At 38.8% G+C, this 282,512-nt stretch overlaps 23 protein-coding genes, 10 long non-coding RNA genes, 1 other non-coding gene and 1 pseudogene across 54 annotated transcripts; 23 read left to right on the forward strand and 12 right to left on the reverse strand.

Annotated features, from left to right (window-relative positions):
- Positions 1–641: 641 nt before the first annotated feature.
- On the reverse strand, positions 642–4,598 carry LOC133709883 (TORTIFOLIA1-like protein 4). Its single transcript, XM_062135821.1, has 5 exons — positions 3,562–4,598; positions 3,326–3,431; positions 2,357–2,940; positions 1,558–2,069; positions 642–1,100 (listed from the first exon to the last, which is right to left on the reverse strand). Exons 1-5 carry the CDS (start codon positions 4,381–4,383, stop codon positions 1,088–1,090), a joined length of 2,037 nt encoding a protein of 678 aa, XP_061991805.1. The 5' UTR covers positions 4,384–4,598; the 3' UTR covers positions 642–1,087.
- Positions 4,599–8,772: 4,174 nt separating this feature from the next.
- LOC133710065 (uncharacterized) lies at positions 8,773–10,994 on the reverse strand. The gene is made up of 3 exons (XR_009846464.1): positions 10,480–10,994; positions 9,803–9,868; positions 8,773–9,063 (listed from the first exon to the last, which is right to left on the reverse strand). It is a non-coding gene; the product is annotated as an uncharacterized LOC133710065 (long non-coding RNA).
- A 9,367-nt stretch (positions 10,995–20,361) lies between these two features.
- LOC133708846 (uncharacterized) lies at positions 20,362–20,815 on the reverse strand. Its single transcript, XR_009846106.1, has 3 exons — positions 20,773–20,815; positions 20,628–20,682; positions 20,362–20,500 (listed from the first exon to the last, which is right to left on the reverse strand). It is a non-coding gene; the product is annotated as an uncharacterized LOC133708846 (long non-coding RNA).
- Positions 20,816–21,340: 525 nt separating this feature from the next.
- LOC133709542 (uncharacterized) lies at positions 21,341–22,103 on the reverse strand. Its single transcript, XR_009846317.1, has 3 exons — positions 21,983–22,103; positions 21,533–21,610; positions 21,341–21,401 (listed from the first exon to the last, which is right to left on the reverse strand). It is a non-coding gene; the product is annotated as an uncharacterized LOC133709542 (long non-coding RNA).
- A 1,618-nt stretch (positions 22,104–23,721) lies between these two features.
- On the forward strand, positions 23,722–25,656 carry LOC133709098 (deoxypodophyllotoxin synthase-like; annotated as a pseudogene).
- Positions 25,657–30,435: 4,779 nt separating this feature from the next.
- LOC133709102 (uncharacterized) lies at positions 30,436–31,356 on the reverse strand. The gene has a single exon (XM_062134713.1). The coding sequence runs from the start codon at positions 31,354–31,356 to the stop codon at positions 30,436–30,438; it is 921 nt and encodes a 306-aa protein (XP_061990697.1).
- Positions 31,357–37,906: 6,550 nt separating this feature from the next.
- On the forward strand, positions 37,907–46,614 carry LOC133709073 (paired amphipathic helix protein Sin3-like 4). 5 transcript variants are annotated; one of them, XR_009846143.1, is made up of 26 exons: positions 37,908–38,179; positions 38,280–38,326; positions 38,435–38,578; positions 39,028–39,183; positions 39,299–39,485; positions 39,568–39,666; positions 39,758–39,925; positions 40,027–40,363; positions 40,715–40,851; positions 40,957–41,032; positions 41,111–41,140; positions 41,339–41,619; positions 41,706–41,860; positions 42,130–42,257; positions 42,349–42,603; positions 42,826–43,521; positions 43,657–43,736; positions 43,988–44,638; positions 44,733–44,833; positions 44,919–45,057; positions 45,152–45,304; positions 45,400–45,563; positions 45,642–45,753; positions 45,913–46,090; positions 46,200–46,399; positions 46,491–46,614. XR_009846143.1 is itself a non-coding variant. In XM_062134678.1 (25 exons), exons 3-24 carry the CDS (start codon positions 38,505–38,507, stop codon positions 46,057–46,059), a joined length of 4,326 nt encoding a protein of 1,441 aa, XP_061990662.1. In that variant the 5' UTR covers positions 37,908–38,179; positions 38,280–38,326; positions 38,435–38,504; the 3' UTR covers positions 46,060–46,090; positions 46,200–46,465. The 5 variants fall into 5 exon arrangements, 4 of the variants coding, with proteins under 4 accessions (XP_061990663.1, XP_061990665.1, XP_061990662.1 ...); XM_062134678.1 differs by lacking the exon at positions 46,491–46,614 and having other exon boundaries at positions 46,200–46,465; XM_062134680.1 differs by lacking the exon at positions 46,491–46,614 and having other exon boundaries at positions 40,027–40,291; positions 46,200–46,465.
- Positions 46,615–46,855: 241 nt separating this feature from the next.
- LOC133709075 (DExH-box ATP-dependent RNA helicase DExH15 chloroplastic) lies at positions 46,856–51,878 on the reverse strand. The gene is made up of 8 exons (XM_062134682.1): positions 51,333–51,878; positions 51,054–51,229; positions 50,735–50,848; positions 50,486–50,594; positions 50,315–50,401; positions 50,039–50,157; positions 49,495–49,675; positions 46,856–49,296 (listed from the first exon to the last, which is right to left on the reverse strand). Exons 1-8 carry the CDS (start codon positions 51,837–51,839, stop codon positions 47,056–47,058), a joined length of 3,534 nt encoding a protein of 1,177 aa, XP_061990666.1. The 5' UTR covers positions 51,840–51,878; the 3' UTR covers positions 46,856–47,055.
- An 11,015-nt stretch (positions 51,879–62,893) lies between these two features.
- LOC133709672 (pyruvate dehydrogenase E1 component subunit alpha, mitochondrial) lies at positions 62,894–66,705 on the forward strand. The gene is made up of 8 exons (XM_062135486.1): positions 62,894–63,694; positions 63,792–63,871; positions 64,158–64,235; positions 64,887–64,982; positions 65,087–65,158; positions 65,397–65,450; positions 65,580–65,645; positions 66,343–66,705. The coding sequence occupies exons 1-8, from the start codon at positions 62,995–62,997 to the stop codon at positions 66,385–66,387; spliced, it is 1,191 nt and encodes a 396-aa protein (XP_061991470.1). The 5' UTR covers positions 62,894–62,994; the 3' UTR covers positions 66,388–66,705.
- A 10,533-nt stretch (positions 66,706–77,238) lies between these two features.
- On the forward strand, positions 77,239–78,961 carry LOC133708748 (probable galacturonosyltransferase-like 9). The gene has a single exon (XM_062134263.1). It carries the CDS (start codon positions 77,466–77,468, stop codon positions 78,621–78,623), a length of 1,158 nt encoding a protein of 385 aa, XP_061990247.1. The 5' UTR covers positions 77,239–77,465; the 3' UTR covers positions 78,624–78,961.
- Positions 78,962–79,787: 826 nt separating this feature from the next.
- On the reverse strand, positions 79,788–80,681 carry LOC133708749 (germin-like protein subfamily 1 member 1). Its single transcript, XM_062134264.1, has one exon. The coding sequence runs from the start codon at positions 80,636–80,638 to the stop codon at positions 79,979–79,981; it is 660 nt and encodes a 219-aa protein (XP_061990248.1). The 5' UTR covers positions 80,639–80,681; the 3' UTR covers positions 79,788–79,978.
- Positions 80,682–83,293: 2,612 nt separating this feature from the next.
- LOC133710181 (protein WVD2-like 7) lies at positions 83,294–86,967 on the forward strand. Of its 6 annotated transcripts, none has more exons than XM_062136187.1 (9): positions 83,294–83,450; positions 83,909–84,044; positions 84,239–84,928; positions 85,030–85,548; positions 85,660–85,724; positions 85,904–86,012; positions 86,099–86,167; positions 86,260–86,367; positions 86,542–86,967. In XM_062136187.1, the coding sequence occupies exons 2-9, from the start codon at positions 84,003–84,005 to the stop codon at positions 86,569–86,571; spliced, it is 1,632 nt and encodes a 543-aa protein (XP_061992171.1). In that variant the 5' UTR covers positions 83,294–83,450; positions 83,909–84,002; the 3' UTR covers positions 86,572–86,967. The 6 variants fall into 6 exon arrangements, with proteins under 6 accessions (XP_061992171.1, XP_061992174.1, XP_061992172.1 ...); XM_062136190.1 differs by having other exon boundaries at positions 83,432–83,450; positions 83,926–84,044; XM_062136188.1 differs by lacking the exon at positions 83,294–83,450 and adding an exon at positions 83,483–83,507.
- A 19-nt stretch (positions 86,968–86,986) lies between these two features.
- On the reverse strand, positions 86,987–89,954 carry LOC133710180 (formin-like protein 8). Its single transcript, XM_062136185.1, has 2 exons — positions 88,512–89,954; positions 86,987–88,418 (listed from the first exon to the last, which is right to left on the reverse strand). The coding sequence occupies exons 1-2, from the start codon at positions 89,606–89,608 to the stop codon at positions 87,113–87,115; spliced, it is 2,403 nt and encodes an 800-aa protein (XP_061992169.1). The 5' UTR covers positions 89,609–89,954; the 3' UTR covers positions 86,987–87,112.
- A 4,277-nt stretch (positions 89,955–94,231) lies between these two features.
- On the reverse strand, positions 94,232–95,671 carry LOC133710182 (two-component response regulator ARR5-like). The gene is made up of 4 exons (XM_062136192.1): positions 95,324–95,671; positions 95,152–95,231; positions 94,926–95,074; positions 94,232–94,781 (listed from the first exon to the last, which is right to left on the reverse strand). Exons 1-4 carry the CDS (start codon positions 95,478–95,480, stop codon positions 94,448–94,450), a joined length of 720 nt encoding a protein of 239 aa, XP_061992176.1. The 5' UTR covers positions 95,481–95,671; the 3' UTR covers positions 94,232–94,447.
- Positions 95,672–104,522: 8,851 nt separating this feature from the next.
- On the forward strand, positions 104,523–107,621 carry LOC133707729 (uncharacterized). The gene is made up of 11 exons (XM_062133212.1): positions 104,523–104,672; positions 105,147–105,260; positions 105,377–105,495; positions 105,605–105,651; positions 105,718–105,818; positions 106,071–106,158; positions 106,272–106,380; positions 106,554–106,716; positions 106,874–106,945; positions 107,072–107,185; positions 107,266–107,621. The coding sequence occupies exons 1-11, from the start codon at positions 104,571–104,573 to the stop codon at positions 107,371–107,373; spliced, it is 1,137 nt and encodes a 378-aa protein (XP_061989196.1). The 5' UTR covers positions 104,523–104,570; the 3' UTR covers positions 107,374–107,621.
- Positions 107,622–107,744: 123 nt separating this feature from the next.
- LOC133707728 (uncharacterized) lies at positions 107,745–111,143 on the forward strand. The gene is made up of 7 exons (XM_062133211.1): positions 107,745–108,200; positions 108,669–108,809; positions 108,899–109,264; positions 109,751–109,993; positions 110,188–110,280; positions 110,437–110,637; positions 110,740–111,143. The coding sequence occupies exons 1-7, from the start codon at positions 107,898–107,900 to the stop codon at positions 110,950–110,952; spliced, it is 1,560 nt and encodes a 519-aa protein (XP_061989195.1). The 5' UTR covers positions 107,745–107,897; the 3' UTR covers positions 110,953–111,143.
- A 5,701-nt stretch (positions 111,144–116,844) lies between these two features.
- LOC133707730 (metalloendoproteinase 2-MMP) lies at positions 116,845–118,411 on the forward strand. The gene has a single exon (XM_062133213.1). It carries the CDS (start codon positions 117,154–117,156, stop codon positions 118,267–118,269), a length of 1,116 nt encoding a protein of 371 aa, XP_061989197.1. The 5' UTR covers positions 116,845–117,153; the 3' UTR covers positions 118,270–118,411.
- A 779-nt stretch (positions 118,412–119,190) lies between these two features.
- On the forward strand, positions 119,191–124,074 carry LOC133709113 (uncharacterized). Its single transcript, XM_062134733.1, has 7 exons — positions 119,191–119,296; positions 119,648–119,752; positions 121,947–122,109; positions 122,343–122,423; positions 122,677–122,733; positions 122,935–123,048; positions 123,154–124,074. Exons 1-7 carry the CDS (start codon positions 119,191–119,193, stop codon positions 123,191–123,193), a joined length of 666 nt encoding a protein of 221 aa, XP_061990717.1. The 3' UTR covers positions 123,194–124,074.
- Positions 124,075–126,259: 2,185 nt separating this feature from the next.
- On the forward strand, positions 126,260–129,370 carry LOC133708055 (uncharacterized). Of its 5 annotated transcripts, XR_009845546.1 has the most exons (5): positions 126,260–126,434; positions 126,514–126,625; positions 126,731–126,798; positions 127,692–127,747; positions 128,702–129,370. It is a non-coding gene; the product is annotated as an uncharacterized LOC133708055 (long non-coding RNA). The 5 variants fall into 5 exon arrangements; XR_009845543.1 differs by having other exon boundaries at positions 126,514–126,798; XR_009845544.1 differs by having other exon boundaries at positions 126,262–126,625.
- Positions 129,371–129,697: 327 nt separating this feature from the next.
- LOC133712639 (uncharacterized) lies at positions 129,698–133,449 on the forward strand. Of its 2 annotated transcripts, XR_009847519.1 has the most exons (10): positions 129,698–129,896; positions 130,027–130,111; positions 130,310–130,347; positions 130,675–130,716; positions 130,932–131,010; positions 131,124–131,209; positions 131,921–131,983; positions 132,102–132,149; positions 133,106–133,185; positions 133,281–133,449. It is a non-coding gene; the product is annotated as an uncharacterized LOC133712639 (long non-coding RNA). The 2 variants fall into 2 exon arrangements; XR_009847518.1 differs by having other exon boundaries at positions 133,106–133,449.
- Positions 133,450–133,687: 238 nt separating this feature from the next.
- On the forward strand, positions 133,688–136,226 carry LOC133712622 (uncharacterized). Of its 2 annotated transcripts, XR_009847510.1 has the most exons (4): positions 133,688–133,867; positions 135,690–135,779; positions 135,915–135,962; positions 136,053–136,226. It is a non-coding gene; the product is annotated as an uncharacterized LOC133712622 (long non-coding RNA). The 2 variants fall into 2 exon arrangements; XR_009847509.1 differs by lacking the exon at positions 136,053–136,226 and having other exon boundaries at positions 135,915–136,047.
- Positions 136,227–144,187: 7,961 nt separating this feature from the next.
- LOC133709610 (protein JINGUBANG-like) lies at positions 144,188–145,675 on the forward strand. Its single transcript, XM_062135403.1, has one exon. The coding sequence runs from the start codon at positions 144,332–144,334 to the stop codon at positions 145,571–145,573; it is 1,242 nt and encodes a 413-aa protein (XP_061991387.1). The 5' UTR covers positions 144,188–144,331; the 3' UTR covers positions 145,574–145,675.
- Positions 145,676–154,579: 8,904 nt separating this feature from the next.
- LOC133710895 (uncharacterized) lies at positions 154,580–158,621 on the forward strand. Of its 2 annotated transcripts, none has more exons than XM_062137032.1 (7): positions 154,580–154,881; positions 155,088–155,230; positions 155,489–155,505; positions 155,629–156,236; positions 157,382–157,462; positions 157,879–157,941; positions 158,292–158,621. In XM_062137032.1, the coding sequence occupies exons 1-7, from the start codon at positions 154,831–154,833 to the stop codon at positions 158,361–158,363; spliced, it is 1,035 nt and encodes a 344-aa protein (XP_061993016.1). In that variant the 5' UTR covers positions 154,580–154,830; the 3' UTR covers positions 158,364–158,621. The 2 variants fall into 2 exon arrangements, with proteins under 2 accessions (XP_061993016.1, XP_061993015.1); XM_062137031.1 differs by having other exon boundaries at positions 154,581–154,881; positions 155,489–155,538.
- Positions 158,622–162,198: 3,577 nt separating this feature from the next.
- Positions 162,199–163,265, forward strand: LOC133710561 (zinc finger protein 5). The gene has a single exon (XM_062136663.1). The coding sequence runs from the start codon at positions 162,290–162,292 to the stop codon at positions 163,055–163,057; it is 768 nt and encodes a 255-aa protein (XP_061992647.1). The 5' UTR covers positions 162,199–162,289; the 3' UTR covers positions 163,058–163,265.
- Positions 163,266–170,806: 7,541 nt separating this feature from the next.
- Positions 170,807–175,969, forward strand: LOC133710176 (chaperone protein dnaJ 16). Of its 2 annotated transcripts, none has more exons than XM_062136181.1 (12): positions 170,807–171,184; positions 172,464–172,587; positions 172,798–172,880; positions 172,991–173,102; positions 173,170–173,274; positions 173,803–173,853; positions 174,464–174,553; positions 174,704–174,812; positions 174,908–175,056; positions 175,155–175,208; positions 175,322–175,544; positions 175,621–175,969. In XM_062136181.1, exons 1-11 carry the CDS (start codon positions 171,048–171,050, stop codon positions 175,538–175,540), a joined length of 1,233 nt encoding a protein of 410 aa, XP_061992165.1. In that variant the 5' UTR covers positions 170,807–171,047; the 3' UTR covers positions 175,541–175,544; positions 175,621–175,969. The 2 variants fall into 2 exon arrangements, with proteins under 2 accessions (XP_061992165.1, XP_061992163.1); XM_062136179.1 differs by having other exon boundaries at positions 175,636–175,969.
- Positions 175,970–176,097: 128 nt separating this feature from the next.
- LOC133710178 (peroxidase 6-like) lies at positions 176,098–177,461 on the reverse strand. Its single transcript, XM_062136182.1, has one exon. It carries the CDS (start codon positions 177,161–177,163, stop codon positions 176,177–176,179), a length of 987 nt encoding a protein of 328 aa, XP_061992166.1. The 5' UTR covers positions 177,164–177,461; the 3' UTR covers positions 176,098–176,176.
- A 9,378-nt stretch (positions 177,462–186,839) lies between these two features.
- LOC133711271 (IAA-amino acid hydrolase ILR1-like 1) lies at positions 186,840–189,090 on the forward strand. Its single transcript, XM_062137420.1, has 4 exons — positions 186,840–187,240; positions 187,663–188,103; positions 188,190–188,318; positions 188,409–189,090. Exons 1-4 carry the CDS (start codon positions 186,872–186,874, stop codon positions 188,793–188,795), a joined length of 1,326 nt encoding a protein of 441 aa, XP_061993404.1. The 5' UTR covers positions 186,840–186,871; the 3' UTR covers positions 188,796–189,090.
- A 7,379-nt stretch (positions 189,091–196,469) lies between these two features.
- Positions 196,470–197,631, forward strand: LOC133708155 (uncharacterized). Its single transcript, XR_009845616.1, has 4 exons — positions 196,470–196,924; positions 197,048–197,113; positions 197,210–197,258; positions 197,350–197,631. It is a non-coding gene; the product is annotated as an uncharacterized LOC133708155 (long non-coding RNA).
- Positions 197,632–202,006: 4,375 nt separating this feature from the next.
- On the reverse strand, positions 202,007–202,089 carry LOC133713215 (small nucleolar RNA U31b). Its single transcript, XR_009847886.1, has one exon. It is a non-coding gene; the product is annotated as a small nucleolar RNA U31b (small nucleolar RNA).
- A 2,389-nt stretch (positions 202,090–204,478) lies between these two features.
- Positions 204,479–209,393, forward strand: LOC133710649 (uncharacterized). 2 transcript variants are annotated; one of them, XM_062136786.1, is made up of 18 exons: positions 204,479–204,647; positions 204,728–204,989; positions 205,186–205,401; positions 205,787–205,845; positions 206,023–206,160; positions 206,251–206,325; positions 206,446–206,529; positions 206,628–206,689; positions 206,865–206,934; positions 207,132–207,207; positions 207,287–207,417; positions 207,831–207,890; positions 208,000–208,074; positions 208,165–208,269; positions 208,380–208,475; positions 208,567–208,647; positions 208,729–208,830; positions 208,922–209,393. In XM_062136786.1, exons 1-18 carry the CDS (start codon positions 204,606–204,608, stop codon positions 208,988–208,990), a joined length of 1,803 nt encoding a protein of 600 aa, XP_061992770.1. In that variant the 5' UTR covers positions 204,479–204,605; the 3' UTR covers positions 208,991–209,393. The 2 variants fall into 2 exon arrangements, with proteins under 2 accessions (XP_061992770.1, XP_061992771.1); XM_062136787.1 differs by lacking the exon at positions 204,479–204,647 and having other exon boundaries at positions 204,849–204,989; positions 205,179–205,401.
- An 807-nt stretch (positions 209,394–210,200) lies between these two features.
- LOC133707969 (snakin-2-like) lies at positions 210,201–211,302 on the forward strand. Its single transcript, XM_062133425.1, has 3 exons — positions 210,201–210,705; positions 210,795–210,837; positions 210,950–211,302. The coding sequence occupies exons 1-3, from the start codon at positions 210,613–210,615 to the stop codon at positions 211,132–211,134; spliced, it is 321 nt and encodes a 106-aa protein (XP_061989409.1). The 5' UTR covers positions 210,201–210,612; the 3' UTR covers positions 211,135–211,302.
- A 2,331-nt stretch (positions 211,303–213,633) lies between these two features.
- Positions 213,634–216,079, forward strand: LOC133710447 (uncharacterized). Its single transcript, XR_009846685.1, has 3 exons — positions 213,634–214,038; positions 214,138–214,241; positions 215,770–216,079. It is a non-coding gene; the product is annotated as an uncharacterized LOC133710447 (long non-coding RNA).
- Positions 216,080–241,798: 25,719 nt separating this feature from the next.
- LOC133709894 (UDP-glycosyltransferase 74B1-like) lies at positions 241,799–243,823 on the forward strand. Its single transcript, XM_062135837.1, has 2 exons — positions 241,799–242,579; positions 242,968–243,823. The coding sequence occupies exons 1-2, from the start codon at positions 241,935–241,937 to the stop codon at positions 243,730–243,732; spliced, it is 1,410 nt and encodes a 469-aa protein (XP_061991821.1). The 5' UTR covers positions 241,799–241,934; the 3' UTR covers positions 243,733–243,823.
- Positions 243,824–245,264: 1,441 nt separating this feature from the next.
- On the forward strand, positions 245,265–248,230 carry LOC133712760 (uncharacterized). 2 transcript variants are annotated; one of them, XR_009847594.1, is made up of 4 exons: positions 245,265–245,439; positions 246,200–246,476; positions 247,659–247,958; positions 248,075–248,230. It is a non-coding gene; the product is annotated as an uncharacterized LOC133712760 (long non-coding RNA). The 2 variants fall into 2 exon arrangements; XR_009847593.1 differs by having other exon boundaries at positions 247,659–248,230.
- A 2,170-nt stretch (positions 248,231–250,400) lies between these two features.
- Positions 250,401–253,088, reverse strand: LOC133711014 (uncharacterized). 2 transcript variants are annotated; one of them, XR_009847018.1, is made up of 3 exons: positions 252,791–253,083; positions 252,642–252,704; positions 250,401–252,450 (listed from the first exon to the last, which is right to left on the reverse strand). It is a non-coding gene; the product is annotated as an uncharacterized LOC133711014 (long non-coding RNA). The 2 variants fall into 2 exon arrangements; XR_009847017.1 differs by having other exon boundaries at positions 250,401–252,704; positions 252,791–253,088.
- Between the last annotated feature and the right edge of the window lie 29,424 nt (positions 253,089–282,512).

A 282,512-nucleotide genomic window follows, 5' to 3' on the forward strand; every position in this document is an offset into this window, starting at 1 on the left:
CGGTATTTCGTGACATGGCAAACTCACTAATATTATAATAACATTGATGGTCTTTTGAAGTTTTTCAAGTACAAAAATCGAGAATTCAATAACTAAGTGTAAATCATGATTGAAGAATCAAACGAGTCACTTCAAGCCCCAATATCAGGCTGTTGGAGCGACTCCTTTTTCTTCTCCAAAATTATCCAGTTTTGATTTATGGGATCTTGTGATGCAAGTATGCCGGACCAGTTTGGATGCAAACATTTATGTTACGTACGAGACTTGGGATCAAATTTTGCCTTCGCAAAGATAAAAGGGCTGGACATGTGGAAAAGGGAGAGGGATGCTTTCCCAGTTTTAGCCAGGAATCAATTTCACACACCGCTAGCTCTTACATTGCAGCATTAAGGCTGCTCAGACTAATCTAGTGGCCATTACCAAAAGCTACAGCACCACCGCCTTTGTTGGATTCTGGTGCCCAGTAAGCCCAACATGTGTGATGTGATCCATCATGCATATGGTTTTTTTTTTTTTTCCTGATATAGCCAGCTGTACTACGACAAGATTTTATACACTCAAAACACCACACATGTCTCTTCCTGACTTTGTTTCTTGTTCACCATGTGATAAAATTTATGAGCCGGAGACGTTTATACTCGTGCAGAAGTGAAAATTTATTGATCATGTACAGCAAGTTTTGACTAGCAAGACAAGAAAAGATGATGCGGAAGCTTTGGATCTGTACAGAGATTAACCTAACCTCCCATACCGGCAATGGAACAGCCGGGTAAGTAATAAATAGAACACATGCTAACGCTCGTGCTAGGGCTAGGGTACGAAGACTACTCTGGTTAGCGACCAGCTTTGCAGTTTGATCTGAAAGCAAAGGAGACATGTAAAAGGAACCCTATGCTATGCTGCTCCTGTGTATCAAATGCTACATCCAAATCAGAATTCTCATAAATTAATAAGGGCTCCTACGTGTAGACTTGATCAGCAAATAACTTCAGTTCAGGTCTTTCCGGGAGCAGTGATGCCTGTCAAGCTCTCAAGTCTTGCCTGACGTTGATCTACCTCAACATTTTGAGCTGAGCATCGATTCTATCTAAGCAGATGGCCTATTGAACAAAATGGGAACTTGTTACATAGTTGATTTAGACAGTACAATGCACAACTATGATAAGGGTGCAAAAGTAGTAACGGTTGAAAATAACTTTCAGAGTTCCAGCAATACTCATTTCAATGCAATAAGAACTGATACCACATTGCGAAGCTAAAGCTGTTGTAGATGACGTATGTAACAACTGACTTCAAACGATTGATATGTCAAAAATGGATATTCAGTAGAAGGATTTATTCATAATTGACAATGTGTGAAGAAGCTCCTATATGAAGTTGTAACCAAAAAAGAAAAGCTCCTATTTGATGTGAAGCATATGAGTAATTTTGTGCAAAACTACAGTCAACAGCTCATGGAACCCAAAATAAGCGGAATAACCAATCTTTCAATGAACAGACAAGAAAGATTACGAAACAAAAGAACTAGGCAGTACATCATGAATTACTAATCCTTACCTTCTGCTCAGGTTCCTTGATGCTATACAATTAGTTGGAGGGACCCCATCAAACTGGCTAGCATTGTAAACTTGGACCCTCTCAGCATCTTGGAGTATGCTCTTTGGTGTTCTGTCTGGAAAGTGCCCTGTATGTACCCTCGAGTTGCCATGAATTTCTGTTGTCGGGATAACTGTATATGCACCCCTACTTTGTTGCTGAAATCTTTGGCGGTTAAATGTAGACGGTTCAGCAGCGGCATCTTTATCAGGCCCAGCATTCATCGAGGGATGGGTTCCAGCATAAGAAGGGAACCTTGGAGTAGAACACCGCCCTTCTGTTCTGCGCCAGAACTTGGAACTCAAGAACTCAGCACCAGGCAGCTTGCAACATGTGTTTTCTGCAGATTCAGTGTTCGGAATCCTTCCAGTTGATAGTGCCAAATCATACGATATTTCATCCAGCGCCATCTCAAGGCCATGTACCCGTGTCTCAAGAGAATTCAGCCCACTCTGAGAATTTCCAATGAATCTCTACATAAAAGTAAAAAGGCGATTGAGTTGGCTTTTTCAACTTGTGCATCACTATAAATATTAAATACAGTTGATGAAGCCTTTAAGCAACAGAAAACAATTTGTAAGACTAACATTTGAATATGGAAAACAAGCTAACACAGGCAATAGGCAGAGACTAAGAGATACATAATGAGACTATCTTTATCCAACAACTTAAAATGGTAAACAAACTAACGAAAGCTATATGCACCTGCTTAATCTCATTGCCTGTTAAATAAAAGGTGAACAAGCATCAGCAGCATTACCTGGAGAAGGTCAAATAGGTTGGCTTGCTGGTTTTCAATCTGAATGAGTTGCGCACGGATCAGATTCAGATCCTCAGCCTCCTTGGGGCTCTCGTAAACTTCTTCTGCAGGATTACAAACCACAGCATCCGAGTCATAGTTCTCATCATCAAATGGAACTACTCGAGACCGAGATCTCAAACCACCAAATTTGTATGCTTTTTCATCACGGTTCCTACTGAAGAGTACACGTTTATCTTCTGCCATGCTATTTGCATTGTGCTCATTCTTTCCTGATTCCCCATCTCCAAAATCACTCGCAACAATATCATCTGCATGAGACACCTTCGAAGAGGCAGAGTTTGGCATTGCAATTTCAATTTTCCAATCAGAGGGTTTCATGTGGTCCAACTTATTGAGCTTGGTTGTGTCTGAACTTCTCTCATATCTACTTTGAGGACTTCCCTTTTTGGCAGTGGTCACCAAAGAACCGTTAGATGGAGGGGACCTGTTTGTGGGAACTGTTTTCTTTGTCTGAGGAGTCCTAAAGCCAGCATCATTTGAACTTTTCGATACGGCAGCAAAGGATCGATCATTCTCATTATCTGGTCCCATGGGAAAAATCCAAAACATGCAAAGAGAAACAGAAGATTAGATGAATATTCAAGAGAAACAGGTATCGTGCTTATTGTTCCACTTGAAGCTCTCAAAGATTATGGCAGAATAAGGAACACACCAGAACCTTATTGAACACAATAGCACAATAAGCTATGTAACACAAGCAACGGTTTTAGAATTCAGACTCAAAGAAAAGACCAAAAACTTTACTTTATCAATGTGTTTCCTTTTTGCTTATTTGCTTTCTCATTGTGCTTACCACTAGATCAAATAGTACTGCTTTCAACAAACTGCTATATATTTTAAGTTTCTAAAACAAGAGATGGCTAAACAGATTATTAAAAAAAAAAAAAAAAACACGCAGAAGCTTACCGATTGAAGATCTGGATTGAATTGGAGCAGAAACCTCCTCGGAATCGCCTGCGAAAACCTTCCACAACTCCAATGCATTGTTCATAGTCTCCCGGACTACCTTCACCTGTTAACAAATGATGATATAACAAAATCAGCCGAAATTGCACAAACTACTCATATGATCAAGAACACATTTTTTCTTCTTGTAAACCAAACAGAGCCTGAAACAATCAATATGATTGAGAAGGCAATACCTTATCAAATCTCCGGCTTTCCAAAGCATTCAAGCAACTAGCTTTATAGAGTGGCGCCAACTCTGTCTCCGCCGTGGCTACTTTTCCGAGGGCCTCAGCCGCGCCCTTTCTGACCGCCCAGTCGTCGCTGCTCAGAAACTCCACCACGCACGGCACGAGCCAATCCAACGCGCCTTTGCTCGACGCGCCGCCGGCGCCGACAATGCTCCCGATGAGCACCATCAGCGCCGCCTTGGCCTTGAAGCCGTCGCTCTTGGCCAGCTTCCCGAGCCGCGCCAGGCTCCTCCTCAGCTGAGCCATCTCCACCTCCGGCGCGGCGTCGATCGCGGCGGCGAGGCAGAGCGCCGAGCCGATCTGCGAGTTGGAGTCCTGCTCCACCGCCAGCGTGTCCATCAGCGGCTTCAGAAACGACGAGGCGAACTCCGGCGTCGTGATCTTGGACGACATGGCGGCGACGGCGTCCACGCAGGCCAATCGGACGGCGGAGTCGGGGTCGCGGAGGCGGCGGAGGACGGTGGAGATCATTTTCGACAGAAACGGCGCCAACGCGTCGCCGTGTGAATTCGACAGTATCGTCAGCAGCGACACGCATTGCTTCCTCACCGGCGGCTTCGACGACGCGTCGGTGTTGTGAATGCAGATCAAAAACGTAGCAAACGACTCTTGTGTGAGATTTCTAGCTATGAACTCCAGCTCGTTAATGGCCATGGCCAGAGTGTCACGGTCGGAGAGCTTGTTGAGGCAGGTTATGACCCGCTGCTTCAGATCCGACCCGCCCGGCTGCAGCGGGCTGCCTAGCGAGTATCGCCTGGAGCCCGACATTAGTCCCTGGCTCTGGCTCGTTAGGTTAAAGTGTTCGATGAATTGTCTCAACGAAAGAAGATAAGTCTAAAGGAAGTTCAGATTGTTGGCATTGGTGATGATTTGGCGGCAGAGTTAGGGGAAGTGATGGGAGGTGTCAGGTGGACTGGTTCTCAAGGTTGGAATGGGGGGTTTTTAAATGTTTGAGAGGGAGGAGTGGTGAGTGGACTGTTGAGAAGAGTTGGGGAGTCAAATATTTTAGCTCGCAAGTACTACTTATTTTTTTTCTTTTTATTTTTCGCGGGTAGGGTAACAATGGCCCAACTGCCAAAGTGGTTTGTTGGTGTTGATTTTGAAAGTGTAACTGTGTTGATGCATAGTATGAAAACTTACTATTATACTCATCGCTTTCTCTTTAGCGTTGTGGTTAAGACTTTGGCTAGTGTATGAGGAGGGTGTTTGAAAGCTGATATCGTTGTGATGGCTTTATTTGATAGTTTACTGGAAGTTTCTTAAATCACATTGTATTTGAGAGCGGTCAGTTTTTCTCAATTCTTTATAATCATTACATTAATAAAGATAATTAATGAAATTGTGAGTTTCGATCGTTAAACTGTATAGTAAGAAGACATACACGTTATTTTGGATTTAAAATGTTTATTTTAGAACGGTTATACTTCTTGCTATCTAAATATCTAATCAATAGTTAGAGTAATGTTTGGCATATGAATTATTAGGGTTTAATGATGCGACCGGTTGGGAATAGATATACATGTGTTTTTGCCGATGCACATGCATCAAAAGCCTGGAAACCACATGATATGAAGCTATGAAACAAATTAGGGTGAATTCATACTGCAGTTGCAGGCCACGTTGCCAATGAGCCTATGATATGCGAAGTCTCCAACAGAAGGGTTGACTAGTCCCGTTTGTCTAACACCTTATCTAAAACTAATAACATGCTACCAGCATATAAACATGTTGAAGATATAGGAATTGGTTCCGGATCGGACATTGCGTACTCGCCAAATTGCCGCACCATTCGAACGGTTTCTACATTTCAGTCGATCGATGTGCTTATCTCCGATGGGACCAATTCCGACATGAAGAAGGCCAATTCTTAGGTGCGGGTAGCCGCACCACGTGTACGGTGCGGCTACCCAATCAAATCTCAGAAATTTTTGTCTTTGTTCCGAAATTGTCCCTGATTTTTAAATGTGAAATACCCAAAATACCCCCCTGTTAGGGGAATAATTGGCCTGCCGCACCACGTGGCGGTGCGGCTGCCCCACGCAAGAATCATCTTCCTGTCTCAATGGGTAAAAAAGAACGAAAAAGCCCGAGAAAGAGACCAATATCTCCTAAAGCTAGGCTACAAGCTTTTTTGGTCTGATAGGCTACAAGCTTGAGAAAAGAGAATCATCAATCATATGATGCATAGCAAACTTAACAGTAGCAAGACCAAGACAAAAGAAGAGAAGCAGAGCACGTGATCGAAGGATAAGCTAAAGGGACGTAACATTGTTAAAGAGCTCGTCCAAAACCATGAACTCACGTGATACTGGGTTTGGAACTCTGGATATATTCATGAACTAAATCTAGGCATATCTTCTTTCCTATACGCAAAATATTTGGGTTGGATATTCTGGTGAGCTGAGGGCGCGCGAGATGCTTTCTCCGACTTTAAATTTACTGAGCTAATTACTTTAGTAGATTGGGATTTACCTAATCTCTTCTTTTCTCTAGTTATGGGGCCTGTTTGTTAAATTGCTCCTTTTCCTTTTTCTTAACAATGCATGTTTGTGCTAATCACGATGTTAAATAGAGTTGATTTAGAAGGGATCTGAAGATGTTGATGTGGGAACCCCCTCATCTATCTACCAACCAGCCTAAAAGCCCTCTCACCTAGATAATTATTATTATTATTTTTTTTTTAAATATCGATTGAGATTCTTCTATAAAAAAATGCAATAAAATATCTACTCAAGTGTGAGTGAGTATTGAGATTTGTAACTGTTGAGCCTAATAACGTGGGTTTGTAACTGAGCGGAGTAATAAAATAATTGGATGAAGCATTTATCTAGTTGAGTTGGATGATGAGTTGTATATGCACGTCCCATGAATGTACCCTCAAAATAGTAGTCTTTGCCCACAATAATCCTCCGCGTGCAATTTGACATAGGTTTCTCGCACCACACAATCACTTTTTATGTGTCAACATGTTTCTGCAAACAAAATTTGAGGGGTTTTTTGTTGTAGAACGGATAATAGTTAGGATTGAATAGCAATTTGATCGTGAAAATGGTAAAATCGAAATGCTGCATATTTGGCGTCCGGTGTTAGAATGCTAATAATTATACATTTTCGAGAAGGGAATGGCGCCAAGACTGCATGGTAAAATCGGAACGCTGCATGTTTGTATGAGCTTTTTCGGGTTTCTGAGGTCGTTTCGGGCCTCAAAACTGCATTTTATTGGTTTTCCAGCAACTTAGGGTTTCTAGTTTGTTTTGAATTAATCTGTGGAATTTTAGGATTGGTTGACTGGTTGTTAGTTGCCTTAGGGTTTCTTTTCTACTGTATAAACAACATTAAACGGCTGCATAGATCTATCTTTCATATTTTATCAATCAAATTTAGAGTTTTCTCATAATCTCTAATGGATTCTAGTTTTATCTGTTCTAGGGTTTTATCAATCAAACTTGTAAACCATGTTACTTCCGACTGCGTCATTTTTTTAATTTTTAATTTTTTTTGTCAAAATTAGAAATACATTATAGCTGGTAAGTAAAAAAATGCCCAACTTGGTGAAGAAGAATAGAGAAGCCCCCGTGAGGTGAATTGATTATTATGAAAAGATAGCTATAGCTCGAAGAAGCTAGAGGCCGGGTTCATGAAAATGCTAGATTGGCATGCATATCTCATCATAGCCCTAATTTGACGGGAACGAATAAGAATGATGACACTATATAAGTTAGAACTCATGTGACTTGTTTGATTCTTGATGCAAACGGTTTGGAGGTGTTCTATTCGATCTGTTGTTATCATCTCCTATCCATCGTATTGTTGTTTACGGCACTGCTTGGTTGGATCCTAGTGACACAAATTGAAAATTTCATACAAAATTGATCATATATAGTGAAACATTATTGATTTCAATTACCTAGTTGTGATATATGAATTTAGTGAAGAGAAATGATTTCACTCGATAATAAAGCTTATATATGCTAGGCTAAAAGGTGTTGAGAGCATGAAACGGTTGCATAATCTTTTATTACAAAGTGTTCAAATAATCACTCAAAATAAATTAAAAACAACAGAAATAATAGGGCAAATCGATGGATGTATAAGCCTCCTTTTTCTTTTTCTTTTTCTTTTTGAATCAAAGAAATAAGTTTCAATTAAGAGAAAGCTCAAGTGAGCTGTTTACAATCTTTTCCAAGCACGTCAACTGCACTCTTTGGTGCTTGACTTGACCAAACTACACCATGATCTGCTTCAAATCCTACACTAGCTAGTTAATGTGCCACATAGTTACATGTTCTAGGAGTGTAGACCAAAGTTACCCCTTCTAGCTAGTTTCTTCCAAGCATGATGAATATCATCGATAAGAGCTCCATTCGCTGGTAGTTCATGATAACCAGAACCTTGAACTTCTTGAATGGCCTCCATACAGTCACTTTCTATGGTGAGGTCTTTGACTTGAAGTGAGTATAGCAGATCAAAGCCCTCCCTTATTGCAAGCAGTTCACATTGTTTTGGAGAAGCCATGCACTGCACAGGTCTAGCCCTCCCTTATGAGCCTTTTCATCTCCCTATAAAGAAATATCGGGGAGGTAATTATGAACCATCTTACAAAATAATTGGAGCTTTAGAATCTAAGGAGTTTTCAATGATTTAGAGAAACAATTGGATACTAAATAAACAGCTGAGCATTGTGTTGGAATCAATTAAATTATTTTTGGTTGTTGCTTTTCATATGTATATATTAATATTATGGAACTCTGGAAGATTATTCTGCTTTATATGGGACCAGAATGTAGCAATAATACCATTACACCACTAAGGCTATGTTTGGTATGGCTGGGCTTTTCAGAAAAGCTGGCTTCTGCTTATTTCTGAGAATAAGTGGCTGAAAAGCAAAGCTGCTGAGTGTTTGGTAAACTGGCTTTTTATAAGAGCTGTCAGTGGCAGAAGCAGTGACAAAGTGTTTGGTAAATCAAACTGGCTTGTGCTTTTTGTTTGTGGAATGACTAAATTGGACATGAGAGATTATTTTACATTGATTGTTTGGTAATACAATGTTCTTCAAATGCTCTTGTTATTATTTTTAATCTTTATTATGTCCTTATTAATTTTTATTAACCTTCAATTTTTATAAATCATGGTGACCATATGATTAATATTGGACAATTTTAAAAATAACTTATACAAATATATTAGTAACATTAATAACAATTGGTTTCTGGTTTGCATCAAGTAACCACAAAAAATATCATAACATATTCAAATGTTCACGTTATTACGCGCATTCATCAAACTTTGAGTAATGCTATTTCTTATTGTTTTCATTTCTTGTGCACCATGACCATGACATTCTTCTTCTACATCATCATCCATTTCTATCCCACCACTTGACCCATAACCTTCTCTTTCTTCACTGCGGACAAAATGTCAGCACCCCGATCTTTCTTCCAATAAGGTCTGCACCCAAAAATATATAAAAAGGTTTGTGCTAAAAAAAATTATATTATACAGTCCACATCTCAATGAAAGGCAAATGAGAAACTAGAAACCACCAATACCTTGCAACTTCCTATCTTTTTGTAAGGTGATAAAATATATATTTTTTTGGCCTGAAAAACATGATGAACTTTCCCAAGGCCATAGTAATAAAAACTGGATGGTATACACTAACTATAACAATTTATCTATTTACATTAAGGGGTATTAATATGATCAGGGAAGATGCATATCAGTAGTTACAATGTGTAAATGAAGATGCATATCAGTAGTTACAATGTGTAAATAATCTATTTACATAATAAGATTATTCCAATTGTCATACTTTGTAAATGAAGTTGTTATACTTTCTCTGCTAGACGCTTCACAATGTGTATAAAGTATATCATGCATAACTTAATGAAGAAATATGTAAGAAAATCTGAGTGGAGCTCATGCTAATGACATGATAACAATTCTTCACAGAGATATGAAGTATGGTAATATGAGAATAAAATAGATGCTTGGATCCAGCATATTTCATAGGTTGCAGCAGCCACAGCATATTTCATTTTTAGTCACAATAATAGTTATGTTCAGCATGCTTTCACTTGTAAGCAAATATTATATTACTACAGTAGCATAAGTTTCTTATATGCAAATTCTGGAAATAATATTACAAGAAATTGGTCCGATAATAAAAGATTGCATGTAAAGGTACCTCCTTCAACATTGCCAGGATTGAATTCAAATTGGTCCCTCTTGCCAAGGCACGAGTGGCTGCAGCCTACAAAATGCCACACGAAGTTAAAAGATTGTCAAAGAGAATATAGAGAATGACAAGATACAAGACTATCAACCTGTATAACTGACAAGATACAAGACTATCAACCGCAAAAACACATCTTGATCAAAACAACATATCCTCATAAACAAACACTTCCCATCTAAAACCAACCACAAATCCTGATCCTCAAATAAAATTCATCTGAGAAACCTAAATACTCCGATACTTAACTGATCTAAAGAGGGCACAACAAATAAAAACTTTGCTCAACAGCATTCAAATCATATCTTCTGACCAATTAATATAATGAACTGCTACAATTCTGAACCCTTGATTTAACCATTATTTACTTCAATTAAAGTCACAGTCATACAAAGTGTGGATTCTAATCAATCAGCACCCTCTTCCCCAAACCCAATGTGGCAATGAAGCCCCAGCAGCAAAATGTCAAAACAATATTGGCATTTGCCTGGTGATTGAGGCCAAATGCAAGCCCTGCATTTGGTGGGTCTGCAAATTTGTCAGCAGGGCTTCAATTGAAAGCACATGCAAATAGTCCTGGCACACCAAAATCACCAAAAGATGAAATCTTTACAATTAGAATTTCATACCTTGCCATTGGAGTAAATTTCTTGAATGAAAGGGTGGACTTTTGAGCCGGAGAACGGATTGGAAAGTCAGGCGGTGGGGAGAGAGAGAAGCACGCGGTGGTCGACGGCGAAGTCGCGGTCACTACGATGGTCGATTGAGAGATGTTGACTTCATTGGGTTTTGGATTGAGAGAGATGCATATCGCATCTCGCAGTCGAAGAAGGGTTTCATGGCAATCCGTAATTGCCTCAACAAGGGAGGATAGAGACCGGTATTTTGAAAGATTCATTAATCTACAGTAACTACCGCTACAGTATAATCCTGGCTTCTGGCTTCTGAAAGCAGGGGTCAGACAGCTTCTGCTTTTTGAGAGAAGCTGCAGCGGCTTTTGCAATAAGCTGAGCATAAGTCGGGTTACCAAACGCATAGTCATCTTGTGCTTATAAGCAGGGGAGCTAAAAAGCCCCCCCAAACATAGCCTAAACACATCCAATAAGCACAATTAATTTAAGACGGTATAGCTTTAGTTGTTGGGGCTAAAATTTGAGGATCTTGGTGCTCCATATTGTCATTTCAAGTATTGCTGCCGTCTGGACTTTTTTTTTTTTGGATGACATGCCGTCTGGACTTTATTTCACAATAAGGATGCATGTTTCCCTTTTGAGTGGTCTTCAACTACAAGCTCTTGTTGGACTTGGACCAACTAATTACGAAAAAAAACAACATAACTTTATAAGCAGTATCATCATCTTTATGTGCAATTTACACAAACTAACTTTTTGTTTTTGGTATATGTGGGACACAAATTCTCCGTAATTGTTGAATTACGAAGCTAGCTTTCTGAATGTGCTAGAGAATAAGAAACACCTAAGATCTTAAAAACACAAGTCTAATGTCGGTTAATAGGTCTCCGATGATTAGTTTGAGTTTGAGAGCTACAGATGCCGATATTCCGGACTTTGGCTGTTGGTGTTGACGGTGCATGTGTAGTTGTCTCATTGGATGTATAATTTGTATAACCGTCGTTACCACTAGTAACAAGTTTGTTTCTTGAGAACAATACGTTTGTATCATTCTTGTCGGATTGGTTATATATACAGTTCAACTTTAAAAATCATGCATGTAGCTAAATAAATCGAGTATCTAATACTCGAGCGTACTTTTTATGATAGATATAGTACATTACAGGACCGTAAGTTTAGAACATCCATCATTAGATTTGAATGATACAGTCCATTTATACAATCTAGCTAGCTCCATTCCCATATTTTGTTTGAAACCTTCGATGATATATTTCTTGTAGATATGGATAGAGAAGAAAGAGTGGAAGATCGATAAGAAGGAGACCGAGATGAGAGATCGATGGACGTTAATCATGGCTATATATCCAATCTGGATGTGGATATTGGATCTATTGAGAGCTTTGTGGTCCATGTCCATGTTGCTCGAGCTTTGACTGAGAAGGTATCCTGTACCCCATCTGATAACGAAGCTTTTGTCTTTCGATTTGCTAAGGCCTAATTCACTTGGGCAGAGGACGCCAAAATGTAGACCAAAACCATCCAATATGCTTGGATCTTTGAATAGAGATCATGTGTGTTTTCTTCTCATGCGACAATCTCACATGCATTTCGGGTTTCTGGGAGAATGATGGGCAAGTCGGCATGGGCGACACTAACATATCATTTTCATTTGGTATTATATATATGAAAGGTAGTCTATTGTTTTGATGAATTTATATATAAGAGCTAGCTATAGGAAAAGCATCTCTTGGGCACAAAAACATTCTCCTACTTCATCGCGGCCTTTGTTACTACAATGTTATGGAGCAAGCAAGCATTGACTCATCACCTCTCCAATGAGAATAGCTTGCGTTTAATGTGCGGGGCATGCGATACCGTGCAAATGTTGAACTGTGATATACCCCGTGTCTCCATGCATGGCATCTAAATAATGCTTCCAACGACCCAACTCGATCAGCCTAGAGAGATCGAGTGAGATGAAGAAGTCTTGTTCACTTGTACGTTGGATCACCAAACTTCGGATACAGAGATTACTGAACAATAGTTTTCCTTTGAGTTTGGAAAAGTGAGGACATACAAGTTGTTTGAATTGTTGCTAATTAAGGAAACAAGAGATATGCAAGAAACACCATGACACCCAATCGTGAGGGTAATTTGTTGAGTAAACATGCCGCCTCTACCAAAATCCATCAAATGAAGCATGGAAACGGGGAACAATTTCAGCAAACTAGAAACAGGGAATCTGAAAGAAAACAAAGATATCGAATCAATAGAGATACTATTTGAAGTGCTCCCCATTGTTGATTAAGAATCTGATATGCATATAAACCCTAAATCCCAGGGTTTGTAGGGAAATTTAACTAGACCGGATGGAGGAATGAGTCTCTGAGCTAGTGCTTACATGTCGGGCATTATGTGCGGAAATGTATTCCCATAGAATTTAATAATCTCACATGGAAACTGCAACCCAATCATCCATTGGTTTTGGCTCCATTTACAATTCTTTCATTCTCTTATATGTCATATTATACCAGTCAAGCACTGAGCTTAATTGCAAAAACAACAGAGACTCGGATGGCATGTTTAATATTGAAATATAACTATAATTCCATTTCTCTTTTCAAATGATATTATCTTAATTTGGACTTTTGAATTTGGTTAACATGTTATTCCATGTATATAATTATATACCTTCGTAAGTGGCTCTATTCCTCTATAGGAAAATTACCGTAACGGTTCAGCCAGCATCAGTGGCGGATCTAGGATCCAAAAATGGGGTGGGCTACATATTCTTGTGTTTTTTGGGCGAAACCCAAAATTTTTTTTTTTAGTACAATTATGCACAAGTGTGGAAATGCAGGAGCGGAGACTGGGGAGATAAGAACCTGAGAGTTCAAGTGTTTAACGATTGAATTTAGTATGAAATTTAGGCCTTTTTGGGAAGAAGAAGATGAAGAATGAGAGTCTGTGATAGATGGAGAGAATGGGAGAGCCAGATAGGATTTTGACTTCGATAATTCGGGAGTTCGGGTGGGCTTCGTCAAACAAACATATATACATACAAACAAAAAATACATATCATATATATAGGTCTTTTTTTTTCAACCCAAAAGTCCGGGGAGAGCTTGAGTCCTCCCCCCCTTATACATACCTAGAGCCGCCCATGGCCAACATTCAATGCAAAATTAAATACCTTATTAATCTTCTTTGTTATCCAGCAAAAATTTTCTTCTGAAATACAAAAATAGAAAGTCATAAACCCTAATCCTTGTATTGTTATCCTTGTAGATTGTTAAGCTGTATATAAATCATTTTGTTCTATCATATTCTTTTAGAAAGAAGGCCCTACAAAAAATATGCACTTTCCCTTTATGATTTTTTGTCAATTTTTTCTGACTACCAAAAAATATTCAAGGTGAATTTGGTGTTTGGTGGAATGAACCTGCACCTTTTATAGTATCGTATATTAATAACAATTTGGATTTTAATTGGATATGTCATATATCTACGGAAAAAAAAGAGAGTTAAATAAGTTAATTTAATATTAAAATTAAAATATAGGGTGTAACAAGCAAGTATGGTGAACAAAGAAAATATTAGGATGACAATAACCGCACCCTCTTAGAAAAGTACGGATATGTTGTTGATAACAAAATAAGAGATTTGTAAGAAGTACTATGACGCCCAAGTTAATTAAGAGTCTAACATGAAATGGGTTAGTTTCGTGTTTACAATCGACAATACTTGGAGATTTATAATATTTTCATATTCAGTTATTATTAATGGGTGTTAGTTTTTTATTATTGTTATTATTAATGGTTGTTAGTTGGAAGAGTGGTTTTTATACGTTCTCTACTTCTTATTATCGTTAATTGTCATCGGTCTTATCCATGTATTTAATCATATTTGAAGTTAGGGTTTGGTTAAAAAGGTGAGGGCCGACAAGTGATATTGTGTTTTTGCTTTGTTTAACTCACCACTACATGCATAAGTTTCCTTTAGACTTTCGATCAAACACTTTGTCTATATTTTCAAAATCCATCAAATGAAGCGTTGAAACGAGGAACAATTTCAGCAAACTAGAAATGGGAAATCTGAAAGAACATGAAGAGATTGAATAGAGAGAATATTTGAAGTGCTCCCCTTTGTTGATTAAGAATCTGCATGAGATGCATATAACCCTAAATCCCAAGGTTTGTAGGGAAATTTAACGGGATTAGATGGAGGGATGAGTCATCTTTCATGTCTCTGAGCTAGTGCTTACATGTCAGCCATTATGTTCAGAAATGTATTCCCATGGAATTTAATAATCTCACATTGAGACTGCAACCTAATTTTCCACTAGTTTTGGCTCCATTTACAATTGGATAGTTGGATACAAATTTGCTCACCATCTTTGGTTAGGTGGGATACCACCACCCCATAAAATTTCGCCGCGTGTTTCACAACCTAATCAAAGATGGTGAGCAATTCATTCAATTCTCTCATCTGTCATATTGAACCAGTTGAGCACTAAGAGCATCTTTAGCATACTCTATTTTAGCTCCTTAGCTATTTTAGAGAGCATGTTTAGCTTTTTATCTATTTTAGCAGCTGCACTAGACTCCTAAGAGCATCTCCAACAGTAGGAATTACTTTTTAGTTAAATTTAGCTAAAGATGTGAAATATAGCTATTGATTTAACAATGTTGCTCCAGCAGTAGTAGCTATTTGTAAATAATATACTAAATTTTATCGAATCGTAAATTGACATGTGGACAAAAGCGGAGAGAGAAATATAACTTTTTCTTTAGCTATGCAAGATTCTCTAGCTAAATATAGCTAGCCATTTTAGCTAAAGCTAAATTTAATTTGGGTATAGCTAGTCTGTTGGAGTTGATTTTTGCTTTAAAAATAGTTATATATCGCTAAAAATTGAATTTAACTAGTCTGTTGGAGATGCTCTAAGTAGCTCTCCATTATAACTTTTAACTATCTCGCTCCTAACTATAGAGAGCGAGATGAAACTCTCTATAATTTAAAACATTCATTTTGAGTTATTTTATATAAATTATAAATACATTTAAACTATTTAATCTTCATTTAAAAAGTAATATAAATTCAAAATTAGCTAAAATAGAGAGCATTGATACAAACGTATTTCTAAAGTGGCTAGCTAAAATGACTTTTTAGCTATTTTGGCTAAAATTTGACTAAAAAATGGCTAGCATTGCTAAGCTTGCAAAAACAACACATACTCGGATAGCATATTTAGTATTGAAATATAAGTATACTTCTATTTCAAAGGGGTATGCATATTTTAATGCTATTATCTTAATTGGAAATTTGATTCCTTTTGTGGTAATATGCCATTCTCTATATAACTATATGTCATGTTCTTAAATGACTCTTTTCTTCTATAGAAAAATAACCTTAACGGTTCAGCTAGCATTAAACGCAAAATTAAATACTGTGTCAATCTTTTCTGTCATCCAATAAAAATTTTCTTCAGAAATATGAAAATAGAAAGTCATAAATCCTAATCATGGTATTGTTATATGTGTATTTTGTTAAGCTGTATACAAATCATATTCTTCTATGACCTTGTTTGTGAATATTCTTTTAGAAAGTTGTTGTCATTGATATTTGATTGTCCTACAAAATATATCTTTTGAATATCCACTTTTCTTTTTTGGTCTCGCATATTCACATTAAAACGCTACACAAAAATGTATTTTCATTTGCTTTTTTTACACAGTACTAATAACGTGGTATGGCACTTGATATATCACGTACATAAGATGACAATGGAATGAGGTGTGGTCAAATTTTCCTCAATCATCCTTTCATAGTTGACCAATACGCAAAGTCTAACTGTCTGAAGTGGACTCTCTCCATGTCCAAGAGATGGAGAAATCCAAGCATTTAGGACGTTCACATTATTCCTTTCGTAGTCGACAAATACACAAAGCCTAAATACTTGAAGAGGACTCTCCATGTCCAAGAGATGGAGGAATCAAGTACTTAGGACGTCCTCTTTCTTCCTAATTTCATAGTTAACGAAACCGCAAAGCCTAATTGCTTGAAACGAGTTCTCACCAAGTCTATGAGATGTTGGAACCCAAGCACTTAGGACGTTTGCAATCTTCTCTTCGTCATCGACAAACGCACATAGCCTAATTGCTTGGATTGAGTTCCCACGAAGTCTGGAAAATGGAAGAACCCAAACACTTAATTCATCTGTGTTATTCGCTTGTCTTCAAATGTGAGATGTACCGTCTGTCGTATACAAATGATCAACACAACTTGCAAATGAGGTTCTAGGCATTGGATATACGTACAATATTGATACAGTATATGGAAACACAGTTTTATCAAAGCAAACTAGTCGATCACATGATCCATAACAATAATGACTTCGATAAGTCGAAGGTGCAAATATTGAATACATATGCCTTGAGTACTAGGCAGTAATGGCGTCTACTTGTTTCACCTTTGACGCCTGAAAATAGCCTGCACATTAAAAAAAAATGCATGAAGATTAGAAGCCTGCAGCCAAATTTAAAAAATAAAAAATAATAAAAACATGTGGCTGCACAAGTAATCATAATCCATCCTTTTATCGCATGCTCATGTATACAAGAAAAAAATAATCAACCCTGGAAGGAAGCAGTGGATCGAATGTTGAATTTACCAAAAGAAAGCGCGCAACAAGACAATTAAAAGAATCGAAGCATTTCATAAGAGAAGTTGAAAACAAAGCCAAGACAAAAGACAATTCAAGTATGTGGAAGTGTGGAACTCACATCCTCTAGTTGCACTAAGAATTCTTGTTAAGCATTGAAGGCTTCGGAGTCCAGGAATCAACAATAAAGCAGGCAATTGATTGAGGAAAATGGTGAAGGTTGTTCTCAAGCTATTACCTCAAAAGCCGCAGCAGTTTGTCAACAATGAGAGGATTAAACAAAATTTTCAGTTTTATAGTAAAGTCGATAGGATCTATCAATAAATAGTCTTGAAGATGAGAATGGGTACATGGAGGGAATAAGCTTGTTCGGTCATGGAATAAGGCGAATCTGTGTGAGAGAAATCACCTCAAGGCGAATATGGGTGAGGAGTAATCCCCTCAAGATGAATGTGGGTGAGGAGAAATCTCATCAAGGAAAATTTAGGTGAAGAGTAATCCCCTCGAGAGGAATCCAAGTGGAGGAGTACTCCTCTTGAGGGGAACCCAAGTGAGGAGAAATCATGATGGAGCAATTTAGAGCAAAAGAAAAAACAAACTTGACAGAGCCATGTTTCAAAAATTAACTCATTCACTTCATCTTTCTCAATTATATGGATCATGCCACCCAATATGAAGACCATGAAGCTAGAACAGTTGGTCATAGTGCTCAAGAGAAGATTGTTTATGGGAGGATTTCTAGAGATGCAACTAATGATCAAAGCACTCTATCTGATGTTGCTTTAGTTGCCTTAAGTTTAGGCACATAGCGTAAAATCTGATAAAGGCAACAATCAATTTGAGTATGACTCTTATGGATATAATCAATGTAGAGAAATACATGACCAGTTATGTAGTTGGATTCATCCTTATCATCCCCTTATAGGAGAAAAAGTCAACAACTCCAAAGAGATCTATGATTATCATGTTTATCACTACAGTTCGTACTATATGGGTCAGATCTTTTGGTATAATTATTGTACTTTTGTAGACCAGTTCATTACTATTTATATGTAAATGACAGTAAATCCAATAAATTGACTATTTAAAAAAAGGAAAAAGTTCAGTTTACCCCCCTGAACTTTGGGCCTAAAATCAGATTGGTCCTTAAACTTTTTTTTTTAATCAGACTGGTCCCTGTACTCTCAAACGACATCACTTGAGTCCAAATTTTGAATCCGGGTCCAAAAATGACTTCAGCTGCTGAGTTGGAGCCGACAAGGGGGCCCACACTTCATATTTTTAAACCCTGAAGGAGGGAAGAATGGACATTTCCTATTTAATATAATTTTTATTTTTTCTCTATATTCTCTCTCTCTCTCTTTCTCTCCCTCTCCATTTCTCTCTCTCCACTGCACAGTCCTCTCTCTCTTTCTCTCCCCTTTCTCTCTCTCCACTGCACAATCCTCTCTCTCTCTCTCTCTCCACTGCGCAGTCCTCATGGTGGAGGCTGCAAAGTCTCCGATCCGATCCTAAATCCTCCAAGAGAACCTCCAACTCCTGATCCGATCCACGTGTCTCACCGCCGACCTGTAGGACACCGTCTGCACCGGAGCTCTCACCTATCTGACCCGCGTTGGACATCATCACCAACTTCCTGAGCCGGGTCACAGCGTCGGAGACCTTGGCCACCAGGGCCCGCTTCTTCTTCTTCGGCTCCCTCTCTCTCTCTCTTCCATCCTCTCCCTCTCTGCTCATGGCCATCAAAGGTGAGAATGAAGACAGTGGATTTGAATTTGATAGCATGCAACTGGATTTGAGTTTGGTTTTTGGTTTTGAATTTGATAGCAATTGGGTTTTGGATTTGAATTTGATAGCAATTGGGTTTGAGTTTGGGTGTTGATGGGTTCGGAAGAAGAAGAAGAAGAAGAAGAAGGAAAGGGAATTGACTGAAGCAGAAGAAGAAGAAGGAAAGGGATTGGATGATTTTTTTTTTTTAATTATCGACCTCTACCAGTCTATTACTCCGGATTTCACTTCAAGTTCATGTTTTGAGAATTGGGATTTTGAGGTTACTGTTCATTTCGGGTTTCACTGTTCAAGATTGTATGTTGATATTTGTTGGTCTATTTCCGACTATATATATGAACATGAGATCGTGATTCTTATTGTTGGGTATAGCTGAATTCAAGTTTTGGTTGAATTTGGAGAATTGGAGTTTTGGGTTCACTACTAGAATTTTGCCTTTAACATCGGCCAGAAACCGATGTTAAAAAAAAAAAGTACCGATGTCTTAGTGGGTGATGTTAAAGATCGGAAATCCCAGACATCGGTTTTTAGCCGATGTTAAAAATGACTCTAGACATCAGTTTCTTATAAGCTCCCGATGTATAAAATGACTCTAGACATCGTTTGATTTATAAAAAACTGATTTTGTTTCCTACTAAGACATCGTTTTACATAAGAAACTAATTTATATGTCAGTATTAGACATATGTTCTATAGATAGAACAGATGTCCTGAGTCATTTATAACATCAGTTTGTTATTTCAAATTGTTGTGTCTTCATTCTTTTTGCTTCAATTTATAGTTTAGAAGTGATTACTAAATCAGTTTCTTCACTAGATAAGTATCACAATGAGAATACCAGTGGTAAGCAAAAGAAAATTCTCATTAATATTATTGATAAAAAACAGTACAAAGAGTAGGGAGAAGGGGACATATGGCCTAAACTTCTCCATATACAATAGCAAAAGAAAAGAACAAGATTGAAGTCTCCTAAATAAACCATATGAAGACAAAACTAGAGGATCTTGTTGCCAAATAAGAGTCAAGAAGAGCAGCAAGCTTGTTGCCAAAGACACCTACAACCTTATTTTGCAGCAGTCCAATGGTGTCAGACACTGACTCCAACAGGTTGGAAGACAAGTTAAGCTCTTGTAGCTTCTCCAATCCAATGAATCATACCTCTATTTAAGAACCAGAAAGAAAAAAGGAACCAAATCTAGAGCATGGGTTAGAAACAAATATCTATAGTATCACAAGCACTTTCCTTAAGGAAACTTGACCAAAATTTCACATATAGAAGCTGCACTTTCAAATCTTCCCCTATTAATCAAATTATCATAAACAACAACCAACAATTATCCCATCATATGCTAAACTCCAGCGTGCCCTCTGAGAAATCGATGCTAGAGACCATAAAAACAAAATAGTATAATTAAGTTACTTTTTACCATTAACAAAAACAGCAAGAGGTGGATGTTCCATAAGATAAGATGGCGGAGTTACATCATCCAGACTTTCATCATTAACACTATTTGCTGGAAAACCAACTGCTGGTAGTGGGACCCAACGATGTGAATCCAAGACCAACTAGAATAAAGCAAAACGTCAAGTCAAAACTCATTACCAAAAACTCGAAAAAGTTATAAAGGCAACATGTTGGTTGATGCAAACTGAAACTCGCAGACTAATGCAATTCAAATTCATCACCATTCACCTGAAAATTTTCAACTGCTGTACTCATATTTTTTGCGAACAAGTTGAGAACTGCCCTGAAAAGCAACCAAGTTCAATATTCAGAATATGTATGTTACTCATTTAAGATAAATAGTCATCAAGAAAAAGGGGTTGAAGATCTTTACTCTTCAAAAAGTGATGGTAGCAGTCCCTGGAAATCTAGCCCAACCCAACCAAGCCCCATAGCACAATACTGTCGACAACAAAAAAAGTAAAAAGGTTAGAATAAATTAGCAGAGCTTCTAGTATTCCTCTTAATTTTGAATGATGCAAGCAAGAGTAGCATTATCTAATTTCAAGAAAATTATATTCCTGGATGAAAAAAATAAGGAAAATAAAAAAATTGGGATATCTTTTGCAGCATAAACATAAGTTAATCATGCAATTGCAGGCTTTGGTTCAATATACAATATGTAATTTAAGGAAGAAGTTGACTGAGTGACGATATTTTTGCAAATCATGGACCATTAAAAAACCAACTATATCCTAGTATGTATTTCCTTTAATTGCTTTACATTCCCAAATGCAAAAATATAACAAAAGAAACTCACCATGGATTGATCCAAAATGTTCGACAGTGAATGTTATAGTAAATTCTACAATCCATGTAATAGACAAACCACATTACATAGCTGGTTGTGCATTATAATTACACAATACCTGAATGTTTGAGCGAAGTTTCTGAAGAAGTAGAGAAAGAAGAGATTGGGTGGTCTGCCTGACTTCTGCAGCCAGAGCTTGTATAACGGGCAACCTTATAGAATAAAGGGGAAAAACAAAAAGGCCAAAAGAACAAAGAAAGCTCAATTCATGGCCTTTCACAAAGTTGACAGTTCAAATTACTATAAGTTGATGATAGAAGAATAAGGGCGTGGCAAGACTCACTTGGGGTGCATGGTTGAAAGCTTGCAAACAAACGTCTCTAAGTCAAGAGCTTCATCATAATTTCCATTCCTCACACATCTGCATAAACAGGGGAATGAATGAGGCTGGTCCTATACATTAATCAGTTGCCGTTAAAAAAATACAACATTTGAACTTAATAACCACACTCCTATCACAATCGAAACCCTTCGGTTCGGCTCTAAACAATTCACCACTAGTGATTATGAATTTTGAAGTCAGGGAAACCAAAAACCAACTCACTAGAATGAGCAAAGGAGATTCTAAGCCATAACAGGAACTCTATCCAAGTTCACTAAGATTATGAATGCATCAACAACTTTTCAGTTGAGCAAAGTAAATCCAAATCATGCAAATTGATAATGCCTAGCAAGGATTTCTACTATCTAGAGTAGTGAAACAAAATTCGTAAATTTCATTTGAAGCACATACGTATCCATAAGCTGCGGAATTTCAAGTAAGTCGAGCAATGTACTGTGATTCGCTAGCAACGTCTGGTTCATCTTCCTCTTAAAATCTCTTCCGCCGATTCAACAAACTCAGTGCATCCACTCATCAACTTTGGGATCTCCCATATCTACAAAACCCAAATCCACACCAAAATCCATCACAAAACTCAAAAATCCAATCAAAAAACCTAAACAAACAAGAAAGATAGTGAGAATCATTACCAGAGATTCAAGATGCTTGTCAGTGGAGGACACTTCGTCTCGAATCACCAGCAACGCGTCCGAAGCGGCGATGAACGCTAGGTAATTCCCCACCGCCACCTCTTTCATTGGGCCCGGGCTACCCGCGTCGGCTGGACTGTGTGGCTGGGCCTACTTTAGAATATTCCGTCGCCAAGAAGAAGAAGCGATTCAGAGAATGAATAAGAATTTGGTGCCGAATGGCCCCCTTTATAAACCTAGGAAGAGAGAAAAGCACATATGAAAGAGAGAGGGAGGAGACAGAAAGTGGATCTAGAGGACTCTCTCCTCCATCACCGATCTCCGACCACCGGGGTGGGCTCACCGTGGCCACCATATTCTTCGCCTTCCTCTGATGAGTCAACGCCAGGTTGCACCTCGGAGATGAGCCACAAAGTGATCTCTGGGAATTCGTTTTCTGGGGCTTTGAGGTTTTCGTTCGATTAGGACGGGGGAGAGAGAGCGATAGGGTTTGGGGGAAGAGCCGGAGAAGGGTCGGGTTCTGGTCGGAGGCGGAGAAGGAAGAAGAGGCCGGTTCGGTTCGGAGATGGAGGAGGAGAGGAGGTTGGGTGCTGAACAGAAAGGAAAGTGGGAGGAGAGGGATAGGGCTTCGGCGAAGGGCGAGAGAGTGAGTGAAGTAAAGTGGGAAAATTTTGTTCCCCGCGTGTACCAAAGTTTTTAACTTAGTCTTTCCGCGTTTTTGAAAATTTTAGAATGAAAATATAGACATCGGTCAATAGTAAAAATCGATGTCAGTAATATGCATAGAAATCGGTATTTGAGGAATCGATGTTAATGATATTTTTTTACATCGCGTGAATTCCTCACCGATGTAATTGTCGTGATGTCTAAGGCCAAAATTCTAGTAGTGGTTTTGTGGCTACTGCGTAGTCATGGCTCTTGTTTCCGTTTCCGTTTCCGATCAAGTAACAATCCCATAACGGGTTTTCTAGTGTGGTTGGGGAGAGGGAGAGGGAGAGGGAGAGAGAGAGAGAGAGAGAGAGAATTTTGAGAAAGAAAAAAAAGAAATTATATTAAATTGAAAATGTCCATTCTGCCCTCCTTATGGGTTTACCCCCCTGAACTGTGGGCCCCCTTGTCGGCTCCAACGGCTATAGTGACGTCACATTTGGAAGCAAATTCAAAATTTGGACTCGGGTGATGTCGTTTGAGAGTACAGGGACCAATCTGATTAAAAAAAAGTTTAAGGACCAGTCTGATTTTAGGCCCAAAGTTCAGGGGGGTAAACTGAATTTAATCCTTAAAAAAAAAAATATTTTCTAAAATATTTTCGATATTTCATTTTTCAAAATTTTAATAGATATGTAAAAGTAAAACTCGACATTTTAATCCTTACTTCCATGGTTGTTGTGTACTTGTTCTTGTTTCCTTATTCCTGTAACACGGTAAGTGTTGCCATTCCAAAGTCACTATAAAAAAGGAAACACAACACACAGTTTGCATATCCAATCCATTCGACCATTCCATTCCAGTCTCTCTAGCACATAGCACTTAAGTAACAAGATCCTAGTAGCTAGCTCTTAATGGGTTCCATGACACTTCCCAAAGAGCTTCCCATCATCAATTTCTCCCTCTTGAAGCCTGGCTCAAGCTCCTGGGCTTCCACCTGCAAACAAGTCCGCTGTGCACTCGAAGAATATGGTTGCTTTGTGGCACTGTACCAACAAGTTTCCCCATAGCTCATGGACAATATCTTTGGCCAATCCAGGGATTTGTTCGAGGTTCCCCTTGAAAACAAAGTCAAGAACACCAGTGAGGAGCCTTACCGTGGCTATCGATCGGACCAAACCCGCTCATGCCGCTCTATGAAAGCGTGGTCACTGACAACATTACATCCCTACAAGAAACTCTGAAGTTCAGGGACCTCATGTGGCCTAATGGAAAGACCAACTTCTGGTACGTACCTAGGCACCTAGCTACTTAAGGGTCGGATCTCATTAATTACTTATATATATATAACTCTACTCTGTTCAAATTAATGATCGGTCGTCTGTGTTGCTTAATTTTTTTTTTTTTTTCAAAAAAAACCCCACCCCATTCCCACTCTTGATGGGGCTCGAACTCCTGACCTCTTATATATGAGACCAAAGCCTTACCACCCCACCAAAGCCTCCCACCCTTAATTTGTTTGCAGTGAAATCACAGATCTGTTTGCCAAGTTGGTTGGAGACCTAGAAAACACTGTGGGAAAGATGATATTCGAAAGCTTCGGGATTCCTCAAGAGCATGCAATATGAATCGTTGGCGAGTTCAAACAGTCATCTTCTTCGTTTTCTCAAGTATAGGACACCAGAAGAGAGCGACACTGTCATAAGGTTTCCGAGCCACACAGACAAGAACTTCACCAGCATTGTTGTTCAGCATGATGTCGGTGGCCTCGAGGTTCAGACTAAGGATGGCGATTGGATTAGTGTCGAGTCTGCACCTTCTCAGTTCCTCTTCTTGGTTGCTGATGGACTTGAGGTACTAATTTACTAATTCCATTAATTTCCAAACTATAGTTATGCATGTGCATGCGACCTGAGAGTCCTTCTGAACTGGAAGCAGAGAAAAACAAATAATTTGCTGTCCCTATAGTGAGTGAGAACAAGGAATGATCCAAGAATCGGCTGCTCTCTGCAAAAGTGCAAAACAACAAAGCCCTATGACATATATTTGGCTATCTCGATCTAGCTTTGTAAACTAATCAAACTTTTAATTTTCTTTTTTCCAAGTTAGTTAACCATGTGCGTAGGTTTTGTCACTAGCTAATACATTAATAAACTATTTTTTTTAAGTTTTGATTAAAATAATTTGAATAGCAATTAATAATCTAATTGATTTGGTAATAGGTATGGAGCAATGACAGGGTGAAAGCTTGCCAGCATCGAGCAAAGAACTGCGGGGACAAGACTCGATACTCGTTGGGAATGTTTACGTTTAACAATGGAGTATTCCAAGTACCCAATTAAAGAGCTAGTAGATGACAGTCACCCACTTCTCTACAACCAGTTCGACGGTCGTGGCTTCATCAGATTTTACACCACAAAGGAGGCCAAGAAGGCAAAGTCGCCCATCAAAGCCTATTGCGGCATTAAAAATTCTCTACCAGAATATTTACATATAGAATTGTGTATTTATTTCCAGCCGTTAGATTTATTTATCTTTCACAGTCTCTTAAAACGTCTCATAGGTGAGCAAATCTCTAGAATAAATCAATTTGTATTGGTTCAGCTAGCTAGGAATCAAGATACATTTTTTGCTTTACTTTGCGATCTCATATGTATCTGCTTTGCTTTGCGGTTTAAATCTCTGTACTATTTTTTTGTTTATAATTTAATTAATATTCCGTTGTTACATATGATCAGGGTTCTAAAAATCGGTCTAGGCGACCGCCTAGGCGCTAGGCGCAGCTAGCCCGTTCCGATTCTCCCCTAGTCGAGCGAGCTGGGCTCTGGGAATAAAGTCGGCCGCCTAGGCGGGGCTTGGCGGTCGGCGCCTAGGCGCTTTCTGTCTTTTTTTTTTTTTTTTTTTCGTCGTCAAAACTCAAAAGCATCGGAAGACTACTGTAGTCGCCGTCTCTCCTCTCAGGCTCTCTCTCTCCTCCGACAAGGTCGCACGGGCTCTCTCCCTCTCAGCCTCTCTCCTTGACTGTCGAGGCGTGGACACCTTTGCTCTCATCGACGGTGACGCCGTGACGAACGACTGACTTGTCATCTGTATCTCCTCAATGGCTCAATCAGATCCAGCCTTGCTCTCCTTGACAGCTTGACTCTGATTAAATCATAAGTCCATCTCTCTCAATTTGAAAAGGAAAAGAAAAGAGAGAGAGAGAGAGAGAGAGAGGAGCAGTCATGTAGAAGATGAGAGAAAAGTTGAGAAAGAAGATAGACGACTCTTCCTCCACATGACTATTAAGCGGTTTGTCGTTTTTTTTTTTTTTTTTTAGTTCTTTTTTCTTTGAGTAGACGTGTAGTGATTGGAAACTATAATTGATAATGAATCTGATAAGGTTCAGAATAAGTTATGCATTATCAATTAATCTGATAAGATTTAGGATAAGTCATGCATGCTATTATGTGATTAATAATTCATTATTTATTAATTTTATGCCATAAAATAATTAAAAAATAATAAATAATAAAAACTGCCTAGTCCCCGGGTCACCGCCCGACTAGCGCCTAGCGTTTTTTAGAACCTTGCATATGATGCCATCCGCTTGCAATGGTGGAACCTTATTAGGGTCAGAGTGGACCATGCCATGACCCCCCCCAGGTGGTTGAGTTGGTAAGAGCCTCCAAGTGTGGAACCCCTACACCCGGATTCGAATCTCGCCGACGCTGATTGAAGTTAAATCTCAATCTATTCTTGGTGGCCAGGGGAGAGGAAGCGTTTTGACATGATCCTCCGGCACAGATTAGTCTATGGGTCTAGGAAGCCTTTGAAGAACCGTGTGATCTCGATAAAAAAAAAATAATAATAATACATTTACATCTCTTTGTTTTTACCTTTTGTTATTCCCACGGCAATAATCTAATGTCATCGGTATACAAAGTAAAGGGGAAGAATAAAACTCCTATAACAATTTTTTTTTTCAGTCTATAAACCCCCGCAAAAAATTAATTATCATAAATACTTTTGGCCCCCACAAAGTAAAGTTATTGGTTCCGCCACTGGTCGTGCACAATGACGGATCCTTATTGGGGCCGGAATGGGACATAGCCCCCCAACAGCTATAATTTTTTTTTAATATATAGGATAGGTAGTACATTAATTGGTAGAAAAGTCAACAAATTTACATATGTGGTTGAGTTGGTAAGAGCCTCCAAGTGTGGAACCCCTACACCCGGATTCGAATCTCGCCGACGTTGATTGAAGTTAAATCTCAATCTATTCTTGGTGGTCAGGGGAGAGGAAGCGTTTTGACATGATCCTCCGGCACATATTAGTCTCTGGATCTATGAAGCCTTTGAGAAACCGTGTGATCTCGATAAAATAATAATAATAATAATAATAATACATTTACATCTCTTTGCTTTTACCTTTTGTTATTCCCACGGCAATAATCTAATGTCATCGGTATACAAAGTAAGGGGGAAGAATAAAACTCTTACAACAATTTTTTTTTTCAGTCTATAAACCCCCGCAAAAAATTAATTATCATAAATACTTTTGGCCCCCATAAAGTAAAGTTCTTGGTTCCGCCACTGGTCGTGCACAATGACGGATCCTTATTGGGGCCAGAATGGGTCATAGCCCCCCAACCGTTATAAAAAAATTTTAATATATAGGATAGGACGATAGGTAGTACATTAATTGGTAGAAAAGTCAACAAATTCCCCCCCCCCCCCCCCTCAAAATATGGGGTCCAATAACATTTACGTCTCTTTACTTTTTCCTTTTGCTATTCCCATTTATTAGTAGAAAAGTCAACAAATGTCATGAAAACGGTAAGCCCCCGCATCATTGGAGTCTAATAACATTTACATCTTTTTGCTATTCCCACGGCAATACTCTTGTAATCTGTATCTTTAGTTTTAATTTAATTGTAAATGCTAGTCTTTGTTCCTACAAAAATTAATGTCTTCAGTATACAAAGCAAATAGGAAGAATAAAACTCTTATGACATTTTTTTTTTTAGTCTATGAAACCCAAAAAAATTTAATTATTATAAATGCTTTTGGCCCCGGCAAAGTTAAGTTCTTGGTTCTGCCACTGGTCGTGCACAATGGCAGATTCTTATTGGGGCTGGAGTTGGCCATGGCCCCCTAACAACTATTAAATTTCTTTAATATATAAGATAAGTAGTACATTATTCGGTAGAAAAATCAACAAATTTACATATGTGGCCCTCCCAAACTGGGGTCCAATAACATTTATGGCACGTTTACTTACTTGGAATGGAAAATAATCATGAATCGGAGACAAGTGGAATGGGAGAAGAAAGGAATCGGTATTGATTCCGGAGGAATGATTCCTAAACTCATCTCCCCCCTTCGTAATCGAATTCCTGAGTATTCAGGAATCGATTCCTGATAAGGAGGTGGGACCTACATCCATTCCGATTCCTTCATGTGTTAGTAAACGCAGGATTTCTTTTACCCGGAATCATTCCGATTCATTTATGTGTTAGTAAACGCAGGAATGTTTTTACCCTGTAATCATTCCCTTTCCTTCCAAGTAAGTAAACGTGCCCTTACATTTCTTTGCTTTTGCATTTTGCTATTCCCACAATAATAATTTTTAATTTTAATTTAATAGTAAACGCTAGTCTTTGTTATTACAAAAATTAATGTCTTTGGTATACAAAGTAAAAGGGAAGAATAAAACTCTTATCACATTTTCTTTCAGTCTATAAACCCCTAAAAAAAATTAATTATTATAAATTTTTTTGGCTCCCGCAAAGTTAAGTTCTTGGTTCCGCCACTGATCGGTTGTAAAGTCGCAAACTCACAACCATACAGTACAAGCGTTCGATTGAATTACCTCTCTCATAAACCTTGAAATCCTGAATCATAGACAACAAAACACACTAAGCACATGAAATGAACCAGACTTCTAGAGTTGTACAATTTTGAAAATATGCCATCTATTTAGTAAATTTCAAAAGTTTAAGTTGCTAACATGTTTTGCAAAAAAAAAAGATGAATACAAATAAATACAATCTGCGATGAAGATTTCGAACTCAAAACCTCTTTCAAACAATTATAATGTTTAGTAATTAGACAACTGTGTGTGTGTAGCGTTTCCAAAGGCCAAAACTTAAGCTATTAAAATTGTTTATTGTGCCGCCCTAATGTACATTGAACTAACATTCAATGTGATATCGAGTAGGCTCGAAATTGGAATATTCAACTTTGTATATTTACTCATAAATAGTTTTATTTCTTCGATTTTGAAAACGGTGGGGCTATTGCCACCTTTCCATTTTTTTTTTTTTAAAAAGGGTTTGGAACCCAGCTCAACCCCACGCCCGGTTCCATTTATTATATTAATAGTAAAATTTTGCATCGGGGGGGGGACGTATCACCTAAACCCCGAGCTACAGATAAACAATGACAATAATCCTCATAGAGAACATCCTGAATAATAGCAGGTGTTTCCCCTAACCAAACATCATCAAATGAATCACTACTAGCAAGATGTGCAAGCCTATTTGCAACACCATTTGCTTCACGGTAAATATGTCGGATTCGGATGGCCACCTTTCCATTTTCTTAGTTTGCCCTACTAACGTTTGAATTATTGAAAGAGTATATTACCCAAGTGCAAAATGACTAATAAGTATACTAATTTACTAAAATCCAAATCCGTAAGGAAAACTAAATACATAAACAATTAATTAAATACAAAAGCTACTTAATTTTTCATTGGATAACACTAATCTTCATCTTCTCCACCCAAATATAAATTTTATTATTTTTGTTTTTTGTCTTTTTTTTCCCTCCTCATGGTCAATTCGTTAATCAATTCATTAATGTTAACTTCGTCAAAATATTTTCAATACCCTTCATGAACACATAAAGTAAAAATTTAAAAGACTAAAAAAAAATCATTCTCTTTTTCATTGCGCACAGTTGTTAACTTACTAATATTTTGATATAAATTGAAATAGACGAACATTGAAATTGAAAGAGAAAATAAAAATAATAGAAATAGATTAGATTATGATTTTGTAGGAAACTTTAATATATTTAGTTTTCTTATTGGTATAGATTAAATGAGATATTCATTAAAAAAAATCATTTTTTAATTGGATATATCATATAAGGATATCTATGGAAAAGAAATGGGTAAAATAAGTAAATTTAATATTGAAATTAAAATATAGGTTGTAATAAGCAAGTGGGTGAACAAAAAAAAAAAGTATGGTGGCAATTGCCGCACCCTTTTGGAAAAGTACGGATATGCTGTTGATAACAAAATAAGAGATATGTAAGAGTACTATGACGCCCAAGTTAAGAGTTTAACATGAAATGAGTTAGTTTCGTGTTTACAGTAGACAATACTTGGAGACTTATAATATTTTCGTATTCAGTGATTTTTTTTTTAAGGGTGAAATTTTATTGCCAAAGAGCATTAGCTCTCATAATTAAGTACAATCAGATATTAGAAGATCAGAGATATATGGGGGAGCTTGTGCATACCAAGCTTCCTTAACACCAGATTCGAAGCTTATACTAGCTAATCAATGGGTTACTCTATTGCACTTACGAGGCATAAATGTAAACCCGTCTGCAATAAGTTCTTGGCTTCTAGTATATCATCGATGATACAAGCAAACTCAGATTCGCCATTGTGAGCAATGTCTTGAATTGCTGCAAGACAATCTGATTCAATAATGACATGCTGCAGTTTCATTTGTACTGCAAGGTCCAGGCCTTCTCGTATAGCCATTAGTTCAACTTGTTTGGCAGAACACATATGAGGAATGGAGTGAGCAAAAGCTGCTACAAAGCAGCCATGAGGTCCACGTATAATGCCACCAATATCTCCATGTGACATCGACGGCAAGTAAGCACCATCCACATTAAGCTTGACAAAGTTCCCTTCAGCAGGCCTCCAACATTGTTTAACGTGGTTTCTCATATTATTCAAGGGAGCTCTGGCCTTGTGGAAGTCCTCCAACCAAGCCATGGCACCACACTGGAGCACTGCCGCAGGTTTGGATTTATTTTCCCATAAAGCCTCATTCCAGTTCTTCCATAGGGACCAAATAAGCATCAACAATTTTTCAAAAACGTGAGGCCTGAGTTGAAGCGCAACTTCTATCATCCATTCTTTAAATGGCATACTTAGCATCAGAGAAGTAGTTAAGTGAAAAGGAGCTGCAGAGAAGAGCTCCACAACAATCAGGCATTTAGTAAAGACATGTGAAATGGCCTCCAAAGGATGAGCACAGAGTAAGCATACTGGTTTGCCCTCATAACCTTTTGTGAGCAACCGGTCTCTTGTAGGCAACAGATTTTGACATGCTCTCCAAACACAAACATGCACTTTACCTGGAACTTTGGTTTTCCAAAGTCTATTCCATAGTTCTTTAAATGGATCCCCTGCAGAGGAGGTAGCCAGAACATGCCCTAATATCTGCTGCCGTGCAATCCAATAGGCAGTCATAACTGTGAAAAAGCCACGTTTTTCCAGTGCCCAAACCAGTTTATCAGGCCTAGTTCTTCTACTAAGAGGAATACTCAATATTTTCTCCGCAATGTCAGCTGGAAAAAGTGTGTTAACAGTGCCTGTATCCACGTACGCTCATGTGAATCAATAAGGTCAGAAACAATATGGAAAGAAGAGGCTTGCCTTGTTCTCTGGAGTTGAAAGTGTGAACAGTTTGGAATCCATTGATCATTCCAAATGCTCACATTTGATCCATCACCAATCCTCCACTAAACACCTTCTTTTAGAATAGGTCGCCCTTTAAGGATGCTACGCTAGGAGAAGGATGGAGTCTCTCCTAATTGTGCATTCCAAAAGTCACCATTTGGAAAATACCTAGCTTTAAACAGTTGTGTTACTAAGGAATTAGGGTTTGAAACTAGTCTCCAACCCTGTTTTGCTAGCATTGCTAGATTATAAGCATAGATGTTTTTAAAACTCATACCTCATTCTTGCTTGGTAAAACACAATTTTTCCCACCTATGCCAATGAATTTTCTTTTTTTGCATCAGTGTCTCCCCAGAAGAAAGATGCACATAACTGATGACGATCATCACACAATCCTTTTGGTAATAAGTAACAGTTTATGGCATACAAAGGCATTGTCTGAGCTACAACCTTAATGAGGATTTCCTTACCAGCAGTACTTAGAATCTTAGCTTTCCAATTCACCAATTTCTTTGTTAATTTCTCTTTGATGTATTGAAACTTGGCAGTTTTGGATTTGCCTACTCTCAAGGGCAGTCCCAGATATCTATCATGCTCCTCCACACGCTGCACACCTCAAGAATGGCTGCAAGTTCATGCTGCATCTCATTGGGTACATTTTTACTAAAAACGACACTACTCTTTTGAAGCTCTATCTTCTGTCCAGAAGCTTGTGCATAAGTATCAAGGATTGCTCTAATATGTAGACATTCCTGCATTGTAGCCTCTCCAAACAAGAAACTATCATCTGCAAAAAATAAGCGATGTAGAACAGGGGCTTGTGGACACATTTTCAAACCCTTAAGAAAACCAGAATCAACTGCTTGAGATAATAAAGCAAAGAGACCTTCTACACAGAGTATAAACAAATATATTCATAAAAAAACCCTAGCACCGTCATCCTCGAGCGCTGCCCTTATAGCCGGATTCCGTAACCGGTCATGCTATCCTAAAAAAACATTCTTGTTTGGAATTCTCGAGGTATTGTCTGCAATGAAATGCAACGAGCTCTCCTCAATATCGTGCAGTTGAAGAAACCAAGCCTTATCTTCCTAGCAGAAACCCTAGCTAGATCAAACCATATTGATGCCATAATGCATAAACTGGGCTTTACGGGTAATATCTGTTATGCCCATAAGGATGAGTCACAAGGATTGGCGATGTTTTGGAAAGATGAATTGAAGGTAGATTTACGCTCCTTATCTCCGCATCACATTGATGTGGAAGTGGGTGAACCGAGAAACCCTAAGTAGTTCAGGTTTACGGGGATCTATGGTTTTGCAGCTAGGGCTGATCGTGGCAAAACTTGGGCCTTGCTTCGGAGTTTAGCGGCTGAACATTATAACTTGCCTTGGCTTTTTGCTGGGGATTTCAACGAGATTCTTTGCTAGGCAGATAAATCTGGAGGGCCTCCTCGTGCAACAGCGCCAATGGCACAATTCCTGCAAGTGATAACTGATTGTGGCCTCTCTGATATTGGTTTTTTTGGAAGCCGCTTCACATGGTCTAACAAATTCACCAAGGAGCGTTTAGATAGAGGCTTGCAGTCTCAACCTTGGTGAGCTTTATTCCCCTACAGTCGGGTTATCACGCTCCATCCAAATGAGTCAGATCATTGCCCCATTTTGATCGAAGTCCGGGTTGAAAAAGGTGTGAGACGCAACAATGTTCAAAGATTTCAATTTGAGGAAATGTGGTATGGTGATGAAAGATGTAAGGATATCATTCAGCGTCATTGGGCTCAGCTAACTACTAGTAATGTTCTTAACCAAATGGGCCAGAAGATTGATACCATGGGCAAGCAACTTATGGCTTGGCACTCTACTGAGTTTCAGCAACAGAAAAATGAGATGCATGAACTGCAAGCTAAGATGAATGATATTATGAAGTTGCCTTTCTCGCGGAGCAACGCCTCCTGCATGTGCGCCACAACCAAATCCTTGCACAACAAGAGAAATATTAGAGGCAAAGATCTAGAGCAGTTTGATTGAAAGAGGGAAACCGGAACTCTGCTTTCTTCCATCACAAGGCTTCTAATAGAAGAAGTCATAACACTATTAAAGGTCTTCAGGATTCGAATAGTGAATGGAAGACCGATCCTGATGATGTGCACCTTTTGCTTTTGAATTATTACCAGACAATTTTTGCCACTGAAGGAGCTAATAAGGAGGCTATTTCAGAAATTTTCAGGGCTACTCCCATGAAGGTGACACCGGTTATGGATAGACACTTGCTAAAACCCTATTCTGATGATGAAATCAAAGATGCCTTGTTTCAAATGCACCCCTCCAAAAGTCCTAGACTGGATGGCACGACTCATTTTTTCTTCCAGAAGTATTGGAGCATTGTTGGTATGGATGTATGTGAGGCTATTCGTAACTTTCTACAACATGGTGATATTTGTTTGGAATCCAACTTTACACACTTGTGTCTCATCTCAAAAATTCCTAACCCCACTGATGCATCTCACTTTCGCCCTATAGCTCTTTACAATGTTATTTACAGAATTTTCTCTAAAGTAATAGCCAACAGGTTGAAGAGGTGGCTCCCGGAAATTATTTCCCCATTACAAAGTGCCTATGTCCTGGGAAGGCTACTGATAACACATTGATAGCTACTGAAGTTGAGCATTTTATGCACAAGTGAAGACATCAGGAGGAAGGTTTCTTCTCTCTCAAACTGGATATTAACAAGGCATATGATCATCTTGAATGACGCTTTCTGCATGCTATGTTGACCAAACTTGGCTTTGATTCATAATGGAAATATGGGCTGGGCTCCTTTTGCCAAGCTTTAAGAGTTTAAGATAGCATGTAGAAAAGGGTTGCTTCCAACGCATTTCCCCAAGGGTGTCCTAAAGTTTCTCCACCGAATTGTAGTGATGGTTATGAATTGTGTTCAATCTGTCACTTATGTTGTTCTTGTTAATGGGGAATAGACCACACGGATTACTCTCACTCGAGGTATAAAGCAAGGTGATCCACTTTCATATTCAATGATTATTAATGGGTGTTAGTTTTTTGTTATTGTTAATGGTTGTTAGTTGGAAGAATGGTTTTTATATGTTCTCTACTTCTTATTATTGTTAACTAGTCATTGGTCTTATCCACTTATTTAATCATATTTGAAGTTAGGGTTTGGTTAAAAAGGTGAGGGCTGACAAGTGATATTGTGTTTTTGCTTTGTTTAACTCACTATTACATGCATAAGTTTCCTGGGTAAAGCTATGGTATGTTAACATTTCTCATACATAAACTATTTTTACCACCTTAAGGACTCATGTTACCACTTTGAGGACTAATATTACTATTTTGAGGACTCATATGGTAAACTAAGAAAATTTACCACTTTAAGGACTCATGTTATCACTTTGAAGACTAATATTACTATTTTGAGGACTCATGTGGTAACTAAGAAACTTTACCACTTTAAGGACTCATGTTAGCACTTTGAGGATTAATATTACTATTTTGAGGACTCATTTTACCACTTTTAAGGCAATTGTATGCATGTCATACGTTAACACATTGTAGAATTTTCCAAGTTTCCTTTAGACTTTCGATCAAACACTCTATCTATATTTTCAAAATCCATCAAATGAAGCGTCGAAATGGGGAATAATTTCAGCGAACCAAAAATGGGGAATCTGAAAGAAAATGAAGAGATCAAATTGAGAGAATATTTGAAGTGCTCCCTTTTGTTGATTAAGAATCTGCAAGAGATGCATATAAACCCTAAATCCCAGGGTTTGTCGGGAAATTTAACGGGACTAGATGGAGGGATGGGTCATCTTCCATTTCTCTAAGCTAGTGCTTACATGTCAGCCATTATGTTCAGAAATGTAATTCCATGGAATTTAATAATCTCACATGGAAATTGCAACCCAATTTTCCACTAGTTTTGGCTCCATTTACAATTGGATTCAAATGTACTCAACATCTTTAGTTAGGTGGCGATACCACCGCCCCATAAAATTTTCCCACGTGTTTCACAACCTAATCAAAGATGGTGAGCAATTCATTCATTTCTCTCATCTGTCATATTGAACTAGTAGAGCACTAAGCTTGCAAAAACAAAACAGACTCGAATGGCATGTTTAATACTGAAGTATAAGTATACTTCTATTTCAAGGGGGATGCCTTTTTAAATGATATTATCTTAATTTGAAATTTTAAATTTGATTCCTTTTGTGTTAATATGTCATTCTCTATATAACTATATACTATGTTCTTAAATGACTCTTTTCTTTTATAGAAAAATAAGCTTAACGGTTCAGCCAACATTAAACGCAAAATTAAATACCATGTCAATCTTCTCTGTCATCCAGCGAAATTTTTCTTCAGAAATATGAAAATAGAATGTCATAAACCCTAATCATGGTATTGTTATATGTGTATTTTGTTAAGCTGTATACAAATCATATTGTTCTATGACCTTGTTTGTGAATATTCTTTTAGAAAGTTGTTGTCATTGATTGTCCTACAAAATATATCTTTTGAGTATCCACTTTTCTTTTTTGGTCTCGCATATTCACATTAAAACTCTACACAAAAATGTATTTTCACTTGCTTTTTCTAGATAGTATTAAAAACGTGGTATGGCACGTGATATATCACATAAGATGACAATGGAATGAGGTGTGGTCAAATTTTCCTCTTTAAACTTATATTTATGAAAATTTACGATTTTCGTACTTTCCAACGTGCTATACCTTTGTTCCCACTAAAATTTTCCATTTTTATTTCCACCATAGTTTCTAACGGTCAATTTCTTTGTTTGCGCCAAAATGTTCAGTTATCATCCCTACCGCATTTGCCAACGGTCAATATCTTTGTTTGCGCCAAAATGTTCCGTTATCATCCCTACCGCATTTGCCAACGGTCAATATCTTTGTTTGCCAACGGTTATTAAGTTTATAACTTTTCCGCCAAATGTTCTGTTGTCATCCGCGCCACATATTCTAACTGTTAATACCTTTTTTGCTCCAAAATTCTGTTATCATCCGCGCCACATTTTCTAACCGTTAGTGTCTTTTTTGCGCCAAACTTTTCTGTTGTCATTCCCGCCACATTTCTTAATTGCTAACTTTATTTAACAACAAAATATATCATATAGAAAGTTATATATATATAAACAACTTATTAAAGACGGAGTACTTGATCTATGATATGTCTTTATGTTTAGAAATTAACATTTGAATCCGAAACTTTATTCAACATAGAAAAATAATACTAAACCAATAGCTATTCACATAAAGTGCATTTAGGCCTTACTCAACTTTCTCCATTTTTTTGGTCCATATAGTAACAGACCATGCTATATATTGCCCATTAAAAAACCCACAAACAGAAAGAACAACCCCAAGGCATATGTAGCTAAGGAAAGCTCAATGAAGACAACCACAAGTGAGTTATAGAGATAGTGTCTTATGAAAGACAAAGGACCAATGCAGTTTCTAAATTAGTTCCACTGGTCCAACTACACAAACCACTTCCCAACAGGGCTCAAGTTCTTCTCTCTCTTTGTCCCCAAAAGCCTAACTCATCCACCACGTGACTATCCATGTCTCCTTTGGACCTCTCTTAATCCATGATCACTTTCTTGGGCTTCACCGAACACAACCTTTTCAATTGGGACTTCAACTACATAGTTGAGCTGACCTAGGATACTAGGCTCAAAAATGGCTTTGGAAGCCGAAGGGCCTTGGTTAAGCTTAAAAGCAAAGCATCCAAATAAGCCCATTACTTTATACCTCCAATTCTAGCCACATTCTTAGATAATCATCGGACAAAAATTGATTTCGAAGCTAAATCCCTCTCCCTAATCCACTGTTAGACGCAATTTCATCATCATAAACCATGATCTAACAACTCCCACATAGATCAAGAGCAACATAACCAATTACACCAAGTAACACATTTAAAAAAAAAAAAATGTACAAAAGGAAAAATCCACCAGCTTTGCCCTAACCCTAAATTGCCAAAAGACAAATGCTGAAATACACGCCTCAAATTTTACACATCACATCCACCACTTACCGGACTCAACCCCAATTTCGACCAATCTGACTCATATACCCCAACACAATTCCCACATTCACCGCCACGCCCTTTTTAATGTGGACAAAAACCCTAATTTACTTTCCCCTGGCAGCACTTAACCGCCTACAACAGGTAACTCTCTGCAGAGAAAATGTGACCGGGACACAACCGTAAATTCACTCCTCTCTCCCAAATTTCCCCTAGCCCAGTGTGTTTATATTTATAATCTTCCACATTATATAAACCACATTTTGTAAAACTCTCTCTCCCTCTCTCTCTCTCTCTCTCTCTCTTTCTCTGCGTTTTCTGTTTTGTTTTCTCTGGAGAGAAAGATAAAAGGGAAAAACGTAAGGTGAAAAGTTTTATAGTTTCCGCTTCTCCTTCTCTAATTTCATATTCCCTCCACCTTAGGTTTTTGCAGAGCTTCGAAGAAGAATCACATATATAATCTAAACCTATATACACCTTTTTTTTGCTTCCATTTCTTCGACTGAAGAAGACTTTGGCTATTCGACGACTCAACGATCCCCTCGGTAATTTACGCTTCTTGATTCTTCACTTTAATCTCTGAAGAATTTTCTCTTAGCATTGCTTTATCTCCAAGTAAAAATTCTCTTTTGCTTTTGTGGTTAGGATTTTGGTGATCTCTGCTCGGAGCTAAGGGATTAGAATTCTCGCTGGTATGGAGGTTTTGGAGGATTTTTTTTTTTTTTTTTTTTTTTTTTGCGCTGGATTTTTTTTTTTGTTAGATCTGCTTTGTGCTTGAATGAGCGAGTTGATTTTGGTAGGAATCGGTTTGGCTTTGAATCGGAGTTGGAAGCATGATTTGAGGTTCGAGAGGGGAAGAGTTTAACGGAGATGAAGAGGTCTCGTGACGACGGTTATACAAGCTCGCAAGTTAAACGGCCCATGGTTACCTCTCGAGGCGAGCCGTAAGAGTTTCTCAATTTTTGTTTTTGCTTTAATTTTGTTGTTGTTTGTGTTTATTTTGTTAATGAGAGTAAAATTTTGGTTTGATTCGACGAGATGAGTCTGTGCTTGGTGATTGACTGTTTCGGTATTTATTTCTTCGAAAAATTAAAATGTTTTATGACTTACTGTAGCTGTTAATCGAGTGTTGTATATGTTGGGAGATATCATTACTGCCTGAGAATTGGTGCTAGGTTAACTTGAAAATCTATGAATTCTTTTGATCAGATTTTTGTAAAGGTCTCTGAAGTTTCAGTCTGTCTTAGTTGTGGACTGAAGAGAAATCTGGTCATGTTTGCAGGCATTGCTTACCTGTTGTTATACTTTATAGGATAAATTTTAAGATGATGTACTGCAAGAGTTTGATAGTTTCACACATTGACTATTTTGTGATTATTTTTGGGTGGTGCAGCTCGGGGCAGCCGCAGATGATGACAGCAACAGCTTCCCAGAAACTAACAACCAATGATGCCTTATCATATCTAAAGGCGGTGAAGGAGATATTTGAAAACAACAAGGAAAAATACGAAGACTTTCTTGAAGTTATGAAAGACTTCAAAGCTCAGAGGTTAAGACAATCAATATGCTATTGTTAGTTTTTTACATTACTATCTAGATGCAGGGAGAGTTACATTTTCTCACATGACCTTATTATGTATTGATGTGTGCCGTCTTGATTGTAGAGTTGACACCTCGGGTGTGATACAGAGGGTAAAGGATTTATTTAAAGGGCATCGAGACCTAATATTAGGCTTCAATACCTTCTTGCCAAAGGGATATGAAATCACTCTCCCTCTCGATGACGAACAACCTCCTCAAAAGAAGCCCGTTGAATTTGAAGAAGCTATCAGTTTTGTCAACAAAATTAAGGTGGGAACATTATTTCATGGCTTAATTTGAGGTTACAGGTTCACTTTGAAGTTTTTTGACCTGATGAATTTCTTACCTGCAGACTCGATTTCAACATGATGATCATGTTTATAAATCCTTTTTGGACATTTTGAATATGTACAGAAAGGAAAACAAGTCCATCTCTGAAGTTTACCAGGAGGTGTGTTTTAGTGCTTCTTTTGTATAAGAATTTTCTTTAGTTGGTCTTTTCATGCACTCATGTTTTGTGAAATTCATCTTACTTATTTCAGGTCTCAGCACTTTTTCAAGACCACCCAGACTTACTTGTGGAGTTTACTCACTTTTTACCTGATACTTCAGCAACAGCCTCCACCCAGTTTGCTCCATCTCAAAGAAACTCAATGCTTCGTGATAGGAGCTCTGCCATGCCCCCTATGAGGCAAATGCATGTTGATAAGGTTTATTTCTACTTTGTGCTTAACATTCTCATGTCCATTTTTTCTCTCTGTCATACCTGCATCAATTTGTTTTTAACATATGCTACATGTGCTGTTGCCAGAAAGAAAGGCCTATGGGTTCTTACCCTGAGCATGATCTCAGTGTTGACCGTCCTGATCTGGACCATGATAGAGCTCTGATGAAAGCTGAGAAAGAGCAAAGGAGGCGTGGTGAAAAAGAAAAGGAGAGGAGAGAAGACAGAGAAAGACGAGATGATAGGGATTTTGACCATGATGACAGTAGGGACTTCAACATGCAGCGTTTTCCACACAAACGGAAATCCACTCGTAGGGGTGAAGACTTGGCTACTGACCAATTGCATCAAGGTGGGGAAGACGATGAAAACCTTGGAGCACATCTCATTTCATCTTCTTATGATGATAAAAATTCTGCAAAAAGTGAGAATTGTGATGTTTTTGAACTAGTTTACATTGCCGCGTTGAGAATGCGTTTTCTGCCATAATTAACAAATTAATGCATTAAAGCCATCTATCTATCAAGAAAGCTCCTCTCTGTCCTCTTTCTGTATAACATGGTGTAAATGCCCTCATACCCTGGATTGCTGAGCATTACTGTGTGTGTAAGTTGAGATTTAGTGTCAGTATCAAGTGTAGTATCAGTTGTCTCTACTCTTCTTTTTATACTTGACCACTTAATTATGACCTTTTTTCTGAATGGTTGAATTTATGTCTGTTGGGCTTGTTCTTGTTTTTCCAATAGCTTCATGTACTTATTGCATGGCATGGCAGGTATATATGGCTCGGAGAGTGCCTTCTGTGAGAAGGTGAAGGAGAAGTTACGAAATCCTGATGATTATCAGGAGTTTTTGAAGTGCCTCCATATTTATAGCAAGGAAATTATTACCCGGGCTGAATTGCAGTCATTGGTAAGACATATGCATATAATATCAAATTAAGTGTTCCTATCTCCTTTAAAATTTTTTTTTTTTCAAAGTACAGTCACTAACTTGTAGAGATCTTCGCTCATGTAGGTGGGTGATTTACTTGGAAAATATCCGGATCTTATGGATGGGTTCAATGAATTTTTGTCATGTTGTGAGAAGAAAGGTGAAGGTCTAATCTTTTCTTTTACCTGCTTTATCTACTGTGTGATTAAACGGTATCTAATTGAGTCCTGTCCTGCAGATGGGTTCCTTGCTGGTGTCATGAGTAAAAGTACGTAAAATGTTTTGTTCCCTTTTTGTTATATATATAAGTTAGATCATTCTCTTACTAGATCACATGGGCTCCGACTGCACAACTTAATTCTTGTTTTGGGTGGTTAACTTATTCTGAGTATTTTTAATTGCATTTTGATTTCTGGATGTAATCTTGATTCTTGCAAATCATCACTAAATTGTAAATTCATCACAGAATCTTTGTGGAATGAAGGCAATCTACCAAGACCAGTGAAGGTAGAGGATAAGGAGAAAGATCGAGATCGTGAAAGGGATGATGTGGTTAGAGATAGAGAGCGTGAAAACCGAGAAAGGGATAGACCTGATAGAAATGGTGCCTTTGGAAATAAAGAAATTGGAGGCCAGAAGATCTCTATATTTTCCGGCAAGGACAAATATTTGGCAAAACCTATTAATGAGCTTGACCTCTCTAATTGTGAGCGTTGCACTCCGAGCTATCGTCTTCTGCCAAAGAATGTACGTGTTGCTTTTTTTTTAACACACACTTATCTTTACATTAAGGACTGTTTGACGTTTTACTGATATTTGTAAGTGTCATGCAGTATCCAATACCTTCTGCTAGCCAAAGAACAGAACTTGGGTCTGAAGTACTAAATGATCATTGGGTGTCTGTTACTTCTGGAAGCGAGGATTATTCTTTTAAACACATGCGCAAAAACCAGTATGAAGAAAGCCTGTTTCGGTGTGAAGATGATAGGTTCGTCTCAAATTTTATTATTTATGTTTGTTATCACTTATTTATTTCTTTATTTGGTTCATTTTCCTTTCCTTTTTCTGTTGTCATTTTTGGCTTAAATTCTGAAACCTATATTTTCTTTCTGAGACTTCTATTTGAGATGTCATAAGTTTGTGCATGTGGTTTATTTCCACCTTTTTTTCCCCCTTCTCTCTATTGCAGTACCAATTGCCTGGAAAGAATTTCCAATTCTTGTTTATATAGTAATCTATCGTATGTTTTTTTCTCAGGTTTGAATTAGATATGCTGTTAGAGTCTGTGAATGTAACGACCAAGCGTGTGGAAGAACTATTAGAGAAGATCAACAACAATACCATTAAGACTGAGAGTCCAATCCGTGTAGAAGAATACTTCACAGGTTTTTTTGATTAACTGATTTGAGGAATACCTATTTGCATTTGTGATCTGGTTTCAATTGCTGATTGTCCTTTTCTTTTCCGTTCGTTTAGCTCTGAATCTAAGGTGCGTTGAGCGATTATATGGTGACCACGGGCTTGATGTAATGGATGTGTTGAGGAAAAATGCTCCACTAGCTTTGCCTGTTATATTAACGCGCTTGAAGCAAAAGCAAGAAGAGTGGGCAAGGTGTCGCTCTGATTTTAACAAAGTCTGGGCTGATATATATGCCAAGAACTATCACAAGTCACTTGATCATCGTAGCTTCTACTTCAAGCAACAGGACTCAAAGAGCTTAAGCACCAAAGGTAACTACTGCAAATGTGATACTCTGCAATGTGTACAGATAGTGATAGTTGAGTCTCTTGTTTTATAGCACGGCTCCCTATTAATTAAGCAGGATTGGTTTTCCATTTCTGTTTAGAATATTGAAAAGCTACCGTCTTCCAGTGGTTTGCAATTGCTCTTTCCACTTGTAAAAATTAATTCTTGCTTCCTCTTCCTCCGTGGATGGGGTCAAATTTTTGCAGCCTTGTTGGCAGAGATTAAAGAGATGAGTGAGAAGAAGCGGAAGGAAGATGATGTTCTTCTTGCTATTGCTGCTGGAAATAGACGTCCTATTATTCCAAATTTGGAATTCGAGTACCCTGATCCGGACATCCATGAAGATCTGTATCAACTCATCAAATATTCTTGTGGAGAAGTTTGCACAACCGAGCAATTGGACAAAGTTATGAAGATATGGACAACCTTCCTTGAGCCAGTGCTTGGTGTTCCTCCTCGGCCTCAGGTTGCAGAGGATACTGAAGATGTTGTGAAGGCAAAAACTCATGCTGGCAAAAATGGTGCTGTGAGTGGGGGAGAGAGTGATGATAATCCTGATGGTGGGGCTACTGTGACAAATTCTAAACAGTTAAATTCATCGAGAAATGGAGACGAAAGCATTCAACCTGAACAATCAAGCTCTGCAAGAGCTTGGACAGTAAATGGAGCTAATGGGCTCAAAGAAGAAAGTTCTCATGACATTGATCGTGCTACATGTAAAGGTGATACTTTCTGCAATACCTCTCAACAAGGTAAAGTGCAAAGTAATGCATCTACAGCCGATGAAATGTCTGGAGTTAGCAAACAAGACAATTTTAATGAACGATTAGTCAATTCTAATGTATCACTTGCTACTGGCTTGGAGCAAAGCAATGGAAGAACTAATGTGGAAAACTCATCAGGTTTGCAGAATGTTTGAAATTACTGAATATTTCACTACCCTCTCGCCATACTCACTGTTTCTGTTTTGTTTCTTATTATTACCCTTTTGTTTATGAATTAATTTCTGATATATATATATTTTTTTTTGTTGCAAGGTCTTAGTCCTACTCCTTCCAGACCTGGAAATTGCACTGTTGAGGGTGGGCTTGAGTTACCTTCACGGTCTTCACCAGAGGTATGATTAACAGTGTGGTAATACTCCTTGTGTTTGGATAGGCCTGGTTTATATTAGTTTATGGGGTGTTGCCGCTGGTACTAATGGTGAATCTAATTTAGAATACCAGAACAATAGTTTGACTTGTGATGTTGAAATGGCTTTTAAAACATATTTAACTCTGGAGGGTGGCTTTGATTTTGGTACAGACATTTATGAACATTCAAGTAAATATATGCTCAAGATTTTTTATGTTTCTATTGATCTCACAGGGTGGTGATTCTACTAGACCAGTAATATCCTCAAATGGAGCAACCACAGAAGCCACGAAAGGTCACAGATATGTGGAAGAGTCGGTTAGACACTTCAAGATTGAAAGAGAAGAAGGTGAAATATCTCCAAATGGAGATTTTGAGGAGGATAATTTTGCAAACTATAGAGAAGCCGGTTCAGAGGCTGTTCAAAAACCAAAGGATGGTGTTTCCAGCAGGCAACTTAAAGGCAGGCATGGGGAAGAAGAAATATGTGGTGGAGATGCAGGTGGAGAAAATGAGGCTGACGCTGATGATGAAGGTGAGGAAAGTGCTCATAGATCATCAGAGGATAGTGAGAATGCTTCCGAGAATGGCGATGTCTCTGGAAGTGAATCTGGTGAAGGAGAGGAATGTTCTCGAGAAGAGCGTGAGGAAGATGGGGACCATGATGAGCATGATACTAAGGCCGAAAGTGAAGGTGAAGCTGAAGGGACGGCCGACGCCCATGATGTTGAAGGAGATGGAACTTCTTTACCGCACTCAGAACGTTTTCTACTTTCTGTGAAGCCTCTTGCAAAACATGTTCTTCCAGCTTTACATGACAAGGACAAGGACTCAAGGATTTTCTATGGAAACGATTCTTTCTATGTACTTTTTAGGCTTCACCAAGTAAGGGTCATTTGAACACACACACACAGTAGGTATTTTGCATATGAGTATTTAATTGGAGAACTAACTATCCTATTTTTCTCTAATTTGACAGACACTATATGAGAGAATACAATCAGCAAAGATTAACTCGTCATCAGCGGAGAAGAAGTGGCGGGCATCAAATGATACAAGCACTTCTGATTCGTATGCTAGGTAGGGCTTTGGTCTCCTTTACCTAGTTTTCAGCAACTTTGAAGTCATTAGTATATATTTCCTGAATCTTTATGATGTGGTACAGATTCATGAATGCCCTTTACAATTTACTTGACGGTTCTTCTGACAATACAAAATTTGAGGATGATTGTCGAGCTATCATTGGGACTCAGTCATATCTTCTTTTCACATTAGACAAGCTGATCTACAAGCTTGTTAAACAGGTGAGTTTGTTTTCTTAACCTTCTAGTCCTTCAAGTTACTTTCTATTCTCCCTTCTTTGACCCTGAATCTTCTGCTATATGTACTTGTTTTCAGCTTCAAACAGTCGCCAGTGACGAGATGGATAATAAACTTGTCCAACTATATGCATTTGAAAAATCAAGAAAACCAGGAAGATTTGTGGATGTAGTTTATCATGAAAATGCTCGTGTTCTTCTTCACGATGAGAACATTTATCGCATAGAATGTGTATGTCTTTAATCACTTTGACATTTATATATAAATTAGGATTATAGAAGTCCAACTGTGTCCTTCATACGTTATCATGATTTGTTTCTTTGCAGTTCTCTTTGCCAACCCGGGTGTCTATTCAGCTTATGGATTATGGGAATGATAAGCCTGAAATGACTGCTGTTTCAATGGACCCTAATTTTTCTGCTTATCTGCACAATGATTTTCTCACTGTTCTTCCTGACAAAAGAGAGAAGTCTGGGATCTTCTTGAAGAGGTATTTTGTCTGTTTTTAAGCATGTCAAGTTTTGGAAGTTGAGTGGTCATGATTAATAATACCAGCTCATGTTTACAGGAACAAACGCAAATATGCGAGTTGTGATGATTTGTCTGCTATTTGTCAGGCCATGGAAGGACTTAAAGTCGCCAATGGTCTGGAGTGTAAGATAGCTTGTCATTCATCCAAGGTACTTCATTTACTACTATGTTTCTGACCAGTAGTGTGTTGTAGGTGCTCGTTCGGATTAACTTTTGCATTAATTGGAGCATTAGGTGTATGTTCTTTCTATTGGTTTACATATCTGATTTTCTGCTTCTGTTAATCCATTTGATTTTATATGTTGTAGGTATCATATGTTTTAGATACAGAAGACTTTTTGTTTCGGACAAAAAGGAGAAAAAAAACTTCAAACAGTTCCTGCCATAACCAGGCTAGGTCTTCTAGTGGTTCAAGTAGAGTAGAGCGGTTTCACCAGTTGCTCTCTGGCTCATGATATGCCTTCTTTTGACCGTCAAGTATATATGGTATGCCTTCTTTTGACCGTCAAGTAAATATGTCACCATGTGTATAAAATGCTGAGCTTCTTTAGTGGAAGGCTCTAACTGTGTGATACATGTTCTTTTGGTTCTCCAGTAGCATTTTCAACGCATTGTATGCACCAGCGCTGGAGATTTGGAAAAATTGACGCGCTGTGAGCGAAAGAAGCTTGTGGAATTACTTTGTATCCTCATATTTCCGCCTCTCCGACCAAATAAAGAAATGAGAGAGGGAGATATGGCTCGAAAGTAGTATACTTTGAGTTGGCACTTTGAGCCGCATTCTTGTAAATAGAGGTAATTTGTGTTGTAAACTACAGATACATTGCTCATTTAATTCATCAATTTTTTTGGTTAATCTTATTTATAGTTCTTATGTATTTTACAGTTCTTGTATGTATCGGTCATCAAAATGGCCTGCTGGCTGATATGCCTGCCTTGAAAAGGTCGAACAGCCACTGTTACGGACCTCAATTGTTTAAACTGTTTTAAAAGGGTTTTTTTTTTCATCATATTATTATTTTATTTTATTTTTAATGGAGCCCTGGCCAGATTTTAAAATCTCGGCCAATATCCTCATGGTTGATGGGAGCCCTAGTCAGATTGAAGTATATGACATCCTGTTATTCAAAAAAATTCCAGTTTATAAGTCGGTAAATGAAGGATGACGGAAGAAAATTATGGTGTTTTTGCTGGTGTAGGAACGGTTTTGCATAAAAGTGCATACCGTTGCAAGTAGAAGTCAGAACTTTTTATCCTCGGAAAACAGACTTTTGGTGCTCTTCATTGGACACCCTCTTTTGATGCGCTCTTAAATAGCACACGTTTGCTTCATCTTGGCATGCCTAACACAACTTTTGGGATGGCCAATTGGCCATTAAATAGAGGCAGAATGATATTTTATGAACTGTTGGTTTACAAATTGATATTCTTTTGTTAGAATATAATGTGATTCAACCAGCTAACTCACTTATCGGAGGGCGGTCCATGATATTTGACGCCATCTTTGCGTTGCTCTGCAAGACGGGGTCAATATCAGGCAATTTGGGGATTTGCACCAGCAGATCAATAGTTCGCCGTAGAAGGCGGGCTAAATCTCCCTCGTCCATTGCACAATCCATCATGATTTCCCTCCAAGTCAACCCAGAAACCCAGGCTTCAACCATACCTGCAAACTGGGTATCCAAATAGCAAGGCTTGTTTACCCCATGCTTTTCCTGAAGCTGTAAAAAAGTGCTTCTTTGATCATCCAAGAAGCTCACCACGTCAATTACTGTACTTGAAGGTTCGTATATGTAGCTGTTATTTTTCCACGGACGAATTTTGATCCCTTCAGATACTAAACTCGCGCACACAGCAGCAAGTTCTGTAGGCTTTAAACTTAGTAAGATCTTATTTCGAAGAACCATGGCAAGCCACAGTTCGTTTTCTCCTCGAATGGCGGCTGCAGTTTCACCAAGTGGAAATATGGTATGAGTGTTAATATCTAATGCCCGAGTTTCATGTATAACATTGCTGATCTGCAAGAACTCTTTCCAACCAGATGGTTCAATCTGCTCTATTCGATTGGTCAGACGTCTTGATCTACCCTTCAAGCGCTTGATCTTCTCCTCTGTAAAGTTGGCCATGTCAATGATCTTCTTGTATTCTCTGAAGCCTTGTGTACGCGATATCTTTTTCTTCAGACGTGAAACTTTACTTCTTTGTTCTTTATAACGCCCTACAGCATGATTATATGCTTCTGACTTGAGTAAAAGCTCATCATGTTCAGAAAGACTATTCAAGACTGGAACATTCAAACTCCAAGACCATGTCTCAAGAGATCCTTCCATGCCCCAAAAACCACCAAGATCAGACTCCGCAAGCTTCTCCCACTTCATTTCCGTCTTGTCAAGAAGCGTGCTCATTATTTCCCGAGGCAAAGCATCTCCTTGAGCTAAAGCAACATTTGGAAAGCCTGTCTTATAAATTGTTTTGATCCACTTTTCTGTAAATAGGTACCAAGAATTGTCAGAGCCAAGAGCCGCATAATATGATGGTTCAAAAACTGAAGTTGGTTCAGACTCTGCTGCTACTGCATTTAGTGCAAAAGAATCGTCCACAGAAACCATGTTCTTAAGCTTTGAGCAACTGAGCAACTCAACCTTCCCCAAATAAACAGCCGGGATGGAGTGTTGAACTCCGTCAGAATCTTTATACTGCAAGCACAAAAAGGGCAAGTGCCCATTTTCACACTCCTTTAATAAGGGTCGTAGTGAAGAAAGCTTCTGAGATTCCATTCTTTTTCGAAGTTCAGTCCTTAGGCGTTTCTCTGCCCTTAATTCTTCCTGTAGATCAGCAATCTCCTTGTATGCTGGTCCAGACAAGAGCTTCCTGCTTTTTCTGTCGATGGCATCATCGCTAATTTCCAAAGTCAGCATCTCTATTTCTTTCTCAATTCTAGCAAGCTCCTCTTTTGCAGCAAGCATAACATTGCTGCCAACATAGTTTCCAAAACTTTGCTCAACTAGCTTTCTAGCTTCGTCCAAAGTTCGCCCAGATTGGGAGGCTGTTGTATCATCTGATTCACTTGATCTACGAGTGACTTTTGAACCGGCAAGAAGATTTAGCACCATTCCATATGAAGCAGTAAACTGTGATACCAGAGGTTCAAGTCCAGCAAAAAGAACCTTGCAACCCGCTTCAGCACCCTCGTAAGGATTTTGAATAAGCACTACATGACCCCTTTCATCTGTGCCTCTACGTCCAGCACGCCCAGCCATTTGAAGTAGTTCATTTGAGCTCAATAGGGTACGTCCACTGTCACTCCTTTTGCTGAGGGATGCAATAATGGCTGTCCTAGCAGGCATATTGATTCCAGCAGCAAGTGTTTCTGTAGCAAATACAACCTTAACAAGACCACGCTGAAACAGCTCTTCTATGAATGATTTCCATAAAGGTAGGCAGCCAGCATGATGGGCAGCAACCCCTCGGAGTAACCCCTTCACTGCACTCTCCCTGATAGCATCCGGATACTTAATGCGGAACCTCTTCAACGCTAATTCAACCTCACTTGCTTCACAGTCATCTAAAAGTTTGCAATCTTGAATGTACTGAACAGCAGCATCACAACCTTTCCTGCTAAAAATAAACCATACTGCTGGTAGCATATCCCTAGCCTTAAGGTGCCATAATGTATCAGTAACTTGAGGCACCTAAAAGAAAGAGACAAACAAGACAGCATGATCAGATTGATTGGTCAATTATTATGGAAACATTGATATCATAGGTAGGTAATAACAAACCCTAACTAATCAGTGTTCCACTGTTCCCCAAGGGAGGAAAAAAAAAAAAAAAAAAAAAAATTTCCTGTGATGTGTCTGTGTCTGAAAAGATTGATGCAGAAATCATACTTGTGAACGGTATATTAAGTTGATGTCATTCTTTGAAAGTGGTCGTCTAGACATGTTACCAGTACTGTCATCATAGCTCGTCTCACTAGCCCGTCTTCTTGAACTCCTCCTTCTAGATCCATCATCTTTATTAGATTTTGTTGCAGCAGCACTAAGTTGCAGATAATTGACTGACAACCTCCTGTTCCATTTAAAGAAAAAGTTAATATCATTTGATGTTCCCCTTATTTTCAAAGGAAAGAACTACAGGGAAATAAATTCAGTACAAACAATTATTTCAAATGAAAACAATCGAGAAGCTAATGTTGGTACAGTATCTAATCATCGTTAATTGCAGGTTAAACCTTTATAATTTTCATCATGAATATTTGGCAGAATAACCAGGTGAAGCTTAACCATGTAAATAAGATCAAACTATTGGCTTCAACCATTTTGATTTTCTTTTATGACAGCAGATTAGAACCACTAGTCAAATGTGCACGTAGAAACTGCAAGCATTATAGAAAAAAAAAAAACAAAAACAAAAAAGGAAAAAGAAAATTACCTATTCATGTGTTTTCCTGTCTTATCAAGAAGTGGTAATAAAGAAGTCTTTGTCGAGAAATGCCAAGTCAGTGGTACTGGACGCTTTGTTGAAGTTACCAATTCAGTTTTACCATGAATCTGGAAACAGGATGGAGGGAAAATTCAATTAACTCTGATAAGTCCTCACAATCAAATGTAAAGAAAAACGTAAAACTGGACAAATAAGGAAAAAACGAAGTGACCATGTTTCACAGTTTTCAGTCAATGTAGATTAAATCTTGTAAGACCTAAGTACCTGACCAATCCAACCAGCCAATTCATCTGGATTAGCAACTGTTGCGGACAAACATATGAGTTGAACCTCTTTTGGGGAATAAATAACCTGAAATATTTCAAACATGATATTACTACTGTGATAACATTATTGGCAGGAAAAAACAGTATGCAGGCAACAAAATGCACTTACAATTTCTTCCCACACTGTACCCCGAGATATGTCACTTAAATAATGAACTTCATCCAAGACTATTACATCCACATGAAAAAGTGAGTCCCGAACAGAAGACATTCCAACGCTGCACTAAGAAACTAAGATTAATTTTTCCTTTACTCCAACAACAAACTCAGTCGCTGAATTGGAAAGTTAACATCATGAACATCTACATTACTGCCGCAGGGACGGATTAAAAAGTTGTTGTGCAAAACCTAAATATACCTCTGATACAACATGTTGCGCAAAATCTCTGTGGTCATAATCAAAACCTGAGCATCTTTGTTTACTGCCGAATCTCCCGTGAGAAGACCAACATTATTTTCACCGAAAGTTTCACTGAAATCACAAAACGAATCAGCTAATTCAATTTAGCTACTGACTTATAAGTACATCACCTACATTGCCAAACCACTAAGTCATAAAAGAGCAACTACTTTCATTTCAAAAAAAAAAAAGAGCAACTACTTTAAAACTACATTACTTCAACAAGAAATCTTCACATTCTTTTCTTCACAGAATAACATAAGACTCACTCACATACCGAAATTCGCGAAACTTCTGATTCGATAAGGCCTTAAGCGGAGTTGTGTAGAACAATCTTCTTCCCTTGGCTACGGTTGCTACAGCAGCAGCTTCTGCTATCAAAGTCTTTCCGCTACTCGTCGGCGCAGACACAACTACTGATGAGCCTCTCAGGAATGCTTGTATAGCTAATCTCTATCCAAAAGTAACCAATAGATTCGTAACTCAAAACCGGTACATGATAAACCATTTTGATACGTAAAATCGGAAAATGTGTGTAGTACAAATCAAAGCACACCTGAAATTTATCGATTCGGAAATCGTAGATAGAGGCGAGAGCGCCGTCGTCAATCATTTCCTCGCCGAACTGTTTCACATCTTCGCAGAGCTTCTCCACTCTCTGCCACCGGAACTCCTCGTCGCGAATCGCCGGCGGCTCTGCGTCGGCCATGGAGTCCTCCGTTTCAATTTCATCGTCGCTTTGTTCCAGCCCCTCCGACATATCGCCGGAAATGTCATCGTACTCATCGGCCGCGACGTCTTCGTCGTCGTCCTCTTCGAACTCGTCTTCCTCCTCATCGTCGTCGGCGTCGGAGAGCTGAGATTTGGCAGGGAAGGCGGAGCTTGGGGACTGGACAGTGACTCGGAATCGGAGTAGATTTTGAGTGTGTGGAAATTTGGGGGAAGAGAAGGCTAGGGTTTGGGTGAGGTGGTGAAGTAAGGGATGAGGAGGTGAGGGTTTGAGAGAGAGGAGGCGCGTGAAGAAGGTGTGAGAGGGTGAGGAGAGGATAGAGAATGTGTCCATGGCGGGAGAGATTTTTGGGCAAAATCTGCGAAGTCAGTATTTATCGTTGCGATATTTTTAGATTGGATATCCGCTGCCACGTCGTCGTTTTCTGTCTCGTTTTCTTCATACGGCTGCCGTATACGACTATTCAGTATTCACTAATAAATGGGCCTCAAGCTCTATGGGTCTCATTACTATGTGACAATGTGAGTGTCTGAAATAATGGGCCGGCCGTATGATAGAATTTCTCTTGTAAGTACTTGGACTACTCCCTTCAACACATGATTTCCTAAGATCTCAAGGAAAAAAGGATATGCAAAGATTTAGGAGAGTACCTCTCCTAACTGCTCGGAGAATCAAAGGAATTAAAAGGCAGATCACATGAAGATAAAGATCTCGAGATACATATCATTTTGTGCATGATCCTAAATTGATATGCATTGATTTTAATTGATCTTAAAAATCTATTTTCGGATACATATCCGATTATGTGTTCAAAACAGTTTTAAATACCTTTCCATGTCTATCTCAATCGATGTTTAAGATGATTGATTTGAGGGGGAGTCCTTGTCTTCTATAAAAGGTTTTGAAACTGCATTGTGGACGTAGAGTTTTCTGATTGAGATTTTTTTAATTGTGCTGCATAGTCTGCACTAACTGTTTTACAAAACTCTCATTGTTTGTTTAATTGATTGATCATACTGCATGTTCACTGCATTCATCACTTACATATGTGATTGAGATCAGTGAGGCTTCAAGGCAAGATTGAATCTGAAGACGTGTCCAGATTTCTTCATCTATACATAGTGTTTCATCATTGTTTAGAATAGGTCTTTTACAGTTGTGAACAAGTTAGCATTGTTGCTAGTCAATGTAGTTGTGTTGAATATCACTACTTGTGATCTGTAACGATTTGATTCATATTGGATTTGACTATCGTGTTGGCTACGTTAAAAGCCACGCAGTGAAGTTTCCTCAGTGGAGAGGTTTACACTGCGTAAGCAATTGCTTGTGTTTTCTTTCACTTGTACTAATTGATCATCTAATTTCAATTATTGTTCCATCTGGTGTTTTCAATTGGTATCAAAGCGGGTTCTAGAACTCTCTAGAGATCCCAGGAAAGATGGAACATTCACGTGATAGGGCTGCTGGGGGATCTATAAATAGTCCTCCATGGTTCGAAGGTGGATGTGAAAAATATACTCAATGGAAGATTTACATGAAGTCATACCTCTATGCTCAAGATGAACACGTGTGGAACATCGTAGAAAATGGCTGGAATGTGCCTATGGCAAAAGCAAAAGAAGAAGGCTCTTCCACTGCCACTCCCAAACCAAGGAAGGACTGGACTGAGGAAGAAGTTCGTGACTTGCAAGCAGATTTCAAGGCTAAGAACAGCATCTTCACAGCCCTATTGGAGCGAGAAAAACTGAGGATAAGTCATTGTGATACTGCCAAGCAGGCATGGGATATCCTACAGATTACCTACGAAGGAAATAAAAAGGTACGTGCACAGAAATTGCAAGCACTGATTTTTGAATTCGAAACCATGACCATGGCAGATGATGAAACCGTGGACGACTTCCATGGTAGAATTCTTAAGATTTCCGGTCAGTGTCGCAGTCTGGGAGCACCTTTTGATGAAGATAAAATAGTCAAAAAGATACTCAGGGCTCTGCCAGAAAAATTTCACTCAAAAGTCACTAGCGTAGAGGACTCTTTTGATATAGATGATTATCCACTTGATGAGCTCATCGGAAATTTGAAAACCTATGAGATGAGGTTAAAACCTGAGAAGAAAAACAAGGGTGTAGCTTTCAAAGCTGTGAAAGAAATTGAAGAGGAAGAAGGATCGCTGGACCTTGCTCTACTAACAAAGGAATTCAAAAAATTTCTCAAAAGCAAGAACTCCTCTAAAAACGCAAATGCTCCCAGAAGGAATAACTATATTGGCAGTGGTAGCAACTAGCAACAATGATTACAATAGTAAGAGTGGAAGAGGAAGCTTCAAAGGAAATCAATCAGGAAAACCAAAGTGCTATGAATGTGGTGGTTTTGGTCATATATCTACTGACTGTGGAAATAGGAAGCTTGGAAACAGCAACAACAAGTCTCTCCTTTCAACTTGGAGTGATGATGAATCTCAAGAAATTGAAAATGTGGCCCTTGTATCATCACTGTTGCCTGATTCTGAAAGTGACGAGTATTTCTCTGATGATAATGAAACAAATGTCCGCTGCAAACAACTCTACAAAGCTTCAAAGGCTACTCTGATTAGAAACTTGAGCTTGGAAAAAGAAGTAGACTTCCTGAGGACTGAAAAAGAAAAGGTGGAGCATCTATTCGAATCCTCACAATCTGCATGGAAGTTGGAGAAAAGCAAATTCTTGAGTGAATCAGCAGATCCACAAAGTGACCAAGAGATACTGACGTGGAAGACTGAAAAGAATGAGTTTCTCAACAGGATCAAACTACTAGAGCTGGATGTTAAAGGACAACGAGCCTTGAACTTGGAATTGTTGGCGAAAAATGAGTCTCTACAACACGAGTTAAAATTAACTCAAGAAAGATTCATCAAGTTCGATATCAGCTCCACTTCCATGTCCAAGTTGCTCGGATCAGGAAAAGCTCCTCATGATACATGTGGGCTAGGATACACTGGAGAAAATTCCAAAAGCACAAAGTTCGTACGAGCCTCAAAACCATCTGTAGAGCAGAAAGATGTCTCCATTAATGATCATGTCAAAAGTATAAAGGAAGGTAATTCAAACCAACACCTTCAGGTAAAACTTGACCAAGAATCCCCCACTGGTCAACCCAGGTACGCAAACCCTAGAACATTTATTCCTACTTGTCATCACTGTGGTAAGATTGGCCATATCAGACCTAGATGTAATGAACGGTTTTCAAACTTACAATTTTCTCAAGAAAAATGTGCTGTTGAAACCCTGCATGTTGAGCTTAAAGAACAAAAGGAACTTATTAACAAATTAATTGAAATTGTTTCTAAAAAGAATCCTCAAGCTGAAAGAAGAAAAGATGTCTGGACCAGAAAAATTGAAAGCAAAAATCATAGGTCCCTTGTTAATGAAACTGATGATACATGTCTTTTTGTTTGTGCTAGCCAAACTCATCAACGCTCTCACATTGAGGCAACTTGTTTAGTAGCTTTAACTGCATTAGCTGACAAGCGACGAGATTTTTGGTATGTTGACAGTGGTTGCTCAAGACACATGACTGGAGACAAAACCTGATTTACTTCATTTGAGGATGAAAATACCACTGGATCAGTCACGTTTGGAGATGGGAGGAAAGCTAACATTCTAGCTCGAGGTATAGTAAACACTCCAGGTATACCTAACCTTAAAAATGTGTTATTCGTTGAAGGATTAACTGCAAATCTGATTAGCGTCAGCCATTTGGCTGACGACTATGAAGATGTATGGTTTAACAAACAGAGATGTTTGGTCCTAAATCAGAAAGGAGAAAGTATCATGGGAGGTAAGAGATCTGTCGATAACTGTTACCACATTCAAGCTAATGAATCTTCTAGTTTGCAGTCTTGTTTGTCTGTTAAATCCACAGAGGAAACCTTTGAAATTTGGCACAGAAACATGGGACATGTCAACTATCAGGACTTGCTAAAATTATCTTCCAAACAATGTGTCCGAGGCTTGCCAAATTTAAAAGGTAAAACTGACAAGATGTGTGGAGACTGCAAGGTGGGAAAGCAAACTAAGGCACCTCACAGAGTGATAAATTCTGCAACAACCACACAAGTATTGGAGCTATTACACATGGATCTCATGGGACCAGCTCAATCTGAAAGTCTTGGAGGTAAGAGCTACATACTAGTGGTTGTGGATGATTTCTCAAGATACATCTGGGTAAACTTCTTAAAAGACAAAACTGAAACGTTTGAGTCCTTTAAGAACTTGAGTCAAAAATTAATCATTGAGAAACAGTCATCTAATAACTGCTTAGTGAGAATAAGATCAGATAATGGAACTGAATTTAAAAATGCCTCTTTTTCTAACTACTGTCATGAGCTTGGTGTGTCACATGAGTTCTCAGCTCCAATCACTCCTCAACAAAATGGGATAGTGGAAAGGAAAAATAGGGTATTGCTAGACATGGCTCGAGTAATGCTACATGCTACAGGTTTAAGCACAAACTTTTGGGCTGAGGCGATTAGCACTGCTTGCTATACAATAAATAGAGTATTCCTCAGACCAGGTACTGATCAAACTGCCTACGAGCTGTGGAAAGGTAAGAAGCCAAATGTTGGACACTTTCATGTGTTTGGCAGTCCTTGCTACATTCTACGAGATAGAGAGCACCTCGGTAAGTTTGATGCTAGAAGTGATGATGGGGTGTTCTTGGGGTATTCTCTGAACAGTAGAGCGTATAGGGTTTACAATAAAAGAACTCGTGTTGTGATGGAATCCATTAATGTTTCTATTGATGATCAATGTGTGAAACAAGACGTAACATTTGCAGATACCTCACCCTTCTCGGTCACACCATCACAGAATACTGAAACATCATCTGAGGAAGAGGAAGAGGAAGAGGAAATCCATGACAACATTTTTGAACCAGCTCCCACCCAAAGAAGAGGGTTCAAGCAAGTTCAAAAAGACCACTCCACTCAAGATATCATCGGCAATCTAACAGATGGTCCGATAACAAGGAGAAAGGCTGCAGTTCAGGTAAGTTCCTCTGAGGTAAGTGAAGAGAATGTATTACTGTGTTTTATTACCGAAAATTTGGTAAGCATGAACATTATATCTCATTTTGGTTTTGTGTCCATTGTTGAACCAAAAAATATTAAAGCAGCTTTGTTGGATGATAACTGGATTAGCGCTATGCAGGATGAACTGAATCAGTTTACTAGGAATGATGTATGGTACCTAGTACCACGACCTAGTAAGTGCAATGTTATAGGAACTAAGTGGATTTTCAGAAATAAAAGTGATGAAAAAGGAAACGTGATTAGGAATAAAGCCAGACTAGTTGCTCAGGGATATTCACAGGTTGAAGGACTTGACTTTGACGAGACATTTGCTCCTGTAGCTAGGTTGGAATCTGTTAGATTACTCCTATCCATTGCTTGTCATCTCCGGTTCAAATTGTTTCAAATGGATGTCAAAACTGCATTTCTGAATGGATTTCTTCAGGAGGAAGTTTATGTAGAACAGCCCCTCGGTTTCCAAGATCCACACAACTTAGATCATGTCTACCGGCTCAAGAAAGCCCTGTATGGGCTAAAGCAGGCTCCTCGAGCCTGGTATGAGAGGCTATCCACTCATCTTGTAGGAAAAGGGTATACTAGAGGATCCATAGATAAAACATTGTTTGTGAAGCGAACCAAAAATGACATTATCATTGCCCAAGTGTATGTTGATGACATTGTGTTTGGTTCCACCTCTAAATATCTTGTCAAATAATTTCAATCTGTCATGGAAAGTGAATTTGAAATGAGCATGTGTGGTGAACTAACATTTTTTCTTGGATTGCAAGTAAAGCAGATAGGCACATGTTTATTTCTCTCTCAATCAAAATACGCTGAGAACCTGATCAAGAAATTCGGTCTTGCTTCCAAGAAGACAGTGACCAACCCCATGAGTACAACTGCCAAGTTGAGCGAAGATCATGAAGGAAAATCAATTGATCCTACCCTCTATCGAAGTATGATCGGGAGTTTGCTCTATCTCACTGCAAGCAGACCTGACATCTCTTACAGTGTGGGCGTATGTGCTCGATTTCAAGCAAACCCCAAAGAATCTCACCTGGATGCTGTCAAAAGAATAATCCGCTATGTGGCAGGTACAGTTAATTGTGGCATTTTCTATACCTTCGATACTAATGTAGAAATTGCAGGATATTCTGATGCTGACTGGGGAGGAAATTTAAAGGATCGGAAAAGCACTTCAGGGGGATGCTTCTTCATTGGCAACAATCTAGTTGCCTGGCATAGCAAGAAACAAAACTGCATCTCCTTGTCTACTGCAGAAGCTGAGTATGTTGCAGCTGGCAGTTGCTGCACGCACATGCTTTGGATGAAGCAAATGCTTCATGATTATGGCTTTTCTCAAGGTAAGTTGTCTGTTTTCTGTGACAATACAAGTGCTATAAACATTACCAAGAATCCTGTTCAACACTCTAGAACAAAGCACATTGATCTTCGATATCACTTCATTCGGGATTTAGTTGAACAAAATCTACTTGAGTTAAGCTTTGTTCCCACTGAAAGTCAACTGGCTGATCTGTTTACTAAGCCACTCGATACTGCTAGGTTTGAGATGTTAAGAAATGCACTTGGGATTTGTTCCAAGCATTAACACACACGAATGTCTGTCCACTGTAGTTTGAGAAAATGTTGATCTTAGTGTACCTTGACCATTGTCCTTAGTGAATCATACTATCTTCAGTTAAGTATCCTTCGTCATCATGTCTTATTCTGGACATATAACTGTGTACTCATGATTAGCTTCCTACATCAGGCAACGTTGTTATGCACGGCACTTATAAACTTTATGTGGTGGCATGTTTCTTGGTTATTGACAAAGAGAGTCTTAGTAATGTAGGAGAACTGGCTAAATTGCTCAAATAAGCTCATTCCCTCTTCTCAAAGTAATTACGTCCTAGTTGTGGTAAACTTTCTAGGATTTGCAAGAAACGAGAATGGATAAATCATATCACACCTCTCAAAGTAATCAGGCTCTAGTTGTGGTGAACTTTCTAGGGTTTGCAAGAAAAGAGATGGTTGTAGATCAGTGTATGTACTTTGAGAAACTACGCACATATACTCAAGACTCTCTCCATGGAGCATCCTTGTTATGCTTAGTACCCTAAGATCATCTGATCTGGGAGCTACTGAGACATGTCTTGCTACATGAGTATGTGTCGTTACAAAATAAAGAAGTCTATGACTCAGAGAACTAAAATTCTTGGGAAAAATGTTTCCTATTTCTCTTAGGAGCATTCGTGAGCACAGTTCCTATGTTCAGTCTTTCTTCTTTACTACGACTCTCTCTCTCACTAAACTTGTCTCTAAGCCCCACATCTTGCTTATAAACTCTTACTCATCAGTCTATTCTTTGAAGTCTACGCATGAGTACCCACTTTACTTGTTGATAGAATACATCATGATTGATACTCTGACGTATAGTTACTTCCCTAAGTGATTAATGCTCTCTGTGCTTTAACTATGCTATTTTTTCTCCTTCAACATGACCAATGCATTCATTGCTTGGATTCTCAACAAGCAAATTAATTGTGAGATTTAATTACAGATTGTGAAGATTTCGCATATTTTTTTCCCTGCTCTCTCTCTCTCTCATTAAGTGCCATCTGGTTGATATTCATTGCCTTATTGGTTAAGTATAGGTTAAAGGGGAGAGATTCATTGCATGCGTATCTCGGAACCATAATGAATCATAATATCTCTCCAATTTGCACACGCCTTCTCCAACTGACTTGTCTCTTCAGTTTCTCAAGCCCTACTGGTTCATGATATATATCCTTGGTTATCTCTCTCGGATTTCACTCTGGTTTTAAGTGTGCAGGCTCATTCTCTCACAGTTTCTCTCACCATGGTTCGCACCAAAATAACAACTCGCCTTGGTGGACATCGCCGCCTGCCACCTCCAGAGGAAGGCCGTCAGGCCGCTGCCACCTCCAGAGGAAGGCCGTCAGGCCGCTGCCAAAGCCGGCATTCTCCATCCCGGCATGCAACGTGAACGCAGTCGGAGCCCCCCTCTTCGCCCCTCCTCTTCTGGTGCCTCTTCTGCTATTCCTCCTCCTCCTGTCTCTCTGGATAGTATCCGTGACCAGATCATGGTGGCTGACTGGCGAATTGCCTGCCTTACTGCGGACATGGACGACATGCATTCCCTTCTAGTTCGTACTCGTCATGCTCTGACCACACTCACACAGGAGATCCGGAACGTCAGGCCGAAACCTATTACACCGGAGGAGAGCTCCGCTTCCATGGATGACGAGGAGTTTCTGGACAACGTCACCAAGCTGTGTGAGGAATTTGATGTGCCTTCCCATTCAAAGGGGGAGAAGTAACTTTTTTAATTTTTCTGCTTTTTATGATCTCTGCAGTTTAATTTCTATCAAACAATATTTATTTTTGCTTGTTGGGTTGTAAGTGCATAAGCACAGATATTTTTGGATGCTTTTTATTATTAAGTAACTTTATCTTGGCAACTTGGACAGGAAAAGGATGGAAACTGATTCCTTTTTCCAAGTAGCACTTTTTTGTTCACATTATATGTATGTCTGTTTAAATTCTAACATGCAGGAACATCAAGAAGAAAAATTGTCATGTGTTGAATGGGATTGCCCAAAGGGGGAGATTGTAAGTACTTGGACTACTCCCTTCAACACATGATTTCCTAAGATCTCAAGGAAAAAAGGATATGCAAAGATTTAGGAGAGTACCTCTCCTAACTGCTCGGAGAATCAAAGGAATTAAAAGGCAGATCACATGAAGATAAAGATCTCGAGATACATATCATTTTGTGCATGATCCTAAATTGATATGCATTGATTTTAATTGATCTTAAAAATCTATTTTCGGATACATATCCGATTATGTGTTCAAAACAGTTTTAAATACCTTTCCATGTCTATCTCAATCGATGTTTAAGATGATTGATTTGAGGGGGAGTCCTTGTCTTCTATAAAAGGTTTTGAAACTGCATTGTGGACGTAGAGTTTTCTGATTGAGATTTTTTTAATTGTGCTGCATAGTCTGCACTAACTGTTTTACAAAACTCTCATTGTTTGTTTAATTGATTGATCATACTGCATGTTCACTGCATTCATCACTTACATATGTGATTGAGATCAGTGAGGCTTCAAGGCAAGATTGAATCTGAAGACGTGTCCAGATTTCTTCATCTATACATAGTGTTTCATCATTGTTTAGAATAGGTCTTTTACAGTTGTGAACAAGTTAGCATTGTTGCTAGTCAATGTGGTTGTGTTGAATATCACTACTTGTGATCTGTAACGATTTGATTCATATTGGATTTGACTATCGTGTTGGCTACGTTAAAAGCCACGCAGTGAAGTTTCCTCAGTGGAGAGGTTTACACTACGTAAGCAATTGCTTGTGTTTTCTTTCACTTGTACTAATTGATCATTTAATTTCAATTATTGTTCCATCTAGTGTTTTCATCTCTTCTTACGATTCCAGTACTATAATGTAAAAGACGAAAATATTCCTCAATTTCTTTCTAAAGTACATGTGGCCGAACTTGATTACTGTAGAATGGTCCGACCACCCTACTGAAGATCTCTGCGGTTTACAAATGTTTGGTTTGGAAAACGGTACTACTAAAATGGTCAGATCCACCAATCACGACCCTAGGATGATAAGAGCCAATTTGTAACAACTAAGTTGTGTTCCGCCAAAGATCCAACAGCTTCACCCAGGGTTTTCTTCTTAATCAAATAGGGTCGATAAGAGCAATTTGGTTATGGGCTTTTGTCCCGGCAACCACAAGTTGGGCTAGTGATCCATAACTCTCTTGATTTGGATCTAAGGAGTTACCAAATGGCTCTTTCCTCCGGTTTTCAGGTCGTTCAGACACAGTTTGGTCACGATAAGCGAAGCCACTTTTCGTGTATTCATACACCATCCTAAGAATTAGCGATTTAAACAGAAAGGTTTAATATTGACGACAAAAGCAAAAGGCCAAATTTGTACCCAAAAAAAAGCAAAAGGCCAAATTTGTACCCAAAAAAAAGCAAAAACTAAAGAGGGAATGATGCGTCTATTTTGCACTTGCATTATAAAACGAAAAAGGGTAGGCTGTGTTAAGCACCCCTTGGGCAATATAATATGTGCAGCCACCAAACAACAGGCAGCACAACTTTGCTTACTTCCACCAAACACCTGGATGCCATTCTTAACACTAGTCCGGTTATATTATACTCAAGTGTCTGCACTAACTGCCACTCTTTTCTTTTTGAGTTTTTTCTGCCCCTTATTTTCCATGGAGCAAGTTGTATTTTATGATGTTACAAATTACAGATATATTTTCCTCAAGTCAACTTTCATTTTTTCCAAAAATTAACTGACGAAACGAAAAAAAAAATCATTCTTAAAAAGTTGAAATGCATAAGTAAAATTTTTGCTCAAGTGATGAATTGGTTTCGTATTCAGTTGTGCGCAACTGCATTAGAGATTTATCTTCAAGAGTTTAATTTAAATAAAACAATCGGAATGCTCGTTATTCTCCATAGTTTGATTTAAATGAAATGACACTGGTGCAAGACTTAAGTTTTAAAGTATGTTTTATGTACAAGATAATGTGACATAAATAAATCAATAAAATAAAAAATAATTTCTTACATCATTCAAAAAGAAGAAAAATTAGAATTTATCAGTGATAAAAGTAAGCAAATATTATATAGATCATCATATACACTAGTCTCATGCCCCTCATATTTTCTATCAAATGATTTGATCATCTTATGGTGCAAGAAAAACTGGACAAAATCATGATTGGAAAATGCGTAGAAGATAAAAGAAAATATTGGTTCAAGATAATATCACAAAATATATTTTTTTTTCTTAATAGGTGCAAAAGGTTAAATAAATGTAATTTGCAATAAACATATATTATAGTATTATACCTTCTTCTTTTTTTAATATGATTTGATGTTATTAGATATCAAAGCCATGAAAACAGGCCAGATCATTAAGCTATCAAATTCATTTGATGTTATTGAATAGTATTATACCTTCTTGTTTGTTCTACATTGATATTATTTGCGAGTCATTTTTCACTCGTGCCTGCTTATAAATATGTTTGAAATGTCAGTTTAAGCGATCGTAATCGTTATTAGTTTAATAAAATTTATGTTAAAAGAAAAATGTAATTTGCAATATATAGTAAATGGGCCAAAAAATAAAGTCAAAAAAATCAGTCCGCCACATAATGACAACCTGACAGCAGTAAGCCAAACTAGACCATTAGTAATATTAATATTCTTTGTAACCATATTAATATTCTAACATTTTCCGCGACCCATTTCGCTCCTCTTACCAAACCCCCCACCCCCACCCCCACCTCACTCCTCCACAAACCCTCCTCCACCGATCTCACTCCCTCCCAAAATCCCACACCCCCGGAACCCGATCCAATCCACCATGGCTCTCTCCCGTCTCTCCTCCTCCGCTTCAGGATCCAATCTCCTCAAACCCCTCACCTCCGCCCTCTCCCTCCGCCGCTCCTTCTCAGCCGCCGCCGATGACTCCACCCCCATCACCATCGAGACCTCCCTCCCCTTCACCTCGCACGTGTGCGACGTCCCCTCCCGCACGGTCGAGACCTCCCCCAAGGAGCTCATGAAGTTCTTCCGCGACATGGCCCTCATGCGCCGCATGGAGATCGCCGCCGACTCCCTCTACAAGTCCAAGCTCATCCGCGGCTTCTGCCACCTCTACGACGGCCAGGAGGCCGTCGCCATCGGCATGGAGGCCGCAATTACCAAAAAGGACTGCATCATCACCGCCTACCGTGACCACTGCACCTTCCTCGGCCGCGGCGGCACCCTCCTTCAGGTCTTCTCCGAGCTTATGGGCCGCCAGGGCGGCTGCTCCAAAGGCAAAGGAGGATCCATGCATTTTTACAAGAAGGACTCTGGCTTCTACGGCGGCCACGGCATCGTCGGAGCTCAGGTCCCGCTCGGATGCGGCTTGGCGTTTGCGCAGAAGTACTCTAAGGATGAAACGGTGACGTTTGCGCTCTATGGAGACGGTGCTGCCAATCAGGGACAGCTGTTCGAGGCGCTCAATATCTCTGCGCTGTGGGATTTGCCTGCGATTTTGGTCTGTGAGAACAATCACTGTGAGTAATCAATTCTCTCCGTTTTATGTGAGTTTAGATTCATTGCTTTCGGAAATGATAGACGATTTGATTTGCTTATTCGGATTGCTTTTTGCAGATGGAATGGGAACGGCAGAGTGGAGAGCAGCCAAGAGTCCTGCTTATTACAAGCGTGGAGATTATGTTCCTGGCTTGAAGGTCAGATTGAACACTGCTTAATTCGTTTCGTGAAGTTTTAGCTACTTTTAGATGTCACCATTGCTGTATTAAGTAAAAGTATCATGGTTTGTTTCTGCATTTGTTTTAATTTATGGTACTTAGATGTGTCATGTTAAATTTGTGATCAGAAGATCGGCTGGAGTAATTTTATTGTGCCAAAAGGGTAAACCATTGTACGTGTCTAGGTGACAAGGAGTTTATTCTTTGAGGAGTAATTTTGTTCCTTTCGCTAATGTTTTGTGAACAATTTTCTACTTTGGAACAGGTAGATGGCATGGATGTGTTTGCTGTGAAACAGGCGTGCAAGTTTGCTAAGGAGCATGCTTTGAAGAATGGACCCATTGTGAGTTTCATTTCTTTCTCTGAACCGCATTGTTTGAATTTCTTTATTCAAACTGTGGCTAACATAAGTTGCCTTTATTTTAACACCACACATTGTGTATTTTCTTGATCACATTAGTTCATAAGCCCACACGTAAAGTAAAACATGATTAGCGTAGGTTGGTTAGTTGACTTTTTGTGTGAGAGCCACTTATTCCAGTATGATATTAGAGTCTGCAAAGGGCATGTTACACTTGAGCTACAATGGGCAGACTAGCATTTTCTGCTCCATCACAACTCCCGAAATTGTACACATGAGGAAAAGAGAAATACTGGAAATGAAAAGGGTGTAGTATGTTTGGTCGAAGTTTTACACCATATGCACCGGAAAATGTCTTCCCTTGTTCTTAAAAGAAATATTTGAGATTGTTTGGGTAGTTTGCAAATGCTATGTAGAAGTTGACAACACTAAGTTAGAAGCTGTTAGGTTCTGTGTGATATTTGGTGATATGAAAACTTTCCACTGTTGCTGGTTCAAAACCAGCAAGTCGTTATCTTATTGATGCACTGACAACACTTTCAAATTTATAAAAAATTTATATGAAAATTGGTAATCTACTGTCAATTTACATGTTTTATTGTCTGACAAGCTTCCTCTGTTTTTGGCTTTCAGATTCTTGAAATGGACACTTACAGGTACCATGGTCACTCCATGTCTGATCCTGGGAGCACCTACCGTACACGTGATGAGATCTCTGGCGTGAGACAGGTTTGATTTTACCTGTGCAACGCTTCATTACTTAATAAGGGGGATTATATCCACAATTTCAAATTTGTATCTTCTCTAATTTTACCTGTTGCTGTGATTTCTAGGAACGTGATCCAATTGAAAGAATAAGAAAGCTGATATTTGCTCATGATATAGCGACTGAGAAGGAGCTGAAGGTATTTTATTCAATCCGGGTGGATTGTTCATTAAACTTGCTGTGAATTCTATTTTGGTATATGCCTGGTTGCAATATCGAGGTCAATATTTTATAACATTTGGTCTTGTCCTCATTTCTTGTCTTGCTGGAGGATTGATCCCAGCTTGAATGCTGTAAAGGAGATGTCAATATGGGAGTGAAGCTGAATCACTTCTGAAGAAAACTGAATGTGTTCTTATCATTTTCTATTCTTTCAGGATATTGAGAAGGAAATGAGAAAAGAAGTAGATGAAGCCATTGCTCAAGCCAAAGTATGAAACTTGATTGGCTTCTGATTTCAATAGTTCCTTTTTGCTGATTTCTGATAGGGATGTTGTTGTCTTTTATGATCATATACTGTTCACTCACATTTCTGTTGTTCTATTTTGTTATGTTTCCAGGAAAGCCCAATGCCAGATCCCTCTGAACTCTTCACAAATGTGTATGTGAAAGGTTATGGAGTCGAGGTAATATTTCTACTCACAGCCTCACATGCATTATTCTATATTATAATCACTGTGGGCAGCAAATTGCTGATAGATTCTTAGTTGAGACTGCTGCTTTTGGATGGGTATCTAATGCTTACCATTACATATGTGATAGGTTACTATCGTTGATAAGCCTCTTTAAATTATTAGTTGCTTACATCTTTGGTTATACTATCTTGAAACTATAAAAGTTTTTATCATCTTATATGGTAGAACCAGTTGGTGTTGATCATCTTATGTTTGCCAATCTCTAGTTGGTTCTACACCCAGGGAGCGACTGTGTGATTCAGTTCCAGTAATAGACTCAAACAGAAATACAATGATCAAGAACATGGATATACATGTGTCATTTCTTTATGTGGAGTTTATCACATAGTGGGGGCCAAAATCACTTTTTGTATAGAGTAAAATGTTAAATACCATGACTTGATTTATTCAACTATTAGAATTTGGTTCTCCAACTTGCATACAATGGACTAACATACCTCTACTATTACTTAACCCCCTTTTCTTTGCCTCTTAGATCTAGTTTTGAGAAGATTTTCTTAATTTCTGAGTGTGCATTCCTTCCTGCAGGCAGCAGTTTCAGCTGAAAATTCATATATAATCTTCACTTATGCAAATTCACAACTATTGTTGTTTTACTGATAGTGATTTTTGTTTATTTTTTTACTAGTCATATGGACCTGATAGGAAAGAAGTCAGGGCTGTGCTTCCATAAGTTGAAAGCGGAAGTTGTTGCGGATAACCAGTAACTGTCCTCCCCACAACCATGAAGCCCATTCTCACAAGTGAATTGCGCCTTCCAGTTATCCTGGAAAACAAAAACAATAAATGGTTAGAGTGAAGATTTGCCATCTCTTCCTGGTTTAATATATTTGATATGTGTCATCCTTTTTGTATAGGATATTGATTCTTCTCCCAAGTGCTTGGGTGGAAATTTTGCATTCTAGCCATGTACTTGTTCTCGGGACTCGAGACATACTACTTACACTGTTGGGATTGATATCAATATATTTACCAATTCGCTTCTAAGAAATTGACATCTGATTTCCTGTTATTATCCTTGTCCTGAGTTCCATTCAAGTGTTAGCTTTTGGATTTAGATTTGTTCTTACTACGTAGTTGTCTCTGAAGCTTATCACTCGCATGAATGCATTGTTGAAAAGAGGCGCCCCGTTATAGGCAGTAGGTGTTGGGGCAGTAAGAGTTTTCAGCTGAAAGTTTGTCAGGGTTTTGTATTTAATGCTGTTAATAATCCCTACTTGTTAGGGAAGTAGTATAGGTTTGAATTATTCCATTCCATGATTCACGTTGCTTAGTTAGTGCACAACGTGAGGTGTTATTTGTTTTTATCCTTTCTTTGTAAGGCTTATAAAGAGAAGCTGGTTTCAAAGTGAATAAGAACGTTTCCTCAGATATTACAGTGTTGTGAGTATTAGGGTTTTCATTCAACAGTAGGTTGGTCCATATCAACATGTCAACGCCATAATCAACCTTAGTTAGAATCCATCTTTGGGAAAAACTATCCACAGCCTACTCTATAACGGTGCTGGCCTGAGCCACCTGTTTGATCGGACGGAAGGCTAGGATTTGTTCGATAATGTTGGCAGGTAAGTAAGGAACTGTGACAGTTTCGATGGAGGTGGTAGGGCGGCTCCAATCATTCTGTGTTGTTTAGGCCTTTAGGGTTTTGAGGTGTTTGGTTTAGGAGGAGGGCTCATTTCTGCCTGTTCAGCTCTGTCACTAGTTGACTGCATGACGATAGTGGAAGAGTACCAAGTGGTAGAGGACTGTTCAATTAACAATCTGGATGGGCCTATTGGGCTTCACTCTGGGGATGGGACCCCAAACTTCATTATTGGGTTTGGGTTACATGCGGTTTTTGGTTATGGTTTGGAAAATCGTAAAATCAGTTCAATATTTTTGAGTTCCATAGGTTCAAGGGGCCTTTCAGACATTATGTTTTACAACTAGATACATTTTTTTTTTCGTAAAAATAAGAACATATAATTTTTGATAAAAACTCGTGAGTTTATAACCCACGATTTTGGTAAAATATACCTGGGGAAAAAGAAAAAAAAAAAATTGGTAAGAGAAAACTACGGGGTCGGGTTCCAAGAGGTTAAAAATATGTATTTTGACTTCCCACGTGTAAATCTTTTGTAAATAAAATTATGTGTTATTGAATGAGATTACGGCATCACGCACACTAATGGCTTAAAAAAAAAACGGTGGAGAAATAATTTCTGTGTATGACATCCTTCTTGGCCTCTTGGGTAAACAGGGAAATCGAATTTGATAGAACAGTTTTGAACTCGTTAATATGTCTGTTAGTTATAAGGAAACGACGTCGTAGAGAGTCCTATACTCTGTCGGTGGTACAAGTTTGCGTACGTGAGGCAACTATGAGTGTGACCCATGCAAGCCCAGAAAAGGACACCAAATTATGAGATCGAGTCGATTCCATCGACATGTACCCCCATCGCTCACCGTCACTTGTTTTCCCAAACCAGCAAAACTTCAATTTCTCTTACGTAACCACCATTAATGGATACACAGCAGTGATAGCACATACATATCTCTATCCTCCTTGTCAGAGATTAGATAGATCTAGCTCAAAGAAAGCTCAAAGCATATGAAAACTGTGTTCACCTTATCTGAAGGTAGACATGAAACACGCTTGTTTCACGGGTGAGAGATAACGTAATCACAAACATCAGTCGTATAGAGTTAAGCCATGCAACACAACAAAACCGCCGAGAAAATGAAGTGTTCCATAGCGCTCCGAATTAACTCAACGAGTCACACGTACAACAAACAACGAGTGATCTCGGTATTTCAATGATATTATTGTTATATTTCAGAGCATTTCATTCAATAAGCTAATCTCACGAATTTCAATTATATAATTTTAATACTCTGAACTGCTATAAATAATTATTACAGACTCAAATTGTGTCGTATACAATGAAGTTATCTAAAATACTAATCGAACTTATAAAATTTTAGTACTCCGAAACACTAAACCCTCAAAATTTCGAGTGATCTGATAAGTCATAGCTGAGCAGAGAACAATCACAAATTCACAACGTACTAGTCCCCTGTTTGCATCGGGCCACGTGTACCCCATGTTGAAAACGCCATCCTTTTATCTGTGGTTGAAAGGGTCATATGCATCAAAACACGCGAATGGAAACAAACACCACCGACGTTAAATATGTACGTCCGGCTCAGAGTCGTACGTGGACCTCTGACCTGTGGTGGTGGTGCTAGTGGTGGTTGCGTCACTCAATTTATGCAGTGTCTCAGAGAATCCAATGCAGACCCCGACCCAACCCAACTTCCCACCTTCCGACTTCTATTTCTTTATTCATTCTCTATTATTATTATTAATCTTGTTTTTGTTTGCGAGGTTAAAGTTAATTAATCACCTGCTCTGTGATTAACCCACACGTGCATGCATGTAGTTGATTATCATATACTTCTGCTACGTACTCTGAGACTATAGGGGTTCAACTCCTGAGTTTCCACATCCTCACCGTCGATTCGCTAATGCATGCAGGACTCGAATTAGCAGACATTCTGATCGGTTTTGGTTATAATAATGCGCTTTTAGCAGCTAAGTTTGACGCTAAACTTTGTTTCTATGTACAGTGCCAGAGAAATGGAAAGGAATCACGTTCCAAAACCAGAAAAAAGGCTACTATATGTTGTGTTCCAACTTTAAGGCACTAATTCCCTTTCTACCTTCTATTATAAGAGATACGTACACAAACATGATCGATCTTCTTGGATTTGTTTGTCCAATGAAAGTTTTTTTCTTTTCTTGATTATTTTCTGTGGGTGAATTAGCATAATTACAAAGGAAAGGCTACAAGTACGACTCCGTCTATGAGCGTGCATTTCCTACAATGGGGGCGGAACCAAAAATCTTCCCTCATAAACTGTTGTTTAACATGTGCATTTGTTTCATGATAAATTGACGCAGTCGGATTGATAACTAGGTTTACTAGTAATAAACCTAATAAAAGGGTTATTGAGTCCACCAGAGATAAAAGAGAAAATTCTCTATTTTATTGATTAAAAAGTTGAAAAGATCTGTTTGCAGCCGCTTGCGGCTGCTTAAATAAGAGAAAAGAAACCCTAGGGCGACTAACAATGAAACCTTAAAGCTTATGGGTAAAAACGAAAACAACCCAAAAATAACTAAGAAAACCAAAACTCCGAAAAATAGAAAAATGCAGTTGTGAGGCCCTAAACGACCCCGAAAGCCCGAAAATGAGCTGTGAAGGTAAGGCAAGGCCCTAAACCATGAGTCTTGTCTCTGACGCGATTCCCTTTCCGGAAAGGTAAGGCACGTCCCAATCGGACACCGAGCTATTTCGTGGCTACTAGTAACTTTTCGTTTTCCTCCTTTTGCACGATCTAACTGCTCTTCGAATTGGGCTGTCATCCGTTCTGCATCATAAATAATGAGAGAAGTTGTTATGTCTAACTCGAAATAGGGTGCAACCAACATTTCTAATTGAAGTGTGAAAAACTCATATTAACACAAAAGCGTGCATTTGTTTCAGGATTGATGATGTTGACATTAGGGTGGTGACGATGTTGGTTTACTTTAGTCCCATGTATGACGGTCCAGCAATTCACTTTGGTCAGGTTCGAAGTCACAACGAGTGTTGGCTTGGTCGATCAAAGGCAGGTCAGGCGGACTCTGGGTGGCGAGTTAGTGTTGACAAAGTTGAGTGTTAAGGATTCACTACTCCTGCGCATGTTGTCTTTCCCATTTAGTTGTTGTGCAAGTTTTCTTTTTAGTTGGAGCCCCTTTGGCTCCTTCAATCAGTCATTATAGAGTTAGTGTGAAGTCTAGTGGTCATTTATGTGTAAGAGTTGTTGCCTAAAATCATTCGTAACCAGTTCATTATTAATGAAGCTTCTTATTGATAAAAAAAAAATTATATATATATATATATATATATATATATATATATATAAGAGATGTACGTTCTCAACTGATGTAATTAAAAATAAAGATATAACCCAATTATAATGGATTTAATTTCAACATACATCTCATAATCACAATAGTTTCAAAAAACTGAATGTATCAATGTGGTTTAAGTTTTGATTTGTTCAAAAATTACTGAAAGCTAATGTTTTTTCACTACATAGATTACATTAAATACACCTTTTGTTTATTAAAAATAAAGTTGATAATAAATATCAAGGGTTGAGATTATTTTATAAGGGTTGGGTCACTTGCACCGTCGGTGCATAGAATAATTTCAATTACCAAGCTTATATATATTTTAAAACTTCTGGGTTCTATTACTTAATACAAGTAAAGTTGGGTGCTTCCTGGAATCTGAATACCCAATTGCAATAATTAAATTCTTAATTTTCTCACTTGAATCCATATTATAATTATAAGTTCACTCTACAGTACCTGTTCATCATTATTAATAGTTTGATGGACAGCCCTTTATAGTTGAAAAGTTCACGGATGACCGACCAATTTGTACATCGATTTTTATCTTTGGTTCAGTCTTTTTCAAGGACTATGTATTTGCAAAGAATGTGTAATTCAATGGATATGACTGACTACACACTAACCAACTAACTTTTTGTTATTATTTTATTATTATTGTTACTGGTTCATAATTTAAGAAGACTATCAAGTTAGAAATGGTGAAAATATGCTTCATTATTAAGATTTCGTCCCTTAAAATCCAGTGGGATTTTTACATAGATCAGCTCGATAAGCCATGTGCGACTGGCCTTCTGCAACCAAATAGCTAGCTCCTGGCATTTAAATTTTCATGAGTTTCACCAACTACCCTTTTTCTAGTGTTAAATTTGACCAACTAGCTTGTTTGATGAGCTGATGGGATTAGGGCATGCATGTATGCAAATAAATAAAACAATATTATCTTGCGTTTTGCACACAGACAAGCCGAAGTTTCTTTACCCTTTTTAAAACTTTTCCACAAGGTAACTTTCTATTGGTCAGCCAAACAATTTTGAGAAAACCTTCTCTTACATCTCGTTTTCAAAAGAAAATCTGTTAGATACGTCGAAATGTCATTCTCAACAACAATACATTAGAGATATAGTAGCACTAATCAATTCAGTGTCTACACTCCATGTATGAATTGTAGAGAATTGAATTGTGTGTAGTTGGGATCCAATGCTTGCTATTACTTAGTCGTTAATTAACCGTTTTTAATCTCAAAAGTAGACTTTAAACTTTAATCCATATTGTTCCTTTTTTTTTTTTTTGGAAGATTAAATCCATATTGTTCCTTTTTGTGCAGGACAAGCAATAGTACTTTTAACACGTATAAAGCACGGATGCATCAATTTGAGACTTGAAAATCAATCAAAATTGAATTAGAGGCAAAGAATTTGATACAATAATTGTTGGAGACGGAAAGTTCACTGCAAAATAAGATCCACTTTCAGTTCGGACCAAACACTCACAATGGAAGCAAAGAATTGTCTAACCCTTTGCGTCCACTCAACTCAGAATTATTATTCAATAGTTCAATTACATATGTATATATTGATAGAGAATATGTATATATATTTAGAATCATACAACAATAAATTGACATGTTAGATAGGTACAAACTAATAAGTAATAACAGAGACACATATTTATTAGTTTTTGATAAGTAGGATTAATTATGATCGGAAGTTGTCACATCCATTGTTGTGTCATGAATATGGCACATAGTTTTTCTTGTTCATATATTCATTATTCGTTATATGATCATGTGCTTTTTCTTGTGTCATAACTGATAGTGTCTATATAAAATAAGTAATAAACCAAATTGAAAACACATCACAGTTGTAGAACACAAGAATGTTAGGAACATACTCAAATTACAGATGCAAAGCATATAATTAAGAATGGGTAAAGCTATGGTATGTTAACATTTCTCATACATCAACTATTTTTACCCCTCTAAGGACTCATGTTATCACTTTGAGGACTAATATTACTATTTTCATGACTCATATGGTAAACTAAGAAAATTTACCACTTTAAGAACTCATGTTATCACTTTGAGGACTAATATTACTATTTTGAAGACTCGTGGCAACTAATAAAATTTACCACTTTAAGGACTCATGTTATCACTTTGAGGACTAATATTACTATTTTGAGGACTCATGTGGTAACTAAGAAAATTTACCACTTTAAGGACTCATGTTACTACTTTGAGGACTAATATTACTATTTTGAGAACTCATTTGACCACTTTTAAGGCAATTGTATGCATGTCATACATTAAGAACTAGTAAGTTTTTTTTTATGCTGGGCTTTGCATCTTCATGAATTTCCTTACCACTATGAAAAATGATAGTTTAAATTATAAATTGTAATTTTTTTAGTATTGGTGATTTAAGAAGCATAGAATTAACCAAACCCATCAAAGATGTATGGTGAAAAAGAAATGGAAATCGAGCTGAAAGAAAAAAATAAAAATAAAATAAAACTCAATTGATCATGGTTACAAAAATTCTAAATTTCGTGAAACATATATTGAATCTTTATATGCAAGTTGCGCTTGAAGCTATTAAGACAAGATATATATATATGTCTAATGGTCACCTATTGCTGCTCTCCTCTCTTTCCACTATATTAGGAGTTTTCTAGAGGCAGATGTTAACCTTTTGTGCGTTTCGTTATGTAGGTAACGTAAAAACAAGGTTGTTAAATAAGTAACTTCATTATGATCATCGAGAATAACGATTGAGTTCCAATACTTATTTGTACGCGCATGTTGTGTATCAAATTTTTATTGTTATTAACCCAATTTCATACCAGACAAATTACTCGTAGCAACATTGATATAACAAAATGAAAACTAAAAGGTAAAAAACAAAAAAAACTTTCGAGTCTAAGTTTCGAGTAATTTTCACCAACAAATCACGTTTAAATGATTATTATCCCATTTGACCAATTCAGAAAAGGTCGATAAATATGGCATATTTAGGCCGTGCCTAAACCCCGCCGTGGAATGTTCCAGACGGATGTGGCAACCCAACGCCCTCCGCGTGACCGGCACATGACCACGTGGGGACGAAGATAGGGAGAGAAAAACGCCAGGCTGCATTTGATAGTGTCAGCGGCCCACATCAATAAACAGCTGGAAATTATAGTCCTTTTTTTTTTTTTTAGGTTTTGGGCTTTTTTGGGAGTTTGGGAGTGAGCTGTGATTTCATTAGTGGAGGCAACGAATATTTTTAGGTTATTCCAAGAACAAAGAAAAAGGGCAAGTGCCCCATGTTGCTTAGCTGTCCTCCTCCTCTTTTTGCTGCACACTCTGACCTGGCACTCTGTTATTAATAATTGCGCCCCAAGTTACTAAATATAAATATTCCGATTTTATTTATTTATTATTATCGTTGAAATTAAGGCACACACTTGTGTGCTTAACTTAATCACAGACTCCTCTGATGGCGCAGTAAAGGGAAAAATTCATCAACGGTGTCTGGACACTTAAGGGACTTTCAGAATGATACCTGAACTTACAAAGTTATCAATGTGATACCTAGACTCATTTTTTCGTATCAATGTGATACCTACGGCCAATTTCCGTCACGGAGCCGTTACGGAAATTGGTCATAGGTACGACATTGATACGAAAAAATAAGTCCAGGTATCACATTGATAACTTTGTAAGTTCAGGTATCATTCTGAAAGTCCCTAAGTGTCCAGACACCGTTGGTGAATTTTTCCCAATTTTGCACGTGCAATGCACGTGAGTCACTTAATGAAGACAAAATGACCGATTTACCCTCAAATTCTTTCTTTCTTTTCTTTTCTTTTTTTCTTTATTCTTCTTTCTTTCTTTCTTCTTCTTCTTTTCTGGTTTCTTCTTCCCCTGATTTGAATCATCAAGATTCAAATCATCTTGCTCGTCCGATTCCCACCGCCGCTGCGTCTCAATCCACCTTCATGCACCACAGATGTTTCTGGTTCCCCCAACTTCAAATCCTATAGCAAATTGAAATTGTGCATTGAGGCTTCACCGCTCACTCCGAGTTCATCCCCGCCGCCGTCGCCAATGACTTGACCACAACAACCTCCACCACCGCACAACAACATCATCCTCCGCTGCTTCTCGATTAGGTTTGGGGATAAGGACTGCTTCTTCCTCCACCGCTAGCGAAATCGTGGAGGCTCAAGGCCACATTCTAAGGGCCACCGGCCGGAAGGACAGCCACAGCAAGGTTTGCACCACCAAAGGCCCCAGGGATCGCAGCATCAGGCTCGTCGCCCACACCGCCATTCAATTCTACGACATGCAGGACCGGCTTGGATACGACCATCCTAGCAAGGTCGTCGATTGGCTAATCAAGAAAGCCAAGGCCACAATCAACGAGCTCGACTAGCTGCCACCGTGGAACCCAAACTAAATTTATCTTCATACAACATTTTCTCCGACGATGCCGATATCCTCCGCGCAGGACACGCAGAACGTGAGCCTCAATTTCTCGATGGTGGAGGCTCCGAGTCCTTTGTTTACTAATCGGCGAGGCACAATGGTGGGTAGCAGCGGAGTGGCGAAGCTGGTGAATAAGAACAGCTCGAATTTTCTGCAGGTGAGGATGGTGTGGAGGATGAGGTTGTTAATCTTTGTCTGCCTAAAATTGCCTCTGATCGAAGTTGGGCTAGAGGCCGAAGTTGTCGGCTAAACCGATGAAGTTGCAGGTGAGGATGGTGTGGAGGTGGTGTTGCATGTCGGGAAGAAGGAGAGGATGGAGGGGTGTGATTGGAGCTGTGATTTGAGAGTGGAGGGCCGGCGGGGTCTGAGTTTCTGATCAATGGTGTATAAAAGGGGGTCGAAGGAGAGAACGAGAGTGGTGGTGGTCAAGTCATTGGTGGCGGCGGCGGGGATGAACTCAGAGTGAGCGGTGAAGCCTCAATCCAAAATTTCAATTTGCTATAGGATTTGAAGTTGGGGGACCCAGAAACATCTGTGGTGCATGAAGGTGGATTGAGACGCAGCGGCGGTGTTTGATCGGCGATCGGCGGTGGGAATGGGACGAGCAAGATGATTTGAATCTTGATGATTCAAATCAGGGGAAGAAGAAACCAGAAAAGAAGAAGAAGAAAGAAAGAAAGAAAGAAAGAAAGAAAGAAAGAAAGAAAGAAGAATAAAGAAAAAAAAGAAAAGAAAAAAAAGAAAGAATTTGAGGGTAAATCGGTCATTTTGTCTTCATTAAGTGACTCACGTGCATTGCACGTGCAAAATTGGGAAAAATTCACCAACGGTGTCTGGACACACTTAGGGGACTTTCAGAATGATACCTGAACTTACAAAGTTATCAATGTGATACCTGGACTCATTTTTTCGTATCAATGTGATACCTACGGCCAATTTCCGTAACGGCTCCGTGACGGAAATTGGCCGTAGGTATCACATTGATACGAAAAAATGAGTCCAGGTATCACATTGATAACTTTGTAAGTTCAGGTATCATTCTGAAAGTCCCCTAAGTGTCCAGACACCGTTGGTGAATTTTTCCCCGCAGTAAATGAGTATTAACTTTTTCACATTGGGCTTGTCAATTAGGGCATTAATGAATCAATCTCCATCCAACTCACACACACATACACCAGATTTTTGTTTTTTTGAAAAGACATACACCAGATTTTGTAGAAGCCAGTTTAGCAATCCCATTAATACCTCTGAATCCAAATTCAAAAAGTTCAAAACCCCTTTTCATTCCGGATTGGTGGACTTAAATGTGCATTAATTTTGTTTCGCAGATTTCTAAATTTATCGAGATTTTAAAATGAAGAAGTTTAGGCGGATTGTCAGTAAATCTATTAAGATATCAGATCTGATTCGATTTAATTATGATCTGTTAACACAAATTTCGTGCAGTTTAAAAATTCAACGATAAATAACATATATTTGATCAATCGAATCATCATATATTCAATAGATAGAAAAAAAAAATAACCTAATGAGATATGTGCAGATGAAATGTATTTATCTAATTGTTAGCTACATTGTAATACTTGGTAGGTTAATCATAAGAATGATTTCTTTTTTAGATCCTTTGCTATTTTACAGAGGGAAACATTTATTGAAAAAGTAAGCCAATAAGTGGTAGGTGAATGGCAAGCATATGTATCATCGATCACGCACAAGAAGCACCAAACAAGAACACACCTCTCCAACACAATAAAAACAAAACAATTTACCATTTTTTTAGGGCAAATAAGAATTAGAAGCGAGTTAATAACGTTACCAATCTGTAATTAAAATGTTTTACCCCAAAAACATACCCCATTCAGCGCATAAAACCACAGAGAAAGCATTCATTGCTCAGCAGAAGTTTCTTTTTTAAATAATGGAAGCCAAAAGCAGAGAGCAAAGGACAGGGACAGTGACAGTGAATAGTCCATAAAGCCCTCACTGAACCCCTTCCCCACCACCACTGTGCTCGGCTTTTCCGTCTTTCTACTCATCCAGTGGCTAAAGATTTCATTGCAATTTTGGATTTTACCTTTCTCATTTTTATTTTTTTTTGCCATTCTCAAATCTCCACAACCGTCTCTTTCCTTTTTCTTCTTCCTCCCTATAATAACTATCTCTACCCACAAAAGCCAGAGACACCCACCATTGGTGTTCCACATTCACTCTCTCCCAAAACCCATCCCGGGTCGGACCTCAACAGAAAAACCCAAAACCCGTTTCGGGGATTTTGGCTTTGGATTTCGGGTTTGATTTTTCCTCTCTCTCAGAGAGAGAGGCGAAATCTAAATCAGCAATGCTCTCATTCCGGCTATACGCCGCCGTTTCGTTCCTCTTCAGTGTCTCCCTCCTCTTCCCTCCCTTTTGCATTGGGATTCGCTCCTTCCCGACCCGCGCCATCGACGCCTCCGGAGACGGCGCTTCCGCGGCCTGGTCGCGATTCTCCGAGGCGCCGGATTATCGTAACGGAGAGGAATGCGCCACGTCGTTTAACCGCGAGATGGTGTCCTCGTGCGACGCGTCGTTGGTCCACATCGCGATGACTCTTGACTCGGAGTATCTCCGGGGCTCCGTCGCCGCCGTCCACTCGGTTCTGAAGCACGCTTCTTGCCCCGAAAACGTGTTCTTTCACTTCATCGCGGCCGAGTTCGACCCGGCCAGCCCTCGGGTCCTGACCCAACTCGTCCGATCCACTTTTCCCTCCCTCAATTTCAAGGTCTATATTTTCCGGGAAGACACCGTCATCAACCTAATCTCCACTTCAATCCGGGTCGCCCTGGAAAACCCGCTTAACTACGCCCGGAACTACTTGGGCGACATATTGGGCCGGTGCGTGGAGCGGGTCATCTACTTGGACTCCGACGTCCTCGTAGTCGACGACATTCACAAGCTCTGGAATATCTCCCTAACCGGGTCGCGGGTCATCGGAGCCCCGGAGTACTGCCACGCCAACTTCACCAAGTACTTCACCGACGGGTTCTGGTCGGACCCGGTTCTCTCCCGGGTCTTCGCGACCCGGAACCCCTGCTACTTCAACACCGGCGTCATGGTCATGGACCTAGTCCGATGGCGGGAAGGAAACTTCCGGAAGAAGATCGAGAACTGGATGGAGTTGCAGAGGAAGCGAAGGATTTACGATCTGGGTTCTCTCCCGCCGTTTTTGCTTGTCTTTGCCGGAAATGTGGAGGCCATAGATCACCGGTGGAACCAGCACGGCCTCGGCGGCGACAATGTCAGAGGCAGCTGCCGGTCTCTGCATCCTGGGCCGGTTTCTTTACTCCATTGGAGCGGAAAAGGCAAGCCGTGGGTGAGACTGGAGTCGAAGAAGGCTTGCCCTCTGGACCATGTTTGGGAGCCTTATGATCTCTACAAGCACCGCAACGTTGCAAAGTATCAGTCTTTTTCATCAATTTCTGCTTCTACATTGATTGGGTTTTCGACCTATTTGTCTTGATGATGATCGTAGTTGTTACTTGTTTGTTGTTATGATTCTTTTTTCTTCTTTTTTTTTCTCTAATTTTTTGGATACATTTGTTCAGTGATTCTTTTGATAGATTCATGTACAGATTATTAATCGGGTTTTTTAGGGGGAGGGGGAGGAGGAGAGAAAATTCATGGGGGTTATGATGAAATTCGTTTTACATTTTGATGAATTTTCTTTTGTGCTATGAGGGATTTGATTCAATCCAGGGTTTTCCAAGCTTTTGGAACCATTTTGGTGAATTGGATTTGAATGTAAAATCTGGGGTCTCCCTCAGGATGACGAATATTATCATACTCTTCTTTGCTTCATTCACTCAATTCTTTTCCCTTTCTTTTATTGTGCTTGAAATATCTGATAGTGACCGAAGATAGTGAGAGATGAACTGTATTTCAATGATGTGCTGTATCAATGTTACAGCTCAAAGTGTTTCACGGGGCGTACTTGTGTGCATCTGAGCTTGACACGCCCTCCCCCTCTTTGTTATCTTCATCCCAATTAGGAATATTTTTTTTGCTTGACTTGTATTTTAATGGGTGGATGTGATATACTTAAACTGTTGCGCAAGCTCCTATTCGGTTTGTGCTGGATGTGATGTGCCTCCCTGCGAAGGATATTAAAATTTGGGGGATAGAGAGACTTGGCAAAGTCTTCTAGCCGTTTCTCGTGTCATGGTGCCAAGTATCCAATTTTTCTAGCTCATCGTTGGTTGAAGGTTCTATTCTCATAATTGGACTCTTTCGTGTTAGGTGACTGCTTGCTTTCTTCTACCCAATTTCCCTAGCTTCACATGATTGGACTTTTATAACGAAGTTGCTTGAAGGAATGGCTTTGCTGGAGGAAGCTAATTGCACTACCAGAAAGTTCTTTCCCTAATCATTATTAGGTCCAAGAAGTTTTAGTCTTTAACAAATTAAATACTTAATCTGGACAAATTGGATACAAATAAACAAACCCCTTGTTGTCTGTCGGCAAAAACATGCGTAGAACCATCGTAACTAATATAGCAGCTTGCGTCTTTGGAGTTTCAGTACTCCGAAACGCTATAAATTTTTTGATTTTTTTAGTGTTACTATTGTTGCGGTTACTACAGTGATTGGTTGGGGAGCTGTACGCATGCGTCGCACTTCCTCAAAACAATTTAAGAACCAAAGCACTTCAAGAACATTTCTAATTCTAGTATACATCACCATACATAGTGGTTGACTATGGCTTGCATATGAAGCATAAACAAATAGAAACAGAGCAATATGACCGTTGGCATTTATACTTTGGAGTAAAATATACAAGTCGTGCTTGATTAATCAGCCATCAAATCAGAATCACAATTAACCTCCGAGGTTCTTTCGGATCCTGGCAACGTCTTGATCGGTAATTTGAAAACTTTTCAATATCTGAATCTCAATTGGAGGCTTTGAAGTGAATGAGGCTAGAGACACAATCTGTGCACCAGGGTTTTGGCTACTCAAGCCGGCCAATGCCACTGCCGGGGCTGAATCATAGTTGTATAGAAAATGAATGAGACCCTTTGGAAAAACAAATGACTCGCCAGGGTTTAATTGTTGGGTGAAAATACGGTTAGATGTGTCCACAAAGCCCACAAGAAGCCGGCCCTTGAGGCAGATGGTTACCTCTGAGGCCCGTGGGTGTGTGTGCGGAGGGACAATCCCATTAGCATCTATGTCAACTCGGGCCATGCCCAAGCCCAAGGTGTTCATGCCCGGTAAGTTGACCGCGTTGGTTAGAGTTACATTGAAGCCGAAAGGGTTGGCTTTAGTGTTTCCGGGTTTGGATAGGACTGATGTAGTGAAATGGGAGGAGACTGCTAGCTTTGGATTAATGCAGGGTGCACCGTTGAAGTAAAAATACTGAGGGGTTTTAGTATCTGCTATGCAGTAGTCTTGAAGTGGATCTGGGTCGGGTTTGGCTTGGCCCAGTAGAAGAGCAAAGCTGAGGAATAAATGGAGAAAGGAAGAGTTCTCTCTCATTCTGCCTTTCTTTACATCAACAGAGATGGTTGGGTTGAGATTTGCAGTGAGCAAAACTGGAGTTATATAGCAACTGTGGGACAGTGATGTTTAGTCCACAACTGACGTTTAGTGGGGGGAGGTGATTGAGTAGCTTAGAGGGTATTAGAGGAGGAACATACAAGGCAAGTTAAAAGACAATGAAATCGAGTAGGCTTAGTCATGTACATCAATCAAATAGGCTCCACTGATAATTTGTAATGTTGAAGTAAAGAAGTAAACGTTGATATTATGTTTAAGTTAATCGTTATTTTTTTTATTTAATTTTTTTTTTTTGCATGAAACCTGCAATCTTGTAGCCTAGAAACTGTCCTGATCAACACATCATTAACGGAGCTAGCCTTGTCATCCCAAACACGACAATTGCGTTCTTTCCAAACACCCCATAGTAAATATACTAACTCACCCAAACTTCCCAAAGAAAGTTCACTAGCACAAGCGCAGAACCATTCCAACAGATTGTGATGAGCAAAATGGGGGTTGTAACAAACCTGAGATACCACAGCATTGGTTTGCAGCAACTGCCTTGTGAAACTACAGTCTCGACAAAGGTGAAGAGTAGACTCCACTGCCAACGAACACAAAGGACAAAGCATGGACTCTAAATCAACCCTCTTTGAAGCAAGTCGCTCCAATGAAGGTAGAATATCATGACACACTCGCCAAATGTGTACCTTAGCAGAACTAGGTATATTCACCTGCCATAACTTCTTCCAAAACTTTACACCCACTGACAAATCAAAAGGCTTTCTAGAAGAAGACATAGAAAAAGAAAACCGATAAGCAGTCTTCACAGTAAACTTACCATGTTTTTCTAGTTTCCAAGTCACTCGATCATTCACCTCCCTTGAAGACAAAGGGATTGATAGTATCGCTGCAGCTTCTGCCAGTGGAAAAATGTCTCTAATCAAAGGAACATTCCACACACCAGTTTGACACATCAGCTCATTAACCAGAGTAATGTTTCCAGCTGCACTATTACCTTCTTGAGGCTTGCAATTCGGTACTCCAGGAATCCAAGCATCAGACCACACATTCACAGTGTCTCCCTTACCAACCTGCCAGTAAGTACCCTTTCTTAACAATTCACGAGTGCCAAATATGCTTCTCCAAGAGAAGGATGGAGAGGGATGGGGTTCCACATTCCAAAAAGAAGTTTGTGGGAAGTATCTAGCTTTAAAAATTCGTGCACACAAAGATTCCGGATTAGTAATCACTCGCCAAGCTTGTTTTGCTAACATAGCTGTATTAAATTCGGATAAACTGCGAAACCCTAAGCCCCCTTCCTCTTTAGGGTTACAGAGGGCCTTCCACGTTTTCCAATGGATTTTTCTTTTATCAAGAGTACTCCCCCACCAGAATCTTGCACACATTTGCTCCAAATCCTCGCAAAAATTCTTTGTCAATTGGAAGACACTCATTGCATAAGTGGGTAAAGCCTGTGCCACCACTCTAATTAAAATATCACGGCCTGCACCACTCAACAACTTCCCTTGCCAATTAGCCACCTTCTTGGCTAGATTCTCCTTAATATATTGAAAGGTAGCTGTTTTCTTCCTTCCAACGTAAGTAGGTAACCCTAAATATTGATGTTGATGGCAATGAAATCGAGTAGAACTGGCAGTAGAGGAGTAAGGGTGACCCGTTGGGTAGCTCCTCCAATAGGTTGGTTTAAGATTAATGTTGATGGCTCTTTTCACCATGCTACGAAGACAGGAAGTGGAGGTTTTGTTATACTGGATTGGCAGGGTACTATGCTTGCCGGTGGTGGGAAGCCGTTGGTTGGTTTGATCTCTCTAGAGCATGCAGAAGTAGAAGCTTGTAAGCAGGCTGTGAAGTTTGTGGTTGAACAGGCTTTTATGCCTGCTATGATTGAAACTGATTCACTCTTAGTGCAGCAACAGTTGGTAAGTCATGTTGGGGTCAATACATCAGTGTTGAGACGTCTTTATGAAGACTTGGGGGTTACTCTGGCTGCTAACCCAAATTTGCAAGTTGTGCATACCAAAAGGAGTGCAATTAAGATGGCTCATCTTATGGCAGCTTCTTGCCCCTCAATTCCAAATGAGGTTTTTTATTTTTCTGCACCTTCCTTCTTACAAGCTGCTTTAGCAGCTGAAGCTTGTAATTTGTAATTTTCCTTTTCCTCAATAAAGACTGACCTCATTTCTCTCAAAAAAAGTTAATCGTTATTTTTAGTGTGTCTATTGACTATTAATTGTAGACATAAATAAATTATTTATCGAAAACAACTAACGTGCACTAATTTAAAAAAAAAACATTTTATATTAGACGGTCGGATCAATTTATCAGACTATTAAATTAATATGAGAAGCTAATAATACAATAGGTCACGTAAACAAGCATTGAAAATATTGTTACACTTATCCCGTATTCTTTTCTTATCAATCGCCTGACTCAAAATCTTCTCCCGACTGTGTTATTTACGGGCTTCTTGGGCTTGGTGTATGTGCCACCACTTCATTGTTGAACGGCACCGTTGCTCTTGCTTTTATTGTGCAATGTCTTCTGGATAGTTGAGTTGAACCAATTCAATCTTAGGGACCACAGGCAGCCCAAGTTGATACAAATAATTATTAGCATTGGGAGCTTAGGACCTGTCACATGTAACTTTCACTATCATGTCTTTCCACTGTCCTCTTCCTCTCAAAACAGGACCATTCCTTAACTTCTTCACCTTTCATGCCTCCTCTGATCAGTGCCTTCAACTTCTTTAGGTCTTTCTGTGAAGCACTGAATGAGATATCCACAGGTACCATATATTAAAAGCTTGTTCCTATCACAAATGTTAAACTTGTGTTAACGATTGGTAGGTATATATCTTTGTTTATTTAATGTCTTAAACCCCCATTATAAAGCTATCTAATCTCTGCTTCCTCCTTAATTTTTCATTTCTATATTGCATCTTTTTCAGTTTTACAATCATGGATCATCAAGTAGTTCTAAAAAGCTAAATCATTTTTGGGAAGATTATGTGGGTCTTCGCAACTTTAAGCCTTTAAGATTAGCTTTTTAATTTCATCATCTTGTTTTGATGACTGGGTTGGGTAGTTTCCAGAAGAACCAGAAAGCAGTGAAAAGGTAAAGTGAAAATGCTAGGGTATAGAAAATAAGCAAAAGAGTACACATGCACATGTTTCTTCCATTTTATTATTCTTGGCAATTTTTAAAGTCTTTTCCTTTTTGTCCTTATTGTGATTTTTCTTTCAGTGCGTGTGATCCAATAGGTTGGGGCGAGTGATATGCCCACACTAGACAAGGAAGGCACCGGTTCTTCTCTGGTAATTCAAGTCTCGGATCAATAATGGGTGAATCAATAGTGGGTTTTCCAAAAGATGCTGATAAGGTACGCTTTATTTGTCCTTAGATTTTGTTTTTTGAGTGACCCATCTGTTTTAATCTGCTTGCAATTATTGTCTTTTGAAGATTATGCTTTCTGGGTTATGATTGTTTCAGTATATAATTGCTAGATTTGGGTACTGTGATTTGTTCTTGATTAAGAATATGCTTTGGATTTTGGTTTCTATATGAAATAAACAGATGGGAGAGATAGCTGGTACAGATTCATCAAATCCTTCTCTGGAAGTGTCGGTTTCATTTGGTAGGTTTGAGAATGATTCATTATCTTGGGAGAAATGGTCGGCATTTTCGCCAAATAAGTACTTGGAAGAAGTTGAGAAGTGTGCTACTCCTGGTTCGGTAGCTCAGAAAAGGGCTTATTTTGAAGCTCATTACAAGAGGATAGCTGCTCGAAAAGCCGAGGAGCTTCTGGAACAAGAGAAGCAAATGCAAGATGATGATCCCTTAAAGTCAGATGATCAAAATAATGGAGATCAGATCTGTTGTGGTACGGATTATGGAATTGATGTAGCTACCAGTCAAACTAGTGCTCAAGCAAATAGTCAAGAGCCCAATATAGAGAATGGGATGAGCAGTACTCATGTGGAAGATCTCAAGGAGGATGATGAGGATGTTTTCACTATGGAATGTCAAACATCATCGATTGAGGGTAGAGAAATAGAGGAAACTGATAGCGGAGTGGTTAGTCCGAAGACTCCAAAGCTGAACAGACCAGAAGAACTTGTTTTGGTAAAAGAAGTGGAAACCATCACTGCTGACACTCAAGAAACAATACAGGAAGTTCCAAAGACTTTGGACAGTGATACAGGCAATGCTCCAGAAGTTAAAGAGGAAAAAGCGAGGTTCGATCTTCAGAAGAGATCTCAGAAGGTGAAGTACATTATACTTCAATCCTTTTAGATAATCTTGGTTGCTAATAAGTACAATATTAGTCTGATGTTCTGTATCTTTTGCAATTTTCCATTGTACAGGTTACTCCAGTGAGCAAGGAGAGGACAGTGGCAAAGGCCAAGAAGAAATCAATTTCACCAATGACTAAAACACCTCAGAATCCGACCCCTAGAGTGTCAAAGTTACCACAGAATTCCACCCCTAGAGTGTCAAAGATACCGCAGAATACTACCCCTAGAGTGTCAAAGATACTGCAGAATACCACCCCTAGTGTGTCAAAGCCAATATCAGCTTCTATCGGAGCAAAATCTGCACCAAGATCCTCAGTAACGAAGGCCAATGGTTCATCTTTAACTAGGAGCACAAATCAGTCAAGTGAAAAAACCAAGAAAGTTCCTCCTAAATCTCTGCACATGTCACTCAGTTTCAATCCTAAAAAGTCTGATTCAGCTACAGAAACTGTGGTTACAGCTAGAAAATCTTTGATTATGGAGCAAATGGGTGATAAGGACATTGTCAAACGAGCATTCAAGACATTTCAAAACAGTGTCAACCAATTGAAATCCTCTAATGAAGAGAAACCTTCAGCACCAATGCAGGTATGTTAATTTTATCTGCCTTCCCCAATTTCAGCTACCTATAACATTTAAACAAGGGTTGGCGTTGGCTTATCTAACATTAGATTTTTATTTGATGCTATCAAAAAAAAGCTCCCTACAAAGTCGAAAGAACCAAAGGTTTCCACTCCTATGCCTCTGCCGAAAGACACTGGAGGGTAATGTTCTATATTTCACTCTTTTCTGTTGATGGATGGATTTTCTAGTCCAATGTTATTACATCTGTGTATATACCACACTGTTGATTCATGGATTTTCCCTATATTAGGTCTCGATTACTTTATAATTGCATTGTTCTCTCCTTTTGTTAATAGATAATATTAATAATAACTATTAGTTGTTGTCATAGGTCACTCAAAACGAGTTATCAGGATAAAACAAATGCCAAGGCTGCTCCATCATCTTTTGGCCTGAGAAGTGAAGAAAGAGCAGAGAAACGGAAGGAGGTATCTATCAATTGCTTTGACACCTTCAACATGTTTTAATCTATTAGCCATAGATTTTTATAATCTCATTTACCAATATTTTTCAGTTAACAAACAACTTGGCGAAACCCAATGCCAGAGATACAGAGAGAGCACACTTCCAGCCAAAGTCAAAGGTATGATTAACAAATAAGTAACAAGAAAAATAAGAAAATAGAATTCCAAAGAAGTTGAAATGTCATTTCTCAGCACTGTATTCTTGACACAGGAGCAAAAGGAGGCAGAGATAAAGCTAAGACAGACTCTTAAGTTCAAGGCTACACCAACGCCTGATTCTTATCGGGGACAAAAGTTATCGAAAAGTACTCTAGAAAAGGTATATTACTGTATCCTAATTGTGTTCCTATCATATGATCAGCATATGCAAGAAGCAAAGTATGATTTATGCTTGCATTAACACCATCAGTCCAAATTTGTATGATGAGTTACTTAGTCACTATGTTTCTGAAGTTGCTGGTCTGGTTATTTACTGTGATTATGGTATATGCAGGAGGGTCCTAAGAAAGAAACGCTTCGGTGATACAAATTTCTTATGTCAAAGGTTATCATCATCTACTGAGAAACAAGTCAACTTCAGAAGAAGCTAGAGAAGAATGAGACACATATGAAGGAATATCCTTCTCATGAATGGTCCATGCTTGGATATTACTGCTTAGCTGTTGGTCATAATGAGTCACAATCTGTATATCTGGATGAGTAGCACAGAGTGCTTCTGTTATCAACCTTATCTAGAGATGGGGCATATTAATAATTTGCTCAAGATAAGAAACAGCTCACTGAGCTCAGAGGTTCAGTTACCTTCAATTGTCCCAATAGTATTCAGATTTAGAAAATGTTATGTACACATTTTTGTATATTTGTGCCTGTGAGACTATTTGTCCCAGATAGTTACAAAATCTAGAGCTGTTTGCAGAAATCTGGACGCTTTATACAAGTGTACACAATATTCTAATAAATTTCAGACCAAAGAATTATATGAAGAAAAAATATCAGAAACCACTCGGCTACATTTCTGATTGTAATCCTACTTTCTGTAATCTATACATTGAATGAAAACCAATTCAGACATCATTATCTGATCCACTAGAATTACTTCTAGAGGCTCCTGACATGAAATTTTTAGGTAAGACTGGAAACTTTACAGGGTTCCTTGATGGCGGTGAGTCTGGTGACGTTGATGTTCCTGAACTTGCCGTCACTGCCTTCCTCCTCTGCACATTTCGAGATATTTCCACGCATGCTTGATCAACCATGCCTAGAAAATCCTTAACCACAACAAATAGTTGAAATGGGTGTGACCCCTTTTCCTTTGAAGCTCCTCCTTGGTAATATTCCGTAGTGGTCTTCACAAATTCCATCACCCTACTCTGCTCTTTTGCCATCGCCTTTAACTCTTCTTCGGCATCTTCAAGAAAATCGTTCATCTCAAAAACAAATCTTCCACCACCATCCTTCTCACATTGGAGTACTAGTTCTCTAGTTTCCGCAGCTCGTTTAGTGAGAGCCGAGCAAGTGATTCCAAAGCCGTCATAGTCTATAGTTGCTGCCTTCTTCACATTTGAAAACTCAGAACTGATGCCTCCAACCACTGGCAATCCTAACATCATATACTCCTTCTCTCTATCCTCTTTCGATTTTACATTCTGCTCAGAGCTCATGTTGCCGTTACTGCTCTGGCTGCCGCTGCCGCTGCGGCTCAAGCTATGGTTCCTGTTCAAAACACCCCGTTTTCCCTCAGACCGCACCACTTCTTCCACAACAAAATGAAGAAGAGTAGTCTTCCCATCACTACTTCGAACATCAGATAGTTTTCGAAGAGAGCTGAGCTTGAAAGCTTGCGCATTCCCTCTCGAAGTTCCTGCATTCATTCGGTTTCCAGCCTTGAGAATCGCTTCTAGCAGCTTCATAAACAGTCCTCTAGTTCGAAGTTCCTTGCATCCCAATTCAATTGTCTGTAAAGACTCTTTGAGTTGGACAATCTCTTGGTCATAGTAGTGTCTGAAATGCATGGCATTGAGTCGAGTAAAAGCCGATGGAACAGCTTTCAAAATGTGGTAGAGGAAGCATTCAGCATCAGCAAGCCTTGTAGGGTCTTCATTGTACGCAAGAATTTGGGCTATTTCCTCTTCAGTTGGGGCAATCCTAGCAAGCTTTTCGAGATTTTCAGCACTTAAACCTCTGCCCTCATTTAGCACATCAAGAATATCTTCGATAGAAATGGTCAATGATTTTATAACAATTGCAAAGTTCTGAGACTTCCTCTCATCTAAGATGCAAATTTGTGACGATGAACCAGTGCCTCTTTCAGGAGATTTCCGATTAGTGGCAACAGTTCCAAAAAGAGCTTCCATAAGGTCTCCATCAAATCTGCAAGCAGCAAAAAACATGTTACTTTTTCGATTCTTCGAATGTACTTTGTCACATGTTTAAGATTGTAAAATTGAGCTGTGATCAACATACCTGAACGAACCCTTATCAATTTTGTCCCACACCATGGAATGCTCATGATTAGTGTTCACCTTGTCCCAATGTAGTGGCTTCAGCTTCACCCCCTTTGGCTCTGGTTTTGATAAGGCGTTCAAACTTCTTGACTTAGGCTTTGGTGGTGGAGGAGGCGGCAGTCCCGGGCCCTTCATAGCCGGAACTGGTGGAGGAGGCGGCGGTAGTGGCACTGCAGGGGCTTTCATTGGCAGAGGAGGTGGTGTTGGTGGTGGAGAATGAGGTGGAGGCGAGGAACCCGAAGACTGAAGCGACAGCTCCACCACTGGCTCTGGATTAATCTCAACACCCTTACTAGCAGCCATCATTCTACTAATACTTCCAATCCGAACCCGATCATTTCCTTCCGGCACTAAATCAATGTCAGACGTCGAAGACCTGCCTCGAAACAGAGGAAGCTCATTCTCTCTGCTAGTCCCTTCTCCATTTCCATCATCATACTCATCAATTTCGTCTCCAATATTGCGATTTCGCAACGCCTCCTTCTTGAAACTCTTCTTTTTCGAGTTTTTGGCCTCGAGTTTTCTCCAATACAGCACATCAAGACCATCCTCGTCCACAATAAACCCCTTGAGATTCCCATCATACCTTTCAAACTCATTGCCACTGACCGCAGCCGGTTGACCACGACGGCTTCCTCGTGAGCCGGAATTGTTATTAGCCCCAGCACCAATAACACCGCCGCTGATCTTCCTCCTCCGCTTAGCAACAATGCACCGTTGCACAAAAAAGAAGACCACCGCACACACCACCAGAGTGCTGGCTGCGGTTGCCGCTGCCGCCTTTGCAATGTTGCTGTTGTCATTAGACTTCTTTTCCGGCAGCGGCAGCGGCAGAGGCTGTTGCGGCTCCGGTGGAGGGGACTCTACTGGAGGTAAATAAGGGGAGATCGGAATAACCGGAGCCGGCGCCGGGGTTGGAGTTAATGGAAAAGGAAAGAAAGTCTCAATGTTTTGTGATTGACCGTAGCAAGTATGAAAAAAATTACCACTGAGAATACAAAACAGAAGAAGAAGAAGCCATGGCCGGATAATGATTAGATGTAAAGCGCCGGCCATGGAGGGTGTTTCTTGTTTTAATTTGTCAGAAATGAAGAGAAGGGAAAGAAACTGAAACTGTTGTTGGAATTTTGTGGATGGTTGGCATCAGTTGGAAGGAGATCTCAATGAATTTGTCGTCTGCCTTTTGGGGTTTGGTTGCTGAAAGCTTCAACAATAGTGGTTAGTTGTTGTAGTTTTGCTTTCCCAAAATTTCTTCTTCCCGGGCTTTCATGCATTCAACCACTTTTAAGACCTTTCCATATAGGATTAAGTTAATATCCCACTAATATCGAAGATTACGTAAACAAAATGGAAGGACGGAGCAGTTTACTCTTTCAAACCAGAAATTATGGACCGCGTTTTATACCACCAATCTCCTTCGTTAGGGTTTTGGTATAATATAATCAAAAAGGTTCGAACACGGATGCTCATTCTTGTACGTAATGGTAAAAGAGAATAGGAAAAAGTCAGAATGAGGGACCTCATCAACTTTCCAGAGCTGTAATCATTTTTGCAGTCAGGGAAGAATTGGGTTTCACACGTTGAAACAGATGGGTACAAAAGCAGAAATAATTTGTCAACGTCTGCGTTTGATTATATAAACGCAAAGAAATTGGTTACAGGTTGACGGGGACCTTTCTCATCAGCCTTGGGCTATAAGATTCTAATTTTGTTGAAAAAATAGAGGAGAGTGGATCACCAAATTGTTTGCTAATGTCGCACAGACCAAGTTTTGGATGATTCATATTGGAAGTTTCTGAAGAGTTTGTGGGTTCATTAGTCATTGACACATTGCTTTATCCCCAACCAAAGTTTATGATGAGACTATGAGAGTGAATGATTTATTAAAAAATTGATTTGGATTTTGGATTTGAATGAAGAAATGTCAAATCTAATGGTAAATTTGAAATGGTAAGGTCAAATTAATCATCTGATTTTTCTTTTAGCATTCTTTTAAGTCCTTTAATTATTGTTAAAATATCAGTCATGAAACGTCCGGTTTAGCACGCTATCAACTCAATTGGTTCATTTAGAGCAACTCCAACAGCTTTCTTATAATTTTTGTATTATAGGGAAGCAAAAGTCAAAACTTTAACCTCTTTTTCTTCTCCAAATCCAACAGATTCTCTATTTTACAGTAATTTCTAAAATCTCCATAATCATTCCTTAAAATTTTAGATATTGCTGTAAATTTAGGGAATTTGGTTTTCTCTTTCCTCACTATCCCTAAAATGGAGATAGTTATAGGGAATCTGTTAGAGCAAAAAAGGCTCATTTTTTCCTAAAAGAGAGTAAAATCAAAATATAAGGAAGCTGTTGAAGTTGCTCTTAGAGCATCTGTAATAATGCTACTTATTTTTTAGTTAAATTTTAGCCGAAATTGCCAAAAAGCTATTTAGACCACCCACTTTTAAAATACGCCTGCATCAGTTCTCTTTATTTTAGCTAGTTTAAATTTGTATTATTGAATGAATGAAGAAAGAATAAATTAAATGTATTTATAAAGTACATAGAATAACTAAAAATAAATCGATTAAATTAACAAAAACAATAGAGAGCCTTTATCTAGCTTTTTATTTAAGAGCGAGATAGCCAAAAGTTAAAATAGAGAGTAATTTAGAAGTCTAGTAGAGTTGTTAAAATTGATAAATAAAAAAAACAAAAAAAAAAACCAAACATGCTTTCCAAAATAGTTAAAGAGCCAAGATAAAGAGTATGAAAAAGATGTTCTTACAAGTGATCGTATTTTGTAATCATTTATGACTTAATCGAATCTTTTAAGCCAGAAAATATAATGGTTTGATCAATACAAAAGTATCAGGAAGCAAAGGAATGAATGGCAACAGTCTAAGTGGTTTCAAAATGAATGAATGAATGAATGACAAAGACCTGAAAATAAAAATCCCTCTTGATATAGGAAGTCAAAATTTACTCATCTTATAGTTTCTTCTCATTTAATTAGAAAATAAAAATGTTATCCTTTCTGTTATGATTAATAAATAAATAAATGGTATTCTACAATTCCTAAATGGAAATCTCACCTTCCAAATTGACAATATTAACCAGTAACATCAATTAGGCTTATCTAAGCGACTAAGCCGAAAGACAAGCTTTGAGTTAGGTCTTGCCGTTTGACTTTGGGCTCCCTTGACATCAATTATGCATAAGAACCGAGTGAAGTGCAAATCCTTAATCCTCTCTGTTTTGTCCTTGACCAAACATATATAAATTCCCTGTTTTGATATGGACCCAAAACCTAAAAAGATTTAAGATTCTCAAATTGGAGTTCCATCTATTCATGGAGTCAAATTAGTCAAAAAAAAAAAACCAAAAAGAGAGGATGTAATCAAACAAAGCTGAGAATACCTCTATGCCATCCACTGTCCACATCCATTCTATCCCTCAAATAATGATTGGGCCAACCCATCATGCAAAACTCATATCCATCGTCGCAGAAATCCCATGTGTTCCCATTTCTGGGCCTTAGTGTACTATTTTAAGATATTCTATCTATAAGCCCAGCCCAGCAACCAAACCGGGTTCTATCTATACAAATATTCGGACTGAGCTAAAAGTAAATTTAACTCAAGACCCAAGAAGAGTGTTTTTACTTTTTACAGTGCACTATGTACTCCTAACAAAAGCATTTTGATCGTGAATTCAATTAACATACATATGTTTGGTTGTTTAGACTGTGTCACTGATAAATCATTTATTTGAAAGAAAATGTATTCGAGTGATCGTTATAAAGTATCTTTACTTGCGTCGTGGTGGTCAAATTAGTAGGGAAAAATGTAAAGTGCTATTCTTTATCTCTAGGTGGACGATTGTTAGTTGTTGATTAAAGTATAATCATTGGCGCATCAACAATTCACTCAAGCAAAATCTTAATTTGGTGGAAATGATTATCATTGTTTAGGTGTTATGATACAATTTGAAGGTCCTTCTAGATTTGAGAATAAGTTAAGGGTAATTCATCCACTGATTACTTTTGGTTGTTTCTTACTTTGGTAGCACCGCGATCAATTGCAATCGGTTGATGCCTTTCTTGACACCAAAAGCCAAAGAGTACTACTCCCAAGTCGCAACCACTATATCCATATCTTCTTTTTCTTGATTCACAAATCTAAAGATCTGTAGCAAGACTACACCTCTGCACGCTTCCCTCTTGTGGGGTATATGTATAGTTTCATAAAAGTTGGGCCCCATCTCCATAACCCAAGAAAAAAAAAAAAAAAAAAACGATTCACGATGGATGAATTAGTAACAATGATTTGTCCGATATTCTAGAAGGGTTTACAAATTACCCTAACTATCTTCTCTTACAATTCTTTTTTGTTTCTTTTGTTTTTTATCTTTTGTCTTTTATTTATTTTCTATTTAGCAAGTCAATCATCCTCAAATCTTAAACCCTTATTTTCTTGTAGACACATAGAACTTCAAAACTCTTTGCGATTTTCTCTTTTATTTTTCATCAAAAACTTCTCTAATATAGTCATTTTATCTCTCTAACGTGATGATTTGAAGTTTATTTATAGCATAACAAGCAACTTTAGACCCATATTTGGAAAAAAATTTACATCTGATTTGCAATGGAGACATGGAAGAAAAATATGATTTAAGTGATCATTCGAGTCCCTTTGAATCCATCATTCCTGTTAAGATTCTAACTGAAATTATTTGGTGTATTTCACTCTATCGCTCTCCGCTAAAAATATCAATTTCTCAGCGATTTGGTGGACTAGCAGCTTCAAATTTGTGCGTTCTGTTCGTCTTAGTTTGATTTTGGTATGACTTGCTTGCTAATCATGGTTTTGGCTTGAGTTAATTGATAATTTTGAAATTATTGACGCTTTGATTTCATTTTAAGTTGATTTAATAAATATGACAGAGCGCAAAATTTTAATACTTCAAAATACTATGAAATTCCCACCGCGATGAATTTTAGTATATTTTCGGTCATAATACATGTAATACACAATTATGAGGCGGGAAGTGTGAAGGTGTTTTGACAAGAGTAGGGCAGGCCTATGATAGGCATACCACTCTTAAAGGGACAACGAGACAAAAGTCTGGAGTTGAGAGGGCTAGGACCCATGGCAGCAAGTGTCCCAGTCCCCCCAACCCAAAGGAACAACCACTTCAAACACGTCCAATTCACAATCCCATTCCAATATTCTTTCTACCAGACAAGATCTTGCAAACATATCTCTCCAACTCAACAAAATCCCCATCCAATCTCCATTTAACAACCTGTACATCCATAGGTTCATTCATCCACCTCCAATCTCCAATTCACAATCCCATTCATCCACCTAAACCCCCTCTAAATTATTTTATCTTCCTTTTCTATAAATCAATTTAAGATTCTAATCATGTATTAGTTGGCCTAAATAGCTTGTGTTCAAACCTAATCTTAAAATACCCACTTGACTTTTTGACCCACACATAAGGAAAAGAATGCCATAAATCCACTACCCTTTTGTCCTCTCACATATAATAACTAACAAGACTTGTGAATTCTCAAAAGTCCATTACAAAAGCAAAAATTTAGAGGAGTTAAGTAATTAAGAATACATTTTGAATGCGACTGCACCGCCCAGAAATTAAATCAACGTTTTTAATTGAAGATTATGAATGTAATTAGTAATCAGTAGTATTAATGAGTGTAACTCACAGTCACATATCAACAAACAAACAAAATCAAGACAGACGAAAAAAAGTACAGAAAGGAAAAGGAAAAAAAAAAAAAAGGAGAGTGGTAAATTCAACAAAAACCGTTAAAACGGGTAGTTGCGGTTTTTGACCCGAAAAAAAGTGAGTTCACAGGGTATGGGTCGGGTCGGGTCGGGTGATCTAATCAGTGTTGGTCATTTTGAGCCGTGTGATTGGAGAATCAAGCGACGTGGGCGACGATGGAGCTGAGAACGAGGACGACGATGAAAGCGGCGGTGATGGTGACGGTGACGGTGAAGGTGAAGGTGATGATAGGGCTGACGTTGGAGATGACGGTAAAATTGACGGCGGAGACGGTGGCTGATCGGACGGTTCTCGTAGCTTTCTCTTGTTGATCCCACTCTCTTCTACTCCTCCGGCAACGACGTCTTTTGTCATGTAATCCTTAAGCCTTTTTACGTCCGATAACTTCACTGGCTTCACTATGAAATCTTCTGCCCCTTCTTCCAAACACCTAAAAAAAATTCCAAGTTGAAAATCAGATTAAATAAAACTTAACCAACTCAGAAAAGTAATGTAATCTTCTTTTTTAAAAAATGATATGAATTATATTAGAACACCTTCTAAAAAAAAAAAAAATTATATTAGAACACAATACCTGTCTATGCGCGCCAAAACGTTCTCAGAGGACATTATCACAACCGGAATCTCTTTAAAAGTCGTGGATTCCTTGATTTTCTTAAGCAGTTCATATCCGGTCATACCAGGCATGCAGTAATCCGTGATAATCAGATCCACCTTCAAGCCCTGAACACACAAATAGGTCAAATTCATATTCAAATTTGTTATCAAAAACTTGTACCAAAAAAAAAAAAAAAACTTACATCAAAACCGACCGAGGTGCTCTTCTCCTCGTCTAAACCTAGGAATTGCAGAGCTCTCATACCACTGTCCACAGCGGTCACTGCAATTTCGGAACAAATTCGAATTCAGACACATATATAAAACCAAATAACACAATATTTTCCAAGAATGTAAAATGTTTTTTTTTTTTACCTTTGCAAGAGGAGATTCTGAGCAAGCGCTCAATGACCTTGCGATCGACGAGGCTGTCATCGACAGCGAGGACGTGAGCTTCTTCGGAACTGGAAAGATCCAAGCCTTCGAGCTTGTCCGACCTCCTCCGCCACGAAACGACACCGTTCCTGGCCATATCGGAATAGAATCGGACAAGCGGGATTGCTATTATGTTTCGCTGCTTTAACCCTTGAAGATGATGAAGGTGAAGAAGAAGAGAGGGCAGCAACAAGAAAAGGCTTGCTCAGCTTCTACCGCCAATGTTTTATACGGTTAGTGATGGAAATGTGGAAATATGAAATGTAATAATAAGGTAATGTCTATCTGTCTCCGTCACATTGTGTGTTTTTTTCCCTCTCTAATATATTAGGTCTCTTTCGCAAAATCAAATCTTTCTCTCTCTAACAAATCTCCATATCTACTTTATTTAATTTCAAGCCTTTAAACGCTGAGATTCTGAAATCCACTTTGGTGCGATCTTCAAATCAAACCAAAAAAAAAAAAAAAAAGTACCCGATATCTCGCGAGTGATATATTGACTGGATGATGTTGGACGAGATTTTGGTCAATGTTGGAGTTTGTGCTAGTCTGAGTGACTGGTCGGGGGAGTTGACCGGCAGTCAACGGAGGACAGCGCCGTCAAATCGTTATAATACGCGGGAATTATGCGGACGACGACGGAAGCACGAGTCCCGATCCGGCGGCAAAAGCCGGTGACATTTACTGGGTTTTGTTGGTTTGTAATGGAAAGAGTTGGCATCATCTATTGTTGGGTATCTCAATCTCTTTTAAGAATCCTATGAGAGAGCGCCATGGCTGGCTTTCTTCCCCACCGTCTCTCCCTGCACGTGGTACCTCGTGCTCTGTAATTTCTTCTTCTTTTACTACTTCTTTTTGGCGAGTTCCCTTTTTCTTTTATTTTTGGCAAGTTTTTTTTTGCTTGTCTCGAATAAATCCACAATTTTGGTAGGCAAGTTTCCTTTTCCGTCAGAAAAATAATGTGATCGGGTGTAAAAATTGTTTAATCTCTAACAGAGACATGTCTAAACTTTAGATTTGAGCACCAAAATCAGAATAAATTTTACATTCAATAATTTATTATTGTACGGCAATACTCTTTAATTTTGAGATTTTTTTTCCACATTTAATTGTATATTTGTATCAATACCATATTTTTTAATTGAGCAAGTACCCCATATGTTATGATCGGATGATCGAGGCATTTATATCTTTTTTATTTTGTGTGAGTAGAGTAAATTATTATGAACTTTATTACCTTTTGATATAATGATATGCATGTACAATAAGAAACCAAGATTACATTATAAATGATATGCATGCATAATAAGAAACTAAGAATAGAAAAAGACATGTTAATAGGTTAAGAGAAAACAGAGTACCCATTCTAGGGTTTGTGCAGAGAGCGGCGGCGGGCCTCTGGTGGTCGTCTGCTCTAGCTTTGACGCGGCTTTTCGTCGTGGTCGAGAGATTTACAGAGTGCGAAGGCTGGATTTTGGTCGAGGCTCGGAATTTGATCTTAGCTGGAAGGTTTTCAGGACGGATCGGGATGGGCTTGTTGTTCAGTCACTCGATCTATTGAGGACATCAACCAAGCAGGCAGTGGCGTAGAGTCGGCGGACACCAGGGAGGAGGGCTCGGTCTCTTGATTCCGGCTTCTAGTTGTTGGGATTGGATTGAGATCGTGATATGTGAAAGTGCTGCAGATTGTTTGATCGGTGCTCGTTGTCCGGTTGAACGCCGCAGGCAGATCAGAGGATTTCCTACCCAGATTTGTCTGGGCTTGGTGGTTCGCTGATTGACACTAGATTGATGGCGTGGTGGAAGGGCCAACCGCCAGAGCGGATGTCGGCGGCTATGGCCAAGCAACTGGAGGCGAGGGTTGCTGGTGTGTCTACTCTGGTATGGATTTGGGCTTGTGGGTCTGGGCCTAAACTTAGGCTGATGGGATCTTCTCCATCTACTCAGATTTGGGCTTGGTTCTTTGAGCCTGGTTTCGCGCTCAAGCTTGGGCTGGTTGAGTTTGTTGCAATTGCTTCGGTTAAGAAGAGCAAGACCAACCTGTTGCCGAGGTTGTTGGCTCCCGATGAGGTCGAGAAGGGTGTTGGCTCCAACTCTCAGGAGAAGGAGCTAGCATTTTTCTAGGTCTCTCCTATTAGACATCTGGTTACAAGCCTTGTAGAGTTAGGGTAATCTCTATGTGTTGTTCTAAGATGTTTCTAGTTGTTATTTGTACCACAATGGCGTGCCGGCAAATTAGACTAGATGAATGATTTTGCCTTAGAATAGCGAGGTTGTTTTTGCTCGTTATAGGCTTGCTTTCCGGCGAACGTCCCTTTAAACTCTAATGAGTTTAGTATTTGCTTAGATAGGTTCTCCGGATTTCACCGGATTCTTATGTAAGTACATGTTAGACTCTGGCCTGTATTCATGGATTTAATATCTAATAAAATCAAATCCTTTCAAAAAAAAAAAAACTAAGAATACAAAGTTATGACTTGAGTAGGACTTGTCATTCTATTTTAATCATCTGTTCTTTAGCGAATGTCGAACGAAAAGCTCTACAAACTCGAATTCATACTCGTCTGTTCACTTTTCTTATATGCTGATTTATATACAAACCAAATCACTCAGTTCCAATTTCCAAATACAAAAAATCAAAATTCTAGAAGAATAAACAGTAAAACAGGGGGTTGGGGGGTGGATTAGGAAGGAAATATATCAGTGGGCTAAGGACATGGGAATATATGGACCATGGTGTCAAGAAATAAATTATCGACAAGTGGCAATAAGAGTGTAAAGACAACGAGACAAGAAAGAGAATTGAGGAGATTTGGAGTCCCCAAAATAATCTGGGTGTAGGACCCGAGATTTTTTCTTTTTGAATGCTTGGACTTTTGCTACCAAAATTAAAAAATTCAGACACCGAGGATCAAATCTGGGATATCATCGCTTGTATTGTGTTTCCCAGATTGATTTCCTATTCCCATATATCCCCCCTCGAAGTCAGTCAAGTCTCATCAGAAAATTAAAAACCACGTATCGCGGAATAGAATGGATTTCACAGCGAAGGGGAATGGGAATGGTGCGGATTATAAGTGACGTGATTTTTTAGCAAGGGATTTGATTGTTGTCATGTTTGATTCTCATCTAACGTGCGGTGTGATGCAAGATTTATGCAGATAATGAGGAAGCTATAGTCGAGTGTGGTGCGATGGTTCCTTAGTCTGCCCAAAGTATCATGTTCAAAAAGAATCAAAAGATTATGATGGCTGAGTACGATGTAACCGGGTTCTGTTTGAATTGGATTTCTTCTTTTTGTGTTTATGGAGCGTTGTTCAATAACAAAAGACTCGCATTCATTTGCTTGTTCGTGCTGCCGTGCGGGTGAATTTATTAATATACTAAATTTTGACAAAAACTAAAACTATACTAAGATCTATATAGTGAAAATAAATGCTAAGTTATACATATATATATATATAAAGATTAATAGATAATTGGTGGTAATTGTCGGTCGTCTTTCTTAACACTACATATCAACTCACAGCTAGACTGAGTAATTAACACTCTCATTACTTTCTTCGCAATACTGCCTCACTTGGCATATTCGTAGACGACTAACGTCCACACCAAATTCCTGCTCATCATAAGTACAGAGCTATTCGGAAATTTTGAGCCTCAATAGAGCTATACAAGACTACCCGTAGGTAAAATCGTATCATCTCGTGGAATTCACGCCAACGATGCAGTTAAGTTGAATTTCTTCGTTTTAAATGCGCGTATATATCTAATTTCACAAAAAAAAAAAATATATGTCATCTTAAATGCTAATATATGTGTATATACAAGAGAATGTAGTTGTCTCGACATTCGGAGTATAATTGAGTCAACGTGAGACCATTATTAAGTTTATCAAGTTTAGCTCATATGCTTTATCTAACTCAATCTCAATTCAATTAACTCATCTAAGTTGTACAGCGGTGAAGAAGAAGAAGGTAGGAAGGAAAGAAGAAGAAGAAGGAATAAAAGAACGAGTTGGGCAGTCCTGCTATCTGATAGTAACGGTTCGTGGATTGGACTTGCTCTACTTGTTATTTTTGAAATCCTTGAGAAAGAAAAATTCGACAACAGTTGGGAATCAGAGGCGACTATCTGTGAATTTCACATCAATTTTGGGTGTGAAAATTCACTAGTTTTTCAGATTCCGCTCATATAAACTCAATTGCAAGCTGAAGCACGAACTTGGCTCGCCTTGACTTGTTTTGTTCCGAAAGAGATGCAATTTTGAAGTGGTTTAGGCAATTAGGTTAGAGCATTTCTCGTATACAATTTCATGAACTATTTGACTTAGAAATGCTCACTTAGAAGAGATACATGCATTTACACATTACGACTTAATTAATTAAGGTCTGAAGTCTCTCAAAGACTTAAACTAAGCAACTAGTCATACTCATATATACATAAAAAGGGTTATAAGTATTCGCATCGAATTCTAGAGGTGTATTAAGAATTAGTTGACTTTGTAATCATGAAAAGCATACACCTAAAAACCAACTCTTTTTAATTTTTGCAATGAGATCCAATTTAAAATATGAGGGATGGGATTTCACCTCAGTCAAACAGAATCTCAATTTCGGGCATCAATTAGGGCCCACTAATTTATATTGCTCCGACACCTTTGCATGATTATCAAAAGACCATCGATAATGTGGGGTTGCCTCCGATCCTCTTACCAGATACCACTCATCGGGTCTTTTTCACATGAATTCCGAGTAATATTATGATATTGTCGATTAGTCTTGTATGGTAGATTTGTAAAAAATATGGTATATTTAGTCTCATGGTAATGGTAATGCTTGTTCACTCATTTTTATTCTTTTTTTGACAGTAAGGTATGATCTGAAATTAGATCACGACAAATATATTAAGCTTAATTCATGTGGTAATTAATACTTTTCTTGCTTCACAATTCAACATCATCTCTTTCAAGCATATATGGAGTTGAAGCGAATTTTGTAACAGACTATGTTGCAAATCTCAAACATTCCATTAGAGTTGCTAGCTAGAATAGATATCTACCAATCTCTATTATGAATTCCTTTCACTATGATATTTTAGATTTAGGTTGTTTTAAAGGAGGCTCTTTGTAGCCTTTGTTGTTGTTTACTTTGTCTGTCGAAAACAAAAAAAGAAGTTCATATGATCATTCGAATATTGTAAATCCAAGTTTGAGCATGGACCCAACCCTTTATCAAATAAAGAGAGACAGTTAGTTCAAGTCTAAGATTGATTACGAGAAAGTCCACTCTCTACTAATAATCATGTGATTTTTAATTCATAAAAAAAAAGAAGTTATTTTCTCAAGATTGTGTGTAATATAAAATTAAATTTAAAGTATGTTCGTTTAACTTAAGTAAAAGAAAGAAAGACCATGAAATTAAATTTTTCATCAATAAAAATAAAAATATATACATTTCTAAAATACTACTTTGTATTGGAGCTATTCATGGGCATGGGTGTGATTTGACAGTTAAGAACTATGTTCTTACGATATGACTTTGAAGGTTTAAAAAAAAAGGTATCACCGCGTGGATGATCCTTCTTTTTCTTGGAAGATATGGCATCTTACTTTTTCGTAATAGAGTGTGATTTGGGGCATCTTTTTTCTTGTTGTTTATTGTACTAGCAATAAAATTCATTTGGACCATTTGACTCTCTTTACCAAACAGGTAATGAGAACCCCTTTCATCTTTTCAAATACAAGAAGAAGTGAAGAACCTTAGGTTGGAAGATATGAGTGGGAGAAATTTCAAGTCATGGGATATTATATAGGAATATTTATACATCTATCAAGATTAGGACAAAGAATCCATTCACTCAAATGGCGTTTAAGGAAGGTAATGAACTATTGAGCATTATAATATTAAGCTATAAACAGCTAATACAATGGCGAATAATTAAGTATTTGGTTAGAATTTTACGTACAAACTTAGTATAGATAAGTATTTATCCATGATGATTATAAAATAGGGTTTTGTCAATTTACCCTAATTATAGAGATTTTTTTCCACTTACCCTATTAAATTTTTTTTATTCTCCCTTACCTATAAAGACTCTAATAAGGTATTCTCTAATACCCAATTAAGTTTTATTTTAATTTTTTTAAGACTATTTTACCCTCACCATTTTGTTAGAGAGAGAAAATGAAAGAAAGAGAAACCATAAAAGACTTCGCCATAGTCTAGTCACCGGCCGTCACCCACCGAACTTCTCTAAAAAACTAGTCGGATGCCCCTAAAGAGGTCGTCAAAAAGGTTTATTGTCCATACATCTATCAAGATTAGGACAAAGAATCCATTCACTCAAATGGCGTTTAAGGAAGGTAATGAACTATTGAGCATTATAATATTAAGCTATAAACAGCTAATACAATGGCGAATAATTAAGTATTTGGTTAGAATTTTACGTACAAACTTAGTATAGATAAGTATTTATCCATGATGATTATAAAATAGGGTTTTGTCAATTTACCCTAATTATAGAGATTTTTTTCCACTTACCCTATTAAATTTTTTTTATTCTCCCTTACCTATAAAGACTCTAATAAGGTATTCTCTAATACCCAATTAAGTTTTATTTTAATTTTTTTAAGACTATTTTACCCTCACCATTTTGTTAGAGAGAGAAAATGAAAGAAAGAGAAACCATAAAAGACTTCGCCATAGTCTAGTCACCGGCCGTCACCCACCGAACTTCTCTAAAAAACTAGTCGGATGCCCCTAAAGAGGTCGTCAAAAAGGTTTATTGTCCATACATCTATCAAGATTAGGACAAAGAATCCATTCACTCAAATGGCGTTTAAGGAAGGTAATGAACTATTGAGCATTATAATATTAAGCTATAAACAGCTAATACAATGGCGAATAATTAAGTATTTGGTTAGAATTTTACGTACAAACTTAGTATAGATAAGTATTTATCCATGATGATTATAAAATAGGGTTTTGTCAATTTACCCTAATTATAGAGATTTTTTTCCACTTACCCTATTAAATTTTTTTTATTCTCCCTTACCTATAAAGACTCTAATAAGGTATTCTCTAATACCCAATTAAGTTTTATTTTAATTTTTTTAAGACTATTTTACCCTCACCATTTTGTTAGAGAGAGAAAATGAAAGAAAGAGAAACCATAAAAGACTTCGCCATAGTCTAGTCACCGGCCGTCACCCACCGAACTTCTCTAAAAAACTAGTCGAATGCCCCTAAAGAGGTCGTCAAAAAGGTTTATTGTTCCCCCCCCCCCCCCCCCCCCCAAATAAACAAACCTCTATTGCCCCCCAATAGACTTTTATTGGAGGGCAATAGAGGTTTATGAAACCTCGCTAGAAGTCCTTAAAGAGGTTATTGGAGATCTCATATGGGGCCAGATAGGTTTATTGCCCCTCCAATAGGCCTTTCGGTTGCCGGAATGAAAACTAATCTTCCTAAAAATTAGACAAATAAAACTTTGATTAAGGAAAAAAAGGAGGAGATTATATCAATTTAAAACATTTATTGTCACTCAATAGACGTCTATTGTCCCCTAATAAAAAAATTTCTTTTTTCTTTTTTCTTTCCTTTTGGCCTTATGCTCCGATTTTACCCAAAAAAAAGAAGAAGATTTGGGCACCCAGAAAATGCTCTGGCCTCTGGGCACCCAAGTCTTCTACCTTTTCTCCCTTCGTCGGTTGCAAACCTGGACTGTGAGACCAGTGGCGGAGCCAGAAACTTAGGGTTACTGGGGCACAAAAACAAAATAATAATATCAAAACATAAAAATCTTAGAAAATAACAAGAAATTTGTTATTAAGTTGAGAGGCGTTACATGTTGCAACTATGTTTTTTTTATTTTACAAGAGTTTTCCAATTCACTAAAAAATAACGAGTGACGGAGTTAAAAATTCATCCTAGGTGAGGACTTTTAGAAATTGAAAAGAAAAAACTTAGAACTTTATATATCAAAACTCTACTGAAAATTCCGATAAACAAAATTTGATACAAATATTTATAATCTAGAAATAAGATTAATATAAGATAAGAATATTGTTAAAATTATGTCAAGTTTATAATATCAAGCCACATGAAAAAAATAGTAATATTCATAATTTTTAGTGCTGCAAGCTAGCAATATACTTAGGAAAATTTTAAACAAAAAGTACTGATGCTAGCTAGCTAGAATCGAACCCTAGACCTCAATAGAGCAAAAACATGCCAGACCGGCAGACCCACTACCCCATGCTAGTTGTTTGTGATTCTAGTAGCTTTTTACTATATTTATATAAAAGTTAACTGGGTCACGGGACCCAGTGTGCCCCAATGTGGCTCTGCCACTTTGGGAGACGTGAAGAGATGGACGCCTCATAGACCAAGTCCCATGTGATCCATCTATCTGTCACGTGATTCGCATACTTCTAATTCAAAAACACAATTGAATTCAATATATTCAAGTCAATTACGACGTAGTGGGTGGAGGTTCTTGATCAACGCGGCCGAGTTGACTCGGACCTCCATCAAATTGTGGAACAGAAGCTGGGCCAGGAACCCGACCCGGTTTCGGTCCGACCCTACCACAACGCAGTCGGACTTCGAGAGAGAGAGAGAGAGAATTGAAGGGATGACTGGATGAGAGAGAAGGGCATGATAATAGTTATTTAATTAGATTGAGGGCAGAATTGTTATTTTACTTTAAATTAAGTTAGTGGGAATAAAAATTTGTTAATGTGATAAGTGAGATAATTTTGGTGCTTTAGGTCAATGACCCTATAAAAAATAAGATGTGAAATTCACCACCGAATCACCGATACTATTCATGTAAAGACTCCAAGCAGTGCGTAGCTTATACATAAAAGAACTTCACTTTGCAGGGTGGAACTTTTGTTCACTAAGAATCTGTTATCAAATTGTTCATGCATACAAAATAGGGTATCTACTATCTCCTTCCGTAAAGAAGAAAAGATTTGTTGATGAAAGTGGAAATGGAGGTAACGGGAAAAGTTGAATATGGGCCCAGATTCATAGTCAGTTAAATGGGCTTCAACCTCATCCATAGGCGGGCCTAGTTTACAAATATGGGTAGAGACTTGGTTAGGCCCATCATTGCTCCTCTGTATAAACTAGTCCAAGTTCAAACGGAGGTAAGTGAAGAAGAAAGCAAACTGAGAACGATGAGGTGTGCCGGGAAAGGACTCGGGACTCGGTGCACTGGCCCACCAACACGGCGGTGCGGTCGTTGTGAAGCCGTTGCTTATTGCTCTGTATCTCATCAGGTGCAGCTTTTAATTTCTATGGCTATTTCTTGTTTCAATTAGTAACTCAGTTTTAATGCAGAACCCATATGCTTGAAATTTTCTCTGTCTCTGATTTCAGCAAAGGTTTTATCTTTCATTGAATATAGCAACTGGGTTAGTCTTATTTTGATCAGAAATGGTGTGTGAAATAGTAGGAGGGAGAAAGGTGTTACTTTCTAGTGTTGATTGGCTTGATATCAGAGAAAAGAAGGAAATTTCTGATAATGGGTTTATGAGGGTTTTAGTATTAGTACATACGTCATATTACTACTGCAATTAGAGCTTTGTACTATTAGATGTTGGGTTGCTCTCGAGTGCCATAAGTCTTGAGTCTCCTAATCTAGCTCAACCCCAGTGCTATTCTAATATTGTTTACAAGAAGACATTTTTATCCAATTATAGTTGAGATGTTTTTCTCTTGAACTTAAATTAGTTTCTGACTGTATCGTTTAGATTTTGCATTGGCGTGATCATAAAGAAGAGTGCGAAAGGTTAGAAGAACAGATGGTGCAGATAGATATCTTGAACGAGTTTCCTTTCACTTTTTCTGAAGAAGCTACAGTTCAGGTAATAAAAAATTGTCTCAGTAATAGAGGACATTGAATGGTTCTTTTCTTTTAGCTTCTTTTACTGTGTCATTGTTACTAGTAAAACTGATGTTTCTTTTGGGATGATCATGTTAGGTTTGTGAAAAGCAGGAGACAAGGTGTTCATTCTTGAGAAAAAGAGGGGTCCATCAAATGGGAATGTGGTTGTATGAATGTTGTTGCGGGGAACCAGTTATGTCCTTTGATCGTTCAAGGTTTCTTTTTGTATTCATAATTCATTTATCTGCCTGATACATCTAAATTTCTCATATTAGTTGGTTTTCCATGTTCTAATTTTGGCCATATATGCTCTTCCATTGGCAGGTTAAATAACGCTTGGGATCTCTCAAACACCCTCTGCCCATGTAATGGTATCATCTTTTGCGTCTGGCTCTTTGTGATGGATTAAAAGCTGATGTTAAAACATATATATGCAGAACCTATATTCATGCTTTCAAAGCATTTAACCAGTTGGAAGGAGTACTATGAGTGGAGATCCATCCCACTGTATTCACCTGTTGCTTTGCTTCTTCACTGGGTATGATATCTGTGTCAGACTGTCAATTAAATAAAATCTGAAATTCAAGCTTTACATGTATGCATGTAGCCTGTACAGATATTTAGCAGTATGCATCTAAGAAAAGAAATGTTGTATAAATTCCACAATGGGAATCTCATTTAAGTTTCTCTCCCTTCCAAATCCATGACTTGATTCAAATGTTGTATAACTGTTTTTTTTTTGACATGCTGATATGTATCACAACAATAATCATCTGCCTTCTTATTTCAGCCTCTTACAATTTACTATGCCACTCAAGTAGCTGGTTCAGGAAGCTGGAGACCTGGAATCAATGGCAAATTGCACATACACTATCTTGGTACTGTGTTGCCTTTAACAGTAGGAGCATGTTAGCTGGTTTGATATTAATGGTCTATTATCATAGTCATATTCCCTAAAAAATTTACAGTTATATGAACTGAATTTTCACAGGCCCTGAGAAAGAGCTTCTTCAGCTTTCTGTCTTCTCGGAGCTGCATGCACTTTTCCCTAACATGGATGTGCATATAGATCTTATTGGACCTTCAATTCCACAAGATAGGTAGGTTGTACACTTTGAATGGTTTTGCATATGACTCCTTGATTTATTTTGCATTGAACTTTCCCTAATCAAGATAAAACAAGGGCCGTTTGCTGTGTTATCTGTCTCCTGTGGAGAAGACTAGATTATATCCAAGTATGTTTTTAATTCCTGGTGTTTTCTTGAGCATATAGGGATGGTGAGAGGATCGAGCTCTGCAATTATGCTCATTGCCTTGATAGAGATTGCGTTTGTAAATCCTCAATTGAGAGTGATGTACATACTAATGAAACTTCAGCTGTTACATTGCAACTTAGGAGGGGACTTTATCATGAACGTTACACAGATATAGCTAAGGTCGTGTACTATCTTTCTCTTTCTACAACACATTCATGCAAAAGGATCATATCTTTTCTCCATTATATTCTATCCATCACTTGTGATCTAAGGTAAGGTGCATTTACCTTATTGGTTTCCGTTTTGCCGTTTCTCATGGTTAATCTTATGCGGGCAGGATTCATCTCCTCATATAGTAATTGCTCCAAATGCCGGCATTGCTGCTTATTCAAGCTGGTTACCAACAATTGTATGTTTGTTTATGTTGAATCTGTCTCTGTCTCTCTCTCACGTGTGTGTCTATATGTCCAAGTGAACTAAGTCAACCTTGTATACAGAGCTGAAATTTCCTTGGTTGCTTATATGAGTGTTTCAGGAGCTGATAAAGGATATGAATATACCATCAGTTTTTTCCGATTACTGTGAAGAAGCTTGTCATCTTGGAGCTCGTTGCATTAGCAGTGTCACTGGCTGTCCTCTAAACATTCCGGTGTGTGTTTACATTACTTAAGACCTTTTATAGCATCCCATTGAACCACAACTTCTTAATTCGTGCTCTCTATCATGCAGATTCAATTAAATCCATTCAGGCAACCGATGGTGGTAGAAAACAGTGCTCTCGTCATCCCTTGCTACTCGAATTGCTTCCTCTACGGAATGTCAAAGTGGTCTGCCTAAAACTACACACATCTTTTTGAAGATCATTTGCTTTTTTCAAATGCGTCGCTGCATTTCTTGCTCAAAACATTGCAGAATTGAAATTGTTGCGGCATCAATTTCATGGCCACAGAGACACAGACTCACTATTGATCGACATGGACTACATATTCAGTCCCTGATGTATATACTATTTAGCTCCTTTTGAGGTTTGCAATTGGAAGCCAACCGAGTTGCTGATGTAATAAAATGCCAAGTATCTACCGTGCTTTGTTTCGCTTAACGTTAAGCAAACGGTGTCGTTTACGACTAATCCGGCCTGTCCACGTGGCACGTACGACTCCCCCAACGTAGGCAAAGTCAATGAAAGACCAACAAGAAAAAGAAAAAGAAAAAGAAAAAGAAAAATCCAACAACATGAACCTAGGATGATCATCATCACATTCATCAACTCCCTCCAATTTTAGCGACTTCCCCCAAATCCTAGGGTTAGGGTTAGGGTTTTCTCAATCAATTTCTGATTAGTAATTGCCCAGAAAACCTCAATGTCTCGCACGCCGTGGATACTATTGCTTCTGCTCTGCTCTCTACGGTTTGGGGACGCTCTCAAGGTACCCCTTAGAATCAAGGACGTCCTTCCGGTGCTGCCACGTCAGATATCGTGGCCGGTGCTCAACAATTTCCACAGTGCCGTGGATTTGTTGCCGTCGTTTATCGGGTCGGTGACCCCTTACAACAACTCGATTCAATGGGAAGGAGCTTGCTTTTCCGGCAACGAAGCCCGGCTCGAGTTCACCGAAAGCGATAGGAATAAATCTGATTTGGGTGGCGGCGTTCTCTATCTCAAGGTTCGAATTTTTTTACCTTTTGGTCTGTAAATTCAGAAATTTCTTTGCTTTTCTTACTGTTTATGTATTCAAATTCAGTAATTGGATTAGTTATACTAGGGTTTTGATGTGGTAGTGAAATTACAAAAATCAACTGAGATGGGTGGGTTTAGTTTTGGCAGGCTCAAGGTTCGAAATTTTTAACAATTTGTTTGTAAATTCAGAAGTTTCTTTGCTTTTTGAGTGTTTATGTATTCAATAGAGTAAATTGTATTGGATGATCAGCTTTGGTATCAGCTTCGTTGCGATTATTTAGACTAGGATTTTGATGTGCAAGTGAATTTACGAAAAACAGCTGAGATGGTATTAGTTTTGGGAGCTGGTTTATGGTGATTGGTTGAGATACAATAAGCGTAGAACTAGTTTTGAATGTTCTTGTTGCACTGTGTATGGTTTTGAGAGGATTTAATCAGTTTTATTGTTCTACAGACTTCTGAGGCACACAGCTGGGCGTGTATGGATCTGTATGTTTTTGCAACACCGTATCGGATTACATGGGATTACTACTTCTCTGCTCGGGAGCATACGTTGAAGTTCGACTCCTGGGAAGAGCCTGCAGAGTTGGAATATGTATGTTCAATTAATTAGCAATATGTTTGAATATTAAGCTAGACAAGGTTATATGCTTGGAGTTGATGATGTGACTGACTCTCGAGCAGGTAAAGCAGCATGGGGTGTCTGTGTTTCTCATGCCATCGGGGATGCTGGGGACAATGCTCTCCTTGATTGATGTGTTGCCTCTGTTTTCTAACACTGTTTGGGGTCAAAATGCAAACTTAGCTTTCTTGGAAAAGCACATGGGGGCAACCTTTGAAAAACGTTCTCAGCCTTGGCGTGCAACTATAAATCCTGACGATGTTCATTCTGGTGATTTTCTAGCACTTTCAAAGATCCGGGGTCGATGGGGTGGATTTGAGACATTGGAAAAATGGGTGACTGGAGCATTTGCTGGTCATACAGCAGTGTGCTTGAAGGATGAGATGGGCAAACTATGGGTTGGTGAATCAGGGCACGAGAACGAAAAGGTATCAAATTAAGGACATTTTGCAGCTAATAAAGGTTGAAATATAATACAGCAAAAAAGAAGGCTAAAATATGAAGCATAGTAAGTTATAAGTTATTCCATATGTTATAGCACCAGCACCATCCTTATTTTTGTATGCTATTATGGTAAGGAACCAGATTAAGGACATATTATGGCTTATAAGGTTTAAAGATTATGGAATAGTATATCCCAAGTTCTTCTGTAGTTCTGTATGTTATATAGAGCTACCACCATTAATAATTTTGCACGATGTTTACTTCAAGACTGTTGTGTATTGTAATTACTATGTCTGTTTCTTTATTGTCTTTTATTCCCTTTTTCAACTTTTAAGATTACCCTAGTTCCATGCAATTTCAGCTTTGTGAAACAGTTGCACCTTGTTATATGCTTTAATGAAGTAAAACACTAACATCATGTGGGCTCTATTTGGAATAGAATCTTGACATTTCCTGCATTACCATTGCAGGGTGAAGAAATTATAGCAGTGGTTCCATGGGAGGAATGGTGGGAATTAGCACTCAAGGATGGTTCTAATCCACAGATAGCCTTACTTCCTTTGCATCCAGAGTTGCGTGCAAAATTTAACTCTACTGCAGCATGGGAATATGCTCGGAGCATGTCAGGGAAGCCATATGGTTATCACAACATGATATTTAGCTGGATTGACACCATGGCTGAAAACTATCCCCCACCTCTTGATACTCACTTGGTACTAATTTACTGGTTTAACATGTATCAAGTATATAGTACAATAAGCTTTGTAGAACTTGTTTACATGAAGGGATGAGGGTATCGATAATATTACTTGCTAAATGAACAAAACAGCAACACGGTAGTTGATGAGGGTTCAGTTGGTTTTAGTTGATTGTGCTTTCTGTCCTAACAGGCAGCTCCTGCTTTCAGGTTGTTTCTGTCATGTCTATGTGGACCAGGTTGCAGCCTGCCTATGCTGCAAACATGTGGAATGAGGCTCTAAACAAGCGGCTAGGTACTGAGGTAATTGTGCTTCCCTTGTGGTTGCTCAGTATTTTCAAGAATGAATTGCCATGGGTCTGCTTTAGAATTCTAGTGCACTCAACATTTTCAAGTAAAATTCAAGTATACTGCTTCACCATGAATCAGATGTCTAATTTAACCTCTCTGTTCTTTTAGGGATTGGACCTGTATGAGATTCTAGCTGAGGTTGAAAATCGCGAGATATCTGTTGATCACTTGCTTACTATTCCAGAACAAGATGAGTGGGTGTACAGTGATGGCAAATCTACAACCTGTGTTGCTTTCATTCTTGCAATGTATAAAGAAGCTGGGATTTTTGGTCCTATTTCTAACTCTATTCAAGTTACTGAATTCACTGTAAGTCATTTAGCACTATCGTAGTATTCTTTTAACTTTTATAATCTGTTTTGTCTATCACTTTTGACTCCATTTGACATAACTTATCACTCTCTCTCACAGATTCGTGATGCGTACATGCTAAAGATTTTTGAGGATAACCAGACCCGTTTGCCAAGTTGGTGTAACGTAGGGGATGAAAAGCTCCCATTCTGCCAGATCCTTGGTGAATATCGGATGGAACTGCCTGAATATAACACCATAGAGCCATATGCAAACATGAATGAGCACTGCCCCTCCCTACCTCCTACTTATAGCAGACCTAGTCGATGCTAAGGAGTTGCAAGTGTATATTGAAAGAATCATAATACAGAAGTGTAAGCACTGGGCTCTTTCTTCGAATCACATTAGCTGAATAATTTTATGTACATAGTTGTCGATCAAGTAAGAGAGTCTGTAACTTTACTCCCATAATACAGTTGTGGTTATTGGTAAAATTTTAATTCCATTTTACAAACTTAAGCTTCTTTTTTCCTTCTTGAATCTTTGTTTTTGAAGAATGACATAGATAACAAAGAAATCTTCCGGCTTTAGTGAATCAAATATAAAGAAAGGTGTAATACAATTGAAAACAAGAAAAGAAAAGCTTGTAATACAATGAATGCGAGTTTTCTTTTTTCTGTTTTTAGTTTTTTTTTCGGTAAATGTTCTATAAGGGCTATTGCTTTCTGGTAGTCTTATTATAGTACTTGTCTTTGATCCAGGGAAGACCCAAATGAGCTCCTATCTTGACCCTGTTCACGCCATTTGATGTTTTTTCACTTTTTCTTTAAGTCTGCCAAAACATTCTCCCACTTTTTTGATATACTTAGCCTTTGCACCACCATCTCCATCAGAGCTGTTCTTGGCCTCAGAAGCACGAACCGGGTCTGGATTGCTCTTCAAAATCGCTTCCATTGACAGGAGTCCGTACTCTTTACTCCTTACTTCTTTAGCACGCAAAAGGAAATGAAGAAGATTGGGAGAGAGATTGAGGCTTGGAGAAGAATTTCTAATGCTTTTTGGTGTCCAGAGTCCAAACTATATATAATATGGGTCCAAACCATCTAAAACGTGTTTAGTTTAGTCGGAGATTGTGGTAACACAGCCTTGTTAACTTATCACCCTGGTAGAACCACAGAACGTTCCATTTTCCAAGCAATAACTTACAACAACATCACGGTAATCCATAAATTAATTCACAACTCTTTTAAAAACAATAGTCTGATAACTTCATTAATGAATAAAATTCTTTTCCATATAGATATGACTCATTTAGGGTGTCAGTGAAGACAATCGCTCATTGCCGTATCTTAAGTTTATATTTTTTAGTCCCTAAAAATTTAACATTTCGTATTCAAAAACATGTGAGACGAGCATGGTGGAGTTAGATAAGACCTACAAATCAAAAGGATTTAAGGTATAACCTTGCCCAAGTCGTTGCAATTTGCAATTCAAAATAAGAAAATTCAATATTTTCATAGCAAAATAATTTCCACTAAAGCATGAACAATGCACAGAATTCCTCTTGGAAAACAAGGAATTTAAACAACGAACTTTGATCAATCAAATCCGTATACAATATACAACAAAAGGTGGTCATAAATCAAAATGAAAGAATGGTCGTAATACACGTATGTTCAAACAGGAAAAAAATCAAGCTGGCAGCTGCTACTGCTTTCCGGTAGTCTTGTGGTACTTCTCCTTGATCCAGTGAAAACCAACATGAGCTCCTGTCTTCACCTTCTTCATCCCACTCGACGCCACTGATTTCGTCTTCCCAAACCCTTCCTCTACCTTTTTGGTATACTTGGCCTTTGTACTCGTGTTGGACTGATCATAGTTAGCCGGATACGGGTCAGGGCTGTTGTCCCATTGATCTGCCCACGAGGTCATTTCGTATGAATTACTTGCTGCCATTGATCAATCAAACCAAACGAAACGAAGATGAAGATGAACTAGATCGATTTTTCTTGGAGATCGATGAATTAATGTGTTTGCAGGTGAGAAAAGCTTTTGATGTTAGAGATCAGAAACTCTGAGTCTATATATAATGTGATATAGCCGATGAAAGCGTGGTTATGATATTCCTTGTATTGTATTTTCTAATTGTAAAACCAAACACGTTTGTAGAATATCAGACACTATATTCTAAAATAACCTTCTGACGGAAGACAAAGACGGTCAAATTCGAACCAAACGAACCTTCTTTCGACGCAGTTAATTAAGAAATGATTAACTGAGCTTTTGAAGCTTCTGGAATCTATAAAAAAACTTGTTGCAGCTGACAATTGTGGACTTGTGGCTTGTGGAAGGTTCTATTTTTCTTAGCCAACCAGAACATATAGTCTTACTCCATAACTATTAACGTAATATATGATGTGTATATGATACCAATTATGTAAGATGCACGTATATTGTATATTCAAAGTTGAATTTTGACCTTTCTGTGCAGTTAGCTAATGCTTTTTAAAGTCATTGCTGGGCATTATGTTGATATTAATATTCCTTGGTGTGGTTTTCAAACTCTTATATCCATTTGTTTGAAGTTAGATAACGATGTTCGACATTTTACATTGAGCAGTTTGATTCTGCTTCTTCAGACTTGTTCTATCATTTTGTTTCCTTATTCAGCTCGGCTTCATCAATCATCACTACTGATTGTGTCATTGTGACATTGTGTAAAACTACCAGGCCTTCTTTTGGGTAACCTGAATGGAGAAGGCCCACGAGTCCTTTCAGTTAAACTCCTAGGCTCGATCTAATATCCTTGTTATTGAAATTCTCGTGATATAATTTTACTATTGATAAAACATAATTTTTAAGAAATTCTCCAAGTAATGGACTGCCAAACCTGCTACAATAATTAAGAGAGTGTTTTCCAAGCCAAGGACCTATTTGTTCGAGTTAAGCTTCCTGATATGGGTACTTGCACCGTTGTAAACGCTTTTGTCCTAATGCCCTGTACTTGAAGATCTGACCATAGAAGGAGGTTTTCTATGCTGATCGACTTGGTTCTTGTTAGCAACATTTCTGCACCTGAGCTGAAGATGCATACAATATCTTTGACCTTCTATGACGCAGTCGGAAGTAACCTGGGTTTACAAGCAATAAATCCTAAAAAGATAAATCTGGAATCCACCAGAGAAAGAGAGAAAAATCTCTAATTTTATTAATTTGATGTGATAAACTGATCTTAATACATTGCATGATGGTGCTTATATAGGCATCCAAAACCCTAAATCATAATCTAACAAGAAATCATAAAGAATCCAAATTTAAAAGGAAACTAAAAACCTAAAATAAAAAAATTCTAAAACAAATGTAAAACTAGCCTAAAAATATTAAATCCCGAATCGCATAATTAAAACGACATATTTTGGCCTAAATCCGTTTGGCCTAAATCCGTTAGGCCTAAAAATATTAAATCCCGAATCGCATAACTAAAGTGAGTCTTGAAGATCTCGTCGTTCCCATTATGGAAAGGTATCATGCGTCTCAAACGGACATTCTGATCAAAAGTTGATCAAATCTGATTCACAATCAAAACCTGACTTTTTGCACGAGTAACCTGAAAAGTCCAAAACCAAATCTTCTTGAATATTCCAGCGGCTAGTAACCTCATTACGCGTGAGTTACCTATTTTTCAATCACTCTTCTTGATTCTACGTCGCTTCTTTGTTTTTATGGTTTTCTGGCTAAATCGGGTCTATTCTCGTCCTACATCATTCTACGACAACAAGGAAGTTCCGGAGGATGGTCAGTACCATTTTTGCATTAATGCTCCAAAACTTGAAAAAATTGAAGTTGTCATGAATGATTTGTCGGCCTTTTCATTCGAGATCAATGTACATTCCCACTTCAGAGTCAATTTACATCTTTCTAACATTGTAGAAGAACATGGTCGTAGAATTTCATTTCTGGAGCCCGGCAATCTCAAATGTGACGTACACCTGTCTCTTACAACTCCTACTTTGGAGGCAATTATGCTCTTAACTTGTTCCTTTATATTTTCTTACAGACATTTATCGAGAGTACTAAACAAAGATATGGAAGATAGCTAGGTAATCATCACCTGAATGGTAGATTGTTCCCTACACAGCTTGTGATACACCGGGTTTGAATAAAAAGATTGTGATATAGCGTAGTGCATAAAGCACAGAAAAGAGCTTTTTGTTTATTAGTTAATCTAGACCCAAAGTTTTTAATTAGTCACTTTTGAAGTTTGGATAGATTGAAATTGTACAAGTCAAATCGTGCATCGCTTTTTGTTTGGCAAGGAAATACTATTCACCCAATGTGAACTTTCTTCATAGGGCTCTTTGAAGCTTATGGAAATGTATAGAAATTAGAAAATCTGTTGCAGAAGTCACTTGAGGCTTGTGGAAGGTCCCATTTTCCTTGGCCAACTAGAAGTCTAGAACGCACATCTATGCTTAAATTTTAACATAATACAAGTTGTGTTTCTGTTATATAAAATTTATATAAAGTGGCCATATTGTATATATCAAAGTTGTTTTAACCTTTTTCTGCAGCTAGCTACGGAATATCAAAATATGAAAATATCAATATATATTCCATGTTTGTTTTCACATTCTTTTATCCGTTTATATTAATAATCTAAAACTAACATTTTCTTCCAAAAGTTTAACGAGAAAGTACAAAGGTGTAAGAGTTAACGGCCTGATGCACTTGTCTTACATTTTTTTTTTTGTTATAGCTCATCATATGATGCTTTGACACAATTATTCGTTGCAATCACTCAATTCTTAAACTCCTTTCTAAATATGATAATGATTTTCATTATTTTGCCGGTATCCTTTAATCTTGCTAAGTCTTCATTGGAGCAGAAATATTCTGTACGTTCGAGTTCTCATATATCGTCCAAATCCGATGGGTTCGAAACTCCATTATAGTTGGTAGCTGTTATTTCGTGCCAAATGCCAACGCATTAACCTTAAACAAGTAGCATCTCTCCAACACTATAATAAAGGTTCACATTGTCCTATCAGTTATCGCACATGTCGTGTATTATTGTTTGTCTTAAATCTTGGTTGTTAAAAGTCAGAAATATCACTTTGGTCATCGAACTATGGCTTGCTCGACACTTTGGTCATCAAACTTTTAAAAACTTCATTTTGGTCATCGAACTATATCATCGCATATCACTTTGGTCATTCCGTCTGTTTTCTCTGTTAACTCCAAGGGTATTTTGGAGATTTAAAGGTTTACTCGCCATTTTTATAACTTAATCCAACTTTTCCAGCCTAAACATAAAACTTCATCCAATTTTGCCAACTTTTCCCTCTTATAATTCCTCGATTTATTAAATCAATATTTTTCTTCCTCTTATATTCCCTCACTTTGAATCATTCTCTGACTCGATTATTTTTCTCTGTTGTATGCTTTGATTACTGATGATGAATGCATGAATAAAAGGAGGGAAAAGTTGGCAAAATTGGATGAAGTTTTATGTTTAGGCGGGGAAAATTGGATTAAGTTATAAAAATGGCGGGTAAAACATTTCATCTCCAAAATACCCCTGGAGATAACAGAGAAAACTGACGGAATGACCAAAGTGATATACAGACTCATAGTTCGATGACCAAAATGAAGTTTTTAAAAGTTGGATGACCAAAGTGTCGAGCGACCCATAGTTCGATGACCAAAGTGATATTTCTCCCTTGTTAAAATACACCAAAATACACCAGAAGTGAGATTGAAAATCGTACACTCTTATGTCGATCTAGACCAACCAGTTCTGTTCGTCGTTATAATTTGGTTAGTTGAGAAAGAACAAGAAGGGCGGCCGCCAAGTAGATAAGATTTCTGTTTGTTCCAGGTGGACTACGTCCATTGGCTATTTCATATTTTCACACACGCAAAGAGTCCCCAGTTCAACCCCCAACTTTGACCGCACTTGATCCCTCAATCTAATTCCTTCCCATTTTTGTCACTTAAAACTAAAGTTACCAATGTCAAAACATCTCCCATTTCTTGCGCATGTTCTTTATTTGACAAAAACATCTATGCAAAATCACGTATACACCATCAACTAGAAAGTTTTCGGTGAAACAGTTAGACCAACAGATTTATTCAACAGTCCAATACCATATAACTTAGTGTATTAATCGTAAACAAAAACTAGAGATTTTTTCGTTTTGAATACAGATGCTGTGCATGGCTCTGAAAAAACTCTATTACTATAATCTGGATTCTGGAAAGAGTAGAAAAGAAGAAAGAAACTTCCATCCAATGTAATAGACTAAAGTTCAACACGCATTTTCAATTCAATAATGGCTTTGACAAAGACTTCCATGGTGACTAAATCAAACACCATGCCGGCTCCTACCTTTCCTACCTGGATTCAGGGATTATTTCCCATCTTCAACACCTTCCTAACACCTCTTCCTCTCATCTTTCGCGAATCCCAACACCACCTTAAAATCTCACTTTGTAAATCTCATACCCAAAAATAGAACCCGCCAAAATTCAATCATGAAGTTTTCCTTTCACCTCTTCTCCATCGCCATTTGCCTCACACTTTCACACACCTCCGCTCGCTTCTTCCCCAACATAACCAACATACCACCGTGGCTCCTCCCGAACGTCACCGTCCCAGCCGCTTCTAGCGCCTGGGACGCCTTCCAGAAGTTTGGGAACTGCCGCCCCGGCGAGAAGGTCGACGGCTTGGCCAAGCTCAAGAAGTATTTCAACTACTTCGGCTACATTCCCAACCTCCCTACCAACTTCACAGACGACTTCGACGATGAGCTCGAGTCGGCTCTCAAGACCTACCAGAAGAACTTCAACCTCAACGTCACAGGCGAACTAGACGAACAGACTATCAGCCACCTCGTGCGTCCCCGCTGCGGCAACCCTGACATAGTCAACGGCACGACCACCATGAACTCCGGCAAGCCGATGTCATTTAACGGCTCCAAGCTCCACACGGTGGGTCACTACTCTTTCTTTCCCGGAACTCCGGTCTGGCCGGAGGGCCGCCGCGATCTGACCTTCGCGTTCTTGTCGGACAACGAGCTTTCAGACGAGGCCAAGGCCGTGTTCGTTAGCGCCTTCCAGAAGTGGTCGACTGTCATTCCGATGACCTTCACCGAGACGACGTCGTTCTACTCGGCAGACATCAAGATCGGCTTCTACGTTGGAGACCACGGCGACGGTGAGGCCTTCGATGGCGTTCTGGGGACTCTGGCGCACGCGTTCTCTCCCCCGAGCGGGATGTTCCACCTGGACGGCGACGAGAACTGGGTCATCGGAGGTGACATCACCACGTCCACGGTGACGTCAGCCATCGACCTGGAGTCGGTGGCTGTTCACGAGATAGGTCACTTGTTAGGGTTGGGGCACTCTTCGGTTGAGGAGTCGATCATGTACCCAACCATCACGTCGAAGACGAAGAAAGTTGACCTCGCAAACGACGACGTTCAGGGGATTCAGAAACTGTATGGCGCCAACCCTAGTTACGACGGTTCGACTACGTCATCTACGCCGTCCACTGGGGCCAAGGAAACGTCGGCAGCTGGGGACCACACGGCTTCTCGGTGGGCCGCCGTAGTGGTTGTGGCCGTTGGATCAATGTTGCTCTCGTTTTAATTCTTTTATTGTTTTGGATTATGTTGCTCTCCTTTTAATTCTTTTATTGTTTTGGATTATGGGGTTCATTGGACAGAGATCGATTATTGACTTTTGTTACTATTTTGGAATTTAGGGAGTATACGTTATTACGTTTCAGAAATATCTGGTGTCTTTATAATTTGGAGGTTGTTATTTCTGGTAACTTTGGCTCTAGCCTGCAAAGAAGGTTTTGTCATTTACAAAAAGATACACAGTGCAATGCAAATATAAATTAAGAAAAGACAAAGTCCGGAGATTATGAGAAAGGGTCTTGAATCGCCTTTGTTTTTTTAGAAAATTACATAGTAACATACCAAAGATGTAAACAAAAAAAACCTACATTCAAATAGATTTATACAAATAAGGACACGAGTCTAAGCCCAAAAACCAAATGAAGCAGGCCTCGCTCTGAATTTTATTGACCAAAATGTTCAGTTTGATGAAGAATTTACATGCATGCCACTGAGTGAATCCAATACCCAACATCCAATACAGAAACCCAAAACCCAGAGCTCAAATGCTACCCAATCATGGCGACCATTAGCGAAGCTCTATAATCGGTAAAAGCGACGGAGTCAACGCAGTAACAGAGGTCAAAATCGACATAGATTAGGATCTGCTCGGCATCGGCGCCACAAGACCGAGGGCGGTGCACCGCGCCAAGCTCGAAAAGCTTCTTCGAAGGCTCATGATTCACCACAACTGGGTCGACGCTAGCGGCGTCCTCAGCGTGTTGCTCGGCGGCGGAGCTAGCAACACGTCGTGGGCGAACAACCACTTCATGTATTGGGTAATGACTTTAGTTTAGCCCCTTGGTTTTGGTTTTGAATTTGAATGATTGGGGAAATTGACAATGTGATGGGTGTTGGAGTTGGAATTGGGGGTTAGGTTTTGCTGGAAATGGCAGAGCGATTGTCTGAGATGGAAAAGGAGGAGCGTTTGCCTGGGAATTACTGGAAGGAGGTGTGGATTAAGAATGTGTTTGAAGCTTGGGAGAAGAAGAATGGTAGGATGAAGGCAAAGTTAGAAGAGGTATAGAGTATTTGCATTGTGTTTTACTTACGCACTTGGTTTTGGTATTTGTTCAGCCATGAAGGTTTATGCTGGACTTTGCAGGAATTTGAATAGATTATGTGTAGTGAGTAGAGTTATGTAAGGTAGGAATAAAGTATGCTTTTGAAACATTGATTCAAAATGGTCTAGCAATTACTGCTTCTAGCATAGATTCTGAAATGTCTTATGTAGTAGAATCATTGTAAGTTGATATTTCAGTTGTGGTGAAATGATGAATCTTGTATCCAAAATTTAGTAACCCGAGATTCAATCAGAGGCTTCAATTTCATTCATGGATTGACAGATCTAATAGCTCCTGCTACTGCTACTGCTACTGCTAGTGCTCCTGCTAGTGCTACTGCTCCTGCTCCTGCTACGTACTGCTCTTTAACGGCGTCACTAACGTTGTGTACGGATAGTGGGTCGGGTTTCAGATTTCGTGTACCAAAATGCTCGTTTTGGAACTTTATGTATCAAAATTATTAATGGTCTTTATTTGGTGTATTGTTCCTAAAATTTTCCTTATAAAGAACCAGACCATAAGCTTCATGTGGACTAGAATTTTGCTATGGCAGTCATCGGAACATATCTTCAGGTAGTACGGCGGCGTTACAAATGGCCTCTGAGCACTGACAAACAAGATTTAAGACGAATGTGTGTGAAAGAGAGAAAATTAGGTTCTAGCGTAGCTAGCACGGTAATGGAGTATATCCCTCCCAAAAAAGATGTAATGTAGATTATATTTTTTCACGTACTCACTAGCTGATAGTTTGGTTACAGTATATACATGAAGCATTATAATAAATAAAACAAGAATGAAGCGCACGCGCGAGATCCGCATAATGTCAGCTAGTGTAAATGTAAAGGAGATGTATTGGCCTACTTCTAAAGGGGTGCTTTTAAAGATCACATTCATCAAACCGAAAGTAACCAGATTACAGGAAAATCAATATGCATGGTTATCAGGGACATAGCTACAGCCATGGCTACTTAGGCTATAGCCCAAGGGAGATTTGGCCCAAAATGTTGTTAAATATAGGTATCAACTTAAATAATAAAAAAACAAAACAACAAAAAAAATTATACCAAGTCCATCGAGGATACTATATTTGAGTGTCTCACACTCGTCTCTCACATTTTGAGAATCACTCCCACAGTGGCACAGTCCCACGAGCCGCCGTTGAGTCTCCCACAGTCCCGGAGTCTGCCATTGAGTCTCCCTCAGTCCCGCAGTCCCACCGGCCGCCATTGAATCTCCTGAGAGCCACTTCTTGGTTGAACAGCCCCATTTGATCAATCTTTAGTTCTCCATGCCCTCCTGTTTCTACGAGCTCAAAGGTTAGACCTAGGCTTAGAGGATTGAATACATTAATTGAACTATTGAATACTTATATCATTTCTTCTTGTTTCTACGACCTCATTCCTCTAAGCCTGATTAGCCCCTGAAAGATGTAATGGCTTTATATGAAAATAAGAGTTTGTTCCTTTTATGATTGTTTTTGTCTGACTTGTGCCCACAATGGTATCCATATGTTTTAATAGTTCCAAAACATGCTGAAAACTTTAGTTAATGAGGTTGTAAGGTTGGCTAATTGAATACTTTGCTTTTGTTGTGCAAATGGTGGTAGTGTTGGAAACGCCGACGGTTGTTTGAAAATTGGAAGGGAGCATTGAAGCAGGTTAGTTGGGGATTTTATCTCTTCAAGTCTTCATCTTGTGAGTTTAATTTTGTCATAATCTTCTCTTATGACGGAGTTTAATCTTATATTAATGCTATGTCTATATTGATGCCTAATCTTCGCAGAATTTTTATATATCTAATTAAAATTAGCCCAATTCATTTTCAATTCTGAGCTACGTCCCTCAGGGTCATCTTTATTATTGGACAATGGGAAAACAGGACACTTTCAAGAAAGACCCAAGCATTAAAGCCTTCGATGTCATCAATAAACCCAAGTCATTCCGGATCTCATCATCGAGCTCAGGATGCACTACTACAAAAGTGGGCAAACCATGGTGTGAATTGGCCTAATACACACCTTTGTTTGGTGCAGATGAGCAATAGCCACGGTTGAGCCACTATTAACTTAATTGTTGCTTTTGAAGCGTGACAATTACTCAAGAAACTCACCGTCCCATAAAGATAGCAAAATCAGATGTGCAATTGGTGACTTCATTCAATTATTATTTTAATAGATACACACCAACTTGAACAAAGGTGACAACCAATATTTTAACCAAAAAAAAATATGAAAATTTATAATTAAGATACATTTTTTTGTCAACGATCACTCTTGTGGCCAAAAAGTAAAATCCAAGGCAGAGCCTAGGGGTGGGCATAAATGACCGAAAGACCGAAAGACCGGAAGGAACCGATCCGGACCGGCCGGTTCGGGTCGGGTTTTAGACTAAAAATAAGTGATTTCGGGCCGGTTCGGTCCCTATATTCAGTGTGCCGGTTCGGTCCCGGTTCTTGACTTGCTTGAATGCTTGGCCGGTTCGGTCCCTGTACTCAATGTGACGGTCCGGTCCCGGTTCTTGACTTGCGGTGACTGCGTGGACCGAAAAAACCGAAGTCCATTGTGTTAGTATGGATTAGTAAGTAAACCTAAACTCTAAAATCCCAAATCGTTTTTCCTCAGTTCCTCACTTCCTCAACTCTGCGACGCCGCCTCTCTGGCTCTCTCCCTCACAATCTTTCTCACCTCTGCGGCTCTGCCTCTCAGCTCTCAGCTCTCACAATCGGTCTCTTGCGTCTCTGTCCCAGGTACTTCGCATTCATCACTTATCAGTTATCAAGTACACATAGTACAGACAACCCCCATGTTCTGAAATGAACTGGGTTTCTCTCACATTCTTGATTCTTCATCACTCACTCTCTGCCATTTTCTCTCTTTCATTCAGGTACATATTCATCAGCTATTTTTCTTTTACATACTGATACTGGAACAGTGGAACTTGTTCATTGATTTGGATCCGGGTTTTCTTCTATGTAAACGGCTTGCTTGGCCAAAACGACGACGTCGTGTTCAGCTTCGCCACGACCTTCTCCAGCAGCATCCCGCTGATTTCCGGCGCCGGTAAGTACTTCCTCTTCTAGAATGACCTTCAATTTTGCTGGATTATCAAGTCATGATCTTCAATTTGGTGTGCCCCATTCTGCACTCATACAGATATAAAATTGTGCCTGTTGATTTCGATCTTTCTGGTAGCAATTGTGCTCTTGATTAGGGATTGGAGTTAGGAGCGATTACTTACTGGGCTTGCTGTGAAGGCTTAGAATTTCAGTTTGGTCATAACAGCTATATTTACCACTACAATTCGTTGTTTCAGGTTAATCCCCATACTCATCAAGTCAAGTTGTGTGATTTTGGAAGTGCAAAAGTTCTGGTATTCCCTTCTCCCAGTGTTTCATATCTTAAAGTAGAACATTTTGTTGGTGATAGAACAATATATAAAGCATGGGTGATTCATTTAATCCACAAACTCCCCTATACATTTTTAAATGAATAGTTGTTCTTGTGTTCCTGTTCAAGCATGGGTGATTCAGGTTCTCTATGCAGTATAAGAAATTTCACTTAATTTATTTAGGTTTTATCAGAGGTGTTTCCAACTTCCAAGTCCTTTCTTTACCCTCTGTTTTGGCCTTTGTAGCCTCTCTTCCCAGGTGAGAGTGGAGTTGATCAGCTTGTTGAGATTATTAAGGTAAACTTTCTTTGGCCTTGTGTTTGTTAGTTTATCAACTCAAAGTTGATCACTGAGCTTATGCCATTTCAACTGAGTTTGCATTTTTTTTTTCTCTGTATGTAGGTACTCGGCACCCCAACTCGTGAGGAAATCAAATGCATGAACCCGAATTATACAGAATTCAAATTTCCACAAATCAATTGGAATCGGAAACCCGAAAACGGGCATGTTTTGTCACGGTCCGGGTTTATCCCGGTCCCTGTTATTTGCAACAACGGTCCCGGCCCGAATTAAGAATGCCGGTCCCGGTTCCGGTCCCGGTTCCTGTAAAACAATTACCGGTCCGGGTTTAGGCCGGTCCCCATTCTCTGCATCTGCAAGTCCGGTCCGGGTTTAGCTTTGCCGGTTCCGGTCCCGGTCCCTGTAAAAGCAGTGCCGGTCTGGGACCGTGCCCAGCCCTAGCAGAGCCTTCATAAATCATAACAGATTAACAGCCATTATTTCATCCTGGGTGCCCTTCATTCCATCGTGGGTAGCCTTCTAACACTTTGAATTTATGTCTCTTGGCGAACTTCTCTGATCACCTGATGAAAGATCAAAACTAATTGTCAGAGAAAGCGCAACTTGGGAAAATTAATTGGAAAAAAGATCATCAGCTGAGTGCCGGTTATAAAAAATGAAAAAAAAAAAAAAAACGGTATAAATTAATTTGAATGAAATACTAGGAACCAAAGGATATATCCTACAGATTGAATATGAGAAATAGATTCCAACTGCACCAACAAAGCCAGCAAACAAGTTACACTAAGAATGATCGACACAAGTAGTAGTCCATAGTTTTGATTACTTACAAATGTGACAGATTTACAACTTTCCCTTAGCATTTTTCCTGTATGGGCAACTCTTTTTATCAAAAAGTAGCCATGCAAACATATCATCTAATAGGGATCAAACATTACCATTTTTCTTTCATCACAAAGTTATAGAATAAAAGAAAAACAGAATTACTAACTCCATCAATCACATCATCATGTACCAGGATAAAGAAATTACCTGTGGGAGTATTATGTGGCTCCTCTTACTGAGTAAAGTAAAATATGTGGCAACATGCCTATGCTCTGTTGTCAGAAACAGTTACAACTTAATTACAAAGTGAAATAAGATATCATGAAAGGAACAAGGGGATTTAAATTAGAGTTAAATACTGTTTACTCCCTATACTTATAGGGTTTCATCGTTTCGGTCCCTGACGTTCGAATTTCACCTAAAAACTCCCCGAATTCTCAATTTTCTCCCAATTAGTCCCTGCCATCAAGCTCCGTCTAAATTGTCCTTTAAATTGCTGATGTGGCATCCATTTCACGCCAAAATGTCTATTTTACCCTCACGGTTTTTTTTTTCTCTGTTTTTTGACCCCTTCTTCTTTTTTCTCTCTCTCCCCCTCTCCGTCTTTACCCAGCTCTCTCTCCATCTTCTTCTTTCAACTGAAGAAGGAGGAGAATCTGGACTTGCTCGCCATAACCTCATGGAGCTCGAAGATGTTGGATGCTTCACCATCCTCATCACCGACGATTATGAAATCAGCGAAAATCCAAACCAAACCATCTTCAGATTCTTACCTTCCCCTAAACCAAATCAAATCCCTATCAATACCAACCTCAACCTAAACCAAATTGATCAAATCCAACAAAGTCCAAATCTTTACAACTCCTCAGATTCTTACCTTCATGAATCGGTCTAGCCCAAACTCGATTCCGATATATCTTTGTAGGCCAGGCAACCGAAGCGATCCGAGTAGCGGCGGGGGACGTGGAGGTCGTGGTGGTAATGGTGGAAAGACTAGAGTCGCCGATCGGCCATTTGCCTAGAGTTTCAAGGTGGACATTGACTCGATCCACACAGCCGGTGCCTGAGCCGGTTGTCGAGAAAGCCTCCTCCTCACCGATCTGGGTTGTGGGATTTGGTTAAGAAAGTGGGTCAAGTACTGCGATGTGGATGTTGTTGGTTTTGGTGTTGAGCTTGAAGAGGTCGAATCAAAGAGTAATGAGGTCGAATTACAGAGAGGAGATCAGAGAGGAGCAAGAGAAAGTCTTGGCCGACGACGTCGTTTAGGGTCCTGGGCCGCATGCGCTCCGACAAGGGCTGGTAGTGGGCCGCGGTGGTTGCGGGTTTATTCGAGGTAGTGGGCGGCGGGGTTTCCGGGACGAGAAGTTTGCGGCGCTTGGGGAGTCAGGAGGTTGGGGTGGACTGTTGTTCTTCTGGTTCTTGTTTGTCTTGGGATTGTGAATTTGTGGATTGGGAGAGAAAGAAGCGATCGAGTTTAGGTTGAGAGGTGGCGGTGGGAGTGGAGGTGGTGGTGGAGGAATTGCGGTTGAGAATCCAATCGATGGTTTTGAGAGCTGAGTTGCCGCCGGTGGCGGCGAAGGCTTCGGTGGCGAGGTCGTTGGGGAAGCCCATGCTTAGCAGCTGCTCCATTTGCATCTCCACATGATGGAAGAGCAAGGGTAAAAAGAAAAAAGGCCAAAAAAAAAAAAGAGAGAGAAATTTTAAAAAATAATAAAAATAAAATCAATGATGAGGGTAAAATAGACATTTTGACGTGAAATGGACGCCACGTCAGCAATTTAACGGACAATTAGGACGGAGCTTGACGACATGGACCAATTGGGAGGAAATTGAGAGTTCAGAGACTTTTTAGGTGAAATTCGAAGGTCAGGACTGAAACGACGAAACCCTATAAGTATAGGGAGTAAACAGTAATTAACTCTTTAAATTAACCACCAATTATCATCTAGATAACTGAACAAGTTACAAATTACAAGATCATGTTTGAAACATCTCTAGCTTGGGTTCACCTAGCATTATTCTTCATCTTATCTTAACATGCTTATCAAAATCATAAAAGTACAAATGAAAAGGAAGAGAATCAGCAACTCCACATTGAATGAAGAGTTCACTACATTATCTTCAGGATGCATTCAGAATTTTGATGGAACTCGATCCAAGTGAAATACTACAACACTCAAAACACTACATTATCTTCAGGATGCATTCAGAATTTTGATGGAACTCGATCCAAGTGAAATACTACAACACTCAAAACACATATTGTCGTAACTTAACAGTTAATCAGCTGAACATTTGAATATCACATTATAAATATACAAAAGTAAAATGGGATTGTCACTGTTCAATGAACAGTGATGAACAGTGATACAGCTCTTTTTTTTCTTTCCGGATTTGCCCTCAAAACAGATAAACATACTGTTATGCTGTGACGCTTTTGTCTCTTCTGCCGCTTCGATCTTTTTTCTTTAATTCGTTTTGGGTCTTGGTCGGTTTCGTCAGAGAAGGTCGGTGAGAAAAAGAGACAGAAGGGCTGAACCTGCCGGGTGGATAGTAAGGTAATCGATTTTGGCTGTTGGTTTGAAATCAATCAATTTCCCATTTTTTTGATGATGGGTTTTGTTGTCACCCCGACAGAGAGAAGGCGAGAGTAAAAAAGAAAGAGTGAGAAGAGAACAGGGAGAGAAGAGAAAGAAGAAGAAGAAGGAGGAGGAGACGGGAAGCTCTCTTGGTTTTCTTTGATCAGTTGGTATTTGTGGGAATCTGATGTGGTTTCTGTCTGAATTTTTCTGATTGAAATTCTTTCCGGGATTTCTTATGTGTAGTTAATTCAGGCTCCCGTATTTGTCTTCAGCTGACCAAGCCTGTTACTTAGCCCCCATTGGTATGGAGACTGGGGAGTTTGCGGAGCTGCTGCCTGTGGTATGCTCTTTGCTTCTTCTTGATCGCCCCGTATTTGCATGTTTACTATTATGTTGTAGTTTAGTTTGACATTGCAAACAAATGAAGCAATTGCTTGATAACTGGACGATAAGTGAATCTGAAATTATAAAATGCAAGCGCATATCTATAAACCCAAATTGGGTGCTGATATGGGCCATAGAAACTAAACTCAACTCAGGAAACTGAGAGAATGGACCTTTTTGAGGTTTCTGTTTGATTATCCATAAGCGAGAGAGCTATAGGAAGAGTAGTGCAAAACTTTAAAACCCAAGTGTGTAGATTTGGATTTTTGAAGACTGGAAAAATCAGGTCAAGAAAGTTATGTGCAAGGAATTGGAGAGATATTTTGTTTGATATACGGTTTGTGTCCCTGATAATTGATTGTGATCAAGGGTCAATATGATTCGAATTTGTAGCCTTGGCATTTCTTAAGACTAGCTCGAAAGTTGGTTATTGAAGTTTGATTGTGATGCATGGATTTGCATTATGCTAGAGTTGTTATTGAATTTCTGTCATCAACTTCTGTTATGCCATCACTGGTACATCACTAGGTTACATTCAGCCTGGATTGGGCGATGTTGTGATTTGGTGTTGATAAAATCAGTGAAAGGCTTTGACATCAATGAAAGAAAGGTAATAGGAAGGGTTCATGTATACTACAAATTTAATACTTTAAGCTGTAAATACACACGCTTGGTCCCAAATTTATTTCCCCTGATCTGCTAATCTATGGAGTGTGAATAAAACAGTGAACTTCAATCTCTAAAATAGAACTGCACACTTATAGTTTAATCTATGACTTTGTGTAGATTTTCCATTTACATACCTGGCTCACACTTGAGTTCACTATTTCCTTTCATTTTTGTTTGCAGGTGATGGAGTGACAGAGAAAAATCCTGAACCTTCAATGTATCTGACAGTTGTTAAGGTAATTGATCTACAGCCTTATTTCCTCCATATGTATATATATCTCAATTATCTTGCTCAATTACATTGTATTGTCTGTCTCTGTATATAGTGTTACTGATCAAATTTCCAAAAAGAGAGATCGCTAAGCTTTATCTATATCCAGCAACCACATAGAAATTGAAGATGGTAAAACTTTCCTGACCTTATTGCCTATCTGTGGAGAATTGGGTGAATGCCATGTCTCAGCCAATGTCTGGCAATGAATAAAGCAAGAATTTATAAACATTCCCCTGTTTAATTAAATACATATATGCATAAGATTTTTGGATACTCATCCTCTGAATGACAAAATCTGTCATAGCATTCAATTCTACACAGGTTAGGATTTAAATGTGTCTATATAATTTCAATGTATAAATTTAAAAACCAAATTAAGGACCTTAATTTTCTGATGACCTTGCCATCTCGAGGATGGTCGATCAGTCGTATGACAATGATTATATCACAGTCATTCCCATCTGAATCCCAGCATAGCTGTAGCATGAAAATTCCTGTCAAAGGAGAATGTATATGACCACTATTCCACCGAAAGTAAAACCAAGCTAAAGCTATTGTTCTTTATTCTTACATGATCAAAATCCAATTCTCTTTCCTATATTCTCTTTTGATGCCACATTCTGAGATTTTCATTTGATATATAACATAGGCCAATGTATTTCTTGAAAATTCTTATGCTTCTCAACCTCTGAAGACATCACCTTAATCTCATCGATTCACCTGATTTTCTATCCTGGTATTACAAATTTTCCTTTGACAATATGTAATGGTTTTGTGTACATATTTTTCTGGTCTGTCATATTGTTCTATTGTCTATGGTTGAAGCAGTTGAAAAAATGGGTATGGCAATATCTAGGATGGTGAAGATGCTGTTTGCAAGGAAAGAAAAATATAATATCATCATGTTTGTTTGCAGGTCCATTAAAGTTTTGGCGAAAATTGAGATCTTCGAAGCCATTCAGAAGCAGGAAGAAATCATTGAAGCTTCCTATGGAGCCATGATTGCTCAGGTTGATCTTGGAGTTGAAATCCCACTCGAACATGTTCCAATTGTCCAAGAGGAAATAAGTCAAGTGTGTGGGTAGCTAAACAATGTTTTGTAGCTTCTCAACTACCTGAATCAATGATTGAATACCCAACCCCAACACACATTGAGGTACCACTCTTAATTGTACTAATGATACTGATAACAGTGGAAGATCAAGAAAATATATTTTCTCTATAATGACTTCAAACGCAATGCCATGATGAATATCTCCTCTGCCTTCACTGATCAGAAAAGAAGATTTTTTTTCCTCACCTTGGTGTTGGATTGGACAATCAATGTGATGAACCAGTTTCAAAGAAACCGTGTGCTTCCCCATCATGGACTACACGCAATTAAGAAGAGCTACTAGATTGCAAAACGCAATCAGAGGTTTTAAAGAGCTTAGAAAAGATGGCGCCTTACTTGAAAATTTTCACCTATGAACGATTGGATCGGTTAAAAAGAACTGCCATCTTCACTGAATGTGAAGTGGGAATGTGATAGAGTTAGTAATCGAGAAGTGAAGGAAAATATTTGACATGTTGCTCCTTTCTGATTTTGGTTGGGTTTCTTTTCTATTTTGTTTTGAATTGGTTTGCCTACTTGAATTCTTTTCGTTTGATTAGTTGTTAGTTTAGTTAGAAAGGAAAAAAAAAAAAAAAAAGCAATTTACAATTGTTATACGATTTGAATGCATTATAGTATAAGTTTATACTACCCGCAGCAAAGCGCGGGATCTTTAACTAGTTATTATATATATATAAAAGTAAAATGAGAATGGTACTGTTCAATGAACAGTAATACAGTGACCTGCCCGTTTTGCCCCTGCATTCTTTTTGGCTTTTTAACTGATTGTCCCGACAGGTGTACGTCTTTATTGGCGTCCGAGGCTTTCCGCGTGGCTCTGTTTCCTTGCTCCACGAAGAGAGAACAATCAAAGAGAAATCAAGAACGATCGAGGACTCGAGTCCAGGTGTGTTTCTTTGCTTTGCCCGAAGAGAGAGAGAGAGAGCATTTTATCCTTGGCCTCTGGCTGCTATTTCTCTCTCGAATTCGTTGTAAGCTGTCGTCTGCGCATCTGGAGGTATGTAGTTGTTGGGGTGCTGGGTTCTGCATGTTATTGTTTTATTCATGTCTGGTCGATTTGGTACTTATTTGTTGGGTTTGTGTGAAAGATTGTTGGGTATACGTCTGATTTAGTGTTTTTGTGACAGATTCTTGGGTGTGTGGCTGATTTGGGCGAAGAGAAGGAGGGTGATTTTGGAGGAAACGGGAGAGGAGTTTCTACATGACTGAATGGTGGGTACCGAAATTTCTGACTCTGAAAGTTCGTGTTTTTATTTGGTTCCTTTTTGCGTTAAGCTATTGATTTTGATTCTGCATGTTGGGTCTCTGCAACCTGCTTATGAACGATTGTATTGATTTTGATTCTGCATGTTGGGTTTTTGCAACCTGCTTTTTGCGAGCTAATCATTTACTATTTGGACCAATGAGCAGGAATAAGGCTTGAAGCTTTACAAACATTGCAGCCTGGGGTGAGATTTTTTGATATTTTTTTTCCTATGGTATTGATTAACTTCTGCCTATTAATTTAGTTTGAAAATTGATATTTGTTCATAATCTTCCTGGGTTTTATAGAGTCTGGGTTTGTTTTCATAGAGTTTGGGTTTCTATTTAATTAGATCTGATGAAGTCTTTTTTCTTAACTTCTGCCTATTAATTTAGTTTGAAAATTGATATTTGTTCATAATCTTCCTGGGTTTTATAGAGTCTGGGTTTGTTTTCATAGAGTTTGGGTTTCTATTTGATTAGATCTGATGAAGTCTTTTTTCTTTTGGGGTTTTGTTGTTTGTGGAGCAAAGAGGAGAGGAGCTCTTGCTTGCTTGAAAGAAAAGAAGTGGAAGGTATTTGATCTATTTTGTTGTTTTCCTTTTCTTTTCTTTTTTTTGTTGCAATATTGTTTGTAATTAGAAGGGAATCTGTGTGAAGGTATTGGGTTTTTTTTTTTCCATTAAGATGAAATGTTAAGATGCAGAGTTTATTTGCTGTTTGCTTTAATGCGTGAATTTAATTGGAAATGGCTGATACATGCAGACATTCATTTTTGTTTTTTATGCAGAATTGATCAATTGTGTTTGCTTGATGTGTCTGCGGTTCAATCAATTGTGGTTGTGATTCCTGCAGTTAGTGCTTCTAAGGTAGTTTACTATCAAATGTCCTGCTTTTTTATTCTGATTTTTTTTGAAAATATCATTTAGTTAGTGATTGTGTTGTGGGACTGTCTGTTTTTGATTGAAATGGTCTTCGGCAGGCTGTGTAATTCTTTGTACTTGACAGCCTATAGGAGACTTGATTGATTTTGTGTGCAAGTTCAGTTGGTGCAACAGTAACATTCAAGTACGTAGCTATCTTGCTCTGAAATTTGAATTTCATGTCAAAGTCATGTTACTTAATTTTTAGATTTGTTTCCTCTGCTTAGGTAAATTCATAGTTTAACATATAGCATTATTTGGTTTCTTGGTAAATAAGAAAGAATACAGAAAATAGCATGCAATGTCTTCTGTCACTGAGTTTCCTACCTTGAATGCTCTATTTTTTTTTTTTTATATTACTGATCAACAGCAGTCTAATGTCAGTGATCATGGAATAGCTGAACACATTAAACAAGTAAATATTCAAAATAACACAGCTAAGAAGGATATCCTCTGCTTCTATTTCTAATGTTGTATGGCATTTATATTTCAATGTTCTTAAGGCTCCACATCTCCACATCTTATATTAATTATAATGTATATCGGCAGTTGCTGAATATAAAGAAACAAAGAAGTAGGGAAAAAAAAAAACACATAAGAATAGAATAAATAAAAAAACTACATGTATATAGAAGCCATGTTTAACTGACATAAAAGCATAGGACTCCTCATTAGCATGATGTAGCAGCAAAAAGTCATGCTAAATATGCAAGCCGACATAGCATTTCTGTACTATATATCTTGACATTATTAGCCTTTTATTTTTAGCCGTTTATGTATATGGAAGATTAGGTGGCATTGGAGGTGTTTTCAGTTGTGAAGCTGCTGCTACTAACATTCCGATCATCGTTCTCAGGTTGGTTGCCTATAATTGACATTCCAAAAGCAGGTGAAGCTGTGAAAAATAGAAGTGGATAATGTGAGAGCCGATGGTCTTCATTTAAAAAAGACTTCAATCATAGTTGGCCGGATGTAAAGAATTCTTATACAAAGAAAGTGTTAGTGGTTGTAATAAGTGGTTTTCTTTTGTTTTGCAGATATTGGGAACAATGAACTATCAATGTTTGCAAGTATTTTGAATTCAGGTACGAATGTTTAAATGATGTTGCTAATAAAATTTAAAGAGCTATCACAGTCTGCATTTAGTATATTTGATTTCTGTTTTGAAAAGTTATTTGCAGGATATATTACCCTTTTGATTTATGTTTATCCGTTTTCCTAAAGCTTGACGATTATGTTATGTTTAAAAATGTTTCAGTCTTTTGTGTGAGCTGAAGTTGAATGGTGTGTTTGTACTGTTTGAAAACATGAAAATCAGTCTTTTGTATGAACTGAGGTTGGATAATGTGTTTGTATTGTCAAACTTTTCATTTAGTGAGAATGAGAATAGTAATCTAATATGTTTATAACTGCATGCACATAGCCTAAGGTCAGCTAATTAATACAGAAACCAACCAATAATAAGAAACCTTTACTGTGTAAACATTTTGCACATATGTCTTGACCTTTATGTAGCTTTGTTCCATGCTTCAGATATTTCACATTCATAATCGACAAATACCTTAGTATACAATCATCTAATTCTTTTTCAATTTTTTTCTCCATTTACTTTATTTGCTTCTATTTTTAACTTCAATTTCGTTACTGATACCTTCATGCCTAAATCTGTGATGAAATTATTTCTTCCAACCAGTATGGTAATCACATATAGTTCTTTAATGCATGTTTTGGGCGTTCCAACAATTGAAAGAGAGCTATAAAATGATTTCTTATGACATAATCTTTATGCACTAATAATCTCTTTGTATTTTCATCACTGATTACAAATTTAGGCTCTTTATTTTTGTGTCACTAATATATGATTTAAATGATCGTTAGATAAAATTGTTTGTACTTGACAGCCTAAAGTTTATTGGGAGTAGTTGCAGTCAATTTTTTAGTTGTATATTATTGGTAGGGGATGTTCAGAAGAAGGTTTCTGTTATATTTACATGTTGCTGCTGCTGTTTTAATATTGAACTTTGATTGATTTGGTATGCAGGTTTCAACTGCTACTGTTACTTTTGCTGCAGCTCCTGTTGTTGGTGCAACTGATTTAGTTGTTGTGAGATTAGTCTGCAGGTTTGTGGTTTTTTCTTTTGGTCCATATTGTTGATCCCTTGCCATTGTTGGTCCATAAACATATGCTAATGGACATCAGCATCTCTTTTTGACAGACAAATGAAACGACAGTTGTAACTAGGTTACCCCGTAAGTAGGACAATGTAATTTTGACAAGCTGTTTCAACAGCCATTGTAATCTATATTTGAATATTACCAGAACATCTATATTAATGTTTATGTTTGTAAACCAAGATCTATGTTAGTTCCAAACTGAATTCTCTATCCTTCAAGACCTGCAGATTCTGTTCCAAAACCCGCAGCAACGCGCGGGCACACATGCTAGTACATATATAAAAGTAAAATGTCTCTGGTACTGTTGAATGAATAGTAATACAGTGATTTTCCGGATTTGCCCCCAAAAGAGATAGACATCAATCCTCTAAAAAAGAAAAAGATCTCGCTATATATATGCGTCTCAACATCATCAGAGCTCCAAAACAGTGAACCGATCCTTCTACAGTCTACACCATATGCGTTTCATCCCTTAACAGTAAACCGATCCTTCTCAATATTTGCCCCCAAAACGCTTTTGGATCTCTCTCAGAGCGAAGAGTACTGCTTTGGTTTGTTTGTTGATCCACAGTTATTAGCGCAGAGAGGAGCTGTTGCTTGCGATTTGCGAATTTGGATTTGGATCAAGGTAATTGTGGTCAGATAATCGGGGTTTTGCTTTTGTTCCTTCTTTCCAATTGTCTTTGACTATGTATTTCTTTTCCAGTTGTTTGCTTTTGATTCGTCATCAGCAAAGTAATTAGGTGGGCGAATTCTGGGTTTTTACCGACAATTGTTCATTCATTTTTTTTTTTTTCATGCATGTTGTTCTTTTGTGCAGGAATAGATTCGGCGAAGAGGACCTTTGCTTCAATTTTAAGGCTTGCAATAGGTCTGTGATTTTTTGCTCTATTTCTGCTCATTTAGGATTCTTAAAAGATTCTTAAAAAAGGTGATGGAGAAGACCTATTTCTTAATATACCCTTCAATTTTAAGGCTTGCAATAGGTTGGGATTTTTTGCTCTATTTCTGCTCATTTAACCCATTTTTTGCAATGGTTTTTTTTTTTTTTCATATTCTATTGTTTCATGATTATTTTTTTGTTGTTACATAATGAACTGAGTTTTGCTAATGGCTTCAGCGTCTGTGTGATTTGGTTTGTTGTGTATTCAATGAGTTACCATGTCCTAAAGGCTTAACTTCTGCCATTTTTGTTGGAAAGAGCTGTTAGAGCAGTTTAGTGTCTTTTTATGCAGAACTTGGACCAGGGAATTTTGCTGTTGTCTCCTTATCTACCATTTGATTTTTTTTGGTTCTATATACGACTTGGGCCATAGAAATGGAAAATGCTCATATTAAGTTTGATTGTTCAGTGCTTAAGGTAGCGGTGATATGCTTGCTATCAAAAATAATTGAATTTTAACAATTATAGAGTTGATCGATTTGCCTTTACACCATATATTTGATTGCTGGCTCAATGGTACTCAGAGTTGATTTTAGCAAAAAGTGTGAAAAAAAAAAAAAAATTGATATGCTCTGTATGTTTAGGCAAATTATATATTTGGTTGTTTCGGAGTATTTATCGTTTTGGGGTTACCAGTGAGTGCATTGGTGCTTTGGAAAGGGAGCATGGAATCCAGGAAAAGCTGTTTGGTTATGGTGGTTAATAGAGAGCAGGGATAGCTATGGACTTTTGTGGTGGAATTGTGTAGTGGTTCTGTATTTGGTTTTGTAGGATCAGAAGGTAGTTCAAGTGCAAGCAAAGGTAGTTCTGTATTTAAACTCTTATAAGGGGTAATTACTTATTCACAAATTTTTAACTTCGAGGAGAGATAACCTATAATGGTTATAAGATGAACGAGTTTGTTCCTTAGAAGACATTAGTTTTCATTTGGTTTGGAAATAGATAGCTACATTGAGATTAAAAATCAAACGGAAGTCAATCCTTTTGAGTTTTTTTATGTGCTTTTGATATTTATTTTAGGTTTTTTGATGGAGATTATCTGGAATATTCTTGGGTCATGTGTTGGGAAAAAGGAGTACTATATTGTTTAGATTTTGGATTCTGGTTTGTGCATGATGCAATGTTGCACACCTGGTATTGAGCACTGAAGATAAGTTTTAGGTGTGTGGATTAATATCTTTTATTTGCTGTATTGTTTTGTCTGAAATTCTATAGATGCACATCGAATTTAATTACACGAATCTTAAGTGGTGTATAGTTTTTGTTAGGTTGCTCAGAGATTGGCAAATACTTTTCAAGCTTAGAGCTAAATTACGCAGTCAAATTTTAAGTGTAATTCACTGTATTGCTGGATGATAATAGCTTTTCATTTTATCAATTTTTACTTTTAGATCAGTGACAGAGTGTTATTGATGCTTTTGCTTATAGAAACTCTGTATTAAAGTTAATGTTGGTATTTTCATAATTAATTTCAGGTTTTTATTGTTGTTTTCTTTGGCTTTTGCAGATTCTATGCGAAAGAGTTTACGCGTCATTCTGCTGCCACTGTTCCTTTGTCTATTGGTTAATACTATCTTGATTTGTTACTCTTATTCAGGTATAAATCCTACAGTTTTATTAGCTTGGTTGTTGGTTTCGTCTGCATTCATTATTTCCTTTTGTGTATTCAGTTTATAGTTTGTATAACCGTCATAGTGTCGAATTCTCTAAATTCTGTTATTTCATTCTACAGATTCTGGGAACAGTGTGCTGGCAAATTGTTTAACCGTTTTAAATTCAGGTATAGATTTTAGAACAATGTGAATTGCATATACTCTTATTACAATGAACATTCAAAACTTATTTGTAGGAATGGTTGGTTTTTGTATAGAGTATGGTTAGGGGTATAATTTGAAGACCGGCAACTTGGTAGAGACATCATGCGAAATCGACCAGGTTATTTTTGGCAACCAGATTAGGCATTTGTTGTAACTAAGTTAGCCTATAAGTAGAACATGTTATTTTTGGCAAGCTGTTTCGACAGCAACTGTAAATCTGTATTTCAACACTAAATTTCAGTAAAACATGATGTATGTTAGTTCTTAACGAGATGCTCTATCCTCCAGATTTCATTCAAAAACCCGCAGCAAAGCGCGGGCATTTATGCTAGTATAGATAAAACTAAAACAATAGTGACGATAATAATTTCTCTTTAAATGATTGACAGCAACTTGTTAATATTAAACTCGTTACAACAGTTTCATTACTTCATAGACAGCAACTTCGAAGCAACTAAATGCATATCCTAACAACCCCTAACCAACCATCATGCCACTTTGACAACCGGCAATCTCTCATGACTAAGTTTCATTAATTTAAGACGGATTCTAAATTTTCTGGCAATTAGAGAATTTTAGAATGAGATCAAGATTGAATTGATCATCTGCATTCTCATGGTGGGTGCTCAAGACCAAATCTCCAAAACATGGCAATGTCAGTTAGTAACAAAAAAGTTGAAGGCAGTACCACTGGAATTGACTTCACAATTTCATTAAGGTGTAGTGGTCTGTGTATCAAATAATGCATTGTACTGTCAAAAGTTGCTAAACATAAAAACATTAGAAACGGCTATTAATATGTGAGCATCTTTCTGAGCAGTACTGAAAATCAATGTCAATCAATACTAAGTGAAAGAAATTCAATACCAACTTATTTGATTCAATGCAAGCAATATCATAAAACATTCAAGAAGGAGTTAATGACATTAGCACATTGAAATACTGCACAAAAAAATTTAGACGAAGTTAAAAACTACAACTAACAAAACCATAGCAAAAGAAAAGTTCGAAACCTGCAATCCTCACTCTCCCGAAACCCACCAACACAACAGACTAAAGAGTAAAGATTATCAATCCCTTGCATGACATGGAACAAAAAGATCAATCTAAGCAAAGTAGACATCTTTAAAAAGCCAGAAAACGTACTCATCAAAACAAAATCTACAAACCTTCTATCGTTCGATAAGCTCTCTCTCTCTCTCTCTTCCTACAAAGCAAAAAAAACACACACCCGATCTCTCTCTCTCTCTCTCTCAATTCTGGAAGTCAGCGGAGGTCTCTATCTTGTGGAAGGGTCAGCGGAGCCTAAAAAGACGAAGACGCATATACCCAGCCGAAATCGTGCGGGACACCACTACGAAGCTGAAATTATAGTAGCAAAGCAAGGGTAAAAACAGCAACCTCTGTCGAAAGACGCATATGCCCACAGCACATCATCTCAGACAGCAGTCACTCCTGAAATATAACAGAAAAGCAGGGACGAAGAAGTCTTCTCCTGCCCTTGATGAACAGTAGTAACAGTGGAGTTCACCTTTCGTATATCAGTAAGCTATAGCCCACTTTTGTAGCAGTGATGCTTTTCAAAGTCTTCATCAGCAGTCATGGTGCTAATCTTTTTCTTCAACTCTTTTACTTCAGCTATCTCCTTCAAAGTTTCTTCCTCAGCTACTTCCTTTAGTTCCACCAACTATGCATCAAACTTAGGCTTGTGACTGTATCCACATGCTTGGTGATCTTAACGTTGTCACAGGCCTCTTTGTACATATCCACCAATCGAGACCCAATTCCTTTCCTGTAGTACTCCTAGTCAATGGGCTCAGCAGGTTCCTGGCTGAACTTGGTCTCGAGGGTGGTGTTAACCTCATCGAAGGCGCGGTAGAGAGAGGCGGACTCCTTGCGAGCCTCCTCGGAGACGAGAAGCTTGGCCATGCCATCGCTGTCAATGCTTTGAAGGCCACATCCACCTCTTTCTTCCCCGGCCGCGCCGCTCATTTTTCATTCTCTCTTCCTCGCTGCTTTGCCAAAGAGTTCAGAACTATCAGATGCCCTTCTCGTTCATGAATTTCCTCTGGTATTAATTTTCCTAGTCCTAACTTGCATGTTTTAGGAAAACCAACTTTTATAACTCCCAAATCTACAATGTATAGGAAAAGGAGGTCGGCAAAACTTATAAATATAATCTCTCTCGTGCTTTTTACCAATAAAATTTCAGAACTCGATCTCTCTTCTTTTTCTATATCTTCAGCAAGCGCAATGGGAAAGGAGCTTGAACACACTGGACGAGCGACATATGTAGGGCTTTAAGGAGCTTTGAGTAGTCCCTCTCCCTCATGGGCTGGTGGTTTTGACGATGGGCTAATTGAGGAGATACTTTCGCGGCTTCTTTAGTACGGTTTCGTTGTGTATGCAAGTCATGACTTGCTCTAACCTCTGATCCCAAATTTGCTAGGAAGCACGCCAGCAAGGCCGGCAGCAGGTTGAAGCTGCTTGAGACAATCAATCCCACCAGATCCATAGACTTAAGAGCAAAATTAGACGATGATGATCGGGTGGATTATACCGTCCTACCAGAAGTGCCAAGTTTATGTGTCCTGGGTTCCTGCAATGGCTTGATATGCCGGAAAGAAGTTGGCTTGATTTGCCGAGAAGAAGTTGACGACGGGTTGATATTGCAAGAAGACGAGGAAGAAGAGGAGGGAGAGGAAAAGGAAGATGAAGAGAAAGACGAGGAGGAAGAAGAGGAGGGAGAGGAAGAAAAAGAGGAAAAGGAAAACGAAGAAGAGGAAGACGAGGAGGAGAACGACGATGATCGTGATCTTATCATATGGAATCCTTCTACTCAAGATACATACAAGCTACCCAAAACCAAAATCAAAAGAGAAAATTTCGCAAACAGTACATCAAGTAAAGACCATTAATAATTCTTATACATAAAGTTCCAAACCAATCATTTCAGTACACGAAATCTGAAACTCGACCCACTATCAGTACACGACGTCAATGACGCCGTTAATTTGACACAAAAATGTCTATTATGCCCTCAGTTATTTTTTTTAATAATTTTTTTTTCTGTTCTTTTAATAATTATTATAAAAAAAACTGAGGGCATAATAGATATTTTGGTGTCAAATTAACGGCGTCATTGACGTCGTGTACTGATAGTGGGTCGAGTTTCAGATTTCGTGTACCAAAATGATTGGTTTGGAACTTTATGTATAAGAATTATTAGTGGCCTTTACTTGGTGTACTATTTGTGAAATTTTCCCAAATCAAAATAACTTGTAACTTTGGTGGATTTGGTTATGATTCCACCAAGGCACCAATGAAGATTACAAGGTTACAATAGGCTCTAACTACTGTGAAAGTGGAATTGACTGGGAAACTGAAAGTGACTGTGAAACTGAAATTAGGACTTCCAAGCCCCCAACAGCGGACAATACTTGGCTGACCAGGGCTGGTCAGCCCTTCCTAACCAACCCCTGCGTGTCACACTCCCAATCCAACACGTGTCTTTTTTTTTTTTGCTCTCTTTTTGTTCTCCTCCTTCCTCTTCCTGTACTCCGTCTCCCTCTTCTCCAGTCTCTATCGGCGACCAACTTGACCATCCTCAACCTCATTCTTCCTGATCCTCAACCCCTTCTCCACTCCCCATCGTCGGTTTCCAGTCACCACCACCGCCTTCCCCACCCTCTCAATCAAAGCCTACGCCACGGATCGAGATCCCTCCATACTTGTCTCCGGAAACGCCACGTCTCCGGCAACGGCAAATCCTCCTTCAGAGTACTATTCCCTGCTTCACAGCAGGACTACGGTTCCTCCACTTCCATTGAGGTCGATGTCGTCACCCGGGAGAACGGATTTTGAAGCACAGTGCCACAAACGGGTTCGACGTCGTGCGGCTCAACATCGCGACTGGGAGAGCGTGAGGAAGGCTTAATTGGCTTAGAAGGACACATGTCATCCAGTTAGTGGATATGGTCAGCCAAAGCTGACCATACCTGGTCAGCGAAGTATAATCCCCCAACAGCCACACTTGCAGTCTTTACATTAAAAACAGGTTCATGGAAGATAGTTGAAAATCTCAACAACGTTGGAAAGTGCCTTGGGGCGGGGCGCTTATTGAACGGAGCTCTACATTGGCTAGATTACAGCTATTATTAAGATTCACAATCATCTCCTTTGATCTGGCCGAGGAGAAATTTCAAGCTTTGTTGCCACCACCCGACGTTTGCACGACAGAAAGTACCATCCACCTCGGAATTGGGACGACTATTGGGAATTCTCTCTTCCTATATCTTTACGATTTCGGGTGTCATGAATCGCAAACAGGTATTGCAATAACAATGTGGGTGATGAAAGAATATGGGGTTAATGAATCCTGGACTAAAGTTGTTCAGATTCCTTCTATAATTAAGTTTATCTCCGTGTCTTCAGTTCCATTACACACCGACATGGATTTTAGAGAATGGTAAAGTTTTGATGAACCGGATCAGCCATAGCGGAGGGTGGGAGCAGCTGGTGTTGTATGATCCTGAGGAGAACAGTCAAAAGGAATGTAGACGTCTTCTACATGACTATCACATCTCGCCCGTATTATACCTGGAGAGTTTAGTGTCACCAAAAGTCGGTAGTTAGTTGAACTTGAACAAAACGACCATGGGTAGTTTTCTCTATTATGCAATTTTTTGGGCTTTCTGTTATTCTGTTTGACTTTAATAACAGTCTGAACTTCGGAACTATTCAATTATAAAAATAGTGCATGTTTGAATGATATATAGCAGGCAACAGCCACTATGACACCTCCTCCTCAAAAAGATATATATATATATATATATATATATATGCTGATCTGAGATTTCTTGAAAAAGAATCGCATCCTGCAAGTTGAACCTAAATTTTAGTATTTGTAGCTGTCGTATGTTCTTTTCACTGATATTTACAAGATCCTAACATAACATCTACGATCTTTTGCATTTGGTAAGAATAAAAAAAGTCTATCTAAATTTTAGATGCACTGATATTGAATATGGGTTGTTCTGCTCTTTGATTTCATCTTCTTTCTGAGTTTCTTCCATATAATTCTGCTACCAACTGATGTATTAGAACTTATCAAATAGACTATTGGCTAAACAAAAATCAGAATGACCTTGAAGATGGTTAGTTGGTTACTATCTTCGGACAAAAGAGTTTGAATACATAAATTTGGTTAATGTCTAGCCCTCATATTCTGATATTCATCAGATCAGAATTGATTGGAGGATGTAAAGTGTGTACACGAGAACCTTCGAGGAGTACGAGGTTACACAATGATTTGGAAACTTGGAAGTTCAAGATAAAGTTTGTATATAGGGGTAACTTTTTCCCTTGGATGTAAGACTTTTTCACTCATGGAAGTTGTTCCATTGAGAACTTTTGTGATAAAGCCATCTGTGGTTTGAGAAGCTAGTAGAATCCATTAAAAGGCGGCACAACCCAAGTCGCCATCAGTGAGTCCTCATTGTAGTGTTTAAGTTCAACACCATGTATGCAGTGTCGTTTGGTGGTTCCATCCTTCAAATCGAAGACATTTAAAGATTCTATCCGACCCTTAGGTCCTGTGTAGTATATGCAATTTGGTTTGCATCCCGGCATGGTTGAAGCCAAAACAGAGAAAGAATGGTGGTGTTCATCTATGAATATAGCCTCATCTCCAATACTTTCTACCTTATCATGCCACACAATCAAACTATCTTTTTCATCGAACACCACCTTGTAAACCATGAATTCACACACCTCCTCCTCATCCTCTTCACTAGAGCTGTCATCTTCATCAGAAGTGTCTACATCGTGGCGTAATTCTCGTACATGCAATAGTTCTCCCTTAGTTGATTCTAGCAAGTATTCTTTATAAGCCCAAGAATCCAAGGGAGATGCAAGTTCTTTTATGTCTAAAGGCTCGGTGATATCAACCATGAATGTCTCAGTCTTCAACTCCTCCTCTTCGGAAGAAGAATCTGATTCATCAGAACTGTAGGAACAGCAATTATCAAATATTCTCCGAGCATGTATTTGTTCTCCGTTAGTTGATTCCGGAGTAGATACTCTATCATCATCCAAGCCTAATGGAGGTGCGCGTTCTGTTTTGTCTAAAACCTCACTGCTATCATTAAGCTCGAATGACAGAATCGATCCCTGATATCCAATTGCATAGACTTGGCCTCTATAAAATACTGCATCGTTAAAGTAGGCATCTATCACAGTGTAACAAGTCCAGGGATTTTGCCCTGCTTTAATGAAAGCCAATTCCACATCCCGTTGATTATAATATGTAATTACTAGAACCACATAATTGTCCGGATTCAAAATCGGATCAGCAGATAAAATGATCCTTGCTCGGCAACCCTGTTGGTCCAAAACTGGGAGAGAAGGTAGACGAATATTGGCTGCTTTTGTAAAAGGGTTAACCAGTCTCAGTTTTGCTGTAGTAGATGAGATCTTTTTTATCTTTGCCCACCAACCATGTCCCAGATAATCTTAAGGCACTGATAACTCAATGTTGTTGTACAATTTTTGCTCAGAAACACTATAGAGTGTTAGCTTTCTACTGGGTTTGGATGTACTAGCTAGGAATCATGAGCATGAGAGGTGGTGCCTGCAGCCAACGCCTTGTTTCTTGATGGTATTGTTTTGAAAGAGCACACCATTCCGTGCAAACGGCGGTGAACCAAATATGGTGAAAGGGTTCAAGCAACTTATCAAGAATCACAAACAGAAGTGATTCTGGGATATTTGCCCAATCTGATGATAAATAATTAATCTCCAAATTTGTACCTTCTTTTTGAGGTGCAAGCCATGATAGCTAGGATCGATTGCAGTATGATGGAGAGATCAATGATACTTCTCATACTGATCGATGTCCCTATTTATAAAATTAAAAAAGGAAGATTCCTATTGGAACAAGGAAATAGGATCGATCGGTTCTTTTTTCCCTTATGTTTTCAGAGGTAATTTTGCCCTTATGAGACTTGTACCACTTTTTTTACCACCTCCAGCAACATCAAGAAGCAAGTAGGAAGCAGGAAGCAAAATATTAAACACAAAATTTATGCCCCTAACATCTCGATCTATGGAATGTTACAAATCAAATCCAATTAGCTAGACGAGATCAGAGTTAACAGGCATGTATTAGTTCAATACATAGCACAATTAACAGTTGAGCAACAAAATCAACAATTCTAAGAGAAAAAAACCGACCACCAAAACCTATAAGGATATATTCATACTGAAAGTCTGAAACTAAAGAACACTTATAAAAGATTAATTCTTCATGAATCTGGCAGTCAAAGTTAACAAATAATGATCCACCCCTCACGGGCTCACGACATGTATCTAACATAAAAAATAAAAATAAAAAATAAAAAACTTCATTTTTTCGTTCCGACGTTGGCACAACATAAAGTATAGCTCTTGGTACCGGAACCTATAAAACATAAAGTACAAAACTTGGAACCCATAATCAAGTAGCAAATCTGTCTGAAAAAGATTTTAACTTCAAAAAAATATCTTTTAAACTCCACTCAAATTGATAAAGTTCAAATACTATTGCTTAAAAATCTCTGTTAAAATCTTGATTGGATCACCTTTCTTTTGCATTTGCCAAATTTTGTCAGCTAAATACAGAAAAATACAAGGAAGCCCTTGCCAAGATGTCGATGAGAATGACAATGAAGTTATTCTCAGAATTTTTGTCAAATCCCTTGCTCCATGGACCCATGCAGACCAAATTATCCGACCCTTTAAACAAGTCAAAAAACAACAAACTTCCAAACACTTGACACATTCAACTAGAATTTGGGTAAACTAAACTTCGATCAAAACTTGCTTCTCTGTAAAGTAAGATTGGTGGGTTAGCATCAAATGGGTCAATTTCACATTAGGATGTATCAGGTATATGTTTCAACTTATTCAGCTAGTTACAGGACCATAATATCAATTTTCTACCAGCTCCAGCTGGATCAGCACCATGAAGAAGCAAGTAGGAAGCTGTATGTTATGATTGTTATCTTATCTACCCAAAATTGACCACAGCATCTTTAAGCCAACGCAAAAGCCATTCAGAAAAGGCTGAGGGATTTCCCAACTTGTCACTCCTCCACTAGCCGCATTGGTGGAACAATCTGGTTTTCTCTTGGCAAACAAAGAAAGAAAGACAGAATGTTCGAGTCACCACTTTCCTCAAGTCTTAATTTCTAGACACGCGGTTTATCATCCTCCACCCATATATATATATAGTCTCTCTCTGATACTTTGTTCTTCCTGTACTGCTTTGCATTTCCATACTGACATTACCTTAATGGGACTTGTTCCATGTCCTTTGCCCTGCAGCACATACAGTACAGAATCCGAGTCCAACTTCAGTTACCACCTTCACTCTGATCCTTCAACCTCCTCAATATCTTCCCAACCAAGTCTTCCTTCTGTTCCTTCGCTATCACGGCAAGTACTACAGCAAACCCAAACCACCCAACTTAACTGCATAGCTACCCGAAAACCCGGCTCCGCCTGTGTCTGTTCCCTAGTCCTCGCCGGAAAGTTCCTATACACCGGCTCATCCGACGGCGAGATTCGATCATGGAGCTGCAGAGACATCTCCTCAAACACTTCCAAGCCACTAGCCACCACCAACTCCACGGTCAAGTCTCTAGTGATTGTGGGCGACAAAATCTTCAGCGCTCACCAAGACCACAAAATCCGTGTTTGGCAAGTCAACACTACCAATGAACAAAAGTTCAAATGCAAATGCATAGCCACGCTGCCGACACTGAAAGATCGTTTCCCGAGGCTCTTCTTCCCCAACAGTTACGTCCAAGTCCGGCGGCACAAGAAATTAACGTGGGTGCATCATGCGGACGCAATATCAGCTCTGGCGGTATCAAAGGACGAGTCTCTTCTATACTCGGCTTCATGGGACCGCACGTTCAAAATCTGGCGGACCTCCGACTTCAAGTGCTTGGAGTCGGTGAGCAACGCCCACGAGGATGCCATAAACGCAATAGTGGTGAGCAATGACGGGTTTGTTTACACTGGCTCGGCGGATAAGAAGATAAAGGTGTGGAAGAAACTCATTGGGGAAAAGCATCACACTCTTGTTGAGTCACTAGAGAAGCACAAGTCGGCAGTGAACGCCTTGGCTTTTAGCTCCGACGGGTCTGTGTTGTACTCCGGCGCGTGTGATCGGTCGATTCTGGTTTGGGAAAGAGATAATGGTGGCGGTGGTGGGATGGATGTGGTGGGGGCGCTTAGAGGTCACACTAAGGCTATATTGTGTTTGGCGGTGGCGGGGAATTTAGTGTGTAGTGGTTCGGCGGATTGTAGTGTTAGGATTTGGAGGAGAGGGGTTGGTGATGATCGGAGTTACTCGTGTTTGGGTGTGTTGGAAGGTCATAGGCGGCCGGTGAAGTGTTTGACGGCGGCCGTGGATTTTGACGGTGACGATAGAAGTGATTGTGTTAATTCTTTTGTTGTTTATAGTGGTAGTTTGGATTGTAACATTAAGGTGTGGCAAATACAGGTCCCTTTGGTTAATTCGATTTAACTATTTTATTAGTAGAGCTAATCTAAAGTTACATATACTTTTGTTGATCCACAATTTGTAGACATGATGATGTACATAACAATTATGATTAATTTCAGTTTACCCCCGTGAGGTTTGGAGGTGACATGACATCATGTCACCCCCTCTATTCTCAATTTTGAATTTTTACCTCCCAAACTTTCCAATTTCAATCAGCCGTGTCCAATTTCTACTATTCCGTCCAAATTGGACGTTAACTCTGAGTCTCTGACGATCGGACCCACTTTGAGGGTTAAAATGATCATTTCAAGACAAAAAAAAACTATAAAAAAAAAAAAAAAACAATTTTTCTTTTTCTTCATTTTATTTATTTATTTATTTTTTTGTCTTCAACCTATGCACCACAAATTATAATAGGTTTATAAAAACAAAAAGATACTCTAGGTGGTTGAAAGCTGCTCGCTGGTGATCTACGATATTTGTGATATATCTCCGATAAAGTGAAGAATTTTAGGATATATCCCCAATAAAGTGAATAAATATTTGTGTAAAATCATTTTTTACAGATATTTACAGATAAAGTGTAAAATCTTTTTTTTTACAGATATTTCTTCACTTTAGTGGGGATATATCCTAAAATTCTTCACTTTATCGGAGATATATCACAAATATCGTAGACTAGCGAGCTGCTTTCAACCACTTAGAGTATCTTTTTATTTTTATAAACCTATTATAACTTGTGGTGTATAGGTTGAAGACAAAAAAAAAAAAAAAAATAGAATTTTTTTTTAATAGTTTTTTTGTTTTGAAATGACCATTTTAGCCCTCAAAGTGGGTCCGATCGTCAGAATTAACGTCCAATTTGAACGGAATAGTAGAAATTGGACACGGCTAATTGAAATTGGAAAGTTTGGGGGGTAAAAATTCAAAATTGAGAATAGAGGGGGTGTCATGACACCCTCAAACCTCAGGGGGTAAACTGAAATTAATCCTAACAATTAATAGTCTTAAATCTTGACACTGATAGTCTGATACTGTACTATTGAACAAGAAAGGCTGCGAGTAATTATCTCTCTCTCTGAGAAAACCCTAAGGAGGCTTCAGAACCTTGAAAATATTCTCGTCCGGCGGCGCCCGGTCGTCGGGGGGTCTCCAGCCACACCGCCACCATGGGTTTGCTGCCGGACGGGAGGTCTAAATGCTCATGGGATTGTCGGAGGGAATTTGCTCGGGTTTTGTCACCAGTTCGGCTGGGTTTGTTCGATGGGGTGTTCCTGGCTTTACGGATCCGGTCGTCGATCCTCGCTGCTGGGTTCTCGGATCGTCGGTGCCCTGGATTTCGATTCGACGACTGGGTACGGTCACGGGCCTGGAACAGCGTTGGGTTTCTGTGCTGGATGCATCTCGTGGCGGCGTTGGCTTGGGACGGCTTGGAGGCAAGGCGGAGAGGGCGACGCGGGTCGGGCGATGTGGGTCAGCCGGAGCGAGGTCCGGTCGGTGGAGGTCCGAAGGGATGGTGGGAGGCAAGGTGGACTGGCCCGAACCAGAGTGATGGGCCTGGAGTAAGTTTTTCTTGGTGGACTTCCTATTGGGCCGCTAACTGTTGGGCTGGGGTTTTGCCCTAGTCCATTGCTATTTTGGGCTGGGGTTTTAGGCTCTTGGCCCAAACCTATGTTTTTAGCTTTTGTCTAATTACAATAAGTTTCTTGTATTAGAAACCTAACGAGTGTAGTTTGGCTTGTCTATTCGCTATGTTTCCATAGCTTTTAGGCTCGCTTTTAAAGTGAGCGATTAGTTCGAATATAGTTGGTCTATCCTATGTACTACTGTGGCTCCTCCACGAAACCTTGATCTGGCCATTGTTATGTGTCAGCGGGTGAGTATGTAATGGCCTTCTTGGCATGCGCTATTATCAATGGAATTACCATTCATTGAAAAAAAAGATATTGTACTATTGAACTCTATGAAGTACGTTGTTTCTGAGAAATCTTCACACTAGAACATCTTAATGATTGTATGTGAGGCTATATTTAGTTTAAAGATTTAAGTCATCCTTTTCTTGAGTTATAATAAATTCAGGATATTAGTTATTCAAGTTTCATCATTGTAATTTCACTATTTGCATATCACCAATACAATATAGGATACTACATACGATTAGTTATTAGTATAATGGTACTCATTTTATTATTAGATAAACTTCCAAATTCCAACCAAACCTAACATCTTAATATTAGCTTAATATTGAAAGGTCGGTAAAATACCTTCATCCATGAGAAGTTTGACATTTTTTTATATACTAGACAGGCAAATTAAAACTTACAAAAATGCTATCATTTTTAACTAGGGCTGTCAATGGGTCGTGTCGGGTCAAGGTATTTGTTGTGTCGCAAGATACAAACCCAAACCCAACCAATTTAATAATCGTGTCAAAAATTTAAACCCAAACTCAACCTATTTATTAAACGGGTTACCCGTTTCCAACCCACTTAACCCATTTAACAAATATATCGTGTCATGTTAGACAAAATGACAAATTTAAGGGTTAACAATGCGACCCATTTAACTAAAAAAAATGCATAAATTGATTAAATTCACTAAAAACTCTACAAGACGAAGAATATATATATATATATATTCATAAATAATTAAATCCAATAATTATAAAGCAAAATATTTCAAATTGTCTAATCCTATGATCAAATACTCCTAACGTCCAAAATTTCAAGAAGAAGTATAGCATAATCGGATTATACAAGTTCACTTCGTGTTGGCGGGTTGACCCGTGGCCGACCCATTTATTAAATGGGTCATGGCGGGTTGACCCACGGCCGACCCGCTTTTTAATCGTGCGGGTTCAACTCACTTTATTTGGCGTGGGTTTCGAGTCGTGTTATCGGGTCGTGTCGGAATTGACAGCCCTATTTTTAACGGTGCTTACATAATAGGTTTAACACAAACCGTTAAAAAATATATCTTTACCGTGGTGACCTGATATGTGCAGAAACCAATAATCCTCATTCAGAATACTAATGATTTCATTAGTGGTTGTAATGTAATGTCACAATGGGGATATTGGACCGAGTAGGTGCAAGTAGTGAGACCACAAGAGGAATTCTTCCCTGGCCCGACCTTGCTTGGTAGTGATACCACAAGCCCAAGACTGTGGGTGGTTTGGGCTAGATAATCATCCAACACCTGAGTTTCCAGAAAGCGGACACAGAATAAAGTAGGTCGTGAATTCAACGCGTGTTTTTGACTTTTTATCTTCTTTACTTAGGGCTTAGCTAATCATGACATCAGCTATCTATCTCACACACAACAGCAAACTACAATCAGCCATCATTTTACTTTTTAACCTTTAACCCAACATTCTCACTGTACCGCAAATTCATCTGGTTGTCGCAAAATGAGACTTGAGACCTTGAGACCCACCTCAATAACCATCAAGAAAAATTACATGAGAAGCAGAAAGGGAATGAAATATTCCTTTTAACACGATTGACTGGATGCAGGCTAGGCTAATCATGACATCAGCTATCTATCTCACACACAACAGCAAACTACAATCAGCCATCATTTTACTTTTTAACCTTTAACCCAACATTCTCACTGTACCGCAAATTCATCTGGTTGTCGCAAAATGAGACTTGAGACCTTGAGACCCACCTCAATAACCATCAAGAAAAATTACATGAGAAGCAGAAAGGGAATGAAATATTCCTTTTAACACGATTGACTGGATGCAGGCTAGGGTAAATAAACAAGGCCAGGAGCCCAGGACTGGGTTGGAGTAAATTGGTGTGGGAACCAAAATGTGGGTCTCTTTGTACTCTATGGCTCTTCCAAATTCATGAAAAGAAATACATTTGATTCCAAAGATAAAGACTTTTCGGGTTGCCCCAGAAAATGGAATCATAATCATTACCAGGGCAAAGTAAATGCATTGACATGATGATCACCCTCTTCTAGCTTATATAACCATTTTAAAATGAGCAAAGTTACCGGCGCGGCCGGGGCTACTTGAATTGGCTGACTAAAATGAAAAGTTACTACTGGTTTACTGAAGTGGGTCTTTGCTTTTTGCTGATCAGAAGCAGTACGAGCTAGCTCGACGATGAAATTAGTTATCTGCCTTTTCAATCAGGAAGCTAGTGAAAGCTGAAAGAAAGTGGAAAAGATGATAATAAAGTCCATGTAAAAGTTGAGATCTTTATCCAGCAATTTAGCTCGGGGTCAAACATAGTTTAATTTGATAGTGATTATAGATCGAGCTCAAGGCCTCAAGATGGTGAAACTCATTGTGAAATTTGATACGCTTGACAGACAATATAGTTAATCCAGTGGCACCAAAGATAATATGGATTTCACATGAAAGCCGAGACAAAGTTGATTTGTCATTGCGTGCATCAATTTCTTGAGACATCATAATTAACCATCCTTTACCTTCTTGGCATTTACTTATCTTCCTAAGTTCCTAAGCATCATCATTTTTTCCAGTTCTAATTGTTCCGCAACCTCCATCAACATGGCATCATTGGCTTGGCCCCAAACACATTATCATATAGATATATTATACTTTTAAGTACGTATGAGGATTAATCGGTTAATTTGTACTTGGCCTTTTTTTTTCCTTAATAACCCTAGCTGTTATATATATGTTTAATGCATGATGCATGGATGTTTATTCTAGTTAAGATAATTTTATTTTGAAATCAAAAGGTTATTGACTATGATTACAAAGATTTAGCAATTGAGAAGGTCGCTGAAAAAGTTACAAAGATTTAGCATCATGTAGAAATCTATACTTACGATATACAGTTCTAGCTGGAGGATCGGAAATATAAATAAATAACTCGATATTACACAGTTTTTAATAGTCTCTCATAGACCATCAAAATGATTATTTACACCAACAAAAGAAAAAATTGAAGGTAGGGTATAGAAAGTTCATGATGAGCGGTCATTCTTCCACTGTATATGTGTTTTGTATATAAGTACTTTTATATATAAGTTCTTGATTTTGGACCGTTAAATTTAAAATACGTGTTAATAATATACACTTAGAGCATTTTTAGAAGACTCTCTATTTTAGCTTCTTAGTTATTTTGGAGAGTATGTTTAGCTTTTTATCTATTTTAACAGCTGCACTAGACTCCTAAGTGGCTTTCTATTATAACTTTTAGCTATCTCGCTCATAAATATAGAGAGCGAGATGAGACTCTCTATAATTTAAGACATTCCTTTTAAGTTATTTTATGTAATTTATAAATACATTTAAACTATTTAATCTTCATTTAAAAAATAATACAAATTCAAAACTAGCTAAAATAGAGAACACTGATGCAGACGTATTTCTAAAGTGGCTAGCTAAAATGACTTTTTAGCTATTTTAGCTAAAATTTGACTAAAAATGGCTAGCATTGCTAAAGATGCTCTTAGTTACCTCAAATTCAAAGTATTTCTTTGAAAAAAATAATTATTTATTTAAAGAATGGATTTATTTTCAAGGTACGTAAACGTAATTAAAGAAAAATGTATGCATATGTGCTAGTACTTTCTTTCTTTCTTTCCTGGACAGCTAATCAGTAGAAGGAAAAAAATTGACTTTGGCTCTAATTAGGACTTTCTGGGGGGAGAGAGAAAGAGAGAGAAAAGAGAGAAAGACAATATGATGATAGCTTTATCATGATAATTATAGATCTCCATGTGGAACCTAGCTTCAAGTAATATTCGGCCGTAGCTAGTCATCAAATTTTAGTACCTCTTAGGAATTTAGTTTCACTTCCTTCAACGCAAAAAACACAAAACTCAGCTGCACCTTAATCATCATGTCGTCTAGTTCTCTCCTCTTCCTCTCATCATTATCCTCTCACTCTCGTCATCACCACCAGTTATCCTTCTCCTTCTGCTTTTATCACCCACCATGTACTGCACCAAAATCACTGCTACTCTCGAAGATCATCAAAACAAGAAGAAAGCGAAAGAAGAAATATCGAGAAAGGTTAGAGTAATCAGGATGGGTTTCCTGAAGAAGAAGAAACCCTAGCTACCTACCTATCTTTCATTTTTCAGTGATCTGTATATTCTGATAAATGAAGGCTAGCTTTGGTACTTGTTTCTCAGTTCTGTTCGATCTCTTGGGGAATTGAAGCGTTGTGGTCCGATTGTTTGCCAGATCGATAGATCAAGCAAATCTAGCTAGCTAGGCAAGTTTGAGAGCTTTCATCCATGGATATGCATGATGAGCTGCTTTAGAGAATTTGCTGGCGTCTTATTATAATTAGTTGTTATATGTATAATTAATCTGTAAGACTTTTCGGCCGTTCTAGATATGCATGTTTGGCTTAATTTGTTTGTTGATTGAATATATATACATATGTGTATATGCATATGTTCATATATGTGCTTCTCGTTATGTACGTGCTGGTGATTGGCAGAAATCCAGATCTAGCTTTTCTCTCTCTTTCTGGAGTACTAGATATGAACTCTCTCTCTCTCTCTCTCTCTCTCTCTCTCTCTCTCTCTCTCTCTCTCTCTATATATATATATATATATATATGGTAATTTCAAATCTGTATATACATGATGAGTATATATCAATGGCCGGCGCATATATATGTTCCCTGCTGAAGGTAAAAATATATATCTGGATTAATTCCCATTTGGATATATGTATGACGATAAAAAAATCGCTTGGTAATAGCATATTTTACCTTTAATGATCGAGTAGTTGAATTAATGTTTGATATGCAGAATATATATGATGTGTGTGTATAGATATATATCTTCAATGTTAATTGAATCCATATATAAATTTCAAATCGGTGATGTGCTAGAACACCTGCGCGCATATCCATCGATCATGCACTCGGCCGGTCTGGTCCGGTGATTCATAGGTTAGTGTTTCGTGTCCATTTGGTCTTTATAGTTTTCTCTGACCTTACTATAGTAGCATATCAGTAATTCAGTACCAGATCGAAGACACTCGTCTGCTTTGTCTTGTTGATGAAGATTAAAAATCTATAGCTAGCTCGATCCAGGCACATTATTAAGAAATGAATCGATCAGGTATATATTGATCGGTGTCGTAGAAATTAACAGTCAGTGATCAACTCGATCCATAGCCTCCACTAGAGCTCTGATTGAGGACATGTTCACAGACTGTGTTTGATTCGCTGAGAATTTTCAGTCATACAAGTATACAAAATTACCAACCTCCCTGCCTCAACCAACTAACGTTATCATTATGGACATATCTGAATTTCACGTCATATTCCTATGTTCACTCACTGCTGATCAAGGAAATTATGCTTAATTCACTTGGATCTACATCCAACGCTGAAAAGAATTATCTTTTTTTTTGTTTTTGAAAGGGGGCTGGTGCGGCTGCCCTCAAGTCTTAATTAATGAAATTGTAGAATACATGGGGGACATAAAGCCTGAACCCCAGATTACAATAAGCATTAAGAGAACCTTTTGAAATAATACCAGGAGTCTCCACAAAATCTATGTATTTTAATTAACAAGCATCAATTAGCAAATAGTGCTCGACTGGCTACTCTATTTGCTTTAACAAAATGGTGACATGACAAAAAGATAAATCTATCAAGAAGAAACATCGTTACAAATAACACAGCTTTCTCACTATGTTGTTGCCCGAAAACAAATCCGGCGACACTTCGTTTCATTCTGCCACTAGGAGGTTGCGTTCATTTAATCAAGTAAATGGCGGGCCAGACAAGGCACACAAAGTGTGCATACCAAAACAACGCCCACATCACCTTGCCAGTTATGAGGACTGCGGGTGCATCTCCACCACTAGCTTGCAGTAACCAGCCTTGCCGATCCACCCTCAGCAGCAGCTCCGACGTCATGAATGGTGCACGATCTGATTGCTAGCCATCACTCCCTCCGCCCACCATTCCCATCCCGCCAACAAGGAGCGCCGCCGGCCCAACTAGCCCCCTCCTCAGAGAGGCACCACATAATTAAGCTAAACCAAATCGAGATCCGATCCGAATCACACACACTAGAACCCATTCTCGCCGCCGCCCACTCTTCAATACCTGGCGATCGCCCGCTCTCCGACTGAATTGACCTCGACGCCACCCGCTTTCCCTCGAATAGTCGTTGCCCTTCCTTAACAAGGGCACCAAGCAAACTGGATGGCAAATCCACCACCACACTGCCGCCGCCACTCTGACTTAGCTCACCATCGGACACTAAGTCATCCTTTCTCGCCCGTCCGACTACGCCCCTGCGAGGGCGTGACATTGGATTGGGTATGCACTTTTGATGGGAGGCTGCTAGGGTTTTTGAGAGAAAAGTCTCGTTTTTTGAAATTTTGATACTTTTTAACTCTATCCTTGAATGTAAATTCAAAAATAGTTGAGCATAATTTACTTGCTACCTTATTGACTAGGCGAACACCACTCTCACATCATATTAGTCGACCGGATACGTACATAAACAATTTTGTTTTAGCTAAATGCTCCAACACTGACATAGCATTGAAGCAAACAATCCAAATTTCCAAACACGCATGTCTAACAAAACACAAAATTACGTTTAATACCGTCAGTCCATACTAATTAAGAGGGGCAAGAGTGATTTAAATCTAAAGAGAGAGCGTAATAGGTAACAATTGACCACAAGTTCATTAGAGGAGGAAAAACAATGAAATTTACATCAAAATTATCGTAATTAATCATTTCAGAAATAGTCAAAATATCTTCAAAACTAACTTATAGTATAGAAGTTTAGCGATACTTATATGGCGGAGACTTTATTGTGACCTATCTATTATTACAAAATTCATAGTATTACATTTTTGTTGGTTGGGCCTTGCATATGCATCCGGATTAGCCGTCAGTTCCCTATTTTTCTCGGCCTAGTCTTATTTTTTCCCATAAAAAAAAAAGGATTAATTTTAATTTTTTTTTTCTCTTTAGTTTTTGACCTTCGGTTTTAAAAAGGGGTCAAAGAAATTTGTACCAAAAAAACCCAAAAAGGGGTCAAAGCATTTCATTTGTTGCAAAAAGTCTCCAGTAATCCGACGTCTGAAATCGGCCGATCAAAAAACACTGCGTCAGCACCAAAAAGCTCCCATTTTTATTTATTTTCCCCTCTCTCTCTCTCTCTCTTCTTCTAATCGAGCTTCGCTTTTGGCCGGAATCGCCAATGGGATTAGGGTTTCTGCTCCGGTGATGTCTGGCTTTCTACCCCGAAAGCCCTAATTAGCTGGTTGAAAAAAGCTAGGGTTTCCGATTCCGAACATGTCAGGGTCTTCCAGGGGCCAAGTCACCATTACGCTTGGGCGTGGCCAGGTATATAGATATATCGATTACATGATTCTGCTACTAAAGATTGTTACCTTTATTGGTTAAATTGTTCAGTGATAACGAAATTGAATCAAAATTTACTGGAAAGTTTGAGTCTTTTTACATTTTACTTGTGTTTACTGAACAAGGTTTAGGCTTTTGTGGTTTTGGTGTAGTTGAAAGTTGTTGATTTGTGTCCACCATTTTGACAGGTAGTAAAGAGGGCTGTTTCGGGTTCGGGTGCTGAGTCTCTGCCCGCGGCCGGGACGAAACGGTCGGTTAGAGATAGGTTAGGGAGTAATGCTGATAGCTCTGTGTCGAATGGAAGTGTAGGCAACAGCAACAGCAACAAACGGTGTGCCCTTCTTTACTTTTAATGTTTTCGGGTGTGGAAAGCTCAAAGAATATTGTCTTGTATGCCGTGGGAGATTGTGTAGTGTTGATTCGATTAAGTAATGTGTTTACCCAATGTGCGAGTGTTATAGTTGAATTATGATATGTTTGGATTTACTGTTTGTATGACTATTGGGAATAGAGTTAAATAGTTAGCATCCTGTGTGCGTGAACTTCCCGCACAAATCATACTTATGATCTTGTTATACCTTTTCTGCAGCCAGCGAGGACATAGTGGTATGTCAAGTTTGAACTCCAATGGTTGTGATGGTAATAAGCTTACACTGGAGCAATTGCATTGTCACTGCATTACTTTGTTAAATATCTAAGTTTTAACCTCTCTGCCTTTAAATCCACAAGATCCATGCATTGGTAAAGACGACCTCCGGTTTAAACTCATGCAAAAAAATGCATTTAGACGGGCTCAGAGTGATGATGATGATCAGAGGCATGGAGATCTTCGTGAGAAGCTGTCAAAGGCAGTTCAGCGTCCTGTTCCTAGCATTGAATCACGGTCACGGCAGCGCCTGCCTGAACCACAAGAGAGTGGTTTTTTCGGTCGAGTTCCTTCTACGAGAAGTGCAGATGTTTTGCCTCGAGGCCCTGCTACAAGAAGTGCAGATGATTTGCCTCATATGGACTCGTTGAGAAATTCTTATTCTCCTTGGACACTGGACCATTTACGACAAAGATCCCCAGAAAGAGTTCAAGTCACTTATAGGGGTCTCTCCCCTCAGAGGAACGTAGAAGACTTGCAGAGAAGGCCATTAAACAGGACATATGATGACGGCAGATCTGTTCCATATATGAACAAAGATGTTCTAGACGCTACAAGGCCTGCGAGTACTGCACCTTTCATGTCTAATACTGCACTGCCTCCTGGACCTGCAAAGCATATGGCAGCCGCCCCGCCCCATATGAACCAAGTTCCTCCACTGAGTAGCACTGTACAGAAACCTCCATATGTGGTACATGTCATTTACTTTTTGCTGTTTGCTCTTATGTTTTGTTTCCCCTCTCTAGCTTAGCTTATTGAGTATTGATGTCGTAGTAACTGAGTTGAAGAAATTCTTTAATTTTATTTATGTTTGTGGTAAGAATATACATTTCAGAATATTGATCTTACTAGCTAACTAGGCATTATCTAGAATTGTAGGATATTCGGATTGAACTTTAAGTTCTGTGTGCATTGTGCATGTCAAACTTCTCTCCTATAGTTAGAAGCATCTCTATCAGTCATGTTGCAAGCATGCCCTGTCCAGTTGGTAGGAAAGACTAAGGACAGCAGGCCGTCTTCGAAGTTCTGTAAATGGCAATTGCGTGACCAGTTTCCTGAAATAGATAACTATAAGTGCTAAAATAGAGGCTGTTGATCACTCTAGTCCTGAAATTTGAAAGCAAGAAATGTGATAAGATGGTGCTGCGTTTGAGCAATGGCACATCAATCACTATATTAGTTGAGTATAGGTAGTGCTGATAGAAAAATAAAAACAGAACACAGAGGTTGAGAGATGAACTTGTTAGTCCTTACCACCTTTGGAGGATGACTATTCATTGCATCTGATGTTAGAGGTCGAGTTCCAGAAGCCATAGATTCTTAATCGTAAATAGTTTTCGGTAGGCTTTGCTTCAAAATACAAGTTGGATAGGCTGGTTTCTGGAGTGGTCCAAAACGTGCACACAGGCATTCAAGGTCAAAATGTTAATAAAGTGAAAAATTGTGCCATGATTATGCTTGTAGGCCTTTGTCTATGACAAACTTTTGCCTTTGTCCTTAGAGATGCAAGGAAACAACTTACCTTGCTATAATTCTGTTCCTGAGCTTGTTTTGCACTATAATTACTATTTACTTGAAGGGTTGCTCATATATAATGTAGTTTTGTCTCTTCACCTGATAACTATGCTGTTATAGAATATGTTAAACTTGAACTGTTTCACCATTTGGTTTGGGTTTTATTACACAATTCATGTGCTAGTCATCTGCTCATTTCACTGTGTGCAAGGAGCTACTTTTTTTTTTATACGAGTCACCACTATAATATTTGTTTCCTTCCTCAATTTTATTTATTTATTTTCTTTGAGTTTTTACCCTTTTTCTGGGTGTTATTTTTAGGGTGATGAACAACAGACAGTAGATGGCTTGCTGCAACACCTCGGATTGGGAAAATATGCCATTATATTCAAGGCTGAGGAAGTATGTTTCTTGCTATATTTGTTTCTAGTATGTTATGTGTTCAAATTTTTTTAAGGATATTTAGATTTTGGTTCCTAGTTCATAACATCTTTTTGTATACAGTATCTTATTATAGGTTTGTTGTGCATCAAATCTCTCATGTGTTTATTACCTCACTACTTGATAGTGGCATGGTCTTATGACTATGTTCGAGCTCATTTGGTACTTGGTAGTTGTAGGATCCAGCATAGGAAACAAACATTATTTCCCAATCATATTAGCGAAGCAGCACATATCTGAAACTGGTATTAAGACTTACCCAGATGGTTAAACACTGGAGTTTTGTTAGGTTAAATAGATAATTGTAAGTGAAGGAGACAAGAAGTTTCTAAAATTTTTCGATTCAGCTTATTAGTAACATTTATGATCTTGTGCAGATTGATATGACTGCATTGAAGCAGATGGGAGAAAATGACCTCAAAGAGCTGGGAATACCTATGGTATTTACATTTTTCTTTCCTTTTCTGTTCTTCTGTTAGTTTGCTCACATATGGATTTGCTGAGGTATTTACTGAGAATTTGTTGCATTAATACTGAGGTGTACTTATTTTACTAATCTCAGAAAACGTCTTTTAAATTTTTGTTTCTGTCTCACTACTACATTGCATTGAGATATTACAAATTCATTTGGTAGACCTCACACGTTATCAGAAGTCTGCCTTTGTGACATAAATTTTATCATTTGACATATGAGTTGGTGGTGTTGAATGTAATATAGGGTTTCATTTAGGTTATGGAGTAAAGCTCCATATGATGTTGTGTCTAGTTCTTATGAGAGAGATTATTGCAGGGACCTAGGAAAAAGCTTCTGCTTGCTCTCTTACCTCGTTCCAAGCGGCCACTGCCCACAAATATACGTTAGGAGTGGATTCATTGCGGTCATCAGTTACTTACCTATGATTGAAAGCTCTCTTGCCTCCTTCCAAGCAGCCTATCGCCACAGATATATGTTAAAGGCCGATATGTTGTGAGCATTAGTTAGTTTGCTATGATTGAAAGCTATGTTAGAAAGTCTTTTACATGAAATGATTCAGCTTCTGTACTAATCAGTTGCCATTATTTAAAAGTACGGAAAACTTCTTTTGTTTATACTAATTCATGGTAACAAGAAATTTTGCGATGTAGAATCTTTCGTTCCTTTTTCTTCTTTTTTATTTAAACTGGAAATTGTTTGACTGCTATTCATATATATTCATATATGATCTAACAAAGAACTTGAGCATGAAATTGAATGTTGTTTCCCGTCTTTCTTTTCTGCTCACTTTCAGTTACAATGTGGGTTGTCGAAATCTATGGATTTTATGAAGTACTACTGTACAAAAGGAATCGGATTTTATTTTATTTTTATATAGTGAAGTCTGTGGATGCAAAAATGTTGGCTTTTACTTTCGGATTAAAACTGAATTTATATTGTGATTATATAAATCTTCTGCTGCATGTCTGGCCTGGTTCTGAGAAATGAGTAGCCTACAAATGAACAAACATCTATGTAAAAGTCAATGTAAAAGTCAACTGTGTACTACTCCCCTTGTTTGCCACCACGAGCGAATTAAGGAGATTTAAAATACATACTTAAGAACATTCCACTGATTGTTTTGATCAATCAAACTGTAAGAGCTAAGTACGAAGTTTCTTATATCATATCATATACAGTACTGATGTGCTTTTCTTTCGGCTTCCAGCAAGATTTTACTAAGAAAATAATATGAAAATCGTTGAGAATGTTTATGGCATGTGTTCTATCGTTCCAATTCCACATTGAACTTTTCCACCCTCTTTCTCCTTGAAATGACCGGGCATCAAATTGGACTAGTTTTTTGTTGGTTAATTTAAGTCATTGTTTTCGCTAACAACTAGTTAATTTCTCCCGCGCGATGTCGCGGGTTTGTTTGCTTGTTAAGCTTTATACTGTCGTTGTAAATTTACATATTTCATAAGCTGGTTTTCCCATAATGATGGCAGTGTTTTCATCAGATTCATATTCTATAACCACGATTACTCTGAAGCTGCATCAATAAAAGAATAGAAAGTGAAAATTAGTGACGGTGAAGTTATAGGTTCATAAACTATAATGAACATAAGATGTTGTCTGTATCTTGACATAATTTTCATAAGTTAGTAACAATAAGGGCATATGACATTAGGAGGATAATATTGAAGTATTCAGTGACATATTGCAGGTTTCTTTCAAAACAAACATATATAGATCGTCAACGCATGATTTTTCACTTTCATATTCTAAACCAATATCAAAGATTCAAAGTATTCATCTTGTTCGTGCTCTTTAATATGAAAATATTACAATCAAAACAAAAAAAACCAACGCATGAGAAACCAGAAGAAATTTATAAAAAAATCGAAAATCAAATACCTAGATTCGTGATCTTCTTCCTTAGATGGAAAGCTCTTCTATTCTCCATCCCTCTCTTTCTGGCCATGTTGCGCAAAGAAGAAGAACAATTGTCCCTGTTTGTCTCTCTCTATCACTTGGCGCAAGTGAGGGAAAAGTGGAAAACAAACAGAGTGTAGCGGAGCAAAATAAAAAAAACAGATGGAATCGCTCAACTCCCTCTGTCGTTCGGTGGAGCAAAGAAGAGAAAACACCCTGAAACAACTTAGTAACACAAAAACGGACGCCTGTAAGAAGTAATTAGGTAAAATTTCAAAGAATGCAAGACCAAACTCATTTAACTTTAATATATATATATATATATATATATATATATATATATATATATATATATATATATATATATATATATATATATATATGTATAATGCCCATTAATTGGTGTAAGCATTAAAGAATTGGGGTGGCAAAACTTGCTAATAGTACTTTAGGGTTTAGTGGGCTATCTATGCACACAGATTCTTCTGTATTCCAAAGGCCTTGGATTCAAATTCAGCTGCATACCAGACACAGAAAGACAAAATTAACATCACAGGATTCACAGCTACATAAAGGAACAGAAGCAAACATGGAAATTTCAAATTTCCACTATCCGATCTCACAAGTGTGTATGGGATCCTCATTTTTGGGGATGATATGACTCATATATGTACAAACGCTACATCTCATTTAGCTTTTCCAGTTCTGATCTGAACTAAACAGATAAACTAATACTCATAATGAAGTGCTGCCTCAGTCAACTTTGGCTTTCTTTGTGGATTAATAAATAATTGAGATTAGTTTGGAGATTAGTCCAGAAGGGAAGCAATCAAGGAAAGAGAGTGGATGGGAGAACCGGAGAATAGGGTTTAATTTGGGGTGGCTTAGCTGATGGTAGGGCCAACCATTTTCTGATCATACACATTAATCAACCCAATTTAGGATAAATGAAATGGAATTATAGATGAAATCAATCAATCAAGTAAACCAACCCACCACCACCTATATAGCATTAGCAATAGCTAGCCACCATAACCCAACATCTAAGTGTCTTCCTCCTCATAGCCTCACATTATTCCACATGTTTAAGATAATTTGAAATGCTTGATGACAACATGCTTACTTGGAATTCTTCCCCTAAAAAAAAGCATTTTGAAAAATTGGAATAAATTAGGAATTTTGGAGACTAGAAGTTACAAAAGTAGTGGGAATTTGATGATCATATCAGCATGAGAGATCTATCTAATCTATTGGTGGAAGAAAGTCCACCCAATTTGGAGATCTAAGCTAAAGACAACGGAATAACAACACAATCTGATTTAGTTTCTAAAATGTGTAACCCAAAGTTACAAAAGGTGGGTCCAACTAGAACAACTGTCCTTCCTAAATGCCTCACTTATTCATAGATTAATATTAGATGATGACTTGATTCACCTGAAAACATATGCTTTGGGATATTTTAAAATTGGCTTCTGCCTGCTCTATTAAGATATGCCCAGATCTCATCCAAGACCCTTATTAGTATATATGCTGACCTCATTTGCCCACTTCCTCTTCTTAATATATATCTTCCTTTGTTTAGCAACTACTCTCCCTTACTATAATAAGTGCAAAAATTCAAAAATATGGTCCAAGATCACACATATTCTAATTTATTAACACATTAATGAAATGGGTTTTAGGATAATCACCCAGAAGTTTCATCAAGTGCTGAATAATCACAATTGCTACAGACCCAAAAATTGTTAAAATAAATTACATTATTGGTGTGTCTTGTAGTGGATGGGACTGGGCACCAACAGCTGTAAAATATAGAGTTATATATATAAGCTTTTGGCTAGATGACAATGCATGAATCCACTGACTCATTGAGTCTTTGTAAAATAATCTAATTAAGATATGCATTTGAGTACAGTAAGTTCTTTGACTTTGTGTTTAGTTGCAGTTAATCTATACCATAGTAACTTTAATTTTTCTCATCCCTTTAAGCATGGAATATTGGTATTTTAAACCCCCAAGTGGTGTATCTATTCTAAAGTGCTTAATTTAAAAGCTTTTGGTTTGGCTTTCCTCGTTAACAATAATGAAAACAGAACAAGTCTGAATGATGGAGAAGTTCTTGTTGCAAGTGTGTATCTAATCCAACTATATCTACCACATTTATAATTAAGATTAGAAAAGTAATATTGCATGAGACGGCTTCTCTGATCTGACTTTTCTTTTGCGTCTTTTTTTATATGCCCCATTCATGAATATAATAAAAACCATATATTTACTTTGAGATACAATGCATCGTTGGAAACCATAGAGGTTACTATAAAAGGAAGACAAGCCAAACTACAAAGTACAAGCCACAGAGTTTCCCACATTACAACAGTTTACAGAGAGCCTATCTAACAATGGAAAATACCTGGGAATCTGAAGATCAACACGGCTACTCTGCCGGGTCTTCAGTCGATCATGACCACAAGAAGCTCAGGCTATTCGGGTTTGAGCTCAATCCGTACAAGAACGTCGACGAAAATATCAAAGCCTGTGCTGAAGGAGATGAGAGCGTAAATTCGTCGAACACATGGAAAGCATCAACCAGCAGCGAAGCCGAGCAACTCGACAACAAGAAGTTCGAGTGTCAATACTGTTTCAAGGAGTTTGCAAATTCACAAGCGCTTGGTGGACATCAAAATGCGCACAAGAAGGAGAGGATGAAGAAGAAGAGGCTTCAGCTCCAAGCAAGAAAGGCCAGCATCAACTATTACCTCCAACCTTTCCAGAATTTCAATCATCCTCATGGTTCTGCTGCATCAGCTTCATGGTTTTACGATCCCTCCTCGTATGTTAACAATACCGAACAGTTTACGCTCCATGAAGAATCCCAAATCAGCTTCAACCCGTATGATCAAAATGGATCGAACGGGTCGGCCCAGGTTTCTAATTGGTATGCTTTACCTGGAGGAGCTCAGTTTCCTTACCAGCAAGAACAAGATGATCATTCATCTAAGTTCACTTTGACACAAACAGATAGATCAGGAGAAAGCAGACCAGTGATCTTCAATAAGCCTTCGTCTTTACCTGCTTCGACTACTCAAAGTTCATGTAAACCTTTGGATCTTCAGTTAGGGATTGGCTTGCCATCGAAGATACAAAGATCATCTAGAAGTGAAGTTTAGCTAAACATGATGGTCGAGTACTGATTGACCAACCCCATGTCTTCTCCAGTATATACTATTAGATTTATTTTTCATCTTCCAACTATTGTTAAAGAGAAAAAAAAAGAAGAAGAAGAAGAAACTGAATCACATTTGTAGTTTTCATACGTACAAACACATGATTTGATATCTATAATGGGCAGATCAAATATAGAGCTGATTTCAGAGATGGTCTTTGCTGACAATTGGTTGTATAGAGTACTACGTACTTAATTAACTAAGAATTACTGAGTTGGAAAAGAACTTCGAATCTTTACTTGGGTTTGATCTTTACTTAGGTCTTGGGTTTGATCTTTTTTTTCCTTCTCTTTCACCTTGGCACGTGGTATTGAAATATTATCCAATTTCCAAGTTGTCATTTGAAGTTCATATATGCAAAAATAAACACAAAATCGAATTTTTTTTAAATCGATCTAATTTAATAAACGTATATGCGTACTTAGACAGTGTATCGATTGTATAGTGAAACGATTACGATAATGATAAGTAAACGTCAAAACGATCTTATTTAATTAACCTATACAAGTACTCATATCAATTGTAACATGTTCGTAAATTATAATGCCAACATTGTAGAGGTTATGAGTTTGATTCTCATTGACATATGTAAGGGTGGAATCGGCTACCAACATAGTGAAACGATAACGATGATGATAAGTAAACGTCTAAAAAATATATCTTTTGATTTAATTGACTATGACACCCTGCAATGATTTTCTTAAACTTTAAGTCCATTATAAACTATTTGAATCATAAAAATACATTATGGTGACAAGATATGTAGCATACCTCTTTTGTATTAACAAAATTTCATGTCTAAAGTAGGAAATCGATAACCAAAACAGTGGTTTCACTTTTGCTTTTTTTAATTATTATATTTTATACATGTTGCTTCATCATGCATTGCACTAACAGTACTAATTAATTGGTTGAACCGTATAATCAAAAGTAAATACTCTTGGTTAACAAACTCCACCTTCTTCTTAATTAATTCATCTGGTTAACTCAAAACAAGAGGTGTTTTACATCATGGTAAATGACATAACGCGCGAGTTTGTTCTTAATTTGGTTTTGACCCATTCCAACAGAATCTTTAATATTCTAGAAGAGGATCTTAAATTTGGGCATGGAATGTGAAACTTATTATACACAAAGAACACTTCATAGTCGTCGAATTATTAATTAACAATGGATGTGCATGTTAATGTTTTAATTTAAGTGTTTGTTTGAATAACCTTTGTGATTAATACTAAACAAGTCGTTTGAATTATTCTTTGGCACTCAAATAAGGGAGATGGCTTTATATCGTGACAAAGGAAAGGTTTTGATTCGATGGCTTTTCTAACACATCTTCTCAATTTTTAATCCATGGATATGGAGTTGGGTTCAAGATTACGATACATATGAAGTTTCATGTTCATAATATAATCACAGCAAAATCTCAAAATCATGCATAGTTTGTAGTTAATTGTATTAAAACCGGTAGTGGTAGTCCAATGAACCTCGCTCACCTAATTGATATTAAATAGCAAATATGCTTAAACTACTACTTTTCGTCTTCATCAAATATTACTTAAAGTAGGAGATTATTTCTTAGGGTTTTTGTCCATTTACCCAATTTCTAGGGATTTTTTTCCCACTATCCCCATTAAGTTTTTTTAATTATCTCTTACCCAATACACTCTAAGGGAGTCTTCCCTAATACCCCATTAAGATTTTTTTTTTGTTTTTAATTTTTTTTTAATACCATTCTACCCCTAACCCCTTTGTTACTTAGAGAGAGAGAGAAAATGGAAGAGAGAGAAACCATAGGAGACTTCGCCGGAGCCCGTCACCGGCCGCCAGAATCCGATCACCGGTCGCCGGATTCCAGTCACCGGTCGCCGGAATCCGGCCAACTTTCGCCGGATTCCGGTCAACTTTCGCCGCCCACCGGATTTTGCTGAAAATCTCACCGGAAAGTTTTTTTTGCCCCCAATAGACATCTATTGCCCTTCAATAGACGACTATCAGCCATGTATTGCCCCCCAATAGACAACTATCAACCATGTATTGCCCCCAATAGACGTCTATTGGGGGGCAATAGAGGTTTATGAAACCTCGCGGGAAGTCTCCAAAGAGGTTGTTGTATATCTCATATGGGGTCGGAGAGGTTTATTACCCTCTGAATAAACCTGTATTGCTCCCCAATAGACGTCTATTGCCCCCCAATAGACGTCTATTGCCCCCCAATATAACTTTCGATCGCCAGAATTCTGCCCCCAATAGATGTCTCTCTCTATTTCCTTCTCGGATTTATGCCCAAAGTTTACAAAAAGAAAAAAAAAAAAAAGAAGAAGAAGAAGTTGATTTCGGCACCCAGAGAAATGCTCTGGGCACCCACGCAGCAGCTGGACCAAATCACTCGAGTCTGGTCCGAGTCCGGCAGATAGTCCGGCGGAGGTGGAAGCTGGCCACGAACACCTTCTCCTGGTCGCCGGCGATGAGATCTCCCACCACATGAAGGCAAGTGCATCTGGACAGGTCGATGTCGCCGAAGCCTTGAAGATCCGGTGCGACGGTCCGTAGCCGAGCGAGGCCACAGTTTGGTTTTGGTGCCTCCATGCCAGATCTCCGGGAAGCCGTGCCGGTGACAACGTCGTCGATGAAGGGCGACGGGGGGAGAGAGAGAACGCCGAGAGAGAGAGAGAGAGAGAGAGAGAGAGAGAGAGAGAGAGAGGAGAGAGGAGAGAGAGAGAATATCGTGCCTGCAGAGACCGCCGGTGACAACGTCGTCGATGAAGGGCGACCGGGGGAGAGAGAGAAAGCCGAGAGAGAGAGAGAGAATATCGTGCTTGAGAGACAGTGTGGCATGTCAGTAATTTATTAATTAGGCTGAGGGCAATTTTGTCTTTTCATTTTAAATTGGGTAAGTGGGATTAAAAATCTGTTGCTGGGGTAAGTGGGATAATTTTTGTTCATTTTGGTGCTTTTGGTCAAGGACCCTATTTCTTAATTGACTTATTGGCCTTGCTAATCTTGATTAATCTACTTAATTGAGTTACGTACAATGAGAAGCATGTATATATCTGGTATTCGTTCATGCACATTGTATACGGAAACAGGCACGTGCAAGTATGACTCATTTTCTTCTGTTTTTATTTATTAACGTACGTATCTACTTAGAGCAACTCTAACAGATTCCCCATATTTTGATTTTTCTCTATTTTAGGGAAAAATAAGCCTATTTTGCTCCAACAGATTCCCTATAACTATCTCTATTTTAGGGAAAGAGAAAACCAAATTCCCTATATTTACAGCAAACTCCAAAATTTTAAGGAAGAATATGGAGATTGTTGTAAAATAGGGAATTTGTTGGAGTTAGAGAAGAAAAAGAGGTTAAAGCTTTGACTTTTGCTTCCCTATAATACAGAAATTATAGGAAAGCTGTTGGAGTTGCTCTTAGAGCATCTCCAACAGAATACTTATTTCAAAAAAAAATTGAAATTTAACTAATTTTAGGCTAAGTTTGATCTCCAGCAGACTAGCTAAAGAAAAGCTAAATTTAGCTTTAGCTAAAAGACCTAGCTATATTTAGTTAGAGAAAAGAGAAATTTAACTAAAAGTTAAATTTAACTTGAGATTTAGGTATTCTGCTGGAGCATAACTCAATATTCAACTAGCTATATTCTAATTTTAGCTACTTTTAGCTATGAAGATAGCTATCACTGTTGGAGATGCTCTTAGTATGTATATGAGATAAATAATAGGCATTGAAAAATAGTCATAACCTCGTGGGTGAGAAAATCAAAGGGGTTTCCTATTCCCGGAATTTTATTTTCTGTTGCTAATTAAAAATGGGGAATCGATGTTTAATGCAAACAATTGAGTGATTAAAATTGTAGCAAGTGTTTTATTTATTTCGCATGTAATTATGTATTAGGTTATTCTAAACTTCTAGATGTCTGTAGATAAACTTGAAGCAAGATCAACAAGTTTTTAGTAAGTAGTATTTGTCAGATGTAGAGTTTGTCTGAGATACTAGATTTACATATTATGTATTTGGTGTATGTGCTCTTATGAGAATTTCTGCCTTTTGACTTTGGTTATATCTTATGTAAAATCGTTGATTTTCAAAAGAACTTATTTTGACTTTATACAGTTTTCTTATTGGGCCCTTATGTAGGCCTGGTACTAGTTAATGATGTGGTCCATTGGGCCTGAGAGAATGCTATTATGACTGACTTGGCCTCTTAATTCCAGACCCTCTAGGGAAGTCGATCAATTAGGTTTCATTGGTCACATCACATGCAACTTTAACTCGAATGGAATTGCGACGTAGGTTGAACTCAAGGGCGTAGCTACATGGACATCAGAAGGGTCACTTGACCCTGCTCACCATCTTGATAAACTCCATCATGCCTTGAGTGTTTGCGTTTATGTAAGAGAAATATGAGCTACTTGACTCAATTTGCCCATTTTAAAACAATAAAACAATTACTGTTAGCTAGCTTATGACACCTTATTCTAAAAAATAAATGTGTTTCTTTTTTTATATATATTTCTCTCCTTGATTTGTTTATCTTATCCTTATGTACAGATTTTTTTTTATTTTTTTTTCATCTTAGGAAAATAGTTTGGGGCTAAAAAACTTTCATAGGTGATTATTTGTAGATTATTATAGTATGATAAGACCTATTGGCAAGCATTAATTAGGAGGGTTTTCAGCTTCGAGATCAGTTGGAGTTCAAAGGGATCAAATAACACATTTTCATGACGTATATCTCAGAGCTGTAAACAAGTGAAGGTCAGATGACAGCCAAACACTGCAAGTTCAATGATGAAGAGTTCCTTGAAGATGTGGCTCGAAAGACTTGCAATAGTTTCCGTGGTGTAAGCAAAGTAGTTATGACATTTCATCAAAATAAAGCCTCCTTCAATAATCGAGTGGGAATAGTGGCATGGAAGCATTTTTACCCAAATTAATGCTCGAGTATAATTTGCACTATTGTAGCTAGTGAAGATATCTTTCCAGAAGACGTCTTCTGATTCTGGACCAAACACCATGGTTAGGAGTTATATTGTACACAACTACACATAGATGTTCCGATTTCAATCGGACGGTTGACATGTATCATCTTTGAAAAATCTAAATACATGTCAACCGTCCGATTTCAATCGGACGGTAGTTGAGCAAATAATTGATCGGACGGTAGTTAAACCTAATTGATCGACTTCCCTAGGTGTAACTAAACCCCTAAACCCTAAACCCTAAACCGGTATTGTACATTTCTTCTTTTAATGATGGCTAATATAATTTACTCAATCATATGATGGACTCATGTGTCGCTTCAATTAAAAAAAAAAAAAAAAGGTTGCTTGGTTTCAAAACACGAGGTTGTAAGTTGTTAGGTGGTGAAAATTCCAAAATCATAATCAACACCTATAACTTTCAGTACAAATCTGTGGTATATAAGTTCAGAATGAGGAGTTACACCGCATCTCTGTATCTGTCTCTCTGTCTTACCCAGACAGAGAAACTTGTTCCCTTTGAAGTCTTATTGATGTTGAAGACAGATCGAAAATAGATGACTTAGATCTTGGTTAGGAGATGGGTCACCCTCTGGACCTTGATTCTTAAACAACCTTCCTGTCAAAGCTCATAGCAGCTAGCTAGCAAGTGCCAGCTCAAAACAAAACAAATTTGACAATGTCGCATAAAAAAAAAAACAAATTTGACAATGTGACTAGAGCTGTTTTTACTCTTAAGTTTTAACCAAGATCTTAAGAAAAAAAGAAAAACCAATAGTGATGAAACCCACTAGCTCATATATGAGAACATAATTAGTTTAGTGATCTCAATGATTATTGATTTCAGAATATGTGTATTCATGAGTTTGGATTGAAATGAATGCTTTGTTTAATCACCATGTAATCATGCTTAATTAAATCAAATTCTGCCGAGAGAGCATGTGGCATATGCAGCCACCCATATGAGGTCTTAAACCAGCCTTTTCTTGCTGTCTCCATAACTCTTGCCTAGCTAGAGCAGTTCAAATTTGGAACAAGCTAGGATACATGGCTGCATATATTATATGTATGGACCATGACACTATGCACTTGCTTTGCTAGCTCTTTTGTTTTTATTATTTGTTTTCTTGATGTTTTAGCATCAATCAATGTTCCATAGGGCAACATTGGTCTAACTTGTCTATGAATCTCACTATATTGGTTTGATTTGGTACCAGATAAATAAATTAATTAAGTTTGGTTAGGTTCATTAGGTAGTGGAGTTGGAGCAATAAAAAGGGAGAAAAGGTTGTTGAGTAGTCAGCTATTCGATGGTGGCATAAGTTGATTAGAAATTTTAAGTTGTTTGAAGAAAAGAAACATATGTACACGTAGATGGTGACGAGAAGGCAAAAAAATCTTAAGTGGAAGCTATTATTTGAAATCCCTATTCTTTTCAAGAAACTAGATAATATGGTAGACATGGAATAGATTTAACCTGTAATCATATGTTGTGGAAAATAGACGGGGCAAAAATTTTTTTTAGCTAGGCATCAACTTCTTTCTATGGAATTTTTCTTCAAATAGTCTCCGTTGTTAGCTCACAAGCTTTAATTTTTTTATAACTCAAACGAATTAATTTTTAAAAATATCTGTCTACAATATCAATTAAATGAAAGATGACATCTAAATGATAGTTATTTTTATTAACATATAAATAACAGTTGTATGACATTCGATCGATCTAATAAATTTCTTTTAGAAATACCTTTTAATTCAATAAATGTCCGATCATGATTGAAAACTAAGAGCCATAAGCAATAAAATGAAAAAAAGTCAATTCTTTTGATCCACAATTTAGTACTCGAAAATGTGTGATCATTTTCAACTAGATCATAATTACATGTTTTCCTAAATTCATGGTAATAATAATAGTCTCTAAGAAAGTAAAAACCAATAAATATTATCAACCATCAACAATATCAAATCACAAGGTCAAGTTTCTCACTCAACCCACCCCACTGATTGCGATTTCAATGCCTTAGCTTTTCAGCATTGATTTAATGGCCAATATCGCAACCCCCATTTTGAAACTACGCATCTCCTAAACACCACACGCGCCGGTCACGTGCGACCGATTCCAACGAAAGACGTCAACGTCCCCCGTGCGCAATACTCACCCCGGCGCACTTTATCTTTGGTCCAGTCGTTTTAATTTTTTTTTTTTTTTATCGGAGGAGCGAGGTAATAATTTTTTTTCAAAGATTATTCAATATCCTGACGTGCTTTTTTATTAATAGAAATAAATTGTTGGATAATATTATTGAAAAATAATTTTCTATAACATCACAAACTGAGATCAGTTAAATTTGTTAGTTCACTTGCATTGCAGGTATATAGAAGACATTTCTACATGAGCGAGTTAGTAACACATTTATCTAATTAGTGTTCGCATCGAGGTTCAATAGAGTTAAACTAATCTCTCAAATAGACGAACGAACTTGAAGACCCTTCAAACCTGCTGACCACAAATTGATGGAAGTTAAAACTCGTACACTAAGCCTTTCAAAAAAAAAAGAAAAACTCGTACACTAAATATTGGAGTTTCATGCTACATTGCTCGACCAACCTACCTTATCATACTAGGTGGATATTCGTTTTTAAATTTCATATAAGTTGGAAGTATTTATTTATTCGATGCTAGGTGATTAACAATATTAACTAATATGACACCTAATTTCCCCCTCCAATTTCTTGTCTTTTTCCCTCTCTGCTCTCTCTAATCTCTCTCTCTCTCTCTCCAGCTTGGATGTGCATGGAGTCCATCTCTCTCATTCTTTTCTAGGGTTTTTACGGCTGTCCTGATGCTACAGTTCTTGGAAATGAGGGGAATTTCCACTTCGGAATCTTGAAATTTCGGTAGGGTTTTGGTGAACAACTCCGGCGAATTTGAATTCGAAAAATGCCGTCGAACCGATCGAAATCGGAGAAGCCTGAAGTTGCGAAGCAGCTCCGGCGAGACCCCTATGAGGTCCTCGGCGTCTCGAGGAACTCCACCGACCAGGAAATCAAAAGCGCTTACCGGAAAATGGCCCTCAAGTACGTTGATTCTCGTTCTCCGTTCGTTCTTGGTTTTGGTTTCAGCTGCTTTGAGCTCGAGCTTAGGTTTTGTGTGTTTTTGATTTGATAAAGATATATATCAATCTCTGAAATTGGCAGCTTTGATTTTCTAGTACCAATCTTTGTTAGGGATTTATAGCTTATGTACTGTAAATGTCGATAATTTTTCCTAGAATTAACGAATGACTATATAGACGTTGAGCTTTTTCTTGAATTCTAGCTAGAAATGGAGGTTTGGGGTGTGTTGGTGAGTAGTTGTAGGTTAAAAGAGAGCAGATTTGTGGTAAAAGATTGTATCGAAATTGAAGATAAACTTGAGATTTCTGGAGTTTACTAAGAGTTAAGATTTCTTTCTTGTTGGGTGTGGACTATAATACTGAGGTAAAGACCATAGAGCTTGATTGTGGGAATGAAAATTGGAATTAATTGGAATCAGAGATAATGAAATGTTCTGTGAGGGATGTAATCAGTATTGTTTATCATTTTGTCCAAGAATCCACCATTGCGGCGCTGCTAGCCGTAGTTGACTTGAGTCTTAGTATCTGGTGGGATTAGTAAACTCAAATTTCTGGTCTTTCGTATGGTGATCTCTGTGAAATACAATATCAAGTTGACTCTAAAAGGGTGAAGTGACTGCACTAGTTCACTCTGGTGGCACTTGATAACCTGCCAACAAAAGTAAGAATAACTTTGTTTGTTTTTCTTTGGTTGAAGAATAACTTTATGTGAGAGTATCTACTTTCTTTGAGAGAATCTACTTTACCACAACGGAGCAAATGTTTTGCAAGCATTGTTCTTCCACATGCACTGATGGCAGCTGCAATGCCAAGTTTGTTTAACTAGTTAAAGTCTCAGGTTTATTAAAGTAGGCAAGTTGGACAAAACTGTGAGTTCCATACGGTCTTCTATATGTTTGATGGTATTGGCAGTGAAATATTAGACGTTTTGGACTTAATTTTTGACAGCAGAAAAACACAAGTTTTGTGGGTGCCTTGTGTCTTTGATTCACTGCTTGTGTTAGTCAAAATGTGATTTATCTAGTGTTATAAGTTGTATCAAGAAATTTCATGCTCTTTTATATTATGTGTTGATATTATCTTCTTGCTATATTCTTGTATAATGTGGAGGATTTGAAATTGTGCGTTGGCATTAGTCCGGGTGCTAAGTTGTTGTTTTGAGTTGGCTTGAGAGGGTTCAAATAAAGATTAAGAAATAAGAAAACACATATATTGATAGTGTTTACAATTCATCATTGCAGGTACCATCCTGACAAGAATGCAAATGACCCTAAAGCAGCTGATATTTTTAAGGAGGTCACATTTTCTTATAATATCTTGTCTGATCCAGACAAACGGCGGCAGTATGACACATCTGGCTTTGAGGTGAGATATTTTTGGGGTGCTTAAAATGTTGGACTATTATTGAAGGCTCAATTGCCTGTATTTTGATCACATTCCACACCGTATGGCTGTTGACGTTGCATTTGTTCCTTTTGTTAGCATGCACTTAATATGGATCCCGTTGATACAATTTTTTACTTCGCTTAGCATGAGTATTTGTTGCTGAACATGATTCCTTTGTTTGTTGCCCAGGCTGTTGAATCAGAAAGCCAAGAATTGGAGCTGGATCTTTCAAGTCTGGGTGCTGTAAATACCATGTTTGCTGCCCTTTTTAGGTTTGGTTGGCTTATTTACTGCTTATTTAATCTTGAAAGTTTTCTTCTCTTGGCTGTAAGTGTGAAAACTTTTCTGATGGGGTCTTACGTACTTACGATTTACACATCAGTAAACTCGGGGTGCCAATTAAGACAACTGTGTCAGCTACTGTCCTGGAGGAGGCACTAAATGGCATGGTCACTGTTCGTCCACTTTTATTGGGGCAGCCGATAACAAAAAAGGTATAAAACCATTATTTGGCTAAGTTATACGTTCATTGTTCAGCTTATTTAGTGTATCTTATAACAGGTTGAGAAGCAATGTTGTCACTTCTATTCAGTCGAAATATCAGAAAGCGAAGCACGAGCTGGATTGGTTTGCCAAGTGTATTCATCTGACAAAAGCAAGTTCAAGGTTTAATCTTAGATCCCTTAGCAATGTGGGTTTTTATGAATTCTGTGTTGGTTTCTGTATGTATCTTTATTGTGATATCTTATTGTTAATTCTTTCCTTGCCACCCTATCAGGACTTGTAAAGTGAAAATTTAAGTCTAAGTGACCTTTTACAATTCAATGCTGTGTATATGCATTGAACTGTAATTTTTACGATGTGTCTATGCCTTGTATATAATTTTTCCTTTTTTGTTTGAATTTTTCTATGAAATTCTTGGACCCAAAAAGGAAAAGCAAAAAATTAAGGTTTGAGCTCGCTTAAATGCACGTTGTTTGGTGGAACTAAAATTAGATTTAACTATATGCATTTTTGCAGTTGGTCTCAGCTTTAATTTTTTATTTTACTCATCCCCAGCAATTTATTTATTTTATGTTTGATGTATTGGGTTACGGTTGGTAGAATTGGAGTTCATAAATTAGCAAATTGTTGTTTTCTTCACTTCCGATCATGGATAATCACTAGTTTAACAGTATAATTGTCCTTTTGCAGTTGTTATATTTTGATCGGGAAGACAATGGTGGATTGGGCCTTTGCCTACAGGTACAAAATTTGTCATCTTCAGTTTTATTTACAGTTATGATTTATTGGGTAGCCGGGAATCACATAATGAGTTCCTTAGTCCTTCCTATGAGCTTTTATCCATACATGTAAATCTGCCTAGCAGATGAGAATGAAAGAATAGGACAATTTTCTAAATCTGAATTCTACCTTCTGTCTTTACAAGGCAGACATGTTAGGTCTGTGTCTGAATTTTGTTTACATTGAAGAGACTAGAGAGTATTATTATTATTATTATTTTAAATATGTTCAGAAATTAATTATCCTGCAAGAGCATGCACATGCTTTTGGTTGAAGTAATATAGTTGATCAAGACTGGCATGCTAGTCTTGTTTCTTCTTTCCTAATTTACTTCCCTTTGGAGAGGGGTGGGGAGTGTGTAAGGAAGAATAAAAGGGGCTTATAGTGTTAATGCTTTCTTTCAGTAATGGACCCCTACGTGCATAAAAATTGTGGTTGCAGAACCCCCTCTTTTCTTGTTTAGATCATATGGTCTAATTACCATACTCTCCTGTCTGTATAGCTGACTTGGTAATGTGCCTGTTTATTGTGTTTGGTTTAAGCTGCTCATTCACGATTACTATTGATATAGGAGGACAGTGCAAAAACAGGAAAGGTTACATCTGCTGGGATGTATTTTCTTGGTTTCCCCGTATATCGGTTGGATCACACATTGAACTCGGTGAGCCATTGGAATTGTGATATATATTCTGTTTTCAAATTTCATTCCCACAGCTTTGGCAGATCGCTTATCTAACTGTTGTTGATATGGTTTCAAATTTGTATTTTCCAATTGTTCTTAATATGGGTTCTGGAAATCTTTTGGCTTCAGATGGCTGCTGCAAAGGATCCAGATTCAGCCTTCTTCAAAAAGCTGGATGGGTTTCAGCCATGTGAATTAACCGAGCTGAAAGCTGGCACCCATGTGTTTGCTGTTTATGGTCTGTTATGCTTCTTCTAACTTTAGCTTCTTATGTTATGATTCTTGGTGTTGAACTTCAGAACCAACCTTTGTTCTATTGCAAATTGATTCCAGGTGACAACTTTTTTAAAAGTGCAACCTACACAATAGAAGTTCTTTCTTGTGAACCCTTTTCAGAAGAGAAGGAAAGTTTGAGGGCTGTCGAAGCTCAAATACTTACAAAACGAGTGGAGTTGTCAAAATTTGAGACAGAGTACAGAGAGGTAAATATCTTTGCCTTGGTCTTTTACTGCCTAAGCACTGCATATGCGTGTAAATTGTAAGTATATTTATCTTAGTCTTTCACATGGTCTATGGACAGGTTCTGGCACAATTCACAGAGATGACCAGTAGATATACACAAGAAATGCAAGAGGTGAAACTCTTCAGAACTTTTTCCTTAACTCTGTTCAAGAATGGTGTCACATAGTACATTCAGCTAACCAGCGTTTGCTCTTTCTTTCTCTCTATCTTGGTTTTCTTCTTCAGATTGATGAGCTTCTCAAGCAGAGGAATGAAATACATGCCTCATATACAAAGGCTCCTCCAATAAAGCGGAGTTCAAGTAGGAGTAGAAATAGGGGTCATTCTAAGGAGGACAAAGAAGATGCTCCAGTGAGAGAGAAGAAATCTTCATTCAGAGATCGAACTAAGAAGAAGAAATGGTTCAACATTCACTTAAAGGTTGACAAAAGAAAACCTTGCTGACACAGTAAGTCGCGACATTTTCTATTTACATTGCAGTCTTTCCATATTGACTTGTAGGTTAGTTTTGCTTTAAGATTCAGCTCCATGTGCTACAGAGAAGTCCAGTCAGGCGTAAAATACCCAATTTTTGGTTGTGGTGGTTTGGCATCCATTGAAGCAAAGTACAAGGCTGAGGTTTTGGTACACCAGTGTTAAACAATGACTACAACGGAGCTAGATGATTTGGCTTCGTTACTTTGGCATGGCAAAGTTTACAACAGCTCATTGTTATTGTAAAATTCTTTATTTATTGTAATGCCCCTTGTTATTCTTTTTTGATCAAGTATGCTGCATTTTTATCCACTTGTTCCTTTACCTCCCCGCATTTGTATTGATCTGTATATGTAAATTAGAAGAATTTATCTGAAGAACCATGAAGTTTTTTCGATCTGCTCGGTTCTTACTTCTTTTGCATGAAAACTCAATTGTCTTACCGTAGATTTTCTCGAAAGGTCATTACCCACAATTGCTTGCAAGATTAGGAGCTAGCTATCTTCAATATACATTTTGTTTCTCTAAACCTTACAATAAAAGTAATTACATGTCCATGACCTTAAACACCATCTCTGTAATGTCTCTGCATTTTCTCGTTCTTCCCTATGTTTTGAGATTGTTGAAGGCATCACATCTCCGCCGGACCTCACCCTTCCTTCCCGTCTTAACATTATAAAGGCTAACCTTCTCCATAGCGCGAGAAAAATCGTCGAACCACCTGGTCTGGTTCGCCGCGTAGAGGTCGACGAGCGGCCTCGTCCTCCTGTCCACCGCCATGGCCTGGTCGGAAGGCAACAACCCTAGCCCCCTCTGCAAGTTTCTAAAGTACATGTTGTCGAACTTGCCAGGTGTCATGACGTCGTTGAAGGCCGACATCTGCGGGTCCTGGGTGTAGTTGGCGCAGAGCTTCCTGAGCCCCTCGGCGAAGTGGGGGTTGTACGACGGGTCGTACTTGGAGGTAGGGCTGAACTTGAAGAGCCTATTACTGAACTCCTTGCAGTGGGAGAATCCGATGGTGTGGGACCCAGCGAGGGCGACCATTTCCTGGACGTTGAGTCTCCGACCGGCGAAGAGGTTGATGATCTGGGACAAGGACATGTTGGCCCTGGCGAGGTTACCTTCGACGGCTTCGGCTCTTGAGACGAAGCCGTCTTTGCGGCCGAAGCGGACGGGGTAGTAGGGCCCGCCGACCATGTTGATGAGGTTGCGGGTGGCGGCGACGAGGATGTCGGCGCAGGAAACGATGCCAGGGCACGTGAGCTCGAGGTTGGTCTTGATACGGGTGATGACGTCGAAGCCGTCGCCGGCGAGGGAGAGGTTGATGTCGGAGTCGCGCTCGGCTTTGTTGAAGGCGTTGGAGGCAATGAGAATGGAGGCGTCGCAGCCCTCGACCATGCAGTCGTGGAAAAAGAGGCGGAGGGTGGCGGCGGCGGTGGTGGGGTAGGCGAGCTGCTTGTCGGTGACGACTTGACGGACGATTTTTTCGAAGTCGGGACATGTTTTGTCGTAGTAGTTTGGGGTGAGGCGGGAGTGTGTTTGGGTTAGGAAGGAGAATATAAGAGAGAATAGGAGGAGGGAATGAAATGCCATGGTTTGTGAGAGAATAGGGAGAGAGAGAGAGAGAGAGAGGTGGTGGTGGAACTTTGTTATTTTTTTGGGTTTGTGGGTGAGTGAAGGTAAGCAAGAATGGCGGGTTGTGCAGTGGAAGAGAGGATTTACAGGAGGGAAAGGGATGGCTGGGGAGGAGACTCTGTTTCACATGGCCTTTGTGGCCTCGGCCTTCTCATTTTTGGTATGGTACCCGATATGGTGGGCTAGTAATTTTTGGGCCAAAGATATGGATTTCCATCGAGCCCAAGGAAAAGAGTGCATCCCAACAACACTGTTTCTGTTCATACCAGAAGTGGTACTCTTTTTACACACAAAATTATGATGACTTCTGGTTTTCACTTAATTTGTGTGTTTAGACTTTAGAGGCATGAACAGAGTTATGCCCGCATATATCCCATGGAAATTTCTACCAATATATATGATGTATCCATAATCCTAATGTTAGAGAGCTTCATAATATTAGAATTTTTTTCTTTTTCTTTTTAAAGAAATGTTGGAGGAAATTAATAATTACTCATATATTTAACAGATAAATTTTCATTTGATAAAAATGTTATAGACGTTTAAGAATGAATCTTTCTAGAATTTTAGATCTCGTTCAAAAAAGCTTCAACGATGAAGTCTTCATAGATGGATGAAAGTGTGAAATGATGTTAGTGTTCAAGTAAATCCAGAATATGTGTTTGGCTCAAACTCTAGGTTACTTGACCTAGTGGTAATAGAGTTTTTGAATTAGAGATATTCTCGGAAATATTCATAGATATCCGATTAATTGTACAATTATCTTTCCTTGTACAACTCTGATTCTATATCTTGTAATCCTCTATATAAAGAAGCCCATATTATCAATGAAAGTACGACTCAATTCTCCCTCAATTCAGTTTTTCTTAAACACGTTATCAGCATGAAGCCCTAATCCTGAGACCCTAATTTCGTAGCCTTCATATTCCTGCAATCACCGCCTCACACCTTGAAGCCCTCAACTCCAGGACTCCAGAACTGGCGGCGCCACCCCTGGAACCGACCACAAAAACACCGAACCGGTCCCAAGAAGAATCCGAAGTTCTCCTGCCCGGTTCGCACTCTTTCCGTCAACCTATCACCGTTGTCTTCTGTCAGAAGCTGCAGCCCTATCCCAAAATCTGGGAACAGGTAAAAAGTTCCCTGGAACCGGCCAAAAACACCCAGATCGGCCAGTAGAACCTCTGACATCCCTAGTCGGTCTGCCATCTACCAGCCTCTGCACCTGCAGCACCACCGAGCCCAACCACAGAAGCCTACAAGCCCAACGCCAGAAGCCCAGAAGAAAAAAAGAGAGGGAAAAGAAAGAGGCGGCCCAGAAGCCCGTTGACGCAACCCTCAAATTCACTGCCACGTCAGCCGACAAGCTCACTGCCACGTCAGCACAGGTGACTTTTTCGGCAATTTTCCTGCGGTTTTTTTCGGCCAAATTTTCTGGCGACCTATTTCAAGTTATTTTTTACTAAAAGTTCTTGTTTTTTGAGTTTTTATTCAATTTCTATTCTTTTTCTCGGGGACTTGCAAACTCCATGCTTCTACCCCCCCTTTCTTCATCATAGGGGAGACCTAATTAAGCCGAACTGTGAGGGTTCGTACTCACTCCAAGTTTGGAGCTTGTAGAGTCCTCCAAACTTAGAGTTTGTTGAGAAGAAACAATTGACCACAAACATCATTGTTTCAATCTAATCCAACTCCTCTTGGAATCGGATTTCTTGGAAGTGACTACGCTAAGAAATCCCTAATTTCTTGGAAGCGACTATGCTCAGAAATTCTATTGTTTTCGTGGTAGTTTTTTTTCACTCCGAAACTAACCATAATTTCTTGTTCTCTTTCAGGATGAGTAACCTGAACAAACTGGACTTCGTTCCATTAGGAACAACTGGCTCTGGATATCACAAGTGAGTTCGTGATGTCCGCCAGCATCTCAAGGCCGATGGAATCTTGGATACGATTCTCGAGCCTAGCCGGGACGTGCTAACTGTTGAGCAAGCTCAAGCTTTGGAAGCAAATAGAGCAGCCTTGGAGGCAAATAAGGCGAAAGCCATCATCCTAATGACTCGTCATATGGATGATTCGCTCCAGTACGAGTATATGAATGAAGAAGACCCCAGAAGGTTGTGGGTCTCACTCGATGAAAGATTTGGCAACGTCTGTGACTTCCTGCTTCCTGACCTAGAAGTGAGATGGTATAGCCTCCGCTTCTGTGATTTCAAGACAATTCTTGACTACAACTCGAAAGCACTTCGCATTAAATCCTTGATGGAATTCTGTGAGAAAGATATCACAGATGCGATGTTGATTGAGAGGACTCTCTCTACCTTCCCCGTCTCTGCTTTGATGGTTGCAAAGAACTATCGAATCTATGTAACTGCAGGACGGATCACAAGGTTTCATGAGCTCATTGGAGTTATGAATGTCGCTGTAAAGTATGACAACATTCTCGTGAAGAACTATAATTTGAGACCCATGGGAACATAGCATATTCCGGAGTACAATTATAGTCGCGCCCTTAAGGGAGGGCGCCAAGAGCAAAATCCTAAATCTAGGGACAATTCTGGATGTTCTGGTCCATATTCTCGCTCTAATGAGGAAGGTAACCGCCAAAATAGGCGGACACGGAACCGAAGAGGTCAACGTGGAAAGAGAGAGAGAGGCAACGCCTCTGGCCATGTTGGTGGCACCACCAACACTAAGAGTCATCCTAATTACGCTTTCAAAGCACCTCAATCAATGGAGTCTGAGCACAGAGATGTATGTTCCCGATGTGGAGTGTCTGGTCATTGGTCACACATTTGTAGAGCTCGTGGAAATATCGTCACCGCCTACAAAGCATATTGTGAAGCAAGAGAAGCTCACTATGTGGAACAAGAAGATCAATAAGATGATCTAGAGTGAAGGGTTGAAGACTTCAAATCTGGCTGGGATCAATAGATCATCAATTCTGTTTAAGTCTTTATTTTTCCAAGATATGTAATAGGCAATTGCCATATACTTTGTAGTAAATGCCATTGGTTTAGTTTTTCTTCACATAGGCTCATCCAAAATGAGTATGATGTCTAGGAAGGTTTTGAGATAAGTGGTACTTAAGCGAGCTTTGCTCCACCGACATCTCTCTACTCACCTGGTCATATTTATTTTGGAGTTATCGAAAGAAATCAAACGACTACCTTTGTTTTGCATTAGCTAGCATTTGGATTAGATTCTCCTAATGGTTAAGAGACAATGATGTACTCTGTTGGCTTATGAATAAAATTTCGAGTTCTTTTCATTATGACACCATTTTGATTCTGACCATATTACTTTGTGACTACGATAGCTGTGCCATCAGTATTAATTCAAGGACATGGAATAGTACAAGTTCTCTTTGCCAAATGACACATTGATTACTGTCACAGAAACTCTCTAAGCTCCTAGGGCAAATCGCACCTATGAATAGCTAACGGATTCCATGCGAAAACGCATGTAGAGAACGGAAATGAGTTCCTTTATAATATCTCTTAGAGAACAAATGCGCATCTTAGAGAAGTTTATGTGTCTCTCTAGAGGACTCTATGTCACTATTCAAGCTATTAAATCCAATAAAGTCATGAGAGAAGATCTCTTGGATTTAGACACATATTGACTTTGTCACGACAGGATATGTCATCCTAGTCATGATATGATGATCCGTCTACTAAAGACTTCACATGGACATCCTTTCTTTCGAGCGAAACGAAGCATGAATCAAAAGTTGATTCCTGGACTAAGTGTGACCGCCGCCGCTACCTCAGGAGCCGCCGCCGTCCACCACCAGCATAGGGTTGGCACAGTCCTTATCCATGACGCCATGGATGGCGTCCATCATGGTGATGGCGCCCCAAGCGATGCTGCAATCACCAACTTTGCTTCAAATAGCGTTTCAGACGCTTAGGCTCAACCAAAATCATCATTGGTTGCTTCTAAGGCCTCTTGCTCATTTTACAAAGCTTTTTCCTTACGTAAATTAGGACTGAGACCGTCATATGCAAAGGATATGACAATACTCATTCTATTCTTACATAGAATCCGTGGGGATTCTGTGGACTGATTCAACCAACTTACGGACGCTTAAATATCTCATGATGTTGGTTGACACGCAAACACGCTGGTCACGTGTTGTGCCATTGTCCATCTATAAATGCTGCTTATACTACACTCCTAGCAAATATCATATGACAATAGGCTCACTCCCCGGATCATCATATTCAGTCAATTGGATTTGACATTGCTAGAGAGTTTACATCGAAGACTTTCGATGGTTATTGCATATCATTGGGATTGATGTTGGACATTATATTCTCATGCACACACTCAAATGGTCTCATAGAAACGACTACGATGGTAGCCCGGATATTGGTAATGTGCACCAATCTCCCTATATCTGCTTGGGGTGATGCAATATCGCATGCAGCTATGCTAATTCGTCTACGACTCACTGCCACTCAATCTATCTCTGCGTTACAGCTAGTGACTGGGTATAAGTATTTCGTACTTACACACATTTGAGTGAGCCATTTATGTGCCAATTGCGCCGCCACAGCGCACTATGATGAATCCTTACAGACGAATAAGCAACTACGTTGGATTTGAGATTTCAACAATCATCCGCCACTTAATGCCCTTGCTAGGCTATCTCTTTACCGCATGTCTTGCGGATTGTCACTTTGATGAGATAGTCTTCCCGTCATTAGGGGAAGATAAGAACACGAATGTTCAGCAGGAACGACATGAATTGTTGTGGTTTGTCCCCTCTATGTCTCATCTCGATCCCTATTAAAGTGACGAGATAACACATATTTGTTGCAAATATGCATGCAAGGAAGGACGTCTCTATGAGAGGAAGTAGCGCCACCCTACACGAAGGTAGGCATGGCGCCAACGCCATAGAGAGTGACACTCTGGCGTTACAGGACATGGCCTCAGCTAGGATGCGTGGGAGGCTTGTGGGTTCAAAGGATGCTTTGGCACAACCCAATCCTTGGATCATCGACACTCACAATTCGTCTCATGAGAATCTTTCGGATTATGGTTATCGTTGGGGGACGCCTCAACGTCAGAACCTATTCCTGAGAATATAGAGCTCTTTGAAAATTACACTAGTGTACATAAGACGTGGGATAGAAACTCCATCATAATTGATGATGTAGTTGCGCATTTCGTTGCGCATGAGTTTGTTGAGTCCGATGATATCGAACCACGCTCCGTTGATGAATGAATGCAACGTAGAGAAATTTGGCATAAATGGAAAGATGCGATCCAGGTTAAGTTGGATTCTCTAACGAAGAGGAAAGTTTTCGAGCCAGTGATGCCAACACCTCCTAACATAAAACTTATTGACTAATGGGTCTTCGTTAGAAAGCGTGTTGAGAAAAAGAGATGGTAATCTCGCCTTACGGCGCAAGGCTTCTCATAAAAGGCCTTGGATGAGACATATTCTCTCGTAATGGGTGTCATTGCACTCCACTACCTTGTCAGTTTGGTAGTTTCCGAATAACTGAACATGCAGCTTACAATTGTAGTAACTACATATCTCTATAAGGATCTAGATAGGAAATATACATGAAGGTTCATGGTGAACTTTATTTACCCAAGCCAAGTGGTTCTAGACCATGGAGAGCGTTTACAATAAGGTTGAAATGCTCACTAAAGTGACTACTTGATTGGGAAGGGATATGCCCGCGCGTTTCCATAACAAGTTTCGGATTCTATCGCGGTTCATGTTGGACATGATCTTTATTGGAAGCCCTTAAAAAGTTAAGGGAAACCGCTGAACACTTGAAATCCGAGTTTGAGATGAAGATTTTGGGAGAACACGATTATGTCTCGGTTTGGAACTTAAGCATCGTGTTGATAGATGCTTAGGCATTTTGACAAGGTCAAGCCTTCAAGCACCTCCATGATCGTCTGTAGTCTTGATCCTGAAAAGGATCATCTTCGTCCAAGAGATGATGACGAAGACGTGCTAAAGGCAAAAATGTCATGCTTAAGTACAATAGGCGCATTATTGTACTTAGCTCAATGTGCAAGTCTGGACATCTCATTTGTAGTGAACTTGTTAGCTAGATATAGTTTTGCGCCAACGCGACGCCATTGGATTAGTGTAAAAAGTATCTTTCGGTACTTGAGATATACGATTGATATGAGCTTGTTCTATCCCTACAGAGAGACGATGGATTCGGACCCATCACACACCAGGAACGTCTCCAACACTGGCCTGCGTCCTCTATCCCCATCCCAAAATGATAAGTGTTTTGGAAGGTTTTGCTAATGTAAGGTATCTCTCTGACCCACATAAAGGTCATTCCCAAACTGGTTAAGTGTTCACCATGGGTAAAGACCGTGATATCTTGGAGGTCTACAGAACAGACCCTAGTCGCTATATCTTCGAACAATGCAGAGATTATTGCTCTTTACGATGTGGTTCGTGAATGTATATGGATTGGATTCATAATTATGCATGTTCGAACAATTGTGGTTTGAAGTCTACCACAGATGAGCCTACAAGCATTTAGGATAATGCTGCTTGTTTTGAACAAATGAAGCAATGCTACATCAAAAGTGACAACACTAAGTACAATCAGCAACAACAGACTCTCCTCAAGATCAAAGTGAATTAGGTTCGATCTGAGGACAGTATGGCAGACTTGCTCACTAAGTCATTGCCTAAATTCCGCTTTCGAGAAACATGTTGGTATCATCGTTTGCGGAAGTTATCCGAACTCCCATGACCGTAGTCATCAGGGGGAGATGCAGACATGTATGGTCTCGAAACGTGAAGGGTGTGTTGTGCTCTTTTTCCCCTTCGACCGATGTTATTTTTGTCCCACAGGGTTTTTGTTACTCGGCAAGGTTTTTAATGAGGCAACGAGAGGAGCACCACGTTTGGGCGACACAAGGGGGAGTGTTCAAGTAAATCCAGAATATGTGTCTCGCCCAAACTCTAGGTTACTTAACCTAGTGGTAATAGGGTTTTTGAATTAGAGATATTCTCTGAGATATTCATAGATATCCGATTAATATAGTGTTCAAGTAAATCCAGAATATGTGTCTGGCCCAAACTCTAGGTTACTTAACCTAGTGGTAATAGGGTTTTTGAATTAGAGATATTCTTTGAGATATTCATAGATATCCGATTAATTGTATGATTATCTTTCCTTGTACAACTCTGATTCTATGTCTTGTAATCCTCTATATAAAGAGACCCTTATTATTAATGAAAGTACGACTCAATCCTCTCCTAATTCAGTTTTTCTTAAACAATTAGTTATCTATAATAGTTGCTAAATAGAGTCTGTTGGTATGTATATACCTCTTAGGCACAAGTATCGGAAGCATAAGACTCATATCACCAATACAAAGGTAAGGAAAGCTCCCAATTGAGGGTCCCGATACCCCTCTAGGCGATATCGGGAACTCCTATCATCCCACACCGAAAGAACGGAACCAAGCTTCCACAAATCTGCTACATTAAGGTCGTCTCCAACAATCCAAAGAGGTAACTGTTTACTGTCGCTTTCCATTATCATTATCTTATAACGATACTGACTTAGGCATCGGAGAGTTGAAGGCCGGCACACCTGGTTTTCCCTCTGACATTTGTTTGTTTTACAGATAAGAGAGACTGATAGCGATAATAGCAGACCAAAACATCTCATGATTTAGCTGGATCGAACCCCTTCCGAGACAACTGAAACATTTGGCGCTAGAAGAAGGGTCCTGGTCGTTTGCGGCGCAGCGGAAATAGAGTCATCCATGAAGTCTTCATAGATGGATGAAAGTGTGAAATAATGTTAGTTATTTAGAATAGTTGCTGAATACGGTTGAAGAAACAGGGTTTACGATACATGACTCTGATTTGAAATATTATAATACCAATAGATTGGTATCGGATTTTAATACAGCTTTGTTACATTCAAAACATCAAAGCTTTTCACTCCTTATTTTTAATTCACTATTCGTCTAACTTGTGACATGATATCATAGTTTGTATCAAGATTCGAAAAACACCTCCCTCCAAGGATACAATTTGTAAACTGTTTCAAATTATTTTATTCTAGTAAAGGAACAGTCTTCCGGATATATTAATTGTATTTTCTATTATATTATGAAATTTTCTGCCTTTTTTTCTCAATCCTTTTATTCCGTCTTTCCTCGATGCCACCATATAGTGTTTGAAATTTTCTCCCTACGAACATTCCATGATGGATTGAGATGACAGGACTCTGGCAACATATATTTTATTGTTGCCACATGAATCATTTTTTTCACATGCAAAATGAAAAAAGAAGACTTATGCACGGAAAGAAAATGAAACGACCATTCAAGTGTGTCTATTTCCAGTAGTTATGCACGTTTTTAATGACTTTAAAATAAGCAGAAGAAAAAGGAGTGTGACCTTGTCTTGCCGTAAAAGAAGAGAGCCATATATTTAGTTCCTTCCTGCTCCTGGTAAACAGCTCCCCTTGCCATTTTGAACTTTCAGTCACCGTTCCATTATACACGTCTCTTTTAATCTTTGGTCATCTGAATGTCCACTATTCCACTAACCCCAATTGGTCAATTCCAACACGTTGCTCTTTCCATTTCTTAGTCAATACTCCCTACTCAAATACGATGCATCCAATTTCTTTTATGCTTATTACACTCGAAAGTGTGACTTCTCGAATTACACGATAGGACTAAATACTCGTTACTCCTCATAATTTTGCATGAAAAACAGTTTAGTCCAAAATTTTAAAATTAAACAGTTTAGTCCTTATTCTTTCTAATTCTCACACAACATGTCCTAAAATAACTATTATACCCCTCACTTTTTATTTTTTTATTTTTCTCTCTTTTTATTTTTATTTTTTTCTGCCTCTCTCTCTCTATACACACACACACACACACACACACACACACACATATATATGTGTGTGTGTGTGTGTGTGTGTGTGTGTGTGTATATATATATATATATAGAGAGAGAGAGAGAGAGAGTGGGGTATAATAGTCATTTTAGGACCTGTTGTGTGAGAATTAGAAAGAATAATGACTAAACTGTTTTTCATGCAAAATTATGAGGAGTAACGAGTATTTAATCCTACACGATATAAGTTCTACAATCGTTAGACTCAATTAGAAAAATAAATTTAACTGTAAAATTCATAATATCACGTGCTCCAAAACATGATAGAAGTTCTCATTTCTCTCTGCATCACATATATCTTGATGTCATTTGAGAAATTGATAATGAATCATAAAAGTATACTGCTGACTTAATCTACAAGAAGAAAGTATTAGTTGAAGATGATTTTCATCGATACGACAAAGGATGTTTATACAAAAGATGTCCACATATGTCGTACACCTGCCCCCCTAACTGACTTGGTTTATTGAATGAATTCTACGATGAGATGCTCTAGACCGCACGATTTGAAGATCAAGAATATATACCATAGTTTTATTTTTCGCCATGTGCTTTAATCCTACCCAGTGCAGCAGATGACATTTTGGTTGCAGTGGGATACTTTTCTTCATTGTTCAAAGTTCAAACAGAAAAGTCTTTCACACATTGATATATAATTAATAATTATATACGTTATATTCACTGTCTTGTATATATAAACTACCTACTTGGGTTTTTTATTGCATCTACCATTTGGCAATATGGACCTTCTGCAACTTTGGTTCCTAATCTCCATTGCCACACCCTTGTGCTTTTCTCTCAATCTCCAAGCACCTGCTCTTGATATTTCCACCACTTACGAGAATCACTCACTGAAGGATGAGATAGTGAGGCTGGCAAAGGAACCCAGCACAGCAAATTGGATGAAGGATGTGAGGAGAGAAATCCATGAAAACCCAGAACTTGCATATGAAGAAATCAAAACAAGTGCAGTCATTCGGCGCGAGCTTGACAGATTAGGTGTTTCGTATAGATGGCCTGTCGCGCAGACCGGTGTAGTGGCCACTATTGGCTCTGGCTCTCCTCCTTTTGTTGCTCTAAGAGCTGATATGGATGCTCTGCCTATGCAGGTGATTAGATTCTCTATTAATTATATTACCATTCTAGTTTCAGTAAGGGTAAATTGTACTACTGGGTTTGGTCAGATTGATCATATCAATATGTAGGATTGTAGGGTATGAAATTTTTGTGTCAAGTAATTATGGTGAAGGACTAAAACTAGATTCAGAGGACCTTTACCCTGTTATACCTTTTGTTGATGAAATGTGCTCAATTAGAGTAAAGCATGTGCTTGTTACAATCTTGAACAGTTTCCTGAGGAACTTTTGAGGTGGTACAGACAACAGAGATGCCCTTTTGCCTCTTTATCAATTACTGTCATTTGGTACTATATGTTAGAAAAGAGAGGGACTCAGAACCAGAAATGGGATCTTGAATTTGGTTTTCTTAAAGTGTACTCAATTATACTGATAATCTTCATATGAATATGTAGGAATTGGTGGAATGGGAGCACAAGAGCAAAGTGGACGGGAAATTCCATGCCTGTGGGCATGATGCACATGTTGCAATGCTTCTTGGTGCTGCAAAGGTACTCAAACAAGTCGAAGATGAATTGCAGGGAACTGTTGTTCTCATATTCCAGCCGGCTGAGGAACGTGGGGAAGGCGCAAAGGACATGATCAAAGAAGGGGTGCTTGACAATGTAGAGGCCATATTTGGGATTCACATTGTGCATAGATATCCTAGTGGAGTTTTTGCATCGAGGCCCGGAGAATTTCTAGCTGGGTGTGGGAGCTTCAAAGCAAAGATTATTGGGAAAGGGGGTCATGCAGCCCTTCCCCAACAGTCCATTGATCCAATTTTGGCAGCATCAGCATCAGTAGTTAGCTTGCAAAGCATTGTTTCTAGAGAAATAGACCCTCTAGATTCCGGGGTAAATTTTTATTCAACTTATTTCTGTTCTTTGGTCTGTAATTCTGTAGTGAAAACTAGAACTAACTGAAGTATTGAATTTTGCAGGTGGTTTCTGTAGCTATGATCCAAGCAGGGTCTGCATTTAACGTCATCCCAGACTCAGCTACAATAGCTGGTACTTATAGAGCTTTTAGCAAGAAAAGCTTCAGTGCACTCAGCCAAAGAATAGAAGAGGTAACAAATCAACTGAATTTACAGTTTTACACTCAAAAAAATAAAAACATACATTGAGGTTTTAATACATATATTTTCCAACTGTCTCAGGTTGTAAAAGGGCAGGCAGCTGTACATAGGTGCTCTGCTGAGATTGAATTTTTAGGGGAAGGAAATCCAAACCTTCCCCCTACCATAAATGATGAGAGAATTTATGAACAAGTTCGAGGATTATCAAGTGAACTTGTTGGAAATGAAAACACTGAGTTAGCTCCTACCTTCATGGGGAGTGAGGATTTTGCTTTCTTCTTAGAAAAGGTACCTGGATCAATGTTCTTCCTAGGCACAAGAAATGAGAAGAAAGGAGCGACACATCCCCCACACAGTCCTTACTATTTCATTGATGAAGATATCTTTCCAATTGGGGCTGCATTACATGCTAAGTTTGCCTATTCGTTCCTATCGGATTCGGCTGAGAAGTTGCAACTCCATTTGTGAGTTTATGGATGTTCTTAATTACCCCAATTATTTCATTGGTTATTGATTAATGTAGTTGCTCATTTGAGCTTAATGAGGCAGTTCTACTTGGACTGGCAAATTGTAAGAGTTCCTTCCTCCACCACTGGGAAAGTGAAGCTAGCTTCTCTATGCCTAATCCCCTGTCCTAGAAGATGTGCATGACATCTTATGACTTGTGAGTTAATTGAAGCATTTAAGCAAATTACAGAGATGTGTTGTGAAGCTTGACAGTTTGACATGAATAATATGATCAGGAACTACATGCAATTAATTAGCTTGATGATCAAACCCTCGAGAACTATGTATCAATCCCAGGTTAATCAAAACGTCTTCGTGGAGTTTATAAATAGTACTTCTTGGTGGTGCCACACCGGTTTTTTTATTTTATTTATTTTTTGTAAAAATTGTATGTTCTTATATTCTCGCCAAATTTTTTCCATCCTCAAATCATGATTTTTAAGTACCTCTCAAAACTTACGAAACTCAAAAATCTGAACTTGTGACGTGATAAAATTTCAATAAAAAATAGCGTGACAATGTTTGACACGTTTCGGTATGCCATGACACCTCTACATGTGCCAAATTATGTCAAATATCATCTTTTGTAATTTTTATCCATTTTATAATCTCATCATTGGTAAAGCATGATTTTTAAAAAGTGTTCCAACCAACAAGATTCAAAAATCTTGATCTTGTTTAAGGAAAACTGAAATTTGGAGTGAATTGAGTCGTGCTTTCATTGATAATAGGGACCTCTTTATATAGAAGATTACAAGATATAGAATCAGAGTTGTACAAGGAAAGATAATCGTACAATTAATCGGATATCTATGAATATCTCCGAGAATATCTCTAATTCAAAATCCTATTACAACTAGGTCAAGTAACCTAGAGTTTGGGCGAGACGCATATTCTGGATTTACTTGAACACTCCCCCTTGTGTCGCCCAAACGTGGTGCTCTTCTCATTGCCTCATTAAAAACCTTGCTGAGTAACAAAAACCCAGTGGGACAAAAATAACCTCAGTCGAATGGGAAAAAGAGCACAACACACCATTCACGTTTCGAGACCATACAAGTAGATATCTCCTCCTGATGACAACGGTTATGAGAGTTCGAATAACTTCCGCAAACGGTGCTACCAACATGTTTCTCGAAAGTGGAATTTAGGCAATGACTTAGTGAGCAAGTCTGCCACACTGTCCTCAGATCGAACCTAGTTCACTTTGATCTTGAGGAGAGTATGTTGTTGCTGATTATCCTTGGTGTTGTCGCTTTTGATGTAGCCTTGCTTCATTTGTTCAAAACAAGCAGCATTATCCTAAATGCTCGTAGGCTCATCTGTGGTAGACTTCAAACCACAATTGTTCGAACATGCGTAATTATGGATCCAATCTATATACATTCACGAACCACTTTGTGAAGAGCAATAATCTCTGCATGGTTCGAAGATATAGCGACTAGGGTCTGTTTTGTAGACCTCCAAGATATCACGGTCTTTACCCATGGTGAATACTTAACCAGTTTGGGAATGACATTTGTGTGAGTTAGAGAGATACCCAATATCAGCAAAACCTTCCAAAACACATGTCATTCTGGGATGGGGATAGAGGACGCAGGCCAGTGTTGGCGCGTTCCTGGTGTGTGATGGGTCCGAATCCATCATCTCTCTGTAGGGATAAAGCATGCCCATATCAGTCGTACATCTCTAGTATCGAAAGATATCTTTTACACCAATCCAATGACGTCGCGTTGGCGCAGAGCTATACCTTAGCTAACAAGTTCACTGCAAATGAGATGTTCGGTCTTGTGCATTGAGCTAAGTACAATAATGCGCCTATTGCACTCAAGTAAGACACTCCTACCTCTTGCACATCTTCGTCATCATCCTTTGGACGAAGAGGATCATTTTCAGGATCAAGACTACGGATGATCATAGGGGTACTTGAAGGCTTGACCTTGTCAAAATGCCTAAGCATCTATCAACACGATGCTCAAGTTCCAAACCGAGACATAATCGTGTTCTCCCAAAATCCTTCATCTCAAAATCGAATTTCAAGTGTTTAGCGGTTTCCCTTAACTCTTTAAGCGCTTCCAATGAAGATCATGTCAAATATGAACCGCTATAGAATCCGAAACTTGTTATGGAAACGCGCGGGCATATCCCTTCCCAATCAAGTAGTCACTTTAGTGAGCGTTTCAACCCCTTTGTAAAACGCGCTCCGTGGTCTAGAGCCACTTAACTTGGGTAAATGAAGTTCACCATGAACCTTCATGTATATTCCATATCTAGATCCCCATATAGATACGTAGTGACTACTTTTTTAAGCTGCATGTTTAGTTATTTGGAAACTACCAAACTAACAGGGTAGTGGAGTGCAATGACATCCATTATGAGAGAATATGTCTCATCGTAGTCAATTCCAGGGAGTTTTGTGAGAAGCCTTGCGCCATAAGGCGAGATTACTATCTCTTTTTCTCATCATGCTTTCTAACGAAGACCCATTAGTCAATACATTTTAAGTTAGGAGGTGTTGGCATCACTGGCTCGAAAACCTCCCTCTTCGTTAGAGAATCCAACTTAACCTGGATCACATCTTTCCATTTAGGCCAAATTTCTTTACGTTGGCATTCATTCATCAATGAAGCGTGGTTCGATATCATCGGACTCAACAAACTCATGCGCAACTACATCATCATTTGTGATGGAGTTTCTATCCCACGTCTCATGTACACTAGTGTAATTTTCATAGAGCTCTATATTCTCAGGAATAGGTTCTGACGTTGAGGCGTCCCCCAACGATAACCATAATCCGGAAAATTCTCATGAGACGGATTTTAAGTGTCGATGATCCAAGGATTGGGTTGTGCCAAAAGCATCCTTCAAACTCACGGGCCTCCCACGCATCCTAGCTGGGGCCATGGCCTGTAACGCCAGAGTGCCACTCTCTATGGCGTTGGTGCCATGCCTACATCCGTGTAGGGTGGCGCTACATCCTCTCGTAGGGACGTCCATCCTTGCAGGCATGTTTGCAGCATATTTGTGTGATCTGGTCACTTTAATAGGGATCGAGATGAGACATAGTGGGGACAGACCACGACAATTCTTGTCGTTCCTGCTGAACATTTGTGTTCTTATCTCCCCCTAACGACGGGAAGACTGTCTCATCAAAATGACAATCCGCAAGACATGCGGTAAAGAGATCGCCTAGCAAGGGCATTAAGTGACAGACGATTGTTAGAATCTCAAATCCAACGTAGTTGCCCATTCGTCTGTAAGGACCCATATAGTGCGTTGTGGCGGCGCAATTGGCACATAAATGACATACTCAAATATGCGTAAGTACGATACTTGTACCCAGTCACTAGCTATAACGCAGAGGTAGATTGAGTGGCGGTGGGTCGTAGACGAATTAGCATAGCTGCATGCGATATTCCATCACCCCAAGCGGATATAAGGAGATGGGTGCTCATTACCAATGTCCGGACTACCATCATAATCGTTTCCGCGAGACCATTTGGGTGTGTTCAGGGGAATATGATGTCCAACATCACTCCCAATGCAATAACCATCGAAAGACTTTGATGTAAACTTTCTAGCAATGTCAAATCCAATTGACTGAATAGGATGATCCGGGGAGTGAGCCCGTTCCCACATGATATGTGCTAGGAGAGTAGCATAAGCAGCATTACAAGTGGACAATGGCACAACAAGTGACCAGCGTGTTTGCTTATCAGCCAACATCATGAGATATTTAAACGTCCGCAAGTTGGTTGAACTAGTCCACAGAATCCCCATGGATTCTATGTTAGAACGGAATGAGTATTTACATATCATTTGCATAGGACGGTCTCAGTCATAATTTCCCTAAGGAACGGGCTTTGTAAAACGAGGGAGAGGCCTTAGAAGCAACCAATGAGGATTTTGGTTGGGCCTGAGCGTCTGAAACGCTATTTGAGGCAAAGTTGGTGATTGCAGCATCACCATGATGTACGCTATCCATGGCATCATGGATAAGGACTGTGCCAGCCCTAGGCTGGTAGTGGATGGGAGCGGCTCCAGAGGCAGCGGCGGCGGTCACACTTAGTCCAGGAATCAACTTTTGATTCATGCTTCGTTTCGCTTGAGAGAAAGGATGTCCGTGTGAAGTCTTTAGTAGACGGATCATCATATTAGGACTAGGATGACCTATCATGTCGTGACAAAGCCAATATGTGTCTAAATCCAAGAGATCTTCTCTCATAACTTTATTGGATTTAATAGCTCGAATAGTGACATAGAGTCCACTAGAGAGACACATAAACTTCTCTAAGATGCGCCTTTGTTCGCAATCGTTAGAGGTATTGCAAAGGAACTCATTTTTCGCTCTCTGCATGCGTTTCTGCATAGAATCTGTTGGCTATTCATAGGTGCAATTTGTCATAGGAGCGTAGAGAGTTTATGTGACATGCAGTAATCAAGATGCTGTTTGGCAAGGGAAACTTGGGCTATTCCATGTCCTTGAATTAATACTGATGGCCCAGCCATCGTAGTCATAAAGTAATATGCTCAGAATCAAAATGGAGTCATAATGAAAAGAACTCGAAATTTTATTCATAAGCCAACGGAGTACATCATTGTCTCTTAACCATTAGGAGAATCTAATCCAAATGCTAGCTAATGCAAAACAAAGGTAGTCGTTTGACTTCTTTCGATAACTCCAAAATAAATATGACCAGGTGAGTAGAGAGATGTCGGTAGAGCAAAACTCGCTTAAGTACCATTTATCTCAAAACCTTCCTAGACATCATACTCATTTTGGATGAGCCTATGTGAAGAAAAACTAAATCAATGGCATTTACTACAAAGTATATGACAATTGCCTATTACATCTCTAGGAAAAATAAAGACTTAAACAGAATTGGCGATCTATTGATCCCAGCCAGATTTGTAGTCTTCAACCCTTCACTCTAAATCATCTTCTTGGTCTTCTTGTTCCACATAGTGAGCTTCTCTTGCTTCACAATATGCTTTGTAGGAGGTGACAATTTCTTCACGAGCTCTACAAATGTGTGCCCAATGACCGGATACTCCACATCGAGAACATACATCTCTTTACTTAGACTCCATTGATTGAGGCGCTTTGAAAGCGTCATTTAGATGGCTCTTAGTGTTGGTGGCGCCACCAACATGGCCAGAGGCGTTGCCTCCCTCTCTCTTTCCACGTTGACCTCTTCGGTTCCGTGTTCGCCTATTTTGGCGGTTACCTTCCCAAGTAGAGCGATTATATGGATCAGAACGTCCAAAAGTATCCCTAAGATTAGGGTTTCGCTCCTGGCGCCCTCTCTTAGGGGCGTGACTATAATTGGATTTCGGAAAATGCTTTGTTTCCACAGATTTTGAATTATAGTTCTTCACAAGGATGTTGTCATGCTTTTCAGCCACATTCATAGCTCCAATGAGCTCATGAAACCTTGTGATTCGTCCTGCAGTAACATCGATTCGATAGTTCTTAGCAACCATCAATGCAGAGACGGGGAAGGTAGAGAGAGTTTTCTCAATCAACATCGCATATGTGATCTCTGTACCATAGAATTCCATTAAGGATTTAATGTGAAGTGCTTCCGAGTTGTAGTCAAGAACTGACTTGAAATCACAGAAGCGGAAGCTATGACATCTCACTTCTAGGTCAGGAAGCAGGGAGTCACGAACGTTGCCAAATCTTTCTTTGAGTGAGACCCACAACCTTCTGGGGTCTTCTTCATTCATACACTCGTACTGGAGCGAATCATCCATATGATGAGTCATTAAGATGATGGCTTTCGCCTTATTTGCCTCTAAGGCTGCTCTATTTGCTTCCAAAGCTTGAGCTTGCTCAACAGTTAACACGTCCTGGCTAGGCTCGAGAATCGTATCCAAGATTCCATCTGCCTTGAGATGCTGGCTGACATCACGAACCCACCTGTGATATCCAGAGCTAGTTGTTCCCAATGGAGCAAAGTCCAATTTGTTCAGGTTACTCATCCTGAAAGAGAACAAGAAAAAGGGTTAGTTTCGGAGCGGAAAAAGCTACCACGAAAACATATAAATTTTTTTAGCGTAATCGCCTCTAAGAAATTAGAAATTTCTGAGCGTAATTGCTTCTAAGAAATTCAATTCCAAGAGGTATTGGATTAGATTGAAACAATGATGTAAATGGTCGATCATAAATTCTCTACAAACTCTAAGTTTGGAGATCTCAACAAGCTCCAAGGTTGGAGTGAGCACGAACCCCCACAGTTCGGCTTAATTAGGTCTCTCATATGATGAAGAAATGGAGGTAGAAGAAGGGAGTTTGCAAGTCCCCGAGAAAAGAAGAGAAATTGAAAAAACTCAAAAACGGGAACTTTTAGTAAAACATACCTCTTAGGGTTGCAGTGTGCTTTTGATCCTTATTGTAGGATTGCAGACGAGCTTTCGATCCTTGGTTGGGATTGCAGAAGCTGCTTCAATCCTGATTACGTGCAGTACAACTTCAATCTTGGTTACGTTCAGTCAAACTTTAATCTTGGTTACGGGATTGCAGAGGCTGCTTCAATCCTGGTTACGTACAGTCGAACTTCGCCTGGTTACGTGCAGTCGAACTTCAATCCTGGTTACGGGATTGCAGAGGCTGCTTCAATCCTAGTTGCCACAGATGGCGAAGTAGATTGCTTGCGGAGCTGCTCCCGAGGTTTGAGGGGCCGAGGAGGGTCCTTGATGCGCAGGGGCAACGAGGGTGCACGGGCGGTGGTGAGGCTAGCACGGGCTACGGGCAACGGAGGCGTCGGGGATGGCTAGGGTTTTTGGGATTTCAGAGTTAGGGCTTCGTGCTGATAACGTGTTTAAGGAAAACTGAAATTGGGAGAGAATTGAGTCGTGCTTTCATTGATAATAGGGGTCTCTTTATATAGAGGATTACAAGACATAGAATCAGAGTTATACAATGAAATATAATCGTATAATTAATCAGATATCTATGAATATCGCCGAGAATATCTCTAATTAGCACCCACTACCTAAGATCCAGGTCATGAGTTCGAGTCACCATGGGGGTAGGAGTGAAATCCTTTGATCCTCTTTAAATTAAAAAAAAAAAAAAAAATCTCTAATTCAAAATCCTATATATTACAACTAGGTTAAATATATATTACAACTAGGTTAAAGTAACCTAGAGTTTGGGCCAGACACATATTCTGGATTTACTTGAACATATCTATATTTTCTTTTAGGATTTTCTAAATCTTAAAAAATAAGAATATTGATTAAACAAATCCGTTCGAGATTCTAACTTTCTGTAAATTCAAAGATTCAAATACCTTCTAAAAACATGCTGTACGCCTGTACCAAATACCAATTGTGCGCTTATAAGATAAAAGTAGGGCTGGCAAATCCTCCCGAGACAAACCAGCCAACCGAGTACCAACCGAACCGAAAATGTTGGTTACCGAAAATGTCGGCTACCAAAGTATTGGTACGATAATGCCGAACCGAGAGGAACATATTGGTACGGTACTGGTACTGGTACTGGTACTGATTTGAAGATAAATACGGTATACCGTACCGTACCGTATATTATATATATTATTTATATATTTAAATATATTTTATATCTATCGATCTAAACCGTTGATTATTAATAGTTTTATTTCATATTAAATTATAACCGTCGATTAGACTATAACTCTCCAAACCCTAAAGGGGTAATACGACTACTACCCACCACTCCACCAGCCCACCCAGAGACCAGAGTCCCAGACTGCTCAGCCACTCTTTCCCTCAGCCCCTCGAGGCCTCGAAGGCTTGAGGCTCGAACCGAGCCCTTTCTCTCAGACTCAATCACTCAAACCCTCTCCAGCTCTCGATTCGATTCAAACCCAGAACTCTTCGATTCGATTCGAGGCCTCGAAGGCTTGAAGTTCGATTCGATAAAAGCTTCAAACCCAGAAAATCTCGTATCTAATCAGAGATTCATGGCCTACGGCCGAAGTTCGATTCGATTCTAACCTAGAACTCTTCGCCTCTCGACCTCTCCTTTGAAGTTCGATTCGATTCAAAGCTTCAAACCCAGAAATCTCGTATCAATTCATTCGATTCATGGCCTACGGCCGGTGAGTTTTCTCTCTCGTATCAATTTTTGGTAGATTTGAGTTTTCTCTTTGGTTAATCTTTGGATTCTAGACCGAGTAATCTCTAAAATTGTAATGGTTTTACTTTTTTGCATCTTGCTGCAGTTAATCACTTAATCTCAAGTGGAATCAGTCTCTTTGAAGTGGAATCTTGATTTTTTACTTGTATATGTGAGTTCTAAACCTGTGAGTTTGGACTCTTTCTTAGTTTCTTAGTTTCTTTACCAATTTATTCTGGGTTTCATGGTTTCCCTTTTGTGCTTGCAGGAACAGGAGGACCGAGGACTAAGAAAGCAAAGTGACTGCACAACTGAAGGTATAATTCATATTATGCAAAGTGATTGTATGAATGTATAATTCACTTGTATTTGACTTGAGAGTTTCTTACTGTAATTACTAATTTTCAGGTGTTGCTCCAATCTCAACAATTCAAGAGGTTTAGGAGCACAGCATTTGGTTGGTTTGGAGAAAGAGGCTAGGTCAGTTTTTTATTGCAAATTTAGATGATGAAAATGTTATATGTTATATGATGAAAATGGTTTGAAGTTTCAATTGTTATAAGCTTTCTGAATTTTTGTTTGTAAGAATTGTGAACTAAGAAGACATGTTTAATGTTTTTGTGAACTGTTTTATTGTGTTATTGTTTTCTGTTTTCTGTTTAGGGTATGGTTTGTTGCTATGTGGAGTTGTGGACTGTTATATATATGTTTGATGTTTGTTTGTTTCATTTCTTTCTTCTTCTTTTTTGTAGCTATGGGTACTCGAAGTGCTAACCTCAGTCAAGCTAGTAGCTCTAGCCCTTCGATTAGTTCTGCAGCTAATATGACCAGTACTGCAGCTTTAGATCATTCCCCTTTAGGAAAACCACCCGTAGGTCAAACACTCCCACCTTTAGGTGCTTCTGGTTCAGGTGTTGAATCTGAACCGTCCAACTCACAACCTCATGGATCAACTACTGTTGGGCAGAAAAGAAAAGAGCCTGCTAACAAGAGCCCTCTGTGGGCTCATTTTACTAGATGTAAACACCCAACCTCAGACCAAATAGATACCATTTGGTGCACTTGCAATCATTGCAATGAGAGAGTGTTGTGTGACAGTAAAAAGAATGGGACAAGCTCAATGTGGGCACATACTAGGAAATGCATTAGTTGTCCTCTACATGCAGAAACTGATCCCAAGCAAGCTAAATTGAATAGGGATAATGTGAGTGGAGGAGCCACATACCATAAGTATAGCCGGAAGAGGTGTGATGATAGGTGTATCGATATGATTATCAAGGATGAGCTCCCTTTTAGGAAGGTAGAGAAGGAGGGATTTATAGCTTTCTGCAAAGAGTTACAACCTCAATGGCCGGGATTGAACAGAAAGCAGGTTGCCAAGGGTGTGTTAGATAAGTTCAATTTTGAGAAGGCTGTTTTATTGAGTCAATTGAAGGCAAATGAGACTAGGATCTCCATTACCACCGACACCTGGACATCGATCCAGAATATAAACTATTTGGTACTTACTGCCCACTTTATGGATAATGACTGGAAATTGCACAAAAGGATCATCAACTTTTGTACAATTACTAGTCACAAAGGGGACGAGATTGGAAGGGTAGTAGAGCAATGTTTGAGGCAGTGGGAGATCACTAAAGTGTTTAAAATCACAGTAGACAATGCTAGTGCTAATGACTTAGCTGTGGAGTACATGAAGCGAAGGTTGAGGAGTTACAAGACTTTGATGTTTGACGGAGAGTTTATACATTTAAGATGTGCATGCCACATTATAAATTTGGTAATTAGGGATAATGGTCTGAAGGAGTTACAAGAAGGGATTGCTGCTATATGGAACTGTGCCAAGTATGTTAGGAGTTCATCAAGTCGTCTTGACAAGTTCAGGGAGTTTGCTGTTTTGGAACAATGCAGGGCAAATGCCAATGTTCCATTAGATGTTGTTCCATTAGATGTAGTCACAAGATGGAACATCGCATACCTTATGCTTGAAGCTGCACTAAAGTATGAAGCTGTGTTCGGCAGAATGGCTGAAGAAGATTGCCATTTTAAAGCTTATTTTGACGAAACAGATAGAAATGGTAAAAGCAGGGTTGGACCACCATCTAATGCGGACTGGAGGAATGCAGAAGCGTTTTGTTTGTTTTTGAAGAAGTTTTATGAAGCTACTGTGAAGCTTAGCGCTTGGAAAAAGATCACTGCAAATATACTATTGGTTGAAATGGTAACATTGCAGACTGAGATTGACAAGGCTGTCATTGCAGAAGACCCTGTTTTGAAGAGGGTTGCCACTTCAATGAAGACCAAGTTCAACAAATATTGGGGAAGCTTCGAAGTGGTGAACAAGATCATCATGATAGCTAATGTTCTTGACCCAAGATACAAGCTGCAGTGGGCTAAAGTAGCAATGGAAAAGGTCAATGCAAGCTATGAGACAATTCATTCAATACAAGGGAACTTGAAGACAATATTGCTGAAGATGTATGATGAATACAAAGGCAATGAGGGCAGCAACCAAGCTGAACAGTGCATGGGAGAAGATTTTGGATTGGACGGGGATGACATGGAGAACCTTGATGAAGTCAGCAAGCAAATAGCAAGGGAGAGGATGGCGGAGCAGTCACAATGCATACGAAATAAGGTTGATCAGTATTTATCGGATAGGTATGTTAGCCTCCTTGCAAAGAATTTTGAAATTCATAAGTGGTGGAAGGCCAATGAGTTAACCTATCCAGTCCTATCAAAGTTAGCAAAGGATGTTTTTGCTGTTCCTTGCTCAACAGTGGCCTCGGAGAATGCATTTAGTTTGGGATCAAGAGTGGTGGATCCTTTTAGAGCTTCATTGACACCAAAAATGGTGGAAGCCCTTGTTTGCACTTCGGATTGGTTAAAATCTGACCCCCCAAATTTGTACAAAGATCCCACTGAAGATGACCTTGAAATGTACCACACTTTGGAGGAACTTGAGAGGGGTAAGCTACTCATATTTTCTGCTTATTTATTTTATGAATCATGATATTGTTTTTAACCTCCTCTTTGTTATTTTGCAGAGAATGCTTTTAATCAAGGAGTGGCGGGAACAATGACCAATACCAGCTCTACACAGTCACAAACTACTGCCTCGCTGCCCTCGTAGCCTACATCTTGAGCTTTCAGCTTTCTTGTTCATTGATTGAAATTGCAGAAACTACCTAAATTCTTCTTCATTGGCTGAAGTGATGAATGATTGATGAACTATGAAGTGATGAATGATTGATGAGTTGAACTGTGAATTATTGAACTGTGAATTGATGAGATGAACTGTGAATTATTGAATTATAATTTGTATGAACTATGAAGTGATGAATGATTGATGAGATGAACTGAACTGATGAACTGAAGTTATGTATGACAGTTTTTTTGCTTATGGTTGGGCATTTGTTTGGAAATTGCTGACAAGTTTGAGCCTTTACAATTTCAGTTGGGCCATAGCTGAAAGCTGGCCCAATCTTAAACTCGGTTGGAGGCCCAACCAACCGATACCAACCGATACCGAGAAGTTGGTATACCGACTTTTGTGGCCGGTAATGGTAGCCTATTTTGTGTACCAAGAGTGTCTGGTACGGTAGATGGTATTGGTCTTGAATGTCCGGTACCGAACCGAACCCACCCCTAGATAAAAGTACAACTTATTCTCAAAAAAAGAAGAAGAAGATAAAAGTACAACTAAGCCGAAATTCGTCTCAAGTGTAACGACATAAACATGAGTATTGGGTACTTAAATAATCTATATCTTCTCAGCAACATAAAGATCGACTTCCACTGCCATATGCAAAACTTTGCGATCCTCCTCACAATTCCTTATGGCGTTGGAAGCTTGGAACAATATTCTGTCGATCAAGGACGAATGAGTCTGGACTGGAACCTGCAGGCCACATAGTGCGTCGGAAATGGACTTCATGGCAGCAACATTAACATCATAATCTTCGTCGTAATAGAACTCGATTGTGGCTTCGTCCTCTTCCACACTCCAATTCTTTGCTGTTAATAACATATCAACATCTAAATCCATGGTAGCATTAGGTCGCTGCACCTCGAATCGTCTAATGATGGCCTTGATATGCATCAAGAACTTGGTGCATGACAAGTCGTTGCTTTGATCAGGTTCTGTAACCCCGAGAAGCCTTGCATTGCAGTAAGTGTCTCCCACAACTTCCCAGCGCTCTTCCATGACCATTGTCGATTCTTAGAAGAAGAAGACTGAAAATGTAAATGATCAAGATCACACGCATAAAAACTTAGAAATAGAACTGGAACACAGCAAGAGATCCTGGAACTGCGGAAATAGAAGAGAGTTTCTATACATACAGTGCTGGTTTACATAGTTCAAATATTTGTTTGAATGAGAGATATGCATCATTCTTTTGTTTGAATAAAAAGATATGTCATAATCTTCAAATTTGTTTGAATGTATCCTTTGTTTTAATAAGAGATATGTATCATTCGTTTGTTTGAAAAAGATATGTCTGATTTTGTTAAATTGATTCAAATTTGTCTAATTAGCTAATATGTTATCTAAGAAAAATGCTAGAGATCCTAACAATTTATACCAAAATAGGATCCCAAATGACATGGCGCATGCCATATTGTCACCCTATAATTTCCACATGGATATATGTTCTTTGCAAAATTATATTTCTCTTAAGTAAAAAGAAAAACTGTCTTTTGATAAAATAAAATAAAATAAAAAAATTGTTCAGGTATTTAATAGTAGCTGCAAATCTCAAAATTTCTTCATGGTATCCCACTTATTAAGCCACCATCACCACTAATTAAGCCACCATCACCAGACCTTCGCTGGTATTACTTGCTTTAGAAAATGACTCAGATTCCGATTCGTATTCTTTGAAGCTAGTTTCTTCCAAATGAGAAAATTATCTCTCACAATCAAGAATCTTCACTCTATATGGATATGTCTTATTTACAATTGTGTACGTTGTGTTCAAAGAGGTGAGAAAAGCTTAGAAGTCTTTCAATTTAGATCAAGTGGGGTTTTTGGTACTATCACTTTTTCTTTAAAGAAAAAGAGGAATCAGAAAGAGAGTCAATCACCACCAAGCATCAATTTGTTGATGTGCAAGTATGGGGCGACAAAACATCTCATGATCTTTCTTGTTTGATTACACTAATATTCATATGAATCTATGAACACAAAGAAGTAGACTCCGTAACACAAATAAAGAAGATGAGAAGTTGCACCAAATATAAAATGGAATCCAAATTGAGAAGCTGCATCAAAAATGGATGCTGGCTACTTGCAATTGTCTTACGTGTTATCAGTATTGGGATTGTTGGGAAGTAGAGTTTAATTCCTTTTCTTCCTCTGTTTGGGTAATATTAGGGTTTTAATTCAAAATATTATATTAGTTTCTCAAATAAACTAATTTTTATTTACACATTGAAAATTAACAAGTGGGATTCATATTTGACAGCTGCCACGTGCTGCCATGTCATTTGGGATTCATATTTGGTATAAGTTTTTGGTATCTCTAGCATTACTCGTTATCTAAACAAGAAAGTAATGAATATTTTAGTTTTGACATTTGAGAGCAATATGAGAGCGATTAAATTAAATTTCGTTTTTGATTAGAAGAGAGAATAAATTCCATTGATAGTGAAAAACTTACAAGAAAGAAGGGTATGCAAAGAGAGACTTGCAGACTATTTGTCTGTTGGACCTTAACTCCGGTAATTGATCAAACCCTTTGTATAGAATTTATGAAGGAGTACAGTTTGAATTCAGACCCCTTTGGATATAGCAATGAAGTTTCCCTTCATATGTATATTGTCCATTTGATTCACACAACTTTCATGGTATGTTGTTTTCATTTCATTTGTGCTTGTGTGTATAAATATATAGATGCGCACAACGCACATGTGTATAATAGTTCCAAACTGAAGTGTATGTTGTCAAAAAGTTTATTTTTATTAAAAGTTAAAATGTTGGAGGAAATTAATTATTAAACTTTTGAGTCACAGACTTGACAATTAATAATTCTATGCTAATAGTTAGATATTTGTCACATTTTAATGACAAAATTAAAACATCTCTACTCATAAAACAATAAAATTGCAATTGCAGTTTTGTTCTTGTAGTTTGAATTGGAAGTTCTATCCTTGACAAATAATAGCAATTGTGTGGTACATAAAGGTGCATAGTGAAATTCTAATGGATGGGATCGTGCATCCAATTTTACATATAAAATTCAATTTATTGTACAACTAGGTAAATCTGAAAAATTCGGTTTCAAAACTAGTGATATATGTTTGATCAAATGAGGCTAATTGTGTCTAATTGAAATAACTAAGGCGTGAAAACTAACTTATGTTTAACTGATAATTTTTTTTTTTTTTTTTTTTTGAAAGGGGTTTGGAACCCAGCCTAGCTAGGAGGCTTAGCCCCACGCCCGGTTTCATTTATTATATTACTAGTAAAATTTTGCATCGGGGGGGACATAAAACCTGAACAATACATAAGTATACAGAATTACAGATATACTGGTTTCGATCATCAATAGCCTAAGCCTTAAGGGATGTTTCAAGTTTGGTTATAGACTTATAGCCGGGCCCTGTTTGTAAAATTTATGAATAAGTATGTTTCCCACCAAACCCTTTATTGATACTATGACATGGTCACACACTCATATATCTCATCTCCTCTCCTCTCCATCTAGGCACAGAAGACAGCGACGAGAGCAAGGAATCCAACCACCAGGGACGGATATGTGAAGCTGCTTGAGTTGGGGGACGGTGTCGGGGCCATATCAGGCATTGGGGGCATACCGGGCATTGGGGGCATGTCGAGCTTCGGCGCCATCTGTGTCACGACTTTTGGTATTGGCCTCATGCCTTTTGTGACTTTCATGTTTTTATGTATTGGCCGCATGCCTTTTGTGACTTTCAACCCTTTCAAGGCTTTTATTTCATGTACTGGCCTCACTCCTTGCATGTTTCGAGGTACGGGCCGCTGGCCTTCTCCAACAGCTGCACAAACCATGATCAGGATCGCGAAACACGCCGCAAGTAACACCGCCGATGTGATCTGAGAAGCCATGTCTAGTGTTGATGATGCCTTTGACAACACAAAGATAATTTCTCTCTATACTTGTAGCTAGCTACATGATCTGTATGGTTGGCTCATGTTATATATAATATGGTGCATACCCTAATCGGTCGGTCCAAGAAGTTCCTTATTCGTTATCAGCAAAATGTGGACAATGCTAGTTACAATATCATGGCAAACAAGGACTTTTTATTCCCATTTCCCCTCAGCATGATCGAAGTTTCAGTTGTAAAACTTGTAATTAGTGTTTGTACTCTCTCCGGCCGGCCGGCCGACGCCCGGTGCGCCAATCAAATTATCGGGTGCCCTTACAAGTCGGGAACAGGCCCAATTCAAAGACCTGTATATTTCTGGGCCTCAAAGGCAATATAGCCCAAAAAAAATGCAAGGCCCAATTGATCCTTCCAGCTCTCCCTGGAGTTTTGGACAGAGTGGGAGGTAGTTGATAGACGTTCTGCTTGATAACGCCAACAAGCAAATTCCAGAAACCCCGCCGCTGCAACAAACCTTCATCGCCGTTAATCCGTACATTACCGTTTCGTTGCCGGAACCCTATGCTCTTCTAATGGGCTCCACTTCCGCCATCTCTCTCTGCTCTCATCCCAAGGTACTCTGTCTCTCTCTCTCTCTCTCTAACCGTTTTTGCTTCAAGAATTGGAATTTGAATCCTGCTATTCGGTTTCTCAGTTTCAATTGAGGCGGAGATTCGACTCCGACGGCTCCAAGAGTGACCTGTTTGGCCTTCCGGCGCGCGGCGTTTTTGTACCGCTGGTCGTTCCGCTGAGGAGGAGATGCTCGGTGGTGAAAGCTGACGGCGGCGGTTCGAGAAGGCCGGCGAGCTCCCGGAGAGTTTATAGGGAGTCTCAGAGCGCCAGCTCTGTTGCTGCTCCGGTCAAGCAGCTCGCTTCTTTCGCAGTTCCGGCGGCTTCCTTCTTCGCTGTGACTTTCGGTACTGGTTTTTGCTCTCAAATTCGGAAATGTTTGTTCTTTAATAACTGCGAGATGGAAGTTACATTTGTTAGGTTTGAAGATTGAGCATGAGTAGCAGTTGTGCTGTATATGTAGCAATTTTGTTGTGAGTGTATAAGAAATTTGGCATTGTCTGTTTAGATTGGTAAGCACTAATTTGTGTTTTCAGCTGACAGTTTTGTGGAAGCTGGTGGAGAAGCTTCTTGTTCCGAAGAAGGGGAGGATGACTTCGTCTGTACAGAGCAAAGCGCCTGAACAAGGAATGAAGTGGGCATTTTCGGCTGGCACGAATTTGTTGTCAGGTCTTGGTGCAAAGATTGAGAGAGAGTCCAAGCTGAAGCTCAATGATTTCGCCAAGGAACTTAGGTCATTCAGTAGTGTGGATTTGTCAGGTAGATATGCTTCACTATCATGCTTATCTACATTTTCAGGCTTTTAAGAAAATACTGGCTGAATGTTGGTGTTCTACGGTGCTATGCCTCTTAGGTGATAAGATGGGATGCATAAGATTACTTATTCATATGAATTTCTTATTGATACCAACTTTATTGACGTTTCTCATATGTTTTTATTATGCAATTTCTTTCTCGTTCCTCATTCTTTTTTAATATTGTCACCCTGATTGTAATCTCTTTTTTTTTTTTTTTCCCTTTCTTTCTTTTTCTTGGATGGCCAGCTCGAATACAAATTTAATGTTTCATCTCCCAAAACAACTATAAATACTAATTGGTATTTTGGCGACACTTTATTCTGACCCTTAATTATTTTGTCTGGCAGGGCGTAACTTTGGAGATGAAGGATTATTTTTCCTTTCTGAGAGTCTGGGTTACAATCAGGTTTTAGTTTTTTTACTCAACTAGTTCTGCTCTGTAGTCCTATTGTATATAATTTTGTTGATCTCATTGATTTGTGAATTAGTGTACGTTTGGACTGTAACAGATGCAATGCATGCAGTCCAATTCCCTTTATGATTTTGTAGTATATTTACGGTTTGTGCTTATATTATATGTCAGACTGCTGAAGAAGTAAGTTTTGCTGCAAACGGAATAACTGCTACCGGAATAAAAGCCTTTGATGGTGTTCTTCAATCTAACATCATGTTGAAGACTCTTAATCTCTCTGGGAATGCTATTGGAGATGATGGAGTAAAGGTCTGTCCAAACTCCTCCCTGGATAGAGTTTTTATTGCTTGATATTATCAACTCAGAGCTAAATGTTTTGTGATCTTCTCTTGTTCACAGTGCCTCTGTGATATATTGGCGAACAATAATGGCATTCAAAAGCTGCAGCTAAACAGTACTGACGTAGGGGATGAGGTTAGCTTACGTCTTGCATGAAAATTAGTGCCCTGATGACAAAATTCATGAGTTTTCAGCTGTAAGAGGAGAGACTTTCCATCAAAATATGCTTAACTTGTTGCTTGCTTTATTGTTCAGGGTGCAAAGGCTATTGCAGAATTGTTGAAGGCAAATTCAAGCTTGCGTGTTCTTGAGCTTAACAACAATATGATTGACTACTCTGTAAGGAATTGCGTCTAGAGATTGTAGCCTTAAATGAAATTAACCACAGTTGAGTAACTGATTCTAGTTATGATTTTTTTATTTGGAAATGGAGGTAGGGATTTACAAGTCTTGCTGGGGCCCTTCTTGAGAACAATACAATACGGAACTTGCATTTAAAGTTGGTGAATTCTCCTCCTTTTTGTCTTACTCATATTTATCTGGTTTATATTCACCAGTTGTTGTGTTATTTCTGGCTATGCCTTTATTTAACATTCTAAGCTAAGAATTTTATACTAGCAGCACTTAACTTTTGTTCTTTCTGAAATTTTCCGAATGTTCTATCTATGTTAAAGTGGCAACTATGGTGGAGCCTTGGGCGCCAATGCTTTAGCTAAAGGACTTGAGGGGAACAAGTCTTTAAGGGTACCTGTCTCATTCACTTCCACTCTGCTTGTTTCACGTTGGACAAATCACTCTATTAATTGGCCAGTTACTTTGGCAATGATATTTTATGCTGTACCTGTAAATATGTTGGTGCTTTTAATAAATGAAATTGCAACAGAAACAGAATGTTTCCCATTGTAAGATGTTTCAGATTAATAGCTATGGTATACATGCAGGAACTTCATTTACACGGAAATTCTATTGGAGATGAAGGAGTCAATGCTTTGATGTCAGGTTTAGCCTTACATAAAGGTCTGCACTTTGCCTGTCAATTGCCACTTTCGGTTAACAAACTTTCTCTGCAATTTATCTGATATGAGAATTTTCTTAGGTAAACTGACTCTTTTAGACATTGGCAACAACTCAATTAGTGCAAAAGGTGCTTTTCATGTTGGTGGATATATCAAAAAGACAAAGAGCTTGCTATGGTTGAACCTTTACATGAATGACATAGGGGATGAGGTAGAATTTTCAAGTTGTTAACTACTTTTGTTATGTAGTTATATTAGCTCATATAGTCATATATTATTGTGTTCACTGTTCATTGTTAGTCAGTGGATATGGAGTATTTAGAATTTGGAATAGATTATATGAGGGATCAACACAACCATTTACGTGTGTTTCTTCATTATAGGTTATTGTCTTGTATTAAACTTCTGCTCCTGCTATAACTGTTTAAATTTTGCTGGCCTATGACAACCTTAAATGGAATAGAGACAATTGATAGCCTAAATTGTAATATCTGCACTTTCTATCTTAGGTCATTGTGAGATGAGACACACCATGTAATTGAAATGCCTCAATCCTGAAACCCCAGAGTTTTATAACATAAAAAATTTCTATTCTTCACTGGTGTGAATTTGGTTAATTTGTAGGGAGCTGGACACATTGCAGATGCTTTGAAGCAAAACCGGACAATAACAACCATAGACTTGGTGAGAAAAGCGTGCTTGTGCATTACCTTATGCAGCTGCTTTAAATTATTTATTTTTCAAAGAGTTCCTTAATATACTATTTATGAAAGTTTGGGGGTCATTCTTACAGGGGGGAAATAACATCCATGCCGAGGGAGTGACTGCATTAGCTGAAGCGTTGAAAGATAATTCTGTTATTACATTTGTAAGTCTTTCTTCGTTTTACCTGTTCTTTTCATTTTTATATATGAATCTAACTACATACAATTCTCTCCCATCTCTGTTACTCTCTCAGTTGGAAGTTGGTTATAATCCCATTGGACCAGATGGAGTGAAGGCTTTATCTGAAGTTCTCAAGTTTAATGGAAACATAGAAACCCTTAAGCTCGGCTGGTGCCAGGTAATTTTTAGTTTTGAACACATGCTTATCTGTTTTTGGATCTGGGTTTTTCGGTATATATTTGAAACTTGAAAGGATCTTATAACAATGTATTATGAAATCTACTGCAGATAGGAGCAAAGGGTGCCGAGTTCATTGCAGATATGTTGAAATATAATACTACTATACGTGTTCTGGACTTACGGGCAAATGGACTACGCAATGAAGTTAGTTTTCTGTAGATAATAACTGTCTTTATATTTAAGCTATTTGATTAGTCATATCTTCTGTACTTTTTTTTAAACTTGAAATGTACAGGGTGCATCCTGCCTGGCTCGCAGTTTAAAAGTGGTTAATGAAGCTTTAACTTCATTAGATTTAGGGTTCAATGAAATTAGGGTATGCATCGACTCTGTACTCTGATTTCTTTTTCACATGTTAGTTGTATCTTGCCCCATTTGATAATGGTATTGTATTCAGGATGACGGGGCGTTTGCAATTTCTCAAGCCCTAAAGGCTAATGAAGATGTGACAGTCTCATCTCTGAACCTTTCAAGTAACTTCCTCACCAAATTTGGGCAGGTACATCCTCTTCTAGGACGTTTTACGGGTATACATTTTTGGTTTCTATCTAATTTTGCTTGTGTCTTGATGAACGTTTTGCATCATGCAGAGTGCTTTGACAGATGCAAGAGACCATGTGTATGAGATGAGTGAAAAGGAAATCAACATATTTTTCTAGAAGGCTTTACTTATTAGACTAGAAATGTGGATCGTAAGCTCGATACAATACCGTTCTTTTGGTTCATTCTTTTCCCAGGAAGCCATCTTTAAGAACTCCAAACTTTTTGAGTTCTTATCGAGTTCCGCAAGTGAGGAACATTTGGAAATTTTGACATCCAGAGATCATAGTTAGTGTCGCCAGTAATAGGTATCATTCCGAGGAGTTTTCTATTTTCTGTATGATGGTGGTGGGGGTGGACTTTCACTAGAATTCAAATAAGTTTACAATCTCAGAGGAAGTTTTGTAAGGATTTAGTGTCACATTCTTATGAAGTTTACGAACATTATGCGAGAATGTGGATACCATTTTTAGCACTATATACATGCCTTTGGTTTCTAATACAAATTATAGTTTCACATCAGTTTCGGTGTATCTACTACTAGAGAAAATCCATGCAGATATTATCTAAAGATTTGGAGTGAAGTGCTTGATTCGTGGCTTTTCTTTAGAAACAACATGGCTGGCCGCAGCGTATATTATATTATGGGTAGCCATTGACTCACTCTAATGTATGTATATGTGTCTCGCACTAATCAATTTCTGGTGAGGTTGCGTTGCCTTGCTGGTGCTGGTTTGGCTCCTCTTGGTAATGCAAGTAGTGTAGGCAGTATAGACAAATATCGTTTCAATTTTCGTGCTCTAGGATTGAGCCATGGGTCACATGACTCGCACTTCTTCTTGTACCAGGATTTAGACACCTTGAAATTGCTACTGAAAATTGCAGAGCAAGCTTATTAGTTGCACCAATTGTTATAGACAGCTACCCTGCATAGACAGGACTTATTCCGTGCGGTTATAGACTCACAGTCTTGGAGGTTTGGAATTACTACCGAACCATGTTAATGTATCGATACATTAATGAATCTCAATCTTACTCTGTGCGGTTATAGATTTGAATTTTGGAGGTTTTAGAATCACTGCCGATGTAGTGATACATTAATGAAGCATAGATGAATCGAGGTGTCGTCTATTTAGGATTGATGAAGTCAGAGGCTTCCAGCTCAAGATAATGCTAGCTCGTGCCTACTTCACCTTTAACGAGGACAGAAAAATACGAGGATGACGTTTCTCACTCATCCATTCCTCTTATATATGGGCATATCTCCCTCCAACTGTAGTAGAGCTGGCCTCTGCTACATTCTCAGTATTCATTTCACTTCACAGCTTCTCTCTCAACCTCAACCAATTCACTAAGACCCGTAATAGCTGTCGTAACCAAATTGACCTTGTATTTACATATTCGACTCTGCTTGCTGCTCACTCTCCAAGACCAATATGTCGTCATCAAATTCAGAAAGCAACAAATACATAGGTCTTCATTAGTCCTTTGTCCCATGTTGGTGCTCATGGTTATGGCATGGCCGTTACCCCACAATGCAGCTCGGAAATTTATACCCGCTGTGAGCAATTACTGCATTCATGATGGGGCAATATAGTAACTCTACTAATGTAAAACAGCTATATAAACCAGAGAGAAGTACTCATTGTGGTTCAAGGCTTCAAGCTTCCCACAACCCCTGTTGCAGACACACACTTTTTGAGTTTTGACCAGCAGAGAGTAGTAGTGCTGCCACTACTAAATGGCGTCACGTTTTCTTCTTGTCGCCGCGGTTTTGGTCTTCTGCATAGCACAGGTTTCAGCTGATGCCAAGGTGGAAGACCATGAAACCAAGGTTCAATCACCACTACATTCTTTCTTCTTTTGGTTTTGCTCCGTTTCGAAGTTTTGAGTTAGCTTACCAACTATTTGTTAATTTTTCAGGCGGTGGTGAAAGGACCTAACAGAAGACTGTTACCATATCTGAGTACGTTCCTTTTGAACTTTTTATTATAGTCTTATAGAGAGAGCAAAATCACGCCAAGGTGTTGGATGAAATGACCCTAGTTGTATGTTTGATTTTTTTTTTTTTGTTGCAGACTGTGAAGGGCTATGTAAGGCTCGTTGCAGCTTGCACTCGAGGCCAAATAGGTGCAACAGGGCATGTGGAACTTGCTGTGTAAGGTGCAAGTGTGTTCCTCCGGGCACCGCGGGCAATAGAGAGGTCTGTGGATCATGCTATACTGATATGACCACTCATGGCAACCGCCTCAAGTGCCCTTAAAACCACTGGCTCTCCGTGTTTCAAAATATCCGGGAAAGAGAGGAGAAATCAACATGGGAATCACTCACAAAGTAATTTAAACTTTTAAGTTGAATGTTGTTGTTTTGTATTCTTGTTTCGCTTCTCATATGTGGATTTTTAGTTTCCTCAAAATACCGTGCTATTCGGGTTAATGAACTCCTTGTTAATTAGATTTTGCAAGTTGTTTGTTGTATATGTGGTATCGACCATCTCAACGACTTGAAGTTGAGGTGAACAATAAGCCACAAACATAAGACAATTAAGCTAACTTCACCAGCATAAAAATGAAAACAGAGGGTTCTGCAAGCCTAATCCAACTGAAGTGAACTTGATCACAGGGCAAATGATTTTATTATACTTGATCACAGTGTCATCGTCTTTATGTATATAAATGACACATTTATATGAAATGCACTGAAAGTGTTTCCCACAGACTCATTTTTAAGTCGAGCGAATAACCTCTCATGCATTCCAAACCCAAATTTTTCCAGTTCCACTGACTGCCATTTAACATAGTTCTTCTTTCAAATCCCAAACAACAAGAAACGCCCAAGCCATGGCCATACTTGTACAGCCGGACTCTTCCTCGGTAAACACCTAAGCAATCAGTCCTCAAAGTTCAATTAAATGAAAGTGATGGTGATGATCAACTGATCACCATTAGTACTGGTACTGTTCTTGTTGTTGATCTTGAACGGATCCAACCAAGCAAACAACCTTCAGTAGACCAATATAGCATCCCGTTGCTAACAAAAAGCTGGAATAACGACTGATGCCCTCATATGGAAGGCCTCGTGGATATGATACAACCGACCCAATTCTGTGATCAACCAAGCCCAAGTGTATATCGAGGCCCAGAATAGCTCTTTTGGCTGTGAAAGCCCATACTAGGTCCAATTATGTAAAACGATGTCGTCTACGCTCACTATATAGCTGGAGTTCAGCCACATTGTAAAAAACCAATCTGAGAATTGAATTGAATTTTCCTTTTGCTTTTCTATTTCCTTTGTTTTCCATTTCTCTTAGGGTTAGGACCCTAACAACTGGTATCCGAGCTTCAAATCATAGGGCCGAGGAGAGTTGGAGATCCACCACAATATTCATCAACACCACCGCGTCCACCTGACCTAAGTAATTTGAGGATGAAGCTCCAAATCGAGATAGACGAGACAACGGCGGGATTTCGTGAACTTCATAAATCGATGGCGTCAATGGCAATGGAACAAACTTTATTCCAGTCTGAGATATTAAACGAGTTGAGACAACTGAGATTGGGACCAACAGCTCAGGTGATTGAGCCTTCGGTACTTCAAATCAATTCTCAGTCGACTTCTCCAGTACCGATCATATCTCTGTCAGTGACTCAACCTATCTCTTCGGTGCTGCAATTCGAGACCATGGATTCTTACAGACCGCAACAACAACAGTACATGAGGCCGCCGCCGCCGCCACCACCACCACCACCACCGACCATTTCGGATCCTTACCACTACCAGCAGCAAGGCGCGTGGTACTTGAATCAGTACCAGTACCATTCATTACAGTCCTCGTCGCCTCCGCAACATTGGAGTCGGCCACCTCACGCCAACCACCTACCTCCCCCGCCACTGCCTACTCCTTATTATGCGCACCATTACTACCCTCATTCTCTTCCTCACGGATCTCCTCAGTCTTATCATCCTTTGCAGCTCAATCGGGAATTGGGAGCTCAGAAGTCGGGATCTGGGTTGGCTGAGATGGGCTTGGAGATCAACTCGTTTCGCTCACCGGGTGCTTCTCCGATTTTGACGATGGGCTCCGTTCAAGTGCAAGCTAATGGCTGTTTGAGCACGATGGATGAATCTGAAATTAAAGGCATTGAGATTCCAATAGGTGTGAGCTTGGAGAATGGATTTGATCAACTTAGTCGTGATCCTAGTTAGTAATTTTTAGTATTATACGCGAATAAAACACGTACTTACGTTTTTTTCAAAAATACTTCAGTGTTTCGTATTTTTAAAAGGGACTTGTTAAATTTCCAGTACTTTTGAAGCCAAAAGTATTATACATGTACTATATATGATTTTTACTTTTTTTTCCCGTATTTTACACATATTATTGAACAAAAATGAATATAAATTAATATTTTTAATTAACATTTTTAATTATTTAATTAATTAAAAATATTTTGCCGAACTTTTCAACGAACTATTTGATAAAATGTCCGAATAATACACGTACGTATTTTTCGCGTACTATACACATCCCGTTTTTTACTAACTATGGCCTTGATGTTGAATTACAATCCGAGTATGACAAAGTGTCTGTTGCTGAGTCGGGGAATCTGGAGCAAAAAACTAATGTTGCTGGTGCTGATGAAGTCGATTTACAGGAGAGAGGAAAAAGAACTTGATCGAAATTGAAGATAGTGAAGATGGTGATGAAATTAAGGACGATGAAAGGGAAAATGACATCATGATATTTGGGAACTATGTATGTGACGACCTAGATTTTAAATAGGATATGTTATCGAATTGTTTCTTTGTCCTTCTCTTTTGTGTGTTTTGTTTTCTGACTAGGATTTGGTTTTATTTCAGATTTTTATCTCTTTAGTTGGTTATTTAATTTATTTTGTTTTAGACTTATCTGTTGGGGTATAGAAGCCTAGTCACAATCTAGATGGACAACACGTGCTATGAGTTCCTGTGCCTTTCTTTTTCTCAACGATAAACATCATTCCTACTTCCTCTTCCACCGCTTCTTTTGCCTTGTACCTCAGAGATAGACATCCATTCACTCACCCAAAGGTTAACAAATCTGCACTCTTGCAATAGCTTCAAAGAGATTGCTGTGAACCCACTGACCTCGAATTGAAATCCCTTTGGTTACTTGCAGCTATCGCCAGTAAGTTCAAACTTTTCTACCTTCTAAACAAAAACCCATTCATTCCGTTTCAGCCTTTTTTTGATTTTGGGTATGTTTTTGTCGAAAATTTTGGTTTAGGTGGTTGGAATTGCTGAATATAGAGTGGGTGTTAGCATTTGATTTTGGGTTGCCGCGTGTAGCAGTGGATTGGGGTTTTGTTAGTCGCTGAACTAAGGCTTGAGGTAGGGAAGACAAAACTTTCTTATAGCTTAGTTTCTATTCTGGTGTGTACGTAGTGAGTGTGATTGCTTTGGAATGTTTTCTTTACGAATTGGTATGAGATTATTGTTTTGGGTATTAATTGATTTGTAGGTGGAAATCTCGTTTGATAGGGAATGCTTTCCCTTCGTGCAACTTTGATTTCTTTGTTTTGGCATGAATTAATGATGCCTTGTTTCATATGATCATTACCTCTGTTCTTTTAGTTTGATCTGAAATAGGCTTTGAGCAAAAGTTTTGACAATGATATTTGGAAGCATCTCTCTTTCTCTCCCAATTTTCTCATGTTGATTAGTCACTGATTTGAATGAAGGAACAGTTGTGTTTTTTTTTTTCTTTTCTTTTTTTATCTATATTCTTGGCTTTTGGACGTCCACATGGAACTACCTTTTGTGCTATAATTGCTGGAATTTTTCAAAGTTCACACGAGAACTATATTATGGTGTTGTTCTCCTTTTAACGCTATGCAGCTAAAGATTTATACATATAGCTGCTGCAGATCCAAGAATACCTATCAAAAACTGATTGTTAACAAATGTTTGTTTTTACTAAGGTTGTGAATCAACTCCTTCCTTACTTACAATCTGTTTCATCCAAACAGTAATTTTCCCATTAGAGCTTTGTCTATACTTTATGCTTAATCACCTTCTCTTTTAACTGAAAGTATTGTCTGAAAAAGGGATTTGTTCTTTTCAATTATGTTTACAACAAGTAAGGGATTTTATTCAAAAGATTGTTGTTTTGGACTGATTTCGAATTTGTTTTGTTGGCAAAAGCTGTTAAGTTTCCATTCATGAGAGTATTTGGAAACAAGTTCCATTCTTTGACTATTCTTTCATTTTATCTGAGAGTTCAATTTTAAACCTTATCTTGGCAGAACTCTATTGAATTTGAAAAGAAAAGAGATTTGAAGTTCTTATCGGAACTCTTTTGACTGTTCAGTTTGGTTGGAGAGACAAAAGGTTTCTGGAAAGAATTTTGGATTTGAAATCGTTTTATTTGGTTAGGCTCGGGAAAAGTTAAGTAGGGATTGTGCTTCCCTAGGGTGAAAGACCCAAAACCTGATCAGGATCCGCTTGTACGGGGTGTGCTCGGTGGCCTTAATACGAGCAATGGGCTCTAACTGGAAAAAAGATGGATTTTCAAGGATTTCGTTGGGATTTAAGACGAGTTTTACTTGTCCCAACATATTTGAAGGTTTACCAGGACAGTTTTGGTTTTATATTTACTCTTCTCTTCTGGTTCAGTTGTTTATGGAACTGTTTTAAGCTAGTTTGTGTTTTTGTTATAAAGATGAGCCTTGTTATAACTTATATCAATTGTGTCATTGTTTTCTTTCCAAAGAATTTCAGCAGTAACTTTTAAGGTTTAATTCCATTAGCTTCTCCCTTTCTATGTGCATTCTAAATTAGAATCTTTGCTATACTAATCTTTTGTTGTACCTACTGAGCTTGTGAAGCTCATTCCCTATATTCTTGTTGTGATTTTCAGGAAAGACGTCCATGAGTGGACGTGGTAGTGAGATACCAGAATTGTCTTGAGCAGAAAATGTTGGAGCTTTGTTTTGCTTGTGAAGTGTGTGCTGGACCTTGCTTTTCTTGTTTAAATGATTGCTCCCTGGTGCTGGATGTTCCTCATTCCAGAATTTTGTTTTTTTTTGTGTTTGCAATGTACATATGTTGTAAACGAAGTGTTAACCTGGAGCATTCTTTTGTAGTGGAAAACTTTGTAATCAAGATACTCTTTTGAGCTTGTAAGATGTATTACTTTTCTCCCAGATTTTAGAAAAACTTTCTGAGAAGTGTTCCTTTGGAATTTTGTTAAAAAGTCTTGTTCAGTGAAGGTTTAGAAACATGCTTTTAAGCTAGAGTTGAAAACTTCCAGCTTCCTTTGTTTCTGCTGTGATCACAGATTTGTTCTTACTTCAAAAAAAAAAAAAAAAAAAAAAAAAAAAAAAAAAAAGCCTTACTCTAATTTCATGTTTTAACCTCCACTTTAGTCATGACTCAAGGTTGGGTTGTGACAATGTAGCTGCTAAACAATTCTTGGAAGAGTTGGAACGAGAATCGGGTATTGGTTCTTACTCAGGTGCAGTGAGTTATGGTGACCGTTATCTGAGCTATGGTGATGATTCTCAAAAAGTTGATGGGCAGATTGTGTCAGGCTCAGATAAAGAAGTGAATACTAATGAACAAGGGGGTGCCAAAGGGTTATTTGATTCTGTTGCATTGGCAGCTCTTCTGAAAATAGCAACAACTGCCACTGTATTAGATGGTAACAAATTGGAGAATCAAGTACCACCACTTGTCCCTTATGTTATTCGTCAGATGCATGCTAATTTTGTTAACCCCAATTTTCAGCCAATTACATCAGTGCAAATCAACTATGCCTTACCTAAGTGTTGTAGGTATGGAAAGGATATTGGTAAATGTTCTGTGGTGAATGTTCTTAATGCATTGTGTGTAAGGCTTAAGCATTACATTGAGGGTTCAAAGAAGATTAGCCACCACGTACTGCAACTATGCTTCTCTGGATTTGATAAGAAGGTTCGTGATAAAGATAGTACTCTCTTAACAGATGAACCTTTTATGGAGTACTTTGCAGGGACAATGGCATCTGGTAATAGCTTGAAATTTACCTTTTCACAAATAATGACTTTGATTGAATTATGGAGTTAATGGATATGTTGAGAAAAATAAAATATGGTTTACCAAAATTTCAGTGATTAGTTTTGGAAATGGATGCTTCGATTTCCACCATGATCATGGGCTTATCTCTAGTGGCATTGAATTTAATAGTTTCTTGGTGAGTAAAAATGATGGATGCATTGTTGTTCTTTACTGGAACATGAATGAAGAAGATGATATGGAAGAGATTGAATTGCCTCTTGAAGTTTGTGACTTGTTTAATGGGGATTGGGTTTTCGAACCTGTGACTCATCCTTTGTATAAAGAAGACGAATGCGAGTTCTTGATAGCCCAAGTGACTTGTATGATGAATGGAAGAAGAAACTCTCTGTATCAACATTGGAGATGGCAGCCCTGTTCGCTCAAAAATTGTCTCGGCCACGTGTCACTCGGCCGAGGTCTTCTTGACTTACACGTGTCCTTCTGGCTTGGTGACGTGTGTGCGGGCGTGCCAACTCGCGGCCGAGAGGCCAAGCGAGGTTTTGATCTAAGTTACTAAGTTTGCGCTGATCTGCCTTCTAATCAGTTGATTGTGGGCCGAGGAAGGATCGATCTCGGCCGAGGAAGGATCGATCTCGGCCGCGGGGTTCTATCTGCCTTGGATGCAAGGACTTTACACGAGTCGGCTTTGCTAGCCGGAGTGTTCGTGTTGTGCAACTCGGTGAGTGAATGTGAAAATGCGAGTGACAAATGATAAATCTATGGGATGCAGATTGTAACGCCCCAAGCTGCACCTCACCAGCTTAAGCACGTCACAGTGCCGCGAGTCTCTAAAACATAAACCGAACTCTCCATTTACATCCTAGAGAACCGCTAGGCATTTTGTTTGAAAAACTTTTTGTATAAACACAGCGGAAGCTACAAATATGCTTGAGGTGAAAAACTTGAGTTGCTGAAATCTATTTCACTCGTTCAGAACTTGGATAAAGACTCACACAAGGTTGAATTTCACTTGAAGAGAATTCAACTAAATGATGACACGAGACTAGATAACCACAAGTTCCAGAACACAAAGTTCGAGAAATAGAATTTAGAATAAGGTTCACACGGTAATTTACCGAACTTGTTCTGCACACCCAGTTGAAATTTCATACCAACTACAGCCCAGATGGTGGCCGGAATCGCAGGAACTCGCCGGAGGAGTCTCCGAGCTTCCAATAGTTGTTTCTCCATTCATCGTCGATGCATGGACAATCTGAGGATGCAGGGAGGTAGGCGACGCAGAGACGAAGCTGTTGCCGGTGGTCCGCCGCAGAGAGGTGGCCGGAGAAGTGATTTCCAATCGGACCCAGTCGCGGGTCGCGTCCGTCTCGGTCAGAGAACTCTGGTTCTCTCCCTCTCTCGATCCTTCTGCTGTTCCCACTAATCCAGATTTTTATATATATAGATTGATCCAATTAGCTGTGGATGGCCATGATCAAGCGGTGGTTAATTAACGGCCCAGATCGCATCAGGACAAATACTATTTATTTAAAATGAATTTCCATAATTTCTAAACTTCGGAAATTCATTATAAACACTTCGGGTGTCCAAAAAATTCCCCGAAAATTCTCACGAACTCGTCGTGTCATGTACTTTATTATCCAACTCCTAGATTGAGGATTTCACTTTATGAAAATTTCTGAAATTTCCTCGAGCATCTTGACATTTATCGAGATCGTTGAATAATTTCACATACGATCTCCATTAAGCTCGATACATTTTTTCCCGGGGCTCACATAGATACTCACAAGTCACAGTAAAAACAAAATCAAAATATAAGGTGTTACCCTGATGCCTTGATTCAATGCGGGTGCGGACGAAGAAACGCATGAACCCTATAAACTTGTTTATATAATTTTTCTAATATGATTTGTGAAAAAGTAAAAGCAGGAAAGTAGATGCAAAGAAATTACGTGCAGGAAAAATAATGAGCAAGAGATATAAAGAACGACAAAATAAATTTGCAAGAATGTAAAGTGCAGGAAAGACAAGAACAATACCAGTAAGTAAAATAATTCACGAGAGATATTGTAAATTGATAGAGTGTAGAGATGCGATAGAGAATTTGAGAATGTTGAATTTGTATTGAGCTGTTGTGTTTTTGGTCATGGACCTTTAACAAAGATGTCTACGACCCCTTTTATCGTACAGAATAAAGATAATAAAACTAACGCAATCTCAGCTTTAATTGTTGAGACTGGATTGATTACAAATTGAATTCTAAGAATAAAATTCATTTGATGTGCATAACTGGCAATCAACCATCATGACTCTTCAATGATTATTTTTGTAACTGCCACACTTAGTGTTGTAATGTTTCTGAACGTAGAATTTGGCATTTAGTAGCTTTTATCTGCTCATAATGTCTTGCTATTAGTATCCCTGACCAATTGAAACGAGCATTGGATAGGACTTTCTCAGCCACAAGTAAACCAGAAATCGATTCATGTGAGCCGGACCTCGGTTGAGGTGAAGTGAGCCGGACCTCAGCTGAAGTAGAGCGAGCCAGACCTCGGCTGAGCTGAAGTGAAGTGAGCCGGGCCTCAGCTAAATATTTATTATATCACGGCTCACTATGACCCATACCTGCTTCATGTGGGACCTGGCTTAACGTCACATAGGCCTTGCCAAATTTAGGTTCAAACAAGCCCAGAGATTGTAATCTTCCAAAGTTCAATGCAAGATTGTTGCTAGAGAAACTTAGAAACAAGAGGCTTGTGTTTGTGAGGGTCTCATTGAATAGAAACCAGCGGGAATCAATAATATGTTTCGCTCAGTCTGTAATTTCTCCTGGGAGAGAGAGCTTGGTGACGAATGGATCTCTCTCTGTTTTCAGAATTGAGAATTATAATACTACAGTAAAGTTTAAGTGGGAGACAAAAGGGTCTGGGAATTTGCTTATGTTGGCTCATCCTCTACATGTGAAGCTTCTTATGAATGATATTGAAGTGGTGCACAAAGGAATTAAGCCATTTTCTTTGAAAGACTTGGGCATTTTATTGGATGATGGTAATGGAATTTTTTATTTGGTTTTTGTGAAAACTGATAAATCAACTCCACACATGGAATTGGTGTTTGAGAAGGAAAATGGCTATATGGTTCTTGGCTATGATATTACTGCCGAGAAGGCTAATGTGAATATTGTTAGGGTGCATGTGAAGAAGGCCTTTGATGAAAAATGGGTGGCAGAAATTACAACTAAAATTGTCATGGTTATGACAAATGCAGGGCTTTACATCACTACCCATACCAAAGTTATCGTTGGAGTTTGTAAGACTATGCAACTTTCTAAATATGAGATCAGAAACTCAGGTGATTTATTTGCTGATGAACTTGCTAGACATTTTCCTCGTATTAAGTCTGCATCAAATCCTTTGAGGTATTGTTCTTCTTCAGCTATCTCAATTGTTGCTACTCTTCTTTATGTGGCATTACATAAGTGTGTTACTGCTCCTGGTGTGATGACTATAGAAAAAGCACAACATGATGAATTTGGTGAGAGAGCTAAGAAGAAGCAACTTGACATTGTTTTGAGATTAGATGAGAAGAAGCTATATTTAATAATATCGCTGCAAATATGAAATTTCTATGGTGGGTGGAGAATTTACAAGCGATATACTTTGCTTGCAATTCTTGCTGGAGTTGATAAGAAAAATGTTGCGGACTTGGACATGGGAGAATTGTGAGCCCCGGAAAAATGTGTTGAGCTTAACGAAGATCGTGCGATAAATTATTCAATGATCTCGATAATCATCCAAGTGCTTGAGAATATTTTCGACAATTTTCATAAGGTGAAATCCTCGATTTAGGAGTTGGATAATAAAGTATACGTCACGACGAGTTCGTGGGAATTTTCAGAGAATTTTCCAGATACCCGAGCTAATTTTTAAGCATTTCGGAAATTTTGGGATTAAGGAAATTGCTTAAAGAAAATAAATTAATTTGGAGCGATCAGGGCCATTCAAATCCCCACCGCTTAATCTCAGCCCTCGGATTAAATTGAGTTTTGGGTATAAATATTCCTCCGCACAGTTCAACGATCAAGATCGTTCCAGAAGCATCGAGCTCTCTCGACCCGAGAGAGAGAGAGAGAACCGGTGACCCGTATGGAAGACTCGGCCGGAACTTTCGCTTCCAGCCATATCACGGTGGCGGACCACCGGCATTCGCTTCGTATCGACGACGCCGGCGTACCTCTGGCCACAGATCGTCCATGCACGAACCGTGGAGAGAGATTCGAGCTCGGAAACTTGAAGCTTTTCCGACGATTTCCTACTTTTCCTGCGACTCCGGCCATCGTTTGGGTTACCTGAGGTATGAAACATAATCCTCTTGTCGAGCTCTACATCTGGGTATACTTATTTGTTGGAATTGATCGATTTTTAATGCTTTTCGATTCTGGTTACCGTCGGCTTCGTCAGAGTTGCCTTGCACGGCGGCCATTCTGGAATGTCTGGGCTTGTTTCTGATGTTGGTTCTCGTCCTAGAATCAAGAAGTGATGATCTCGGACTGAAGGAGAGGACTGGGATGTGCTTTGCTCTCTGCTCTCAGCTCGGCGATCACAGAGCATAGTGGCTGCAAGTTATGCTTGTTCAAGATCTCTGTTAGCCCAGATTGAGTTAATTTGATGTCGAAGATGTTGTAGACTCAATTGGGTTTTGACAAGCGTCAAAGGTAAATTTGAGGCTCTGGGTGGAATTGTTCTTTGATTTAATTCTGTCCTAGAGTTTGACTTAGAGTTGAAAGGGATATTGCTCTTACACGAGTTGAATGTGAATTTGGTTTTGTTGATGAGCAAGTTAATTCTGTGTGAGATTGTGGAAACAGAGATAGGTTCTCATCTGTTTTGTGTATGCTGATAATGAATTGGATGTGTTAAAAATGATGGTGAAGTGGAAGGTTGTTTAAGTCAAGTAATGGGTGTCCATAGTAATTCCTTAATTCGACGGAATCATCATGTGACGAGATTATTAAGGAAATTTGAATTGTTATAAGAGTTGGAAGTGGAAGTACTGGTATAAGAAGTCTAGTAATTGAGACTTTATGAGATTAGTCGTAATTGGTCATTTCAAGTAAATGTTCGGTAATTTGGGTTAATTATCGAACCAGTATCGATTGGTCAAACGTGATCAAATTGGTCAACTCCTGGTCAAACCAGGAAAAGTTGGGTATGTTTGAATTTAAGTCGTTACTTGATTTACTTCGACGTAGTCGTAATTGGTCAATCCTAGTCAAACCAGGAGAAGTTGGTTTGGACGATTTATTAATCGTAGAGATTTCGTATCATTGTTCAAAAGTTATTAACGGTCGAAATGTCGGAATCTAGGACTCTATTTACCCGAGGAACGGAAGGTTTGCAACTCTCGGAGTACGTGAGGAAAAGCATCGGAATCCAGGTAGGGGATTCGGGACTCTCATCGGTTAGTAATTTTCTTATCTATTGTTATTAAAATGAATGCATGTTAAGTGGTACGGTTTGGTTAAGTTAAAATGCAATGCATACTAACCAATCCGTGAGAAAATGTGTAATGGCTTGAGAGCGAAGGGTGGCTCTGACTTCCTTGGGTTCCATCCCCAAAACCTCCGGAGGGTTAGTTACACAGGTCGGACGGTGAGCGATCGCAATGACGACCCGATCCGTGTGTGTAGCTAGGTAGCGGACGCTCTCGCTACGCTTACCTGATGATAAATTAATTTGAGGTAAGGTCGTGTATTGGGTCTATGGGACCGGCCATCAGGTAATATTTGGATTTGGCGCCGTATTTATTTAAGCATCATGCATCAGTTTTCAAGTTGAAAAACATTAAAGTTTGTCGTTTTTTTAAAATATTTGGTTTAAGCATGTTTTCATACTGGGATCCCAAATATATATTTAGTGGTTTCAACCCTAGTCGTGGTAGAGTTCCTGTAAGAGCAGCGAGGACGAAAGCTCACCCTACAACAGTGTGGATGCAGGTACTGTGCACTGGTGACAGGACAATAGCGGAAGGAGCTGGGTGTGCGGAACAAGTTCGGTAAATTTTATCGTTTAGACCTTGTTCTAAATTCTATTTCTCGAACTTCGTATTCTGAGACTTGTTGATAGTTAGCCTTGTGTCAATTTTGGTTGAGTTCTCATTTCCTTGAAGTTCGTACCTCGTGTGTGGGAATTCATTTCAAGTTCTAGACGAATGAAATAACTTTTAGCAACTCAAGGATTTTTCACCTAAAAAACATTTGTAGCTTCCGCTGTTTTAATACGAAAAGTTTTCAAACAAAATGCCTAGCGGTTCTCTAGAATGTAAATCGAGCGTTCGGTTTATGTTTTAGAGGCTCGCGGCACTGTGACATGCTTAAGCTGGTGAGGTGCAGCTTTGGGCGTTACAAGAATACAGAATCTTTGCAGACTCAGATGATTGTTATTAGTTTTCCTTGTTTCTACATGGTGATAATTACAGTTGATGATGCTCTGGAATTCTCAAGCAGGGACAAAGAATTGATCAAGGCAAATTCTACATACGAGTGTTTGACTGCAGCAAGGGTTCATTTTCATCTAGATGTTTGTTGGTTTATCACTTATTCAAAGCTCATTCTTCATGTCCAATTGTATTCAAAACTACTTGGTTTGAGGTGTCTTCCAGCTAAATTTCAAGAGGCAAGGGGTTTTCAAAAAGAACGATGTGCTGTCATTATGTGGTCTAGAGCTCTTTCAAGTTTCAAAGAAAATAGGGTACTGCCAATACAAGATGTGATTGTATTTGGAGTGGAAGCAACAATTGGTAACACATTCTAGGGAGGAGAGGTAAAGGGTGTCAATCGTACAAGGATTATACACATGTGGATTGCAGTGACTTGCAACGAAACAATGCAGGATGGTTATGAGATTCAAAAATTCTGGGTTGTGAACTTGGCTTTGTGTTGGAGCAGCAGTATATTTCTTAAACTTGAGGTCAAGTTTCAATTGAAGAGGGGTGGTGTTGTTAGGACCCAATTCTGTGATCAACCAAGCCCAAGTGTATATTGAGGCCCAAAATAGCTCTTTTGGCTGTGAAAGCCCATTCTAAGTCCAATTATGTAAAACGATGTCGTCTATGCTCACTCTATAGCTGGAGTCCAGCCGCATTGTAAAAAACCAATCTGAGAATTGAATTGAATTTTCCTTTTGCTTTTCTATGTCCTTTGTTTTCCATTTCTCTTAGGGTTAGGACCCTAACACCGACTCTCTCCATTCACCGGTCTCACTAGAGAAGACCTGAATATTGAATTTGAAACAAGGTTTCCTTACCGGAGGAGGAATTATCACAACCTTGCACCAATACTCAACATTAATACTCTAACTATCATTCATATGATAAAAGTTGTCTTAGCAATATTGGGCTCAAGCTTGTGTCATGTACAGAGCAATAATGCAAAAGCCTCTTACTGCCATATTAATTTTCTTTCTTTTAGAAAATAAGTTCCACAAATTGACTCTGTATATGTATCTTGTTCCACATCCCAAAAACGGAGATAAATAAATATTAGGTGCAGATTGTTTCAAACTATTAAGCAAGGGAAAGTGAGGAATCATAGGAAATAAATAAATTATGAGAAAATCTAAGCAGTTTCAAAGTCAAAACGGAAGACGAGAGCTAGCTAGCTAACCTACAGTAGCAGCCAAAAAAAAAAACTACTGCAAGTCTATCAGGAAAATAATTCATCATACTGAGCTTTGTGGAAGTCTGGGAACTGGTGTAGGCTACCGTGGTAGCACTAATTGGTAACCGGAACCAACAAAAGACGTTTTAGCCATCTGCGACCAGCTTCCTGTTCGTATGTTGCACTTGACTGTGTCTTTACCTACACTTGCATAAACAACATCCAAATCATTTAAGTCATAGGCTATGTAGTACGCTGAACTGGCTATTGAATCCTCCGGAAACATTTTTCGGTCCAGTGAATAACTTTTCATGTGTTCGGAACCCAATTTTTGAGTTCCGTCCACCACCATTTGATCTATCTCTTCTTCTTTCAACTCCCAAACACATAGAAAAGTGGGTTCCTCATCCAAGTTACAGTCTTGCAATAATGAAGTTGACCAGATCATAGGTGCCAGCTGTTGGGTGTGTGGATTCGATTCCACATAGGATAAGGATTTATTAATCCTTGATCAAAAAGGAGTTTTGATTGTTTCCTACCTGCTTATATAATCCTACTTGGTAATGGTTTCTATGTCTATTGGGAATAGGTTTCCAATGTCTTATAGGGTCTAGTTAGATATCTATAAATAGGGGCATAGGTTGTAGTAGTAGATTAAGTCTTTGAAGCATTAAACAGAGAGAGCAAGTGAGGTCTTGAGAGTTGGTGAGAACTTCTTGTGAGAGATTCTTATATTCTTGTTCGTGTATTCTTCTTCTTCTATAGTGAAACCCAAGCAGCCCGGGGACGTAGGCAAAGTTCTTTGCTGAACCTCGTTAACAAGTTCGTGTGTTCTAGTTTGTTTTCTCGATCGTTTATCTATATTGTTTTGCACTTGTCTGCTTCCGCAAGAGGAATTCTAGGTCGAATTCCTAACAGAGTGGTATCAGAGTTTAGGCTCTAGAGTGGAGACAATGAGCATAGAAGACGTTGAGAAGAGTGTCGATAAGTTCGATGGTAACGACTTTAGCCTATGGAGGTCATAGATCGAGGACTACCTGAATATGAAGAAGCTTGCTAGGACTTTAGAGGGCAAGCTCCCAAAAGATATGAAGGAGGAAGAATTTGTCATTAGGATGGCCCTTGGAGCTGTTCGACTATAGCTTTCGAATGACGTACGACGATTTGTTATCAAGGAGACTACGTTGAAGGGGATGATGGATAGTTTGTCCAACATGTATGAGAAGCCAAATATCGTTCAACAGTTGTACTTGATGAGACGGTTGTTTACTCTGAAGATGGGTAAGGGTATATATGTTTGCCAGCAAGTTGGGATAGTTGCTGATATTATCGAGCAACTAGCGTCAATGGATGTTAAATTCGACGAACACTTCAAAGCTTTGGTGTTGTTGACTTCCATGCCTTTGAATTGGGATGTGACTGTGAACTCAATTTGTAGTGGAGCTGGGACTACAAAGAAGCTGAAGTTTAATGATGTGCGTGACATTCTTTTGAATGAGGAAACGCGAAGACAGAATAACCTTGAAGATCCTTCAAGTTCTGCGCTCTCTATAGAAAATAGAGGTAGAATGTTCAACAAGAACTCAAACAACAATAGTGGAAGGTCCAAGTCTATGGCACCGGGAAAAGGCCAAAGCGTGTCCAAGTCAGGAAGGTAGTCCGATGGGTGTTGGCATTGTGGGAAGTCTGGACATAACAAGAGAGACTGTAACCAGTGGAAGGATACAATGAAGATGGCAAACACAACTGAGTTTGATTCGGATGCACTTGTACTAAGCATTACTGAAGCACCATTGGAGTCATAGATCGTAGACTCTGGAGCATCTTTTCACTCAACTTCACAACAAGAGCTCATGATGAATTACCGACGTGGTAATTTTGGCAAAGTGTTTCTTGCTGATGGTGGAGCCTTGGAGATTGTGGGAAGGGGTGATGTGAAGATTTCGCTGACAAATGGTGGAACATGAACTTTGACCAATGTTAGACACATACCGTGGTTGAAGAGGAATTTGATCTCTGTGGGTCAGTTGGATGATGAAGGGTGTCACACTACCTTTAAGAAAGGTACATGGAAGATGTGTAAAGGAGCTATGGTGTTAACTCGTGGAATCAAGACAGGGACACTCTATACGACCTTGAATATTATTGCTATTGTTGAGAACAATGAAGGCATTGCGATCGTTGAGAAAAATGAAGATGCATACTTATGGCATCGTAGACACTAGCACATCAGCGAGAAAGGTATGGGCGTACTTCAGTCAAAGGGTAAACTACATTGCATGGACTCAGTGAAGATTGGGCTTTGTGAAGACTGCATATTTGGGAAGCAAAAGGTTGTTAGTTTCTCAAAAGGTGGCAAGGCGCCAAAAGATACAAAACTAGAGTTGGTTCATACTAACGTGTGGGGACTTGCACCGGAGCTTTCGTTAGGTGGCTCAAAATACTATGTGACTTATATTGATGACTCCACAAGGAAGTATGGGTTTATTGTTTGAAAAATAAATGGGAAGTATTTGATACTTTCAAGAAGTGGAAGGCGATCGTAGAGAATGAGACCGGGTCGAAGATCAAATGTCTGAGGTCGGATAATGGAGGTGAATACTGTGGTAATGATTTCAAAGAGTATTGTGCAGAGAATGGGATTAGGATGGATAAGACAATTCCCAAAACTCCACAGCAAAATGGAGTGGCTGAACGCATGAATAAGACTCTGAATGAGCGCGCAAGGAGTATGAGGATACACGCAGGATTGTCAGACATGTTTTGGGCTGATGCGGTTAATACTACTGCTTACTTAATTAACTGTGGACCATCAGTACCATTGAATCATCTCCTACCTGAGGAAAAATGGAGTGGAAAAGAGATAGGCCTATCGCATTTAAGAGTGTTTGGTTGCGTGACATATGTTCACATTGAGTCCGATGCGAGAAGCAAGTTGGATCCTAAGTCTCAAAAGTGCATTCATAGGTTATGGCGGTGACGAGCTTGGCTATAGGTTTTGGGATATGCAGAATAAGAAAGTGGTAAGGAGTAGGAATGTCATTTTTAATGAAGAGGTGATGTACAAGAATAGGCAAGTAGCAGAGCCTAAAAGTCCTGTAAGAAAAGATTGGCAGTTTGCAAAATTGGAAGAATTGTCCAATGAAGATGTATCTAAGGGAAATCATGGGGAGGAACGACAACAACAAGAAACTCCTGAGGTCGCACAACCTGAAGAACAAGTTCCTAGTGATGAGCCAGTAACACCTCCTTTTGTGCCAAGAGTATCGTCAAGAAGTGCTAAAGGAATACCAGCTGATAGATACTCACCTTGTGCTAACTATTTGCTGTTGACTAACTGTGGTGAACCCGTGAGTTATGATGAGGCAATGAAACATGAAGATTCTGCTAAGTGGAAGGGTGCCATGCAAGATGAGATGGACTCTCTCATGTCCAACAATACTTGGAAGTTAGCTAAGTTACCAACAGGCAAGAAAGCATTGCATAACAAGTGGATTTACAAGATTAAGCAAGAAGTTGATGGGAGCAAACGTTACAAGGCAAGGTTGGTTGTCAAAGGTTTTCAACGCAGGGAGGGAATTGATTTTGATGAGATCTTTTCGCCGGTTGTGAAACATACCACAATCCGGGTGGTGCTTGGTTTAGTGGAAGCTGAAGGTCTGTATTTGGAGTAGCTAGACGTCAAGACTGCTTTTCTTCATGGTGATTTGAAGGAGGTCATATACATGAAGCAACCACAAGGTTTTATAGCACCTGGTAAGGAGGACTTGGTATGCAAACTACAAAAAAGCCTGTATGGCTTGAAACAAGCCCCAAGACAGTGGTACAAGAAATTTGATGCTTTCATGTGTGGGAGTGGCTACACAAGATGTCAATCGGATCACTATTGTTACTTCAAGAGGTTTGGCAAATCGTATATCATTCTTTTATTGTATGTGGATGATATGTTGATAGCTGGGAAGACTTCAATGAGATTGAGAAGTTGAAGAGAGAGATGTCAAACCAATTCGCGATGAAGGATTTGGATGAGGCGAAGAAAATCTTAGGTATAAAGATTATCCGTGATAAAGTGGTTGGTACTCTGAAGCTTTCACAAGCGGAGTATGTTGAGAAGGTGCTTAGGCGATTCAATATGGATGAATCCAAAGTTGTAAGAACACCGTTGGCGGCTCACTTTAAATTGTCCAAGGAACAATCACCCAAGAGCGAAAAAGAGAAAGAATATATGAAGAATGTACCTTATGCATCGGCAGTTGGATGCTTAATATATGCTATGGTGTGCACTAGACCCGATATTTCTCATGCAGTTGGAGTTGTGAGTAGGTACACGAGTAATCCAGGAAAGCAACATTGGGAGGCTGTGAAGTGGATCATGAGGTATCTTCGAGGTACTACTGATATGTCTCTTTGTTTCAAGAGAGGAGTGCTGAACTACAAGGGTATGTTGATGCAGACTTGGCAAGAGATCATGATACCTGTCGGAGTACTACTGGTCATGTCTATACTGTGGGTGGTGCTGCAGTATCTTGGGTCTCAAATTTGCAAGGGCAAGTGGCCCTGTCTACAACGGAGTCCGAGTATGTAGCAGTCTTAGAGGATGGTACGGAGATGGTGTGGCTAAAGAATCTGTTGGAGGAATTGGGTAAAAAGCAAGAGAATTGCCCGTTGCACAGTGACAGTCAAAGTGCAATTCACTTGGCAAAGAACCCTGCTTTTCATTCAAGGACTAAACACATTCCTATGAAGTATCACTATATACGAGAGCTCGTGGAGAACAAAATGCTGCAATTATTGAAGATTCAAGGAAGTGAGAATCCTGTTGATATGTTGACTAAGTCTGTGCCAATAAGTAAACTGAAGCTCTGCTTGGCTTCAGTTGGTCTCCAAGTTTGAAGAAGGAGATGTTGGCTGTGATAATGGGTTTTGTGTTGCTATGTTTGAAGAGTATTGAAGAATATTAGCTACTGGCGTAATCGGCTCCAAGTGGAAGATTGTTGGGTGTGTGAATCCGATTCCACATAGGATAAAGATTTGTTAATCCTTGATCAAAAAGGAGTTTTGATTATTGTTTCCTACCTGCTTACATAATCCTACTTGGTAATGGTTTCTATGTCTATTGAGAATAGGTTTCCAATGTTTTATAGGGTCTAGTTAGATATCTATAAATAGAGGTGTTATCATTGAAGTCACCCTCAAGTGCAAGAGGTACAAGTTATAGAATAGGGGATTAAGTAAGGATGTCGAAGCCACGAGGATTGGTAAATTCTTTCCTAGCTAGGGAAAACCTAAGGAAAAACTAGAAGAATATGAAAATGTAAAATCACAAACAAAGGCTCACAAGTGAACCAAAGTTCATGGTGAGTATGTGCAAGATGGTGTGTAGAGATTTGATTTTGATTTTGAGATTGGTTTCTATTCAAATTGAAACAATGAAAGCAAGTAATATAAACTAAGCTAAACTAAACAAGTTGTTATCAAATGGATGGGAGTTAGGGTATCGGGTTTCACCTTTTGCCTCCTTTGCAAGCATTAAAGTAGTTGAATATGAATGATGCAAAGCTAATTGTCCAACTACCCTCTTAGCATCAGGATAGGACTACTAAGGTTTAAACCCCTTTCATTTTATTAACTCTAACCGGAAAAGCCTAGAGCTAACTACCTAGAGACAAATTCAATTATCGGATAGGTCTCAATCCTTTGCCCCTAAATGCATAAAGCTTAGAGTTTAGGTAACCAAGCAAGCAAACCAATCCTATCTCTAGGTGATTTTAGCTCACTACCCTCACATGCACACATGGTGTGCTTTCATGCTCCTTTTTTGCCTAAAGGTAATCAATCTCTAGGAAAAACTTCATGTCATGGAAAACACATAACTCAAATTGATTAGGTCTAAGTAATGCATTCAACTATTAACTTAGCATGTGAGAATGACAACATGAATTTGCATCAATTTATAAACAAAAGCATCAATACAAGCAAGTTTGGCTAGGGCTTTCAACCCTAGCCCCAACTAGTACGTTCACTACTCACACATAGCTAGATACACAAGCTTCAACATTCTATTAAACATCAAATACATAAAGAGATAGGGAGTAAAGGGTGACTAGTGATGATGCCGAAAGAGGTAGTGGAGATGAGTCTCCAAGAACATGATGTGGTGGTAGTCACCTCCTTCTCCTTGCTCCAAGCTCTTGATATTGGTAAGAATAGTGAAATTTGGAATCTCTAAGGTGAGTTGTGGTGTTGAGTGGTGGAGGAAATGGAGGTTTTAGTGGTGGAGATGGTGGTTTTAGTGGTGGAAATGGTGGTGTCTTCTCTAGAGAGAAAATGGATCTTGGATAGGATGAAGATGAATGAATGAAGTCAAGAATGCTGAAGAATTAGTCTTCGGCCTCTCTTTGATCAACTATGTATGTCCTCTTTGGTCCCAAAGTGTGCAAGAGATGCTCTTACACCATTGTCCCCCAAATGGTCCCAAATTGGCAAGGTGACAAAAGGACAAGGTGTAGGGAGATATTTGAATTTCAAGTGATGGGAGATTCTCACAACCATGGTCCTCCTTTGCTGGAGAAATGACCCTCCATGAGTGGCGGCTCGCCGGAAAAATTGCTAGAAAAGTCGATTTGCAATTTTCTTCCAATCTTCGTGTCTTCTTCCCCTAGCTTCAAATCTCCGCATTTCAAGCCTCAAATAGTCATTTTATTCTCAATGCAAGGTTTCCTACAAATAAAAGGAAATGGATTAAAAATGGTAAAATAGCATGGAAGACAAATCAATTTTCATAATTATGGGGCACAATTGCATAAGTAATTTGTGACTCAACAAAGGGCATCGGTTGTAGTAGTAGATTAAGTCTTTGAAGCGTTAAACAGAGAGAGAAAGTGAGGTCTTGAGAGTTGGTGAGAACTTATTGTGAGAGATTCTTGTATTCTTGTTCGTGTATTCTTCTTCTTCTATAGTGAAACCCAAGCAGCCCGGGGACGTAGGCTAAGTTCTTTGCTGAACCTCGTTAACAAGTTCGTGTGTTCTAGTTTGTTTTCTCGATCGTTTATCTATATTGTTTTGCACTTGTCTGCTTCCGCAAGAGAAATTCTAGGTCGAATTCCTAACACCAGCTGTGGGATTATAGAAGGAGTGGTTCGGAGGCAAGTCAATTTCTATTACATGAAATTGATATTGGTCATCATCATCAACAATATCACCACCATTAGTACTAGTACCATTGATCTTGTTGATCACGAGCGGCGTACGCAATGCGAGCAAACTATCTTGAGCAACCCAATATAGAATTCCATTGTTACCAAAGCTAGCCCAACACCTGATGTCGAAAAACTTGAAGCCTTGCGGACATGGTACAACTATCTCTCTCCATTCACCGGTCTCAGTAGAGAAGACATGAATATTAAATTTCAAACACAACCTTGCACCTATACTCGGCATTAATATTAAGGCCGGCATTACTGGCTTCGTAATAGTAAGGCTCACAGATGAATCCCAAAGGTTGTAGTTGATGGCATCGAGGGGTTGGAGGAAGATAACCAGTTGCATGGTGCGCGGATTGCAGATGTAGTAATCACGGTCGTTTTGCTTTTCAGTACACAAAACCAAATCGTTTCATGTCGCCCGCTAGCACATGTGATTCTTTTTTCACTACACAACACCAAATTGCTCCCTTTGATATCTACAACACCATGAGTTTCAGGGGTTTGCTTATGACTCTGGATACGTAAGAAGTGGCCAATGAAATAAGAATCAAAGATGAGAGTGTGCCACCGCTTGGACATACACTGGCTTTGGAGAACAAATTTATCAGCATGACAGTCGACATAGAATTTCAACTAATAACATGTCGCTAAGATCATCGATATTGGTAGCTATTGGAAATAGTGACAATATGGAGTTGAGAAATAGTGACAGTATGGGGTTGAGTATGGTTGCATGGCAGTATGGATGCAGCATGGCTGCAACATGACTAACACAACTTGTTTACTGTTTTGTGCTTACCTAGCATGGTTCACTGATTTGGACATTACTTTCTACTGTTCATATCTTACCTTAGTTGTTAATCTTAGTTAAGGGTTTAGGTGGTAGATTTTGTATATATATATTGTACCAGTGTACTCAGTTTCTAATAAGAAGAAATATAAGAAAACTTTCCACAAGTCTCTTGCTTGTTTTCTTCATGGTATCAGAGCAGACATTCAAGGCTTGAGTCTGGTTTCTTCTTCTTGGGAAGTTCCTAAGTTCACCAATTTCAGATGGCTGGGAAATCAGGTTCTAAAGATGATGAACCTCTTGCCAATTCTTCTGATATGGAGTCTAATCCAAATCAACGTCTTAGTTCTGTTTTGTTGAATGAGTTCAACTATCTATCTTGGGCTAGAGCTGTTACACTTGCTCTTGGAGGAAGGTCCAAACTTGGTTATGACAATGGAGTTATACAGAAGCCTAAAGCTGACTCTCCTAATCTTGATTCTTGGCTGTGCAAGGATCAACTCATCATGTCCTGGCTAATTAACTCCATGGAAAGCAGAATAGCAGAAATTTTCAGTTTTTCTGAGTCATCTATGCATCTCTGGAATAATGTCAAAGAGATGTATGGAAATCAGAAAAATGCTGCTCAAGTTTTTCAACTCAAATGAGATATTGCTGATCTTCAACAGGAAGGTAAGCCCTTTGTTCAGCATCTTGGTAGCCTTACTAGTATGTGGAATGAGCTAGATGTTTATAGACCTCATACTACCGAGGCTAGTGTGTTGTTAAAAAGAGCTGAGGAGGACAAGATTTTTCAGCTTCTTGCAAGCTTAAGCTCAGAAAATGAAGATTTGAGAAGCCATATTCTTATGAATACTGAGTTACCATCTTTCAACAATGTGTGTGCTACCATTCAAAGAGAAGAAGTTCGAAAAAAAGTGATGAATATGGAATCCAAGACTAGTGCATCTGAAACTAGAGCATATGCTTCTAATCACAGGCAAGCTGAAGCTAAAGTGTACAAAGGCAAGAGACCTGACTTGAAATGCAGCTACTGTGAGGGAGTTGGACATGTCAGGGGTAGATGTTGGATTCTCCATCCTGAACAGAAGCCAAAGTTTTTGAAGGAAGGCAAAGGTGCTCAAAAGAGTTGGAATCCACCAAAGGCAAACATGGCAGCAACTTTTGCTACTCCTTCTGAGGGTAGGCTAAACTTCACCGCCAATCCCACTACTTTAATCAATGAATTTTCTGCTTATCTCAGCAAGAAGCAGATGCATAATGGCAGTGAAGAAACAGACATCCCTGGGATTGAAGGCCACACTGCACTCCTTGGAAAATTTGATGGCTTTCTTGCAGAGACTGATTGTGTTCCACATGAAGAAGCTTCAGGTACTCTAAAATCCTTCTCTACTGCTCTAAGTGTTTGTGCTATGGATGATTATTGGATTATAGACTCAGGAGCTACCGATCACATGACAAATAAAATTACAAATCTGCATGAGTTTGAAAAAATGTCTATTCCTTCTAAAGTATATGTAGCAAATGGCAAAGGTGCCTCAGTTTTAGGAAAGGGAAAAATCAAATTACTCTCCAATCTTGTTGAGTCAATTGCTCTCTATGTTCCTTCTTTTCCTTTTCAGCTCCTATCTGTTGGAAGTATTATAAACACATTAAAATGTCTTGTCATCTTCTCTCCTTATAATGTCATATTTCAGGATCTCATCACCAAGAAGACGATTGGTGAGGGTTTCTTTTTTAATGGTCTCTATTATCTGTCCAAGAACTCTTTTGTTTCAAAAGCTTTCCAAGTCAATTCAAGATCAGCACAAGAGCATCATATGTGGCATCAACGCTTGGCTCATCCTTCAGAGAAAGTGTTGTCTTTTTTGTTTCCAAATTTGTGCAAAGCAGACAATCAATGTGATGTCTGTCATCTGTCAAAATCCTCTAGGTTGCCTTTTACTTCCTCTCTTTCTAGAGCTAGTAATCCTTTTGAAATCATTCATTCAGACATTTGGGGTCCAGTTCTTGAATCCTATGATGGATTTAAGTATTTTGTAACATTGTAGATGATTTTACGAGGATTACTTGGTTGTATCTACTGAAATTCAAAAGTGAAGTTGTGAATGTTTTTAAGGATTTTCATAAACTTATCAACACTCAATTTTCTTCATCCATTCATGTGTTAAGATCCGATAATGGCTCTGAGTATATGTCCAATAATATGTCACAATACTTGAGCACACAAGGCATTGTGCATCAAACTAGCTGTGTTGGTACTCCTCAACAGAATGGGATTGCTGAGAGAAAGAATCGAGACCTAGCTTCTTGAAAAAATAAGAGCACTTATGTTTCAAATGAATGTTCCAAAAAAAATTTGGTCTCAAGGTGTTCTCACTGCCACATATCTCATCAACAAACTCCCTAGTAGAGTGCTTGGTTTCAAATCACCTCTTAAAGTGTTGAAAGGTAGAAAGATTGATCTGTCTCACTTGAAGGTCTTTGGCTGCACATGTTTTGTTCATATTCAAGCTCATCAACGTGATAAACTTGATCCTAGAGCTGATAAGTGTGTCTTCCTAGGATATTCATCTACTCAAAAGGGTTATAAATGTTATAATTATGCTACCAGGAAACTAATTGTCTCCAGGGATGTGAGATTTGATGAAGATACTCCCTATTTCACTAGAAAATCATGTGATTCTGGTCAGGGGGAGTTTCTCTCTGATTTGTTTCCAAGTCCTAACCTTCCTGTTGATGAGAATTGCAGCTTGTTTCTTAATCCTGACACTTCAGTGCAAGAAGCTCCAACAGTAGTCACTGATGTAGAAACTGGTATGCAAGAAGATCAAGAAGTTTCAGATGTAACCTCTGATATAGAAACCGATACTCAACCAGTTGTTGAATCTCCTTCTCCATCTGAAGTTGTTCTTCGTAGAAATCTGTTGGTATCTCCTCCTGCAATTGTTCTTCGAAGGAATCCTCCACGAGATCGAGGTCCTCCATCCAAGCTAAGTGACTACAAAACTTACACTACAAGGTATCCAATGACACACTTCATATCCTATAAGAAATTCTCTTCAGCTCATTCTGCTTTTCTAAATGTTCTTGATGGTACTCATGAACCTCAAATCTTTGAGGTAGCTAATCGTATTGATGTATGGAAGAAAGTTATGGCAGATGAGCTTCAAGCTCTCCATGACAATAATACATGGAGTGTTGTTCGAATTCCTAAGGGAAAGAAGGCTGTTGGCAGTCGTTGGGTTTACAAAACAAAGCTTCATTCTGATGGATCTCTGGAGAGATATAAGGCTCGTTTAGTAGCTCGTGGTTTTACTCAAACATATGGAGTAGACTACAAGGAGACTTTTGCTCCTGTTGCTAAAATGAGTACAGTAAGAGTTTTGTTATCGGTTGCAGTTAATCATTCTTGGCCATTGTACCAGATAGATGTAAAAAACGCCTTTTTACATGGTGATCTTGAAGAGGAGGTCTATATGAAATTACCTCCTGGTCATCCTCAATCTCATGATCCTGAAATAGTATGCAAGCTACACAAGTCCATTTATGGTTTAAAGCAATCTCCTCGTGCCTGGTATGCTAAGCTCAGTTCAGTACTTTAGGAAGTTGGTGTTCACAGAAGCAATGCAGATTCTTCTTTGTTTGTTCGGATAGGTTCAACCAGCTGTAAGCTTGTGGTGCTCATCTATGTTGATGATTTGATAGTGACTGGTGACAATATTGAGGAGATTCAGTCTCTCAAGCAATCTCTTCGAAACAAGTTTGCTATTAAGGATTTGGGAATTCTCAAGTATTTTCTGGGCATAGAAATGGCTACTTCTCATAATGGCCTCTTTCTCAATCAGAGAAAGTACATACTTGATTTGCTGCAAGATGCAGATATGGAGGATTGCAAACCAGCTCGCACTCCTCTTGACAGCAAGCTGCAACTTAATGTATCAAGTGAGCCTTTCGTAAATCCAACCTCCTATCAACGGCTAGTTGGTAAGCTTATTTATCTCACAATCACTCGACTTGACATCTCTTATGCTGTAAGCATTGTCAGTCAATTCATGCATGCTCCAACTTTAGCTCATCTTCACATTGTGAAGAGAATTCTTCGTTATCTCAAAAGTTCTGTTGGAAGAGGTATTTTGATGAAAAACAATGGAAACACTCACATAATGGGATACACTGATGCTGATTGGGTAGGCAACTCACTTGATCGAAAATCCACCACTGGCTTCTGTACATTTGTTGGTGGAAATCTGGTTACTTGGAAGAGCAAGAAACAAACTGTTGTTGCTCGTTCTAGTGCAGAGGCTGAATATAGAGCTATGGCTTCCACTGCATGTGAGCTTATTTGGTTAAAAGGTCTCCTATCTGATTTGGGATTTCCAAGCTGTCAACCAATGCCACTCTTCTGTGACAATCAAGCTGCAACGCATATTGCCTCTAATCCGGTATTTCATGAAAGAACCAAACACATTGAGGTTGATTGTCATTACATTCGAGCTCAAGTTCAATCCAAGGTCATTGATACACAGTATACTCGAAGTCATGATCAATTGGCTGATATTTTTACCAAATCTCTCCCAACTGCTCAGTTTCTCAGAATTTTGGGCAAGCTTGGCTCAATGAATCCTCTTGATCCAGCGTGAGGGGGAGTATTGGAAATAGTGACAGTATGGAGTTGAGAAATAGTGACAATATGGGGTTGAGTATGGTTGCATGGCAGTATGGATGCAGCATGACTAGCACATGCAACTTGTTTACTGTTTTGTGCTTACCTAGCATGGTTCACTGATTTGGACATTACTTTCTACTGTACGTTCATATCTTACCTTAGTTGTTAATCTTAGTTGAGGGTTTAGGTGGTAGATTTTGTATATATATTGTACCAGCTAGTGTACTCAGTTTCTAATAAGAAGAAATATAAGAAAACTTTCCACAAGTCTCTTGCTTGTTTTCTTCAGTAGCCATGGGTTTTGATGATGACAACGTTTTGAGGGATATAATATGTGACCAAGGTATTTATGATGATACATGGTGTGTACAATGAGAATCCTAATTACAATAGACAAGTTATCAAACCTTGTTGTAATATTCACCTCCTCAATATATTATTGAGCAATCCTAGTTGAAATTATGCTCAGTGCATTGACAAACAGATTTTTCATCAATCTTGTGGGCTTTCCATTCATATGAGTTGTATGTATAATTTTTGGCTCATATCATATACAGAGCAACATGCAAAAGTCTCTTTCTTTCCTTCAAAAAAAAAAAAAAGTTCCGGCAGCCCACTGGAAACAACCTTGTGCTTAAAGTACACAGAAACTAGACCAGAGATGCATACACCGACACAAATTGTAAAAGAACTGACAAATACTATACTCAAACACATGAAACACATTTCACAATCATAACCGAAGCTAAGAAAAGGTTAGAAAGCACATCTCCTTTTCTTTTTGCCAGAAAGACAGAGCTTTAGAAATGCTTGCTTTATGCAGAGATAATTAATATGGTTCGGTATTTTTCCGCCAATCCTTTCCTTTCCATTCTAGTGATCTATATCTTTCCTTGAAAAAAAATAATCATGTATATGGTCACCATCGGCCCTCAAGTTGGCGTCGAAAGATCATTTTGGTGTGTTTTCAATATTCATTTGTATGCATGATTGCATGTGCATAGTGTAATATTGGGCTCCAGCTTCTGTCACACTAATGCCAAAGAGTCACGAGCCATATATCTGCTCTTCCTTTCAGAGAATAGTTTTCCCACTTCCCAGCACTTCAAAAGTTCAGATCTAATACGTAAATTAGGGATAGGTCACTGGGATAAATACGTACAAGTACTTCTCACTGGTGTTTCTGATGATCGGGGCCGGTTAAATCACACATGTGGTCGTCGCTATGGCTCTTCTGGCCAATTGTTCATGATCGTCTCTCGAAACAGCTCGATCGATCTTTTCGGACCCTCACCAGTCTCCCCACACAGGGTGTAAAAACAAGAGAGACAAATCTGTTTTACGACGCTTTCCAATCAAAATCATGAAGATGATGGGCAGATGGCACGAGAAACGTTTTTTGGATCTAATTGAATATCATTGAACTTCCAAAACATACAGAACCAGGACATCAGAACACTCCAGACTCGGAGCGGTCCTTAGTATCCCAAACTCAACCATCTGCACCCACTAGTTCGATTTACTAGCCAAGGAGGGCCAACCTCCTGGCAATACATTGACTGTATCATGACTTATATCTATGTACGACGCTCTTGCCAAACGATGCCCAACTCGATTACCTCTTTTCTTTACATGCTTCCATGAGACCATCTCAAACTCTTGAATCATCAATCTGACTCCACCAATCACGTGAAACATGTCCACCCACATGATGAGGTTTCTGCTGCAGGGTTGCTGAGGCACTATATGTGTGTTCCATATATGCGGTTGCTGCATGATCACATATATATATGCATGGTTACTGCATGCTCTTCTTCTATTCATCAATTTGTAACTATTTTAGCTTAGTACTTACTTTGAGTACTTTACTTCATTTTGTTCTCAGAGATGTTTTGATTATTGTCCCCCTCTCTCTTCTTGTGTTTTCTTTGCTTTTATTAATAAAATAAAATAGAGGGACGAGTGGTGGGTTACCGGTTGCGACGACCTCATTTCTTTCAAGATTGTGAGTGGATGTCAATCACCCTAAATCGGCTATCACGGAGGAATTAATATCTCATAATCCTCTATTTAATTTAATATATATATATATATATATATATATATATATATATATATATTTTTTTTTTTTTTTTGCTATTTAGCCATAATCATGTTGTATGGTAACTTCATGTATTTCGACCGTTTGATTATGATGCAAAAATTTCTAATGGTAATGATGAAAATGTCAGAAAGAGACTGCACAAGGGACGAGAATATGGGAATATGCAAGAATTTATCTCCTGGTCTTAGAAGGGTGTACATTTCAAATGATTGAGAGCGCTCTAAGAGCTAACCAGTTAGCTTCGTATTAAGAAGCTAACCATCTTTTAGGTCACATATCGGCATCTCCACCGTTCAGTTAAGAAGCTAACCATCTTTTAGGTCACATATCGTCATCTCCACCATTCTGTTTTTAGGTACCTATGAAGAGATCACTTATGCAAATTTTTAACCAAACTGATGATCGTTGGGGTACCGAGCTAGATCAAATCAATGGACGAACCAAATCTGTCCAACCTGAACCGTTCGTGTTTATAATTAATAAATCACGATTATGAATACCCAAACGATCATCAATTGGCTGAAAATTTGCAAAAGTAATCTACTCATAGGGACCTAAAAACTGAACGGTGGAGATGCCAATATGTGACCTAAAAGTTAGTCTAAAAGATAGTTAGCTTATTAATACAAATCTACATAATTAGCAACAGTTTGTTAGCATGATATTTTCTAGGGTCCTTGACCCAAAGCACCAAAATAAGCAAGAATAATCCCACTTACCCCAGCAACATATTTTTATTCCCAGCCACCCAATTTAATGTAAAAAGACAATTTCACCCTCAACCAAATTAAACAATTACATTATGTCTATCTCTCTCTCCTACCTCCGATCTGCAAATTCTCTCTCACCTCTCTCTCTCTCTATCTCTCTCTCTCTCTCTCTCTCCCTAAACCCTAAACTCCGAACACGGCAGAGACGCCAATTGCTAGTGCCTCCACTCCACTTCCCCCGCCGTCGTCGACCAATCCGTTCGCGAGATCTGCAGCCTCGTCACCGATGAAGGCTCCAAAATCGATGTACGCCGTGGCTTGATGGCCGGAGCTCCAGCCCGCGCTCAAAGGTTCCAGTTCGAAGTTCGTCGACCTTTTCACTGCAGGGTTTGAGCCTGGTTTGATCGAGTCATCTTCTGCGTCGTCGTCGTCATCTTGTGGGTACAGATCGATCAAAAGACATTATGATGGAAAAATCTGAAACCGGGGAAGACAATGAAGAAGTAAGGATTCTGTTACGGGGTCTCCGACCAGGAAATAAGAGAGAAGAAGAGGACGAGGTGCCCAGAGCATATTCTGGGTGCCCAAATAAGTTTTTTTTTTCTTTGTTTTTTTTTTTTAAGTAATAGGGCAGGAGGAAAGAAACAAAAATTTTTGAATATCTATCGGGAGGGCAATAGACGTCTATTGGATGGCAATAGACGTTTTGAATTGATATAATTTCTTCATTTTTTTCTTTAATCGAAGTTTTATTTGTCTAAATTTAGGGAGATTAGTTCCTATTCTGGCGACTGAAAGTCCTATTGGGGGGCAATACATAGCTGATAGTCGTCTATTGGGGGCAATACATGGCTGATAGTCGTTTATTGGGGGGCAATACATGACAATAGGCGGCAATAGATGTCTATTGGGGGCAAAAAAACATTTCCGGTGAGATTTTCAGCAAATTCCGGTGAGTGGCAGCCGGTGACCGGATTCCGGCGGCCGGTGACCGAACTCCGACTGTCGGTGATCGGGCTCCGGCGAAGTCTCCTATGGTTTCTCTCTTTCTCTCTTTAAGTAACAAAGGGGTGAGGGTAAAATGGTATTAAAAAAAATTTTTAAAAAAAAATCTTAATGGGGTATTAAAGAAAACCTCCTTAGAGTGTTTTGGGTAAGAGGGAATTAAAAAAACTTAATGGGGTAAGTGGGAAAAAAATCTCTAAAAATGAGGTAAATGGATAAAAACCCTATTTTCTAAAACCCTAACACGTCAAATCTAACATAACTAGCAAAATTTTATTAGTATGATATTTTCTAAAACTAGTAACATATAAAATATAATCTAATTAGCAGAAGTTTATTAGCATGATATTTTATAAAACTAACAAACATAACTAGCAAAATTTTATTAGCATGATATTTTCTAAAACTAGTAACATATCAAATCTAACCTAATTAGCAGAAGTTTATTAGCATGATATTTTATAAAACTAACATGCATGTCAAATCCAACATAACATTTATTAGCATGATATTTTATAAAACTAACATGTCAAAATCCAACATAATTAGCAAAAGTTTATTAGCATGATATTTTCTAAAACTCCACTAATATCCCAAAAGAAACGTGTTTTAAAATCTCAATTGACTACATGGATAAAACTTTCTAAATCCGCCGCTAAGTTTCTGAGAATTCAGATATGATTTTCCACAAAAATGGAAAAGTTTACGTCGACATACATAGGGCATCATCCTGCGTATCAGATCTCTTTCTAAAACTCTCTTCTTTTACGTCATTCACACTCACCCAACTCTCTCACAAGTTGATAGTATTTGTACATTTCTGCGACTACATAAAGGTGGCGGTGTTAGAACCTCAGACGAAACACAAATCCAAGACCAAAGAAAAATGGAGAGCAATAGAGAATACAGAGGTCATGTTGTGGTGCTTCCTTATCCTAGCCAGGGCCACATCAACCCTCTCCTCCAATTTGCAAAGCGCCTAGCCTCTAAAGGCGTCAAGGCCACACTAGCCACAACCAGTTACACTGTCAGCTCCATTAGCGTCCACAACATCGGAGTCGAGTCCATCTCCGATGGTTTCGACGAGTCTGGTTTTGCTCAAGCGGCCGATGAGGAAACATTTCTTCAGTCGTTCAAGGCCAATGGCTCGAGAACCCTATCCCAAGTCCTGAAGAAGTTCGAAGACTCCGAGTTCCCGGTGAATTGTGTTGTGTATGATTCCTTTCTGCCTTGGGCTCTTGATGTGGCCAAGGAACATGGCATATATGGAGCCACTTTTTTCACCAATTCGGCTACTGTGTGTAGCATTGTGTGTCAAATTCATCATGGACTATTTTCTCTGCCGTTTAAGCCTGAAGACATGCCCTTGCTGATTCCTGGCCTGCCTCCACTGAACCTTCTTGACCTGCCAAGTATGCTTCAGAAACCAAATAGTCACCCAGCTTACTTGAAGATGAAATTGAACCAGTATTCTAACTTGGACGAGGCTGACTGGATCTTTGGAAATACTTTCCAAGCACTAGAAGGCGAGGTATGGATCGATATTTTAATTTAATAGTTAATTTGCATGATTATTCGTCATCGGAAATGTTGTATATATATAGCTAATTTAAGAGCCTGATGAATCTCTTCGATCGAGTCGACATCTTGTGACACAGTTTTTAACATCACTCGTGGTAGAATAATATTCAAAAGCAACAACAGATCGACTTAATTAAGTAGCAATTTAGTGTTAAAAAAAATCAGTTGGGGGCACCGGACTATTTATAACGTAGGTTTTTTTTTTTTTTTTTGGTGAATTATTTATAATGTAGGTTTGTGAAACATGTTAATGATGTTATGTCTATCTATATATCGTACACATGTTTTGCTAGTACTAATTGTGGTTTTGATCTTGTACATGTGTTTCATAATTAAAGGCTGCCAAAGGAGTAGCAAAGCTGTGGCCAGCAAAGTTGATTGGCCCTATGGTCCCTTCAGCTTATTTGGATGGTCAGATCAAAGGGGATAGAGGATATGGAGCAAGCCTATGGAAGCCTCTTGGTGAAGAATGCATCAAATGGCTAGAAGCAAAGGCACCTAGATCAGTGGTGTATGTCTCCTTTGGAAGCATGGTGTCCCTGACAGCAGAGCAGATGGAAGAGTTTGCGTTGGGCTTGAAAGAAAGTGGGGTACACTTTCTGTGGGTGGTAAGAGCATCTGAACTGAGTAAATTGCCGAATGAAAGCATTGACTCAGTAAAGGAAAGGGGTCTACTAGTGACTTGGTGTAACCAGCTGGAAGCTTTGGCACATGATGCAATTGGGTGCTTTGTGACTCATTGTGGTTGGAATTCGATTCTCGAAGGGCTCAGCCTTGGGGTTCCAATGGTTGCAGTGCCAAAGTGGGCTGATCAAATGACCAATGCTAAGTTTGTGGAGGAGATTTGGGAGGTTGGAGTCAGAGCCAAGGAAGATGATGGGGGAATTGTGAGGAAAGAAGAATTTGTTGGGTGTCTGAAGGAAGTGATGGAGGGAGAGAGAAGCAAAGAGATTAAGAAGAATTCGAGTAAATGGAGGGAGTTAGCTAAGAAGGAAATCAGTGAGGGGGGAAGCTCAGACAAGTGTATTAGTGAATTTGTAGCGCATTTGTGTGCTAATCAGACAGGAGAGGTCAAGACATTCCTGAATGACAAGGATTATTGAATACATATTCATATTCAGACGATTCTTAGTGAAGTTAAATATTTGATTTAAGCGTTATCTGATATTAATAAAGATTGCTGTTTTTTTTTTATTTGGTTTTGCCCACTTTGTTTTCTCTTATTCACTTTTTTTCAATCTTCTTTCATTTTTTTGTTAATTTTAATGAAACATCGAAGCAGATGAAAATAAAAGAAACACAACATACCCATTGAGCAATTAGGCCTAGCATAGGTGAGTCGAGAGGTTAAAGTATAAAGAGGTGGGTTTGTGCTTGTTGTATGTTTAGTTTCGGTCTCATTATTGTCGTGCATTTTGTTATCGCGATAACCAGTCCTTTATTTCTCAACTAACCCTCACCACGTAGCTAACCTCAATTGCATAAAAATGGAATCCAGTAAAAATGAACTAGTACTTGATACATAATGCAACATAAAATTGGTACGAGGGAATTAACTACCTCCGTGCAGATTCTACAAACTCTCCAGTAGAGTCTTCACATACATCTTTCTTAGAGAGCTTATTCAAGATATGAGCCTGAACTTTCCTGCCTCCTAAACCCAAAAACCAACAATTCAATAAAAAATGATCATTCTGGGAAAACAAAACTAGTTGTGTTCGAAAGAGACTTAATGCTATGCCATTAGCAAAAACGGAAATTGAGTGCGGTTGAGCTTAATGCTACTGGGCTGATCATGATCATACCAAATGTTAACTAGAATCGGGCATATCTACTAATAATCCAGGCATGTACGATTCTAGCTAATCTTGAAGCTCGTGGTTATCAGGCACATCGGTTTTGAACTTTTTACTATTGGTTTATTTGCGACTGGGCTACTAATACAAATACTATATTGGAGCATCAAAAGCATAAAGCAGAGAAGGGTCGACCACGTCAGACGCGACGTCATCCAACGCCACGCACCTTTTCAATTTGAAATGAATTAGGTATACTACCCACAAATTGGTTTGAATTCAAAAGTGGGCACATGGTATTAATTGCTAATTTGTTATCTCTATTAGTCTACTTTTTTTTTTCCCTTCCCATCACATTTTAGAAATTACTCTCGATGAAATTTTTTTCAATAATAATATACTTATACACAAGTATTTTGACTATTTCTTATTTAGCCAAATTGCTCTTTGTTTAGCTTGTTTGAGCTTCTTCCTGTCTCTATTCGCTCTTTATATTTATGGGTAATATTTGTCTATTTGAAGATGGGTTCTCATATTTCCAGTTTCTATTCTCAAAAAAAAAAAAAAAAAGTTTGGTTTTTCAGTTAATGTCAAATTGAGTGATATATTGTTCAAATGTACCAATAGGTGGGCTAATTCTAGTAATTTTTTTACCTCTAAATATAAAAGAAGAAGAAATATTGAAAAATATCAATTAACATTTTGGTTTGAAGTTGTTCGAACCGCAGGCCCCCTCAAGTAGGTGTCGTAGGCCCACCACAACTGGAGTGAAGGCCCAATCCAACAGCCGAAAAGATCACACCGACCATATGTACAAAAGCAATAGTCTCATAAAGCCAAATTAGAAATTACAGAGACGAGAGAATAGGGCAAGGGCAAATTTCCTTTCCTCGAATCGGTGGTCCTAGATCTGACGGCGCCGGCGATCGACTCGGTACTCGGCGCCGGGAGTAGTTTCAGTGGTTCGGTCCGGCGGTTCAAATCTTCGACGGCGGTCGACTCGAAGATGAGCAGGTAAAAATTTCCTTACATCTCAGTTAGGAATCGAAGTATTCGTCGTCTCCTTCAATATTTTGCTCTCAACAGCAAAGAAATCACTCTGATTGCGCTAATGCTCTATCTACTTTTTTTAGTGGTTTAGTAAGAATATGCTTATTTTGTAGGGAGAGACCAAAAGGAATGGAAATTCACATTTACTTTTCTACATGTTTAAGTCGGTAGATAATGTGATCTCTGAAATATATTTATTGATTAGTGCTGCATTTGCTAAGATATTTATTAAGCATTATACTGGAAATATCAAAAATTTTGGCTATATCACTCGCTTTGAATGAACCAGGTTGGATAAATGGGATTTTTGTTGATCAAGTTGGCTTATATGATGCATGATTGGTCCAAAAACTAATTTTCCAAAGCTTTTGTGTTCTTCGTCGTTGTATGGACAAGGCCTATTCCTTAAACAACACGTCCATTGTGTAACTTTGTTTCTAACTATAGTCAAGAATCCTTTGTCAATAATTTCCTTTTGAAACATCTGTTAGTTTATGATCAATCAGTTGGATCAAACTTGTCTTCTGTTCTGCCCAACTTTCCATCAACGCTGTTTGATATCCAGGACTTGCTGTTTTTCCTATAGACTGTAGTGTTTTCTGCTTTCTCCTCTCTCACCCTATTCCTTTCTGTATATGGCTGGCTAATGAAAATAATTATAAATGTGTTGTGTTACATGGTTGGGATTGCCTGACTACCTTTTACATTTTGATATTTTTCCTAGGATACCATTACTTTGCTGTCCAGCTGTGGGGTTTCTACTTTCTCATTTGAAATATGCACTTGTTGAGCTGAAGTCCTATACTATCTCTCTTATGCTATGAACATGACATCCAGTTACTTATGCTATCCTAAAATCAGAAAGCCCGTTGAATTTTTGGAATGTGGCCCAGTTGACCTGCCACAGTAATACAGTGGTTTGTATACTTGTGAAGTCCCCGAGGTCTATTGCTAAACAGCAATATTGGATATCTGCTTATTGGACTATGGCAAGATTTCAGGTATTGTCCGTTCTTATTGTTTGGATTGCATCTTTACTTTAGGCATGTATACTTCCATTTGATGTTGACTTTTTGGCTGCCTTGGTAACTATTTTTGTATACTAATGTTGTTTTTTAATATGACTTTTCAACACTAAAATTCTCCTTATTAAAGCTGTTCAGTGTTGTCATCTTTGTGATTGAATCATATCTGACTTCTTCCCCAGGGAGAGAAGTGCCTTAGGAACCCAGATTTGAGGCATAAACTAAACACTCTTAAGTTTTTAATAATTTTTTCCCCATTGCCATCTCTGGTAGAGCCAGAAAATATATCAGTGGGGCACCCCATGCCAAGACATGGTGTGAGGTCAGAAACTGAAGATGGAGAGGTGACAGGTAATGGGTGAGGTCTGAAAGTGAGAGGAAAACTTACAACCAAAGAAACAGGGAAGACTGGTAAATTTTTAAGGTGACTGTTGAATCATTCTACACTTTATACTTAAATACCTGAAAATCTGAGATGGGGCATAGGGACGTGTTGCACCCCTAACTACAATATGCGAAGTAGCATATATTGAAACATTTTTTTTTAATAAGAATATGCTCGTTTCATAGAGAGATAGAGACCAAAAGGAGTTGAAATTTACATTTACTTCTACCTGTTTTATTTTTGTTTTATTCTGTGGCAACATACTTTTCTACCTGTTTAACTTGGTAGATTGTGATCTCTTTTGACTGTACCACTCACTTTGAATGAATAGAAACCAGGTAGGATAAATGGATTTTCATTATTGATCAAGTTGGTTGTTTGATGCATCTTCTTCACTTGGTTGGTCCCAAGACTAATATCCCAAGGCTTTTGTGTGTTCTTCTGTTCCTTGCATGCATAAGGCCTATACGTAGAAATTAAACCTTTCAAAAGGAAATTCCTGACAAAGGATTCTTGACTAACCCATTTTAGTATAGATAAAGAAATAAACTGACATTATTTTTATTAGTTTATGATCAATCAATTGGATCTGCCTTATCTGTTCTGCATCAACTTTCCATCAAAACACAGTTTGATATCCAAGACTTGCTGTTTTCCTATAGACTGCATGTTTTCTGTTCTCTACTTTCTCTGCCTATTCATTTCTGGATATGGCTGGATGTTACATGGTTGAGACTGCCTGACTACCCTTTACGTGTTGATCTTTTTCCTAGGATACCATTACTTTGCTGTCCAGCTGTGGGGGTTTCTACTTTCTCGTTTGAAAAATGCACTTGTTGAGCTAAAGTTCTATATTATTCCTCCTATGCTATGACCATGACATCCAGTTAATTATGATAAAAAAAGCCTGTTGGATCTTTGACATGTGGCTCAGTTGACCAGCCACAGTGGTACATTGGTTTATATACTTTGGGAAGTCTCCTGAGGTCTACTGCTACACATCAATATTCTGAAGTGTCACCCAAGCCACACCATGCAGATTTTTTTGCATTGGGACAGTGGTAAGATATCAGGTATTGTCTATTCTTATAGTTTGGATTGCAAATTATATCATGTAAAGTTTTTGATAGTTGAAACTTAGTCTAGTCTTGGTAAAAACTAAAAGGAACATGTGAACTGTACTTGGCAGTTCAAATTTGTAAATGCTGCAGATCAACTAGGCTAGTTAGATGTTGATGATGATGAGGTAGAGGGGACCTTCAAGAGGGTGAGGAAAATGGCAAATCAATGGGACCTTCAGACTTGTATGCAGTGCTGCACACTAATGGTCAATGGTGTTTTGGGATTTTTTTATTTTTTTTTTAACTTAAAAAGGGGTCCAACGGAAAAAGAGAAGTTTGGGTTAAAATCATGAGCATTAAAATCAAGTCGGTAAAAAACGATAAATATGCTAGAATCTTCTCGTTTTCAGACAAAAAGGCCACCATTTTGTGGGGTCAAGCACTGAATGTGACTCCATAGCATGAATTGGGCCTACCATTGGGCCGTTTGAACGTGAATTGGGGCAACCATTGGGCCCTACAGTTAGGACTTCATGACTTAAACTCATAAAGCATTAAAATGGGTAATTCAAATGCGCTGTCACAATGTTAGTTGGGCCTTGTTAGGGCCTCTTCAGTGTGAATTACGCTGTATCAAACATGAGTTGGGCCTTTATGTTGGGCCTTCATGACATGAAGCATTAAATGTGCCGCCAAAACGTGACTTGGGCCTTCCATTGGGCCGTATGAAACATGCGATACGCCTTCTGTTGGGCCTTTATGACATGAACCATTAATTGCTCCGACACATGGACAAAATAATCATTAAATGCGCCGCGAAAACGTGAATTGGGCCTCTTCAATATGAATTCGGCCTTCCCAATTGCCTAATGAAACATAAGATGGGCCTTCTGTTAAGCCTTTATGACATGATGCACTAAATGCGCTGCCACTCAATCATTGTCATTAAATGCCCAACACATGATCAGGGCTAATCATTAGCCGCCACCTGGTCGGGTCAATCATTCAATGCGCTGCCACAACGTGAATTGGGCTTTTATTGGGCTTGTTCAACATGAATTGGGCCTTCCATTGGGCCGCATGAAACTTGAGATGGGCATTTTGCTGGACTTTATGACATGAAGCATTAAATGCGCCGCCACCTCAATCATTGTCATTAAATGCGCTGACAAATGGTCGGGTCTAATCATTAGCCGCCACCTGGTAGTGTCAACATTAAATGCGCTGCCAAAACGAGAACTGGGCCTTTATTGGGCCTGTTCAACATGAAAGGGGCCTTCCATTGGGCCACTTCAAACATGAGTTGGGCCTTTTGTTGGGCTTTCGTGAAAGAATGCATTAAATGCGCCGCCACCTCAATCATTGTCATTAAATGCGCCGACACCTTGTCGGGTCCAATCATTAGCCGCTATTTGGTCGGGTCAACCATTAAATGCGCCACAACGGGAACTGGGCCTTTATTGGGCCTCTTCAACATGAATGGGGCCTTCCATTCGGCCGCATGAAACATGAGTTGGGCCTCCTGTTGGGCCTTCATGAGATGAGGCATTAAATGCGCCGCCACCGTAATCATTTTCATTAAATGCGCCGACACATGATCGGGTCAATCATTAGCCGCCACCTGGTCGGGTCAATTAAATGCGCCGCAACATGATTATGGCCTCGCATTGGGCCTCTACAACATGAATTGAGCCTTCTATGGGCCGGATGAAAAAAAAAGTTGGGCCTTCATGACATGAAGCATTAAATGCGCCGCCAACTTAATCATTTTTTTAAATGCGCCGACACATGGTCGGGTCAATCATTAGCCGCCTCATGGTCAGGTCAATCATTAAATATTGGGCCATTTATTGGGCCACTTCAAACATAAATTAAGCTTTCATGACATGAAGCATTAAATGCGCCACCACCTTAATTATCATCATTAAATGCGCCTTTTCATTGATTTGGGCTTATGATTTTCTCCTGCTTCAACATAAATTGGGCCTTCTTTTGGGCGGCTCCAAAAAGAGACGGGCCTATGCTGATGACTCTTCATACAATAGCTGGGCCTCTTCAGACATCAGTTGGCCTTTTGCAATTTTCACTTAAATTAGACATTTAGGTAGCCTTTTGGGCCATTTTCTTTGCTTTTAATTGTATTGGGGCTCCCTCTTGATTTCAAACCGCCAATTTTTAATTGGAACAATCTGAGATTTTTTTTGAACAAAAATTCACCTAATTTCAAGAATTGCTTTGTAGACCAATTTTATTCTCAATGGACTAATAAGAGCTGAGATCAGTTGATTATAAGCACTTTTAGACATTTTCTCAAATGCTATGCTAAAAAAAAAAATGTATCTTACAACTATCAAAAATGTATCTTACGACATTACAAGATTGCAAGTTTTTGGATAAAAAAGTTGACAAGATAATAAATAAATAAATAAAATGTGCAAGCAATTTGGACTATAATTGTAATACAAAATAGTTAAAAATGCATCCCAGAGTCCAGCAATACCAATTGGCCACGCCATTTCAGAAACAGAGACGATACAGCAATAATGGAAATGGAATACCGTAACAGATGTGATTGTACTTGAACAGAAGCTAAATTTAAAAAGGAACAAACAAGTCAGCATCCCTAGAGGCACAATACCAAGACAAGACAAGCAAATACTATCTTTTTCACTCTAAAATAAAACAGTATCAATAAAGAAAAGAAACTTCATGGAATTGATCATAAACGCATTACTAACAGTTTAACAGCCGAAACGGAAATTACAGACAAGGGAATGCACTCATTAAAACATTATACTTGAAAAACATACCCACAAATCAAAATTCATGTCCTCGATATTTCTTTAATGCGCCCAAGTATTTGTATATAAATAATAGAAAATAAGAAATGCTAACCCAAACCAATGCCAAAAGCAGTAAAAATCTCTGTAACTTATGTTTAATTATTACCTTTATTAAGCCTTAAATGAGCCTTGGGTAAACTATGTAACGCTATGTTTTGCTCTACTTCAACTACTTATCAAATTCCAGATCACCTAGCAAACAGAAGATGAAAAAAATTGAAAAATGATATATACACATACTAAGGATATCAAAAAAGTTCACAAAATAAAATGAACCCGACCCCCATCATAGTTATGGGACTGCAAGGTTGGACATAAGAAAGTAAAAGGAACTAAAGTGAGATCACCATAGGGCCAGACTGATACCCAACTAACGACCATCACATTGTTTGACAAAACAGAAACAAATCTTTCTTCATAAATACAGTAAAGGGAATAATGCAATGCTTATATGAAAAACTCTGGCAAATAATATACATATAACTTTCTCTTACCTGTTTCTTATCAAAACATACTGATCATGCTTTCAGCCAACTTGCAGGAAGGATCCATCAGTTCAAATCTACTGAAACCAATGTTTTGTGAGTCAGAATGGACATCTATATCAGTAAAGCAAAGTACAAGTAAGCAATATTATTTTGCCGGAACCCCTCACTCCCCCGTTACTTAACATAAGTACATAACCAAATAAACTGACATGATTTTGAAAAAAGAGATATAAAAAAATAAATAAATAAATAAAAATAAAAAGATGGAGCTGAAGAAACTGAAAAAGTAGACAACCAAAAAGAATAAATCTAGGCAGCTAACAGCCCATCTTGTGCTACCTCCTGCAATTTGATTGTAAATCTGAAGGCTTGAACATCATGACCATAGTAGAAAACAACGCTACGGCCCACATACAACAGGTACATAGATAAAACAACATTCTAACTCATCTATGTCTCTTAGCTATATGAAATCAAATTATCCACATCTCTTATCACTTCAAAGACACAGTAATACCATTGCTGTCAAAATAACAAACTGATAAAAAGAAAAAACTATGGAACTCATGTACCTACTCATGCAAGGTAACAGTTCTATCTATTTGCAACAAGAGAGTATTATTTACATCTAAGCACATATTAAGTAGTATACATTAAATATCACAAACGATGAACATCAACAAACAAACCCATATACAGCAAATAAGACCAATCTACTTACTCAAGCAAGGCAACTGCATCTACCAAATTTCTACTAAGAATTTCCACTATAAATTCAGTCTGATCGAGAAAATAACCAAATGGCATCTAATAGCCCTGCTAAATGGTGATTCAACATAGATTCTACATCTTGGAACCAAGCCAATTTCGGAGCAGCTTTGTGATAATGGAACCAACCCGCAAAAAGCATTAAGGAAGCAAAGACCAATGCACCAATTGCAGTACAATAGAGTTGTAATTCACTAGTTATTCCAGATGCTCGCCAAAGCTGAAAAAACCCAGAGGTTATTTGTATTCCTCGGAAACCCCCGCCTACTACATCACCATTCAATATTTCTTGACCCACTATTGGCCAAACCACCTGGGCACTAGGTCCAATGTGAGTAGGATCACTTCATAATTGGAAAAACGAGACCAAATTTCTATTATGAATTTCCGCTCTATAATTTCAGTCTGAGAAAATAACCAAACGGAAATATTAAACATCAGCATCAATGATCTTCAACAAACACATTCACAACTTTTCAAAAGCCAAAAGCAATCGGTGACCGTAAATATAAGGATAAAACACACCACCACACACTCATCATTGCTTATTAGATTGAATACATGAAGGTATGAACTATGAAGCATTGAACACATACCGAAATCAACAACGATCTTCGATGTTTTGTTGTGACAACTCCCCAGTTATGGGCATCTAGCTCCTGTAATCATCAATCGAAATTAAATTAAACACCAATTGATTCCTAAAATCAGAACCCTAACTCAGTAGCCAAAGAGAGAAGTTTACAGCATCGTTCGTGCTCCTCGGAAATGAACTCCCAATCGGCATCACTCATATCGATCGAATCGAAGGCCGGAGTGGTATCTGGAACCTGAAACGGCACGCCGTATTGGAGATCCGAGACGCAAATCTCCGTCTTCTGGAATCGAAACGCGACGAGGCGAAGGGTCTGCGACTAGCGGTGATGTGGCTTCCGTCCATGAGAAGGAGACGATCGTCGATGGCGGTGTTGGGCGAAACCCTAGAAATGAGTTTGAGGGATGAGAGCAATGGAGGATCTGTGACAACTACCATTTGGCGAAATGTAAACACCTTTGAAATTATAGAATTACCCATTTACCCCGCACATTGGAGAAATAAAAAGGCATGTGAAAATTTAGAAAACTAAAAATTTTCATGAAATTTTTTGTAAAAGTAGTCTTAAATATTGGGTCAATTTTGAATTTTCACGTTAATTGTCCACTTTTTTATTCTTAAAAGAGTGCTTTAAATAGACTTATAGCTTAGAGAAATAAAGTGATTCGGGTTTGAGTTGAAAATTTAATAAATTTTTACTACGAATAAAAGATATTGTCATGCTATTTGAACCTAGTTAAATTGGTAAAAAAAAGTCAACTCTTTGAGTTAAAATGAGTATTTGTTCTATATATATATATATATATATGAAATGTGTTATCTACAATAAGAAAATCTAAATTTTACGATCACATGAGATAGTGGAGCTGAGATCTCAACACCTTAAGTATGAGACATGTATTATGTATATCAATGAAACTTAAGTATATATACAATGATAATTAATGTGATAATAATGCATCTTAAGATAATTTATGTACGTACATGATTGAAATTACCATACAAAATAGTCCGCATATGGTATTGCTAATTTGTTATCTTTGTCAGACTACTTCACCAAGTGCCCAAACCATTCTTTTTCCCACCACATCAGATTGCAAGATTACTCGATGTAACCTGAGTCAGTTCAACAATTTGGGGCTTGTACGTTCATATCCATTATTGGATGAAACTCGAGCTCAATTGCAATCCAGTATTGAATCCATGCACAGCGCCCCATTCTGTCAAGTAAATGCCATCCAAGAGTCAGAGGCGCCCTAAGGAGAAACAAATCTCTATGATATGGAGATTGATGGCTGGAGAAACAGTGATTGTAGCATGGAGTTGCATAAACCCTTTCAGGGAGATGTTTTTGTTTTAGCAGATGCTAAACTCGAAACTATATCTGATATACGAAAGTTGGGGAAATGGTGGTCACTTGTAATAGTCACTGAGGTCTCCACAGATAAGAAAGAGGATGATAGAACCTCTCTTTCTCTTTAAGTCAGAGCACCGAAAGAATTTGAAGTCAACAATGGCAATGGAAGTTGGAACATCACTGTTTTTGGTCTTCTTAGGAAACATAACTCCTAACTTGAGGATATGGAACGCAATGCACATGTGCATCAGTTCCAGATGGAAGGTACAATCATTGGTTCTCAGCATTATTGTTTCTTCTTTCGTTTTACATTTCCAACTTGCAATAATTTTGTGCCGTGATACTACCAATATTTTTTTCTTCCAATTGTGTTAGGTGCTGTTTGGTGATAACTTTATGAAATCATTCAAAAACTTGAAGTCATTCCAAAAGAAGACGTCAGTGCTGAATCTTCTTCTCAAGCTTTCGAGTGGCTGGAGACCCAAGAAACCAAATGTAGACACTAGACACTATATGTAAAAGCTCTTCGATGACGCTGGAGATCTATATATTGTTTTGACAATCGACATTGAAAAGGATTTGAAATACATGCAAGTGATGAGAGCAAGTGCAGCGGTTGCACTTTGCCCGGGCAAAAGTGACTTGGATACACATTTACGCAAGCGTACGTATCGTTGTCAAGATAGGGAAGTATTGTACCCAAGATTATCGTACCACGGGGATTAGTGGCTAACCCACAATCCTTGAGTGGTCGGAACTAAAGTCACTAAGCAAACAAAAGAAAAATAAAAAGAAAATAAAAAAAAATATTATTCTAAGGCACCAAGCCTTAGCAATGCTCGGCTTTGGTTTTCACCAAAGCCTAATCAAAACTAAAAGCCTAGTGATGACTATTTACAATGAGGTAGAAATTGTCATTAAACATTGTGATTTAATTTTCTAAAAATACTAAGTCAAAAACTAAATTAACAACAACAATTAAAAACAAAGAAAATAAAAACAAAAGAGAGATAGGTTTAGGTACTAGGGATCACTCTCTAGCAATTTCAATGCAACGAACACATTTCAAGCAAACAAACATATTTTCATGAGAACCAAATCCCGTACTTAATGTCACGCCCCGGATTTTGAATAACAAATCCAAGTCCGAAACATGAATTAATACAACTTACATAAATACAACCTGAATTTTTTTCTCAAAACAACCACACCTCACATCGCTCGATATTACATAAACCAAATCTCAAATTTGTTTATTACAGCACACTCTCACCAAATTATATTGTAAGGCTCAAATGAGCATAACTCACCTCACAATTACAATTGCTGTAAAACTAAAACAAATTCTCTAACCCGCACGATCACCGTCCTGATTCTCCTGACCTGCAGGATTACCCGCTACACCGTTTGAATAGTGTACCGGGATTGCAACAATACAAACCCGGTAAGCTTTTTGCAAAGCTCGTATGAGTAAATGAAAGGATTGCACGATTTAAAGTAACACAATCAACTCAAGCACATTTTAATTTTGTTTTGCATAAGAATTGAAGTGTACAACATCACTTCAAGCATCAATCAACTCACATCTCATCATGACTACTCAATAAAAAACAACTTCTTACTCAATATATACTCACAGGCTTATGATTTATTTATATAAATCATCCCATGCAGTATATTATACTTACAGGCTTATGATTAATTATATTAATCACCCCATTCAGTATATCATACTTACAGGCTTATGATTAATTATATTAATCACCCCATTCAGTATGTCATGTCATACCCAAGGGCATATGATAACTCGTTTATCCCCCAAGCAGTATGACAGCAGACAGACTAGAGCTCTAACTGTATCGTAAAGTGTCACCTGGGCCAAGGTTCACCTTACGAATGACTGCTTTTCTCAATTCACTCGACTCCTCATTTAATTCATCTCAACGACTCAACTATCGCACTTTACTCAATTACCCATTATCATAGACAACACAACATCTAAGATAAATCACATATTCCAAAGGGTAATGCTCAAAATATAACTCAGTAAATCACACCATCCAATATATATTCCACGTAAATATATATATACGTAGTCACCCACACAAGAGTGACCACTAATACCAACTATAGTTCACATGCAATAAAATCTAGAAATTCATTTTTATAGTTTAAATACATTTTACTTACCTATGGACCGTAGTCGATCAAGTCCATATAATTTAAAACAAATATTTATTTTCATAAAACAATTTCCACAATTTCTCAATTAAATAAAATCACCGAATTTCGGTTCGTGAATGAACCATGTGCGATTTACTCACCTCGATATTCCCGCTGCGTCTTCAATTCAACACAATACACACCGAAACCGCTCACCCAAGGAAGACCGTCAATCACCTAGTCAAACATGACCTTAACTTAGCCAATAACTCAAAAAACATAATCAAACGACAATCCAACGGTCGGATTGAAATTAAATGATGATCCAACGGTCGGATCCTCACGGATCGCCTTCCTAATCACTGTTTTGCATTTACACGAAGATCCAACGGTCGGATCTTCGCCCATGACCACACAAAGCCACTGGGACAGTCATAAGATCATCATATCAAAACTACAAGTCCATCTGACGGTCCTAACTTCACAGATCACAAATCTAACGATCGAAATCGATCTAAACTTAAAAATTCATAACTTAATCATACGATATCCAAAAATTGCGTATAATATATCGAAATGATCGTATTGAAATATAGAATCTGAAAATGTACAGAAACCATATTTTTGATCCCCGGAGGTGGCCGGAAAGGGCCGCCGGAGTTAGTGGTAGAGCCGCCGCCGACCACCACCAATGGTGTCGGGGCCGGGCTGCTCTTCTTCCTCTCATCATGCGTAACAACTTTCATAACTAGCACGAAGTCTGAAAATGACCGGAAGGGGTCGAAAATTACCTTGAACAGTATGAAGGTGGCCGGAATTTTCCAGAAACCGGCGAGAAACTGCAGAAAACGGCGAGCTCCAATTCGACATAAAAACGTCAATTTAAGGCTTCGATTCCTTCTGAAGAGTTGTTAAGAAACTCAAGAAGAACTCACTGGTTCAAGAATCACAGAAAAATATGGTCTGTAGCTCGAGATATACCGATCGAAAGCTTCGGTGGTCGGAAAAATTCCAGAATTTTGCAGAATCCGGCAAGGCTCGATTTCGACGTCAAAGCTTCAATTTCAGGCCTCGATGCCTTCTATAGAGTTGTTAATAACATCAAGGGGAACCCACTGGAAAAAGAATCAATCAAAACGATGCACTACAGCTCGAGATATACCGATCGAAATATTTTCGTTTCGGATTGAAAACTTACCGAGCTCCGACGAACGTGAAACCGGTCACTCTAGGTGCAATCCTCCTTGTATGATGATCAGCAGGTTGAGGGGAGTTCATGGAGCCAAGGATCGGAAGTTTTGGTGGCCGGAGCTAGGAGAAAACCGGCGTTGACCAAAATCGAGCTTAAATCGGACCGGGCTTGCCGCCGCCGCTACAGGCCGCGCCGCCGTGAAAGGCTGCCACAGACAGGTGCGCAAGGACCATACGAAGCCAATGGAAGAAGTTTGGTGAGGATCGGTGGCCGGAGGAGGAAGAAATCGTCGATCGAAGTTTTGGAGGCGATTTCCGGCGGGGAACTAAAATCGCAGCAGATTTTCCAATTTTGGAAAAATCTGTTTTTATTTTTGGAAATTTCCAAAAATGGAAGCTTTATACTAAATTGGAAACTTTTTCAAAAAATCATAACTAATTCATACGAACTCCGATTTTTGCGTTCCGCATATGCACGCGATCGTATCGACGAGCTCTACAACTTTCATGAAGAAAGTTTTCCCAAATTTTGAACGTATAAAAAGTCAACTTTGTTGACCCCCTAAAAACGTTCGTTTTCGAAAATAAAATCGTTCGAACTAATTCCACAACTTCTCCAAGCTTCGTACTCGCTCCTACTATCGTGAAATCATTTCTAAAAATCCATGGAATTTAATTTGGATTTTTCGGGGTATTACAATCTACCCTCCTTAAAGAAATTTCGTCCCGAAATTTGAGCGTAAGTCAATTCCTCTCGATTAAGGTTGACCTAACCATAAAATCTCCATCTTTTCCAAATCTGTAGTAATCTACAAAGCCACAATCCTTTGTATAAAAATACATTCCTATCCTTTTATTTAAACCAACTGTTTCAACTGTTTCAACAATTCGGCCCAAAACATCCAAAACTGTTTCAGAAACTCGGCCCATCATGTCCAAAACTGTTTCTGAACCTCGGCCCATCAGGCCTCCACCCACAGCTACAGTGATGCCTTGATCCGAGACAGGCCCAAGTACGGCCCACTTGTGTCACGGCTTATCCCTTCCGTGATTTACGGCAGTCAAATCTGCTTTCGGCTACAGCTGTCTGCCACAGCGCCTCGAGATTCCCTCGGTCCCCTTACACGCTCTCCACGCGCCAACAACTTTTCCGGGTTTCAGGGCGACTTTAATCCAACGCGTAGAATGAATCACAGGAATCGTCCATCCAACGGTGGAGATCTGCTCACCTCGCTCTATAAATAGGTGCATTCTGGAGAAAAACTGTTCACACCAAAGAAAAGAAATTTTCCCCAGCCATTCTCTCTCAAACTCTTCAGCCTTCCTCTCGAAACTCAAATCCTTTCTTAATCAATTTCAATCCTTCTCCTCCCGATCTTCTCTTCCATCTGGTAGATTCAATCTCTTCTTTTCTCTGAACTTTCAGATCTCCAACCCACCATCATCATCCTTAATCCCTTTAACAACAACTCCTTCAAACACCCGACAACTTTACTCTTCGATCTTCACATCCCCTCAACCCATCACCATGGAACCACGAACTCTGCAACTGATGGAGCTACAAACCCAGCAACAAATCGAGGATGGAGGAAACAACCAAGCAGCCGGGAGTAGTGCCAACACAGATTTCTGGCGAAGCCGTGCCAGGTGGGTTCCTACTCCAGATCAAATAAGGATCCTCAGGGATCTTTACTACGACAAGGGAGTTAAGACCCCAACTACAGAGCAGATTCACGAGATCTGTCTCCAGCTGCAACAGTATGGACAGGTTGAGGGCAAGAACATTTATTTTTGGTTCCAGAATGTCAGGGCTCGAGAGAAGCAGATGAAGAGGTGCAATCAGGCTGCTCAAGTGCCCATGGGAACTAGTTCTCTTGGTACTGGTGGATCCATTGATCTCAATTTTGGGTCCACTGGTTCTACTGGTGCTGGTGGATCCATCGACATCAATTTTGGGCCAGCTGGTGGATCCATTGACATCAATTTTGGGTCCACTAGTTCTACTGATGATGGTAGATCCATTAATCTCAACTTTGGTTCCACCGATTCTACTGGTAATGAAGGATTTCTTGATTTAAATTTGTTTCATATTCTTCCTCACCCTTCAATACTAATACCAGTACAACTCTTTTGGCACAACAGGAGGACAAACATCCCTGCAACAACGAGGAGGAGATCACCAGGAGGTTGAAACTCTTCCTCTGTTCCCCGTGCACGGCGAGGACGTCTTTGGTAACCCGAAGGCTACTTCCGAGGAAGGTAGCGCATTTGGTTACTATTCTGGTGGCTCAGGCGGTTACAACAGTGGCTCTAACGTTTCTCTTGAGCTCAGCCTCAATCCATCCGGAGCTGCTGACTAGGCTTAGCATAGCATAGTCCTCGTTTTCCTTTTTGTAATATAAAATCAATAAGATGGTGTGCATGTCGTTTCTTCTTTTTGTTAAACCAACAACAACACCAAGGATCAACCTTGGTCACCCAATACTATTTTCAAAACCATTGACAACTCTGCTGCACACATCAATCATAATGATTTATCACAAACAATCAATTAAGTTGCACAGAGGTCTAGCTAGCATCCTTAGAGTCAAACCAAACACAAAACAATTTCATCGCTAGAGTCTGGGATTAATAAAGCTAAACACATCCTGAGTTAGCTAGGAAAAACCCACATCTTTAGAGTTACTCTTACTATTCTTATAAAATCTCAACCATTTCCTCTATTAATTGCTCCCTCAAACTTACCACAATTCAACCTTAAGATTTCACGATTCAGAATCCGAATCAAACTCCATATCGCATAGTAATTCACTTGAACCACTATGGATACCCAACCATGTCACTAAAATCGATACCCAAAATTGCACTTAACCATTTCTCCTAAAATCCATAACCACATAAACACACTCTCGTCAAATATCATTTACAGAGAGTTGATTCTAAATCTCTCCACTAATTACCGACCAAGATCAACTCCACATGAGTCAAGAATCTATTCAAAAACATTAGTATATCCAATTTAAAAAGGCAAAATTACTATCAATTAATACTCGTATCCACATCAGATACGAGCATAGGTCCACACCATGCCTTCAACCAAACACTTCTACAATCAAAAGAACCTCATTTCCATAAAACAATCCTCGTTGACTTAACAGAGTTGAATCAAGAGGTTCCTATTCCTCAAGGATTGTAACTCGCGGCCACTGAACTTATTCCCATACGAACCTACAAGACAACTGTAAGGTTCTAAGTACAACCCCTTCGAATATCCATCACCTAAGGAGTATAGTATGCTTGGCTAATACTTGTATAACACTTAAAACACAGTATAAGTCAAATACAAATTCATATTAACCAAGTCAATACTATAGGGAAGATATTCACGTTCCTAAAACGACCTAGCGGCCTAAACAACTCCCAACACTCACGCATACCCAATGACTTAGCCAATACCGAAGAGCACACGATGGGGATCCGCTGCAGCCGGGCCATCACTCGGAAGGTATTGACACATCACCAAATATGCACCTTACGCTCTGATACCAAACTGTCACGCCCCGGATTTTGAATAACAAATCCAAGTCCGAAACATGAATTAATACAACTTACATAAATACAACCTGAATTTTTTTCTCAAAACAACCACACCTCACATCGCTCGATATTACATAAACCAAATCTCAAATTTGTTTATTACAGCACACTCTCACCAAATTATATTGTAAGGCTCAAATGAGCATAACTCACCTCACAATTACAATTGCTGTAAAACTAAAACAAATTCTCTAACCCGCACGATCACCGTCCTGATTCTCCTGACCTGCAGGATTACCCGCTACACCGTTTGAATAGTGTACCGGGATTGCAACAATACAAACCCGGTAAGCTTTTTGCAAAGCTCGTATGAGTAAATGAAAGGATTGCACGATTTAAAGTAACACAATCAACTCAAGCACATTTTAATTTTGTTTTGCATAAGAATTGAAGTGTACAACATCACTTCAAGCATCAATCAACTCACATCTCATCATGACTACTCAATAAAAAACAACTTCTTACTCAATATATACTCACAGGCTTATGATTTATTTATATAAATCATCCCATGCAGTATATTATACTTACAGGCTTATGATTAATTATATTAATCACCCCATTCAGTATATCATACTTACAGGCTTATGATTAATTATATTAATCACCCCATTCAGTATGTCATGTCATACCCAAGGGCATATGATAACTCGTTTATCCCCCAAGCAGTATGACGGCAGACAGACTAGAGCTCTAACTGTATCGTAAAGTGTCACCTGAGCCAAGGTTCACCTTACGAATGACTGCTTTTCTCAATTCACTCGACTCCTCATTTAATTCATCTCAACGACTCAACTATCGCACTTTACTCAATTACCCATTATCATAGACAACACAACATCTAAGATAAATCACATATTCCAAAGGGTAATGCTCAAAATATAACTCAGTAAATCACACCATCCAATATATATTCCACGTAAATATATATATACGTAGTCACCCACACAAGAGTGACCACTAATACCAACTATAGTTCACATGCAATAAAATCTAGAAATTCATTTTTATAGTTTAAATACATTTTACTTACCTATGGACCGTAGTCGATCAAGTCCATATAATTTAAAACAAATATTTATTTTCATAAAACAATTTCCACAATTTCTCAATTAAATAAAATCACCGAATTTCGGTTCGTGAATGAACCATGTGCGATTTACTCACCTCGATATTCCCGCTGCGTCTTCAATTCAACACAATACACACCGAAACCGCTCACCCAAGGAAGACCGTCAATCACCTAGTCAAACATGACCTTAACTTAGCCAATAACTCAAAAAACATAATCAAACGACAATCCAACGGTCGGATTGAAATTAAATGATGATCCAACGGTCGGATCCTCACGGATCGCCTTCCTAATCACTGTTTTGCATTTACACGAAGATCCAACGGTCGGATCTTCGCCCATGACCACACAAAGCCACTGGGACAGTCATAAGATCATCATATCAAAACTACAAGTCCATCTGACGGTCCTAACTTCACAGATCACAAATCTAACGATCGAAATCGATCTAAACTTAAAAATTCATAACTTAATCATACGATATCCAAAAATTGCGTATAATATATCGAAATGATCGTATTGAAATATAGAATCTGAAAATGTACAGAAACCATATTTTTGATCCCCGGAGGTGGCCGGAAAGGGCCGCCGGAGTTAGTGGTAGAGCCGCCGCCGACCACCACCAATGGTGTCGGGGCCGGGCTGCTCTTCTTCCTCTCATCATGCGTAACAACTTTCATAACTAGCACGAAGTCTGAAAATGACCGGAAGGGGTCGAAAATTACCTTGAACAGTATGAAGGTGGCCGGAATTTTCCAGAAACCGGCGAGAAACTGCAGAAAACGGCGAGCTCCAATTCGACATAAAAACGTCAATTTAAGGCTTCGATTCCTTCTGAAGAGTTGTTAAGAAACTCAAGAAGAACTCACTGGTTCAAGAATCACAGAAAAATATGGTCTGTAGCTCGAGATATACCGATCGAAAGCTTCGGTGGTCGGAAAAATTCCAGAATTTTGCAGAATCCGGCAAGGCTCGATTTCGACGTCAAAGCTTCAATTTCAGGCCTCGATGCCTTCTATAGAGTTGTTAATAACATCAAGGGGAACCCACTGGAAAAAGAATCAATCAAAACGATGCACTACAGCTCGAGATATACCGATCGAAATATTTTCGTTTCGGATTGAAAACTTACCGAGCTCCGACGAACGTGAAACCGGTCACTCTAGGTGCAATCCTCCTTGTATGATGATCAGCAGGTTGAGGGGAGTTCATGGAGCCAAGGATCGGAAGTTTTGGTGGCCGGAGCTAGGAGAAAACCGGCGTTGACCAAAATCGAGCTTAAATCGGACCGGGCTTGCCGCCGCCGCTACAGGCCGCGCCGCCGTGAAAGGCTGCCACAGACAGGTGCGCAAGGACCATACGAAGCCAATGGAAGAAGTTTGGTGAGGATCGGTGGCCGGAGGAGGAAGAAATCGTCGATCGAAGTTTTGGAGGCGATTTCCGGCGGGGAACTAAAATCGCAGCAGATTTTCCAATTTTGGAAAAATCTGTTTTTATTTTTGGAAATTTCCAAAAATGGAAGCTTTATACTAAATTGGAAACTTTTTCAAAAAATCATAACTAATTCATACGAACTCCGATTTTTGCGTTCCGCATATGCACGCGATCGTATCGACGAGCTCTACAACTTTCATGAAGAAAGTTTTCCCAAATTTTGAACGTATAAAAAGTCAACTTTGTTGACCCCCTAAAAACGTTCGTTTTCGAAAATAAAATCGTTCGAACTAATTCCACAACTTCTCCAAGCTTCGTACTCGCTCCTACTATCGTGAAATCATTTCTAAAAATCCATGGAATTTAATTTGGATTTTTCGGGGTATTACACTTAATGCCGGTCAAGGCCACTAAGCCGAATTTCCTTAGGGGTATTCACATTTTCGGTTAGGACAAATATGAACTCTCTAATTCATGAGTTAGTACCTTAGTAGGGCTACCAAACATGAACTAAAGGCCTAGAGCTCTAGAAATTAGGGATTTAAGCATGCAATAGTTACAACCTAAAATTTAACGATTGCTTAGTTCTCTACCTAATGCCGGTTAAGGCCACTAAGTTAATTTCTTTTATGTGGTATCCATTCTTCCGGTTAAGGCAAGAATGAACTCTCTAACCCTAATCATTATGCCTTGTTAGGGCCACAACGTCTAGGATTAAAGGCGAAGGGCACAAGAAAATAGAAACTTAGGCAATCATTCATTCTCGATTAAGCAACTACTTGACACACCACACTAATTACATGAAGCTAGTGAACAAAAGAACCACCAATTGTATCACACATCACAAATCTCAAAACATAACAAAGAGAATGGTCAATTCCCTAAAATTTATGCATCAAGAATCAATTAACATAGTAATTAGAGTGCACCCATATAAAAATACATTATTTATCACTTGAAAAATATGTTCATTACATCAAAATTGAGCTAGAGTTAGAAACCCTAGCTCCCAAAAGTAACTACTCACAACCCATATTCATGAACATCAAAATTACAAAATTCAAATAGCAAAGAGTAGAGAAGTGTATGAGAAAACAATGATAGTCACAAATAGCTAGGAAGCTAGCATGACTAGCCTTGAATTACAACTCCCACAAAATACCCAAATCTTGAATCTTGTAGAGATTGAGCCCCTTGATGGATCCTTGAAGCTTTGTGTGAGTAGTTCTTCAAATCTCAAAAGAAATCATAAAGAAAAGAAGAAAAATGGAGGGGAAGGAGGGAGAGAGAGAGCAACCCAGAGGGCTGCCCTGTTTGTGCTGGTGCGGCTATTGCAGGTTGTAGGGTTCTAAGAATCGCATGAATAGGGTTGGTGCAATATATACATATATGGGGTCGTGGTTACTGCTCTGGAGAGAGAGAGAGAGAGACACCTCATATGCTGTGCTTGTGGTCGAGAGGAAAAGAGGGAATTGGGGTCAGCGTGGAGAAATTCTGGTGAAGGTTAATTGGATTATGTGCCACGTGTCAAGCTTGGATTGGTGGCTACCAATTAAACCACTCTGCACGTGCATGGTTTTATTAATTAACCAATAGTTAGGTTAATTAATTTAGGCAATTAAATTAATAACCAATAGTTAGGTTAATTAATTTAGGCAATTAAACCAATTAAGCCACTTGATTAATAAACTAAGCTCCCTTTCCTTCCATATTTGATTGACCATGGTTGACCGATGCTCTACTATTTTGTTCTTTTGTCGGAATACTCCAATTTGCTTCATTTTCTCGTCATTTTCTTTCGATTTCCGCAACTCCGCTTATTTCCTACGAGTAAATAAAAATAGATTAATTACATTATAATTAACTTGAGGACTAACTAATTTCTAGTGTTTTAGATATAATTATACGCATAAAAATGCGTGTAATAAAAAAGCAAGGAAAACCGACGTGGTGACCGGGCAAGAGCAAAGTTGGTCCTCCACCGGTGAAAGTTTGCCCAGCCATTTATTGGCTTTTCTTGACTGAGGGGAAGAAAAAAGGCAACACAGTGACTTTTTTCATGACTGGGGAAGAAGGGGGAAGAAGGGCTGCCAGCTCGGCCCGAGGATTGACGTGAAGCGACAGCACCAGCAGGCCGTCCACTGCAACGCGCTGAAGGCAGCGACTGGGTCACGAACGGACGACGCGTGGCGCTGCAAATCCCGGGCGAGTGACTCCACACTCTTGTCGTGTAGTGGATCTGCTTTAGGCCAGCATGTGCCACGTGCTGCAGAGCCGTTGGGTCATTTTGAAATGGCTGCCTAACGGTCAAGAAATCTGATCCGTCCATTTCAATTAAGAAGAGGATCCAACGGTAACTAATTAATAACCACTATATATGAACAGTGTTTTTTGGTGAACAGTGTTGCCCGGGCAAGAAAAACAACGGGTGCAAACCCATGTCCAGTGGCAGTGAATAGTAACTTGACCGGTCGAATTCTTGACTTCTCGACTTTGCCTTTTCTTGACTACGGGTGAACTTGCTCTGAGGATGTGAGACTTTTTGCCTGGTCTATTGGATATTGGCAGATCGATTGGACTGCATATACACCAATCTTTTTGTCAGGTAGAGAGAAATGTCTTGAGGGGTATGTTAATTTATCATTCTAGTATTATAAAAGGGGAGTGAAATTTGCACTCTACTTTTTACAAACTACATCCCCTTTTCATATTTTAATAATTTCTTTTGTTCTCCTTAAATTTCTTTCCCACATTACCCTTAGAATCATAACTTCTGACTCCTTCCCTCTCTCTCCTCATCATCTTCTCGTTTCTCTTGTAACACAATCATCTTTTTCATTTGGCTTCTATGATTTTTGTTGCCTGATCTGAGAATTCCATCATTACGTCATTGTCCTTTTATTGTCAATCTTTCTTAAATCTGATTTGTCTCCTGATGTACAACTTTTCTTTCCTCTGCTCTCAAATTCTCAATTTGTTTCTCAATGAAATGGATTTGCTGTTGGTTTGACTGTGATTGAAACTCAGATCAAAGAGCAACAACCCAGAAAGCAAAAGATTTTTTTTTTGAAAATTAAAGTCTCAAATGTGGATACAAATCTGGGCATGAATCTACATTTCTGTAACCAACTAATTTTGATTTTGAAGAATATAGGCTGGTATGATTTCATTTCCTACTTCTAATACATTGGGTAATCTAATAAGAAAGAGAACTCGTTGTTCTTGTCTTCTGATGGTGCTACAACTACTGTAAATTCTTGCCCTTCCTTCTATAATCAGCCCAAGTATTATAAGCTTAACATTATATAGCAACCAAAAACGTTAAAATTATACACCAACCAAAACGGTATTGCTCTAAAAGTCATGTTATGTTGTTCCTCATCAGAAACTTTGATTGAAACCAGTTAAAAGCAAACCCAGAACTTGATATGTAACTCGTGAGAAACATTCTAAATGTCCAATCTTGTACCCAATATTTGTATCTGCTTCCATCTACTAGTACTACTACTTCTTCCCCCTGATTCGGAACCATAATAATCCCTCTTCTCCGAAACAATCCGATCCTCCTCATCATCGTGCTCATCCAATTCGAAAGGATCGTACAAATCCTCCTCCGATTGGGCCCTCTCAAGACCCCACCTTTGAATCTCATACGCCTCATATCTCCTCCCACTCTTCAACAGCTCCTCATACGCGCTCTCGTCGTAGCAACCCGAACCCGAATCTTGGAACTCCACGTCGCGAAACGTCGTCGTTTCGTGATTGCTCGAGCGACGGCGATAACCGTCATCAACTCGACGATCCCGTTGTTCTTCGTACTCCGATCTAAACCTAGCGCCGCCGCCGCCGTCCGGATCGCGCCTATAGGGTTTATGCAATTCGCGGTCGTAATCGCGCGGCGAATAGTTCCTGGACCGGTCCCGGTAATCCGGACCGGACTCGAGGTAGAGGCGATGACGTGGCCGGTCGGAATCGAGAGGTGGCGGGCGGTGAGTGGTGCGAGGGGAGAAGGTTCTGGAATGATCGGAATCGATGGGGTGGGGGGAGAAGGTGGTCCTTTGGGGATGTGGTGGCGGCGGAGGAGGGGGATTGTGGGCGGAGCTGTGGGGGACATTTTCAGTTCTGATCGATCGAGTTGCAGAGAGAGCTGAGAACAAGAGAAATAAAGAAACTGAACAGGGGTATTTTTGGAAGAGAGAAAAACATCAGTAAACTAAAATTATTAAAATATGAAGAGGGGGTGTAGTTTGTAAAAAAATAGGGTGCAAATTTCACTCCCCTTATAAAATTGATGTTGCCTGAACTTTTCTTTAAATAGTTTATCTTAAAATTTGCTTTAGACTTCTGTTGGTTTGTCTTTTGTGACCAGTCATTTGGAAGTTCCAGCAAGCTGGCCCCTCTCTTTTGATGTTGTCCGCTATAAAGATCTAAGCAGCACCGAAAGCATGAGTAATTATGTTGGTGACTCTTCTGCGAATGGAAGTTGTGTTGAGAATTCAGAGGTCAACGAGAGTCTGTTGCTCATGAAGTTTTACTCCTTATCATCTGGGGTAGTGAACTTCTTCTTATCTGACAGAGAGGACAGCAAAGTGGATCTCCCTTTTGAAGTTACTGACCAAGAAGGGGAGGCTGTCCTTTATGATAGAAGTACATTTATACTAGGACGGTCAGGCACTGGAAAGACAACAGTTTTGACTACAAAGTTATATCAGAAAGAACAGCAGCACCATATGGTTGATGAAGGTTTCTATGATGTTGAAAGCAATACAGTCGGACATGCTACTCTGCATAATGAAGCTGGACAGGGTTCTTCATCTGCATTAATTAAAGGGACTGTGTTATGCCAGCGTCCTAAACTCTGTTTTGCCGTCAAACAACACTTTTACCCTTGAAAAGGTGAGCGGATTATTGAAACAAAAAGATGTAAATTAATTTGCTCCTTTCTTTTTCTCTTAAATTAGTTGTGTGCTTTCACTGGATCCATATATTGTATATACTGAACTCTTAATTTAGATCAAGTGCACCATATTTGTTTTAACATTCAGAATTCTAGAAAAACTAGGTCCTTATTTTTTTTTTGAGGGGAATGGAAGACTGATCCATTGATATAAAATCATACGACCTCATTCGGTCAAGCATGAAGGGTACAAACACCCCTCATGTTACAATCATTGCTCAGGTAGTGCCAGTGGCGGAACCAGGATTTGAAACTTGGGGGGGTCCAGACTTGAATATAAGTTTTTGACATGACAATTTTAACTTTTATTTTTGATAAGATAGTATTATTATTTAGAAAATAAAGAAAATATGTATCAAAAACAATATCTCCATGCACAAATCATCAATTTTTTTTATTAACCTAGCTTACAAAAAGAAAGAGATCAAATATATGTAACCGAAAGAAAGGAAAAAATCAATATATATCACTCACAAGATAATAAAGAAAGTAATTAACTCCTTGACTAGTTGACTTCATTATTTCTCAAAAAACAAAACTGTTTGTTGTTCTATTATGTTATTTATTTACTATAGCCAAGTTAAAGTTGTTTAATATGATTGGGTTGAGAATTGGGAGGGGGGTCCAGCAGTTGAATTAAACACTTTCATATGTTAATTATACACTCTTTAGCTGCAAAACATGGCATCTACAGCAATCAAAGGGGGGGTCCGGACCCCTTCAAACCGTAACATCGGTCCGCCCCTGGGTAGTGCACTGACTGTTATATTAAATTTATAATGCTCAATAATAAGAATACATTAGATGGAGTAAGTATAGATGATAGCGATGAATCCATTAGGCAAAGAACTTGTTAGAACTCGTAGCTTCTCCTCTGATCAATAGACTGAATGCAATCACTCTATGAGACAGTGAATCTGAATTGCTTGTTGTAATTGATAGAGCAGAGCTTAAGTCCCTTATATATACAGATTAGGAACCTCCCATAAAGTATTCCTAATCCTAATCCAACAATGTAAAGAGCTTCCTGACTCATGTCCAATAGGAAAAGTTTATTCCTTAATACAATAGGTCTGCAATCCTGAACATTTATGATTCATATATGTTCTAGGCACTTAAACAGAACTTACCATATTCTCTCGATTACTTGTTCCACAAAAGTATGACAAGTTATTGAACCAAAGAATTAACAAAGACAAGTCCTAATAATTCTTACATTCTCCCACTGGACTGTACTTTGTTAATTTCAACAAGAATGTCACAAAATTGGATATAGCAACCCTGAAGTGTGCACAAGAGAAAATATGAATTTCTGGACCTATTTGACAACTCAGTCAGATCAAGACAACACACAAAAGACTATGGAAAAACAGATATTAAGCAAGATCAGCACTTCATAATCACAATGCAGCAATCTTGACCCACAGGAGTTAACTTAAGAACATGAGAATATAAATGAATGCATACATAGGCTGCCTTAACGAATCAAGGTTATTCAACATGCATTCTAGCTCAACTAAATGCCATAAATGGCTTACTGATATGAAATTTCATATGCCAAATAAAAATAATTCTGTAATTCTGCATCAATTCGGAATAATTGAATTCCAGCAAAACAAGGCAATATATATATATGAAGAATATAATACCTTTTCTGAAAATGGCATGAAGAAAACTTGTAAGGGATTACTGAACGATAAAACTAAATTCATGTTAATGTCAATTAGAAATTCTAAAGATACAAGAAGTTCATGAAGGGCAAACAAGCAACTAAACTCAAGCTAATGAAACTGCACCCACTACTTTACTCATCCAAACTGCTCAATACTCCCATATTTTTCACATGTTCCTGATATGCTGAAATTGACAATGGCTTTGTGAGAGGATCTGCTAGCTGCTCCAAGGTTCTAATATGTATTACTTCTATCTCATCATCTCTGACACTTTCCCTAACAGCAAAGTATTTTACGTCAATGTTTTTAGAACCTGAAGATCTCTTATTGTTTTTGGCAAAGAAAACAGCTGCTGCATTATCACAGAAAATCTTAATTGGCCTTTCAATTGAATCGATGACCTGAATTTCGATAACAAAATTTCGTAGCCATAATGCATGACAAGCTGCCTCATGAACAACAACATACTCAGCCTGCATTGTTGACGTAGCTGTCAAACCTTGTTTGACACTTTTCCAAGACACTGCAGCCCCAACTAACATGAAAATGTAACCTGAAGTGGATTTAAGATCATCTAGGCAACCTCTGTAATCTGAATCAGAATAGCCAATTATTTCTAGCTGCATATTATCAATTTTTCTATATACCAACATATAATCTTTTGTTTTCTGAAGATATCTTAAAACTTTCTTGCCAGCCACCCAATGTTGAAAACCAGGATTAGATTGATATCTAGCTAACACACCAACTGCAAAAGCTATGTCTGGCCTTGTACAAACCTGAGCATACATTAAACTCCTGACTAACCTTGCATATGGCCTCTTTTCCATATCTTTCCGTTCTACTGCGTTTCTAGGACACTGTCCCTCATGTAATTTGTCACCTTTAGACATAGGTGAATCACCAGCTTTACATGTGTGCATATCAAATCTCTGCAAAATCTTAGATATATAATTTCTCTGAGATAATCCTAGCAAACATCGAGATCTGTCCCTTACGATCTCAATTCCCAAAACATAACTAGCCTCTCCCATGTCCTTCATGTCAAAGTGCTTTAACATAAATGCCTTTGTTTCATTCATCAAGGTAATATCACTACTAGCCAGCAATATATCATCAACATACAAAACCAAGAAAATAAATCTACTCCCACTGATTTTGAGATAAATACATTCATCCATCCTATTTTCTGTAAAGCCGAACGAAGTAATCACATAATCAAATTTCAAATACCACTGCCTAGAAGCTTGTTCCAAACCATATATCGATTTCTGAAGTCTGCACACTTTGTTTTCATTACCAGTTTTAACAAACCCTTCAGGTTGACACATATATATTTCTTCTTTTAAATCACCATTGAGAAAAGCCGTTTTCACATCCATTTGGTGAAGCTCGAGGTCATAATGTGCGACTAGTGCCATGATAATTCTGAAGGCATCTTTAGTCGACACAAGAGAAAAGGTTTCTGTATAATCTATGCCCTCATTTTGGGTGAATCCCTTAGCTACTAATCTCGCTTTGTATCTATCTATCTTTCCCTGTGAATCCCTCTTGGTTTTGAACGCCCATTTGCATCCTATAGGCTTAAATCCCTCAGGTTTTTCTACAAGCTCCCATACACCATTATCACTCATGGATTTAAGTTCTGCTAACATAGCTTCCTCCCACTGTTTTGCTTGTTCTGATTTGATTGCTTGAGTAAAGGTTATAGGATCATGGTCTTCACCTAAGTCAAAATCTGATTCAGTGAGGAACACAGTTTCATAACAATCCGGAATGGCTGATTTTCTAACCCTTTGTGACCTTCTAAGTTGCGCTACTTCTTGCTGTGGTTGTTGTACAAGAAGTGGTTCTTCTTGATTCTCAACAACTAAGTTTTGCTGAGGTTCTTCATTAGTATTTGGTTGGGGATCAGCTATGTCTTGAGGTACAACGAAAGGCTCTGGCGGAGGCAAGTCTACAGGAGCATTAATAGGGACTGGCTCTATGTGATGTGAGTTTTGATCGCAGTTTGCAATAACAGGAATATCATAAACAAGCCAAGAATAGGGATCAAGGGTAACTGAATCACTTATAAGTTTAGGTTCTGCATCAAAACTGTCACAAACATCATTCTCACCATCGCACAACTCATCAATGAACCTAGCTTTGTTGGTTTCCAGAATTCTTGTGTAATTATTAGGGCAATAGAATCTGAACCCTTTAGAGTTTTCTGCATATCCAATGAAATAGGCACTAATAGTCTTAGGATCTAGTTTCTGAGCCTGAGGATTATAAACTTTAGTTTCTGCATTACAACCCCACACATGTAAGTGTCTCAAACTTGGTTTTCTACTGTTCCACAACTCAAAAGGTGTTTTAGGGACTGCCTTACTAGGAGTTCTATTACAAATGTAATTAGCCGTCTTTAGTGCTTCTCCCCATAAGAATTTCGGAAGACCAGATTTAGACATCATGCTCCTAACCATATTTAACAAGGTTCTGTTTCTTCTCTCCGACACTCCATTCTGTTCTGGCGTACCTGGTGTAGTGTACTGCGCTTTAATACCACATTCCTCAAGGTAGAGGGCAAAAGGACCTTTGTTTTGCCCAGACTTAGTATACCTGCCATAGAATTCACCTCCCCTATCGGATCTCACAACCTTAATTGCTTTATTTAGCTGTTTTTCTGCCTCAACTTTAAATATTTTAAAAGTTTCAAGTGCCTTTGATTTTTCAGAAATAAGGAAAACACGACAAAACCTAGAATAATCATCGATAAAAGTGATGAAATATTGGTTTCCACATATAGTCTTATGTGGGAAAGGCCCACAAATGTCAGTATGAATAACTTCCAGCAGCTCTTGACTCCTAATGGACCCCTTTTTCCTAGTGTTAGTCATCTTCCCCTTAATGCATTCAACATAGATGTCAAAATCAGAAAAATAAGTTTGGAAGAAAGTTTTCTTTGACCAAAAGTTGTAGTCTCTCTTTAGAAATATGACATAGCCGTTTATGCCAAAGAAAAGCAGAATTTTCATTAAACCTTGGTCTTTTGTTACCAATTATTTTTTTTGTGAAAAACACATCAATAGAATTTTTGCAGTTCATATGCCAGTAGCCATCAACGAGAGTAGCATTGCCAAAAAACTCAGAAAATTTGAAGAAATCAAGACTATTTTTATTACCAAGGAAGGAAAAACCTTCAGTTCTTACAAATAATGAACCAGAAATCAAATTTCTTAACATAGAAGGAATACAATTAACGTTTTCTAAATCCAAAACGAAACCACTAGGAAACAAAAGCCTAACTACTCCTACAGCCTTGACAGCCACTTTATTCCCATTCCCAGAGCATATCTTTGCTTCATTCTTGTTTGGGGTCCTCTTTTAGGTATCCCTGCATAGAAGTTATTACGTGAATTGGAGAAGCAGTGTCAAACCACCAAGAGCTACTGGAAACTGACACAAGATTAGATTCTAAATGAAAAACAGGTTTTGAGTTAGTACCTTTTTTAATAAGCCAATCTTTGAAACCTCTACAATCTTTCTTAACATGTCCTGGCTTGCGGCAGAAAAAGCACTTAAGAGAAGTATTCTTGTTTGACTTAAAGTTTTGAGATCCCTGAACAACCTTAGAGGTAGATGCAAAATTTGGCTTGAAGTTATACTTCTTAGGTTTATACTGAGTCTTAGGCTTAGACACGAGGTTCACAGCTATTCCCTTACCCTTTTTGATCCTATCCTCTTCTTGGACGCAGATAGATATCAACTCATTCAGACTCCATTTATCCTTCTGTGTATTGTAGGTGGTCAAAAGCTGACTATACTGAGGTGGCAGTGAATTCAAAACAATGTGAACTAGCATGGCTTCTTCAATAGGAATTTTCAGATCTTTCAATTTTGCTGCTATTTCAGTTCCCTTCATAATATATTCTCTCACACTACCAACTCCATCAAATTTCATACTTATCAAGGCATTCATCAAATTTCCAGTTTCAACTTTCTCTGACTCCTTATACTTAGCAGCTATAGCATCATAAAAGTCTTTGGCATTTTCAGTATCTGGAATCCCTCCTCTAACAGTTTCAGACATTGACCTTTTCATGACAATAAGTGCCATTTTGTTATGCTTAATCCAGGTATGATACTTGTTCTTATCAAAATTGGTGGATTGCAGTGTTGGTGTAGGAGGACAAGGATATTTTAGGACATGATCGTAGTCTAGTATGCCTAAAGCTAGCTCAATGTCTTGTTTCCACTTCTTGTAATTGGAACCATTCAGCAACACAATTTGATTACTGTTGAAGGGTGTATTCACTGTAGATGACATTAACAGATATTTTAGTATTAAATTTTATTAAGATGCAAACCAAAGCAAAACCAGAAAATAAACTGAAGTTCTAGTTTTGCATGACATGTCTGCTCAGCTGTGGTGCCAAGACTGTGACATACTGAATCACATTCCCAAAACTGAAACAACCAACTGTAGGAATAAGGTAAGTCAACATGTTTGGAGGCATGAAGAACTTCCTATACCATCTGAAAGTGAATATCCCAGCTTGTAATGTGCTGATCTTACACCTAAAGATGCATGTTATTTAAACCTCCTATGGGAGCAAGAACTACAATCACTAGGCAATAAAATCACAAGTTTTCTGATCTTTTCTATAGAGTTATTAAAAAATTTAACATATAATTGCTAGGGAAATATTGAATGTTTATTAAAACTTTACATAACTTAGATCAGATGCAAAAAGTTTTAAGTGTTTTATGTCGAAATCTTTTAGAGTTTTATGTGAAAGCTTAAGGGATTGTGCAGTTTTGTTTAGCGAGAAAGGGAGAACCTAATCTACACAACCAACAAACACACAAAACAAAACAGAGAAACAAACAGTATTCACATAATTCAACCAACACCTGCAGCAGTTTGACATATAGGCCTCAACAAGGCTATGGAAATTAAACTTTTGCCGAAGTAAATACTTTTAACTGAATATAAATCTTTTATGAAAACCATCTTTTATGAAAACCCATATGAAGATCAAGTTGAATGAAAAAACCGGGAAGCATACCATGAAGCAGAAATTCAACTTGAAAACTTGATCACCAGCAACGATAAAATTAACTAAGATTGAAAGCCATAGGTTTCTTCAATCATATATGGTTTCAATAATTTTGGAATGAAAATTTTAGGCGGAAGCATGTAATTTGAGTCGGTGGTCGAGAATTTGGGTATGACCCGTTGCAGCTACAACGCATAGTTTTGTTCTGAACTTCTGATGAAAGATCGAAGGCAAAAAACAAGGCTTGGGTTTCTTGCTGGTGTTTTGGGCCAATGAGGGTCTAGGCCTCTGAAACCTTTTTTTTTTTTTTTTTTTTAACAATGGAATAAAAGGTTTGTTTCCCCCTTTTAAAACAAAAAACCAAAACGATTCTTGTTTGAGCATAGAGGCTCTGATACCAAATGTTATATTAAATTTATAATGCTCAATAATAAGAATACATTAGATGGATTACTTACTTGGAATAGATGATAGCGATGAATCCATTAGGCAAAGAACTTGTTAGAACTCGTAGCTTTTCCTCTGATCAATAGACTGAATGCAATCACTCTATGAGACAGTGAATCTGAATTGCTTGTTGTAATTGATAGAGCAGAGCTTAAGTCCCTTATATATACAGATTAGGAACCTCCCATAAAGTATTCCTAACCCTAATCCAACAATGTAAAGAGCTTCCTGACTCATGTCCAATAGGAAAAGTTTATTCCTTAATACAATAGGTCTGCAATCCTGAACATTTATGATTCCTATATGTTCTAGGCACTTAAACAGAACTTACCATATTCTCTCGATTACTTGTTCCACAAAAGTATGACAAGTTATTGAACCAAAGAATTAACAAAGACAAGTCCTAATAATTCTTACACTGACTGCACATAAAAATGACTACTAGCCTAGACTACTACACCTTGAACAATAAGAAGCTACAACACCAAAAAATCAGTACATCCGCCTAAGACCCTTATGGTGTACATCAATACTGATCCATGGGCACATTGTAACGTCCTAAAGAACAAAGTATACATGGCCAAGACCCACTGCACCCACCTGTAAGAGATGGAACATTATTAGACAAAAGAACTAACAACAAAAAAAGAAATTGGGCCCAAAACACAGCCCAGACCCAAAGGCACTCAAACCCTAGCCAAACTTCCAAGCTGCAGCAGCCACCACGCCTCCACCACGGTTACAAGACTCTAGCCACCGCCACGAGTAGCCGTCGGCCACCATCCACTCCTCCATCATCGCCAGCACGCCGACAAAAGCACCTCCCCGCATGGTTCCGAAACACCCATCAGATATTCGATCGGAAGAAGCCCGTCGAAACCCCGCCTCACACTATCCTGCCAGCCGTCGCCGATCAAGGGATAGAACACCGGTACCAGCAGGCTGCTCCCTCTAGAATCTCTTAGTGATCAGAAAACGTAGGACCACCACAAGGCTTGCAAGCTCGTCAAGGTTCTATCCACGCCGCCGCAGCACAGGCTGAGATACAGCTATCAAAAAAAGATCCCCGCCCGGCTGCACTCACCACTCACCGACCAGGCAAAAGCCTGGCACGGCGCGGGAGCCGTCGGACGAGAGCCTCCAAGCTTACCCAAAAACCCTAGCCGCCCTCTAACTTCTCAAGAGAGAGAGAGAGAGAGAGAGAGAGAGAGAGAGAGAGAGTTGAAAAACTATGTCCTTATTGATTAACTAGCTGCCCTGTAAAATGCAAGAGATATTGTTATGTTGATCACGATGGATACATGCTATTATCTTTGATGCTTTATAATTGTTAGCACATCTAAACATGTGAAATATATGTGACAAAAAAAAAAAGCTTATGTGTATAGATGTAATGCCTAGGGTTTATTTTTATTGGTTTGATATGTGTCTATAAATTTTTCAAAAATATAATATATTGTTTAAGGATAAAGGATTCAAGAGAGATTATTGATGAGAGAATTGTATTTCATTATTGAGAATAGGAACCCTATATATATGGATTACAAAGTACATGCTCTAATGTTACAAGGGAAACTAATCCAAATAGGACTAGAAAATCTAGAACATTCTCTCCTATTACTACTCCTAGTTTGATAAGGCACACTAAGTCGATTTTCCTTCAACACTCCCCCTTATGCCGCTCAAACTTGGTGGTGACGTTTCATCCGTTGCCTCGTTAAAAACCTTGCCAGGTAATAAAAAACTCTGTGGGACAAAAATAATCGTGGTCGAAGGACAAAAAGAGCACAACACGTCCTTCACTCTTCGAGATTGAACATGTAGACATCATAACTCCCCTGATGTCAATATCTCCCCCTGATTGCTACAATCATGGGAGTTCGGATAACTTTCTCAATCCGATGCTCTTCACATGTTTCTCAAAGGTGGATTTAGGTAACGACTTAGTGAATAAGTCCGCTACATTATCCTCTGATCGGATTTGATTCACTTCAATCTTTAGAAGTGATTGTTGTTGCTGATTATAAAAGAACTTAGGCGATATATGCTTGGTGTTGTCGCCCTTGATGAAACCTAACTTCATTTGCTCAATACAAGTTGCATTATCCTCATAAATGCATGTAGGTTCATCCGTGGTAGACTTCAAACCACAACTTCCTTGAATATGTCTAATTACAGACCTTATCCATATGCATTCACGCACAGCTTCATGTAGAGCAATAATCTCTGCATGATTTGAGGAAGTAGCAACAAGGGTCTGCTTTGTAGACCTCCAAGATATCGCAGTGCTTCCCATGGTAAAGACATAACCCGTTTGGGAGCGACCTTTGTGAGGGTCAGAGAGGTACCCTGCATCAGCAAAACCCATCAAAACATCATTGTCGTTTTGATGGAGGGAAGTAGGGGGACGCCAGCCACCATGGACGACGGCGATTTGCCTCTTGGGGTCCGATCCCAAACTTCTGTCATTCCTTTTCTCTCTGTAGGGATAAAATAGGCCCATATCAGTCGTACCTCTTAGGTATCGAAAGATTGTCTTTACACCACTACAATGGCGGCGTGTTGGCGCAGAGCTATGTCTAGCTAACAAGTTCACTGCGAATGAGATGTCTGGTCTTGTGCATTGAGCTAAGTACAATAATGCGCCTATTGCACTCAAATAGGGCACTTCGGCCTCTAATGATTCTTCGTCCTCATCCTTTGGACGAAACGGGTATTTTCCGGGCTCAAGACTACGACCAATCATGGGAGTACTCACAGGCTTTGCTTTATCTTCATTAAAGCGCCTTAGTATTTTCTGAGTATATGCAGATTGATGGATCAAAATCCCATCACTACGGTGCTCTAGTTCTAAACCGAGACAAAACCGTGTTTTCCCAAGATCTTTCATCTCAAATTCGGATTTCAAGTATTTAGCAGTTTCCTTTTAACTCATCTAGAGTTCCAATTAGGTTCATGTCATCGACATAAACTGCTACGATTGCAAATCCGGAACTTGTTCTTTTAATGAACACGCATGAACATATTTCATTGTTAATATATCCCTTCCCAATCAAGTAGTCACTTAGACGGTTATACCACATCCGTCCGGATTGTTTTAATCCATATAGTGAGCTTTTTAATCTTATTGAAAATGCGCTCCGTGGTTTAGAGCCACTTGATTTGAGCAATTGAAGTCCATCTGGAACCTTCATATATATCTCTGAATCTAGATCCCCATAGAGATATGCTGTAACCACATTCATAAGATGCATGTCGAGTTTTTCAGAAACTACCAAACTGACAAGATAGCGGAACGTTACAACGTCCATTACGGGAGAATATGTCTCCTCGTAGTCGATTCCAGGGCGTTGTGAGAAACCTTGCGCCACAAGGCGGGCTTTATATCTTACCACCTCATTTTTCTCATTACGCTTTCTAACAAAGACCCATTTATGGCCAACAGGTTTTACATTAGGGGGTGTCTGCGTTATGAGCCCAAACACCTGTCTCTTTGTTAGTGAATCCAATTCAGCCTAGATCGCATCTTTCCATTTAGGTCAATCCGCTCTTCGTTGACATTCTTCAATAGAGCGAGGTTCGATATCATCATATTCTATAATTCCTTTAGCAATATGATATGCAAATGCATCATCAATAGCCATAGAATTTTTATCCATCATCTCATGTACACTAGTGTAATTCATGGAGATCTCTCTATTCTCTGGAATTGGTTCTGACATTGGAGCATCCCCCAATGATGTCTCTTGGACATAACCATAATCCGGAATATTCTCATGAGATGGATTATTTACATCGATGATTAATGGATTATTTTGTGCCAAACTCGCTTTCTTTCTTGGGCGAGAATCCATCGAACTTATAGGCCTCCCGCGCTTCCTGGTAGGAGCCATGGGCCTAGCCACAATGTCACCATCACTATGAGAGGGGACGTTGGCGCCATGCTCAGTTGCCCTTCAGATGGCGTCATGTCCTCTAATTTTAGGGACATCAATCCTTGCAGGCACGTTTGCAGCAGGTATGTGTGATCTCGTCACTTTAGCGATATCAGAAAACGCATCAGGCATCGATTCTGCTACGTTCTGAAGATCGATAATTCTCCGCACTTCAATTTCGGACTGTGCGGTTTGGGGATCAGATGAGACAGAGTGGGGACAGACCACGACAATTTCGGTCGTTCATGTTGAACATTTATGTTCTTATCTCCCCCTAACGACGGGAAGACTGTCTCATCGAAGTGACAATCCGCAAATCTAGCGGTAAAGAGATCGTCTGTCAAGGGTTCTATGTAGCGGACAATTGTTGGAGAATCATATCCAACGTAAACCCCTAATCGTCGTTGAGGACCCATTTTGGTGCGCTGTGGCGGCGCAATAGGCACATAAACTACACACCCAAATATGCATAAGTGTGAGACATTAGGCTCATACCCAGTCACCATCTGGGACGCAGAAAAGGGTTGAGTGGCAGTGGGCCTTAGACGAATAAGCACAGTTGCATGCAATATTGCATAACCCCAAGCAGAAATAGGGAGATTGGTGCACATTACCAATGCCCTAGCGACTATTTGTAGTCGTTTAATGGCGGCTTCTGCGAGACCATTTTGGGTGTGAACATGAGGAACTAGATGTTCAACTTCAATCCCAATGGACATGCAATAATCATCAAAAGTTTTTTATGTAAACTCTCCAGCGTTGTCTAATCTTATAGACTTAATAGGATGATCAGGGTGCTAAGCCCTTAACTTAATAATTTATGCTAAGAGTTTAGCAAATGCAGCATTCCTGGTGGACAATAGCATGACATGTGACCAGCGTGTCGATGCATCAACCAACATCATAAAATATCTAAATGGTCCGCATGGTGGTTGAATAGGTCCACAAATATCACCTTGGATTCTCTTCAAGAATGGTATATTTTCTTTAGTGTCCTTTGTATAGGATGGTCTCGATCCTAATTTAGTTAAAGAGCAGGCTTTGCAGAACGAATGATGGGCTTTAGAAACAACCAATGAAGATTTTGGTTGAGCCACGAAGTCACAATTGACTTTAGAAGCAAAATTTGGAGTAGAAATAGCATTGGTGGCGTCAATGCCACCCTGAGGCCGCAGGGGGACGACGGCGCCTGCCGGTGAAAGCCAATTTTGGGGGTGAACGGCGCCGTGAGGCACAGGGGCTCTTTCGGGGTCCAAAATCCTATTTTTACTTCTTTTCGTTCTGAAAAATGATGTCCATGTGAAGTCTTTAATATACGGATCATCATATCACGACCTGGGTGTCCCAAACGGTCATGCCAAAGCCTATATGTGTCGGAATCCCATAAATCATCTCTCATAACATGATTGGATTCGATTATGCTAATAGTGGTTGCATACAACCCACTAGATCGACACATAAGTTTCTCTAAGACTCTTTTATGTCCGTAGTCATTGGAGGTGATGCAAAGGAACTCTTGTCCATTCTCACAATGTGTTTCCACATGAAAACCATTGGCTCTTATATCTTTGAAGCTCAAAAGGGTTCTTTCAGCCCTAGGAGCGTAGAGAGCTTCAGTGACATTAATGATTGTGCCATGTGGCAACAAGAATTGAGCTGATCCTCGACCATGAATCAATTTAGATGACCCTGCCATCGTAGTCACTGAAGATTGAGTAGGCGTCATCTCAAGAAATAACTGCCTATTTTGAAGTATGGTGTGCGTAGTAGCACTATCCACGAGGAATTCTAGCTCTTCGGGAAACATACTTGAATGAATAAAGTTTGAATCAAAATCGACACTTTATTTCAATGAAAGCCAATGATTACGTCAAAGTTTCTAAATTTAATCCAAAAATGGTAATCAAGCTTAGACAAGTAGTAGTTACTCAATCCGTTTGGTAATTCCAATTTGGTTGTGACCAGGTAAGGTAAGGTAAGGCGAGATTTTGGTGGAGCGTTGCTCACTTTTAAAACCGTTCTCTCAGTTCAAACCTTTCCTAGACATGCATCACAATTACTCTTGAGTACGCCTAGTGAGAAAGAGTTATAACCACTGTCTTTGTTGATAGTTTCCAAATTTTTGGATTTGGATTGAAACCAATGACGTTTATATGGTCAAATTTTTATGCTACGAACGCTCTTAGTTCGTAAAATCGATGCTCACGGACGCTCTTAGTCCGAAGATTACGAACGCTCTTAGTTCGTATGTAGCGTGAATCCCCACGATTCCGCTTTTAGCAAATCGAACCCACGTAACAGAAAAGTGGGATGTAGAAGAAGGGATTTTGTAAGTCCCTGAAGAAAAATAAATTCACAAACGGGAACAACTTACTTGTGAAAACTTACTCATGAATTTCGAAACTTGAAATTCTCAATACACGCGCGTGTTGATGCAGGTGTGTAGGATTGCAGGCGTGCTATCGATCCTAGTTCGGGGATTGCAAACTATCTTTCAATCCTTGTTGTGTGGCCGATACAGGTCTAGCTGAGGTAAGCCGAGGAGCTGGCCGACGGATGCGTGCGCAGGGGCGCGTATGCGCTGCAGGGGCAGGCACGCAGATGAGGCTAGCGTGGGCTAGGAGCTGCTGGGGAAGTAGGCACGCAGGTAAGCAGAAAGTTGCAGGCAAGTGCTTGCGGCAGATTTCGGTGAGAAGAACTTTCGGGTTTTTGGTTTTTGTGGTTAGAACTCGTGCTGATAACGTGTTTAAGGATAAAGGATTCAAGAGAGATTGATGAGAGAATTGTGTTTCATTATTGAGAATAGGAGCCCTATATATAGGGATTACAAAGTACATGCTCTAATGTTACAAGGGAAACTAATCCGAATAGGACGAGGAAATCTAGAACATTCTCTCCTATTACTACTCCTAGTTTGATAAGGCACACTAAGTCGATTTTCCTTCAACATATATATGATTATTTTCATTCATATCTTGTGTCTTTGGACAATGTTTTCACC

This window comes from Rosa rugosa, chromosome 5 (genome assembly GCF_958449725.1).
Source record: "Rosa rugosa chromosome 5, drRosRugo1.1, whole genome shotgun sequence".
In the NCBI taxonomy this organism is placed as follows: Eukaryota; Viridiplantae; Streptophyta; class Magnoliopsida; order Rosales; family Rosaceae; genus Rosa; species Rosa rugosa.

Excerpts from the sequence above, each read along its gene's own strand:
- LOC133709883 (XM_062135821.1), bottom strand. The coding sequence starts at position 4,383 with ATGTCGGGCTCCAGGCGATACTCGCTAGGCAGCCCGCTGCAGCCGGGC. Across the intron at positions 3,432-3,561 it reads AAAGCCGGAGATTTGATAAG|GTGAAGGTAGTCCGGGAGAC; the intron begins GTATTGCCTTCT and ends ATTTGTTAACAG. Across the intron at positions 2,070-2,356 it reads ACCTATTTGACCTTCTCCAG|AGATTCATTGGAAATTCTCA; the intron begins GTAATGCTGCTG and ends ACTTTTATGTAG.
- LOC133709102 (XM_062134713.1), bottom strand. The coding sequence starts at position 31,356 with ATGACTGCCTATTGGATTGCACGGCAGCAGATATTAGGGCATGTTCTG.
- LOC133709073 (XM_062134678.1), top strand. The coding sequence starts at position 38,505 with ATGAAGAGGTCTCGTGACGACGGTTATACAAGCTCGCAAGTTAAACGG. Across the intron at positions 43,737-43,987 it reads CTTCACGGTCTTCACCAGAG|GGTGGTGATTCTACTAGACC; the intron begins GTATGATTAACA and ends TTGATCTCACAG. Across the intron at positions 45,564-45,641 it reads TCTGGGATCTTCTTGAAGAG|GAACAAACGCAAATATGCGA; the intron begins GTATTTTGTCTG and ends TCATGTTTACAG.
- LOC133709075 (XM_062134682.1), bottom strand. The coding sequence starts at position 51,839 with ATGGACACATTCTCTATCCTCTCCTCACCCTCTCACACCTTCTTCACG. Across the intron at positions 49,676-50,038 it reads ACAGGAAAACACATGAATAG|GAGGTTGTCAGTCAATTATC; the intron begins GTAATTTTCTTT and ends TAAATGGAACAG. Across the intron at positions 49,297-49,494 it reads ACTTAATATACCGTTCACAA|GTGCCTCAAGTTACTGATAC; the intron begins GTATGATTTCTG and ends TCTTTCTTTTAG.
- LOC133709672 (XM_062135486.1), top strand. The coding sequence starts at position 62,995 with ATGGCTCTCTCCCGTCTCTCCTCCTCCGCTTCAGGATCCAATCTCCTC. Across the intron at positions 64,236-64,886 it reads CTTTGAAGAATGGACCCATT|ATTCTTGAAATGGACACTTA; the intron begins GTGAGTTTCATT and ends TTTGGCTTTCAG. Across the intron at positions 65,159-65,396 it reads CGACTGAGAAGGAGCTGAAG|GATATTGAGAAGGAAATGAG; the intron begins GTATTTTATTCA and ends CTATTCTTTCAG.
- LOC133708748 (XM_062134263.1), top strand. The coding sequence starts at position 77,466 with ATGCTCTCATTCCGGCTATACGCCGCCGTTTCGTTCCTCTTCAGTGTC.
- LOC133708749 (XM_062134264.1), bottom strand. The coding sequence starts at position 80,638 with ATGAGAGAGAACTCTTCCTTTCTCCATTTATTCCTCAGCTTTGCTCTT.
- LOC133710181 (XM_062136187.1), top strand. The coding sequence starts at position 84,003 with ATGGGTGAATCAATAGTGGGTTTTCCAAAAGATGCTGATAAG. Across the intron at positions 84,045-84,238 it reads TTCCAAAAGATGCTGATAAG|ATGGGAGAGATAGCTGGTAC; the intron begins GTACGCTTTATT and ends TGAAATAAACAG. Across the intron at positions 86,013-86,098 it reads GAGCAGAGAAACGGAAGGAG|TTAACAAACAACTTGGCGAA; the intron begins GTATCTATCAAT and ends AATATTTTTCAG.
- LOC133710180 (XM_062136185.1), bottom strand. The coding sequence starts at position 89,608 with ATGGCCGGCGCTTTACATCTAATCATTATCCGGCCATGGCTTCTTCTT. Across the intron at positions 88,419-88,511 it reads ATTGATAAGGGTTCGTTCAG|ATTTGATGGAGACCTTATGG; the intron begins GTATGTTGATCA and ends TGCTGCTTGCAG.
- LOC133710182 (XM_062136192.1), bottom strand. The coding sequence starts at position 95,480 with ATGGCCAGGAACGGTGTCGTTTCGTGGCGGAGGAGGTCGGACAAGCTC. Across the intron at positions 95,232-95,323 it reads CAGAATCTCCTCTTGCAAAG|TGACCGCTGTGGACAGTGGT; the intron begins GTAAAAAAAAAA and ends CCGAAATTGCAG. Across the intron at positions 95,075-95,151 it reads GCACCTCGGTCGGTTTTGAT|GGCTTGAAGGTGGATCTGAT; the intron begins GTAAGTTTTTTT and ends TTGTGTGTTCAG.
- LOC133707729 (XM_062133212.1), top strand. The coding sequence starts at position 104,571 with ATGAGGTGTGCCGGGAAAGGACTCGGGACTCGGTGCACTGGCCCACCA. Across the intron at positions 106,717-106,873 it reads GTTACACAGATATAGCTAAG|GATTCATCTCCTCATATAGT; the intron begins GTCGTGTACTAT and ends TTATGCGGGCAG. Across the intron at positions 106,946-107,071 it reads CAAGCTGGTTACCAACAATT|GAGCTGATAAAGGATATGAA; the intron begins GTATGTTTGTTT and ends TGAGTGTTTCAG.
- LOC133707728 (XM_062133211.1), top strand. The coding sequence starts at position 107,898 with ATGTCTCGCACGCCGTGGATACTATTGCTTCTGCTCTGCTCTCTACGG. Across the intron at positions 108,201-108,668 it reads GCGGCGTTCTCTATCTCAAG|ACTTCTGAGGCACACAGCTG; the intron begins GTTCGAATTTTT and ends ATTGTTCTACAG. Across the intron at positions 109,994-110,187 it reads CACCTCTTGATACTCACTTG|GTTGTTTCTGTCATGTCTAT; the intron begins GTACTAATTTAC and ends TCCTGCTTTCAG.
- LOC133707730 (XM_062133213.1), top strand. The coding sequence starts at position 117,154 with ATGAAGTTTTCCTTTCACCTCTTCTCCATCGCCATTTGCCTCACACTT.
- LOC133709113 (XM_062134733.1), top strand. The coding sequence starts at position 119,191 with ATGGCAGAGCGATTGTCTGAGATGGAAAAGGAGGAGCGTTTGCCTGGG. Across the intron at positions 119,297-119,647 it reads AGCTTGGGAGAAGAAGAATG|ATCTAATAGCTCCTGCTACT; the intron begins GTAGGATGAAGG and ends ATGGATTGACAG. Across the intron at positions 122,734-122,934 it reads TTGGAAGTGCAAAAGTTCTG|GTTTTATCAGAGGTGTTTCC; the intron begins GTATTCCCTTCT and ends TAATTTATTTAG.
- LOC133709610 (XM_062135403.1), top strand. The coding sequence starts at position 144,332 with ATGGGACTTGTTCCATGTCCTTTGCCCTGCAGCACATACAGTACAGAA.
- LOC133710895 (XM_062137031.1), top strand. The coding sequence starts at position 154,831 with ATGTCAGGGTCTTCCAGGGGCCAAGTCACCATTACGCTTGGGCGTGGC. Across the intron at positions 156,237-157,381 it reads TACAGAAACCTCCATATGTG|GGTGATGAACAACAGACAGT; the intron begins GTACATGTCATT and ends TGTTATTTTTAG. Across the intron at positions 157,942-158,291 it reads AAGAGCTGGGAATACCTATG|GGACCTAGGAAAAAGCTTCT; the intron begins GTATTTACATTT and ends AGATTATTGCAG.
- LOC133710561 (XM_062136663.1), top strand. The coding sequence starts at position 162,290 with ATGGAAAATACCTGGGAATCTGAAGATCAACACGGCTACTCTGCCGGG.
- LOC133710176 (XM_062136181.1), top strand. The coding sequence starts at position 171,048 with ATGCCGTCGAACCGATCGAAATCGGAGAAGCCTGAAGTTGCGAAGCAG. Across the intron at positions 174,813-174,907 it reads CCATGTGTTTGCTGTTTATG|GTGACAACTTTTTTAAAAGT; the intron begins GTCTGTTATGCT and ends AATTGATTCCAG. Across the intron at positions 175,209-175,321 it reads ATACACAAGAAATGCAAGAG|ATTGATGAGCTTCTCAAGCA; the intron begins GTGAAACTCTTC and ends TTTCTTCTTCAG.
- LOC133710178 (XM_062136182.1), bottom strand. The coding sequence starts at position 177,163 with ATGGCATTTCATTCCCTCCTCCTATTCTCTCTTATATTCTCCTTCCTA.
- LOC133711271 (XM_062137420.1), top strand. The coding sequence starts at position 186,872 with ATGGACCTTCTGCAACTTTGGTTCCTAATCTCCATTGCCACACCCTTG. Across the intron at positions 187,241-187,662 it reads TGGATGCTCTGCCTATGCAG|GAATTGGTGGAATGGGAGCA; the intron begins GTGATTAGATTC and ends ATGAATATGTAG. Across the intron at positions 188,319-188,408 it reads TCAGCCAAAGAATAGAAGAG|GTTGTAAAAGGGCAGGCAGC; the intron begins GTAACAAATCAA and ends CAACTGTCTCAG.
- LOC133710649 (XM_062136786.1), top strand. The coding sequence starts at position 204,606 with ATGGGCTCCACTTCCGCCATCTCTCTCTGCTCTCATCCCAAG. Across the intron at positions 206,161-206,250 it reads TTGGAGATGATGGAGTAAAG|TGCCTCTGTGATATATTGGC; the intron begins GTCTGTCCAAAC and ends TCTTGTTCACAG. Across the intron at positions 207,418-207,830 it reads TGAATGACATAGGGGATGAG|GGAGCTGGACACATTGCAGA; the intron begins GTAGAATTTTCA and ends GTTAATTTGTAG.
- LOC133707969 (XM_062133425.1), top strand. The coding sequence starts at position 210,613 with ATGGCGTCACGTTTTCTTCTTGTCGCCGCGGTTTTGGTCTTCTGCATA. Across the intron at positions 210,706-210,794 it reads TGGAAGACCATGAAACCAAG|GCGGTGGTGAAAGGACCTAA; the intron begins GTTCAATCACCA and ends TTAATTTTTCAG. Across the intron at positions 210,838-210,949 it reads AAGACTGTTACCATATCTGA|ACTGTGAAGGGCTATGTAAG; the intron begins GTACGTTCCTTT and ends TTTTTGTTGCAG.
- LOC133709894 (XM_062135837.1), top strand. The coding sequence starts at position 241,935 with ATGGAGAGCAATAGAGAATACAGAGGTCATGTTGTGGTGCTTCCTTAT. Across the intron at positions 242,580-242,967 it reads TCCAAGCACTAGAAGGCGAG|GCTGCCAAAGGAGTAGCAAA; the intron begins GTATGGATCGAT and ends TCATAATTAAAG.